This window comes from Pelecanus crispus, chromosome Z (genome assembly GCF_030463565.1).
Source record: "Pelecanus crispus isolate bPelCri1 chromosome Z, bPelCri1.pri, whole genome shotgun sequence".
Taxonomy (NCBI): Eukaryota; Metazoa; Chordata; class Aves; order Pelecaniformes; family Pelecanidae; genus Pelecanus; species Pelecanus crispus.
In genome coordinates this window covers 38,986,580-39,248,537 of record NC_134676.1, presented here as the reverse complement: position 1 = coordinate 39,248,537, position 261,958 = coordinate 38,986,580, and the positions used below count along the sequence as shown (strand labels likewise).

At 41.1% G+C, this 261,958-nt stretch overlaps 5 protein-coding genes across 8 annotated transcripts; 1 reads left to right on the top strand and 4 right to left on the bottom strand.

The window, feature by feature from the left end:
- Positions 1–22,576: 22,576 nt before the first annotated feature.
- On the bottom strand, positions 22,577–117,103 carry TRPM6 (transient receptor potential cation channel subfamily M member 6). Its single transcript, XM_075727092.1, has 39 exons — positions 116,972–117,103; positions 102,120–102,199; positions 101,253–101,291; positions 94,033–94,213; positions 93,455–93,668; positions 92,493–92,617; positions 90,957–91,128; positions 89,528–89,702; positions 88,050–88,173; positions 84,547–84,619; positions 84,326–84,426; positions 78,681–78,815; positions 78,118–78,171; positions 74,299–74,439; positions 72,466–72,576; positions 71,138–71,418; positions 69,841–70,069; positions 69,086–69,241; positions 60,244–60,378; positions 59,078–59,206; positions 56,731–56,982; positions 55,596–55,770; positions 53,894–54,008; positions 51,431–51,630; positions 49,019–49,151; positions 46,146–47,290; positions 45,349–45,461; positions 44,286–44,412; positions 43,273–43,370; positions 40,847–40,905; positions 39,372–39,397; positions 37,526–37,576; positions 35,191–35,256; positions 32,550–32,836; positions 32,206–32,288; positions 31,466–31,671; positions 29,496–29,547; positions 23,624–23,730; positions 22,577–22,695 (listed from the first exon to the last, which is right to left on the bottom strand). Exons 1-39 carry the CDS (start codon positions 117,101–117,103, stop codon positions 22,577–22,579), a joined length of 6,201 nt encoding a protein of 2,066 aa, XP_075583207.1.
- A 12,763-nt stretch (positions 117,104–129,866) lies between these two features.
- On the bottom strand, positions 129,867–135,598 carry CZH9orf40 (chromosome Z C9orf40 homolog). Its single transcript, XM_075726944.1, has 2 exons — positions 135,263–135,598; positions 129,867–131,212 (listed from the first exon to the last, which is right to left on the bottom strand). The coding sequence occupies exons 1-2, from the start codon at positions 135,596–135,598 to the stop codon at positions 131,054–131,056; spliced, it is 495 nt and encodes a 164-aa protein (XP_075583059.1). The 3' UTR covers positions 129,867–131,053.
- Positions 135,599–137,303: 1,705 nt separating this feature from the next.
- Positions 137,304–158,299, bottom strand: CARNMT1 (carnosine N-methyltransferase 1). 3 transcript variants are annotated; one of them, XM_075726212.1, is made up of 8 exons: positions 157,950–158,299; positions 154,944–155,139; positions 153,804–153,967; positions 146,788–146,928; positions 141,851–142,029; positions 140,145–140,258; positions 139,138–139,241; positions 137,304–138,848 (listed from the first exon to the last, which is right to left on the bottom strand). In XM_075726212.1, exons 1-8 carry the CDS (start codon positions 158,297–158,299, stop codon positions 138,747–138,749), a joined length of 1,350 nt encoding a protein of 449 aa, XP_075582327.1. In that variant the 3' UTR covers positions 137,304–138,746. The 3 variants fall into 3 exon arrangements, with proteins under 3 accessions (XP_075582327.1, XP_075582329.1, XP_075582330.1); XM_075726214.1 differs by lacking the exon at positions 140,145–140,258; XM_075726215.1 differs by lacking the exon at positions 137,304–138,848 and having other exon boundaries at positions 139,147–139,241; positions 140,149–140,258.
- An 8,561-nt stretch (positions 158,300–166,860) lies between these two features.
- On the bottom strand, positions 166,861–173,126 carry NMRK1 (nicotinamide riboside kinase 1). Its single transcript, XM_009481695.2, has 8 exons — positions 173,059–173,126; positions 172,518–172,608; positions 171,807–171,855; positions 169,614–169,785; positions 169,463–169,534; positions 168,345–168,451; positions 167,273–167,362; positions 166,861–166,888 (listed from the first exon to the last, which is right to left on the bottom strand). Exons 1-8 carry the CDS (start codon positions 173,085–173,087, stop codon positions 166,869–166,871), a joined length of 630 nt encoding a protein of 209 aa, XP_009479970.1. The 5' UTR covers positions 173,088–173,126; the 3' UTR covers positions 166,861–166,868.
- Positions 173,127–175,638: 2,512 nt separating this feature from the next.
- On the top strand, positions 175,639–196,527 carry OSTF1 (osteoclast stimulating factor 1). 2 transcript variants are annotated; one of them, XM_075726404.1, is made up of 10 exons: positions 175,639–175,702; positions 186,421–186,467; positions 187,109–187,159; positions 187,242–187,305; positions 191,274–191,327; positions 191,779–191,886; positions 192,344–192,393; positions 192,509–192,587; positions 193,048–193,146; positions 196,038–196,527. In XM_075726404.1, exons 1-10 carry the CDS (start codon positions 175,669–175,671, stop codon positions 196,094–196,096), a joined length of 645 nt encoding a protein of 214 aa, XP_075582519.1. In that variant the 5' UTR covers positions 175,639–175,668; the 3' UTR covers positions 196,097–196,527. The 2 variants fall into 2 exon arrangements, with proteins under 2 accessions (XP_075582519.1, XP_075582518.1); XM_075726403.1 differs by having other exon boundaries at positions 192,509–192,605.
- Positions 196,528–261,958: the final 65,431 nt, after the last annotated feature.

Below are 261,958 nucleotides of genomic sequence, written 5' to 3'. Positions count from 1 at the left end.
TGCAACGCTCCTCTAAATGACTCAGTGACTGACACAGGCAAGGTTTAGCATATCCTTTGCTTCCTCATGACAGCTGATGACCAAACACTGTGAAGTTTTAGCAATTATATGTTGGTATTACTCTCTTACAAATAAAAAGTTTCTGTTGGCTTAGAAGTTAGATTTCTCATTTACTGGGCTTGTAATTGACGCCCAATCTTTTCTTGAGGCAGTGCACTCAGGAGCACTGTGATATCAAATGGGAGGTAAGAGGGCTGGCGGGGAGGTAATGATGTTAGCAGACAGCTCATCCTATCTTCATCTTCTTTAAAAGGCCACACTGCCCTAATCAACATGCCCATCTTCTTGTTACAAAAGGAAGAGGAAATTTAATTTTTTTTTTTCTAGGTTACAAAATAGTTTTGTGCACAGTGCTTCATACTAGATGTTTCTGGAGACACTCCCAGCAGATGTGGAGGGGAATAGAAGATTTCTCCCTTTTGTTCCTCTGCCTGTGTATTTGCCTGCTATGAATGCTGAACTGCCATGGCTTGCACTTCACGGTAATTTAAAAAGGGAAGTACATTTCAGGGGCAATCCCCTATTTCTGTCTCTTCTAAAGGTCCTTTACCACCATATTATTCTTTTTCCTCTCTACCCTCCCTGCCTTATAACAGAGGGGAGGTTGAAGGCCATGCTTTTGAGGAGTCCCTGGAGAGTCAGTGGCATTAGCTTGTGAGTGCTTTTTTTAAGCTCATACACTATCCAAAGAAATCAATACCTCCTCCATGAGCTTAAAGCTAGACATGTGCTTAAATAACTGTCTGAATGTAGCTATCCATGCAGCTTCATGAAGTGTGGAACATTTTACCAGCCAAAAGATTTGCAGAAAAATACTGCTTTAGGAAATTAGTGATTTCTGTCCACAAACTAAATTGTAATACCATAGCTAATTGAGAGGCCTGCTGGGAAATGAGCACAACAGCAAGTTTAAACAGTATGTTCTGGGAATGCTGGCTCTGATCATTGACTACTCCTGTCATTTTAGGCAAGCAGATGATTTGGCATCTGATATCTATTTATCTATTTCTTGGCACTTTTAAGGTATAAGCACTGCCTCCATCTTTACTATAAGGTTTCCAGATGTTATCAAATAAACCCATACTGTCTTGGCAATGCCTCGTTCTCTTGCTGCCATCTGGGTTACTAATGAAATCCACTCTGCCTCTCTCCAAGGTGAGTTATCGTTCCAGTGTCTCAGAGTGACTTGTTCTGTGCAAGTTAGTGTGAACTGTAACAACATTTTCACCCTTAAGAGAAAATCCTGCAATCCTGTCACGTCACTGAAACAGGATGCTGAGACACTCTGGTTGTTTACAAATCAGGATTTAAAGTTATTGCTCCTAACCTTCAATGCTGCATGCTAGCCGATATCCAGCTCTACTAAAATGTGCACCATTTACACCTACTCCATGCCTTTTACACACCACTGAACCAAACCAATAGACTTCAAAATCTTTGTATGAAATAAGAAATCCAAATTTGTTATTTTTTTTTTTTTACTTTGAAAACATTCAGTGATTACAATCAAAATACGCTTTGCACTTTCAAAGGTGTTGAACCTTTAGCCCCCAGGCAGAGATGTTATCCACCAAAAACTGTTTGAGGGCATTTGTGACTGATGTTAATAAAGGCATATACAGTCAAAAGTGTAAAAAAAAAAAAAATGCAATTAGTATTATAGCTAGTGTTCTTTCAGTGAAAAACAAAATTCTCCTGTGGGCACAGTTTTCCTGTGAGGAATATTGTATTGAAAGGTAATAGAAAACTATATAAATCTGATGTATTTTTTTCATTAAATTTAAAAGAAAATAGTATGTCTTTTTATGGTATTCCATAGAAAGGCTAGGAATCAGAACACACACCACAGAAGACCAACAACAGAAGTTCCATTTAAACTTCTTCAGTCATTTAATGGCTGTATACAACTCATTATTTATAATCAAATGTGACCAAAAATGTGTCCATCAAGTGTCTGCATCAAAAAAGCACAGAGAATAACTGATTCTTATACTTTAAATTTACAGACTTGAGCTAATGGCTGGTCTCTGTCAGCTGACTTTGGGGCATTAAAAGCTTTTGCCAGTATCCTTTTAGGCTGTTTCCCAAGAGCGTCTCTTTCCAATACTGTGTTGAACTTGGACCTCTGTTTCAGCTGCTGTAACGTTCTTTCCACTATGGAGCAGGGTTGCAACATAGAGAATCATTGACAAATTACCTTCTGTTGGAAAGATCAGCTTATAGTAAAAATATTTATTTCATCACAACTCCAGCAAAGAGGTGGAGGCAGGAGTACTTCACATTGAACTGATCTATTTTGTTCCATTAGAAACTGTGTTTTTCCAGTATTAAGTAGACAAAGTACCCATGCAAACATATGCTTCAAATGCCACCATCATGTTATTTTTAAATAGAGTTTTTAAATAATCATTTATTTACTGATCACAGGGATTCCCTTAGAAAACTTTTGTAAGTAAACTGCAGAAAAATAGGAGCACATGAAACAAGGAAGGGTTGATATATTTGGCAGTCAAGAGCTCCTTTTATAGGAGTCTTAACCCATAGTTACTTTGAAATCAGCATCATTACTCGACAGTGATGGAACTGAGGACAGAAAATCATCATATGAGTATAAAATTTATATGAATAAATGCATACAGAAACTACGTATTCTTAAGCATAAAATAAAATAATGGCAGGCTAGAAACTTTCATAGCCACTAACAAACACTTTAGATTTTCTGCATAAATTCAGCCTGTTTAAACTAAAAAAACTCCCACTGAGGTCCAGACTCCAGACACTGGCTGTACAAACCCACAGAGGGAACAAAAGAACACCTCTGTCTTATGAAGGTTGTTTGCTGAATTTTGTTTCTCATCTGCTTTTGGCCAAACAGCTTGCAGATTGGTATGATGCCAAGGAAACACTCAGAGCAGGTGGGAAACTTTTTATCTCATTATCTTTCATCATCACATATGCTGGTTCTTTGTCACTGATCTTAATTATTGAGAACTCCAGCTCAAGCAGGAATTTCCAGCCCAGAGGTCAAACGCAAGCCGTTCGGTGTGTTGGTCTGTGTTGTCACCCCTGTGGCAGTGCTTTTGGAAGGGAGCTGTAAACAGAAGGGTTTGAAATAGCATTCACTGAAGCTGGGCTAAATTCTACTCCTTATGAAACTTAGATGACATCAGTAAGTAATTTTCATAGTCACCTACTTCTCACTGCAGCCCTGATAGCCCATAAAGATAGGGTTGTATAGCACCAGTCACCTGAAATTAAAAGAAACATTTGAAGAAACATTCTCTCCATCACCTCTAGCTGAACACCTCCATGCACATGCTGTGGCCCCAGCAGGTAGGTAGTATGGGTGGATCCCCATGGAAACATCTGTGTAAGTTTCAAAATTAATACTTTGCTCTCAGAACCTAGCAATTTGAGTGTACCATGTAACTCAGTCAGCTCAGTGGCTCATCAATGTCACTGGGAGATTGTGCAACATTTGTGAATAAGTCACAATGCTGTTCGTCCTTCCCTGCATTTGTCATGTCCTTTTTGGGGTAACCACAATGCTAAACAAGTGAATATGGGTGAAATTAACTGGAGCCTGTGTTCCTGCAAAATCTTGTGTGTGACTGAACTCATTTCTACATGCAGAGCTGTTGTTTGGAGAGCTGCTCTGCTGAAATATATTGATGAGTAGAGGATGCAGTGAAAGTACCAAGTTTCTGTAACAAATGCTTGACATAGGGAGACAGTAAAGTTCAGGGGAACATGGAAGAGGTGAAGCAGTGTTCAGGTGTCAAGGTCAAACAGGGAGATAATGAAGTTCAGTAAGAAAATGGAGCCTGCACTCTAGTTCAGGTGCTACAGAAATCCAAATACTCCAGAAGAGTACCCCCGTTCCCCCTCTCAGTGAAATCTGGTTTAACTCTCTGTGGTTGCTCTTCAATTCTGTTTGAATTTGAACCTCCCTGAAACAATGAGTTCTGCCCATTTAACTCCAACAGGAGCAGATAACTGTCAAGTCCACTATAGTGTCCTCATTATATTCCCATCCCATCTCCAGCTGCCCTGAGGCTCCTTCTGTGAGTGACTGGGACTCATTGAGTAGCTGCCAAGTGGGAGTAGGTACAGATGGGTATTTGCAGAGTTGAGGTCCCACTTGTATTATAAAAGGTCCTGAAACAAGCATTGCTGTTTGATAAGAGACAGTAGACTTTTGAGAGACATTACTTGTGTATTCCTGAAACAGACAGAGACCAGAGAGGTGCAAATTTTCTGTGGAAGTTTCTCCCTCCTGCTCAACAAAAGCCACCTACTGCCCGTTCACACACTACTACTCCATGCCACAGTACATCCCACTGTCAGGCAGGACTCTTAATAGGAGCACATCACTGTGCTAGCAAAGCTACTCAGCTTCTGGACTTGCATCTAGCTCACAGAGGGAGCAGCATCTCTCTCCCTCCCCCAGTAAGACTCAGCCCTCAGAGATATTCCCCAGCACTCCCTTCTCTCTCAGTGGACAAAGATGGACTGTGCTTTTCAGACCAATTTGTCCCAAAGGGTCTTTCATTCTTCTCTTTTAACTGTAATGTAAGAATTACTTCCCTGGTCCTCACCTTCTGATGAAGACAGCTGGAGCCATTTATGGTCTCACAGGTCACCAGTATCCACTCTGCCGCTTTGCTGGGTGTTATTGATTGTGGAAACAGCAGCAGTGAATGCATGCTGGTCCCTACATCATATGGTTCACAGGCCAATGCATTAACCCAAGCCCCCATCACCTCTCACACTAAGATTTGCTAGGAAACATCAGTCAGAGCTTTTAAGCTGCAACACAAGAAGAAAGGCTCCTCCTAGAGTATATAGGGTCTCTGTAGAGGCCACAGCGAACACAGTAGCTCCTCCGCTCAATAATCTGGGCAATGTTGGACAGGAGTCTCTGGTTCCTGTCGGTCAGGACAGAAGAGTACAAGAGCCTCTTCTGACCACAATATCTGTGGAGGAAGTTGATGCCTCTGTCAAAAGCCTTCAGTCTGAGAAGGTCCAAGTTATCATAAAGACTGTTAAACTGCTATTCAGTTTTGTCTTCATCCCATCTCCCAGCTTCTTTCCAAGTCAGAGAGTCAGAAACAGATAACAACATGAAAGGGCACTGGAAAATAACTAGGAAAGAAAGTATGCAACATAGCATCTGGAAAGCTGAGGACTCTGTAGTATGTCCTCCTTGATGCAGAATGGAAAGTTTCACTGACCAGCTCTTATTTCTTTACCTTCCACTTCTAGGAAAAGAAAACTCTCCTCTCACGGCACCTTCATCAGAGAGGAACAATTGCCTCCATATTTAATACAGCCCATAATCAAACCAAGTCATCATTGCTCTGCCTGGAGACAGGAAGGTACAAGGTTTTTAGGCTGATGTTATTGAGTCTTAAGTAGACATCGAAGAATTTCTCAAGGAAAAAAAAACTATTAAAAAAACCACTAAGCCCAGCCTTGTTTAGTAATGAGCTTACAATTAAAAAAGAAATAAAAACATCTGGGTGCTTCCCACCTTCAAAAGCCTTGAAAGAAAATAAGCTGCATTGAAAGTGGTATTAATCACGCTCAGTCTATTTCCCCTCTCACTGCAAATCAGTGCAGTTTTCAGCTAACAAGAATGGGTGCCCTACTTGAGCCGACAAACCCCATTCCCCCTGGTAGGAGAGGCACTTAGCATGGCATTACCATCATTACATCCCAAGGTTAAAGGCAATGAAACTCCAGGAGTGGCAAAGTCAAATCAGTTCAATTGTCTGATTGTTCATACTCATGAAGTAGTGAGGCTGGCAGGGGTCCAGAATAAAACTTAGGGCTTTCCAGAGGAGCTCCTTTAAGGTAATTCATTGCCCTCTGCAGTAGCTTAAATCAGAAGGGCTAGAATGGTCACAGTAAATGTGGCTCCTGACATTTCTTAAGAGCAATATTAGCAGATAGCCAGCTGCTAGGCCAGATGTCAAAGGTGCATTAAGAGCACTTGGTTTTGATCTAACCCATTCCCGAGAAGTAGAATGGATTTGGCTTTGAGCGATGCAGTAAAAAAAGATCATGATTAATGAAGCAGTACAACTTAATAACATAAGTTGACTCCCGCTTCCTTCTCTCCAGCATTTTCACTGTCCACAAAGCAGTTCTTTTACTTACCAGCAGGGACATGTAAAATGTTAATCATCAATCTGTGGGCCATTAAAGAAGTTGCTTTGCTTTTCTCAACTTGAAAACCAAGGGGGAAGGATAATAGGTTTGGTTAACAGAGCTGTTCAGATAATGGAGAAGTTCAAAGAAAAGCTTTCATGGAGTCAGCATGGGAGCTTGGTGCCCTAATCCATCCTTTTTACTAACCTGAGTTCAACGTCTAGGTGGGGACTGGAATTCAGGATTGAGATGGAGGACAAGGAGTCTTTCTCTTTACTGGGATGTTCCAATTCAGCGTGGCCTAGATCAGCAAGAGAAGATGAAAGGATATTACTCCTTGTGCCTTATCATTTGAGCAGAGGGCACACTGCCAGAAATAACCAGTTAATGTCTGCATTTTCGAACTTTCCACTAGGTAATGAGGTAAAATGCATGCAATTGCAAATTCAAGAGAGAAAACTAAATAGACCACAGTATCTAATAAACAGTGGATATTTATAGCAAGAAGTCAGCATATAGAGCTCTCTCTGTACTCATTAGACTGGTACAGAGAGCATCATGCACGGAAAACATTTTTGCGTAAGCTTGAGCTTGGAAAATTGAAGTGACTGGCAATATTTAGAACAGGCTTCCTGCAGCTCTATAAGCCATTTTGCAATCTGTGGGTGAAGGGAACACCAGTTCTGTTGTTCCAAGGAGAGGAAGGGGATGTAATTATTCCAAATACCAAGAATTACTGGGAGGCAACTGCTCAGCTATGACAGTCAGAGGGCCCTGGAGATGGTACCAAAATCAAGAAGCCTGTCAAAAGCTCAGTCCACCTGGGACCTCAAGCTGGATTAAAGCTATAGGTCCGTCCTCACAAGGCATCTAAACTTGCCTTAACTACTGTGTCTGAATCCTCAGCTTCAGGTGTGCTTTAGTATGAGATGCAGGTCCAAAAGAAGAAAAGAGGCTTTTCACACTACAAGCTGCTCTTTATAAGTGATTTATTTATTTTGCATATTACACATCATATTTCAGAGCTTATTAGCCAAGCAATAAGCTTCAGCTGCTCAAAAAAACCCTGTAGCACCACCTTGAAAATTGCTGCAGTAAATTAATCTGAAAATACAAGTACCTGATTCTTTACACCATTACAGTAATTATATCACCACTTCAAAAGACTTACCTTAGCTTGCCCCTGAATGAAACAGCAGGCTTAAAGAAGGGTTTGGGTTCAGGTGGAGGTTCAGGCAAGGCTGTGCTTCCTAATGTTGAAAGGTTGGAAATAAAAGATCTTTTCCTTTCTCCTTCCCACTCACTTTGCTTTCTTATGATTTGTTATTTTATTTCCATATATTTTTGTCTTTTTCTGAACTGGATAGCAACCATCTCCTTTTGTAGTGGTTTTGAGGCTTGGGGAGAGGTGGTGGTGGTGGTGGGCTTTTTGTTTGGGGGTTCTTTTAGTAACACAGATGCTTGCTAAAGGAAATGGTAATTTTACAAGATCTGTCAAATTTTAATTGGAAAGCTGGCACCAGCATTGCCTATAATTTCTTCCACATTGTGGACCCTTCATGCTGCAATTAGATGTCATTGCTGTACCCTTGGTTTCAGTTTTCTGAGAAGAGGGGAGGGATCTCTTTGTAAGCCCATATATCCCTTTCCACAGATGTGCTACAAGCCCTTGGGCCACAGAGTCCTTTGCTGTGCTCAGGCAGGTAGGTGGACTGATCTGTGAGGAAGGGATTAGTACCCAAAAGTGAATGCTGCAAAACACAGGTGCAGATTTTGGAGTTTATAATCTGAATTCCTAATAACAGGCATGACAATGTCCAAAAACACTTGTGACAGGATTTTTTCTTTTTTCTTTTTTCCTTCTTCTTTTTTTTTTTTTCTCTGTGTGTGTATATGTGCCATTGAGTCTGCTTATTTATAAGAAAAGTATTTGAAAGTATAAGAAAAGTATTTGAAAGTATAAGAAAAGTTATTGGAGTAATCAGTTATGTAAACAGTGCTGGGTAGATGTGGTGCCAAGAAGCTACTGGATATGTATGACATAAGTAATGCAGGTTTTTCATAGTTCAGGCCCAACCTCACATAAGCAGCAATATGGGGAAGCCAAGTGCAACAGCTGTACAAATTATGTGCCTGACCCTAAAAAATAGAACGAAAGGTTTTAGCACCCAAATAAACACAAAACAAATCAAAAGGTTAATCATTGCCAGATAATAGTACATGTTTCTATTTGAAAATGTGCTTTTTTGCCCTCTGTATTATTTCAACAAATAGGTGGCTGCTTAGCTTGCCTACCCTTAAAGAACAGAGATACCAACAGAAGACAATTTCTTCACTTTATACTATTACAAATGTCTGAGTATAGAAATTGCCTCCCATAGCACTGAAATGCAATCTGTGGTGAAGAGCACATCATATTTTTACTAGTTTTCAGCAGGAAACAAAGAGCACTATGTATTACTTCTGTTTTACATGCATGAAGAGCCCAGCTTGGTCCTTAAGTCTTATTTATAACAATTCTGGAGTAAGAAAGATGACAAAGAAAGAAAGAAGCAATGAGATGTGGCAAACAAGCACATGGGAGGTTCATGAAATGATGGATGTATGGGTGCTTCCTTGTGTATTACTGGGGTGTTTGCTTAACTAATTAAAGCAGGTTTCCTGGGGAGTGAAGGTTACCCTCATGCACTGGAAGGAACTGTGTGTGCTGTTCCTTTCAGGTTTAAGGGGTCCAACAAAGAGAACGTCATGTAGGTGGGCCTACCTGTGGTAAGGACTTTGTTTGAGATACACCATTCCATGAAGGACACAGAGCGAATGCTTGATATCTGCCAAACTAATGCATACATGTGTTTAATATTTTGGTCACACTTGGAACATTGAAGGGGTGGGGTCCTGTATTAAATGATTATCTGTTTCACAGGAGCCAGTGGGTCATTCTGCCACCACTCCTGAGAGTTAAGGTTCAGTTTGCTCAAGAAAATAGTAAGGAGCTTATTGTACTGAGAGTTATAGCACTTACAGCAGGTATTGACTGGAAGACAGCAATCCCAGTGAAACAGCTGAGAAAAGAAATCTCAAAGGAGAGCCCAGAAGAGACAAAGAAAATTATGCTGACTGCTAAGATTTCCATTCCTTTTTTTAGTCCCATACAACATGGTGGCCCATTTCTGGCTACAGAATCTTTCATCTGGTTTTCTAGAAAAACAGACTGTTGAGAGAAGACCTAAAATGTTATTAGAATGGTAAAATGTTTCAGCTTGCTTCTCAAAAGGACTACAGAGGTTTCAGCCCATGCATAAAAATGTAGTAGTTTAGACCTCTATGAAGGAAGAGCAAACAACTTTCTGTTTGCACTCAAACAAATAGCACAGAGCAGTAAATACAGTATCAGCTTGCTCATGTGCTTATTGTTTTGAGTACATGTTCCCAAGGTGAGGCAGAAATTCCCCGCTGTTGCTCCCTTTTGTTGTCAGCCCAAAGCATCATGACTAAGGCCAAGACTCAGATGTTTAGATAGGATCCAGGACTGGATCCCCTGGCAGGGAGGTAGTCAGATATATAAGGGAATGAAAGCTTGCTTGAGGAGTGAAGCCATAGTTGCTGAAGTATGCAAAAGGAGAGTGAGGTATGGGAAAGATTGCTAAAAGGAGGCTTTCTGTTAGATCATGCTCCAGAAGACCAAGATAAGAGTGCATGATAGAGAGTAGAAGGTGAGGAATGGTAGTATGAACCATGTAAAATGAAGACCATAGGTAAGAGTAGCAGTCTGAGACTGAGGTGAAGGAGACTGGTGTGGAATTTCTATGCTTGCTAAGGGAGGCTATAGATTAGAGACTAGAAGAGGCTTGAAAAAGATATCCCATTAACTACAAAGTAATGCAAAAGTAAGCCTTTTATTATAAAGGCTAAGAAAACTCAGGCCTGATGCCCACCTAATGGCAGTCAGTGGTGGCAATTCAAAATCTCTAGTGGCTGCCCAGAAATTAAAACTGTGCGTGCCTGACATGCTGGTTTCCAGTTCTTCCTCCTAGCAATCAAACATAGTTGATGCAGAAAAGTACAAAACTTAGAACTATTCTTTTGCTAGTGTCTTTGGTGCTTCCATGGATCTCAACCAACACTGTTACATTTAAAGTCCACAAAAAGCACAGTGTCATCCTTACTCACATAAATAATTGTGTTATATTAATTAAATGGAAGCAAGAATGTAGGTAGGTGAAAGTAATTATCTGAAATTTGCTGGCACACAGAGGGTAAACAGCCAGCTGTCTGAGTTCTCTCTTGGGATTCCTAAGGTTTCCAATTAGTGTACACATTCATGCAGAGGAAAAAGGCAGCAAATCCATTCTGTGCTGATACTTAGCCTATCCAATTTGTTTCATAATGATCTATTATGTACTTAAAGGATAGTAATATAGATGTGTCTACAGAAATTTAATTTGAACATCAGAGCTCTCTGTAGCTCTCCAGAAAGTTTATTAATTTTAGATCAGTATCTATTCCATGCTAGAATTTCACTAAATGAAGAAAGCAAGTCTGGCATACTTCCGGTCAAACTCCATCACCTTAGCTCTGCCCACCAAGGGAATACCAGTCTTCTATCCCAACCCTTATCAAGTTCTCCCCTTCACACATTGCCACACAAACTAGCTCACAGTAGTAGGCCTTTCTGCACAGGCATATTTGCAGTGAGAGTAATTTGATCTATGCCCTATGATGGTAATGTTCTTGTAGGAGTAAAGGAACTACAAGAGTTGATGATGTGTGTGAGGAGGGATAATTGCCTAATTTGGAGACAGGCATATTTTTCCAATTCTGACCTTAAGTCTTTTCCAGTGGCTACACGTTTTTATTTTATCAGAGCACACTTGAATCACCTAGGAAACATGGTTGGTGTTCCATAAGTTCAAAGTTTATTAAAGCAAAGGAAACATTAAACATCCAAGGAGGGATTAGCCAAGTACCTAATATATATGAGAGTTTGAGTTTTTAATGGCACCTGAAGTAGAAACTTTTCTTTCTGTCCAGATGAAAGCATATCACACAATGCAAGATATCTGGCAAAAAAATATTTGGCATATTGTTGAATGCAGGAGAGAAAAGCACTTCCATTTCTGATACAAAGCAAGGTAACAAAAATAAGTTAGCATGAAGCTGGGGCTGGTGTTCTTTGAAATATGGAATACTTCATCATTTTGTATATTGTGATTGTACTGTTAATGTCCTTTCTGGCTGGTATCACCGGCCATACTTGTAGCTGGAACGTGTACAGGTTCCTTAGACTCATGATGAAGGAGCAGCAAAGGACAGTATCTTTGCTTGATGCTATCTGAGATTTTCTGTGGCTCAGGTCTATTACTGTATGGCCATTTTTACTCATGCAGAATATGCAGTGATCAGAAAAGTTTTGTTAGGTTGGTTAATCTTGAAATCAAAACAATCCAGAGAACCATGTAGGCCCACACAAGCCAAGAAGGTCAGTTTCAGCTGACAAAAGATGACCACTGGCACCCGTGCAAGCTGGATCACAGAGACTAGACCTCCTGTGTAACTAAGGGACCACAAAGTAGACAACCTCAGTGATCCTACCAGAAATACTCATGTTGTATTTACCTCTGAGGAATCTACCTGATGGAAAGTAATTCAGTGCTCTAGGCAGAAGGTGCAGACCTTCACAGCACATGCTTCTATCATTCAAATACTAAGATAATTTCATGTCTGGCTTCGTAGGAAACCTAATATGATATTAATACATTAATATTTAGTCTGGATTCTATAGGGTGTATTAGACACAAAGTATTAGAGGGATTTTAAACACCTAAATAATTCTGATGCTCTTACACATCGTGGGATGGACAGAATAAGATATGCTGGTTTAGATATTATTGCATCTTCACTGGGAATTCTTTCTTCAGAATGAAAGCCATTTTGCATTTCAGAAGTTCTGATAGTAGTCAAAAGCTATGGATCCAAGTGGGTCTTATGGGAGAGGAAAACAGCAGGAGAGGTTCAGAGAGAGGGTTAGATAGCTAGGTAGACAGACATTTTACTTGGACACTTTGATTTTTACTGAGAATTGTGTAAAAGTGATGTCTTTAATGGGTAACTGTGAATGACATTTTGAGAGTCCTCAGTTCACATGATTGAAATGTTGAGTTTGCAGCTGCAGTGAGACACTAGAATAGGACAGGGATTCCATATGCCAGTCATCGGACAGCCCGCCACAGAGCTGGTAGCAACTGGCCTCAGGAATTGCAGCTGCCTGGTCCAGCTTCCTATTCATGTTCGTAAGAAGTCACTTGCAGACTAGATGTCCTAGTCAGTAGAAATCTGATGTTAAGCTCCAACATGCTTTGATGCTCAAACTCTCCTGAGGTAGCTGCCAGCCTCTGTTTGCTGTTCAGATGTCATTAACTTTCAACATGTTGACCTCATTTAAATCTCAAAATTCAGAGGGGGCATTAAGTGAGATCATATCCTGCCACCACCTCTAATGGAGTCAAGTGAGGTTAACTATAGATGCAGACTACAGTTGGGTCACTGCACTGTTTTGCTGCTTAGGATGCAACAGGGTCATTTACTTCTCCAATTCAGAGGACTCATATGAGGTCAATTACTCTCTCAGTTAATTATTCAGGGACAGTGTGAAATTAAATACTATTCTATGTCTCACATTTGGGCTCAGGGGTCATGAGTCCAAAGCTCAATTACTCTCCCAATTTGCTACTCAGGAAACACTGCTAAAAATTAATAGTTACATTCAGTTTAGCTGAAATGAACTATCACTAACCATCTTTACAGTGATCACATAAAGTCCCACAGACTTTTCTCACTGGACCTTCCAAGATTATCTGTGGCCAGTGCTGAATAGCTGGAGGTCAATGCCTGCCCTAGTTTATGGCTCAAAGGTCAACGAATATCAATTGCTGACCCAATTCACTGAACCAGGACGTCCAAATGTTAATGACACCCAAGAAATATGTGTAGGCCCCAAACAGGGACAATTGCTGCCCTATTTTCATATGTAGACATACTGTTAAACCCACCTGTCCAAAACTTTATAATCAGGTCAGCATAATTTAACTATTGTTCCAGACTGATGGTCAGATGTAACAGATACCAATCTATCTACTACATATGCTGCTCAGGGATTATCTGAGGTCAACAATTGAGACACAGTTTGGTAGTGGAGGTAAATGAAGTCAAGCAAACGAAAATTTTCATGCTTAAAGATATATTCAGACCAAATACTACGCCAGTCTTCTGCTGAGGAGATCGGTGGAGATCAAACACTGACAAATTCTGTGATCTGAGGTTCTCTGAAGTAACATACTGATACAGTTCTCCACACAGCTACCAGTAAAGGGCAGCTACTGTGAGAGATAGTTTGCTCTTTGGGATTAACAGAGATCAGTTCCTGCCACATCTGTATACAGAGCAGTTAGCTGCAGTCAAGCACAACTGCACTGCCTTGAACAAGGACCATGGAAATGGAAAGATTTTGTCTTTTTTGTATGAAGTGGTTACCTGAGATTGAGTGCAGCCTGGGATTCATGCCCAGCATGAGCTCTCTCTTTGTGCTCTCCTCTTAAATACAATACACAGAGGAGCTCAAATATTACACCAATTTATCAGTCAAACGTTCTTTCAGTTTAAGTGCTGCCCATATTTTTTTGATCAGAGGTCACCTGAAGGAAACTACTGTCCTCAGTTTGACACACTGTGGTCCTTTGCAGAAAACAACTCCCTTTTTTGCCACTCAGGGGTTGCTTGAAATCAGCCATAGCTCCAGTTTGCCTTGTGTCTGCAGGTCCCAGGCCCAGCCACACGGCCTCAGCTCACATTGCTGGGGAAACAGGCAAGTTGGGATCAAGAGCTGTTAGGGAGTCTGTCAGAAGTTAAGTAAAATTACAGATAGACAACCAGCATGATTGGATAGAGTGTGCTCTTAGCAAGTTAATGTAGGATAACAAGTTGAGATAAGTAGTTGATGCATCAGCTATTTGACAGACTGACAGCTTGGAAAACACGTGGGCCAGCAGGAACATTTTGAAGTGTGACAAACGCGAATGCAAAGTCCTGCACATGGGATGGACTAGCTCCATGCAGCTGTATAGGTTGGAGGCCAGCTGAATGAGAAGCAGCTTTGCAGAAAAGGACCTGATGTTTTTAGTGAAAAAAAAAAAAAAAGGATCTATGACTCTACATTTTTAGTGAACAAAAAAGCTAAGAGGAGTTAACAGAGAGCCTTTGTGGTAAAAAGGGTGTCAGGGCCCTCAGTTCACCAGCAGGCTCTGTAATCTCTTCCCCTCACTTGTAGTAGTTAAGCTGTGTCTGGTCTGACACAGTGCAGTTGTAACCTGGGATGAGATTGGTGTGAAAAGAGCTATGCAACAAAGTGCCTTTTGAGGGACTCTGTCTCTTCTCTTTGGAGCCGACGACCTCAAGCTTGCTTTTTGCCTGCACCTGCTCCATGCCTGGCTAGATCCAGACCTGTGGCCTCTCCTTCATGGCTTGCCATCAGACCTGCCTCATGACTCCAGCATTGCCTGACGATCAGAGCTACTGGCAGCAAGAAACACATTAAAAGAAAGGAGTGAAGCCAGCAGAAAATGTAGTCAGGGTCTTCTAGGAGCCCCACAGCAAGAGGTTCAGTGGACACAGGCTGAAACAAAGGAAATAACAATTAGATACAAGGAAACCTTTTTTAAAGGAAAAAGCAAGAGTGACCAAATACTGGAACACGTAGACAAGAAAAGTTGTGAAATCTCCTTTGTTGGAAAAAAACAAAAGTTACCTGGGCAAGGGTGTGAGCAACATGATCTAATTGTAACTGCTTTGGGCAGAGAGGTGGACTAGATGAACATCAGAGGACACTTACAAATTGAGCTAATCTATGTTTATATGAGTTGAGGACAGTCCTAGCTGTCATTTGCTCTACAGAGATCATCTGAGGTCAATGTGAAATGCAATTAGCTGCACAGAGGTCATTTAAGGTCAGCCAGCTCTCACTGCCTGACCAGGGGTTATCTCAGGTCAACCTCAGAGCCAATTATCTATGCAAGGAGTCATGTAAGGCCAATCACAGCTCTTATTTCTTGCCTAGTAGGTCATTTAAAGTCTAATGTAAATCCAGTGAATTGCACAGGATTAATCTGAGGTCTACCTTAGTAACAATTGAAGGTGAAAACAGCCCTCGTATTTTGTCCAGGGGTCATCTGCAGTTAACTTGAGATGCAATCTGCTGACAAGGGGATCACTTGAGACCAGCGAAGTCTTTGTGTGCTGTCTAGGAGTCATTTGAAGTAAACCTGAGATCCATTTAGCTGCCTAGAAGTCATTTCAGGCCAAATGAGTCTGCTTTTCCAATCTGGGGTCATTTGACATTAACATGAGAACAACTTACCTATTCGGGGGTCACTTAAGGCCAATCATCAGGCCCCGTTTCCTTCTTAGGGGATACGTGAAATCAACTTGAGATAGTCAGAAGCTCTAAGTGTCATCTGAGGTGAATATGAGATCCAAGTACCTGCTTGGGTCATTCGAGGTTAACATGAGAATCAATTAACCTGTCCATGATCACTGGAGGTCACCATAGCTACTCAGGAAGGCCATCTGAGGTCAAATTGAGGGCTAAATAACTGCCATAGGTCATTTGAGGTCAATCTGAGGGCCAATTAACCTGTCTGGGGCAGGGGTCATCTGACGTCATCATAAGACCCAGCTATATGCAACAATGCTGTTTGAGGTCAACCAGGCTCTTGTTTGGAGCCCAGGATCATCTGAGGTCAACTTGACATCCAGTTACCTCCACAGGGCTCCTTTAAGGTCAACGCTGTTCTCATTTGGAGGTGAGGCAATCATTTAAGATCAGCCTGAGATCCAATTAAGCAGCCAGAATTCATTTCAGGTCAAACAGAGAGCCTGTTGGAGTTCATGTGAGTTCATGTGAGGTCAGTGCAGCCTTCGTTCAGTGCCCAGAGGTCATTCAAGGTAAACCTGAGATCCAATTAATTGCTTGGTTTGTCATTCGAGGTCAACCTGGCCCACATGTGGTGCTAAGGGGTCATTAGAGGTCAATCACCATCCTTGTTTCCATATGAGGTCATCTGAGTTCAATCTGAGATGCAACTCTCACTGCAGGGTCATTTGAGGTCAACCCTCATGGTTGTAGCACAGGTCAGTTCAGGTAAACATGAGTTCTAATTACTTATGGTGGTCACTTGAAGTCCAACTGGCCCTTGTTTGAGCCCCAAGGCTCATCTGAGGTCAACATGCTAGCGAATTAGCTAAAAGGGGTCACCTGAGGACAACATGATATCCAATCATCTGCCTGGGGGTCATCTGAGGTCAATGCTGCTGGGGGTCATTGAAGGTCAGCTTAAAACCCAATAAATTGCCCAAGGTCACCCTGGCCCTTGTTTTTGTTCCACAAGTTATTTGAAGTTAAATTCCAAACCACGGAGTCATCTGAGATCAACTTTTGTTCCAATCAGTTACCCCAAATGATCATTTGAGGTCAGCCTGGCCTCCTTTCATGCCCAGAGGTCACCTGAAATTAATTCAGACCACCTTTCCTTAGGGTCTCTTGCAGCCAACCTTAAATACAGTTAGTAGCACAGGGGTAATTTGTGGCCAGGGGTAATTTGTGGCCATCTCTAGCTTTCATTTGCTGTTATGGGGCCTTTGAAGACCACCCTGGACTTCCCTTGCTCTCCTTGGTCAGCTGCTGTGCAATGGGGATTTCTAACTTTATGCCCCCTCTCTCCAGTCCCTTAATCTGATGCATAGAAGATGCATAGAGATCCATCTTGGGCCTCTTCTTTCTTCACTATTTTGTGGTCATATTTTGCCTCTATACTCTGCTAAGCTTCCTCACAGGTCAACCCCAGCCCTTTTGTGTTTCTCAAAGATTGAGAGTGGTCAGAGTCAGCTCTTCTTCTGTATGTTGTGGCTATTTAATCTCAGCTACAGGCCTAATTTGAGGGGGCTGCCACAAGATTTCAAATCTCCTTCCATAGGTGGGTGCAGGCTGGGCTAATCTGTGGTCAACTTCTTCCATTTTGTGCACAGATCCAACACTTCCACTTTGCTGCAGGTTCAGGTGAGGTCAGCTCCTGGTTTGATTTGGGGCAATCTATACAGCTGGAGTTTAATCTCAGCATTTATATTCTGCTTTACTGGTCATCTCAGCTGAAATCCACTCTCTGTATTGTGAAAGATGGTTATACAAGACTAGCTACTAATCCAAGCTGTTCCACAGAGGTTATCTGAAATTGAATATTCTTCTCATTTCTTGGATAGGATCTCACAGTCTGACTGAATGTCACTCTCCAGTGTATTGCGAGGTTAAATCTCAGTGTTGATTTAATGGAGTAGTTTGTCCTAGTTCATGTGACATGACAGTTTGCTGCTCAGACATTTTCAGAGGTCAGGTAATACTTCAAATTTCATAGCAGGGGTCAACTGAGGAGAAGCATCTCTTTTTTTCATCATCAGGTGAGGCCCTTTCCTGTTGAAACCAGGCCACCTGGGATGCCTGGTACAGACAAATACTCTATGTTTTAGTAGAGCCTGCCTCACGCTACTGACCACAGAAACAAGGTGACGTTGGCAATATCTCTGCAGGATGAGAGTTCAGTCCAGAGAAACAGCAAGAGAAAGGCTCAGAAGTCAGAGACTGCTCTCTGCACCTCAACCTCCCCTCCTCTTCCTCCTCCTCTTTCATCTCCTTCTCCATTCTGCCAGCCATGGGTATGTTGGACTGCCTGTACAGTGTCAAAATCCAAATCATTTTGTTCAGTGACAACCTGAGAAATGGAAGGTCTTAGCCATCTACCTAAATCCCTGACACAAATAACACAGCCAGGCTTTCTTTAGGCAACAAAGTCACTGCTTTTCTACAGGACTTCTCTCTGATTTTTCTTCTCTAATCTTCAGCATTTTATCACAACTGAACACCAACACCTAAATGGACCCAGGTTACTTTAAAACACTAGTTTATTTGCTCTGTCCCTGCAACCAGAACTAATGCCAGGTAGGCAAATGTACAGAGCATTGCAGCTGTTTACCCACTCTTCAACATCAAAGAGGAAAATAGCTTTTGTTTGGTTTTAGTTTGAAATTTTTCTTCCCCAGCAATAGTTACCATAAATTAGGCGATCAAACTGCCTTCCAGAATAATTCAGGATATAACAAATACAGTAAAGAAAAACTGAAAAGCAATAACAGTTCTTGCAGAAGGTCTAGCAAATAGGAAAGGGCTGACTACTCTGGTGTGATCACAGCTGATGTGAAGGCCTGGGTCACTTCAGACAGGCATTTATTTATTTTTGGGATCGTTTTTTCAAGCAAAAAGTGACTGGCATCAACATCCTAAGAATGGAGGACAGATATAAAAGGTAGCTGATATAAAATAACAGATTTGACAATAAAGTCAATGGAATGCCATTCATTTATATCAGTTCCTTGTTTATACTAGTGGCTGTACAGGCTTTTTACATCACAGATCTAGAATTAGAGTAAAAAATAACACTGTCATATTAAAGTGATGATATTTATTTTTCTTAAATCCGCAACAGTGCTTTGGTTTACTAACTAACAAGTTTTCTAAGAATCGAGCATGCATCTCAAAAAAAAAAATCCAAAGTTTATTGAACTTCTAATAAATGATGATCTAATAAATAAATACAACATGTCATAAAGTACCTACTTTCTGCTTCTGTAAAATGAAATTTTTACTTACGCAAGCATATTGACTGCAAGAATAGAAACTACTGCTACTACACCATTAAAACAAAAGGAGGACTGCAAACCACATGATAAATATAGAATTAATACCTGTTTATTATCCTGAGATTAAAAATAAAAATAACAGTGTTATTTTCTGTATGTTACTTTCACCTGTTTCCCTTAGTGCTTGGAAACGTATTATTTCATTCTATACCTGTCAAGAACAGAAACATTTTGAAAATGTGGTTTTATTCTTTTGAAACAGTATGAAATAGATTGACAAAACCACAACAAATACAAATCCATTTCTAGAAAATATAGATGTAATATCCCTTCTGTCTTTATTGCACTAACAATAAATGAATAACCCCAAATACACCACAACTATGAATAAAAGAAATGAAAAAAAGCCTTCATGAGAATGAGGTTTGCAATTTCTGAATATTTTTCATATGTTTAAGCTACATCTCCAATGCAGTAGCTGCCAGAAACACATTTTGCTTTGAGTAATCTCAACTGAATTCCTAAGTAAGCTTCTTTTAAGCTCATATTAAAATGTGAGTTTATAAATACTTTAGTTTCAATTTTTTTTTCAGAACTTTACTGCCTGACTTATTTAGCAAAGTAAGCAGGACTTTTTTCCTGAACCCCCCAGAAGTACAAAATAAATTCCTGAATGTGCTTTTAAGCAAAAACAAACATTGAAACTAATAGTCAGAAAACCCTATGGTTTGACACACAAGATTTCCTTTTCCACACTAGCTGTCAAGCAGCTAGAGAAAGAACCCTGTCCTGCATATCTTTCATTCTACATGCACCATAGGTTTAGTATGGGGCTTATTGCTGTTCCCGTTCAAGGCTGCTGGGTTTTCTTCATGTTTTCAGTGGGCATGGTCTTCAGTCGGAGGTCAGTATTTATATATTAAAAGACAATTTAAAGAATGTACAGAATTCATAGTAAGAAAGACACCAAGGACTCAAAAGAAATAAAAGTAACTTTTTCAAATTATTTTCATTATAATTTATTACTGAACTATGACAAAGTGTGTGTGGGGGGGGAAGGTCTTTATCCAAATACCCAAATTTACAGTTTAGTGAACTGTGAATCAACCCTCCCAAAAAAGTGCAAAAAGAAAGGTGAGGCAAAATTAATTAACCAGCAGAATCACTAGAATTTTTCAAATTCCATGCATGGAAAAATTAGTGCTAGGATACAAGTATATAATGGAACAATTTCAAATGCCTCCTTTTGTTGTTTCATCACATTAATACTTCACACTGAGCAAAATTAAACATCAAACACATTTATGTCAACTATATTTTAACACAGATTAGTATCTTGCAAGGATCCCCGATTTGAGGGGAAGGTAGTATGTACCTTCATGAGTACAAAACAAGAACGAGTAAGATACACAGAACTATATACTGTAAGAATTCTCATAAGTATTGCTATGAATGCAGAAGCCACTCACTCTTGAAGACAACAGGGGGGTTGTCAAGAAAAGATCATCTGAAGTATGACTTGTGCATATCTTCAAAACTTAAAAAGAAACAAAAGGTGTCCAGGCCTAGCCTGGTGTGGAGTTTATTTTTTGTGTCCAATATATGTGTTCAGAATTTATGGCAATGATTGAGGAAAACAATACTATCAGGGTAGGACTGAAATTGTCACAGAATCACAGAATGGTTTGTGCTGGAAGGGACCTTAAAGATCATCTAGGTCCAACCCTGCTGCGATGGGCAGGGACACCTTCTACCAGACCAGGTTGCTCAAAGCCCCTTGTCCTTGGCTTTAAAGATACATTTATGTGTCATTTAACTTAACTGAATTTAAAGTCATATTAACAGTTAGAGATCCTTTAGAGAAAGTTCTGTCTTTAAAGTAAGTATGCATATCTTTAAAGTATGTATGCACATATCTCCCTAAAGCCAAATTTGAAGATGATAATCACTGGAAGCAGAACTACTACCTTACCAGCAACGGGATCAAAATCCACCATCATTCTGTAGATATGCAATTAAACAATCTCTTTCACAGACAAGTTAAGCCTCCTGATACATTGAATTGCTTCCAGATAAGCCAAAGGGAAGTACATTTTTTGCAAAACGAATAGTATAATCTAACAGGGAGAAAGGTGGAGGTTTTTCACAAAAATAATCTTATAAAACTATTTTTTAAAAGATAAAAAGCAAGAAGAATCTCTTCAGGATGCTCTCAGGAACTGAAGACATCTCAGCTGAACATAGTGTAGGGGATTACTTCAATGACATCATCAAAATCATAAACAACATAAAAACTGGGAACATGGAACTTCTAATTTCTATGTGTACACATACATTTTCTGAATACACCAAATGAATGACAGATCATAACAAACAGCCCCCTTACGCATTAAAATTTGCTATCAGCTGTGGTGGAAATATTATTTTGCTTCTTATTCAAGTAAAAAGTTTTCTGTTGACTTACATTTCAAGATTGGGTATTTCTACTCAATACAAAAGTACAAAGTTGCTTTAATGATAAATGTCATCTGTAATACAACACTAGTTGTATTGGAGATATTTCTGCTGAGTACTTCATTTCAATCTTTATTCTAGAAAAATCATATTGCACATAATTGATTTTCATGTTTTGTGAACTTCTACTGAAATCAGATGACATCAACAGATACAGATGTAGATGCTGCAAAATCATAGATATAACTGCACCATTGTTAGATGAAAGTCCTACATACAGCCTGACATCTACAACAAGAAGTTAAATACCAAATGGAACCTATTCTTCGTGACTTCTAAAATCTTTGTTGCCAATTACTACTTTAAAACATTCTGAAGCAAAAATATTATAAAGAAAGGCAGGTCCTGGTTAAAAGTTGAATCACGTTCAAGGTTGTTCTTCATGTTCATATTAAAGATCACAGATTTATCAATTTCATCAACTCAAAATGTGGGTCCAATAATATAACCCTGCATTGTTCAACTTGTTCTTGGTATGTGAAAAGAATTCAAGGTGAAGCTCCCATGAAACTTTTCAGTCTACCTTCTATATCAGTGACTATTGTTTAAACCACTAATTCATTACTCATACATTCTTGGTTTGTCTCTGTACCAAAATCAATAATAAAGAGAAAGTAATATTTCTGCAATTTCCTGAAGAGCCTCCTATGCCCAGGGAAAAGTGAGCACGGAGCTCAGTGGGCTCTGCCTCTGAAAACGAAAGATTTGCACATTTGTATACATTCAGTTATTTACTAAAGAGCAGAGAGAAACATCAAATCACTCCCCCTTGGAAATACGCTTGTCACAGTCATTTTCCTAAGAAAGCACAGCTTGGAAGTATAATCCATATTTCAAAAAAAACCCAAGGCACTGATGAGACAGTTCAGCCAGCTAAGGGGTGACCTGCTCCTAGCAATTCACTGAACTGTGCGAGAAAGACCAGCACAAGAGCACGGAAGGGGAGTAAATAAAGATAATTTTTTTTATTCCTTGCATATAGGGTCTGTCAAGGGCAGACAGATGCTGCACTCAGACACCTGTGTTTTATTCTTTTGGACTGACCCATGGCAGTGATAAGGGGCAGGTTTTTGAGCATGCAAACACATGGGCTCTGCTCACAGCCACCACTTCACAGCCGCGTGTCATACTCCAAAGGCTCATCTGCATCGTCAGCTCCTCTGGTGCTTGTCTCCATTTCTATTTCGAAGGCTGGACCAACCCTTTCCAGTGTGTAGTCACTTCTTAAATCTATGGCAAGAAAATAAATTCAATGATGCAGCCAAGTAAATGTTTGAAAAGCACGTACACCCCAGGCAGTGTCCAACCCAGTGACTGGTGGCAGCTTGTTAGCTGTTGCCAGGAGGAAGAAAATCTGCAGCAGGGCAAATCAGAGCCAGGGGGATGTGAGCCCTGGGGGGACCCAAAATGGAGCTGATGGGAATGAACCTTCCCTGACTGTATTAATTCAGCCAATTTTCACCTCTATTATCTCTAGCTGCCACAGACACAAATAATCAAAAACAGTAACATTGCAGTTTCTGTTTCAGAATGAAACAGCAATTATTGCTCCATGTAGGCACTGCAATGAAGGAGCTTTCCCCTAGAAAAAAAAAAGGTGGGTGGAAATTCATCCAGCACAGCAATCTATTTTGGCTTTGAGTCTTTTAAATCTGCCCCACATCAAACAGAAGCACATTCTATCAAATCTAACACGAACAACAGGCAATCCAACTAAGCAGAAGTAAGTGCTGCAGCATATAGGACCCTATCCCAGGGCCAGGAAACCTCCAGTGAGTTTTTCCCTGACTAATGCATTGCCAATTTTTAGATCGTTACTCTTTCTCATTCTAAAAATTATTGTTGATGTTATCTGTAGTGACGACCCTGGAAAAATGAGCTACCATTTTGCAAAGCAAAGGAAACAATTCAATGGGTACAAGTTTTAATGCTGAATCCTAACATCAGGTTGATAAGCTCCAACCCTTACACAGTTGCTGGGAGAAAGAGCAAGGTAAAAGAGCAATATTCTCACATCCGCCTTTGCACAGAGAGTGTACCTGTTATAAACTTTTAGCTCAATAGAATCCAGTTCTTGTCTTTACAGCACACCTAGGCCTTTACTCCTAGCACTTAAAAAGTTATACATAGATTAAAAATTAATCTTTATTTTGCATACCAGGAAGTTTCAGCCTCCTGCAGCAAGAGTTACAACGATGCTTTGTGATGAAATTTCTTATTGCACCTTCTCCTAGGTTTGCTGGTCCAAATACCATCTTTCCAGATCTAAAAGAAATATTATTAAATAATCAGTGAACTCTAAATAAAGCTGTTGTATTGTTGTTGAGCAGTTGCTGAGGGAGACGATGATGTTTTCTATTTTTTAAATCAGAGATGTTAGCCCTTTGTATAAAGACAATCAAAGCTTGGCATATATCACAAGTTTCTTAGCTCTGGGACAAGAAAAACGCCAATTCTAGTAAAGTTTTAGCCTACATATACCCCACACTACTTTTCCTTCGTGCTGCATCTCAGAGATGCTCTAAAGCTAGACAGGACAGACCCAGCAGTTCCTACTAAAACGCTCAAAGAAAATTTGGGCACAGCGACATTTAGACAATATAGGCCAGAATCTGAGTGACTCTGTTGCAGCCACCACTCATTCTCATCAAGCAAATGGTTTGGTTCTGGTTTTGATGGTAGACATCTGGGAACAAACCAGAGGTAGCAAGCACTTTTACCTTATTTAAGAACAGAAAGCCAAAAGCAAGCAGAACCCTAGTCACATCAATATGCAGCACAGAAAAAAACCCACAGTACGCTGCTGACAAGCAAGGCTTTAAAATTTACTGGCTTCTTCCTATGCTCATTTCCATGTGTCTGCACTCAGGCCAATTCAGCAACGTTACTAGGGGATCCATTTGTGGAAGTGTATTGCATATTCTGAATGAAGCTGACACAATTACAAACAGAAGCAAGCTATAACCACACATGTATTATAAGTATTACATAATTATAACAGATTCTTAATGTAGTCTGAAAGATCAGTATTCATTAATTTTAATATTGCTCCACCATTATTCTCAAGAATTTAATTGACATTCTAGGCATCACGGAACACAGCATACAAGAAACACTTCCAAAGAAACTTTATGAATGCTAGTATTTTATTTTAATGATATGCAGAGTGGAAACAACACATTTTAAAATCTGAAATCAATTACAGCTCTGAGAAGCTATAGAAAAATATTTTAACTCTCTCAATTCTATCTGTAATCCACACATATATTCTCTCTAAAGAAAGGAGTTTTCAAATATGACACTCTCCCCTTTCACACAGGAGAAAAGCAATGATTAGCCAAAGCTACTATAGAAGCTTAGTATCTCTCTCATTTCTGGCTGACACTAAAGACTATCTGTCTCCTGGATCATCTGAAGGACTCATCTAATCAGCCTTTACTGCAAATTAGTATATCAAATGAGGCAAGAAGTGAAATATTATTGAAAATGCCATATATTCTGGAAAAGAGGAGGCTGAGGGGAGACCTTATCGCTCTCTATGACTACCTGAAAGGAGGTTGTAGTGAGGTGGGTGTTGGTCTCTTCTCCCAAGTAGTTGGCGATGGGATAAGAGGAAACGGGCTCAAGCTGCACCAGGGGAGGTTTAGCTTGGATATTAGGAAAAATTTCTTCATGGAAAGGGTAGTCAAGCATTGGAACAGGCTGCCCAGAGAGGTGGTGGAGTCACCATCCCTGGAAGCATTCAAAAAGCAGGTAGACATGGCACTTTGGGACATGGTTTAGTCTAGTCTACCCTTAATTGGTTTAGTGTGGACTTGGTAATGTTAGGTTAAGGGTTGGACTGGATGATCTTAAAGGTCTTTTCCAACCTAAACGATTCTATGATTCTATATACACTTTAAATGACATGATGCTATAAAGCTATTTCTATCCCCTGGTATAATCTGGTAAAATGCCAGTAAGAATAGAACATACTTAAGTACTCGCTTGGGTGGGCATATGAAATTGAGAAGACTTAACTAACTCCAAGGCTACAGAACCACTCTGATACTTCCTCGGAACTAACTGTTATTCCATGCAAAGTGCAGCTAATAGCACAAGACAGACTGGTAATTTTCTCATGCTGTTGTGAGATAAACAGGGATACTCTCTGCAACACGTGAAGTAATCTTTCGTCTCTACCCCATGCTGGCAATGGTTCAAGAGGAATACTGCATTTAAATTTGGAAAACCACTTCAAGAAATATGAGGATAAATTGGGAAAATAACAAGAATGACCAGCAGTTGAGAAATCATGACATACATGGAAAGACTAGGGGGTAGCCTAAAAAGAAAAAAAGGAAATTGAAGGAGAAGATGGTGACCATCTTTGCACTTACTGAAATTTTTTTCTCTATGTTGACAGTAGACAGGACCCAAAAGAAATGTTTCAAGAAGAAAATCTGGAAAAATCTTTCAGACAGTAATGATAGCAATCTATTGAAAACAGATGCTCTGGGAAGCTTTTAAGGTCATTCTTGGAAGACCTTAAGACTTGTCTGTGCAAGACCTGTAAAGCCAAGAATGACCCAGTGCAGAAGAAGAACGAGCTGAACTCTTCTGGTCCCTTCCAACCCTACAAATGTTTTATAAACAAGGTCACTGTCCTGCTTATTCAAGGTCCGATTGTGTCTCCAAGGAGAGAAAAATACTGAGCCCAGCTTTCCTATTTCCCAAGCAGATGCACTAATGTGAGCTTATTGGCTTAAAAAAACAAGACATGTTCCTCCTCTTGTGCAGAACCTGTGCAGAACAGTTATGGTCCATAAATGCCTACCGTATTGTACCAGACTGGTCCTGGCTGACAGGCAGGTAACACAGACTGTGCTGATGCAAAGAGTGCTCCTTATAGTCCAGAGCTACAAATGCCCAAAGCAGACAGTAAAACATTTACAAAGCTTTACTGATGGAAGGTAAAGGACTGTGGGGAGCTTCATGGCAAGTAGCACCTTTCTAGGGAGGTGCCCAAGTCATTTATTCAGCATGTTTTTGTAGGTTTAGCTTCCAGTCCACCTGTTTCAGTTGTGCAGCTTTCTAAAGTAGAGGTTCAGTTCATGCAGATGTTTTGTCTACTGGCAGCAATTCAACCGTAAATTGTTTGGCTGGAAGTGCACAGCTTGGTAAATATTCAATAGATTTGTTCTTCAAAACACATGCTAATGAGTAGCTTCAGAGAACTTGGTCTCCACTCATTACTAAAACCTTCAAGCCCATCAGTAACTGCTTGGAAGCTTTCAAAAGAGAGCATAGCACCTCTGACTCCTCCTTTTCACATGTTTGTAATGAGATTTTTGACAGCCAGCACCCTTTTTCTCACCTCTCTCAGCAGGCCTAATGCATCAGTTCTTTCCAATTTGAAACTCAGCCCACTATTTTCCTCATCTCTGAATCTTCTCTACAGACACTCTTCACCTAGTGTCTGTGAAAGCTTCACCTCTGCGGACTTTGTTGTGGATTTGGCAAGGAGTACACGCTAAAAAGAGCATCCAGAGTACTGCTTATGATGCAATTCTTGCCAATGTTTGGGCACTACAGGAGTCTGCAGGGACTGCACTGTGTCACGACCTTGCTGCTGTGCCTTGATTACTTCTGCTTTCAAAGGAAATCTTTTCATGAACTTTATACCTGTATCATTTTATCACTTTATACATCCTATGCAGTGCACATGGCCAGATCTTCAATTGATGTTAAATATCCATGAAGTTACACCGATTTACATCGGGATCTGTCTGAGGTGTCACAGTATCAGGCACACTTTCCAAACAGATCTGTTATTTTTGTCTTGACACTGTGTATAAAACAAACCAAGACACAATGCACTATCACAGAGCTAGGGGTCACATTTTGCCATTACAAAGTCCATTTCAAGACAGCATGCAGAACACATGAAATAAAAGACTCATTACAAGATAATGACATGAGACACTAAATCAATGGAATTAAAGAAGCAAAACATAAATAATTTAATTATAAGTAGTGCTAAAATTTGAATCAGCCCCATCAGTCAGATGCCGTCTATTTTCTCCCAGGCTTCTAAAAGAACGTAAGCTCAAAGCAACTTTTGAGGCAGTGCACAGGTTTTGATTAAGTATCTTACCTACAAGTGAAAACTTAAAACAGATCTTGCTACTGCCAGAAATGTTTCTCTTGTGAGCAAATGAAGGTTAGAGCAAAGACAGTGCTTTTACATTGTTGTTGTTATTACTATTTTAGAAAGTGTTTCTTGGAATTGGGTATCTGCCAGCTGCTTACAGAATCCATCCACAGTTTCACTGCCTTATTCCTTTAGATCCCTGAATCAAAACAATATAGTTCCACAACTTGCTGTTCTGAAGATTTCCCTGAACATAAGAAAATCAAGCTGGTTTTGATTAATTAATCAACGCTTGCTCTTTAACTAGGACTTGACTGTTTTGCAGACAATAAAAAACAAAACAACAAAAAGTTCTGAAAATAAGATCTGTGTGATCAAATCTTAGTAAGCATGACAAAATTATTTAATCACAAAAATAATCCAGAAGGACACTAATAAATATAAGCTTTGAGATAATGTAGATAAATATTATTCCTATTTTAAAGATGATAAGCTGAGTTGCCATGTGAAGTACTGTGGTCAATGACTGGCCACAGTGTTCAGTAATAACTATTACAGTTTTTGCTACTACTGATATAAAAAATCCACTTGAACAGTAGTAAACCAGACTTTTATACATCTGTAGCAATACCTTAAAAATGTTTGCTAAAATCTAGCGAACAGCTACATAACTGACCTCTCTGCCTTTCTATCCTAAGGTATCCTTGTGCTTTTGTCATTGTCCTATGACATACTTAGGGCAAAGACTTTGTCACTGTGAGGTGCTCAGCATACTTTTGATGTTGCTTCCAAAATAAATGCTATATGGCCAATACACCTACATTCATAATTAGACATTCATACAATATTAATACCGTCATTTATTACTAATCTTATTAATGAAATATTAATAACGGTCCCAGAACTAAGAACCTGCTTCCAAAATTAACTTGTTCTGAGTTCTAGGCAAGTCATCTGATATTTCTGTAGTTAATTGCCCTTTGTATTAAATCAGACTATTCATATTTATATCTTCCTTCCTTCCAAACATGAAACACCCCTTCAATCAGATGACATGAGCTGAGCAAGAGGGAGCCACGTGGAGCACAAGACAGTGGAGGGGCACGGATGCCACGGCACAGCTGGAGAGATGTGTGGGTTTAGGAAGATTCACCAGAGAAGAGGACCCTGCAGGACAGCAACCATCAACACCACTGCTTCTCCTCACACTACAGCAAATACCAGTGAGGAAAAAAGTCGCAGGATGGGAGAATGGCCATGATTCTGATTCTGAAATTTGATGCATGAAGGCAGACTGCCACTTCTGTGTAGTCTCTCTAGTTTTTATAACTTTCCACATATGATTTACCATCTCTGTATCACAGTTCTGAGATTGTAATGTGCAGTGTGCTTAAATGCACCACTAGGACCTATCAGAAAGATCAGAGATCCACAGGCCCTCTCCTCATCCTCTTAAGCCATTGTGGCCCCATGTACTCCATGAAACAGTGCCCCACCAGGCAGGGGAAACCGGACTGCCACATTTAAGTTACTGATGACCTCTTTCAGTGCAAACTTGTGAAAAGACTTACAGGGTCTTCCATCTCCCATTCCTGCTCTCCCTGCATAGCCCTGGAAAACTCCTGTGCTCCCAGCACAGCAACACAGACTCTCCCCACCTTTCACACACCACTCACCACATGTTGAGAGCTGGGACACTTACAGTGCCCCAAGTCCACAGTCCTCTAAAGCACAGAGGATGATGTAGTCTCTCCATTGCTATCATACCTTCATTTAACACAAACACCATGCAAAAAATCATTAAATCACTCACACAAAACATAAAAACCACTCTAAATATACAGACTGTTGGCAAAACATCTGAAGTGAATGATAATTTCATCAGAGAGAAACCTACTTTTTGTCTTCAGGTTTAATCACAGACGGATCTGTAAGGTTTTCCCCAACACCTACAACAAAATCAACAGTGTGTATTACAAAGGAAAGTAGTCACAATTTCATAATCTGGCACTTAATGAAAATATAATTATCCATTTTCTTTGTAGATCATAAAGTGTCATAGTTAAAGTGGTCATGAGTTAAAAAGAAAATGCCATGAGTATAAAAATCTGTTACGTATTGGCAAACATAGAGTACTTATTACAGTCCTGACTTCAGCTGCTTTGAGGTTTATTTATATATAGATGGAAGGCTTATGCAAATGCACTAAATATTACGCTGAAGTTCAACTATGCAAAATGTGACTAACCATGAGACTGCTATTCAAGTTGGAGTAAAGGTATTAATCAGATGTGGATCTTACTGATATCAATAGATCTACCCTCAGACACACGTTCTCTTCAAGGTAACAAACACAACAACCCACAACTTCGTGATCTGCAAATGCTTGGGTCTGTTATCCCTTTTTTCTTCTGGGTGGGCATGGAAGCATATTCAATAAATAATTCCATTATGGTACCTCAATGCTGATACCTATGTTGCTGTTTTCCCCAAACTGATGACACCACTTTGCCAAAATGCTCTTTTCTCATATCTGAGTAAATCGTTGTGCTTTTACACTAATGAAAAATGTCTATGATCACATGATACACAATTATTTTTATTTCAATAGGCCACTGATAGTAAGTTTATATTCTGCAACAATCAGTAAAGATTATGGAAATAGCGTATTGTGATTGAAATACCCACAAATTGCAATACTCTTCAATGAAGGTCATTTCAGTTCATGTAAATTAGACAAGATGTGGTGTATATATATGTGGAGATGGCCTAGTATTATATAGTAAATGGTAATAGAGAGTAATCTTATTAGAACTCCAAGGGGAGCAGCCCTTGCACTTTTCCTAAACTCCAGATTAGAGAACTACAAGATAAAGATGAAGTCAAAACTAGAGCAGATTTCAGTTTGCTTGAGATGGAAACTGAAGCTCCAGTCTTGATGAGTTTTACATAGATGTTTAAATTCTCCATGTCTGAGCCAACACAGTTGGTCTGGAACTGTTGAGAGTTGTATAATAAACCCAAGCAAACTTCAGACAAATTCTAGTAGGCTATGGTGAAGACACACTTACTCTTTCTGTATTTTTCTTCATGTGCAGCTAAAACCAAATGACGGCAAGGATGGAATTATAGGTTTATTTTGCATAATAGGCATGTCTTTTTGTAATTCACAGCTTCTGCATGCTGTAAAATGTAAATATGTTAAGTCTCTGTCTACCCATACACATTTCCCTTGACAGAAATGACAAACAATAGTGTTTATACTGTTTGATGGGTGCTGTTCATCTTCTGAGCATTGTCAACTGTTTTATCTCTTTAAAATATGCCATGTTCCCACTTACACATGTACAGTAAAGTGATCACATGCTCTTTGAAGGAGTTACCAGACTTTGCGAATAGCATTCAGGCTTGCAGCTTATGTAAACTGCTTACAGATTTATTAATATGAAAAATAAAAAAATACAGATAGCAGTTCACTCTTCTGACAGATATACACATACATTAAGTGTGCATATATACATAGGTATGCTTGAATCTCTGTATTATTTATATCTCTTAATAAAAATAAAAATACCTTAACTGTGGAGTGGTTTTTTGGAGCTGCCTGAAATGTTCCTGCACACTTTATCTACCTGCTCTTTTGCCCATTCAGCCTAGACATATCTGAAGCCAAATTATTTTCCCATTACAACTATATTAATCCAGAGTGTTTCTGTGGATACTCATTTATCGCTGCCACACAACAGATATCTGGGGTTTCTTGAGCTTTGCCAGTATGTAAATGAGTACAGAATTTGGTCCATTCCTCAGTCTTACATTCTCTTTTGAGAGAATAGTTTCAAATAGTGATCCCATGCTAGCAGTCACCTTGCAAATCCAGGACAAGGAGCTCCCCACGGGTGTACACGTAGGTCCAGTGAGAGAAGGCCAGCATCAGCTCTTCCAGCAAGCTGCTGGGAGTAATCTCGTCTCCGTTGTTGTTGTTATATTTCCGAAACTCGCCAGTCATGTACTTTTCAATGGTCAGCCACTGGTTCGCTGAATGGCAGTAGATGAGGAAAACTTCCAGGAACCTGTAGATATAAATGCTGTCTATCAGGAGCTGGCAGAGTAATGAACATCCTCACAGTCAGCACACGGCATGATGCAAAGTAAATATATCAAGAAGGAACACATATCTTCTCTAGCTGGAGCGTTTTGAACAGCAGGGAGTACCAAATGGTAGACAGCACAAAGGCTTTCTCGGTTCAATAACTCTCAAAACAAAGCACTTGATCAGAAAGTATGGACAAACAACATAATCTGATTTACTCCAGCCCTCTGTAAATAAGCTATATCAAATTGTCTTACGGTAACTGTATAAAAGGCAATTCTTGCTTAAGACTAAGGAACAGCGTTATGAAGAAGCTTATTTTGCCATCACATGTAGCTATAAAGACAAAGTTCAAAGCTGCCTACCTTTCCTGTTAAAAAGTTGATTAACTATCATTAAGCTGTGTAAGCAACAGCTGTTTCAACCCACTATGGAAAAGAAGGCTGCACTAGACCTGGGACACAGCTGAGAAGAGAAACTTCTGGCACCTAATACTTAAAGACACTAATTTTACCTTGGAGTATAGGGAATAGTATGAGGCTTCACTTGATTGAAGGTATAGATTAACTTCTGGGCAGCCCTTTGCTGTTGGATCTCCTGAAGAAAATAATATTATAAACATTACTTTCATTTTCATGAAGAAAGGTGTCATGAATTTGTCAAAACAAACAAACAAACAAATACTTGACTGTATACTGTTTACAAATGAGAGATGTATCTTTCTCAAAACCTTTTTTCCTTCCAAAAGGTAACATCAAACCACATGTCAACCATGCTGAAGACATTCACATGTAAGCAGTATAACATTTAAGGCATATCAGGCTAGACCAGTCAGTGTGCCTTCAGGTCTGAACTCACCCTCAGGCAGAGATGTAACACTGTGCCATCATGAAAGATCTTTTGCCAAGTCTGAACCACCTCTGGCAGAAAAGACTTCACAATAAATACTTGTCCCAACTTTAATACATCATTCTCAGACCAAGTACAAATGACCTTCATGGCCCTCCGCAGACCTCCATCCATCTCCTCCCGTGACAAGACTTGGATCATTGCAGCCATACCACGCTGGGACCAGGAAGACATGCTTTTATCAAGGTTCATAGGTGAACTTTCTTCTAGCCGATAGACCGTCACTTCCTCTCCGGCTTAAATAAAAGGAAGTTTTGTTAGCAGAAATCACACATTGCAGAATCAGCAATTTGCAACAACATTGCATTTTGATTTGGTATCTTAAAATGATGTACAACTTTACATACCTTTGCAAGTCACACTTTAACAGAGAGCTTTTTTACCATTACTGTTCATCTGTGTGAAAACTTCCCCAGCCTAAATTTTCACTACTTACTACATACGTTCCACTTAAGATCTACTGTGGTAACATAAATGGTACAAAGAGCTTGTATTAAGCCTCTAAGCAGAGATGAATTTAAGACCTCCTGCACACTTGCACACAAACAAAGCTCGCTGACATTCTGGTCTATATAAATCAATCATCTCATTCGCCACAGCCTTTTAAGTACTTAAAAATGGTTGAGCTTTAAAAGTATGTATTTTTAAATGGTCACCATTTTATCTCCAGCGTATGAACTTTAAATATACTGAGTGTGGCTCCCTCTGTTTATGCACTTATGTGGAAGGGGAATTTTTAGTAAGACTTGTTTTAAGTTAACCAAGATCCATGGAACACTCACAGTATTTTCCTTGTAATTTTGCTTAACAAAAAAAAAAAAAAACAAACAAATAAACAAGACAAACAAGCACACACAGCTTGTAATAGTTATCGACTACAAAATTAAAGGGCTGGACAGTGCCACCTTTTGATGCAGAGAGCTGAGAGTTGTTTCAAAAGTGGTGACTTGGCCACAATGAGCCAGGGAAATTAGATTGAAAAGGACATGACTTTCCTTGGAGAAAGGAACTGTAGGAAAACAAACTAAAGCACATTAACAGGAAGTTTACAGTTTTGGTGTTTGAAACTAAGATTTGCCTTTTTCCTAGAAATTCCAATGTTATTTGTACTGCACAAAATTTCAGATGTTCTGCTCCTGCTAGTAACATTTTTCTGAGAGCAGAACAAACCTGGTGAGCTTTAGCCCAGTCACAATCTGTTTCCCTATATAGTTGTAATAGCATTCCTTTTTTGCAGCATAAGCGAGACACCTTTCTGTTGCAACCATTTGTAAACTAGCAGAAAAGTGGACTGATTTTTTAAACCTGCCTCTCCTTCTTGCAACTCATATTGTTTACAATGTTAATTCATAAGAAACAGGTTTTCACTGGCAAGTCTGATGAGGTAACTACATCTGCAAAATGGCAAAGAATGGCATAAAGAAGGACAAACTGGATTCAGATTAGTAGACTTCTTCCCGACTCCCGAGCCTACTGTCACCAGTTAGCACAAATATAGATGCTGTCGAATGCCACAATTTGTGCACATTTTAATTTAAAATAAAGCAATAGAAAAGCCAGTGTCTTACATGAAAGACAGACACTTGAATAAAGATACTATAACTAGACACATTTTTTAATCTTACATTAATTCTTCATTTTATTATCTTTTGACAATTTAATACCTAGAAAGGTGTCTCCTGAGAGCTTCAAAGATTAGAATGTTCAATATGCTCATAGCTATATTAATTATCTGCAGCAATCTGGTCCCAAGAAATCCTATGATGCTGCAAGTATCAGCAATTAGTTGCTGTGAGACAAAATATTCTACCCATTGAAAAGAAGGCACCTAGAACTCAAGTGTCTAGAGGCAGAGCTGCTGCTGCAGTAAGCCAATACTGCACACTAATTTAAGAACTCTTCCAAACAAATTATGTATTATTCTCTACCACTCTTCAGTTACAGCACAGTTCTCTTCCTTGGTACGCTACAAGCCTTCTATACCAGGTACAGGAGTAATGCTCCTTCAACCAATACCTGGTTTTCTTGTGGATGGGATATCCTACACCTATACCTACATGCATGTGTATGAGCGAGAGAAAGAGAGAGAATGGAGGTGTTAATGTTAAGGGGAAACTTTTTGCTGTTTTTTGTTGTCTTTAGCTGTCCTAATGATAGGTATAGAGAAGATGGAGTTAGACTCACCTCTGAGGTTGACAGTAATCACATGAATGCAAACAGATACAAGTTACAGCAAGGGAAACCCCAACAAGTACTGGGAAAAATACTAGGTTCTCAATGAAGTCAGTCAAACACTGGAAGAGGTTGTCCAGTGAAGCTGAGGAATCTCCATTCATAGACATATTCAAAATGCAATTGGACAGGCTCTCAGCAACCTGATCTGAATCGGCCATAAAGGGAGTTGGACCAGATGACCTCCAAAAGTCCCGAAATTACTGCATGACTACAACTGTACCCTGGTTCATCTCTTTCAGAAAAGAAGAATTGCTGAAATTCATCCAAGGAAATTTCTCAAACACAGTCTTTAACAAAAGATAATGCACTGACTATTTATAAAACAAAAAAACATAACCAAGAAGTTGGTACTCACCAAAGAGCTGGACTGGTGTAAATGGTATGGTCTGAGCAAGTCTCATTAAGTTGTTTCTTTCAACAGCTGCAAACAACATAGATTTCACTACTATACTGAAAAAACATCAAGCTGGCTGAGGTTCAAAAACAGCTGGTGGCACTTTACTGTAGCGTACAAAGCCAAGGAGGCTGCAGCGTGATCCTGTGTGAGATCTGATCACCATTCAACCCAGCTAGCAATTGCCCTTTGCCCACCCATGGAATCTCACAAGCACCAGCTGCCACTCTTTCCCCCGTTCATTGATTCCCTTCTTCCAAGGAAACAGGCTCTCTGGGATAAGCTCCTTGCACCCTGGCTAGAAGGACTGCTTCTGCTAACTCTTCATCCTCCTCGTTCCACCAAGGGCTGCTACTACTTCCTCCTCCTGCTGGCTCCAGTGCAGCAACATTCACACTGTGCCAATGAGATGCACCAGCCCCCGCTGCCCTCACTGCCTGTCTCTGTCAGACTCAGAAATACCTGGGGATTTAGCAAGGCATCACAGGAAAATCCAAGCTTGCCCTGCACAGAGCACTGTTTCTTCACCTGGGGCCCTCACCAAACAACGTCAGTACCATTATTATATCTCCCTAATTGGCAGCTTTTTTCTCAGGCAAACACCCTCAAAACTTCAGAGCGCCAACTAAGTATTTATGGATTTGTCCTTACAATGACTCACTCACCAGGAAGCGGGAGCAAGTTGTGAAGTAAGCCGCAAAGAGGGTAAGACTAGAACAAGCAGGCAACTCCGATGCTATGGTGCTGACTGCCTAATTTCCCTATTCAATGGCTGAAGACAAAACTAGCATCCAAAGCAGAGAGTGAACCACAGCAGAGCTGTGCTTCTCTGCAGAGCAACCAAAAAGCCCTGATGGCAGACTCTTCCAGAGCTTGGACACCACCTGTCCTGCTTTTTAAGATTACTACTCTAAGCAGAAATTAACTAGATATTATTTATACCAGAAGGAGAGAGCAAAGAGGACCCATGACATGCCAACCCATGACTTGGGGCTCTCATTTGAGAAGATCTGCATTTCAGACTCCACTTCAAGGCTTGTTTACATATTCTGAATTCAACAAGCATTGGTTAACATGTCTGAATAGTTTTGGAGCATGGACTGAAAATCAAGGTCCTCCCCTGATTTCTCACTAAGAACATGCTCTGGTCATGGAATTAGTGCATAGCAGGGACAAGGATGTGAACAGAGGAGCTGCCAGACCTGTACCAGCACTCACTGTAGAACCTCCAGAAGCAATGTGAAGTGGACTTACACCAGATGCTGAACCTGGGTCAAAACTCATGTTCTTTTGGGTGTGCAGAGAGGCACAACTGTATTTGCACAAAGTGATAGCAAAAATAATGCATAAGCAGTATATGCTGCGGGATTTTAGTATCAAACTTTTGGGCTTAGTTGGCTAAATTCTATCCCGATCTTCCTGAGGAAAGAAAACCTACACTGGAAACCTCTCAAGACATTTGTCAACTCATAATGGAAACCACTCTCACCTGTGCTAAAAAGTCCTACCTAATCTCTAATAGCATGCCTGGTGAGAGCCAAATTAATCACTGCAACAATGCCACAATGTCAGAGAAATTACTCCTGTACACTGATTACAAACCAGGAGGTGTTATTCCCAGTGAAAATCGCATAGTTTTTTGAACTTCAGGAGGCTGCTAATGCTTCTGGTTTACCCCAGGCTTCCCTTTAAAGGAGGCCAAGTCCTGTAGGCAACAGAGACATCTACTGGCAAGCTCTCCACAGTTCTCCTCTGGGAAAAACTGAAATCCAAGCCTTGTGGGAAAATCCGTACATATTCAGTTCAGGAAGAGACAGGACTGCAGGCAATTAGCAACCAAATGATTTATTCCCTGCCAGATTTCCAGGAGTTCATAGGTATATAAACACAGATTAAGTAGTACAGGACCAATTAACTGAAGAAACCAATTCCAGAAAGTACAAAGGACGATGCGGGAGGTGTGAGGGGAAGTGACAGCTATAAACAGATGACTGCCTCTTCTGCCCCCCCCAGGAATCAGAGCTATATTCACTGTTTCCACTGATATTTTGAAAGTGATTATCTACATTCTGCTCTGAATTTGCCAGAAATACCCGGAATGGAGCAATTAGCAGCAAGAAAATAATTCATAATTTCCTCACTGGAGTGTTAGGCATGAATTAATACAGAACCTCCTTAGCAGTGGGCAATTGTGCAACTCTTCAAAGTGAAAATCACAGAGGATGACAAGGGAAGAACTAATGTTCTTTTTAATTTGTTAAATTACTCAGCTATCATTCTGGTGTCTCATGCTTACCAGAGTAGTGATGATGCAGATCTTGAGATGTTTTCAAGCAGGCAAAGCTATCTGAAATAATGTTAAAGCATCATTTCATTAATTATTATACCAGAGATAAATGCATGATTTTTTTAAATTCCTTCCATCCCAGAGTTTGTCATGAAACAGATAAATCAGAATTTACCATCTCAGCACGCTAAAGAGGAGAAGTATTACTAGGCTTTAACTATGTTATAATGTACAATATATTGGCAGATTTCAGTCATCAGTGTAATATAGCCAGATGACTTATTTATTCAGGGAAATGGTGGGAAACATGTGATATTAACCTCAAGGACATGTAGCTTCTCTAAGCCAATTACACCTCTGGGATATTAAAAGCACTTTGCTGTCCATCATGCTTCACAGCCTCCCAAAGGCATGATTTTTCCAACTCCATCCTCAGTCATTAAGCATTTCATTAACTATACTATTACACCGAAGTTATAATAATACTGTCCCATTAACCCACAACATCTCAAATACTGTTAAAATATAAACAGACAAACAGTTTCTGTGGTTACATATTTAACAGGCACAGCCAGATCAAATTTGTCCAAAAATCTTTGTTTTCTAAAAAGTCTTTTTAATAAAAACAAGATTAACGAGCATGTTTCCATTAATTAGATGAAATCACTTTGTTCTATTGGAAAACAATCCTTCAAAATGCTAGATTTTAGAAAATATGTATACTGTACTACTTTTAATTCTGAAAAACAAGATAATCAAAACTGAATCTTCATCAAAATATTTGAACATTACACTTTTCTTCTTGGTGTATTTTATTTGCTTACCTTTTCCAGTGAAAGAGGTCTTAAATAAAAAACATAAATAGATGCTGGGGGAAGGGCCAGCATCTCCACAGAGTGCCCTTGGTGATTCAAGGTCCCTTTGCTCTCTTTCTTGCTGGACCCAACTAGCTTTTGTTGCATTTTGTACGTTGTAAAAATACAAACATGAAAAGGGGAAGGGGGGGGTCTAAGTAATTCCTTTTGAGGATGGGAAAACTGGATTTTAATCAAAGCAATGATGCACTCTAGAGCGCAGCCCCACAACTCACTATGCTTGCAGCAGTGTGCTTCAGCACTGCAGCGTTTTGTGCACAGCCAGACCCAGAAAGAGCAGCTCTTGAAGGGGAGATAAGTCTAAGAGCAACTTGTTTCTGCGTCACAGCTAGCCTCCAAAAAGAGATAGATGCCCAGCTGCTCAGCCTCTTACAGCTAAGTGGCATGTCAGGAGAACTGGATGATAGACTAAAAGGCAACAAATACAAGTGAAGTCAACTAGCATTCTATTTTTGTGGAACACAGTAATTCCTTGCTATAACCTTGAATTTCTTTATTGGCTATTTCATAATGAATTCAGGCCTTCACCGATTTCATAATTTCAGGGAAACCACACAAACAAAGGAATTACACCAAACTGCAACTTGAAAAAATCAAGCATGCATTAAAAATTTTATATCACAATCTATCCTCAGGTATACAACCTGTTTTAGCTCAGATCTCTTAGACTGCCAGGGATGAAAGCAGCACCATCACCTTAAAGAGTTTCTTCTGAGAAGTACATTACCAGGCAGACTAGAGCAAAAATAGATTTTTTTTTCTTTTAAGATTTTTGCAGTTATCATGAGAACAACATGTCCTCATAAAAAAATCTTTCACTTTAAAGTATGAATTACTAACTAACATATGAATAGTTGGAACATTTTCCTATAACCCTCCAACTATAGTAAATTAACTTCCTTTTGGATTTTGTACTTCAGAATTGTCAGTGAGATTTGCAGAGTGGCATTAAAATGAATGACAAGCAACCAAAAACTTACTGTCAGTTTCCTCTGAAGTTCTCAACCTGTTTAAAAGCAAACATTTGATATTTTACTCCAAAATTTCTGTCATTAAGCTAACACTGGTACATATAAAGAGATGTCATCTACGTGACGGCAAAACTCACAAAGGTTTGATTAGCAATCACAAACTAAAATAACCCTCAGTGCAACTTTGTTCATTGCAACAATCAGCAAATAATCTTCAGTTACTGAAGAATAGCCGCATTTTTCTGCATGTTTCTTTCTCTGCTTTATGTTGAGCTGCTCTTATGATTCTGCACCGCTGTTCATATCGTTTACACTGCAATAAGAGTATCAGTTGAAGACCACTTCAATCACATACACAATTGTTCATTTTTCAATCAATGCTGAGATGTATTCAGAGCTACATAAGCCATTACCATTGCTTGCACAAAAACAGACTTTTTAAACTGATGGTCCTTTGGATTAGCAAGGATGCAGAGAGACTACAGCATCAGCATTAAGATTAAAGCAGTCTTTGTTACAGAAGACAGTGAATATGATTCACCTCACAGACCAGAGAGATCCCACTGAAGACAATAGACTAAGTGACAGAATCAGGCCACTCAATGGCCTGTAAGTCCTGCTGGTAAGTATGCAGTTTGCCTACTGCCTATAAATGACTGGGTTAAAAAAAAAAAAAAACCCAACCACAGGATGGGTAAAAACCACAGTATCTTTTTTCCTCTTCCCGTGGTGAAATCACATGGCATGTGACAGCTTTTTAGTACCTTTTATTTATTACATCCACAGTGTTACTAAGTAAGAGAGATATAAAAGAAATTGACAAAACTAAGAAAGAAAAGGAAAAGGAACATAAAGACAGCACTGCATATGGAAAAAATACCCCCAATATTAAGATAATGATCAATCAAGCTGGGAAAAAAAAACTCAAAAAACCCACAATAAAATTGAAAACGTTTTTGAAATCAGTATAGTTTCACTAAATGTAATCAAAGCTTAATAACTATTGAAAACCTATTAAGAAAGCCAAGCTGAATATTTTGTAAATGTACAGTATGAAAGAGATTAATCAGAGAATGAGAGAAGCTTTCAGGAGCTGCTAGCATTTTAATTATTAAAAAAGGAAACATGCAATTTGCACAGCAAAAGTAAATGCAACTTTTCATGCTCACCAGATTGGAATAATGGCTAGTTAAAGATGCTGTGGTGATCTTAATGATTGAATTAGAAAATTGGATTATTGTTGGAATAAAAAGGGGTGTCTATTCCACCTAAAATTACACACTTTGTTTAAGTGGATTTCCCTTATCTCCATTAATAAGGCTTCATTTAAAGAAATGTAAACAGACTGAATTGCCTTAACTCTTCGTTTCACATAAATTTCTCATCCTAAGTATAATGCAGAACTGAAGTGGAAACCTGCAGAAAGTATAGAAGTCTCTTTCAAAAGCATGTGATAAGTATCTTAACATACTAATAATACATACGAGGAGTTCCTGTTCAGATTACGTTTCTTGGTGGTTCCAAATATGCTATTACTCAAATCCTGTAAAGAAGAGAGATGCTTTTACTGGTAAAATCTGCGTATCACTGTCATATACACACTGCACAACTCAAAAAGGTACAATCTTGAAAACACTTACTGTTACGCTTATTGTTAGCATGAATAATGACACTGACAAGCAGGTGAATCACAGCATTGCCATACCTACACTAAAATGGAACTAATTTGCTCACATTACAGTTTTCCATGCTGTCGCCATACATTTGAATAAAATGCTCAGGTACCCAGCTATATCTCAATACACTCACAAAAGTATGTTAAAGGTCTTCTAATATAGACAGTATTAGACAACTCTATATTGGAAAATTCCAATTTAGAGATAGGCTTTACAGTTGTTGAAAATAAAATGCACCCTAAACCTCTGTAACAGAAGAAGGTAACAAACTGAGCAGCTTTCCAGTGATATTTAGATCACATATTTTCCAGGCCTTATAGTTAAAGAAGTACTCAAATAATCTTTTAAACTTCCAGCCATATTAGGGAAAACTGGGCCAGCTGGCCCTAATGTGCTAGTCACAAAAGGGATTATTCTTCACAGATAATGTTGCCAGGAAGATTTCAATCCTCAAAAGAAATAGAGCCCCCCCCCCAAAAGTTCAAAGACAATGAAGTTTAAACATAAATTAACTAAAATTCATCTTTGAATATTATCTGAAACTTAACTCACAATTTTTTTATTTCACTCATATTTTCACCTTGTAGCCTGCTTTCAAGACGAAAAAATCTTTAACAATATTAAAACCTTCCTACACACACCCTTGCTTTGCTCCCTGCTACTCATCAGGAGGGATTTCTGAACCACTGGTGTTCAGTGGGTAAATCTGAGAAACACCACTTCAGGAAAAATGCATTTCTTTAAAATATATCATAGTCCAAGCGGAAGACTTGGATGCAGCAACATTGTTACATCTCAGTGATATATATAAACTCTCATAACCCAGACAGGACTTAAGGAGAGGCATAGCAACTCAGTGGGTATTGGAGGCTATGTCTTGAAAGTATAAATAATTTGAAGTTTGTGTTCTGGGAAGTGACTAATTTCAGCCTAACTCCAAACCTCCTGTAATCAGTGGAATTTTTCTAAGAACTTTAAAAATCTCACCCTTGAGTTTTACCCAAGACATTTTAATATGAGTTTTGAAGCACCAGGTTACTTGGTCCCTTCACACAGTTTCCCTGACTGTACCTTTATTTTGCTTGTCTGACCCTGTGTTTCACATTTCAAAGACTTACTGATTTAGACTCCAAGCTTAGGTTTTACAGAATACAAAATCAGTAAATTTATTTCTATTTCTCTCTCTCTCCTCTTTCATACAAAACCCTGCCATTTTTAAAATTTACATTCAAGCTTTCTTCCCTGGTATTTGAGATTCAAATTCTACAGCACTCAGAACAGCAAATCTGAAAGTATCTGGTTTGTTTTCATTCCTTTAAAAAAAAAAAAAAGCAACTCATAGAATTTACAGTGAAAAATAAGCTAGGCTTTTAATAAGCTAGGCTTTTACAGATAACCATTTTAATAATCAAGAGTGCTGTAAATAAAACAGGCAAGGAAGGGTGCTGTTGAAAAAGGAAGAGGAAAGGCTTATTTCACAGTTCCTTTTCTTAATTTATTCTTTGTTAGTTTCCTTTCATACCTCCAAGACATCCCTATGCAATGTAGTGAAAGATGTATTTTTTTCCATTAGCCACATCATTTTAAAACAGATAGACATTACTATAATCCAGATTCCTGAGCCCAGTCTTCAGGAAATACAAATTGGTCTAGCTCCATCACAGTCAATGAGCCTATGTTGATTTACATAGGCAGAGGACCTTTACATTACGGAGCTGCAAATTAATTCTGTTAAATAATAAGATACGGTGGTTATAAGTCAGTGGTTAGGAAATCTAAGCTTTACAATTATTATCAATATTTAACTCCGACGTTGCAAGAAATAACTCTCTGTGTGACAGATTAAGAGCTATATAGCTAACTTCCCAAAATTTACTTCACTCTGCTAACCAGTTCCGCCCAAAGGTTCAAGACCAAGCTGCGTGCTCACTCATTGCCTAATGAAACATCAACACATGCGCCATTTCTGACAAACTTCTTCATACTCAGAACCACTTTGCGATTCAATCATTTAATATCCTACTTCAATAATCTTAACAGAGTATTAACAGCTGTTAAATTACTCATTTACTTGCACACATGCGCTGTGCCAGCAGACAACAAAAGTTCCTTATGTCTCAAGAGGTGTTTCATGACAAAGAACCTGCAGTGGCAAGTCCAGGGACGTCAGCAGAGCTATCCTGGGCTCATCCCAACCAAAACCACAGACTAAGATGGGTAATCTTAGGTCTTACCTCTCGAGAATGTCTCAGGTAATCACAGAATGGTATGGTATGCCTACCGATGTCTTGATTTTTCATTTTCTGCTGCATGTAACTGAGACGTTCCAAACCTAGCCAAAAGAGCAGGTGTCAGCTATTTCCAGAGTCTAAATGAACAGCTCTACTGCTACAAACTAAACACCTATGCAGTACTATAAAATAAACACCTATATACCATATTGCTGCAGCAAACACATAATGGACTATAAAAGCAGTAACACAATTTCATAGGGTTAAAACAGACTATTTCCATTCTCTGTCAGCAGATTTCAGAGGAGCACAGCTCTTCTCAGACCATGCTGTGCTGAGTCACAGCATTCCCTGGTGCTTCTCCCAGCAGCTCACAGGGTGAAGCCAGTGAGCCGCATCACAGCAAAGCTGAAAGGTATCAGATGAACTATGCAAAGGATTTCGGAGAATGAAAGAGTTGGAGAATTAGTAAGAAGAAGAGTAAGAATGCCATTCCCTTTTCATTCCAACAGAGATGATGCAGAACTCATTTCTTGCCTTTGGAGGATGTGTTTCTGAGCAATGAGTAATGAATAATGCATGCAGAGGATCTGCCAGCAGATACAGTATAGCAGCACTGCCTGTGAGTGTAAATGCCCTGAGGAATTCACGAGAGAGGTTATTTTTGCAATTAGCCAGGATGCCACTTTAGAAGACACCTCAGGAGAGGCAACAAGGATATCGTCCTCCTTGCTTCCTACTTATTCCTGAGGATTAATACTCTGCTATCTCCCATGTGAGACAAGCAGCACTCCCAGAAAGATTTAACTGACCTTCCATCCAACCTATGCCCCTTTTGCCTCTGCAATGACACAACAAATAACCAAGTTGTGTGTGCCTGAAACATAATTCTAATTCTGTAAAAATTATGCCATGAGGTGGAAGTGGTGCAAGACACTTTGAATTTGTGAATTTTTATTATACTGCTTCTTTTTAAAAGCTGTTCTGAATTTCACTGTCTGCAAATTACCACATACTTAGCTGACTGAAATTAGACACAGTGAGCCAGTTCTTGCTGTGTTTCTCTTGTTCATCCCAGACATTGATCTCTGCAGGCTCTGAGCTCACTTGGGTGTTCTGGGGACAATCATCCACTCTAATCACCTGGCAAGACACAGACAAAACAACACTTGATTTATAGGATGACTAGCACCTCTGCAGTTCCTCTGACAGCCTATGACTTGGCCTTTCAGAGCATCACTGAAATGCCAATGACTGAACTCGCTCCCAACTGAGAAACAGATTTTCCCATTTTTGTTACAAGTTGCAGAAGACACGTTGCTTTTCTCTAGTACATACTACTAATGAAAGATGTAGCACTACAGCTTTTTAAAACAAAGTCTGAAGTCCCTCGGAATACCTTCAGAGGTATTGGGTCTCAAAGTTCAAGTCTAAGATCTGTTGCTGACGTGAGCATCTTATGTAAACAAATCAGTCTTCAGCTTTCATCTCATCAAACAGAGATAACTCTTTACAGCTGACAAAGATCCTGGGAATCTCTTTATAACTTTATAAATAGATTTTTATATATGTACACACACATACAGTTATGAAAGTTGCCCCATAAATATGACACAATAAATATGCTGTCCACAATGTGCTAAATGTTTGATGGATTCAGAGAAAACACTGTGGGACTCTTGTAGGCAGAAAACATTACAAGGCCTGGCTTACTTGTTTACAGTTGCACACCACCTGTATGTGGCTCACCACTCCTTCAGTCTATCCTAGATCATATGAAGCCTCCTCAAGTCCTCCTGCCAGCTAAGTGCAAGGACTGATTCCTCTCTGTGTAAAATCAGTAACACCCCTGGTATACTATGTAGCGAAGTCCACAGACTTCAGCACTTTCAAAACTGAAATCCCACACATTCAAACAAAAGGGAAATCAAACCTAAGCCAGACACACAAAAAAGATGCCCCAGTTTGTGTGCAGCATTTTAAATGTATACATTTTCAAGTAAGCCACACTGCAGAACTGCTCTCAATGAATGAAAAAGACAGCTATGGGACATGCAATTGTCTTGCATCTGCACATACCGGCACCTGAAGGGGTTTTTGATTCTTCTTTCCTCTCCCAGACTTCCTGTCTCTGTTTTGTTGTTTTGCTTTTGTTGACTCACTGTGGTGTAGCTCACTGGATCCTAAAGAGTCTGTGGGAAAGAGTCAAAAAACACCATTAAGCTCCAGACCTTTTGTTTACTAAGAGAAGCTCTGATAAGACTGAGAGTTGGCAGATCTCCAAAGCAAGCTGAGAAAGACTTGTGACACCTAAAGCTAATACTCATGCAGTTCGCTGCAAAGATGTGCACCATCACAAGACATAAAACAACAAATGTTATCCATCATCTCATACTATTCATACTTAGAACTGGAATCTGCTATAGCGGTTGGTAAGCAAACTCGCTGGTGGATAGGGAGGGTTTTAAGCTGGCTATAAAAATGTACACCTTTTCATTCTCCATGCATCCATTTGACCTATGATACTGCTAATGTATCCCTTAGGGAATGTGTAATTTATTTTACAGGACACTTCCATGGAGTGAGCACAGTCCCTCTGTCACTCTGGCTGTGTAGCCACAGCCACAGGGATCCCATGAGATGGGAAGAATCAGGGTAGCTGACACACAGGTGCGGTGCAGCTTAGATACCAGGCACACTTCAGAAACTCCCTACAGCACTCAGACCCAGCACAAAGAAAGTGAAGGAGTAACTCTGTACTCTCTGCTACTACCCTCAACTGCAGCTAATACCTCCTGGGTGCAAAGGAAACATTTTTATAATATCTTGGGCTCCCCAGTAAAAGGTACTGTACAAGTGTAGTGTTTTATAATTACCACCTATGGTCTTGCAGGTTTTCCCTGTTTTCTCTTTCTTAGGGGACTGTAAGCTGTTGCTCCTGCAGAAGCTCCAGTCCCTCCAAAGTGGGCTGATCCAGAAGGACGTGCTGCGTTTTAGCTTGTTCTGAGAGATGATGCTGCTGTGATGTGACCTGTCCAAGTTGTAGGAGAAGGATTTTGATTCTCTTATCTGGACATGCCTGGGAGGACTACCTGTGCAATTGCAGTCACTGTTATAGGTGGAATGTATGCACAGGACCTTCTTTTGTTTCTTCCCTGAGCTGAAAACCCCTTTTTCATCACCTTCAGAGAATCCCCAGTTCACATAACCACCTTCAGCTTCTTCCCTGTCATTGCAGGAGGGTGCTGCACTCTCTTCAATATCCAACGATGGCTGGAGACCAAGAGGATGATCGACCTTTGCAGCATTAGTCTTTTCTGATGGCAAATGACTAACAAAGTCTCTCTGGCTCCACTGATAATCTTCTGGCTCTTTTCCAATGAGGTTGACACTCCTCAAATTTTGCTGCACCACAATGCTACTTTGCAGTTCATCTCTGAATTCATCGTCCCTGTACTTGGCAGCAGTGCTCAAAAAGGACAAATTTAAGGTGACATCCTCAGAGAAAGACCCTCCCTGATGGTCAGGGGGCACCAACAAAAATTGTCCAAATCTAGAAGTTGACTTAGTCTCAGAGGATACTCCCGAAGTGAGTGTGTCACTTTCTATTTCTATCTTTTGAAAGCTCTCTTCTACCACCTTGTTACTCTCAGTCCTCAATATGTGGTCTTTGCACTCTGATGGCCACTGACTCCTTACCAAGCTCCGTAAGAGGGAGGGTGGCATGCTGTAGTAGTGGTACTTCTTGTCATACAAACACTCCAGGCTGCTCAAGGTCTTGGAATAGAGAGCATTGCTCCAGCTATGGGGCAGCTTCCTGCAGGTTCGATGTTTTGTGTCAGCCAATAAGGCTTCTTCCACCTGCAAGGTGTCTACAGCTGAAAGCACTTTCAGGATGTCCACTGTCAAGGCAGACAGGTCTTGCAAATGTCCTAGCTGGCTGTCCAGGGAGAGTAAAGACTCCTTGATATAAAACACCTTCTCATGCACTTCTTTAAGCTGCAGAAACATTTCCTCCACTCTAGGTAGAAAAATAAAAGATAATTAAAATACCAAAACACAGATCTTTACTTTTGTTTGCCAGATGATGAAGGAAGCCATTAATACATTTCAAAAAGTCAGTGTTTCAAAAAGTCTTTTTGTTTTTATGGTGACTTCCATTCCCATGAATATCTGTATTTGACAAAACCCATCCAGACTTACATGATGTCATTCAGATTACTGGCACAACAGCCAGTGACTTTTAAGGAAACAGGCTTTTTGCTCAAGGAGTATCTATTTTAAAAACTGTTATTTTCCTACTAATGTCCACTCCTTGCCAAAAAACTACTGAACTATGGACAGCAGGACACAGCTTTGGAAATGCTGCACTGGCTATTACTGTAAATGTAAAAGGCTGTAAAGTATGCTTCTTGTCAGCCATTCATCCTGCATTTCTACATTTCTTGTGCAAGCATGAGAAGGACAAGGCTCACACAAACCTACAGGTACTCTTGCATTTCTCAAACACTGGAGACTGCTGGGAAAAGGGTCTTCCCAACAACCTCTTTGGCCTCTGGGAACAGATTCTGTATGTCTGATGCCATCAGTTATCTTCAGGTAAAATTCAACTGCCCAGAAAGCAAAGCTTTTTTTTATGGTCTTCAAATCCTCAGTGAACAGTGCAAGAACTTCTTAGCCTGGAATGATATCATTTTAACCAAATCATTACCTTCACATTTCCTGAAGATACTCTCTCTGGTGCTCTATCACTAAGACAATGATAAACTACCTGCAGGCAATATGCAAAATTTGCTCCTTCCCTTTGTTACTGAGTAACTAAAAGATGTAGTATTTAACCAATAGCTGAACAAAATCGAAGACCAGTATTCCAAAATATTTTATTAATCTAAATTAATTTCTTGTATTAATGTTATGCAATGCTGTGAAGTGTGTTTCACCTTTGCACTCAGAAAAAAATCCCTTTCCAGATCTATATTTATCCACTAAATGAAATCTTCTTGCTGTAATCGATTCTGCAGCTTTTGAACAAAGCTACTTATTTTATTTCTTTTACAGGGGACATTCATTTCGCTTGTGTGTTTTTTTTTAGTATGTAGAAAATAAGATTATGAACAGGCAAAGATTAAGAGGCTATCTTTCTCTAGGTAAAACAAATTTATTAGGTGAGATCAGTATTGGCATTCAGTAAGACTTTTTATAGTGCTCACTTTCTTCAACTCTTCCTATTAAACTTAATAGCAGTTTTGCCATTGATTTCAATAGAAAGCTAAATTAGGCCAATACTGAGACTTCTGAAACCAAGACACTACATTGCAGTTAATGCTACAATGGTTATATGGTTATTTCTGTAAACAGCAGTTATACTCAATCACAAGCAATGCTCTCACAGTGTTCCTACACTGCTAAGCCTTTAAATAAAAATATGTATTGTAAAACGTACTGTGGCATGTTTCTGTGGTGCTACCTGGTCTGCAAAAGTGAAACTGAGCAACACCTTACTATACCCATTTAACCACCTACACATTGCACACATCTGGGAATGCAATTCTGCCAGCAAGGCTTCCCAGCCAGGCCTGCCATGCAGGCAAAATAGATACATTACATTTCCATCAAATCAGCAAGGCCTACATGTGTTATTTCTCCTCATGTTCACAGTGGCCATAACCTATTCCAAAATCATTAGCTTATCAAAGTCTTTTTATATGAGATATGTATAAAAAGAGCACAAATCTGCAGCAAAACACACCTTTCTGTTGTCAGACGGATCCTTTCACTGTCACTGGAACTCAGGCTTTCATTCTTCTCATGAAAATATTTTTCCACACACTGTTCCTCGAAGTCATGTAGTTTCTTTAACTCCTCATCACTCAGGTACAGCTCTGAACAAAGGAGACAGGAGTTGGTACGAAACATCCATGACAAAAAAAGAAAAGTGTCAGAACAGGTTTCTTCCCCCTCCCTTGACAAGAATGAATCAGACCTAACTCCATGAATTTGGCCTTATGTATAAGACTCAACATGCCAAATACATGTAAACGTGTTTTTTATCTTTCCTTAGGGAGCAAAACCACACTGACCTTCCAGTGCACTCCCTTTTAAAGCCTCAAAAGCACATACCCAAATGGCTGCTCACACAGATGTATTTTCTCCCAAACCTTTTCCTGTATTTTGTTATACATGTGTGACTCACAAGACTTAGTGATAGATGTGTAAGACAGAAAGATTTCACTACAATTTGGTCCAGGCATTCCCTCAGGACTATAACAATTAACAGTCCTTTCAGGTACTCAAAGCTACAAAGTTTTCACCTAATTGCTTCACATTTCATCTGCATAAAACATTAAGCAAGATTACTGGCCAAAAAAGAACATGTTCAGAAGTTTAAAACTCCACTGTTTGGGCTGCTTATGATGCTATTCTTCTAGCACACCAAGATTTCAGAAAGAACAGATCGATTATATGTCAGTATGAAGAAATGCATATGGTGGAAAGCTGCTTCTCTGATCCAAACTCTCCATCTTCCAAGCTCCTTTTTTCTTTCCTTTTTTACATACCAGAGTCCTCACTGTACTTGCTAGGGGGGTATCTGTGCCAAGTGACACGGCAGTGTTTGCTACAAGCATGTAGTACTTGGCTGCAACACACAGCTCAGCAGGAAAGCCCCCCGCAGTGTTCTGGGGTCTCCCTCTCACTCCAAATGAGACCTGATCACCTCCTAGGCTCTTTCCCCTCCTCACCCATCTATGTTCTTGCCTCCCAGATTTTACTCTCTGTAGCCTGGTATTTTCATTGATTTTCCACAGGATGGCACTGGATCCTCATTGCTAAAACCAGTTAATTATAAACACACCAAAATGTAAGTAGAAGAAACTTATCAAGCAATGCGTAGGCATATACAAAAGGGACACAACGGTACATAAACAGGAAAAAAGTCTCTTTCTGAGAGAAGGGTAGGCAAGGTGTGAGCCCTCTTCTATGCAAGGACTTTTAGATGTGCTAAGCAGTGTTTCAGTTTTCCTTGTGCCTAACACACCTTACAAGACATCCTCTGTGCTATGTCAGTGACTTATACTATGCATGCATATAAAATAAGCAGTGGTACTTCAAAGGCAGGCTGATGTATCTAGTCATGATGGAGGAGCTGAGCCTGGGAGCATCAGTAAAGCAGCTCAGCATTGATTAGTTAAGCCCATTTTTTAACTCTGTAACCACCTGTGAGCATGACAGATATCTTTAGGGATTCATGTTCAGCAGAGAAAATCTTAAGTAAAGCTTAACCTAGGCAGGGTCTGCACACCTCTGTTATTAGGCATCAAGGATGTATATTGCATCAAAAAGGATGAAGCTGTGTAATACTATGCACCAATGTTCCCCAGTGTTTTTTCAGATAAGATTACAGCCACCAGCCTCTCTTCCTGCCCATTCCCCTGCCTCACCCCATCAACCACCAAGCCTGCTATTGAGTATTCATTTCCATCCCAGCATCTTGTGGGCCCCTCCCTGCAATGGCTAGGGCTGCTCCTGGCAGAGCTGCAGAAGCTGTCAACAGTGGGACAGGGAACGCACATGGCCTTAAAGAGGCATTAGGAAAGACCCTGGGATGGAGAAGTCCAGGTTGGGAAGGGTGAAGAAGGAGGGGTTAAGGTGCACTGAAGAGCCAGTGCACAAAGGGAAGGGTGCAGTGAGGAGGTGAGAGGCCCCTATGCTCTCTCTCTGCATCTACCATCACTGGATCTCCTCTGTCCTTGGGGTCTGTGGCTACTTTCTCTGGGCAATTAAAAAGGAATTGTTGGTCTTTTCAGGACAAATACACAGAAATGTATACTTCCAGTATTCTTTACTTTCTTTCAAAATAAGGCTATTCTATCCTACAGAAAAAGCTGCCGTCACTATTTCAGCTCGGAGTTGTGATGTAACTTGACTGACGCACAGTATGTAGCACAGCAAAAGCCAAATACAAAGCAAAGCATTCCCCTAGTCACTTTTTACTACAAGAGTACTCAGACAGGCAGGTTAAATTCAGTTTTGCAAATAAAACCAGCCTCCTACCCAGAGAAACTTTTTTTTTTTTGGAGGAACTGAGCTACAAAGTCATGAGAGGCTGGCAAAACATTCCTCATCAGCTATTTCTATTGGTCTGAAGCTCAGCTTTGCTTACTTAGTCCAACGTCACCTTCCTCTTGATCCAGCTCATTTGGGGGCCGATGGTGGAAGATGCGGTTTATCAGAAGTCCAATGTGGCTCAGGAGGATGAAAGGTGGAGGCAGCCATGGCTTCTCATGGTAGGTCATAATGTAGCGGTACCGGTTGTACTTCCAGAGCTTGTTCGATATGGATTTCAAATCAAAATAAACATTACTGAGAAGAGAGATAGAAGGGTAAGGAGGGTAAAACACTCCTGTGAGGAATATTCCCAATACAGCACAAGATGCTTGTCTACAGATCTAATTTGACACTGAAAAAGAGTCCCATCCCTCCAGTGAGGTAAATCAGCTTAGCAACTTTCATTTAACGAAGCAGCAGCATGTGCCTGCAGCTAGGGCACCGAGAATGAGATCTTCAAAGCTGCCTAACGGATTTGGAGATCCAATTCCCACTCACGTTAATGGGAACTGGGCAAAATATATCCCTGAAGTGGCTTTGAAATCTCAGCCAGATTATTTAAACTTTAATACATAGCCTAACTGAGTATTCAACATTGTCTGCCTTTTTGGACTGGATTAAATGTAGGACTCAGGCTAAGGGAAGAGTGTTAACAAAATGGTTCTGCTGCTCTTCAGTGCACTCCCCCTAAACAAAACAATTGCTGCAAGAGACAGCTACATGAGCAATTCTTCTGCAGGGTACTTTTTGGAGCCCTGATGTTACTAAACATGACTGTTGTTGTACTGAATAACTTCCAGTATCTACTACCATAAACAGCAAAGCAACTTTTTGGTTTCTGCCACTGTCACTTCAGTTGAACCATCATACTATACACCCAGCATACAATCACAAAAACATCAACTTTGCTTCTGGGAGCATAATTAAATATAGTGCTGATACCCATTTTTGGTCCCACTTCTGGAACAATCAAATCACTAGGCAGAAGATTTAACATATCATCATTGCTGAAGGTTTAAATCTAGAAATAATTCAAATTACAATTTTACAACTGTGTATTAAAAAAAAAAAATGCCTTGCCACAATTTCACGAAGGGGACTTCTAATTGGAAGTGGGAATAGAATGAGTTTTGATCATTCATTTTTCTTAAATATTAATCACTACGTTTCTTCATTTGAAATTTTTTTCACCTACAGCTGACTTTTTCTTCCCCAGAAATACTAGAACTCTAGGAAAAAATAATTAACTACTGGGGTTAGACTGCTCTTTACTAATATTTTAGTGAACTTTATCAGCTACAGGGGTTTCCCTGTTAAAACCTGAAAGGTTAGAATTACTATAAAGACTCATTAATTACTACAGAATTACTATGAATTACTATAAAGACCCTTCCTACGCTGGCACCAGACATTAAAAAGCAGATAGTTAAAAACACTACAGTTAGATTTCAGTCTAGAACATATCAAATTGCACCAAACAACAGCAATTTTCAAATTATTTCCTAAAGGAAGAACATGCTCCTACAAAGTCATTATCCTCTTCCCCTGAATACCTTCTCCACTTATCTGCCAATTTAAATCTTGGGCTACCCTATGATGAACATTATACAGGCTGTCAGCACAACAAACACAATTTTTAGGAACAAAGGACAAATTACTTCAGAGCTGAATTAATATTGCTTGTTTGCCAACTGAAGTTGTCCATTTTCACGGAGTCAGATTCTGTTTAACTGGCAAAACAGTTTAGGTGTCTGCTCACCATCCCCTTCCGCCCACCCTCTTGCTTCCACCATTCTTTTTTTTATTCAACCGCCTATTGTGGTTTAGCCCCAGCCAGCAACTAAGCACCACGCAGCCGCTCGCTCACTTCCCCTGCCCCGACGGGATGGGGGAGAGAATCAGAGGAGTAAGAGTGAGAAACACTCCTGGGTTGAGATAAGAACAGTTTAATAATTGAAATAAAGTAAAATAGTAATGATGATAACAACAATATAATAATTATGATAATAGTAATAATATACAAAGCAAGTGATGCACAATGCAATTGCTCACCACCCACTGATCGATGCCTACCCCATTTCTGAGCAGCAATTGCTGCCCTCTGGCCAGCCCCCCCCAGTTTCTATACTGAGCATGACGTCACATGGTATGGAATAGCCCTTTGGTCAGTTTGGATCAACTATCCTCGCTGTGCCTCCTCCCAGTTTCTTGTGTACCTGGCAGAGCATGGGAAGCTGAAAAGTCCTTGACTAGCATAAGCAGTACTCAGCAACAACTAAAAACATCAGCGTGTTATCAACATTCTTCTCCTACTAAATCCAAAACACAGCACTATGCCTGCTACTAGGAAGAAAATTAACTCTATCCCAGCCGAAACCAGGACAACACCCCACATGGAAGATGGGGTAACAACCACCATCAACATGCCCCTCCTAGTGCATCTTTGGTGAATGGCTCTTGCGAAGTGTTGGCAGAACACATATTAGTTGCTTTTGCAGCAATATACCATAGTACCTACTTAAAGAAAGCAATAAGCAAGTTGACCATGATGATGTACTGCACAAAGAGGTAGACAGCTTGGAGGAACGGAGTGAGGAAGGAGCCAGGAGGACAGTCTTCATTGGTTTCACAGACTGAAAGTGAAGGACATACAGACCATGGTTAGCATGGAACTCAGAGCAGAGCACAGTAATGGCATGTGCTCCTCATTTGCCCCAGTGAGAAACAGAATAGTCTTTGTTACTTTCACAGAGATGTATTACTAAATTTCCAACTAAAAAGTCTACCTCCACGTAAAGGAGATCCGAGACCTCTTCATGATACTACTGCCCCATAGTTTCCATTGCAATTCAGAAGCTGTAGATACCATTTCATACATACCAGTTCTTATGCCAGTCACCCCGACTTTTTGTTAAGGGGAAAAATGATGCAGCTGAAATGTATTTGGGAGATGGCACACACTCAAGTAAACTGAAATCCAAATCTTTGATCCTTAAAACAAAGCTTTCACTGCCTCCACTGTGGAAAGGATACAGCACAAAGGCTGCTTTATCAGTACTGGAGTGTTATTCCTTTAGAGCCTCAGTAAGATCATATTAACTCATGTGCAAAAGGATATATGGCTATGAATATTTGTGAGATGAAGCAACAAATCTTAGAAATGAAGGGATCCCTCTTAATGTTTTTAAACTGTCAAAATAAGTACTTTTCAGTCTCTATAATTTTTAATCAAATTTTACACCTTTGAGGAAATTTTAACACACATTTATGAGGCAGCAGCCCTAAATTCAGGACATATTCCGCAGCGTAAAAAGTCATTAGAGAAATCATAGCTTTATTTGGGAAGTGTCAAATTTCTAAAGGTTTAGCATTAATAAGTTATTAAATGATTTAAAATGTGAAATTTAACTGTGTGCTTTCATTAAAAGAATTTTGACTTATATAACCAAAATACATAGCCATCACGTGACTGTTTCAGCAATAATAATAATGGATGCAACATCTTAAATTTCAGGTCTGTGTTGAACTATGTATCTTAAGTATCTGTATCTATTTATATACCTACTTGTCTATTTTAGGGACTGTTTTACTTGTACCCATCGCTTAGCAGCATGAGACTACATTCTGTCTGTAATGCTGAAGTACCTCCTGGAGTGCCTGGTTCTTCTTTCTTACTGAGACAAGGCCAAAGCCATAATCAAGATATAAAATTCTTCCTATTTACACTGACTGGTTCTATTTTTCCTATGTTCAACTGGTTTATCTGTTTAAGAAGGATGCCATGTAATTCTTACTATGGTGAAAATTAATTTTTCTTTCTTATTTTTTCTTTTTTGTTTTCTCTTTATTCTTTCTTCCTTTAAGGCAACTTCGTAGTCTTTCCTCCAATCCAGCTTTGGATTCACCTAATTGGAAATTCACTTCACCACCAGATCCCCTGACCATGAACTAGCTGAGTATTAGTTCCTATGTGCTTTGCTCTGAGCTCATTTGAAAAGCTAAATTTGAAGGCTTTAAAGCTTAACTTTAATTTTTAACAAAGAAACTAATATTCTCACCTTTATTCATGCAGTATTACTCATTAAGGACATATATACACTAGAATCAAAACTGTTTGAGAATAGACTCAATCTGTGGTCAAAACTCTAGTAGCCCAAAGTGGACATGTTACTGCACATATTAAATTTAAGCTGTTGAGCTGTACTGTGAAAACTACCTACCGTCTATTTCTCCAGCATAGACCTCACCAAACATCATCCAGTAGGGTTGAAATACAATATCTCGTGCCAGAGTCCAAGAAGGAGGCTCCTCTGGTGAAAGGATTGCCTTTCGTGACACTCCAAAACTCAACAGCACTATGGCCATCATGACCACAATATAGAACATGTTTGCTGTCTGGAAGACATGTTTGCATGAAAGAATTAGCTGTTAATTATATGTAAAGGAGACATACATTTTAGAGAAGATTATCAATCCCTGCTTTTACAAATCAGAATGTAAAAACAGGGCTAATAATCTAATATGCTGGAGGAAATAAAAATATTTTATTTCTATGACCTGGACTACCCAAGTATTTTATAGAGGTTAAAGTTACCCTGGACCAAAAAGGCCACAAGTCCTACTTGCCTCTCAAGTGCCTCTTAAGATCTTAACCAAGATTTGAAAAATGCAGAGACCTTATCATGGTGCTTTTCCTCAGTGGTATTTCTTCCAAACTGAGAGCAAGGAATAGCAGTGAAAATGATTTTGCCTTCTAACACTGAATCGGAATTACTATGCAAGACAGAATATAAAAGTATTAATAAAATAGTTCCCAATAACTGAGGGAAATTACAGTGGGAATCTGCATATGTCCCTCAAGACTAGGCAGCAGTTCAGCAGCAGTTTTCATATCAAAAGAGAAAAAAAATTAACTTTGATCTCAGAGAAATTTTGCCTGCTAAAATGGGATATAATTATTTGAATCAAAATGTAAAATAATAATCAGACAGTTTCCAAGAGCTAGGGGAATTATCTATAGTAGTGAGCCCGTCTGCAAAAGACAGTGATTTTTCTTTCTCCTATTACCGAGCTGGATCAGAAACTCAACTCAAATGCAACCCTTCTCTAAGGAATGAAGCAAAAATGGCTTTTGTGAATAAATTCAAATAATGAATAAATTAGAGAGAACTGAAAATCTGATTATGGTCAACTCACAAACAGAAAAAGACATGGTATTTTCAGGTAATACATTCACTATGAATTATTAAGTGACCTCTCCTTTGACCACCATTCTTTTCTGTCACTTCTGACCTTTACACATTCCTTAATAGATGACTTAACTACAAAAATATTGCTCCAAAGCATAATACTTACCATTTTCCCAATCATTGTCAGGTATGGGCCAGCATGCTGATTCACAGCAAAAAGATCAAGGAGTCGAGCATACCAAAATATTATATCCAAGCAGTAAAGTAGCCTCCCTGCAGTTTGAACAGGGCCATCGGACCAGCGCAAGCCAAAACCAATCATAAACAGGATGATAGCTATAGAATCGGTAAAATTCCAGTATTCATAAATCCACACCTTCACTTTTTGGCGGAATTTTCCAGGTTCTGAGATAAATACCTGAGTAGAATGTGGAAAAAAAAAACCACAAAACTACATTAAAATCACAGATACATTCTTTAACGCTTTTCTGTCTGAACTGTTTCATGATATTTGGGAATGTATGATTTTTTCTTTTTTTTTTTTTTTTTTGCAGGCCCATGTACTACATTTTGCCATTCGCCTTTAATTGAGGTTTGTACTTAATCTATAGTGTTGTATTGCTCAAGTATGCCACAACAAATACGACAGCTCTTCCTAAGGAAAAACGGATTCTGAGCCTGAACCCATTCACTAAAAAGCATGTTCCGCAGCAGAAAAGAGCAGCCAGTATAGAACTGTTATACATACACATCATTACAAATTAACGAGCATTTTCTAGAGGAATGGTCATGACCTGCAACAGCCCTTTCAAAAGCACCTAAGTCATGGAAAGTACCAACTTAACCTTGCTGATGGGAAAATAACTAATGTCTTTTATTTCAGACTGAAAATCCTTGTATTCCATCAAGGACATGCTAAAAACAGGTGTGCTGGCAACTAGCAAGGTAAGGAATGAAGAATGAAATGTTTACTCCTTGAACTGTGAGGTGCCCCAAAGGGATTTTAAGCTTCACTGAGCAAATGTGCGAAGTGGAATCTTTGGGAGGCCATAAATAAAGCCTTTGCACAGTGTGCAAGTGAGGCCAATTATGCAGCGCTATGTAAGATCACACTGATAAGTACCAAGCAAAGGAGAGATTTTGAAATGTTACACCCTGATCCTACAAGAATACGCATATGAACACATTAATGTAAACAAGTAATCCTACTTAATTCAGCTGGACTAACTCACATGAGGAACTAGTTGCTGGATCAGGGCCTAAGGCTTAACAATTAGTTGATACAATCTAGAGAAATAGAGGTTTGCAGTTATATATAACGAGGCTCTCAGCAGTTAATTAGCTGCTCATGTAAGACACAGTGTCCTACAAAGTCTTTGCCAGCAGACCAGAACTAGTACATGGACAAAGAAAATCAAGTAGAAGACATGAATTTCAAACTCTCCAATGAATGTTAATGCTAGAAAGAAGAGCTGATGTTTCCACTGTCCCACCACCAACACAATGCAACAGCACAATGGTGATTTCCAAAGTGCTTGCTATTTCACATTCAATTTTTTTCTCAACTAGACAATCCTTGTGTAGATTTTTTCAATTTTATCTCATGCAGCCACAAAACTTGTATGTTTATCCAAGCTTCAATATATTCCCAGCATTTCTGCTGCCCCTTGAAATCCTTCACCTCTCTTGTACTGATGTCACAGTCTTCTGAGTGATCTGTTGTAACAGCAGCCTTCACTCACAACTGTGACTGCTTTTTTGCACTTTTATTCCTCTGAAAGTACAGCATTTCAAATGTCATATAAAAGACAATTCATACTATTGTTGTTTACTATGTGCCAATTCTACAGTGAAGATATGTCCAATCAGATACAATAATTTGGGGAAATACATAACTGCATTTGTCTCCAACCTCAGGTTTGCAGTGCATACTGTGTTCAGTAGCTTGGATCTAATCAACTGCAAATAATTGTGAATAATTTTGATTGGAATATCATTTGTCCATGCTCAACGAATCCAGCATTAAAAGTTGATGGTAGTTTTTTTCCAGTTTCATTTATAGAGGGTCAGTTAGACTTGATGGAGAGCCACAGATTATTCTACACATAACACCTATTAATTGATAACAATGTCCACACTCAAAGTAAATTATCTAAAGACAAATTCCATATTTGTTGTAAGAAATCTAATGGTCCACTCAAAAAAATTAAGAAATGGGTGCCTACACTGCGGCTCAAATATCAATTCAGCACAATCATTCTCAAGCAATCTGCACATTACCACTGGATTTAGAAACAAAACCAGACATTTAAGGACAAACTTTAAGATGCCCTTTCAAAGCCCAAGTACTGTTCTTCAAATAAAGGACTTGTCAGAAATAAATGCCCTGTATAATTCTTTCCTCTGCTAAATTCTCTACAAAAAGAATGCAGGATTTGGCATTCTTCAGTTATGGTATTCTCTGGTTTATAATATATCCTCTGTAGATGAGAAGTGTGAATGGAAAAACTTACCTCCCTGACTTTTTCAATAGCAGTGCTGAAAATATAAATGATAACAAGCCACTCTTGCACACTTGGTCTTGGTTCCATCTTCACCAACACAGTGTAAGTGAAGAGCATGAGAAATGCCATGTACGCCATCTACAAAACACATGGTACACAATCCATATGCACAAAAATCTCCAACAAATTTCTGCAAACATATTAACAGGTGATTAGCCTGACTATATGTATTTGAACTACTGGGGCACTGTCAGATTTTTGAGCCCAAAATCTTTCCTCCCGTTCTGCAAAGTATTTTTTATGGGAATATCCTTACACATCATTTGGAAATCGGTGCTTTAATGTTGAAAAATTGGAGCAGAAGATGAACTATTACAGCACATGTTCACCTAGGCCCCAAACTCATGTATGAGACAGACTATTTTATCTGCACACCGTTACCTGAATGTAAAGGCAGTGCTATGCTTTTATCCTAACCTGTAGGAGCAAGTAACCATTTTCAAAGCTACATGAGCCACCACTGCTTAATCAGTGCCTTCCAAAATGCAAGAAGAACGGCATCATGTGGAAAGCACATATTTTAAATGTACTAGAACATGCTATAAACATACTGAGATAATAGATTAACAACCTATAAAACTGTTAACAACACCCTGTTAAAGGAGTAACAGTTTATGTACATGGTGGTCTGAACCACCAAGCAGCCTGATCTTAAACATCCTAAGCTCTACTGACACAAGGTTAGCTACTAAAATTGATTTAATAAATGCATATTGCTCTACGGCAGAGGATATCCTACAGATAAATGTTCACTCCTTCAGAAACAGTTCCTGAAGAAAGGGACACAAATATCTGTGAGGTATTTAAGATATTTAAGGCCAGCTTAAAATCTATCTCCACATGTGCAATTAACTAGTGTAATAAGCTGTGCTTGGGTTTTTGTTTTGTTCCTTATAATTGTTGGTTGGTTGGTTGGTTGTTTTTCAATGCAGCTGCAGGATTTTAGCAGAAAAACTTTTCAATTAACTGTGAGAGAAATATTAAAATGTCTTCCCATCCACCCCCACCTGTACGTGGCTGCAAATCAATGCTAGGCAAAGTAAAAGCAGCATCAAGAGGTATTTGAAGGATCAAAGGAAGGTTTTGGCAATCCGAGTCCTAGCGTGATGACCAACCGTGTGAAACCAGAACTTGACAATTGGTGCGTTGTAGAACTCATAGATTTTTCTAGTGCCAGGCAGGTTTCCTTGTCCACCATCTACTTGGCTTTCATCAGACTTCTGAGCAACCTTCTCCACATCATAGTCCTTCTTTAAAAGGAAACAGCATTTTAAAAGTAAGAAACCATGGTCTGTGATTGCAAAGGTTGTGCCATGTTAGAAGGAAGACAGGCACAGATGTTTAAGCTATGTTCTGAATATACTAACCATTACTGTAGCTTGATTTTGTCTGCTTACAACCATCTCATTTGCAATAATTAACATGCACACTTTTCCACTATAAATACTCATTTAGAGTTTGCTCTTATGACTACAGGCAGTAGACTGGGCATCAGCAGACCTGCATCCACTCCTGTTTCTGCCACTCATTTCTTTAAGAAAGTCATTTAATCACTCCATTTCTCACTTTCCCCATATGTGAAACACAGATAAATAACTTAACTCCCAATACGACATAGCTGTGTTAGCTAGAACTCCATTGACAACTGTGGCACATTCTGAAATAAGGGAATAAGCAACACATTCCTGCTCATGTATACACTTGCACGGAAAATTTCAAGACAGTGAAATTCTAAATACAGAATCTAATTACTATTTTTGATGTATTGTATGCCTGGATAGAAGATGAAGATGAAATAAGTACTCTCTTACAAAGATCCACCTACAAAAAATACAGGTAACTTCTTTATTATCTTCAGTAAAATAAAAACAAAAAAAAACCCAAAAAAGCAAATACACTTGATTCTATATCAGAGTTTGACACTTGTCTGAATACCCCTCCAAAAGTACAAATATCTGGTTGCTGCTGAAGCCTAAGAAGAGGTGCAGACACACAGCAGTGGGCAACTGACAAAACCATAAGGTGCTGAAAGGAGTCTTCAGAGATGAAGGAGAGAGGCCTGGGGGAACTACAAATAGCTAATAGCTGGGCAAGGCTGAGTGAACCAAACTATCTTGTTCAGTTTTGTTTCAATACTGGCCTTAGCTAATATCAATGCTAAAACTTACTGCTACTAGACAGCTGCAGTATAGCACATTTCATGTGACATGTTCACCCCTACTACACAACATTTCCTTGGGTTATAAGGGGAAAACTGATTTTTTTCATCACATTAGACTCAGAAAAGTGCTAAACCAGAGAATTTGATACACAGAGTCATCCCAGTGTGTTAACACCAGATCCTCCAATGTGAATGAGAGAATTTGTCCCATGAAAGAGCGCAACTTCCAGCTGCAGCAGGTCACTGGAATTTATGACTGTATGTGAAAGATGCTCTATATGGCACATGTATGCTGCTAAAATTTTCTGCACACTATTATATAATATTTCATATCAGAGTATTTAAGAAAAAGTGGTAGCTCAGTGGTAGCTTTTGTTTTAAACAACACTCTGCATCAGATAAAATCAGAAGTTGAGCTTATTGCTAGCGTAGGAAGGAAGCAGCCCTGCCCCAGGCAGGTCAGAAAAGTGCTTACGTGCATTGCTGTGTTGCCTTCTACCAGACTGCAGGGGTGGTCCTGTTGCAAATAATCACAATTGGCCTGACCTCTGTATCATAACTGTTACCTAACCCCATAAAAGGCATTTTTGAACTGACTATATTAGACAGGCACTGCAGGAGATAAAAAGCATTTTTCTGCATCAGAGAGAGAAAACAGTAGTGTGGCATTGACAGGCCTACCACGCTGCTGCGAAAGTCCTCAATGACAATTCGCTCTGTTTTATTTTACACAAATTGAAAGCTAACTGACAAGGTCCCAAGCAATCTACAATGCTTATCTGCTGTAAGATAAGCAGAGCAGAGAAAAAGATTGCCTGACAGCTCTCACTTGACAATCCCGTTGTCATTGGTTAGCACGTTACCAATGTTTACCCTTTTGGATGGAAATTCTCTGTGTCTGCTGACTACCTCAGACCGAAAACTTTTGGAAATTTTCAGTTCAAGGAATGCGTTGTGAAGAATGAGAAAAAGAAAGGACAGGCAATTCTGTTCAGCAGATGTCTGGGGGAATCATAGAATCATAGAATTGTTTAGGTTGGAAAAGACCTTTAAGATCATCCAGTCCAACCCTTAACCTAACATTACCAAGTCCACACTAAACCAATCAAGGGTAGACTAGACTAAATCATGTCCCGAAGTGCCACATCTACCCGTTTTTTGAACACTTCCAGGGATGGGGACTCTACCACCTCTCTGGGCAGCCTGTTCCAATGCTTGACTACCCTTTCCATGAAGAAATTTTTCCTAATATCCAAGCTAAACCTCCCCTGGTGCAGCTTGAGCCCATTTCCTCTTGTCCTATCGCTAACTACTTGGGAGAAGAGACCAACACCCACCTCACTACAACCTCCTTTCAGGTAGTTGTAGAGAGCGATAAGGTCTCCCCTCAGCCTCCTCTTCTCCAGGCTAAACAATCCCAGTTCCCTCAGCCACTCCTCATAAGGCCTGTGCTCCAGACCCTTCATCAGCCTTGTTGCCCTTCTCTGAACACGCTCCAGCACCTCAATGTCCTTCTTGTATTGAGGGGCCCAAAACTGGACACAGTATTCCAGGTGCGGCCTCACCAGCGTCGAGGACAGGGGGACAATCACCTCCCTGCTCCTGCTGGCCACACCATTCCTGATCCAAGCCAGGATGCTGTTGGCCTTCTTGGCCACCTGGGCACACTGCTGCCTGATGTTCAGCCGGCTGTCAACCAACACCCCCAGGTCCTTTTCAGCCAGGCAGCTTTCCAGCCACTCTTCCCCAAGCCTGTAGCGTTGCATGGGGTTGTTGTGACCGAAGTGCAGGACCCAGCACTTGGCCTTGTTGAACCTCATACAGTTGGCCTCAACCCATCGATCCAGCCTGTCCAGGTCCCTCTGCAGGGCCATCCTACCCTCGAGCAGATCGACACTCCCACCCAGTTTGGTGTCGTCTGCAAACTTACTGAGGGTGCACTCAATCCCCTCATCCAGATCATCAATGAAGATATTAAACAAGACTGGCCCCAAACCAGAGCCCTGGGGAACACTGCTCGTGACCGGCCGCCAATTGGACTTAACTCCATTTACAACTACTCTCTGGGCTCAGCTACCTAACCAGCTTTTTACCCAGCGAAGAGTACGCCCGCCCAAGCCATGAGCTGCCAGCTTCCCAAGGAGAATATTGTGGGAGACGGTGTCAAAAGCTTTGCTAAAGTCCAGGTAAATGACATCCACAGCCTTTCCATCATCTACCAGGTGGGTCACCAGGTCATAGAAGGAGATCAGGTTGGTCAAGCAGGACCTGCCTTTCATGCCGGCTGGGCCTGATCCCCTGGTTGACCTGCACTTGCCTGTTAAGTTCACTCAATATGAACCTCTCCACAATCTTTCCTGGCACTGATGTCAGGCTGACAGGCCTGTAGTTTCCCGGGTCCTCCTTCTGGTCCTTCTTGTAGATGGGCGTCACATTGGCAAGCGTCCAGTCATCAGGGACCTCCCCTGTTAACCAGGACTGCTGACAGATGATGGAAAGTGGCTTGGCAAGCTCCTCTGCCAGCTCCCTCAGTACTCTTGGGTGGATCCCATCTGGCCCCATAGACTTGTGAGCATCCAGGTGGCATAGCAGGTCATTAACTGCTTCCTCCTGCACTATGAGGGCTCTATTCTGGTCCCTATCCCTATCCTCTAGCTCAGGGGCCTGAGTATCCTGAGGATGACTGGTTTGGCTGTTAAACACAGAGGCAAAGAAGGCATTAAGTACCTCAGCCTTTTCCTTGTCCTCGGTGACAATGTTCCTCCCCACATCCAATAAAGGATGGAGATCCTCCTTGGCTCTCCTTTTATTGCTGATGTACTTATAAAAGCATTTTTTATTATCTTTTACAGCATTGGCCAGATTGAGTTCTAGCTGGGCTTTTGCCTTTCTAATTTCCTCGCTGCAGGACCTAACAAGATCCCTGTACTCCTCCTGAGTTGCCCGCCCCTTCTTCCAAAGGCGGTAGACTCTCCTTTTTTCCCCTGAGTCCCCGCAAAAGCTCCCTATTCAGCCAGGCCGGTCGTTTTCCCCACCGGCTGGTCTTCCGGCACACAGGGACAGCCCGCTCCTGCGCCCTTAAGACTTCCTTCTTGAAGAAGGCCCAGCCTTCCTGGACCCCTTTGCCTTTCAGGACTGCCGCCCAAGGGACTTTCACAACCAGGGTCCTGAAGAGGCCAAAGTCTGCCCTCCGCAAGTCCATCGTAACAGTTTTGCTGCCCCTCCGCTTGGCATCACCCAGAATCAAGAACTTTATCATATCGTGGTCGCTAAGCCCGAGACGGCCTCCAACCTCGACATTTCCCACAGCACTTCTCTGTTAGTAAACAGCAGGTCAAGCGAGGCACCTCCCCTGGTAGGCTCACTTACCAGCTGCGTCAGAAAGTTATCCCCCGCATGCTCTAGGAACTTCCTAGACTGTTGCCTCTGTGCTGTGTTGTATTTCCAGCAGATGTCCAGCAAGTTGAAGTCCCCCACGAGAACAAGGGCTAGCAATTGCGAGGCTTCTGCCAGTCGCTTTTAGAACGCCTCATCTACCTCTAGATCCTGGTTGGGTGGTCTATAGCAGACTCCCAACAGGACATCCGCCTTGCTGTCCTTCCCCCTCATCCTTACCCATAAGCACTCGACCTTATCATCACCACTGTCAAGCTCTATACAGTCAAAACACTCCCTAACATACAGAGCCACCCCACCGCCTCTCCTTCCCTGCCTATCCCTTCTGAAGTGCTTATAGCCCTCCAGTGCAGCACTCCAGTCATGAGAGTCATCCCACCACGTTTCTGTGATAGCGACTATGTCATAGCTATCCTGCTGTACAAGGGCTTCCAGCTCCTCCTGTTTGTTGCCCATGCTATGTGCATTGGTGTAGATGCACTTGAGCTGGGCTATCGATTTCACCCCCAATGTTGCCATGCTGCCCCTGGGCTCCTCACTAGTGGGCCCGTTTATATCCCCTTCCCCCTCCGAACCTAGTTTAAAGCCCTCTCAACGAGTCCCACCAACTCATGGGCGAGAATCCTTTTCCTCTTTGGAAACAGCCGATCTCCATCAGCCACCAGCAGGCCCGGTGCCGTGTAAACCTCCCCATAATCAAAAAAATGAAAATTCCACCTATGGCACCAACCTCTGAGCCACCTGTGAATCAGGTGAGTTTTCCCATTCCTTTCAGCACTCTTAGCTGCCACTGACGGGATTGAGGAAAACACTACCTGCGCTCCTGATCCTGCAACCAATCGCCCCAGTGCCCTGAAGTCCATCTTCATTGCTTTAGGACTTCTATGTGTAATCTCATCACTGCCCACCTGTACAACCAGCCATGGATAATAATCAGAGGGCCTCACGAGGTCGGTGAGTTTCCTAGTAATGTCCCCAACCCGGGCCCCAGGGAGGCAGCAGACTTCCCTGTGGGATGGGTCCGGGCGGCAGATCGGGCCCTCAGTTCCCCGCAGGAGGGAATCACCCACCACAATTACCCTCCTTTTTTTCTTAACAGGGGCAGTCGTAATCCGTGGGGTTGACTGACTGGCCCTCAACAAGCCCCTGGCTGGGCCTTCGCCTTCACCTCCCTCCCCGTTTGCCTGGCCCTCAACTCCCAGAGCCCCATACCTGTTATGTGAGGGCAGCTGGGGAGATGAGGGAGGCCGGGAGGGGATTCGCCTGCCTCCCCGGGCAGGGACCTCTTTCCATTCCCCCCATCTCTTGGATCCCGTCCTTCTGCTTGCTGGCAAGCGGGCAGGGGATCCTCCGCTCCTTGTGGGGCCTCCGCCTGCTGCCCTGGCCCCAGGGACGGTCGGGTGTGGCTCCACCAATCCATCTCCCTCTCGCACTCCCTGATGCTCCTCAGCCTTTCCACCTCCTCCTTCAGCTCTGCCACCAGGCTGAGCAGATCATCTACCTGCTCACACCGCAGACATTTGCCGTCTCCGCTGCCCTGCGGTACAGGCGACAGGCTCAGGCACTCCCTGCAGCCAGACCTGGACGGCTGCGTGTCTGTGCGGGAGCTCCCTCTGGGTCTCAGCATTCCTTCTGGCGGCGGCTTTCGGGCGGGCGGGTACCACAGCTGCCAGGTGTTCTCCTGGGCGGACGATGACCACTGCCCGAGTTTCCCTTCGGAGCTAGGAGCGGGGGGACTCGGCCTTCCCCGCGCGAACTGCCGCGCGCTCCGACGCGCCGCGCGCTGTCTGCCCGTCCCGGTCGCTCGCGCTCCCCGGCAGCTGCTTTTGTAGGTGGGGGGGTTTGGCCGCCGTCACTCCTGTCCCCGCCCACGCTGCGTCAGAGCTGCCGCACGTCAGCAGCTCGCCCTTTCCCGCTCTTTTCTGCTCCGTGGGGAGGGGGGCGGGGCGGGGCGGGGCTGCCCGCTCCCGCCCTGCGCTTTTGGCCGCCGCAGCGAGGGTGCCCCGGCGCCAGCGCCCGCTCCCGAGCCCCCCGCCGCGGGGACTGATTCTGACCTTAAAAGGCAGAGGCTTCGCCGGTGCTGGAGACTCTCCACGGACAGGCCTGAGAAGGATCGGTGTGCAACCCCCGGCCCCTGCAGCGTCTGGCAGCGCTCCGCTCAGGTGACTAAGCCAAAAGCGCAGTGCTTCCCTCGTGCGTTAAACGGCATCTCCGCGGGGCTCAAGCCATGCAGAAGTAGAGATACCCTGTTTTTCAACAATATGGGCAGGAACTAGACCTCTGGAGGGGCTATGGTGTAACTCAGGTGTGGTGGTACATCTCCCCCCCCCCCCCCCCCCTCCCGTTTTTCTGTTCCATTTTTCCCCTTCACTTCGGCCGCTTTACAATCTCAGGAATTCCATGCCGCAGCTTTTGTGTAGCGAGTTGGGTCAGTTAAGCGCCCCTTAATTGTACCAGAAACTCCTACATGGCTGGAGCAGAGAGCGGCCCTGGTCTTATCCAGATTCATATTATGGCTAACGAGGGGAACGAGAACAAACAGCTACCCCGGACAGCCTTGAAACAGGGTGCTATCATCGCTGCTGGAATTCCAACAACAAGCCGACCCGAACTGTGCCTCGGATGGAAACTTACTGGTGATTAAAGTCAATCATCTCACAATCCTACAAACAGCAGTCCTAAGTGAGGCCCTTTCAGCTCTCCTGGACCGCCGCAGGCCGCACCAGCATCTCCCTCTGATCAAAATGTCTCTCGGAGTCAGCGAAAACTAGCAGATTCCAAAAGTCTGCTGCCACCAGAACTCCATTGTTGGAGATCGACAACGGGGCCTGGGCTGCTGATATTCTTCACTCCTCGAGACTCTGCTCTCGCCCATTGAGAAATGCCAAGGCATTAGCCGTATTTCACTAAACTCGAGGGGAATTGTTAACAGGTATACTGTTTTCATACATGCATTCATATTTGTGAGTGTGCATCCATGAATCAATTTAAGTAGTCTGTACATGTATGATTTATTTTTAAAGGGAGTTTTATACTGCTGTATTATTCTTATAGCATTACCCTCATAAACCGTTGACCAAGTCTGAGACTAAGAGTGGGCCCAGCCGCACCGAGGCTCCTCCCTGAGAAGGAGTTTAGAAAGCAAGGGGGTCCATTCTGAACCTCGTGACTCAACGGGAGGTATCCTCTACATACAATCCTCTACATACAATCCTCTACGTACAATCCTCTACGTACAATGTATCCTCTACATACAATACATACAATACGTACAATAAAGGGTATCCTCTACATACAATTTCTCTCTCTCTCTCATATAATCCAATTTCCTTTATATATTTTTCCTATGTACTAGATATACATATATGCATATATATACATTATACTTATCCTTATAAACCGTTGACCAAGTCTGAGACTAAGACTAGACCTAGCCGCGCCTAGGCTCCTCTCTGAGAAGGAGTTTAGAAAGCAAGGGGGTCTAGTCTAAACCTCGTGACTCAACGGGAGGGCCCCACACACACACCTTGCTTTTATTCCATATATACGCAATGCTTTTATGAATCATTTTAGCTTGTTGTGATTTAATTCTCTTTTATGTGTTTCTATGTAGTAATAGAGTGAACCTTGCCATCTTCGAATCTAAGTTACTGTTTTGATCAATTTTGTCTAATCACTTTATTAATCATTGATGATTGAGTGCTATTAAAAATACTATAATCAAATTCTGCAATTTGCTACAAGTAAATTCTAACTTTTACTGAATCAACCTGTGTAAAGTCACTCATTCATAGTGAATCGACATAATCAGCAGGATTCACAAACCTGCATTCGTGACATCAGGAAACAAAATCTCAAGGAGAGACTGAGAGTGAAGGATGGCCATGGAGAGGGTGAGAGGCTGCTGGCCAGGCAGAGGGGAAGGAAAGAGTGAGCTGGAGATGACAGGACCTGGACTGCCTCAGTTGTGCTGTTTCTCTGCTTTGGACAGCTTGACTGGGCAACCTGAATTGAGTTTTATGGATGCGATTTTGTGTACAATATGAAACCATTCTTAGATTATTTGATATACGAGACTACATAGGTATTTATCTGCGGCTTGAATAGGCTTTGTGCCCTAAAATACCTGCATAACTGACAGATAATTATAATCTTATTATAATTCTGTGAGGTTGGGAAGGATTTTCTCATTATGACCAGTACAGAAGTGACACCGAGGACAGATGAAGCGACTTGTCCAAGGTCACTTCAGTCTGTATCCAAACCAGGGATCAAACCCCTACTTCCTGAGAATTGGGCCCCAACACTGCCAGCTGATCACCTCCTTCTCACTCCTCAGGATTATACTGTGGTAAACAGACAGACCCTGACACACAAATAAGTGATCACTGCAGACTAACCAGAGACAAGGCATCTTTAGAGCTGGTTGGGCTCTGATCCCCATGATACCATGTGAACTGGTGGAAGTCTTGAGACTGAGGCACATGAGACATTTCTGCCTTGCTTTTAAACTCCAGCATCAAGATGGTGGGAGGCAGGAGAATACTCATGATGACCTAAAAGAGAGACACAAGATTCAGGAAATTAATTCAGCAGTGATAGCATAGATCTGAGGCCATAGTCAGCTATGCATGGTGCCAGCACAAGCCCAGTACAATTCCACTGGCCTGGGAGGGAGCCATGGTGCAGGGAACCTCTGTATCACATTCCTACAGCCTCCAAAGAAGTGTATTGCTCTTGACTGTTTTGTGGCTTTGAAGAGTGTCATGGTATCTGAGGATACTTTAGATACTTCTCCCTATGTCTGGAGCGCATTCCTCCCATAAGCAGCTCTGCAGGAAAACCAGCAATGCGGGGCAGCAAGGGCAGGTGGGGAGGGACTGAAGGGTGCTGAGAGAATGGGAACAGCAAAAAAAAAAAAACCTCACAGAATGCATTCTCCTAATGTCATCCCACAGCTGCTTTTGCAAACAAGTAAAACAGAAGCAAGTAGTGTCTTCGCTCCCCGCCTTTCTTTTCTCTCCCAGATGTGCACATTCTAATCCATACTTAAGCACATCTGTGAAGCCGCATTAGACACATTCATAACCACAAAGACATGTATAAAACATCTAAACAGCATCTAAATGCTCAGAAAAAGCTAGAGAGATGTTACCTTAAACCAGGAGTTCTTTCGCATCTTCAGGCGTCCCATCCACATATCAGTCAGCAGCATTTGAGTGCAAGTATGGGATACGAAAGGCCGCAGCCCCACAGACACTGCTAGTTTTAAGCAAGTTGAGTTGCTCCAGTTTTTCAGTTCATAGGTCAGCAACTTCATGGCCATTTGCTCATTTTGTTTGAACGCTTTCTCCAGCACATCTAAGGCAAGCTGCCCAAATTCCCTAGAGCAGAAAGGAATTAACAGTTAATATAACAGGGATCAGTCAAAACTCAGAATCACCGCTGCAAAAAGGTTGATTTGAAAACTCCATTAACCAAAGTTCAGCTAACAATCTCACTAAGTATGCCTTCTCCCATTCTTCCCATTGCTTTACCAATATATCTAGTGAAAAATAATTTGGGGAGTAAAACTATTTAGTCCTAATTACAAGGTTTAGGGTCATCCTGTTTTCTATTTTTTTATTTGTTTTGTTCTTAATCTCACTCAGCAATCAAAATGGACCCACAAAGTTCTGTGTATTTCCTTCAACAACAGGCTCATCACCACCGTGGGCAAGCATTGCAGGCAGTTGCAAAAGCCTCTTCTTTTACATTGGCTCTTAAACATCTCTGTAGGGAAGATTCCTCAAGGAAGATACACCTTCCTTTAAATTAAGCTTTAGAGCTGGATGCAAAACAAGACAGCACATCTTACTGTACTCTGAATCTGAGGCATGATGTCTACAAAGCATACAATACGTCATTAACAAGAAAAACTACCAGAAAACACTAACATGAAACTACAAACTTGAAGAAAATTCCTGGTCTACTTAATTTCTTATTCACTTGGTTATTTCAGTTTACATTTTTCTTTAGGTCTTACACAGAGTAGGATTTAAGCACTGATTTTAGTTTGCTCATTACCACACATTACAGATTTGAAAAGTCCAACACATATGTGCCATATGGCTTTTTTACAAGTTGAACTGGAAGGGAAACTGTAAGGGAAATTTCAGTCTTCCACTTGACCATTCAGCAGACAGTGAGCCATGCATTACTCACCTCTATTTTAATTTTCAAATATGCAACTAGGTAACAGGCTAATAGCTTTACTTTAACTCTCAACCAGACTGCACACCAATACATAGCTCCATTATATAATATGAATAGTGGGCAGCTGAAAGTATTTCTTTTACACTCCGTAGTCCACGGCACCACTAACCTTACAAACTCTTAGTGGATTAGGAAAATATCTAACCATTCTAAGCACTGCAGAACTTTATTAACTGAAGTGAAGGCAGAACTCATACTTTGAGTACTTCTTGAGTTCTTCTGAAGTGTCATCCACCATGTTGCTTTGTTTAGCTTCATGTGCCATCCCCTTGTAGAGCTTACAAGCCACAACAGCTTTGACCATGGCTTCCTCTCCATGCTGCCAGAAGAACATTGCCATCTTCTGCCTTTTCATTAACACTGCCCAAACCAGGAGGTCGTTATAGGGGTAGATAAAGCCAGACGACTCATAGTTCTCTGCAAAGTTTATATCCTCTTTCGATTTCTTCTTACACTTATGGAAAGCAGTGGATCTTTCCTATAAATTTGTTTTTCAAAAAGAAGAAAATCTCAATGAATGGTTGAGGTTCAGATTCATGTAAATAAAACTGCACATAAATCTGAATTGCAAGTAGCAAACTATTTGATTGTTGTATACCTTTAAGTCATAAACCACAGCTAGGATCACACTCAGATTACCAATGCTAAGCAGCAGGTAACATTAGTGGAGAAAACCCACCCCTTGCTCTGTACCCATGCCATTTATAGTGTCCTCTTCCACCGTGTTGGGCAGTCTCCAAACCCCGTAATACCAAGATCCTACTTTCACTCTTTTCTTGTACTTGTGTCATGACAGAAGAAAAAGCAATCAGTAGACTGAAACATACACCATGGACTTGTGATACTTAATTATTTTTACTGTCTGCCACACTTGTAATGTAAACTTGCTGTATGTTCATCTCTGGATATTTCTCCATTAAAGGCAAAGAAGAAGTCTCACTGGTGTAAGTGAGGTTGTCTCAGTGCTATAACGGGTTCATTTTGGCTCAGACTAATTCTAGTAATGCCATTTGAATTCATTCTACGTTATGTTTTGTCTGTCAGATATATATATGTGGTGGTCTTTCCCTTTTTATTGTTCTTTCTTTTATAATTTTCCAGATATTAGAACTGTATCTCTTCTTAGCAGGCTTACTGTAGCTACTTTAATCATGAGAATAATCAATCATGAGAAAACATCAGGAAAGTCAGATAATTCCTACTGTCGCTTCCAAATAAGAAGAGTTTTCACCCATGCTTGATGTTCAGAAATTTGGTGATACTACATTTCAGTGAACGAAAGCCCTTAGTAACAAATGGATGGAAGTTAAAAAGTATCACAGGAGGAGTCTGAGCTTGATTTCAACATTAAAATTGCAAGACCTGTACTTCATGAACAGTGAGCAGTAAAACATTACTTCCACTGGAATTTAAGTAGAATTATGATAACTAACAGCCTGACCAACATGTGCCTAAAATCTCCCAATAAAATGATTAGCAGCCTAATCTGTCCTAAACAAAGTCTTAGAATAAGGAATTATATTACCTTGTATTTGTAAGGGTGTGCTGTTCTGAAGAACTGAGAATGCAAAGTACTTTCAGTAGATCCCATCCTGCTACCCGTCTGATTACTCTGATGAAGGGAATGAGACAGGCTCTGAGAAAAGCTGGAGAGCACTCTCTAGATCCAAAGGCATACCATAAAACACAAGGAGAGAAATGCAAATTAGAGATGAAGTTTGCCTGTACTTATCTCTGATTGCAGTGGTGCCTGTAGAAACTGATGTTATTCAAAGACTAGTGAGTCAGCAATCACTATACCTACTACTGGAGCTTACACCATCAAGTTAAAAATAGCCTGTTTCACATCTAATTTAAAAAATATATATTTTTCTGAATCTCGAAATTCAAAATACTGATTTCCCCAATAGCATCCGCCAATTACAACAACAACAGGGCTTGCACCAGATTGGAATCAGCCAACCTGGAACCTCTTCCAAGTGCCTACACTTACAAAAAGTGTCATAAACCCTTTAAAAGACAGAAGTTTTCTGAACTTTTTGCTGACGATTTCCTCCAAAGGATGGCATGTCTAGCATCCCTGGGCAGCTGAATCATTAACGCTCTTCCCTGCAGTTCCTAGTTATATGATCATGTGGTTTCACCCATCCCTGTTAAGGTCATATTTCATGCAGATACAGCGAAGAGTGTTACAACTGCTCAAATATCTCTTTTTAAGCATTGTATTAAGCCAGTGACACACAGGAAGTTCTGTCTCTGTGTTTCTATTCACTCCAAGTAACGGTTTTCATTATTTCTTCTCTTTTCCCTGATCACCCTGGGGTTCTTCTATTAGTCATGAAAGCAGTACATGGGGACAAGAGGTTTTTGTTGTTTGTTTTTTAACATAGGGAAGTGCTTTAATCAAAGTCCAGTTCTACTCTGAAGACCAGGGAGAATTCTTATGTGGTAAATCTGCTCCTTCTGTGAATGATATTCAGCTAATTTATTGAGAACTGTAGGCTGCTTTCAAGTTACTGTTTTTGGAAAGTCAATGGGGAAAATGAAAGTGCTACTATCTTTGCACACTGCTGTTCTGAGGCAGTTTGTTGTTTGTAGAGGTGATACTACTGATATGCAGACATGGCACAATGCTATGCCGTACAGTGAAACACCTGAAGCATCTAGAAGGTGCAGGATGGCACACATGTCCAAGCACAACCCTCTGCCTGTACAAAGCCACTGCACCATGGGTGCAGCCTGGCACATCCAACGTAAGACTTCCCTTGTGATGACCAGGGCGTCACGAAAAAAGCTCTGCCAGGCAAACACAGCTCATTGGCCTGGGCAGGAAGATGCACTGCTAGCACTAAGCTGCTTCTAAGCGGTAAGACATCCGCTCAAAACTTGGGTCAGGGATCTCCGTGTTGCTCTTCACTATGCCATGTTGACATGCTCTAAGTCTACTTCAATGCCTGCTGAATTCAGTGTTTCTGTGATGTGGTTCAAGTTGCAAGAGCAGAAACATGCAACTGCTTCGCAAAAGGGAAAATGGTGGTCAGTACAGCCTTGTCGATCTTTATTGATAGATGACAGACAAAGAATACAACGTGGCTACAGGACACAAAGGTAAATTTACTGAACTAACAGTTAATTTAACAATCATCAGTGGTCTTGGGGGCAGGGAGTAGTGTAGGGAGGGATTTGTCTTTTATTTGCAACCTCTCTACAGTTGGCAAAGAGATTCATAAAACAGACAAACATGGCATACATTTAATGGATGCTCTTCAGACAAACCACAATGACAACCTGAGCTATTTTCAGGTGTCACATTTTCACTTTTCCTGGTGACCAGTGGTAGCCATTTCACCAAAGTTACCTTGTGTTTTCTGTAGAGATCATTGTAGAGAATTCGGAAATGCTTCCTTGTATAGCTGCTCCGATAAGCTCCACCAAGGAGGTACTCTATCACCAGCCCAATATCAATCAGTGATATCTTGTAATCCAAGGAAAGGGCATTCTGAAACACCAGATGTCACAAGCATTTCATGATGCTATTTTATGTAACATTCAACCATGTCAGAGCCCTAGTACTATGAGGGGAGTCTGGAGGAAGGTGCAATTGAGAGCCCCTGCATCTGTCAGGGAAGTGTACACGTTCATCAGGCATATGAAACTGCCCTAGGAGGGAGAACACAGGCACATCCACATTTTCAGTCTGAAAAGTGTGACATCTACAGTTCACTGCACCCACATCGCATAGGGACGTATACTGCAACGTTCACAACACCAGCTGCATTCAACAATGAGGGTAATGGTTCTTCAGGTTAATCACCAACAGCCACAGAGACTGATGAAAATCTTCTCATAACAAGAGAAAACTAGTATGGTATGATTTGCTCATTAAACTAGTTCATTAATTAAAAATGAAGAAGTGGATGAAGCATGTATTTAATGTTGTAGAGTAATTCCTGGAGACTGGTATCTCTTGTAGAGGCTCAAAACTGTCATGACAGCTAGGAGAGCAGCTGCATGCACATTAGCTGTACCTTCTGAGTCTCTCACCACTTCTGTTTAAAGCACCACTGCTTCCCAGTTTACCTCCACCATCCTTCCAAGACACAATATTTGTGACAAATTCTCTGAAGAACAGATTATCTTCCATGAAGATTTTAAAGATTATTGGTAAGACCTTTGTGGTGGTTTGACCCTGGCTGGATGCCAAGTGCCCACCTAAGCTGCTCTATCACTCCCCTTCTCAACTGGACAGGGGAGAGAAAATATAATGAAAAAGCTTGTGGGTCAAGATAAGGACAGGGAGATCACTCAGCAATTACCGTCATGAGCAAAACAGATTTGACTTAGGGAAAATGAGTTTAATTTATTGCCAATCAAAACTGAGTAGGGTAACGAGAAATAAAACCCCTCCCTTCTACGTGAGCTCAACTTTGCTCCCGATTTTTCTCTACCTCCTCCCCAAGAGCGGTGCAGGGGGATGGGGAATGGGGGTTGTGGTCAGTTCATCACATGTCATCTCTGCCGCTCCTTCCTCCTCAGGGGGAGGACTCCTCATCTCTTCCCCTGCTCCAGCGTGGGGTCCCTCCCATGGGAGACAGTCCTCCACGAACTTCCCCAGTGTGGGTCCTTCCCATGGGATGCAGGTCTTCACAAACTGCTCCAGCGTGAGTCCCTTCCACGGGGTGCAGTCCTTCAGGAGCAGACTGCTCCAGCGTGGGTCTCCCACGGGGTCACAAGTGCTGCCAGCAAACCTGCTCCAGCCTGGGCTCCTCTCTCTCCACGGGGCCACAGGTCCTGCCAGGAGCCTGCTCCAGCGCAGGCTTCCCATGGGGTCACAGCCTCCTTTGGGCACATCCACCTGCTCCAGCGTGGGGTCCTCCATGGGCTGCAGGTGGGTATCTGCTCCACCTCCATGGGCTGCAGAGGGACAGCCTGCCTCACCATGGTCTTCATCACAGGCTGCAGGGGAATCTCTGCTCCGGTGCCTGGGGCAGCTCCTCCCCTCCTTCACAGACTTTGGTGTCTGCAGAGACATATTCTCACTCCTCACTCCAGCTGCAGTTTGTGTCCCCATTTTTTTTTTTTTTTCTTCCCCTTCTTAAATATGTTATCCCAGAGGTGCTACCACTGTCGCTGATTGGCTTGGCCTTGGCCAGTAGTGGGTTCCTCTTGGAGCCGGCTGGCATTGACTCTATCGGACACAGGGGAGGCTTCTAGCAGCTTCTCACAGAAGCCACCCCTGTAGCCTCCTTGCTACCAAAACCTTGCCATACAAACCCAATACAACCTTAAACCACAACTCTTGCAAGTGAAAAATGGGCCTGTACATAGATGGGATCAGAGGCATTATGTATTCCTAGCGGTGTATGACTTTCAGACTGTGAAAAGTTGTTTTCTTCATTAGACTGAGATTTTTTTCAATCGACTTCAGTGGTAAGACTCAGTACAGCCAGCTAAGGCCACCCAGCCCTGGGGAACAGAAGGCATCAACATGCTGAGCACTCTGGGGCAAAAGCACGTCTCACAGGATAGAACTTGCCACATCTGTCATTGAGAGCTAGGCAAGTCTTTCTGACTACCTATACTTGTAGATACTTCTCTGCATTAAAAAGCATATTTTATGCTATCAGGGCAGACTGCAGTGTATCTCAATTCAAATGCAGCAGCAGCAAAGCTTGTCACACTAATGGAGGAAATAGTCTGAAAACCATGGTCACATCACTCTTGTGACTGTCCCACCTACTGTGTTACCATATTTAGTAAGACTGCAGCTGCACAACACATTCACAGAGCATTTACGCATACTTAGAGAAGCTCAGGTGAAAAAGGCTTTTCAGTGTTTAGACCTGTTTGCAGGTCCCAAGAGCGTTTAGCTTACCCAATGGCATAGAAAGTTTTGAAATTGTGCAACCATTTTCTACCTAAATTCCACTATTCCATTTCAAGTGCCAAAAGCTTCTCTTTAGATCACAACTAGTTTTCCCAGAGTGTCCTTGAGATGTAACCAGGCCATGGGTTTTAGGAGAGGGGTTATATCAAGGAGCAAATCATTTCAGTATCAGTGAGAAAGACACATTTCTCAGCCTGGAAGAGTTCAATATGTTTTCAACACTGAGATCTTCCAGATCTATCACATAAGTTAGACCTCAAATATGTCCATCAGGACGGGAAAATACAGAAGATAACTTGCTATGGAGACCAGAATACCCTGCATCTATCTACAGAACCATCACTGGGATTGACATGAGAGTCACCCACAATAAGAAAATCACACCAGAAATCCTACTACTTAAGACCACAGAACTGTGCAAACAGTCAGACTTACCATTTTATTTTATCTTAGCATTCATACACTGGAAGGAATTAGCCAATTAATCTAGTTTTGGATCTAGGCATCTCCTGCAGTGGAGACTAGATGCAGAAGGTACAGCTCATCCCTTCCTGGCTAAGCAGTGCTGTGAGGTAAAATAGATCACAGAAACACAATGTAAATTACTGACTAGCTAAATAACAAGGCTGACACTAAACTACCAGCAGAGCCAGTGCTCCATGCAGTAGTCATCCACTGCCACCTTCTGTTCTCCTAGGCAATGCAGCACATTAAAATTATATTCTATCTTGTCACAGTATCTTTTTGTTACTGCTCAACAAGGAAAGACTTTTTTAGCTTTGGGGGAAAAAAGAAAAGCTTAAAGCAATGAGCATAATTACTGCACTAATTCACTAAGTCTTTTGTACAATCACTTCATAATGTCACTTTAGTAACTTGAGAAAGAGAGTCTGATCTACAAGAACTGCTTGGCTTTGAAATTAAGGTACAGGACCCTTGGGAGCATTCAGTAGTAGTATGCTAGTTAATTGCTTAGGGGGATCAGTGGGATGAAGATAAAACCATTTAGTAGATATAGGAGCATAGTAACGAACCCATCACTTCTATTCCTAAAATTCCCCTGTATTACCTCATTGCAGTGTACCAGTGGACTGGTACTGACCAGCAGGGTTAGCTCAGTTGGTTAGAGCATGGTGCTAATAACGCCAAGTTCACAGGTTCAATCCCTGCTCACTGCAGGGGGGTTGGGCTCCATGATCTCTCAAGGTCCCTTCCAACCCAAAGCATTCTATGATTCTATGAAGTTCTAAGCTACTATTTTTGCTCCCCAGCCTTTCCTGTGTCTATTACCTGTTTTACATCTCGAACTAGGTGATGCAAAAGTAGATTTGATGGTCCTTGTTTCTGTGGTGTGAAAAGAAAACACAGGAAACAAACATGTCACTCTACATTAGAAAACCAATATAGTAAAAGAAAGCAGCTAAAAGATCTTTGGGATAAGCTACTGTGATTTAAATTATCCCCACAAACCTCTTAAAAACATTTCAACACCATCTGCAACACCTCTACTATCTTAAATCTTAACATATTCTAGAAAGAAGTTGGTATCACTTTGGTTAAACAACATATCATTTTCAGCAAGATAGGAATGTATCACATACCAGATTAAAATGAGAACATATTCCTCATGAGCTTCAGGTGAGTACTCAGTCTGGTTCATGTCAATGAATCAAAAATAAAAAGCTGGGACACCAATCCAAAAATCCAGCATGATAATCAAAAATGGTGAAAAAACTTTTTTTTTTTTTTTAAATCCTTCATAAAAATGTGGCCTAATTATCAAATCTCTTAAGCAAAATATTCTTTCTAGGCCTTCTTATTTAAAGTTGTACATTGGGATTTCAAATACTCACTGTATTGTAGAGTTCTTCCAAACGAGATATGGTAAGAAAACGGTGCATGTTCACTCCATGCTCTATTAACAACTTCACAAAATCCACACGGTCCATCACTAAAGCATCCAGCATTGCCTGTTCCAAGGCGCCAACCTCCAGAAGGACAGAGATGAAGGAAAAGCTTAGAGAAGTATTATCTTCTTTTGGAAATAAATAAAACATTCCTGGACAGCTAGGGATCTCTTTGTTACAATGATTTGTCTTTATGTATATTTAAAGGGCACAGTACAAAAGAAAAAATATGCTGGAGGAAGCATCTGTGTAAAAGATCCAACAGAGAGGGGGAGTAAAACTGAGTCTCCATAATCCCAATGTCTGTAGAGACTTTTACAAATCTAACTTTACAACCAGACTCTGATAATACATTCCCTACTCTTTAATTCACTTCAGAAGCTAATGTATGATAATGCAGGGGGTGGAGGGAAGCCTTTCTTTTTTGACATATAACAAAAGCCATTTCAAGGTACTGTATTTCAAGATCTCTCTATAGAACTTGAACTTCTTTAAAGCAGACTTCTTTTCAAATATGAGAGAGAATCTGCGTTACGATAAACTCTCTCAAAGACACCACGAAGCAGAGCTCTACCTACAACAGTGTCCAAACAGAGAAAGCACACTACTCATGGCACTTGCACAGAGCTCAGCAGGATTTCTACATGCAAAATAGCAAAGGAGTTGGACATATGAGGTTCATATAAATCCATATAAAGAATTTCTACAGAACCTGTATGCACAAAAAATGCAGTGGGGTGAGCAGAATTAGGATGCTGGGACACAAATGGGGTAGGTGCTAGTGCTAACTTGGCACAGAAGTTAGCCCTTTCCATGTTTGGCAGAAGTGATATTAAAAGATGACCAATAAATGTTACAGAATTCTCACATGTGAAAAGAAACTTATGCACTGTTCCTGACTTATTGGTGTTTCTTCCTGAAATATCTCAAAGTGACCGTTCTTGTATTAAATTTCCTCAAGCAGTCATTCCTTGCACTGGCAGTGTGTCTAAAGAGGTTTAGACAGCCGTGGTAACTACTACAATGACATTCTTTGTTGTAAAGTCCATTTGAGAGGGAGATGACATTTAAGCAGAAACATTGTTACAGCTGGTTACAATCTTCACCTTCTGAACTTTTAGGACCAGTGTTCTAAAAAAAATGGCCACAATCTGTGCATAATTGTGCATGTTTCCTTAATACTAAGACTTCATGGACAATCACCTAAAAATTGCTGCTTAAATATCTAATTCAAAATTTGGACACACAACCACAATAACCATGCACAAACTGTAGACCCTGACAATTACAGGTCTGGCCAACCCTGACAGATGAAGGTGTACTCCTCTTTAATTAAGAAAGCCACTAAGTCAAAAGCAAACTTTAAAACTGTGCTTGTGCATTTTTTTTTCTTTTTTTTCTTCTTTACAATGCATAAAGAAAATATTGTCATTTAAGATTTCTTTCCTGCTTAGTCGACAGAAAAACTTTCAGGAATATATATCATTCTATTTTTGCTTGGAGAAGCTGCAAGAGATGTAAGGCTTGTTTATTACGAGCTCTTTACATCTTACTTGAAGGGGAGAACATACTCATTATTTGACAATGACTTTTCATTCAAAATGAACAATTACACTGAAATAGACATGAACAGGTACATAGATCTTTTTCAGACATATCAGAAGCAGATGAGTGGGAGTAGGGGGACTGCCAGTGAATCTGTAAGGCCGGAGGATGATCAAGGTATAAAAGAAACATGCAAAGAAATAAGGCTATTGCAGAAATGGTAAATTAATTCATTGCTTCACTGCTCACCACAGAACATGTTAGGAAAGGTCCTACATCAAAGCTGTTCTTTATGGCAGACAAATCTGAAGAACTGTGTCAAATTGAAGTGTCAGTAGAAAAGATTATAGAATTCATCCGCAAAGTGGTAGCAAATTGTCAGGACCAGGTGGTATTCACCTAAGAGTTCCCAGGGAACTGAAGTACAGCTAAAATCAGCCCCTCTAAGAGCAGAATGGAAGACAGTAGAAAATATGCCAATTTTTTAAAAAAGGAAAAGGAGTATACAAGTTGTCAAAGTATGGCATATCAATACAGTTAGAATTTTGTAAGGCCAAATATAACGAAACTACAATAAGGAATATCAATAATAGCAAACAGAGTAAGAGGAAACAAGGCAGTTATGTTGTAGAAGGAAATCAGAACTCTACCAGAATTTTGGCAGGGACAATGATTGTAAGGCTGTCCGATTGATACCGTATGTTTGTATACCCACAAAAGACTTGATGATGGCTTTCTTGAAGGGCTTCTAAACAAATTAAATTTGTCACAAGCCAAAAGGTCCTCCAATTGTTTAATAACTGATCAAATGGTAGGGAAAAAGATTTTTAACAGTGGTGGGAGACCAAGAATATCCCACATATTGAATACTGACTTGACAATACTTGCTGATGATACAAAAATACTCTTCATAATAAAACCAAATAGGAGGAGGTACAGAAAAATCTCATAATACCAGCTAACCAGCCAAAAAGCAGGTGAAATTCAATATTGGTAAATGTGAAATAATGTGCATTTGGGAAACAACCCTACCTGCACATCAGTCTTGAAATCAACTCAGAAAAAATGTTAGTGGACATATCTTCTGAAAGCATGAATGTAAGTTGGATATAAGTTGGAAACAAGTAAAAAAGGCATACAGACTATAAGGGTTTATACTTAGAAGAATACAGAATAATGTATAAAATATTAGTATTTCACTAAATATCTCAGTGAAGAACCCCATATCTTGAATACTGGGTACAGTGCTGGTCTGCCTATCCCAAAAGATGGCTTTAAGACCTGAAAAAAATACACAAAAGAGCAGAAAAGATTGCCAGAAATATGGAAAAACTTAACAGATAATCACATTGGGAAAACCAAGAGTGAAGGGGAGGGACTATGCAATTGTTCTCTAAATTCTTCTGTGTCAAAGTGGTGGGGACTAGGAAAATGTTATTCGTTATTTCCCATACACATAGAATCACAGAATAATTTAGGTTGGAAAAGACCTTTAAGATCATTGAGTCCAACCGTAAACCTCATACCACCGAGTCCACCACTAAACCATGTCCCTAAGTGCCACATCTACACGTCCTTTAAATACCTCCAGGGATGGTCACTCAACCGCTTCCCTGGGCAGCCTGTTCCAATGCTTGACAACCCTTTCGGTGAAGAAATTTTTCCTAATAGCCAATCTAAACTTCCCCTGGTACAACCTGAGGCCACTTCCTCTCGTCCTATCACTTGTTACCTGGGAGAAGAGACCAACAACCACCTCTCTACAACCTCCTTTCAGGCAGTTGTAGAGAGCGACAAGGTCTCCCCTCAGCCTCCTTTTCTCTAAGCTAAACAACCCCAGTTCCCTCAGCCGCTCCTCATAAGACTGGTGCTATAGACGCTTCACAGCTTCTGATACAAGGAAGTTGTAGAGAGCAATAAGGTCTTTTCCAATGTAAACGATTCTATGATTCTTTGATTCTAACTAGCTGAAAGGCTGCCCAGGGAAGTGGTTGAGTCACCATCCCTGGAGGTATTTAAAGGATGTGTAGATGTGGCACTTAGGGACATGGTTTAGCGGTGGGCTTGGCAGTGTGAGGTTTACAGTTGGATTCAATGATCTTTTTTTTATGATCTCTAGGGTCTTTTCCAACCTAAATGATTCTGTGATTCTATTCTATGGTTCTATGATTCTATTATTATATCATTTATACTAATTCACCAGTCAAAGCAAGTTTCACCTGCCACAGTTCTCATGTAAACACAAAGGAATGATGCAGACTCACAGGCCTTGCCAACATATATCTTCAGTGATAAAAATGGCAAAAGCATAATGCTTCTCTCTTACTTCAACAGTATAGAATTTCAAGCAGTAAGATAGATGGTGTCCCCCTTTCTTTAATATCTTACACAGATGTGCTTCAATAAAGTTTATCAACAGTTCACAGCGGAGTTGTTGAAGGCAAAAAACTAAATAAACACAAATTTAAAAAGTACATGCTCTAAAATAATGAAAGAAGACACTGGGAAAAATACATTTTCTTCACAGATTCAAAACATAACAATGTATTGTAAAAAAATAGAGGCAAAAATATGCACATAACATTGTGTATATGCAAATCTCCATATTCCATAAAAACGAAAGTCTGTTGGACAGAAACACTGTTAAGGTTATGCAGTCAAATGGTCAAAAGTTATCAGATGGTACAATTATTCATTGCTCAATCATATACTATGTTTCCCCAGAGGGCTTAGTCTAACTCAGTTCACAGAGTGAATGATGCTTTCTTAGCAGGGACCTATTCAACATTTTGTTCTAACTTTATTGTTCCAGGCTTCGCACATCCCTTATTATTCACACACTGTTCAAATCCTGAAAATGAAACAGGCAATTTCCTTCTTGCCTTTCAGGCACTCAACACTATTTATTTTTACCAGGTTTTGTGCAAGAACACGACGTGATCATCTCCACAGATAGTGAACTGAGCCCAAAGAGGTAACAACAACAAAAAAAATCCTTTAATTCATGGATGCCCAATTGTAGGCAACTCAGGCATAGTCCTCCATGTATTCAGCCTTATACACCACAGGAAAATACGGACTAGTGATCAATACATTCAGCTCCTTTGTTGTGTCAAACAACCAGCTACGGTCACTCAAAAAAAATATACCCACTGTCGCTTTTCCAAAATTTACATTGGAAAGAAGAAAAGGCACCCGGGACTGGAAAAATCAACCTTGCAATTCTCAGAAGGGAAAACTTAACAAGTACTTCTGTGAGCATCAGATACAATTCCTTGAAGAAAATATTTACTCTTATAACAAATGGGAATAGCATGTGTTGAGGCAGATACAGCTTTATACTTATCATCTATAAAAATCGTATTATGTACATAAAAACTCACTTAGGGAGGGTTACACTTAAATACCAGATTACATGTGAAAACTTGAAAAACGTAATTTATAGGACTGATTCAATTGCTACTGTATGTTCTTTCATATGCATATAATTAATGTAGGTCTAAATCGTGGCTTGCCTTGATTGCAGCTGTCCCTAAGAAACAATATCTGAAATAATGCCATGATGCCATGCTACCATAGTTAATTCTACCTTTTTTTTACCTGGTAAAGGGACCATGATTTCTGTATTTCTGTCTAGAGTTAGGGAAATAGAGGCAACACTCCATCAGAGATTACTCCTTTGGAGTACTCTGAGCTACAATGAAATATCCTTGACCACCAATGATTGCCAACAGAGGCTTGAGGAATACATATCCAGAAGGACCACTGAAACTATTTGGAAAAGCTAGCAGCAAAAACTACAGGAATTTTAGATATTAACTCTTCTCTGGGGAAATAAATGTGTTTGATTTTTCATCTGACGCAGTCTGCAGTTGAATACTTTGCAATTTTAAGAATGCCTCTCCAAAATCAAAGACGGTTACTCCAGAAGACTGACTCCAAGCATCAAACTATTCATTAATTAAAGCCTGACAAATGCAAATCATGAAAAATTAATCATCATAATGAAGCTTAAAGCCACTGTGAAAATTAAAAGATAGTAGTACCTTCCAGTGTTGTCCATAAACCAGTATGTGTTTCTTGGCAATATCTAGGCGGTTCCAGGCCAACGCCAAATCTAGCTGATCTGAAGCAGACATATTTGCACCTAGGAAATGAGCAAAGGACCTAGCAGTTTTCACACATTGTTGTTACTCCTTTGCTTTGAAAAGGTCAGCCAATGGGACTGTAAGTCAGATGAAAACTGGTCATATTTTTAGATACGTACCTTTCAAGAGTGCAGTCAGAATTGCCAAATCAATGTCCTGCTGATCTTCTGACTCCGCATCAAATATGGTTATCTGTTAGAATTGCAGAAGTATACTATTTGAGGTGAGGCAGAGAAGTCTGTAGCTATTTCTTCTTGGTAAGGGCTGTGGTAGATTAAATCATACACATTTCAACACAAACAATGGCAAAGGCCCAGACATGATTTTCCTTTGTTTCAGACAGAAGATGTACCATTTTACTTTTTAGTGCAATGGTATCCCGGGCAAACTGGCATCAACCTACTGCATAATAACATGAGCCTATTTCCTTTTGATTAGCCTTTAAAGCTGAGAAATGTAAAAATGCAACATCGTTGATATCTACTCAGTTTTCAGCTAGAAAACAGATCCTCAAGTAAAGTAAAACAAAAAATAATAAAGACATATCGGGTAGTTTCCATTTTAGTGATCATTTCTACAATTGTAATTACTCCCATAACACATATGTGGTACTCCATCATATTTGAAGCATCGTGGCAGACTGGTGAAGTTCCCAGTGACTGGAAAAGGGGAAACATAACCCCCATTTTTAAAAAGGCCAAAAAGGAAGATCCAGGGACCTACAGGCTGGTCAGTCTCACCTCTGTGCGTGGCAAGATCATGGAGCAGGTCCTCCTGGAAACTATGCTAAGGCACATGGAAAACAGAGAGGTGATTGGTGACAGCCAACATGGCTTCACTAAGGGCAAATTGTGCCTGACAAATTTGGTGGCCTTCTGTGACAGGGTTACAGCATTGGTGGATAAGGGAAGAGCGACTGATGTCATCTACCTGAACTTGTGCAAAGCATTTGATACTGTCTTGCAAAATATCCTTGTCTCTAAAATGGAGAGACATGGATTTGATGGGTGAACCACTTAGTGAGTAAGGAATTGGCTGGATGGTCACACTCAAAGAGTTGCTGTCAATGGCTCAATGTCTGGGACCAATGCTGAGTCGTGTCCCTCAGGTCCCTACTGGGACCAGGATTATTTAACATCTTTGCTGGGGACATGGACAGTGGGACTGAGTGCACCCTCAGCAAGTTCGCAGATGACACCAAGCTGAGTGGTGCAGTTGATACTCTAGAAGGAAGGGACGCCATCTGAAGGGACGTTGACAAGCTAGAGAGGTGGGCCTGTGTGAACCACATGAAGATCAACAAGGCCAAGTGCAAGGTCCTGCACCTGGGTCAGAGCAATCCCAAATCCCAATACAGGCCAGGCAATGGAGTGAGAGCAAACCTGCAGAGAAGGACTTGGGGGTATTGGTGGATGCAAAACTGGACTTCAGCAAAGCCTTTGACACAGTCTCCCATAGCATTCTCCTTAGGAAGCTGGCGGCTCATGGCTTGGGCGGGCGTACTCCTTGCTAGGTAAAAAACTGGTTGCGTAGCTGAGCCCAGAGAGTAGTGGTGAATGGAGTTAAGTCCAGTTGGCAGCCAGTCACGAGCGGTGTTCCCCAGGGCTCTGTTTTGGGGCCAGTCTTATTTAATATCTTTATCAACGATCTGGATGAGGGGATTGAGCGTGCCCTCAGTAAGTTTGCAGATGACGCCAAACTGGGTGGGAGTGTTGATCTGCTCGAGGGTAGGATGGCCCTGCAGAGGGACCTGGACAGGCTGGATTGATGGGCCGAGGCCAACTGTATAAGGTTCAACAAGGCCAAGTGCTGGGTCCTGCACTTGAGTCACAACAACCCCATGCAACGCTACAGGCTTGGGGAAGAGTGGCTGGAAAGCTGCCTGGCTGAAAAGGACCTGGGGGTGCTGGTTGACAGCCGGCTGAACATCAGGCAGCAGTGTGCCCAGGTGGCCAAGAAGGCCAACAGCATCCTGGCTTGGATCAGGAATGGTGTGGCCAGCAGGAGCAGGGAGGTGAGTGTTCCCCTGTACTCGGCGCTGGTGAGGCCGCACCTGGAATACTGTGTCCAGTTTTGGGCCCCTCAATACAAGAAAGACATTGAGGTGCTGGAGCGTGTCCAGAGAAGGGCAACAAAGCTGGTGAAGGGTCTGGAGCACAGGCCTTATGAGGAGCGGCTGAGGGAAGTGGGGGTGTTTAGCCTGGAGAAGAGGAGGCTGAGGGGAGACCTTATCGCTCTCTACAACTACCTGAAAGGAGGTTGTAGTGAGGTGGGTGCTGGGCTCTTCTCCCAAGTAGTTAGCGATAGGACGAGAGGAAATGGCTTAAGCTGCGTCAGGGGAGGTTTAGGTTGGAAATTAGGAAAAATTTCCTTATGGAAAGGATGGTCAAGTATTGGAACAGGCTGCCCAGAGAGGTGGTGGAGTCACCATCCCTGGAAGTGTTCAAAAAGCAGGTAGACGTGGCACTTTGGGACATGGTCTGGATGATCTTAAAGGTCTTTTCCAGCCTAAACAATTCTATGATTCTATAAGCCAGCAATGTGCACTCACAGCCCAGAAAGCCAATTTTATCCTGGGCTGCATCAAAAGAAGTGTGGCCAGCAGGTCGAGGGGGGTGATTCTCCCCCTCTAGTCCACTCTCGTGAGACACAACCTGAAGTACCGTCTTCAGTTCTGGGGGCCCCAGGATAAGAAAGACATGGACCTGCTTGAGTGGGTCCAGAGAAGTGCCACAAAGATGATTAGGGGGCTGGAGCACTTTCCCTGTGAGGACAGGCTGAGAGTGCTGGGGTTGTTCAGCCTGAAGAAGAGAAGGCTCCAGGGAGACCTTGGAGCAGCCTTCCAGTACTTGACAGGGGCCTACAGGAAAGATGAGGAGGGACCCTTTATCAGGGATTGTAGTGACAGCACAAGGGGTAATGCTTTTAAACTGAAAGAGGGTAGATTTAGATTAGATACTAGGAAGAAATTCTTTACTGTGAGGGTGGTGAGGCACTGGAACAGGTTTCCCAGAGAAGTTGTGGATGCCCTATCCCTGGAAGTGTTCAAGGCCAGATTGGACGGGGCTTTGAGCAACCTGACCTAGTGAAAGGTATCCTGGCCCATGGCAGGTGGGTTGGAACTAGATGGTCTTCAAGGTCCCTTCCAACCCAAATAATTCTATGACTCTATGATTCTACTCGCAAATGAGCACGTGTGCCGCTAAACATACCAACAGGTTTGGAAAGTACATTTCAATACTCAGAGGCAAGTTCTAGCACAATCCTGTGAGTAGAAGAATGGATGGAAGCATTTCTAAATCACAAATAAGAGACTACTAGAGAAGAAAAAAAGTAGGAATTACTTGATCTTTCCTGCGAAAACGAAGATGTCTGGCCTTTCACTAAAATGAGAAAGGCTGTCATTTCACAAGCAACCACTGAGACTTGAGAAGTTACCTAAACAGGCTCTGTGGAGCTACCCAATATATAAATTAGCACTGACACCTTTGTGTTATCTTTACATTAGAGCTACCACCATTACTTCTGCAACTGCTGTGCCCATGCCAACCCACCACAGAAAGTGCAAAAAGTATAACACCAAATGAAGACATCCTAAACTTGCAGCATGAACCCCACTCACAGACTGTCTGTGCTCCATGCATTCCATCAAAATGTGAAATAGATGACTGGACTGTTTCTGTCCCAAGCTAAATGTGTTTTGAATCATCACCAAGACCTCCTCCTTCACTTGAGGGCGCAGCTCCCTGAAAAACAGATACACAAGCAAGAGTATGTGTATTTTCAGATACTTGTTACCAGCCCAAATGACACCTCAGCAAAAGACAAAACTTGTGCTAAGCAGAAACATTCAAGAAATCTCTTTTATTTCTGCTTCTCTGTTGACTTATTCCTGCCTTCTTTCAACAAAACAAAGCAAAGGCATCCAATAACATAAATTATTATTCACACAGGCATTAGTTTTGACCTTACATATATAGTATTGGAAATAGAAGAAAGGAAAAAGTTAACAATTTTCAAAAAACTGGCTGTGAATATAGAGCTAAAAATCACTACAAGTTCAGAAAACTTTTTCTTTCTTTCAATAATCATATAGGGTTAAAACTAAATTCCTGATTATTTGCTCATTAGGCTTCATACATCTCCCATCTTTTTTCCCCTCATTTATCTTTCCATTAACTCTTTTGTCCATATTTTCCTTTTCTTTTGAAATGGCAGGATTTTTTTTTAAAGATCAAAAATATGGAAGAAAAAGCAAGTGAAGAAAAAAGTTCTCAATACAACACACTACGGAAAAATACCACCCCCACAAAAGAATATCTAGGAAAAAAAATTAACAATTAGGATATAAATTTTATTAAATTCTTCATTTTCTTAATTGGAATGAACCCAGACCACCTTTTTAAAATTTGATTTTTTAATTTACAAAGCCCTTTTGACTTTGAAAAACTTTCACAAAAATATTAATTGGCTATACAAAAATAAATACATATTTATTTCCATTTTGTATGTAAAAATTTCATCAAGGTAGGTTTAATAGAGTCTGCAGCTGAGGCTGCACTGCAGGCGACAGGAAAGAGTTACAGCTAGACAAGGATGAAAAATCTGCGTTACCACTGGGTTACCACAAAGCCAAGGAACCTTAGTTCTTCTCTACCCTCTACCCCAGCCTGAGGCTCCTACAGCAACCAACTCCAGCCCGAGTCTCAAAAGCTTTGTGCAACCCAAATCCAAGCCCACTTACAAAATACTGATGGCAGGAGAAAGGATTGAGTCAAAACCCAAGCAGGCACTGTGGGGTCACCCGGCAGTGTCCCTTGCCAAAGGTGAGAAACATTGTAATAACTCAAAATAGCTAGATGCAGTTTCTTTTTCCTCTTCAAAAAAGTCTTAGTAAATTTGGCAGAATAATTCTTTCAGCTCTAGTTTGAGGAAGGAGGAAACTCTGCTCTCTCTTCACAGAAGGAAAAGCCAGCAAAATACCATGGTGGGATCATTACTAGAAGCATTAGAAATTATCCCAGCAGTTTTGAGACAAGCATTTTCAGGTCCCTCCCAATACGACAGACCAAGCAGGAGGAGCATTATGCCACTACTCACCCTGTATCACCCATGTGTTTGTGGGTAAAAGCCAGGATATCTGCAGCTCTGCCAGTGCCCTCATAGACCACCACGGGGACAGCTGGGCTGGCCCTCATGTACTCCCACACCATTAGGATCACATTGGGGCCTCCTTCCACCACCAACCCCACTACGGGTACACCTTGGCCCATTCCTGTTTCAAAACACACCTAACCAGTTACAAACAGGTCTCAGTCACACAAAAAAATCAGAACATCTGGTAAATAAATACTCATGACGGAGTCTCATACATGATTCAATGGAGAGGAAATCATGCCTTCACCATCTCTAATTTGACTTGCACTTTTTAAGACTTTCACAGAACTTCTGCAACCACATCATAAAGACCATGAAAACCTCCTGATAAAATTGTAAGCAGCCCTAGCGTCGGAAAGAAAAAACATCCTTCAGAATATCCTTCTGCCTTTTATGATATCTCTCCCATGCAAGGACATAGACAGCATTTGAAATGTCGCCAATATCCATTTGTTTACCTAAACACGTAGAAAAGTAATCAGGCACTTCTTTACAGCCTTTCGCAAGTTTAACAGTAGCAGGATGGGGTTTTTAACAATCAGAAATAAATTTCAAATAAAATCCAATAGAAATGGAAAACCAACAGAAAGTCTGACTTGCAAAAACTCATAGTAAGAGATGATATAAGAGGCTGAGTAAGAAGCTCTAAATATGAACACATTAAAAATTGGGTAAGTTTCTAAGTTTGTAAATACTATAATGTGAGCAGATAAAGGAAACAAGGATTCAACACCATAACTCTGTTAATGTCTTTTTAACATACATCAAGATTTAAATCACTAGGTAAGAGTGAACTTCCGCAAATAATTTATACAATCTAGTGCATGAAAAGAAATTACTGTACAGACAAGCAATGAAAGTTACACAATCTGACAAACAAACATTGACTGAAGGTATTCCTTTCGCAACCAGTCTTTGTTTCTGTACCTGAGGATGTCACAGGCTTGCAACACAGAAGAGTGATGAGGATAAAAGCAATGAACGGGGGAAGAAGGATTCAAATTCCACTGAATCTGACACTTTTTCCAGCTAGCAAAATGCTGGGAAACTGTCTAGTGCTGATATAGACACCATGCAAAACCGCGAAGTGAGCAAATGCTCAATACTCACTAAATAATCTGAGTCATTTAGATGTCTCTACAGCTGAGAAACCAAAGTGCGAGTTAGGCCAAATGCATAATGCTTTATAAAAATGCTGTCCTTTTCATTTTCATGATCTTCAGAGTTCAAGACATGTGCAATTAATAACTTTCAACCTTAGTGAAATCTATGGCAAATGAAGATGTACAAGATGTTAACAGGAAACGTCAAGTACCTCCACAACTTTAAAGACAGGTTTTTCTGTCGTAAAGCTGACCACAGCAGTACTCACTTGTGTGTATTTTTTGAAGTGATATGTACTTCTCCAAATTCCTCCTGAGCGTCATTTCATTCCCATACTTGCCTACTGTCCCATCATCTGCCATTAGAAAATGAGAATGCATGCTGTTGAGGGTACTTAGCTTGCTGAGTGGATTACCAATGGTCTGGTACAGGCAAACTACCTAAGAAAACCAAAATAAAAAGATCTTCAAAGAAACCAGTAAGATATCACCATTTATGTTGCCTTGCTTGCACGTATTTCTTCATCATACTGAGATCTTCTGAAAGCCTCCATCACGCTTTTTGCCGCTCTACTCAAATATGGGTTTTCACTTGATTCTTAACAGCAACAAAACCACAATTAATACCACAGAAAAAATTTCTGATTAGGCTTTCAGTCCTTAGGCAGAGTCACCACCTGCCTTTCTTTGCAACAGTTGAAACACAATGGCATATTTTTCCCAGATGTATTCCCATTCAAAACATGTATATGAGCTATCATTTATCAGGAATTATTTACCCTGTCCTGGTTTCGGCTGGGATAGAGTTGATTTTCTTCCTAGGAGCAGGCATAGTGCTGTGTTTTGGATTTAGTAGGAGAAGAATGTTGATAACACGCTGATGTTTTAGTTGTTGCTGAGTACTGCTTGTGCTAGTCAAGGACTTTTCAGCTTCTCATGCTCTGCCAAGTGCACAAGAAACTGGGAGGGGACACAGCCAGAATAGTTGATCCAAACTGACCAAAGGGCTATTCCATACCATATGATGTCATGCTCAGTACATAAACTGGGGGGAGTTGGCCAGGGAGCAGCGATTGCTGCTCAGGAACTGTCTGGGTATCGGTCGGCGGGTGGTGAGCAATTGCATTGTGCATCACTTGCTTTGTATATTATTATTACTATTATCATTATTATATTGTTGTTATTATTTTCATTACTATTTTACTTTATTTCAATTATTAAACTGTTCTTATCTCAACCCAGGAGTGTTTCTCACTCCTACTCCTCTGATTCTCTCTCCCATCCCATTGGGGTAGGGGGAGTGAGCGAGCGGCTGCGTGGTGCTTAGCTGGTGGCTGGGGCTAAACCACAACACCCCTTACTTGTCAAGTGTTTTTAGACAGTTATGTAGATTGTGCCCTCACATTGGCACTTACATAAAGTTCTAGTTTATGAACAAAAATCACGCATATTAATAGCCTATTTGTGTATACCATTAACCAGACTGCTAATCCTGCATCACATGAATATAGAAAAATATCATTTGCAACCACAAGAGAATTGCCTAATTAATTACAAAATTTCAAAAAGGAATGGCAATTTCCTGTAAGAAGAGAAATATTTTAAAACTATTCATTTACATACAAAAAGCAAAACACAGTGCCTCAACATGCCACAGAATTCTACTGCTGAGCAAAATCTAAGCTTCTATTATGAGAAAAAATATCAAACCAGTGAAATGAAGCAAGCAGAAAATAAAGTATGCAAGAAAGCTGTAACATCCCCTTAACATGAAGGCTTTTGTTATTAAAATGTGTCCAACTCACATCTTTTCCAATGAGATCCCTCTGGTTCTCAATGATACCCCATGGAGGAATCCCAACAGCACAGATCTTTCTCAGGTGTGGTGAGGCACGACCTTTCAGCGCATCCCCCACATGCCTGGACACTCCTAAACAGATAATTAAATCATCATTTTATTTCTACGTTCAGAGACCTGCTACAGGATACCAATGAAAGGGTTTCCAATCATTTAGTTCATTCTATGGTTAAGTTTTAACCAGAAACAAGCCATCCCACCCCACTCGTATATTTGCCATGCACTGCAGGAATTGTAAGGCTTAGACGTAATGCACCAATGCTTCAAACTCAACATATATTTGTAATTAATAATACTCATATATGTTGCTAATGGTGCTTTCTACCGCCATAAAAACTTTATTATTTACATAAACGCACAGAACAGTTCTCCTGTAAGGTCACCGGATTGAGTAAAAGCTAAAGAAGTAAAACCATTTCAGTTCCATGGCTTATTGACCCTCTCAGTTTTTGAGAGTAGTCTACAGGGAGTTTCAGTTACTAATAGGCTAATTAATGGATTATTACAATTCAAAACTTTCTTAATTATAAAACACAAGTTAAATTTAGATTTGAAAACTGTTTCAAAAACACCAATCACAGTCTTCAGAACCTAAATATTTTAATGAAGCAGATAAAATTTACTGCAAATAAGTTCTGGTTATCTACTATCAGTGTTTCTTATTATACACAGAATACTTTGCTCTTTAATAAAAAGAATTATTAAAAATACTCAGAATGCCTGTCAATAGCAGAGGAATGTGATGTCACTCTTTGAATTATGCATTGCTCCTTAAAAAAAAGCTTCATTTTGTGCTAAAATACCACAAATTATCAAACAATTTCATTATATTTGCCATAAATGCATATGCTTATATGCAGAGAAAGAATACCAGGGGAAGATTGGAATAAAGAAAAGTAATTACATTACCGCTGTTGATGCCTTCTGTAATTATCCATGCTCCTGTAGTCTCAGCAGCCTTCACCAATCCTTTGCTGAAAACCTGCTTAACCTTTGAGGGAAGCTTGAAATTTTGAATGCCTCCATGAACAGAGATCACTAGCTTTGGCAACTCCATCTGCCATTCTTTAACCATCAGGTGCAACAGCTGATCCAAATTGCTATCATAAGAGAGTCTAATATACTGGAAGAAATAGTAATGGGTAAAATAAACATCCTTTATATACCCCAAGAGAAGAACTTGCAACATCTTACAAAGTTCTCAGCATCAATGTCTTAAAGATTGTGTGCAGGATTAGAACTTTCATGATATTGCTAACATGATAATGCAAAAATATATCAGTAAGCAATACATGCAGCAAGACAGACTATGCTTAACTGCAGTGAAGTTCAATGTAAAAATATCATACACACACTCTAACCTAACCTGCTTTTAGATTCCCCAGCTCTTAAGACAAACAATCTGATATTCACCAAAACCCACTTTTTGTCTGTCTTATGCTGAAATTATAAAAGGAAGTCAGACATATAAACCCAGCATTTATTACCTTGGCATGGTAAGTGTGATCTCCATCTTGAAAATTGATTGTACCAAATGCATCCGTTGGACTCGTCTTTGTGTGTTTTTGCACAGACCATTCTCCATCATCAACCTGTGAGGCAGCCTGATACACAGGCCAGCTACAGTCTACTCCTGGGTGATCTCCAATCAGACGTCCACAGCAACATCTCACATTAAAAATAAAGAAATTATTTTATGTCAAACACACTTGCATGCAACTCTAGGATCTTCATCAGAATAGCCCAAATAGTTTTTCTACAAAGACGGATATTGTAACTTGCTGAGAGGGAATATAATAAAAATTAACCCAGCTGAAAAAATCTCAACAATGGCAAAATGACATTGAATTAATAAATATGTTTTGCAGAATTTGTTCTCTACCTGAGGAACACTAATAACAGTTGGGGGCTTGGACTAGATGATCTTCAAAGGTCCCTTCCAACCCAAACCATGCTGTGATTCTGTGTGACTCTGTAACAGTTTGAGAGTGCCTATAGCAATTCTGACTTGAGCAATGCAGCTCAGATTTACTAGCCTTGTATGTGAGATTTCAGAGGAGTATTTTGGGACACCAAGGTTTGCTATGGTTATTACCACGGGTTATTCTAGGTACTGAAGAAAGATCTAGGACTTACCATCATTAATCAGGAGGAGAGGAGCAACCCTCAGTCTAGAGAGAACTTCAGAGTGACCTTTATACTAACCCTTGGATGCCCACAAAGTGAATATACAAAATAAACAGATTGAAGCACAATGTTAATGGAAATTTAGCAGAAGCTCAGTTAGCATTAAAGGTTTGCAACTGGATGAATAACCCAGATTCCAAATTCAGTCAGTATTAGTCATACAGGATTTGACAGACTCCAGCCTCATCTACAGGATTAACTTCAGTGTAATTTATAGTGACATCTGACAGTCCAGTTTTCCTTTAGACATTTCAGAAGTTAATATACACTGGGAAATGGAGATAAATTCTTCACTTTTAGCCTTTCAAGATACCAAACAGCCTCCAGCAACCCAAACTCAATGACTGCCCTGGGACTGAGATGTATTACTTGTGGATCTAGGGGCAGATTAGATGTAAACAACATCTGCAAAACCCTGAAGAGGTACATTTGGAAAGAGAGGGAGTTTTCTGTGGAGACGAGTGAGAACTAACTGGCGAAAGATAAATAGATTAAAAATAACAAACAAACCCCAAAACAATCCTAAGCAAATTAAGGAAGTGAACTGTTTCAGAAAGGCACTTTTTGATACCCAGAAACCATGAAATTATGTTTGCACTCCAGTTTTTCAACACAGGCAAACTACATTTGATTGATTCAATGCTCTGCAAAAGCAGACTGGAGAAGGAAGACTCCCACACTCTTGGGGAATTAATAACTCAATTAAACAATCTTATTCCATGGAGAATTAAAGAGTTGTAGAAGCCTAGCACTGCAGAAAAGACGTGAGCTCTATTGTCACATGTATGAAGATGGTTAGCTAGAAGTCAGAAGGCAAGAAAGACTACCAAAATGCCCAAATTTTTGTGAAGTTAATTCAACATGGACTAGCTAACCTAGACCACCTATACCTTTCCCTAGCTGAGACAAATAGTAGGATAGAATAGAAGGAAGTCAGGCATGTGTTCAGAACTGAACCCTGGAAAAATGAAGAGGAAATGCTCTACCTGGGGTGGGGGGAAAGCCTCACAGAGGAGTTTTTACTGCCAAGTTATTCTAATCAAAAGTACTGCCTGGTCTGGCTCACTGCATGACTCCACAACCATTTGCACTGTGGTGGTGGCAGAAAAAAAACCAGGGATTAGCAGAGGGGGCCCAGGAGCTGCTGAAACAAACTATTGTTGACCCCAAAAGCAAAACCCACTGTAATTTTGCCTCCTCATAGGCAAACCAAGGCAGATCAAGGCTCACAGACTAAACAAAAAGTATCCAAGCTGGAACTTGGCAAATAAGCCAGTCACACTAAGTCACTTACAGATATGCAATTAAATCACTGTTTCAGAAGACTGTGAGCAATCAACACAGATGGAAGATCACTGCTGACATCATGTTATCAAATAACATATGGACTCAGAATCCACACTCGGAGTCACTACAGAGACATATCTAAACTAAAAGTTTTTCAGAGCAACATAACTGCAAAGCAGATAGCATAAAGGAAGCAGATTTGGATAAAATCTGCCCACGAAGAGCGTGAGGCCAATGACTATACCTGTTGAAGATTCTCCCTGCATACCTCAAAGGAAGGACCAGAAGAAAGAGATAGTTTTGATTTTATTATTGGCCAAATTTCTCTACAGCTGAGCTATTAGCCTCCTTGCTCCATTTTTTCTGCTTGCTTTTTGGGGGCACTCTAGGGTAAGAGACAGCAAATGTCAGGAAAAAATTGATCTTTAGATGAAAGATGAGAAAAAGCATAGATACCCTATTGTTCTTTGGTGCTGAAAATGCCTTGTGGTCACTGTACTGCTCCTAGAGTGGTCTCACAAAAACAAGACCTTTCATCCAGGAGTCATTCTGAAAGACAGAGAACCAACAGCAGTCCCAACTAAATACTACATTACCTTAGATTACTCACTTAGACACCACATTACACTGTCTGATGCAGCAAATACCAGTGCTTGGAAGGACAGTGCTGAAAAACAATCAGGCTCATCATCAATGGATTAAATTTTCTAAAATCTGAATTAATTTCAGCCTATCATCAAAATATGAGCACAGAATGACTATCTATCTCATATATTACTGTTCCATACAGGGTCACATCCGCAGCCTCTCCTGGAGCAGCAAGAGCCAGACCTTTTCAAAGCTGAGATCCTACAGAAAGGAACTAACCATCTGACAAGACAAATCAGTGCAGTAACCTTGAAACCGAGAGGCCCAATGAACATTGAACTATTTTAGTAATTAACATCATTTGCACTACATACTTAACATTTACATCTAAATGCACCCAGAAGTAAGCCGCATTCAGAACAGCTCAGTTTTGCTGAGCAGGCAGTGGAGAAAGTGCACACAGACCTAACACACAGGTGTGCAGGGTACATGCAGCTGCTTTTACCTCAGAGATTACCATAGCAAGAGGTATGAACTCAAAAGGACTGGTATTTCCCAAATTACTCATGCTCTGCTCCAAGCTGGCATGCTCACTCTCTCTAGACATCTCGCAAGAAGGGACAAGGTGCTAAGGACTCCTGAGCTACCTGGGAGGTCAAAAGCCAAGACTAAGAGGCTCTCAGGAAGGCTGAGGAAACTAAAGCAGAACATTACATACAGCTGTTTAGTTTTTTTTCTGTGAAGTTTTGTGCTGTGTGCATAGTGACAGGGCTCAAGGAGGAGAGGAGCTACCAGGCAGGGATGATGGTCTAGTCGGGATCGCTTGGGAGCACTCGACCCACACACGTCCGTGGGACCAGTCAGGCTGCACCCCAAGGTGCTGAGAGAGGTGGCTGATGGTCTTGTGCAGCTGCGCTCCATCAGCTCTCAGGGGTCGTGGAGGTCAGGGAGGTCCCCAACAACTGCAGAAAGGCAAATGTCACGCCTGCCTTCAAAAAAGGGAACAGCCAACCTGAGGAACAGCAGCCCAGACGGCTTCCCATCAGTCCCAGGTAAAATCAAGGAGTGAGACCTCCTGGAGCCCACATCTGGGCACAGCAGGGAGAAGACAGCGAAGGAGAGCAGTCAGCAAGGATTTACCAAGGGTAAATCATGCCTGACCCACCTGACTGCCTTCTGCAACAAAATCATGAGGATGAGAGGAGAGCAGCGGATGCCACCAACCTCTCCTATAGCCAGGCTTTTGGCACTGTCTCCCTCGGTATTCTTGTACCTGGGCAGGGACATTACAGTCTGGGAGGGAGGACACATTGGCAGGTGAGGACCTGACCAGGTGGTGGGCTCACAGGGTCGGATGCTGCCTGGAGGCCAGTGTCAAGTGGGGTCCTGCAGGGTCTGTGGAGGGCCTGTCCTGTTCAGCATCTCCACCAGCGACCCAGAGGAGGGGATGGGATGGAAGGCACGTGCAGCCCTGGGGAGGGGGCAGCTGTGGGGCACAGCCCTGGGTGCTGGCAGGCAGGGAGCTGAGCCGGGACCACCCGTGTGCCCAGGCAGCAATGGGGGCCAGCGCTGCCTGTGGTGGTGTGAGCAGGACATGGCCCAAGGGCCAGCGAACGGCAGGGACTGTCCCCTCTGCTTGGTGCTTGTCAGACCCTGTCTGGGTGCTGCCTCAGTTTGGGTCCCCAACACGGAAGACACACCAGCAAACTGGAGGGACTTCAGGGGAGAGTGTCCATCCTGGTGACAGATGGTGGGGCTGGAGCCCTCGCCCTCTGAGATGAGGCTGCGGGACTGGGGATGGTTCAGCCGGGAGGAAGGATGGTTTTGGGGGCATCCAACAGCATCCCCGGCACTGACAGGAGGGGATGGAGGAGATGCAGCCGGGCTCTTCACAGCAGTGCATGGCAGGAAGGCGAGAGGCTGTGACACAAGCCAAAACATGGGAGATAAGGAGAAGCTTTTTCACCAGGAGGACAGCCCAGAGGTGGAGCAGGGCCTGGGGAGGGTGGGCTCTCTCCAGCCTTGGGGTTTTCACACCCCAACTGGGTGAAGCCCTGAGCAGCCCAGTCTGACCCACCGGCTGAGCCTGCTCCGGGCGCAGGCAGGGGCTGGAGACCTGCCCAGGTCCCTGCCAGCCTGAGTTGTGCTGTGATCCTATGAATATATCATATGCATTGATTCAAAGCGTCTTTGCAATGACTTTGCCCTCTTTGCCTCAAAGGCTCACTAAGCTACCAGTGAAGGAGGGAGCAATGTCAGTAACACAAAAGCAGACTCCTGGAAAAGTCACACTTTGAGCAACAAGGGAAAGCTGGAGGGCTGACAGTGAGGTAAAATTAACTGCAATAGCCAGATTACAAAATCTGGTGCCCCAGCAGGCAGCACTTTAGAGACTCTGTCCAAAAAATACGCATAAAAGGTCAGATATAGAGACAATTTGTGAGAACACCTCAGATGGATGCAGAAGTGTAAGGGTGCAGAAGTTCGGCACCACGTTGCTGAATATTCATGCAGTGAGATCGGTCTAGGTGCTGTCTGGGATGTGTCTGTAAGCACTGCACTGAAGAGTAGATGGAGGCCATTTGAACACACCAGGGAAGTATGGACAAAGGTGCCAGTAAGTTACTCAAATTTGATTAGCAAATACTAAATGGAGTTATTCTACTTAGCATTAGCAAATAGTTGCATAACCCACTCATAAACTGTTTGCAAACCTTGCAAGTTCTCTGCAAGTAAGAAATCATTAACAGATTTCATTTGCCTACAATATTAGGTCAAATTATAGTAGGCATCAAGTACATTCACATCACTTTTGGACTGTTGTGGAAAATTACAGATCTCAGGAGGCCCAAAACCTGTTTCATTGCTGATCTAATAAATACAATATAACCAGTTATAACACTCATGCAAAAATTTTTTCCCCTTGTCAGGAACAGAAAAATTCTCCTAGAACAAAGCTCTGTGTACACCTTAAGATATAGAAAAATCAAGAACAGTTAACATTTGGGAGAACATACTTGCAAGGTAATGGCTGACTGAAATGAACATCAGACACCCACACACATTCTGCAGATATAGACAGACCAACAAATATGATTCACATGAATTTAAACAGCATGAAAATGCTCAATGAAAAGTGGAAGAAACAACTACAAGGTAAAAAACCCACAAAGGTATGGGATGTCTTTACAGAGAAAGGTGAAAGAAAAAAAGAAACCCACCCAGTGGGGTGGACATTTCCAGTTTCTCTTCCTCCCTTTCCCACTGTAGTATTCACATTCATGCAGCTAAACTGTGTTTGATTAGGAGGTGATCTGGCGGAAAACTAATCTTGGTTTGGTTTTCCACTCCGACAGGTTAATTTTCATACCAATGAGCTTCCCAGACCAAATACCAACATGATCACTTTGCTGAGGGAAGGGGGAGAACTGCAGAACTGCTGTAGCCTTGATTTAGATGGGATTAAACCATCATATTTTGAAGCACAAGTTAACTGCAGCTTAGATACCCACGTGGGTATCTGCAGGTTAAGGTTAGCAGGAAGCATTAAAATCCTTCCTGCATTTCTACTTCCATAACACCTGCAAAAATCTTTGCTTCGCTACTCTTCTGGTCTAAAGCAACATAAACACATGACCATTCCCTCAGAGGCAGTTGTCCCTTTCTGAACAGATGCCGCACAGACCATTTGACTTGCTTATAAGGCCAACACCATTTTGTATATCAGCCCTTTACAGTGGTCTGATTTCAAGTAGCAACTTGTTTGATTTTTGGAAAATGTGAGTCTTGTTTCACATAAATCTTAGAAGCAAAATAAAATGAGAAACATAATGAAAAAGCAAATAATCATGCTCATGCATGTGACAGGACTAGTTAGCACCGTCCTGCTAGCTGTTCGTTATGGCAAACTCATTGTTTTCTGTTGCTTCAGCCCTTAGACGCCTTTAAGACAAAACAAATGTCAAGGAAAGGTAAAATTTTTGTTCCAAACAACTGATAATTTATTATCATAAACATACAGTACTGAAAACTGTTTGGGAACACCAGCTGAACATTGGATTGAAAACAACTAACACATACAAGCCACAAAATACTAGCTGTCTGAAAAAAGCACACACAACTTAAAAGCACTCAAGTGATATAATTTTTGTTGCTTGCCTTCCCAAAAGCAGGGACTCAGAATGCCCACTGCAGAGAAGATGAAAAAATCTTCAGCAAACCTATCATCAAGGATGTTTCTATTACCCTCTTTCTTCTCCCTTTATTTTGTTCTTCCTCTTTCTGTAACTCTTACTGTTCTCCACTGTCTTCATCTTGCTCTCCTTCATACCACCCAGGATATAGCTGGAATTGTCTCCCATTTAAAGGCACATTTCTGCCTTTCATTCCTCAGGAGAAGATTAAGACAAACTCATCCACACAAAGTATTTGGATAAAATTTTCTATTGTAAATAAATTAAAGTTTATCGTAAATTTTATTTTACCCAGATTTATGCTAAACATTCTCCATCACATCCCCAGAAATTCTGCTCTGACAATATAAAAGGAAGGTTATTTTTGTTGTCATTACTTCCTTGACTAGGAATGCCCATCACTAATGTTAGGTCATTATAAAAATCATAGATATATATTTATGCACTCCTACCTGATTAAATTCTCACACACCTGGCATCCAGCAGGACACCTGTGATAAAAGATGGATAATTAATACATGCTCGTATAAAAGAAAACTTCTGTAATGGTATTCATAAAATATCAAGTCACCTATGAAAAAACTCTCATCCACGGCATTAAAGGCTGTGTTCTTCTACATTCAACCCTGGAAGATGTACTGGGTAACTTCAGTGATTTTTTTGGCATTTTACATCTCAGACCGCATGTCAAATCTGCATTTCATAGATGAGTTATCTGTCTTACCTACTCTACACTATCCATGTGTTCAAAACAATATGATCAAAATTACAAGTTTACATCCTCAGAATGTGATCTCACCAAGTTTATTTAGGCAACACCATCCACTAAATACACAATCTGGAATGCCAAATTATGTTTGCTTTCTCAGGTCCTAAAACACAGGCTGAGGATTTGATCTTTTCCTTACTCTTTTCACACTCTATGCCAGCCTGAGCAGAAACTTCTATCTCAGAAGACTGTGATCAGCAGCAGGCATTATTCTGAGGAAAGGAAAATGATGGTAGAGGATTAAGAATTCCAGTGCAGCAGTAACTCCATGTAACTAAATCTCTCAATTGGATGCCATATCACAGTTTTGGTTATTGGTCTGAGAGCAACACACAAGAAGCCTAGCAAGGTCAATTAATTGCCAATTTCCAATTCAAACAAACAGCCTCATTTAAAATGTACTGGTGACAGCATCTATGAAAACCCATACACACCAGCAATCACCAGCTGGGGCATTGCAAAACTTCATCCAAGCTAGACACAGTGCCCATAAAAATTATTCTGATTCTTTCTAAATGTAACAGAAAGAAAGTGAAATTCATTGTTTTACCTGTGAGGATCTTTTGAACTGGGGATGATGTGTGCACATTCTCTTTTACTGAAGACCTCTTCGATCCAAGATTTGGGGGACTGAAAAGACATTTCAAATGTAATTCTATTCCTGAACTTAAGAACATAATGCCAAAAATTGCACTGTAATGTCTGCATGGCTCTATATGTATAACACATAACTCAGAATGCTTCTCATCACAATGTGAGATGAAACCAAACACTGTAAGCTGAAGTTACAGCTCTGAACAGTCCTAGCCCTTCACCCCCAAGCTTTACACAGCTCCACAGAAATATCAGTATTAAAATTTATTCCCATCCCTCACTAATAAACATGAAAATTATTCAGAGCATCTGTTCAGTAGAGGAAGTGGTAAAGATAAATCAGAACTGCTTGAAGGACAGCACTTCCCTTCTGCCAGAAGACTAGCAAATGGCAGTCTTACTAAAGCTATGTCAAAAAAGGCAAGATTTTCTTTCTGCCTGAAAGAGACGGTTGACTCCTTCTTTTATTATTCTTAACAGAGCTAAGAACAGATTCATCCCAGTTATGTTTGCTGAACTAGGACTACAGTGAAATGCAAAAGCAGGGACCAAAGACTAGACCTAGCACCTAGAGTGTATGTCAGGTGGGTTTTTTCCACTGGCCTCCTGGGACACTGTGACAACTGTCTCAGTGAAGCCTGTTGCAGCTGAGTAAACAGAACAGTCACTGTGGTACACAGATTTTCTTCAAAGAATCTCACTGAGAGTCTTTGAACCTCTTTCTCTTCAGGTTTACCAGGATCAAACTCCCTGAAAGGAATGACAGTTTCTGAATGCTGAACTTTGAAATCTCTGGGACTGAATTTAGTAAACACTGGAAGCAAAGGCTTTTTTCTTGTCATCAAAGGGAACTACCCCCACAGTGAAACATGCAATGGACACATACTTTATCATAAAGAGAAAATACAATTATACCCACCATTACCATCTCATTGTTCCTCATGTTCATTTCACTCTTTATCTGTTGTCTACCTTATACATAGACAGCAAGCTCTCTCGGACAGGGCACAGTAGGGTCCTGGTTTATGATTAGGCATACAAGGCAAACAGTAATCAAGTAATAAACATTGACCCCTTATTCACTCCCCATGTTTAAAAACGACTGTTCCTCTGCAAAATGTCTACCCTGTAAAAATACTTACAGTAAGTACTTGTCTCCATACTTGTTTGTAAAATGTGTCTTTCATACAATGACTTAGAAAAGAATTAAATTCATGAAAATGCCAGTAATTCAACTTATGAAGAGTACTGCTGGGAGCATTTTATGGAAGGAGTTCAGCAATAATTCTTATAAAAGAGAATACCTCTCTTTTAGCTCCTGAATGGAGTTATGGTCCTTAATAAAGCAGGACCGTTTTACTTCAGCTTCTCATGCCTAAATACCCCCACATAATCTCCCAGCCAGTCATGCAGTTATGGAGGGCCATGAGCTACCTGAGTGAACTGTTGGCTTTTCTGCAGGTGGAGACCCAGCTTCCACCAAGACTAATGGGAGTCCTACCTTTGGTTTTAAAGTACTCTCAAACAGGTCCCCACTGACAAAGATGAAAGAGATCATTAAAAAGCAGTTTGCTGGTCTTAGTATGCATGCATATTCTTCCGGAAGCAACTAATTGAATTGTGTCTGGTTGAGCTTTGAATGAAGGAGTAACTGTGTGGAAGATCCTCAGGGCTGGACAGAGCACGGGCACACAAGAAAATTAGCTAGCTTAGAAAGAGACCTACTGAAGACAAGGTGCAAAAATTAAATCCAGAGAAAAACCTTGGAAAGAGTGAAGTAAATTTCATTGCCTGAGGGCAGGTACACACTGCTCTCAAAAACCTTCCAGTAGTATTCTCATTAGCAATCAGTATTGTTTCATGCTTCCTAAACCACTTTATTGTAGTTGTTTGAGCTACCAAGCAAAGCAGTGAAATGTTTCTAATATTACAATACCCAGGGTCTCTAATTTTTCTGAAACCCATTACTATTGCTGGTAATATGTTTTCAATCAGAACTAGGGAACAAGAAGTCTTTTTATGTTATGGGATGCCTTAGATAAGAATGAACTTTACTAAGCTTTTCATTAGCAGGAAAGGGTGTGACAGAATGGTCAAGAGGCTGACAAGCCTTACAGCATTTGCTGAGAGAACATGCTCAGCCTTGTGAGGGAAGAACAACATCCAACTGCTGTCAGTTTAATTTAGTAAGAGCACGAGTAGTTCAAAGTAATTTTGAGTAAGCTGTTGGCATCGCACAGTCTCAGGTAGCTTCCCTTGAGCTACTTTAGCTCCAGCATGACATAATCTGGAAATCAAGCATTATCTGGGTACCTTCCAGGTGTGAAGGCCAGCATTGGAGGTATACAGCCCAGTATATCTCCAGGGGAGCACTGCATCAGCCTAGGCACCAACAGCAAAACATGCTGCCAGCTGAGAAAGGCACTGGCACTCAGCTAATCCATATGTGAATACACTTGAAAAGGGGCATCAAAGAAGTTTTTATCTCCAGACCTCAGTGTTCCTCATCACTAAAGTTACACAAGAGAAGATAAAACACAAATCAATAATTTTAAAGCAGGGAGAGGTCATCTGGTACACAACAGGTGTTTGGTGTCATTATTTCAAACCAAAGTATAACTTACAGTCCTCAGGGATGGTAAGATACTGTGTGAGTTGAAGTTACAACATCTAATATGGGAGATGAAAAGGCTGCTTCTCTACTGTCAGCTTTTTGAACATCTAAGTTGTCTCCTAAAAAACATACCTTGTTTTAAAAAATTATCTTTTTTTTAGATTTTGGAGGGCAGTTGGGGATTAAGACAAAAACATCAACACTTAAAATTCTGGATGTTTTGTGTATCCTTTTCCAATTTGGTCCAAAAGTACCTGTGTTTTTCTGCAGCTGAGGCAGTAAGGGTAGCGACCAACAAATTCAACAGCTGATCAGGCTGCTCTAGTCACAACAGGTCAGGCTCAAGGTCCAATGACGCTAACGCAAAAAAAACCCCTATAGCTTCTGATCACGTGCCGTGAATCTAACCTTGCTACTACAGAAGTCATTGACAAAATTCCCGTTTACTTCAGATGAACAAGGTTACTATGAAATTTACTTCACCTCTGAATCTCAAAGCACCAAGGATGCACGTCACCTAGCGGCACAGAGACTCCCCCAGCACAACAGTTATCTCAGTTAACTCCACTTCAGGATTCCCAGTGAATAGGACTGAAAACAACATTTCAAAGTGCAATTGATATGATACTGGGAGTTTTCACCCTGCCCTGCAAATAAACATAATATCTTCCCAAACAGATATTTCAACATTAATCTTTGCTTATTTACAAAAAGAGTTTGCTGGCATGTTGTCTATACTGCGCTTTCACCTCCTTCCTTCTTGTAACTTTTCCATTTAAAAAAGCAGTACTTAGCGTATCATCTTATGACCTGATGAAGGCTGCAACTGTAACATTTATTTTCACCTCAAACGATAAGCATGTGAATATAGCAAAAACCATTGTTTGCAAAGTCCATCATTTTTTTCTTTCATGACGCTCCTGAACAGATGGTACTACTTATCAACCATAGGAAAAAATAAAATACAAGGCTGTATCGCTGTATTTCACCTTGTGAAGCACAAATTTCAAAACTGAAACATTGTGAGATGCAACACATTTACCATTATTGTTAATTTTATATAGGCTGAAATCTTCACTTAGTATGTAAAATTTACACGATAACAATAACATTAATTTCTTAATCTAAGGCTTTACTTAGGTTTCTAAGTTAATTGTGTAATCAGGAAAAGGGTTGTCATTTAATTAAACTTCAACAACAAACTAAAATTTCTCCCGTCACTACAGTGAGGTACATATACTTCAGCCAGCATCAACCCATATCCTTTCTACCACCGAACCCTAAAGGAGACAAAAATACACCTACATGTTCCTTCTGACTGGCAAATTTCAGTTCTGATACACAGAAGACCTGAAGCCAAGTTTATATTGCAATTTTCCTTCCTATTTTCCTTCCAGAAAGTCCTGAGACCTTGTTTGGGAGTTTTGCCTTCTCATTTCTCACCAGGCTGAGGATTAGGCTTGCTGCTTATACTTCCCTGCCACAGAAGAGGCTTTGGAGATTTCTAGACTGATATAGTCAATGGAGTGGCAAGAGTTTGGCTCTGAAATTTAAGGCACATGAGTAGTTTTTAGAAAACTGCTTTTAATCACTTCTCCAATATCTTTAATGTCTGAGATCCTTGCATAATATGGTATTAAAGGGACACTGTCAGGTCAAATTTGCTTAAACATAAATAATGTTCAAACATGAAGGTTTCCAGAAGTAAAGAAAGACATGAGAGCATAAAATTTAGGGAAACACCTGTCCCACTCATTTCCTTAAAATCCTTGCTGACCAGGAGCGAGAGCAGGCAAAACATAAAATCCCAGCCTAGCACAGAGGTAATCTGTCCTCCAAAATGCAGGGGTGCCATCAGCAAGGTGAGTGGCTGTGCCACCGTCCCGCCGGGGTCACCACGCAGGTACACCAGCACTTGGCTCACCTGTTCCAGAGGACAGGGCGACACAGCCCTGTGATGACCTGCTGTACTGGGGCCCGCACTGCTTTCACCACTCACCCATCCAGCACAAACAGGTGAATGCTTCAGGTTTTGCTGCTGCTTTCTTCTGCCCCAGCCCACCCCACTCCCTTGTAAAGGACTTGCCAGAGTCCAAAGCCTTTAGGTGCACGGCACCAATTAAACACTGATAAGTAGAGGCTAATGTGCATTTGTCCTGCTCTGGAATTAGCTTTACTAAACCAAGATCTGCAAGAAACATTCAGCCCCTTCAAGACCAGACAATAAGCACCATACCCGATACCACTGGTTGAGTATCAAGCTCAGGAAAACCAGGTTACACTGCCAATACTAACCAACAAATTTTTAGTACCATTAGCTGTACTTATGTCCCCTTTGGTGCGAAAGGCACATATACACACATTTGCGAATGAAACAGCATGCACTCCAGACGCTATTCAATTCCCTGCAAAAGGAAATTAAAAGGCACACATCTCTGTGTCAGAATAATTTCACCCATTATTGAAACATAACCATTTATTGGACAAAACAGCAGCAACTGCTTTTAATGACACAGTGTAGACCCAGGCAGGGGCAGATAATGAGAAATCATATAATGACTAGGCAGTTTAAGTAACAGGCCAGTTCATTTAGGCAAAGTACAGTCATGCTGGAAACTAGCCAGACACATCAAGTTGTAAGTCACTACTGAAACTGCAACAAATTTGTACTCATAGCAGAAAGCAATAAATTCTATCTTGTGTCTTAGCCAAAACACTACTTCAAGAGCTAAAAAGTGCTGCCAAGCACCATACCTCATCTCTGCACACACTGTGTGTGTGGTGCATCCACTACACACAACCACTTTTCTGTGTCAGTTCTCAAGAATTTGGGTTTTCCTACAGATCTTAACTGTTAGAGCCACTATTTTTTCATTGCTGAGCAGGTTTGGCAGAATCTTAGCAAAAAAAAAAGGTATAGTTACTTGCAGTTAAGAAATTATTTGTTACCCTCAAAATTATTAGATGAAAGCAAATACCCATTAAATAGCAACAGATATCCTGGGACTGATAGATTTGCCTCAGGGCTCCAGCATACTTACAGGGTACCTGTAAAGAACTCTGATGAGTTCTCTGATGAGTTACTGCTGATGGCAAGAAATAGAAATACCCAAAAGATCCAAAACTGATTTGCAGTGACTAGGAAGGAAGGAGACACCATTTTCAGGTGAAAGCATACCTGTAAGAAATCAGTGTAGGGCAGCGTGTCACCAACCCTTATTCAAATACACAGTGAGGGAAGGGAAAGAAGAACTTCCCCTTATTACAGCCACTGCAAGAATCCAGCCTCTGTATTCAGCACAGTGTCCTAAAATATCTCAAACCCTTTTAAAAATTAACTACACATAGAGCAAGTCATTGCAAGAACATTAGATACCTGAAACGCAGCCAGAGTTCTTGCAAGCTAACACTCAAGACTATTTCACAAGAACTCAGCCTGTAATAAGCACATTGGTATCTCTTGAACTCTTACCCCTGGGAACTCCTCCTGAGTTATAAAAGCTAAGGTGGACTTGCAGGTATCATCATTTTATGCATAATAATTCTTAAGTGAAAAACCGGACTTCAGCAGTATCTCCGCATCCCATGGCAACTGGTAAATTACTGCCCGCATTAAAGAGATTTCCAACTTAACAGGCTGTCTTGCATAAGCTTTTTGGGGCAGGAACTTTCTGGTTCAGCATCCAATACACGCATGCTTATGGTATGAAGGAATATAACAACTGATTGTAACAAAGAACGCCCCTTTGGATCCACGTAGGCTAGAAGTCCATTGTAAAATTCCAGGGTCATGTGCAATAAAATATGAACCCAATGTGGGGTTTTCAACATACTCAGGTCTTCTATAATTTCCTTGTGTTCAGGCTACACTGTTAGAGGACAACAGCCTGGCTTTGTAACACAGACATGCTGTGGTTCCCCTCACCTCCATCACTACAGTACATCGGTACACCCCTTACTAACTAGCATCTTTTGCTTTTCTAATCTTTTTTACTTGCTCCTTTGCCCAAGTGTTCAGGACTCTGCACATCTGTGGAAATACTGCATTATAAGTAATTGAATTTGCAAGCAAATTTTCATCACTACGTTTCAAAAAGACTTACAAAAATATTATGCAAATAATTTCATTTGAATGCTTCGACTGCTGTTCACCAGTTCACCATGCCCAATTATAAGACAACTATCAGATCATCGCAAACTGCCTTTGCAGGCAGACTGCAGATTCAATAGCACTGAAAAGTTTCTCTATTTTCCCCTTTTAAAGATAATATATCATTTCAGGTCACAGCAGAATTGCTGTGATTATTTCCTAGTAATTAATTCAAACACATCCACTGTAAACATATTCTCAGATCTTCACAGACACACTACCTACACTAACAGAAGTCACCTGTGCTAGCAGGGGTACATGCAGCCCCAAGTCAGAGAGGGATAATAGAACTTGTTCAAAATCTTCAGTCACAGTGAAGAGAGAGTTTAGATTATTTTCCTTAGCACAAATGGAAGCGTGTCAGCTTCTCAGAAATGCATAAATTCAGTCTTCAGCCAACAGCGTGCTATGGCATTTTCTTTCACATTTAATCAACCACGCTTAAAAGCTATGTATGCCTAAGTGCTTTTCTGGATTGGGGCCTTACATTGAAGGCTCATAAAAATGTTTCCAACATTTTGATGCCAAACATAGCCAGTAAAACACTTTGACTGTAATGGGCTTGCAACATGTTGCTTCTGATCTCACAGCAGACCATGCAACACAATTGGAAGAATATTTCTGAATGCAAATAGCAGTGGGGTCATGCCAACAAAATGAAGGAAATACCGACTACAAAATCTCTCCTTGTCAAAGAAGCTCTGGCTTGACCCCTGGAGCACAGAGCTAGCCAACTGACAGAAAGCTCAGCCCAGTCTGAAAGACTAGGCCTTTAATTAATTTATTACTTTTTACATTTATTAACTACTCAGTTAAGCCTTTCTGCTATCCCTGAACATACGATGTTTTGGAAAACCACACCAAACAGCACTCCCAAGAGCACGTCAATCTCAGGGTGCAGGTACTCATGGCAGGACCCCTGTTTTGCAGCTGGAGGGTCCAAGCAGACTCTCCTGTCCCCCTGCACAGCCCATGGCACTGGACTAGAGGGGGAAGGCCATAGAGGCCCTCACCTTAACGTTTCTGCCAACAGCCCAGGCTTTTGCAAATGAGCTAAACACAAGAAATCTCAAACCACAATTTATTTTCCTGAGCCCTATCCTTGAAACAGGTCCCAAAAGCATTCATAAAAATCCTATATTGGCATTAGACATCTGCAGATTACTTAAAAACAGGTTTCCTCGTCCATTCCCCAACTGGAAATGACAAAAAGTCACTGTGACACGAAACGTAATTCAGCCTTCTGCCTAAAAATAGGCCAGTCCAAAGCCCACTGCTCTAGAAGCACGGCAATTGTTGATGAAGTTTGGTTATTGCTGTTTCATAACTGTGGCCCACACAGGCAATGGAAAGATCAGCTTAAGGCTGACGGCAGCTACCTTGCTAAAAGCTGACATTTGTCTTACCTTGCCAGCATTAGAACACAATATAGCACTGTATATCATCTCCTCTTAAAAAACCAGCATAAAATGTGGATTATTTAACAAGCTAGTCATACATAAAGATACAGAAAGACATCTTCTAAAGATTTTAATTGATGGAAAACAGTCCAAATTGCAGACTAAATTATAAAAGACACACAAAACTTTTGGCAAACAAGAGCAGGCACCAGTAATAGAGCAAGAAATAGCAAATTAATCCAAACTATATTTGAAAATTATTATAAATCTTAAAATATAAGAATGGCCTTATTTACTCTGTCTCTTTTGGAGACAAAAGCAGGGTTTCCTTAATAAACACTCCGGCCTGTCTCACTGACAATATTTTGGAAGTCAGTGGTACCATTCATATTCCAAAGAAAATCAAGCATTTGTTCTTCTTATACTAACTACTCCAGTATAATCAGAAAATCCCACAAATTCAAGCAAGTTATATGCACCCTTTGAAATCATCTTGTTGCAAGTCATTTTAAAGAAGTGAAAACCCAGGCAGCTATAAGAAAATGATGCTTCAGGTATATTACTCAGAGGGTCAATACGATGCTTCAAGTCTTGCTCAGATTTCCACTTCGGGATCAGTGGAAGCCAGTGCTGCTTCTTTGTTCAGCACTTGATGTTAGCGAAGAGCTAATGAACTTGCTGTTTTTGAAACTGGGTCTCACCTGCCTGGCACTGAGCGATCACAGAGGTCAACGACACACTGCTGTTACAAATGCATTCTTCCATCAAAGGATTCAAAATTACACAGCACAAAACTCTTCCCGGTTTAAACCAGGAGGAGGAAGAGAATTACCTGCTGGTAAATTTCAGAGCTTCCTTTTGTTGGTTTTACATTTTCACAACACAGGAATTAATACTGACTGGAGAGGTGACTCTGAAGACAGGACGTATCTAAAGTAACTAAAGTGGAAAACAAATGCAGTTTGCAAAATTCAGCTGGAGGAAACATGAAGGGCCCAAGTGAGTCACAGTTCGAGAGCAATCTGTTTTAAAGTGTAATACTATGAAGCTGAAAGGATGTGAGTGACCCACACAGCTCAGCCCTGGAGCCACATGACTGTTCACTGTCACTCCTGTCAGCATCGCTCTTTTTGCTCCATCGCTCGTCTCACACAGTAATAATATCTTCATGGGCTTGACAGCTGTGTACAGCAGCCCTCACACACACTGCAAGACAGGCAGACTGTCACGGGACTGAAATCCCATTTTCCAAAGAGGTAGGGAGCACAGCTTGGATGATTTCTGAGGAGGCTAAAGGCGTGGTCCCACCTCTACGTTTCCCACCTGGCCACAGCTCACCATTCTCTGGAGCTCTGGAGCCTGGAGCCCTCAGCACAAGAGGGACATGGACCTGTTGGAGTGGGTCCAGAGGAGGGCCACAAAAATGATCTGAGGGCTGGAGCACCTCTCCTATGAGGCCAGGCTGAGAGTTGGGATTGTTCAGCCTGGAGAAGAGAAGGCTGTGGGGAGACCTTATTGCGACCTTCCAGTACTTAAAGGGGGCCTACAGGAAGGATGGGGGCAATCTTTTTAGCAAGGCCTGTTGTGACAGAACAAGGAGTAATGGTTTTAAACTAAAGGAGGGTAGGTTTAGACTGGATATAAGGAAGAAATTTTTTAAAGTGAGAGTGGTAAGGCACTGGAACGGGAGAGGCAGTGGAGGCCCCATCCCTGGCAACATTCAAGGTCAGGTTGGATGGGGCTCTGAGCAACCTGATGTAGTTAAAGCTGTCCCTGCTCAGTGCAGGGGGGCTGGGCTAGGTGACCTCTAAAGGTCCCTTCCAACCCAAAGCATTCTATGATTCTATGATTCTCCTCAGCTCTGCCCACCCCACCACCTTGCAAAAAAAAAAAAAAAAGCAAAAAAAAAGCTTTCCTTTTGTGGTGCCGTCTTGCTCTTAAATATAAGTCACACTGTTAACCCACTGAACGCCACAGACCCACAAAGAGCTAGCTGCCTCAGCCCAGCTGGAGGAAGAGCCAGCCACAGCCCGGGAGCAGCCGCTGGGGACTGCGGGGACGGAAACACCCTCCTGCCCCTCTGCCACAGAGGGCATCTGAACACACCCTCGGGCTCTCCACTGGGTCTTTCCATGCCTTCGACCTCGTGTGCCGGGATACATTCTGCAGCGGCAGCCTTATCACCTGGTTTGTTGCACTGGAGGTTGCAACAGCAGCCAAAGGGACCCTCAAAAGCTTGGGTTTCCCCAGGACCGGGAAGCAAGGAGCAGCTGCAGTTGCTGTTTATGCTGGGCTGGACAGGACGGCCCCGAAGCCATTGCCATTGCCAAGGATGGCCCCGAAGGCATTGCCATTGCCAAGGACAGCCCCGAAGCCATTGCCATTGCCAAGGGCGGCCCCAAAGGCATTGCCATTGCCAAGGACAGCCCTGAAGCCATTGCCATTGCCAAGGACGGCCCCGAAGCCATTGCCATTGCCATTGCCCTCCCAGCACTGAGCCGGGCTGCAGCTCCTGGCCCCCACCGCGCCAGGCTGTGCTCCCAGGCACACTCCCCTGCAACCTACAAGGTCTCTGCTCCATCCCGCTGCCAACTCCTCTGCCCCGGGTGGCAGCCCCAAAGCCCACACAGCCTCCCTGGGAGCGCTCCCTGCTCACCAAGCTGCCTGCCTGCATCTGTGTTTGGACAGTCTCGTGAGCTGCACTGGCACAAGGGGTGCGGGAAGGGCTGGAGCCAGGGCAAGGAGGGTGCTGGGAAGAGCAGGCACAGGGCAAGTTCACAGGGCGGGCTGAGGTTGCATGGCACCACCGCCCAGTCTTTCCAAAATGCTGGTGAGCTGGCGGGTGGAGGGATGGATGGATTTCATAAGCACTTGGGATTCACTAGTAGAAGCTCCTCTACCCCTTTTGGGGGGTTAAATTGCGCCAATAAAATGTAAACAAATGCAGTAGTTTATAGCAGCAGGGCTGTGATCAAACCTGGGATCATCCCACCCCAGCCAGGCTGGTAAAAAATTGGTAGCCGCAGTCAGACCTCAGCAATGCAGCCTAACCCAGCTGACACCACAGTCACAACAGGCTACCAGCCCTTTACGGATGTGACCGAGCCCCTCATCACCTCTGTGTAACCCCTAGCACTACATGGCAGCTAGGAAACAACTCGTAATGAAAACATGTTATTTTTTGACACCCAGGGCTGGCACCAAGGCGCAGCCATGGCTGCTTACCAAGTTCCAGACCATTACACATGAAACGACTGAAGGCTGGGAGGTGAGTGTCTGCCCCATCACAGCTCCTGTGCAAGGCTTCATCATTACTGACAACACTGAAGAGGGCTGAACTCAATTCTCACCACTGAGATGCAATAATTAGGAAAAAATAGAAGCATTCATTTCATTAGCAACCCAAGGACATTTGATTTGGAAACTGTGACAAGAAGTCACAACCACCAGCGAGTTTTAAAAACTCCTTTTTCTGACTTGCATTTATCAACATGCAGCACGACAGCACACAGCTGCTGTCCCAGTGAAAGGAATAGCAAGAAACCCCAAAAACTGTTTTTAGGTGCCTCCTTCTGTTCCCATACAATGGACAGAGGGAACTGGACAACTCAGAACAGTGTGTACCAGCAACGGTGCTACAGCAGAGATGCAAAGCAATGCCAGCACCAAGAAAAGGATGAAGACGAGTGCTTAATAAATCCTGCCTTTCTTGAGGCTTAAGAACTTTAACTTAGAGCTATGGCCCCTGAAAGGGGCCTCTTTTCTTTCAGGACTGGCAGGAGAAGGTACACCCTGCTCTCAAAAATTGAGGTAAAATGTTAGAGATGAGAACATAAAGCAAAAGAACTGGTAATTCAAAGCATACAGAGTGGATCACAAGGGTCCACCTAGTATGCATGTTACACAGAAATATGTTTACGTATTACAAGACTCGGGGAACCTTTACACAACATTTGATAGAGCCAGTCTGAAACACCACCGAGGGAAGATTAAAACTTGCTAAATCATGGCCACCTCAGCTTCCTGTTGTGCTGTGAACTGCCTGAAGAGTCTCAAACTCATTAGTGCAATTCTCAAAAAACTGGATTACCCAGCTTGGACCTACCACCTCCCCAGATAGCATCTGAAAGCCTACAGATCAGCTTGTTGGGGGGGGTCACACGTTGGGTGACCCACCTCTTCACCTGACATGGTGCTACTGAGTGAGAAATGAAGATTAACTGAGCCATGAAAAGGCAGGATGCAGGAGTGACTTATTTAGGAAGGGAAGTAGGAAGAGTACTGCACATAGTTCACATAGATTTTCTTCCTGGGAAGGTTTCGTTCAGCTTCGGCAGATGTAACCAGATTAGATCCACGCTGATAGACGCTGTACATGGGATACAGCAGTCCAGCACAGTCTCTGCCATCCTATTTGTAACACCAGTCATGTCCAGCATTGTGCTTATAGCAATGTGAAGGGACTGACCTTCTCTTCTTACTGCTGCAGCCTTCCCCTGACATGCTATACTGTACTGCAACCCCAGGACCATTCTGGCCTCATGACCATTAAAACTGTTTTCTATTATTGCTGGGCACCTGCCACTGCGGTTATGCAGAGGTGAACAAGAACTCCTTGGGATGACAGAGAAGTGACATGCTGCAGCTGCCCGGCCCCTGAGGTTCTCCACAAACAAAGCAGCCACGAGGTACTCAAAGTCTGACTGGTCCCAGAGGAACCTACGCTCTCACCTGCCAACAACATTTTTGAAAACCGGGACCTAGGCACATAAATCGTTTAGATGTTTTTGAAAACATTACCTGCAGCCCAGAGTGAAGCACTGTGTGCACTGCACACTTAATGTGCGTGCATGGACCCAGGGTAAAAGCCATTCTGCACAGAAGATGATGTACAGATACTTACAGACATACTGAGACCTCATTTTCCTTTACAAGCTGTAGAAATTTTAAACTCGCCTACCTTCTGTTCTTTTAAAACTACTGCGTGACTTTTTGCCTTCCATTCAGGTGGTTACAAATGGGGAAAAATAAAAAAGGTAACAATTACCTTCTCCCTGTCCCTACAACATTAAAACAAACAAACAAAAAAAGTGAAAGTGGAGCTCAGAGACAAATGTGTTTCTCTGGTACAGTTCTGTACGGGTCTTATGTTTTCCTGCTGATAGCAGTTACTTCCAGGGACAACATACTTCAGCGCATTCACTATGGGGTAATTTCTGTGCCCCTGACCTTGTAACAGCCAAGAAAGCTTCAGCATTTGTCCCTTATCAAGCCACAAACTATTAAGGAAACTTAGGTTCAAACATAACCTAACCTATTTGCTGCTTATCATGGTTTTTTAGTACTACTATATAAGCCTGTTACTACTTTAAATAAGGCTGTTATGGTATAATATAAACTTATCAAAGATAAGTCTGTAAAATGATTTCACAACTTCAGAGCATATTTTTCATTAAAAAAGTGATGACGCTTCCTTAAATTCAGTTTAGCCTCATACCAGTATAAACTTATTCTTATAGGTAACACTGCAATTCCCCTGGGAGGTCCAAAATACACTAAATCTCTAAAAACTGGCCACTGTGTTTTGGTACCAAGAAAAGGAGTTTGTGGTTTAACTGCAAGTGTTCACAACTTCAAACACTAGCTCATTTTTTTGTTAGTGTACAGGCAGATACTGCATATTTTGAAAACTATAAACAGAAATACTCACAAAGAATATTCCGCTGGAAACATACTTCTTACATCAGCAAGTATATCAGAAATGGATACATTAGATATGTTGCTACAGCATGATCTGTCTGAAATACCATCCAGTCTCACAATTTCACCTATAGTAGCAGAGCTCTGTTCCTAAAACCCCAACACCTGAATCACACGTTTCATCTTTAAATGTCAGAAAAAAAGAATTCAGTCAGCATCGTGGTAAAAAGAAGTGAAAATTCACTAGAGCCAGAGGCATTTTTCTCATGTGTTACATATAACCGCTGCACACCTCATGGCATTCAAACGGCACTACCACAAAATGCACGTGCGATGTCCTGCTCGTAGCACAGGCAATCCCTGTTGCTGGAAGCCTTTCGTGGCTACTAGAGTACAAGCGGGGGTGCGTGTATAAAATCACTCAACTCCGCACCTGCAGAAGCACGGTGGGGTGGATCGGCACCGACACCGGAACACTAAATCACCGGCAAAACAGGCCCCTGTAGCCAGAGGTCTTCTCTTTGAATCACGGAATCATTTGGGTTGGCAAAGACCCTTACGACCATCGAGTCCATCAGTCCACGAGGTCTGTTCTCTCCCCAGGTCGCCTGGCCTTTCAGAAGAAAGTCGTTTACAGATGTGCCCAAGGGCGAGCGCAGCGCGTACCACTGCGAAAAGAAGAGCTGACCTGGACAGCGGGCTCGGGTGAGGCGGCCGCCCGCCCCCCGCTCCGCGGGGAGATGCCGCTCTCTCCCCGGCCGAGGGGACTTCGGCCCGGACGAGGACGAAGGGGACGAAGAGGACGAAGAGGAGCGGCCCTAACACCTTCCGCTGCTGCGGCAGCCGCCCTCCGCGGGGCATCTGGCAGCCCGTCCCCGGCCGGCGAGCAGCGAGACCCCCGGCCACGCCACCGACCGCCTCCCGTCCCCCGCTGCCGCCCTCACCTGTCGGGCCGCGGCTTCGATCGCGCAGCGATCGCGGGGCGGCTGCCGCCAGCCGCCCCCCGGCCAGTCCCGGCCGCCGCGGCCGGCGGAGCCCCTCCTCTGGGCGCAGAGCGGGTCCCGCCGCGCCGCCATGCCCGCCGCGCCGCGATCCTTGTCCCGCGGCGGCGGGGCGGGCGGGCGGCGCCTCCGCGGGGCGCGGCGGCTCCCGGGGCGCCGGCCTTTATCCCCGGGTCTGTGGTTGTGTGCATGCCCCGTCCTCTCGCTCCCCGGCACTGGAAGGCAGCAGGCCGCGTCTTCCCACGCGGGACAGCCGAGCAACCCGCTCTGCCTTCGCTGCCGCTCCCCCGGGGAGCCCCGAAAGCCGGGCTGAGCGCCCGCTCCCCTCCCCAGCCCCCCGCGGACACGCTCCCCCGCGACCCCCGGGCCCAGCGGCGCTTTGCTTCGACCCTGCCAAGTTCTTCATCACGCCGAGAAACCGGATCACGAGTGTGCCGAACTCAGCAGACGGTTTTTGGCTCGAGTTTGTCTGCACCTCAGCTCCCCCGGCTACAGCCTGGGGTTTTTCCCCCGGTCATTTTTTAGAGTATGGAGAAAATAAATTCATGGTGTAAGTTAACGTTCCAGCACTCATGACAAACCTGATGGGAAGGTCCAAGAGGAAACCAGCAATTCTCTCTCGACTCTCATGCAAGAGTGAAGAAGAAACTGTAACTGGATTATAGCTCATGACGATGAACAACTCAGCCGGTGTACAAGAAAACCGGTATGCGACCAGTGTATTAATTCAAATCTTCAGAAAGTGATGAAATATGGATACAAACCCAAGGTTTCGAATACTCAGGCTCTTCATTTTCCTATTCTTCTTCACGTACCTTTTGTATCACTTTTTCCACGCTGACAAAGAAGGTGGTACCTCAGAGGAGCAACCTCAACGCCCCTTCAGCAGTTACCACTGTCTCCTGCAGGGCTGGAGCCCTTGAAGGCGCCGAGGGCCACAGCCATCGGTCAAAACAAGCACCTGCAGCAATTATAGCCACTGGTGCCTAGTGTGGGCTAACACAGCTGGCATACGCCATTCTCCCTTTAATCCAAGTTTCAATTTGTTTCCAGTCTTCTGTATTTCCTCCAATTTGTCTCACAAACCTCACTTTTCAATCTCCATTTTCTTTTGTCCCAAACTTACTCTCCTGCTGTAATCAATCCCAGCCTCCGCTTCTTTTTTCCTCTGCCCTGCCCTCTCAAATGCTTCTTGCCTAACATTTGTTATATTTCGTTGGTTTCAGTTGTGCTGCTGTATTGACTGTGAGCTCCAGTGTCCACCTGCCTCTGGATTTTATCTGTATTTCCCATCCACTTATTCTTTCTAGATGTTTCTCCCATTTTCTGGTCTCTCCATTTCTGATTTTCCTGTCCAAGTCTAATCTTCCTCCACGGTGCCCAGCTCTCCCTCCTCCTCCTCCCCTACAGGAGAGCCCTGCCTTCGGACCACACAGTCTCAGTGCAGGAGCCTGGGAGCAGAGCCACTGAGAGCACCAGGGAGAAGACAGTCCCACCATCAGGTCAAGGACCCAGGCTCAGCAGCACCCCAAAAACCAGCAGAAAAGCCTGCTCAGCCCTGGGGCATGCCTCAGGGCCTTTTGAAACATTAGCTGTTAAACTTAGCAGTGGTTTCACATAAACTATTCTTTCAAAGACGAGGAGGATAAGAAAACTGCTTCCAGCCCCCTGCCAAACCTAAGTTTCTGCTTCTTACACTGCTTCCATTTTGTCTTTAGACTTCTTACATTGCACGTCTTACACAGTAGGCCTTAAAAAAGCGTTACAGCTTCCACTAACTGAATGCACTGCTAGAAATTTTAGCAGGTGATGAACAGCATGTTTACTCTTCTCCTAGCCACACCTTTTAAGATATTATTTTCAATTAAATTTTCTCAAACAAGTCATCCTGAGACAGCATAGAAACTTTCAGCTCAATTTGCTAGTTTCACCAATGTTTATAAATTAAATAAAGAAATGTTCTTTTGATAGGACGTATCAGTCACTGTTACCGGCCCCACTCTTCATATGAATCTGAACCCTGTAAGAAACTTGAAACACATGTATCCCAGCACATGCAGATGCTCTGGACTTTGACTGGGACATAGCTAGGTGTACATGTTCCTCTGACTGCAAGCATTTTCTTAATTCCAAATTTCTGCCATTTCTAAGTTGTGCATATTCTTTCAGACCTGAGAAATTCTCAGTCTTCCCTGGAATCAAGACTCATCATTTATCATCTAATACGAAGATCTAAAAATCTGTTCTGCAAAGTCATACAAACCAATTCTCATGCTGCAAATTCTCACACCCAGCTCCCCAGCACTTCACTGATATGAAGTGTGGTGTGTTTTGTAAGACATTTTAGCAGTTCAAAGACCACATAACTATCATGTACTCTTTATCCTGTTATCTCTAGAAATCAGAACTGCTGAGATGTTTTCTCCTGCAGTCCTACTGCAGAATATCAATCGCATTTCTACAGACTTACCTTAGGATCAGCGCTATCTTGCTTGTCCATCCTTTATGCTTCTTTTTTCATAAATCCTATATTCCCAGTGTCTAAGCTGTCACTTCAACAGCAGTGCAACCAGCTCAATTCTTGGATGCCCATTAGGAACAACGCTTCACACCTTCTGCTTTTCGCGTCCTAAGTAAGTGAAATGCAGACATGTCAAAAGTATGACTGCATTAATTCATGCATAACCTTCCATAGTTTTCAAAGTCCAAAAATCTCCTAGCAAAAAATTGTTTTAAAGGAGGATAATACATTTAACAGAAACTTCTACCAAAACAGGTATGGCTTCGTTTCTGTTGTTTCCATGAGGTGCCTGTAAAGGCATAAGCATCCAGATACCCGCTCTATTCACTGTGTTCTGTTAGATCATACCTCCTATCCAGCAAGTATATTAAAATGTTTTTTCCATCAACCCTGTCTAATCAGGCAGGATCTGGATTTTGGAATGAAAAAGCCAAAACTAATCTACATCTTACGCACTAATCTGCTTTAGAGGAAACTCCCGGTTTCATTGTTTCATCATCTCCAAACACACTGAAGACACTGAGTTTCGTAAGTATCTACAAACTTTTACCTTTGCCTTAATGCCCTAGCAGATCTTCAAGAACTGATGAAGCAGCAAAGAGAGGAGCAAGGAATGAAACTGGTAAAGACTGCTTCTAGATTTTTCCCCTGTCCCATATCATAACCAACCAATCAGCCTGCCACTAGGCTTATTTACCTTTATCTTCTAACATAAATAAAGAAGTCTCATAAGTTAGTCCAACACAGGAGGCTGGCAGCAGATACATTAAACACACACTCATCAGATGATGACTGTTTCAGCTACTGCTTTAGCATGCTGTGGAAAGGCACCACAGAAGATTGTTTTTCTTTGTAGTACAAAACTTAAATCTTGTTTTACCATGCAGATTCTGGACTACAACAGAATAGAATCTTCTGCTTTCGTCTTCCCCTTCAACTTACAGTGTGTAGAGACAACCTCCTGGAGTGAGCTTAAGTCATGCTTTATTGCTTATTTCACAGTATACAAGTATGCAATGATTATTCCAGGTCTGACTGTAGTAAATCTTCCCTCCTGCTGCCCGCTGCACATTGATATTAGACACTGATCTGCCAACAAATGCTTTTCCAAGAAGGAGAACGTGACTTCCCCCATCACGAATAAACTAATTTTGATTAATTTTAGTTAAATTAATAATAAAATAATAAAAGTTAAGTATGACAGAACCCAGGCAAGCTACTGGTTCACGACACATGTGTCTCAACAGAGGCAAGAATGAGGACAGTCTTGAATATTGAATTATACACAGCCAGGATGTCACATGTTCTTACGGTGTTTTTTAAATCAGATTATTCAGTGGTTGCAACAAGTGGCTACTGATATCTGAACATGGCTCAAAATCCTATCAAAAGATAGTTCAGACATGTTATTTGCATGAAATATTATTCAAAGTCAACAGGACTGTCTGCAGAATTTATTCTACAAGAACAGCTGGCTTTTAAAAAGTTTTTATTAGAGTCTGTGAATTGCCAGGAATGTAGTGGGGTAGGTTTTGTCAGCTTGATAGTCACAGTCACAAATATCCAACCATCAATTTTCCCGAAATGCATTCTGTAAATACTTTTGAAGTCAGTGCAGAGCCAAAGAACAAAATGTCATGGTACAGTTTAGTCTCGTGACAATCATGAATAGGTTCTGTGCTTCTAGTGATAGTCCCATGGAAACCATCATACTGCTTCCTAAGGCAGGATGTCACTGTCCAGAATTGAGAAGTAACATTTCAGATGGTGTCATGGGTCTCTGTCACTCGATTTCCTTAACAGAGGTAGGAAAATCAGTGAAGAAAGCCTAAGAGGACTCAGGGTAGGAGTGTGTTTGGCAGCTTTAAGATGTAGTAGTCTCCATCTCTTGAAAGAAACCCTTCACAGTGATGGAGAAGCGCAATGTACTTTTGTAGGGTAACAATCATGGTGACAAGCACAAGGAAGATGCCGGATTGAAGGATAACCACTTCAGTTGCTGTTCTTAGCTCAGCATTAGACGACTCCTCAGACGATATGTGCAGCTAAACAGTAAGACCTTAAAAATTTTCTAAGTTTCTGAGGAGCCTTTCTTGAGCGTTAACACAATCCCTGCTTCTAAGAAGTCTTAAGGGTTTTGTAGAATAGTCTCAGGGGACACTGCCTCTCTTCAGTTTGCTCTGTCACTCCTTGCATCCCTCAGACCGGTTAACAGATTTTTCAAATGTGTCATCTTTCAGAGTACTCCTGGAAGATGTGAACTCTGACTTGTCAGCTCCCTGGCCTGTGTCAAATGACAGGCATATGGATTCTTCAGTGACACTTTCTCCACATGTGACCCCAGAGCTTTCAAATCCTCATTTTAAAACAATTTTCAGTATGTGTTCTTTCCCACCTTTTTTTCATACCATATACAATGTATCTTTCTCACAGGAACTCTACAGAAGGTAGAATTGCGAGCATGGAGGTTTGTGTTACTATTCACACTCAAAAGACATACCAAAGCAAACGCTTCAAGCTTTAGAGGAAAGGAGACAAACAAAAAACTTCCTGCTTGAGACTGGAAAAAAAACCCACCTTATCCATGTGATCTCTTTATTTTGAACTAACGTAAAACTGTTTACCTAAAAATTAAGGGTAAACAGCAATGAATACACAGGAGGCTCTGTGCTTCACAAAGGCAGAAGGAAGGCTGTCCTTCAGTCACCCATGGCTGCAGGCAAGAGGAAAACCTGAAGACACTTAGTAGGGTGTCAGTCAAGTACACTGAGTACACACGCTCTCAGAGTGGAATATGCAGAAGACTTAAAGCAACGCCAGATTATCTAGTGTAAGAAGATGGGCTGATTCACAGAGTCCCAGAGTATTGTCCCAGGCCAGTCTTCCAAAGGCTGGGGGCAGCTGAAGGCACATCCAAGTTCACGCTGATATTGTGATACAATGAAGATACAATTGCTGACTGCTCTGCAGGCGAGTCCAAAACACCTGGCTGTTGGGTTTCACAGGCTGTCCTAGCAATTGTGGGGTTTGGGCAAGGCTCCCCATCATGCACAGCACAAGAGGTGAGTGACCATATGGATTCACCTTACAAGCTTGACCTGGTCTGCAGGGCATCACTTTGACCCCTGAAAGCAGCAGGCAGTCAACAGCAGGCAGAAGTCCCACGTAAAAATACTGAGATGCTAGCATCAGCTAGGCAGGGCTCTGTTAGGATTATTATTGCTTTCAGGCTGTGTTTTGAGGAGCTACCACATACTACATGGTAAGACACATGACACATCATGAACCTTCAAAATCATTAACTTGGCTGTTTCTTGCTGGTTGCCTAAGTTTCACCTTCGGTACCTAGATTTCTAAGAAGAAAGCAAAGTAAATTTAAGCTTACTTGGAATCAATAGAATCATAGAATCGTTTAGGTTGGAAAAGACCTTTAAGATCATCCAGTCCAACCATTAACCTAACATTACCCACGTCCACCACTAAACCAATTAAGGGCAGAATAGCAATTTTGTGTTTCCTGGCTTGGTGGCTGGATTATTTATAGTGAAAGTAAAAACGAGGAATCATTAAGATTGGAAAGGACCTCTAAGATCTTCAGTCAACCATTAACCAACACCACCATGTCCACTAAACCATGTCCCAAAGTGCCACGTCTACCCGTTTTTTTGACACTTCCAGGGATGGTGACTCCACCACCTCTCTGGGCAGCCTGTTCCAATACTTGACCATCCTTTCCATTAAGAAATTTTTCCTAATTTCCAACCTAAACCTCCCCTGATGCAGCTTAAGCCCATTTCTCTCGTCCTATCGCTAACTACATGGGAGAAGAGACCAACACCCACCTCACTACAACCTCCTTTCAGGTAGTTGTAGAGAGCGATAAGGTCTCCCCCTCAGCCTCCTCTTCTCCAGGCTAAACAACCCCAGTTCCCTCAGCCGCTCCTCATAAGGCCTGTGCTCCAGACCCTTCACCAGCTCATTGCCCTTCTCTGAACATGCTCCAGCACCTCAATGTCTTTCTTGTATTGAGGGGCCCAAAACTGGACACAGTATTCCAGGTGCGGCATCACCAGTGCCAAGTACAGGGGGACAATCACCTTCCTGCTCCTGCTGGCCACACCATTCCTGATCCAAGCCAGGATGCTGTTGGCCTTCTTGGCCACCTGAGCACACTGCTGGCTCACGTTCCGCCGGCTGTCTACCAACACCCCCAGGTCCTTTTGGCCAGGCAGCTTTCCAGCCACTCTTCCCCAAGCCTGTAGCGTTGCATGGGGTTGTTGTGACCCAAATGCAGGACCCAGCTCTTGGCCTTGTTGAACCTCATACAGTTGGCCTCGGGCCCATCAATCCAGCCTGTCCAGTCCCTCTGCAGGGCCATCCTACCCCTCCAGCAGATGGACACTCCCACCCAGTTTGGCGTCGTCTGCAAATTTACTGAGGGCACACTCAATCCCCTCCATCCAGATCGTTGATAAAGATATTAAACAAGATTGGCCCCAAAACAGAGCCCTGGGGAACACCGCTTGTGACTGGTCACCAGCTGGACTTAACTCCATTCACCGCTACTCTCTGGGCTCAGCTACCCAGCCAGTTTTTTACCCAGCGAAGAGTACGCCTGCCCAAGCCATGAGCTGCCAGCTTCCTTAGGAGAATGCTGTGGGACACGATGTCAAAGGCTTTGCTGAAGTCCAGGTAGATGACATCCAAAGCCTTTCCTTCATCTACCAGGCGAGTCACCAGGTCAGAGAAGGAGATCAGGTTGGCCAAGCAGGACCTGCCTTTCATGAACCCAAGCTGGCTGGGCCTGATCCCCTGGTTCGCCTGCACATGCCTGTTGAGTGCACTCAAGATGAACCGCTCCATAATCTTTCCCAGCACTGAACTCAGGCTGACAGGCCTGCAGTTCCCCTGATCCTCTTCCAGCCTTCTTGTAGATGGGCAAAGATGAACTCATCACTTTTAGATGAGTTTCATTGCATCCTTGCCTAAAGTGGTACGACTGATTATCTTTTAAAAATCTGTGATCAGATAGACCTTTTGTTTTTTTAAGAAAATACACTGAAAATACTGTTGTTTCCTTGACTACTTGAGACTTATGATAAAAAACCAAGGACCTGTTCTTTTAAATGCTAACAGTTACCGCTCACTTACTGTCAGCTGTCCTGAAAGCACAAATCTTCTATAGCATGAGTACACTGCATTTAGGTAAGTCAGAACAGTACATCTCAAAAAATGAAATTCTACTACTCTAGCCTGTAGTGAAACAGTACCACTGAAATACAGAGACATTCAAAATTCTATCTTTCTAAAAGGCAAAGTGTTTATAATTTTCCTTACTGAAAAGGAAAACCTAATAATGCACTTTTATCAGTCTTTTGAAGTCAGACACTGGTAATCGCTATACAATGTGGTCTAAGGAATGTGAGAAAGGGTGTTTTGATTTCTGAACTCATTATTGAAATGACTGCTCTTTATAAATTAGTTGTGGCCTCACAATAGTTCAAGACCACACTAACAAAGATAAAACAGAAATCCCAAAACAATTTGAGATTGGAGTTAGTAGCACTGACAAATCCAGGGTATTCACAGATACACTGCACAACATAAACGGGGGAGAAAGGAATGCATTGAAATGCAGGTACCAGAATCTGTCTCAGCTCAAAATAATGAGAAAGAAAGATAATAGGGAGCCTCTTCTACCTTTTAGGCTATTTGCTGGCATAAAACCAGGTAGGCAAGTAGGCACTCTCAGTACCTACTTGTTTGACTCAAAAGGACTCCACTGACCAAGCTATATCTTTAAAGCACTTTGGGCGTATGTGCATTGCATGTATGGACTCTAAGAAAAAAAAAAAAAAATACATACTGGGCATCAAAATCATCATCATCTCTCCCTGAAGCCTTGCCATGTCATAGAAATGAAGGCATTTTGATATTTATGTTCCAGGTTTGATACTACTATTCATGTCCAAAGTAGCAACATTTTTTCCTTGTTAGCCATACCTTTCCTTCTCATATCATACTATATTGCACAGTCATACTTTAGAATTATTTTTATGGCTTCAATTCATACAATGAAAAGCTGTCTTTGGTGTCTCTGTGTTTGCACATTACACATTTGGAAATACAGAGCTTTGTCTGAAGTAGATTTCCTTCTTTTCAATCACAGGTTTCTCCAATTCCTAAAAGTAGAAAACCTAACTATTATGGGATACACGGATGCAATATTTGTGATTATTTGATCAAAAAACATTGTAGTTTACAACTCACAATCATGAAACCATAGGATTTTGGTAGCTTACTTTATGCCAAAGTAGTTCCTACATAATAATTGCTTTTTATGCAATCAGAAGCAAAGTTAGTTTTTCAAAATGCCAAGAAGTAAAAGAAATTGAAAGCAAGTTTCACATTCTGCAAGTTGAAGCACCAAAAGGAAATATCCACTATATAGCATCAGGCTTCAGAGAAAGGACATTTGACACTTAGGGTGGATTCAATGGAATTAATTATTGTGTGTTCCAATTTAATTAGAAGAGCACTGTGCACTGCTCAAATGAAGGACATTACAAAATTCACCTGTGCAAGAGAACAGTGAATAGATGTGACTCATTTCCGTTCATAGCTCTGCATGAAAAAACTTCCCTTGAAGATAGTACTATACTATTTTTGCTTATTTTCCTCAGTCTCATACTTGGTAAGCCACTTACTTCATCATATTCCAATCTAAACATGAACCCCGGGTATTCATATGAGAAAACTGGAAAAAAATGTAATGTTTAGCCAGTCCATATCCCTTCTTTCAAAAATTCACTATTATAAAAGATGACAAAACAAAGCCAGGAAAACCACTACCCACCACAATAATTCTTAAAGGCAAAATAAAATTACAAACAAAAATTGACTTTGCCTCCATCCTCCTTTCAAATTTTTTTCCCTGGGAATGGCAATGTATTAGTAGCAAGAAAACTATTTTTTCCTTCAGTAGTCAAAAAGTTATGATCTGTACAGCTTTAAGAGAAGAAAGAACAATGATTTTCAAGTCCTTAGAAGTGGCTAAGAAGTCATGAATGCTGTTTTTCTGACCAAGAGTGTTTAAAACATACTTAGTAATAACTAATGAGTTCACTTACAAATGAAATATCAATAATTAAAATATACTGTTTGCTGCATCAACAAATTCTCTAACACAAAAAGTCTGAAATAGGAATTTTAAATAAGCAACCTTTTAATAAGACTTGAAAAACCCTACTTGAAATTTCCTCATACATTTCAGATATATTGCTACCTATATATCAACATTTAAACACTGCTACGTGAGTTAGTTTCTTATAAAATAGCACTTACCTTTTTCTTCCCCATAGTTAACGAGTACATTTCAAGTAGCTTTCAGCCACCGACCGAAGTTTCCATCCAACACACAACCAGATAAAGCTTGCTTTCCAGTTGTAACTAATGGAAACAGTGCAGGAAGTACTGACAACAAATTCCCATGTGTTAAACGGATAGCTTTTTTTTTTGGGGGGGGGGGCAGGGTGTAGAGAGAGAAATGAGAGATAAAGCAAAAATTCTTGACAAAACGTTTTTACTCCAATTATGCTGTAGACCTCATGTCACCTTATAATCAGGAACCTGTGACTTGATCTGCCTTTATGTATGTATCACGGTAAGGAAATGATTAACATTCATGATGTCACTGCTCGAATTTTCAGTAGCAGGTCAGAATAAAAGCACACCCAAAGCATTTTCCAGATTCGCTGTAGTTTACTGCGTATGTGTATTGCCACCTAGAGAGTCAAGGTTATAACTGTAGGCATGGAAGTAACTAAGCCCGCCCAAGCATACTATTTTGCAATGCTTCTTTGAACATAAGCTTTGCTACACCAAACAATGAGTCCGTGCAGTCTAACATCTCTTACTGTGGCTGTCATTAGACACTTTCACAAAAATACACAACTTCCCCACAACAAAGCTGCCATAACCAGAACTAGCTGCCAAATGCTGGGCAGTAATTATCTTTGGTGCTACCTGGAAACATACATTTGTACTCTCTTCTACACAAAGGATCCTGTGGATTTTCCAGCTACCCATATACATAAGTGTGTACTTTTTTAATGGCCATTAAATTCTTGGCCTTGCCAACAGGAAAAAACATCAAGCAGTAACTGTCAAACAGCGAGAAAACTAATACATTTACTGTTGGTCGCCATATTCAAATGCTGATGTGCTGAAGACAGAGCCAGTGCTGAAAATACTACTTCATGTCATTGCTCTGCTGGCCAACTATGCCTGCACTCCTTTGCTAACCTGCTTCTTCATCATCACCTACCTTCCATTCCCCACTTTCTTTCTTTCATTTTCTTTCTACCACAGTCTACTTACCCCAGACATGGTCATCAATGCAGCCTCTTTTTCATAGTAGTTCTTTATGTTCCTGATTTGGACTGAGCTTTAAGCTTCTCCTGGAGACCTACCTATCTTGGGAACCATAAATACAGCGCTGCCTTCAATAAACACAAATCAGAACATATAAAACAGGCCTTCAGTTCAGAACAAGACAGAAAATGTACAAAGGCTGACATGCTGGTAACACTACTTTGCTGTTTAAAGCTGCTCTGATAACTAAACGCCAGCATTTCACTTCTCATTGGAATGCCCATACCCTTACAGTGCTACTTCCAGATGCAACACACTTATCAACCTGGGTAATATCCAGATGATCTCTGTGGTTACACAGTACATTTTCTTACTCTTCTGACAGTGGTTCTTCCTTTTAGAGAGGAACATTTTAGAGAAAAGCAAACTCCCAAGTACCTAGAGAGAATATAAACAATTTTTTTTTCTGAGAGTTTAAGAACATACCAAATGAAGATCATCAGTTGGTAGGTATTACACTACTCCTGAGTAGTCTTAGAATTTGTGCTGACATTTTGTTATTTCAAAAGAACATTTTCTTCTCACTGGGTATGAAGGCACATGCAAATTAGAACATCTCAAGCTTACTTACAGTTTATGTACAGCCCTTAAAAAAGAGGTCTCTAGAAAAATGGAGTCGGAATTCAAGACCAGGGTTTTGGCAGCCCACAGTGACACATCACATCTGGAGACACCATTCAGCAATGACATGTCTTGATCACACCTTTTGACAGCTCTAATGCAAAGTTTATGTAATCTATCATCACTCCCCCTTACCTTGCCCAGCCTTTTGTACAAACCAAACTCTCGGACTCATTTCAAAAGGTTTTCCAAGGCTTTTAAATTTGCCTCTATTTGCAAACAGATGAATGGAAAAAATTAATCAGCTCAGCAAATGATCTGAAAGTAGCCGTAACATTCCAGCCCGTAACCCAGAGCCCACAACTGGAACAAGGTAAGAGGAGAGAGTGCTTGCCTACAGCATAATTGCAAATGAAGTAAACATACAGCCTACAACATAGTGCAAGCTTAATTTGTTTCAAAGGGCTTATTTTGTTATCGAATAGCTCAAATACATATTTTGAAGACAATAATAAAACCTCTTCTGTCCTGTGAATATAATAGGGGATTATTATATAATAACAGGGAAAAGGAGAGATAGATTTACATGCTAAAATGCAGCCTATTGCTGCATACCTACTGTATATGAAGCTCCAAGAAGATTTTAAGTGACTAAAGTATGTCTGCAAAGATACTAGCTAACAATGGAAAATACTGGATCCTGAGACTACTGGGTGGTGTGAAATACTATAAAACCCACAAATATAGGAATGCATATATTCCCTAGGGTAAAGAAAAAAAAAAAAAAAAACCACCACCAAAACCAAAACAAACACCTCCACAAACTAATAAATTTATTCCCTCACTGATATGTTTTGATTATGTTAAACATGTAATAACAGTTGCACTCTTGCCACAAAAGGAGTTTGTTTTTAAAAACATTTTTAAAGTACCTCCTAAGACAAGTTGATGTATTTGCACTTAAAAAATACCATTAAAAATGTGTGAGAAAAATACATATTGTTTAAATATGTATGCAGCTCATCTGATAGCAGGCAGGACCATATCCAAACAAGCACCATGAAATGCTTAAGTCACTAAGCCACCTCCTTTCTTCTGTGGGTACTAAGAGACCCTAACAATCTAAATGAATAAGCAATGAACAAATATAAATACATTACAGCACAAATACTAAACAAAAAAGTTTCCATATGTTTACTAAGAAGGCTAACAAGCTGACTATTTTAAGCAAAAAGACCTAATAAAATGACAAAGTTATAGAAGCAACAAGCTTAACAAATAAAGTCAGGAACTTCACACAGTAATAGTCCCAAAGTTTTCAAATACACACAGGCAAAATTTTATTGTCCTTTAGCAAATACATAGTTTAAAAAAAAAAAAAAAAATCACAAGTTGCCTTCTTCAATGATGATTCCAGCAAAAATACAGTGTTTGCTATCCTGAAAGACAAGCTACATTTGCAAAGTCTGACAGTCTGCCCATACAACATCAGTCTATTATTAAAGACAAGTATTTCTAATTGTACTTCAACTTGTAACTAAATTACAGAAGACAAGCATTAAGTTCATATTTCACAGCAAAAAACACTAATTCAATGAACTTCGGTAAAAATTTCTTGCAACATCCGTAGTCTCTGCAAAAACTACACCTCAGCCAGTTCTAAGTTTGAAAAAGTGTATGTGGTAATTTTATATTGCATTATCTTTTCTTGACACATCTGCACACACCCGCCATTTCAATGCTACCAACTGGTTCAGAGCAAACATCACAAAGAGCAAGAATAACATTAACTTGAGAATGGACCAAAAACCTAAAAGCTGGCCACCCACTGCTTTGGGTAATGTGAAAAGGAGAAGATGAAAAAAACTTCTTCACAAGGAGAATGGGAAAAACTTTCAGAAGAGTGGCAGCTTACAGAAGGAAAGATCCCCTTTTCCTCCCCGCTGCTCCCTGCCACACTTGGTTTTGGTTTGCATAGGAAAGGGAATGTTTTGTCTGGTTTTGGTAGGCTCTTATTTTTTGGTTTAGCTATTACACAGGAAAAAAAAAAAAACAAACACATTAAAGATCGCTACAGTTTGTGTACTTTATGATGAATTCACGTGATAAATATTTCACTTTCAGCTACCACAGTTACATCCTTTTGTTCAGGACAGGCAAAATGATTTTCCATTTCCTTTCGACATGTAACATATCCACCTGTTTCCTTTAATTGCATCCCAAAGTTCTAATCTTCTGTAGTCTTCTTTTACCCTGCCTCTATGTTTTCAAGCATTCTTGCTAGACATCATGGCCTCCTCCACACTGTACACCCCCAGACAGCTTACTATTAAGTACCTAATAGTGATTATCCCATCCACTTAGACAACTCAGACTTGCTTTTGCAGACTGCCATAACACTGTTTCTTCAAGAAGGCAGAACCATGCTTATTCTTTTCCCAAGTAGAAAAACTTCAATCCAAATGGGAACAAGTTTCCTGCAAGTAGGTGCTCAGCTATGAAACAACTGATCAGGTCTCCATTTCAGTCTCCATGGTGTCAGTCCTTGAAGGAGTTTTAGCTTCTGGTGGAGTCTCTCCATCTACGTTCTGAATATCAGACAAATCAATAGTAGGCAATGGCGCTCTCCAATACAGGAATGAGTTATACTGACAGAAATCTTCTTCTTGCTTTGAAAAGAGACAAATAAACAAAAAGGCAACAAAACATTAATGTGTATCACAGCAGTACAAAATAATAAAAAGAAACTTTTATAAAAGAAACTAAACCAAGGAAGAGTTACTCAGCTGTTCCATATTAACAGTTCTTGGAATTTTATACAGAAAAAATAAGAGCTATTTCTAAGGAAAACACCATAGAAAATTTCAACCAAGTCGTAATTTAGTTTTGTCCTTTCAAATATTCTTGCAAAGAACTACCGTACAACCTCTGGGAAATATTTCTATAACCACCAATGTCTTCAGCTTTTAATCTTTGCACAGAATGATACTGTAAAACTTGTGCAATTACTGGACTTTGCATACAAAAACCATTCACTGCATTTTCTTCTCACAATGGTATACAGATTTCATGCACATTTAGAAGCTGGTATTCAGAAGGCTGTATTTAGCTATTTTACATCAACTCAGAGGGTGATACTTGCAGGAAAAGTAAAGCATTGTGTAGTGTCTCTGCCACATTCCGTTTCTTCTTTTCTGTGTCTACATTTTGTACTCAAGTATACAGAAGAAAAATGAAGATCTCTTCTAGGGGCAGGGAGGGGAACATTTAAGAACTGGTAAGTAGTACAAGAGAAAACTTGGAGGAACATGTACTTATCCACTACTTTGCAATTATGCTTTTTTTTTTTCTTTAAATATCTGTTAGAAAACACACTGTTTCTTTATAACCATATGTCATAGTTACAAACAGTGGCCAATCTGCACATGTTTCTATGGACGTGATACACATAAGAAGAGGAACTCTTAAGGCATTCCCTGGGTCTTGAGCACGTACCTTCTTCTGGTATGTAAAAACACTGAATGCTGCCTCAAACCTAAAATAATGCTTTTCCATATAGTATTGGTTTGAATTTTTCCTAACATACAATGGGAATTTTTAAATATTTTACTTTAATGTCTCAGCTGTAACAGGTGCTGAACAGAAGTATTTTTAACAAATAAACTGGCATAACTCTTTTGGTATGGCTCTTGAAAAACTTCAAGCTTTGTCTGCTGGCTCCGCAACAGAATAGAAAAATGTAATGTTCAAAAAATCACAGTATCATCCCTAAACCCTCTCAGATACTGGAAAAATGATGCTTCCCCTTCACTCCCCATAAGAGAGAAGTACATCAATTCACCATACTTTCCATTTAAAGAATACATTTTTCTATTTGTTACCACACAAACCTCTCACAAACTACAATTTGTTGTACTAGGTAACCTGCTTTTACTACAAAAAAACCTGCATTATTTGAAACATGTAATAATTAAGAGAGGCATGAAAGACATTTCATAGCAGCAAGATGGCTGCATGCCAGTAGAGTACTACTAACATGAATTTGCTCACTAGGAAAAGATGGTCTTCAGGGAAAACTACCTGGGAACCAAAGCTTCCATTAATTAGAATCAGGACCAAAACCAGTTAAATGATATAGTGCCACAGGAACAGAACGATTGATTATATGGAAACCGGAAGAAAGCCAAAAACTATAAGCAGTTGCACACATTTGCATCAATATTCTTGTAAACCGAAATTTTTGTACTGCACAGCATTAACAACGAAGTGCAAAAGAGAAAGAGAAGATTTTCCAGTCCATATTCCAACCTAGGCAGCGTCACTCACACAGAACTGTGCAAGGCAGGTGGCTAACAAGTTCTTTGAAAAACATCTCCAGCAATGGAGTTTCAGAAACTGTGAGCTACCCTCACAAATCTCCCCACATTTAATCTGAACTTCCCTTATACTTTAATAAGAAGTTACTGCTCACACTGTGAGAACTAAGTACTTAAAAGTCAGAACACCCCTGTGCTAGATGTTTTGCACACACAGAGTAAATGACAGCATTCTTGTTTCAAGGAGATTAGAATAATCTAAAACCTCATAGCTGCAAAAATATACATACTCTTAATTTTGGACTCACACTACAAAAAGGCTTAATTTCAAGAGCATTCAAGTCCCCAGAGCAGCAGTATTTCAGTTTATTGGTATCTCCCAGAAAGATTCAGCGTGAAAATGAACAAGCCCAAGGAGCACACAAGACAGGTGCAAACACTAAACATTAATACATAAAATGCAAAATAAACTGTCAAATACTCATATTCACCTAAATATCTTTCAAAATAGGTTTTGAGAAGAAATTCTAGCAAGGTAGGCAACATGCAGCAAGCTCAGAGATACAACAGCTCAGCTTCTATGGATGAAGTTGTTTAATTTTTATGGAGTTAATTTTCCAATTCCAGTTGCAAAGGTGTGCTTGCAAATAAAACTCACATTTTATCTATTTATTTATCTATCTATCTATCTATCTATCTGGCCAACTCTAACATAACTGGAATTACTTGTAACGTTAACAAAGTGTGAAATTAACAGTATCCGGATTGTGCTTGTTACAGTAATGAACTACACAAGACACAAACAGCAAAGCATAATGCCAACCTACAGCTGCATTTTCAGAAAGGCGTAAAAGTAATCATCAGAAATATCTTTGTGAAAGATTTTCAAACATATAGGACACACAGAAGATGGAAGAAACACCTCTTGCCTGCTGTTAACTAAGCTTTATTTTAAAGCAAAAACATTTTATTTACAATACTGTACTTAGGGAAACAACCTGAAAAATACAGTCCTACAAAAACATTTTATGTAGCGAAATACTCTTTATTGTGCGGAAATACAGGGAGCTTGTTGCCTTCCTACCACTGCTAACACTTACAAAATTATGCCTAATAACCCTAGGAATAAGTAAAGAATTCAGCATCATATTTGTGATGGAGTAAAACATTTCTGTACAAGTTTGCTCAATTTGTCCAACTTGCTTTGCTTCAGAAGATGCTTGTTCTCCCTTCAGAAATGAAAGATATGCTTGTGTTTAAAAGGTACAGCCTAAAAAGGACATAGGCTTTTCATAGGATATAGAATTTTTCCCTCAGTTCCTTCGTGCCTTAATTCTACTATCCACCACCACAAAAAACCCCCACCAACCAAGCAACCAAAAAAAAAAAATAACCCCACCAAAAGGCAGAGCCTGAGAAAGAAAAGCCAGTTTTCTTCACAGGTCATAGATGGGTGTTATACTACCAAAGGAATGACCTTTTCAAAACCAGAATCTAAACGTGGACTTCAAAGTCCATCTGACCTGATGAGACTTCCTGCCACTTCGGTACCACTGGATCAAACACTTCAGTCTTATTTAAAAGGTCCATGTGGGAGGAAAGGTGAGTTTACATATATCAAACTTCTAGATAGGCACGAAATTTCACCTAACATTTTCTTTTCGCAAAGCTAAAACTTTCTTAGCAACATATTTTGTCTTCTGGCCTACTGTGTAAAATGCGGTCAAGGCCAGGGAGAATGTACCTCGTCCAAAGTTAACCAGAAACATCACAGTCCACCGCGCATTTCAGTACATCCTGATACATCCCTTCCCCTGACCACCGCCTTCGCTAGACGCTTTAGTTCAAAGATAGCTCTGGTATCGCTACTAAATGCCTAACCCAAAGAAAAAGTTAAGAAAGTTGCCAGATAGTGTAGTAAGCTTGACCTACAACCTGAAGCAACAGAGACGCTATCAAAATAAACTCTTCAAGCTTCCACCATACTTTTGGATGGAGACAGACTTAACTAAGGTGAGCTCCAGACAGGCTGTTTCCAATCCGGTTTTCGGGGAGAGTGGGGGGGGAGCTAGAAATGTTACGTCTTTTGCATCGGGAGAAGAGGGGAAAAAAAAAAAACCACCAAACTTTTAAGAGGCTGACGAGCGATTAACACGGGGGAAGCGGCTGCGCCTGGCTGAGGCGCAGGGCCCCCCGCCGGCCGCAGGGCCCGCCAGCCCCCCCGGGCGACACCCGCGCTCGCCGCAGCGGCCCGAGCTGCCGGCCCCCCCGGTAACGCCTCGGTCGCCACCAACGCCGCCCACGATTGCCTCTCCCCGGAGGCGAGCAGCCCGGGCCCGCCCACGGCGGCGCCGCGGCACCCTGCCCGGGAGGCCTCCCGCCGCCCCAGCCCCGCTCCGTTACCTCAGCGGCGGCGGCCCGCTCTTTGCCCCGGCCACCGGCGCGTCCCTCCGCCGTCCGCTCGTCCTGCGGCGCCGCGGACCCGCCGCGCCGCCGCCGCCTGCCCCCCGCGTCCCCCTGCTCCCCGCGGGGGCCGCCCCCCCGCAGCCCGGGCCGCTTGCCCGGCGGCGCCTCAGCCTCCTCCAGCTTCCGCTTCGGGGCGGCAGGGCCGGCGCTCGCCGCCTCGCCCCGGTGGCGCCGCTCGGGCGCGGGGGCGCGGGGCGGCGGCGGCGGCGGCTCGCGCAGGAGCCGTTTGACAGGCACGTGACACACTAACGGCTCCGCGCGCCGCTTGGCCATCAGGGGGCCGAGCGCCGGCGGCTCCGCCGAGCGCGCGTGACCCCCGGGAGCGCACGCACGGCCGCCGCGCGGGGCAGGGCGCATGCGCGCGCCGCTAGCCGCCACCGGCGCCGCGGCCGCTGGGGGGCGGGGCTGGCGCCGCGCTCGGCCCCGCCCACCGGTGAGTGACGGGGCGGCGGGGCGCGCGCGGGACGAGGGCCGCGGCCCGGAGGGCGCCGCTGCCGCCGGCCCCCCCCGGGTCTGCCCGGAGCGCCGGGCGGAGAAGCCGCAGTCAAAAACCGCACCCGAGGGGGCTGGCAAGGGCAAAACCAAACAGCAGCCGCATCTGGCCCCAGGGCGAGCTGCAGTAGCCAGGAAAAACCAAGTCCGAAAACACGGACAGGGCGAAGAGCAGGAGTTCAGGCAGAGAGGTGAAACCGCCCGCTCCGCCCTTCCCGACTGATGCTATAAATAACGATACGGGACACTCATACGGAGAGTAAAGAAGCATTACACTGAGGATTATGCAGCATTTTATTTTACACCCGACACCACGTACAGTTTAACAGTGACCCGAATTAAATAGTCTTGGCTTCAGCTGATAAACACCTTAAGCATTTTTCCCCCCCAAGTATACAACTGAAAAGAAGAATCTGGCCACATTCAATAATACACAGTTATCCCTGTGCATAAAAACACAAGTGACAAATTTAAAGAACTCATAAATAGGACTGCAGGTATAACACTACTAACTCACACAACTTATTCACAAGATTATTCTGCTTCCAACTCTTAATGCAGCTGTTACAATTCAAAAGGAAAACACTGGGGAAAACTGGCATTTTCTAGATTAGAAATAGAAGCACATCACTATATACTTGACCTAAGTAAATAAAAACATATTTTCCCAAAACAACACAAAATATGGCACCTGTGACAATGTGGGGTGGGCAAAGAACAAAACCACCAGAACATAGGATATTGACATTCAACTAGAAAGCAAGAGTTCAACTGCCTATTTGTGTAAAAGAACACCATCACACTTCAAATGTAACTACAGATTGGATAGGGGGCAGAAATTGGGCAATATTACAGATATATATACTACTCAGCAACAGCATAATGGACATTCATCTATTCTTGTCTTATTTAAAGGAGCTGGAAAATCAAGGAAAACACTAAATCATATTCTACCTAAGGGGAAAAAAAAATCAGAATCAAAGCAAAGCATCACAAAGTCCCTCAAAAAATAAATAGTACAATAAGGAAATTAAAGCAACTCTTTTTTAATTATTTCTAGGTGTGCAAGGGCTTTTCTTTTTAATCTCTTTGTTGCAATGGCAGTGTTTCAGCTTTAAGCACATTTTTCTTGGAGCAGGGTAGAACTTTTGACAGTTTATTTATGGAGCTAAACCTTCACGATGTGCTTTGAGGAAGTAGAGACAGTTCAAGTACTACTAGTTTAAGCAAAGCTCTGATTGGAAACTTCTGCAGGCCAGAACCTTTTATTCTCAATAAGGATTCTGAGCAGAAAGGGGCACAGTACTGAACATACCCAGGCACACACTCTCTTATGCAGTGCTGAAACTATAAAAAAAAAAAACAAACACCAAACCGACACAAAAAACCTGTGTGGTTTCCCTCCTTGCAGACTTTCAATTTAGGAACAAAGGCATAAGTTTCCAGCCTTAATGGAAAAATCCAAAAGCCACTAACATATTAAAGAGATGTGATTAGGACATCACCATGAAAAAAGGGACTAGAAATAATGGGAAACAAACTAGCTATTGTCCAGTGCCATTATGACCAAATGTGAAAAACCCCTTGCTTCCTTACCATAATGTGGTAAAAAGAATTTGCAAGAAATTTGAAAGAAATTTCTGAAAATAGATTGAATGGTACTTAAGGTAACCAATATATTAAGAAAACGAAATGGCTAACATGACACCTCCTCTCAGCACAGTGATTATTAATGTTTTCTCATGTAGATAACTTCTAAGTGACAGAAGATTCAGCCTCTTTTATAGTATCATGGTTTGTAGATTAAACATTCACGTAAGCCACATCTGCCAGGAAAAAAAACATTAGGATAAAGGACCAACAAGTCACTAAGTCACAAGGATAAAGTGCCTGAAATTACAAGGAAATTGTCCACCAATCGGCCTGCATATGCTAACTCAGGTAGAGTTAATTAGGTTACAGTGCATATTATTTCTATGTAACTTTTGTTTTCCCCCTTTGAGAAACGGGATTTTTCTGCTGCATGGATAACTCAGCTATAAGGAGCTCAAGGTATAACATGACTTTCTGTTAATTATGTTTAACAAAAAATACTGTTTCACTGTTTTGGCTTAAGCAGTAAGTAGGTGACTCAAAATCAAAGTATTTTAAGACAGCAAAGCACCGAATACTTCAGTTTCAACACTAAGAGATTAATCAAACTTGTTGTTATTCTTGAACTGAGGTTAACATACTGCTTCTCTGTGACATGCTGCTTTTTCTTCACTCGGTACTCTGCTTTCACATAGTATTTCAAATTGCCTATAGGCTCTGTGTTTTGATTAAATTGTTAACAGTGGTAGAGTCAAAGATCAGAATCAATATAAGAATCTACTTCGTTTCAGTTCCACAGAAAATGCTGCAACAGTTCTGATGGCTACTGTATCTATCAAGAATAATTTTATCACTTTCCAACTATTTCAGACTTCATAATTTAAGTATATGTTTAGAAATACTTCTCTAAATGTGACACAGCTAGGACAGTAGGCACCTCTACGCATTCCTAACATCAGAAGGTAGAAAAAAGAAAATCTTTATAAATCTATGAAAAATGAGGCAGCATATGGGGAGAATTAGCCTGCTTATGGCAAACATTAAATTTCATTCTCAAGAAAATGTTTTTGCTTTTATTTTTAATGCATTCCAAAGCACTAAGACGGTGTATATGAACATGTCCTCCTCAATTTTCACAAGTATATTACAAGTATGCATGGCATAGTACCTGTCTGGATAGCAATAGAGATATTAAGAAAATAGACACTATCTAAATCCTATTAGGAATAAGAAGGCACCACTGATTTGAGGTTGTGTCCAGACATCACCCAGTCCATTTTATTCTCATTTCTAGCTTTCAAGCCAACATTTTCTGATTAACCTATTCAGACCACTTCTATTCTGGTTTTCTCACCACAAACAACACACATTCATAGTAGTATTTCATCATGGAGAGTTGATTCACAGTGTAAGTTGACAGTACAGATTCTTTCTCCACCTGAAAAAAAAGCAGCAGTTTTTAAAACACCTTCTCTACAAGAACTATACAGGTTTCTTTTAGTAAGAAAGAAATTGCAATACACTTACTAGATTTCAAGGCCCACCTATGCACTTTTTAAAAAATGAGGAAAGCAAATAATTTGCAACACGCTTATGAACATTTAATTCTCCTAGAAGTTATTAGTATATGCCATTATGTTGAACTAAATTTAAGGTAAAGGTTTATTCAAAGGAATTTGTCTGGTTTATACCAATACTACTCATTGCAAACTACAGCATCCTCTCACCTCTACATGGAATCCATACTGCAGTATAACATTTTTTATATCCTCGTAGCTTAATTCTATAGAAAGTTCATTTCCCAAGTTTTCAAAGTGGTAAAGGAGAGGACCTATAGGACAAAGATACAATGGAAATGGCTATTAAAAAGACAACATTTTAAAAATCAAAAGCACATACTGAAAGTGGAAAGAATGCTTACATCCAGACACATTCAAATACAAAAGAACATTGTTCTATCACTCAAATACGATTTTTATAACGAATTTCAGAATCAATGCAAAATGCAAACAAATTAGTTCAACTGCTTGTTCAACAATGTATTCTCATTTCCTACCAGACTATGTTTTCTGTATCCTAAAATTTCTTCAGTCTAGCATCCCTGCTGTCTCTATAGAACCGAAGGCAGGACATGCTGTGGTCTACTCAGGAGCTCTGCTACATTCTGTGACTGGCCAGCACTGGTGTTACTGACTGACCAGTTTCTACTATACAAAATGTTTAACTCCTGAGTTTTGTCTGCCATTCCTTCACCATGGGAGACTTAAATTAAGTCTCCTTTTGAACCGAGGCCTGCATAAATCTCATTTCCAAAATTTCTCCTTAGAAGCACAGTACAAATGAGACAACAGATTAAGAAAAAAAACCCCACATGTAAGGATGTATTTACACAAAGAACAAGTTCCATTTTCTTAGAAGAACAGCAAAAAAAAAGAATACAGGACGTTACATTTGTCAAGTAACAAATGTTTGATGCATGAATGCAAAACCTGCCACTGGGAAGATTTACTTCTCTATTTAAAAAAATCACATGGTGTTGATGTGATTGTAGCAAACATCTGGACATATTCTGAAGACATCTGAGATGATAATTTCCAAGCCCTAGATGTTTCTAGCTCTACAGAGTTTTCAGCACAGACACATTTATCCCCACAACTCTTTTCAAATACTAGATGCATGTTATGTGATCACGCATAAGTCAGGGCTAGCAGGAAGATAGGTTGGTCACACTTGCCTACATTTATCCATATTCCTCCAGGCTTTAGTATTTTCCATATAGTATCAATGTAATCAATAACGTTATGGGCTGTATCTATGAAAAAGCAAGTTGCTATGCAGTCCCATGTATCTGCATAAAAAGAGCAAATTATACAGAGATTAGTTTCAATGTTTCTACCCCTGTAAAAGTTCATCTTTTAACCCCAGTATTTGTTTATACGCCCAGCATTACCTTCAACTAACAACTGAAGGCTCTTCATTTCACTTACAAGTAAATAATATATATATAAAAGTGTGTGTGTACATACATATACACACTCTAAAATATTATACATATTATTTATGCACTTTATAAAATTGTTCATACACATTATATAAAAGGAGGTATATCTATATTATATACTGTAAAATGTAAATATTATAACACATTTTATATAAATTAAGGCCCAAGTGTGCTATTACTCACCTGTCCTATGAACTTCATTACCACAACTGTTAGAAATACAACTGCAAAAATATGCAGTCATTTTGGGCCTCTGTAGTTAGTATCTAAAACAATACAAGTCTGTACACTAAATTTTATTTACTATATTATCACTTTATTCAGTATCTGAATATTTCTCCAGTTGTTTTTTACTAGTGGATTTAACAAGCAGGATCTTTCAAAGTCTACCTTTTAAAGCATGAGTCTCCCTGTTTTTCTCTAAACATGTATCCTTGAAATTGCAAAAGTTTTAAGTTCTGTAAATAAAAAAAATTAAAAGTCTCAATTTATGCCAGTATCAGATGTTCTAATGTAATACAGAACCTTCAGAAAATTAAGCAACTATAAGGAAGGCTCCTAAAAGAAAATACCTGGAAGTCCAGCTGCACAATAAAGGGCAGATCAATAGCTATATAATCCTAGTGAAAAATTGCTATAGGTCTAATACGGACAGAAAGGTGGAAACAGAAAATAGATGTCTGAGGTGATAGTCCAATACTGTGTAAGGAAAAAATAGGGACTTCCAAATAGGCATATATTAGAATATTAGACTACATATAAGAGAACTGAGTAAGTGCTACCCTTCATTAAATCCTAAATAGGTAGTTGGTAGACTAGGCACTAAAGATTATCTTCTGCAGGTTAATTCAACATTAGGTTAGTCATAAAACATTACTTCATAGCTGCAATGATGACAGCACAACTAAACTGGCATCACAAGAAAAAATAAGGTTATTTGTACTGACAGAAGTCTCAATCTTTGATAACTGTCATCTCCATAATGTGCCTCTGAAATATTTACTATTGTCAGTAAGTATGTATTTGTTTCACTTACAATTTTCTACTACTGAAACAGTTTGCTTTGCTTTTACAACAGGAAATGAATCAACAAAAAAATACTCGTATTTCCATTTTTTTTTACACTAAAGAAGTGACTAGTTACACTGTTTCCCTTGTAACATCACTGTTCTAAATCAAGTAAACCTTTCCATAATACTATTACGCTGTCTTATTCCGAAAGAGACTACAGCAACAAAGATCTGTTAGGAGGTGTCCATATTTATTTATAACGAAGAAAAGCAAAGCTGATTTGGAATAAGAAAATCTTGCTACCGTTAGTACTTTTTGCTCAAGGCCTGTAGATACAGTTCCCTTCTATTTGTAATCATTAACTGTTCCATAACAAATACTCTGAAGATACAGTTACATGGATACTCCAGAAGTTTACATTTACTCACTGCACTCGGAATAAATTTCTTGAAAATCCCCTGCTGTCATAGAGAAGTTTGAACCAGAAGGAAGACTGTGAGGATCAACATCAGGGAAATAAATTGGACGTATCTGATCAGCAGATCTTCTGTTATTGCTGAACTGATGAATCCAGGGATAAAGCTTACATGAGTTAATTTCAGAGCATCTGCAAAATACGGAAATCAGCCCAAGTTAGTTTCAAGTAATTGCTTATCTAGAAATGTAGGAGTCAAAGACTTTCACCAACATCCATTGTGTTGTTGATAAAGTTGTTGCAAAAGCTAGACATTTTCTAAAGGACTTCTGTCTAGTTCATAACACTTCAGACTGTCCATCTATTTATGAACTCATTAAAAAAACTAGTTTTACCCTGACACAAAAAGCAACTGTCTTTTTTAATTTTAAAATTTTCTTTTCCCACTTTTTACCATTTTCCCTGACTTCTCCACTGAAAAGAAAATGCAGAAGGTTCTTTTTTAAGATTAATGAAAGTTGTGATTTAGTATATTCAGTAAAGCTAAGCCTTTCTGCATCACTTTTTTTTCTACTTTAAAAAAACCAAACAAAATGAGTAACATTAGTTCCATCAATTTTGAACAAGAACAAATGTTTCCAATTAGACTCTTCTGTCGTTTCTGAACCATAATCATAGGGGTTTTGAAGCACAGCAGAACAAAAGCATTTTTCAGATGCTAACTGAAAGGTTGCAAAGATTTCAAAAAATAAATAAATTCCAGTTTGCAAAGCATAGTAGTTTTGCACTAGATGTCATTTAAAGTTAGTAACACCTGGAGTGTTGCAATTATGCTAAGTAAACATGTCTTTGTAAAATAAAATCTGGGGGTTGATGTGACCAACTAAGTCCACTCTTATTTTAAAAAGTGGTAAAATACAGCATTAAAGGATAAAAAGCACCTTTTCCCACAGTCCTGTAAGATCAGTTTGTAATTAAAAAATGAAGCCATTTTCTTTCAGAGACAACAGAGGACACATCTGTCCAATAAAACACGTATCATCAAACACTTCATAAACTGCAAGCAATCTACCAGGTTATAGAAAGTGCACTCTTTTGGCTGGTGGATAGAAAACATCTGTGGTAAAGTCTCTGAAATAACATTTTTTTACGTTCTTCATGTCAGATTTATATTTCATTTTATCAGTAAAAAAATAAAACAAAAACCTGTATTAGAGCAGCAGTATACTGCGCTCATCGACTGTCTCCATATATAGTAAGTAAGTATCAATCAGATACATGCAGTCGAAGTAAAAAAAAGTAGGGAAAAAGCCCTGATAACGTGGGCATCATTTTCTTCAAGAAAGGCATTTCTATTTTGGTTAAAAAAGGAAAAAAAACAAACCACCACGACAAAAACCACAAAAAAACACCACCACAACAAAACCCCACCCCAAAACCCTCACATTGGCCAACAAAAGTTGTGTGTTAACCATTCTAGCATTCTCCGTATGCTCCCAGTCAATTTTTATTATCCTCAGAACATTTTTCTTTAACAATGAAAATTTCCCCAAAAGCAAGGTAAAGAAAATAAGAGACATGAGTAGGTTAGAAAGGATTTTTTTTTCTGAGCTGTAAGGGGACACACACTTCCCTGTATTTTTTTTTTCCCAGCATAAAGTATATTTGTGTAGACTTTCAAACAGTTCCAAAAGGAATTCCCAATTTAATATAAAAGACCAATCCCTCTCCATATTCAAGCTTGAAAACCTCCCTTTCCAGCTTCAGTAATTTATAATTCAAAACTAAGTACTGCAGCCCTTTACAATTCCATCCTTCCAGCAACAGATGTATGATGTAAGTTACGTTATAAAAAAGTAACATCTTTAACTAGGAGTGACACACTTCACTTTTTTCCATAGGGGCAGGGCATTTACTGTTCCACGTTGAGTCAAAAAGATGGTTTTAGAAAAGATGGGTAGGTCAAATCTTACTTCTAACCACTGATTTAATGATAAAATGCTTAACTGTTTTAATCCTAAGGCATTCACGGACATGCAACAACTACAATTAAGCACCCTTCTCAAAGTGTCAAGGTTGAACTAAAATTACATTCTTCCCAGAAAGTAAAGATTAGCCAATTATTAGCATGAATTCTACTGGTATTAATTAAAGCTTTTTTAAACTAACCCTACTCCGACTTGGGCACAAAGTGATTTTATATTATGTCAACCGAACTTTCTCAAATGTTCAGAAGTGGGACTACTGCTACTAAAGGGCTGTTGGACCGAGGCTACTGACCCTGTGCTCTGAATTTCCAGCTGCAGGAAGCAGCAAGTCAGCAACCAGCTGCTCCTGCCTTCTCCACATAGATACTACCCCAGTGTTTTTTCCCCTCCTGTCAGGTGTCAAAGGGAAGTAACACGTGTCCTGTGGCTCTAGAGTGCCTGAAAATTTTGGTATGCTTTCCAGACACAGGAAAACAGATTATGCTTTTCACAGTTTTTGCGCTTCCAAAACATGTAAGAAATGAAGTGTCTGTATATCACCAATGATCACCTCTGCCATCTGTCATTATATCCAGAACACATCTAAACACTAGAAATACACACCAGTAACAAGAACCTTACCCACACCAGAAAAAGCACAATTTCCCATAGAAGGGCTGCAGCAGCCTTGGAGCCATTGTAGTTTAACTACTCCAGGGTCACTTTCTTTTCAAATTAGAGCTTCCTCAATGGAATAATACACACTAATTAATTTCAAATACTTAGTGACCACAGTTATGCCTTGACACACTCTCTACACAACATGCTATGTAACTTCATCCACAGTAATAAAAGTTCACAATTTAAGAGAATTAAGTTTTTTTACATGCATAAAAATCAGCAGATACCACATTGTATACAGAAGACTTAAGTCACTGTACCACATCTAGGAGCCCACTGCAGTAGTTGGCTTGACACTCAATATAGTACTTTGTCTTCCTAAAAATAAACCAAGGTCAGAGAAAGAAGGCAGAGCCAAACTGTAAGCACGTCAGCAAAATCCTTATGCTTTTATCAACTGAAACAAAAAATTAAATTAATACTGTAGTTAAAAACTAATTTGCAAAATCCTTCTTTTTTACCACTCTTCCTTAACTGGTATCTTCAGCTTATATTGATCATTGCTGTTTCTTCCAGTTCAAGGAAGGCAAACATGTCCATTTCAGAAGGCTAACTGGGAACAGCCACTTAAGACTAAAATGAAAGATCCCAAAAGTCCCTAAAGCCTTCTTAATAGATATCCGAAGCCCACAATTGGATCTGGCAGAAAGGAACACTTGGACTTCAACTGAATGACTGAAATCCAGAGTCAGGTTAGCAGTATTCTCTTCCATGCTAACAAGGAAACTTGGAACTGATAATGTACCCAGCAAAGATGAAGATTACAGCAGCTGAGCAACACTCAATTTTGCTGTCTAAAATCTAATACTGTTAGCAAATCTAATGCATATACACCTCTTTGCTAAATATCTTATATAAATAGGAAACACCACATGAGCATTAGAGGCTAAAAATGATTACTATCATAAGCTAAGCATGGATCTTCAGGAGAATTCCACATATAGACCAAAGACTCATTATTTAAGGCAGGCAAAAAACATGTCAGAGGTAATTAGGGGTGAAGTTAACTTTCAGATTTGAACCACTGTGACAGCTGATCAGTGCTCCCAAAGATGGGAAATGAATACTTTTATGCTGCTCTGAGTAATTTCAGAAGTTCCAAAGAGCATGAGCCAGCAGGGCTGTATAGCTAAGGACAAGGAGAATGAGACCTCCTTTCAGTAGCTGCAGGGCCTTAGGTGAGCTCAACTGTAATATGCAATTTCACCACCAGATGAGAGTCATTAAGACTAATGTAAGAAAAAGAACAAATAAGCCTCTAGCGAATATCTATTTTCATCACATTGACCACTACTGTTTTAAGCAGACATGCAGCAGCCATAATAAACAGTGTTTTCCCCTTGTTGTTTTTGAACAGTGAGCTCTAACAGATTTAACATCACCACAGTCCGCTGCAGACAATCAGTCTACAAACAGGGTCCAAAATATCATGATAATATAGAATACAAGCCAATAGTTTAGGTGTTTTCAGCAAAGGTGTATCACTTCAGATTGAAGAATGAGTGTCTGTCTCTCAACTTGATACCAGCTCCCCCAAAAAGTAAAACATCGCCCCCAAACCTCTTTCATACTTGCCCACCCAGTCTTCCCACCCTCTTTCTTAAAAGAACAGTTGCATTTCCTGCCTTCTTTCCTCTCTAACACGTTCATTACGAAACCAGTAATTTCCAATGCAAGTGACAGAATACCAAACACAGAAATACCACTCTAAATTGAAGCTATAAAGTGAAATTTACTACATTCAAATTTAGTACCTCAGTGTAATTGTAGAACTATTAACTACATTATTTTAGCTGTTACTCAGTCACAGGACTCACTTAAGAAGTGGTTCAGTGCACTTTGGTGGATTTCTTTCATGTCAAAACAGTACCTAAAATTTTCGTGTGGAATGTAACACTTCCTTTAACAGGTTTCATCTGTTACTAATCACCACCACTAAGTACCATGCACATATTAACTAGTCCTTATCTGCAACCAGTGAGATAGGTGTGCATTTTACAGAAACAGATGTGAAATAAATCATAAAACCTATTCAAGATTATGCAGAAAATCTGTGGTACAATCTAGAGATTTTAAGTCTCATAACTTAAAAGCCATGCTTCCTGCTATAATTTTAATGACTCAGATACAATGCTTCCCTCCCGCATTTAATGCCACCAATTTTTTTTTCATTAAAACATTCTAAAAAGCGGTTATGTGTGTCCTGTGTTAGGTCTTACAAATCTGTTCTTGTGAGTTTTATTTATTCAAGTAATTTTGCCTCCCTAGGTTTCAATCAGTAAATAAAACATAAGCTATGTACCTGTTGAGTACAAAGTTAGAAGAAAAGAGCATAAAGAGGCTCCATTCATTTCCTTGGCAAGCATAACCGAGCATAGCTATTTCCCACGCCAATCTACCTAGCCCAGCACCAGGTACCAGGATATTAACTTTGGAGAAATCCCTGCAACAGAACAAAAATAATAGTTAAGTCTTTATCTGATACCTCTTAACAAAACTTACAGAGGGCTAGTCAAGCATTTTTTTCCTCATATACTTAGATATTATAACGTATTTCCTGTATAACTTTACTTTTTAAATGCAAACTGAGCCAATTCTGATCAGATTGGTTAATTGTACAGTCAAAATAATTCACAGAAAATGACTCAAAAGAACATATGCAACCCTCATTCAGAATACAGATCATAATGAAAAAACAGGTTTTTTCCTGAAAACTTTTACAGTTGGCAAGCTAAAAAAAAATCTCTTTAAGTGAACTGAAGAACGAACATTATCAGATTGCACCATTTATTTTTCCTATGAGGCACACTGATAACTAGGAAATATTATAGAAATCTTCTTGGTTACATTGCATGAAAATAAACAAGTATTTTGACATCAGAAACACAAAGCAAAGAAAACTTCCACAAGCTGATGAGCAATTCAGGCTGTAAAAACCTTGAAGTAGTTACCTTCTCAGCAGCTGTAGGTTTCAAATACGCTGTTCACAGATTTCACTCAAGCACATTAAGTAACATAAATTTCCTAAATCAAAGTACATTGCAGCTCTCTAACCCTTCACTTCTCCTAACTAGGCATCAAGTTGACAATGACCAGAAGACACCCAACAGTGTGTGTTTACTGAGATACCTAGAAAAACCCCTCCCATCTTCCAAGTCCAGCAACTAATAAATAGAAGGACTAAGAATCTCAAAATGTACTCCTCTTTCACACAGAAAAGGCAATACACATATATTCTAATCATTAGACTTCCATCACAATGCAATCAAACCTTCACTTGTAAAACAAAAAACACTCCCATGCCAAACTGAAAAGACACTTCATCTAAAAAGAAGTTATTTTTCACTTTCCAGTCATGAACAAGACTTCATCATTTCATATACCAAAAAACCAAGTGTGAACACTCAGACTATCCTCCCTTTTGCACCTTCAAAGACAAAACATATGTGTATCAATTGATATGCAACTAAATGAAGGAAGCCACAATCAGCACTTCCAAACACATGACAGAAGAAAGCAAAATGCAAAATCTTCGACTATGATGCCAAAAAGGGTTCAAAAGAGTTTTCATGCTGCATAAGCATGAAGATGAGTGAGGGAGTTATGTAAATTCTGAAAAGTGGTACATTTCTGAACTATCACCCAAAAACAAAAGAAAGCATTATTCCTTTCTAAAGGCCATACAAACTAACAACGCAGTTTTAACAGTGCCCTTTGGGTTGTGGCTTAATCATGTAATTAGTGAAGCCTCCCAAATGCAAAATCAAAGTTCTTCTCATTCCTGGTTTTCATTTCCATTTCATTATACTTTCAGATTCTTTGTTTTCTGATTAACAAGAAGAAGGAAATCAAGACTTTGCTGTTACTTAAGAGTGCTCCTGTGAAGCAACAGTTCTCCTTACCTTTCTTGTATAAGGAAAGCCAGAAGAAAGCTAGCCAGGAAGTCTTACTGAAAACAGAAAGATTAATTTGGGGAAAACAACTTGCTCAAAACAAAATTTTTGAAAACAGGGACCCAGAAGCAGAAGGGGGAAGAAAATCCACTTTCTGGGAGAAGCTAGAAAAACCTTAATCTTACAGCTTTTTCTAATCATAGTGGTATATCTATTCACTGTTATGCCAAATGTATTTCTAACCTAAAGTATTTCTTCATTTCCTTACAATTTATTTATGAAATATTTATAACTACCTCTACACAGATTTTTGCAACCCCATGTGGACACTTCTACAGTGAGTGGGTTAAAAAGCCTTAATTGCACAGAAACTGCTTTTTTAATGGCTAAACAGTCGTAACATAATTTAGTAGGCTAGAAAAACCTGCTTTCCTTTAGTGGATATGTAATTGCAGCAGTAGCAAAGACAATTTTAAAAAATCCCAAACTGTGATAACTGATAATCACCCAAGGCTATCCACCGTGAAACGAGCCTTGAACTAGCCAGCAGCAGCAGGATTTCTATGACACAGATCTAGCACTGGTTAGGAATATAAATGGCTATCAAATGAATACTCATAAAAAACCTGTGGGGCAAAAGGGAAGAAACACTGGCCTATTAACCTGACAGGTGTGGGGAGAGGAGGCTGGCCAAAGAGCAGGGCTGCATGGTACTGTTTGACTCAACTATTGAAACTGCAGTAGTCTCTTAAGACAGTGTAGAAACATCAGAAACAACTAAAATCTGTTGTGCCATTATTGTATTGCATCTTGCTGTGTGATATACTTTTAGCTTTTAGAAGTTTAATGCCATTAATTAATATTTTAACTTGGTGTCTGTTTTTCAAGGGAAAAATTATACATGATAAAAATAGAGGCTTCTTATTTTATGCCTACTGTTCTTTAACAAAAAAATGATGGTGCTGAAGGGGTAAACTGAAGTTCAGCAAAAGAAAAATTAGTGTGCATGATCAAACACAAACCTCATTTTCATAAACTAAACACTGCAATTCAATGTTAGCTAATGATAATAAGCGGTAAGAAATATCCAGCCCACACAGAAGATCATTGGAAACATCAGCATAGAATCACACTGTGGGACTCCGTTCCTGATGTCTTATCTCTGTAACGTTTGTAAATTTACATAGTGAACCAATTCTCAGTATAGTATTTTTCATTATTTTACTGTAATCATGTTTTCAAGGATTTTTTTAAAAAGACAACTACTTTTCAAATAAAATAATGAAGGTAGCTAAAAAGCACAATGATTTGAAGAGCAATTCTTCTCCAAACTTAGCAGCTGAGGTTTATAAAGTTCCATCTAAAGACCTGCAAAGCCTTCAGTAGACCGCAACAACACTGAAGATATAATGTGCTCTTAAATCCAATGTTTAAAGCAAAGTTTAGGCTAAGCACAAATGTTGATGATATTAAAAACCCTGCAAGGACAAATGTATTTATATATAGTCAAATAAAATTCATATAAAGCAGATATTTTATCATCATTATAAATGTGACTGAGCACATGCAAGAAGTCTAGCCAAGCTCAGCCTTAGGACTAATAACCGATGTTTTTCAAATAAAAAAGAAACTAAGCACTGGTTACTTCTTTTGGGCTGTCCTCACAGTATCTTGGAAAATGCAATTGCTGGACAGCATGACAGATTTAAATTTCAAGTTATAGGTGGTTCCAGAGGCCAAGTTAATGAATAAAAGAAAACTTGGGTGAAAATACCTGCGTTTACCATTCTTGGCCATGGAATGATAATTACTAAAAGGTTAACTATTTCTTTGGTTCCTTTTGAACAAGGAGCTGATGACCTTCACATCCTTTCACATAAGTAGGAACAGTAATTTAACAAACACATTCCATCAAGAAATAAAAATATGCCTATGTTTTACTCTTTTCTCCTACAGAAAGCAGTGATCATTGTTCATTCAGATCCAAGAAATTCAAATGGCTTCATCAAAAAGTAGACAATACTATAGAAACACTGTGAGCTGAAACACAATGGAATTCCAACATGAATCATACAGGAAATTATCAGTTCTTCAGGAAGACCTTATCTCATGGGACTTCACCTAAAACTGCTTTGTTGATCCTACTAACAGATCCTGCATTAAGGTGCTAAGCAGAAAGAAGGAATTATTTCTGAAGAGGAATGGGAGGCAGAAACAGCTTTTGACATTGTGTTTTATTTTTAGATGACAGGCTTGTCAGAAGACTGAACTGAAACAGAAGACAACAGTAGCACCTACTCAGAAGACTGTTCTAATTTACAGCTGCTTTCAACCACTGCTCGTATCTCTCCTGCTTCCCAGAAAAGCAAGCATATAGAACAGTTCACTTCCTTTCCTGTTCTTTGCATACTCACTGAAGCAATACAGGCCAATCTTGCAAAGAGCAGCAACAACACAACATGCACACGCATGGAGCAAAACATAATTGAGTAGTTTCAAAAATTTAAACTCCTTTTTCACATCATTCCAATGCATGGAATCAATAATGTTAAAAATAATGTCAACTAGAAACTGAATGTACAATTCCACTGAAGCCATTAAAAAGGTGACTTGTACTGACAGTGGTAAATTTAAAATACTTATTTCTCCATCTTTTTCAATGCAAAATACATCTAGACAAAGCTGTTTTCATCAGCCAGTGCCAACAACACACATTTTCTCTACCACTTTCATTTCATCATCTCAGGAGACTTCAGCACTCTGTGCTACAGAAGGGAACTCTAAAGTAATGAAAAGCTGCACTTTGAGGTTCCATCTACAGACCACCTTCCTGCATTAGCACCCACAGCCAGTCCTCTCCAGAGGAAATGGACTTTGCACCCGCTATACACAACAGCCAGAATAACTTCTGTATGGCCAGTTCAGGCCCTGTTCATCCCTTCAAACTGAAACAACTGCTCCCATCCAAAACTGTAAAAAAGGAACCAGACTGACCAGCCAGCCTGCCCTGCCAGGGAAGTTACTTCTTGCACAAGGTGAGGTGGCACTGCCAGTTAAGCCTAGTAATACACAAAGAGAACTTTCTTTGAACCTTCTGCTTCTTGCTTCAAAGAGGTAAGTGCACCTAAGTAGGAGAGCCTCCAGTCACTAGGAAGAAGAATGAGCTGACAACAGTAAGTAACAATATGCGAACAGAGAAAAGGTTTTACATGAGCGCTACAACAGCTCCATAATGATCATTAATATAAAACTTTTAAACAAGTATGTATGTAATACACATTTTATAAACAAAGTTTCATTTGACAAACTCAGTCTTGTAGTAGAAATGTTTGATCTATACAGTGATGTTTTCAGATTTATGTAGCAGTCTTGTAGTAGAAATGTTTGATCTATACAGTGATGTTTTCAGATTTATGTAGCAGTCTTGTAGTAGAAATGTTTGATCTATACTGTGATGTTTTGAGATTTCTGTAGAGTCAAAAAAAACCCCAACTGGTACTTCAAAGCCATCACAACAGGGACAGAGGCACTGTCACATTAGCTGTGTTTGACAACAACAACCACCACCACTACCACCAGAATTCCTGGTAAAAAAGCACAAAGCTATCAACTTCAGATTCACCCAGTCTGTTACCACGTTGCTTCCTAATACCAACTGGACATTTTGAAGTAGAGTTCATTGACAATAAATGTGAAAGTCAAGACTTTCCAACTTCAGTCATGTAACTCTTAAGATTTCATGTAAATTACCTCTCCCATAACCAAAATACTTTAAAAGCTAGCATACAGAGAAAAAGGTGAACTGCTACCATGAAGATTAGAACAATTACTTTCAAAACTAACTATGACTTTTCCCTACAGATCTGCACATCAGAAGTACACCAGGTAACCTGTAGTATTTAACTCATTTTTATCTTATGTAGGGCACTATTAGCACTAAAAACATTGCAGAAAGTTCACCTTCAGATAAAACATCTTTAGTGGTGTATCCAACTTGAGATAAGTTAGTCCGAGGCAAGAGAAACCAACCAACCATATCCACTCCATGTTCTGCCATCACTACCAGTCTTTACTGATGAAAATTAAAAGATGGCTAGTGGAAGGTATTTTCAAATCGGTACAACTGCATTATTAGCAGTTACTGAGAAAGAAAACCCACAGTAACACCAAGCTATATCAAACCTAAATTCTGACCTTTTACATTTATGACCACAAAGATCATAAATTTTCCCACTATAAGAGTGTTACGTTTAAACTGAAATGTACTTTATGACTGGGCTGACTAAATGGCAGACCCATTAAACACAGAATTCTTACAGCAGTAGTATCTTCTGAGATTCAATCAGTATAATTCTACTTAAAGTTACCTAAAAAAACCCACACCGATTACTACTTTGGTGGTGTTAACAAGCCAACACAGTTACAAAGCTACCCTCACACATGCCACAAAGCTTTTTTTAAGACTTGCCTTGTGTTGGTCTCTTCTCCCAAATAGTTAGTGATAGGATGAGAGGAAATGGGCTCAAGCTGCATCAGGGGAGATTTAGATTGGCTATTAGGAAAAATTTCTTCACGGAAAGGGTAGTCAAGCATTGGAACAGGCTGCCCAGAGAGGTGGTGGAGTCACCATCCCTAGAAGTGTTCAAAAAATGGGTAGATGTGGCACTTTGGGACATGGTTTAGTGGACATGGTGGTGTTGGGTTGATGGTTGGACTGATGATCTGAGAGATGCTTTCCAATCTTAATGATTCCTAGTTTTCACTTGCATTATAAATAATCCAGACACCAAGCCAGGAAACATGAAATTGCTACTCTACCCTTAATTGGTTTAGTGGTGGACTTGATAATGTTAGGTTAATGGTTGGACTGGATGATCTTACAGGTCTCTTCCAACGTAAATGATTCTATGATTCTATGATCTGTCTGAAACCAGGGCTAGAATTAAGTATTTGCAGGGTAAACTCTTAGCGCAATAAAACTGCACTAGAATTTAAGAGTCTTCTTCCCTCCTTCTACCATGAAAAGCAATACTCATACTTGCTGCCATCACAAAGGTCCTTCCCTTTATCTCCAGCACACACACTCTGAGAATCTGCTAACCTGCAAACTTTACCTCACTGAGCACAACTGAGTTAACTTCACAACCTCCTGAGGTCTCTTATAGATATCCCGTTACATCAAGCTGCAGGAAAAAAAAAAAATTATTCCTGGTTTACCTGGCATTCCTTTGTGAAGTTTATGATTACGCTCTTTTCCAATACCTTGTATTAGAAACAAAACTTTCTCGATTAAAAAAGAAATTCCACTGCATTCACAGTAATTTCTGTATTTTTAAATCCAAGCTTTTCATTACTCCATAAAAACTTTGTTAGATTCATGCAACAGTTTATGCCCACATAAAAATAAGTCTTAAAACACCATTACCATCTATCTTTTGGAAAGTTCTTTACAATTTCACTAATGATTGGCTGGTAGCAGGAATCTCTCTCAGGCTTTCCCTCTTCACTCCAGTCTCGCACAAATTGTTTCAAAGTGGATTTTAATTTATCCATGTCAAATGTTGAAGCTGGTGTAATCTTCCCTCTTCCCTGATTAAAGTGGGGGGAAAAAAAAATGTTAGTGGAAAATGTACCAAGCATCTTTAGTCTTGGGGAAAAAAAAAAGTAAATTATAAACAGACAAAAGCTATGCTATAAGGGCTGTTGGGAGTTTTAGCTGACAAAGCACTCGCCTTTCACACCTGGGACCAGGGCTCAAATCCAACCTAGAACCCTGAACAAATTGAGTTTGCTGGTCTCAGTTCAGCACCCAAGAGACCGTTCCACATCACAAGACCATACATAGTATGGCATAGCAGAGCACAACTGGTAGTCCTTATTCAGGAAAGGACCAGGGCTGAGCTACTTCAGCAGCTAACCTGCTTACCCTGAGAAGAGGATCCCTTTAGGTACTGATGAGGCAACACTGAGCAGCTCACATTAGAGCTGCCCATTACCGCACCTTGCCTGCAGATACCAAAAAAGGACTTCAGTTTCCATCTCTGCCAGTTTTTGAAGTCTGAGTGCAATTTTTTTGATAAGAGATGCCACACTGAAAAAGCAGGTAAGTAGTGAAAAAGTTTTTACAGATGATAACATTAAAAATACTTGGCCTCTCTAAAACTGTAACTGATTTAAAATGCCATAACATACAGTAACCAACAGTAGGAGAGACAATACCACTTATGCTCTACACAGTTAACTGAAAAAATAAGATATAGCCACGGTAGAGCTATAAGTCTGGGGTAAAAACTGTTCTACAGTGACTACTGTCATTTGCCAGATTCACAATTAGTGATCATAAGTGTAACTACAACGACTAACAACAGATAGTTTTTATTAAACATCAGCTCTACAAGATGTGAAAGCTAAGAATGAGAAAATGTAAGCAAGCAGGAAGTAAGAAAGGAGAAAATAAAGAAGGAAAAAAAAGGTTTGAGGCCTAAAGGTGTGAAAAACAAGTGCAGAAAATCCCAAAGCGTACAGAATTTAATTTTGAAGTATGAAAAAGTCCATTTTAACATACGTCTTCTCCATATTCTTTATTTTCAAACATATGAACGCAGTCATTCACAATGGTCTGTAGTATCTCTTGATTATGATCAATGCACTTCCGAATCTTGTCAAGATGAGGAAGGAATTGAGGAAGAAGACTCTGTTGGTTAGCTGGGAGAGATTTAAACTGCCTCTCTGTTCTGTTCACTCGTTCATGCATATTTGTTCTAAAAAGCAAAAAGTTTAAGGTCTTTAGATATTTAGAAGCAATATAAATAATTCACTCTAAGCTACTCCAATTCCAATTATTTATTTCTTTAGACACAGAAAGTGATCACTTTGTAATTCCTTACTAGAGAACAAGTTTTCAAGAATGTTTAAAGCAAAATGTTTGTTTTAAGCTCTAGTTCTACATTACCACTCTTTTTAACATGTTGCAGCTTAAGAGGACCATTGTCTTCTTGCGGTTTCATCATCAGCCATTCATTTCCAGCGCAGGTGATCACTACCTTAATAGATGGATCTACAAAATTTAATGAACAACCAGCCCCCAAAACCATCAAAATCAGCCAGACTGTTTCACAAATCCAATTTAAATTGAATGAATAGCTGAATGCTGTGGCAAACTTTGGCTACAGAAATAATGAGATGTGGAGTGGGAATAGCGATCCTCAAAATCAATTGCTTCTGAAAGAACCATAAAAGTCACAGCTGCACCATACCAGGGTTCTGGCAGCCACACTAAGACACTAAACTACCTTCTTTTAACAGCATATTCCCCTCAAGTATGAGTACTGTGAATTTGATCGTGTAACTGATCCAAGCTAAAAATAACTCTTCCATTTCCCCAAAATAAAAGCTCCATAAAAAAGGTGAATCTACTGCCAAGAGAAAGAGGTGTTATTTTCTTCCCTATTCCTTCTCCTCACCCAAAACAGTTTCGCCCTCCACTTTGTTCTAGCACTCACCAGGCCTGCCACAAAGCTCATTTAACTTGTTAACCCCGAAGAGACCTGGATAGATTTTGCTAGATTTGATTTCTGTCAGTTTAGCAAGTCAAGCTGGCTGAGCACAGTCCTAAGGGCTCTAGGTCATAAAGCCAGGACCAAGGGATACTGCCCCTTTTGGCAGCAGTGAATCATTTTATCAGGTCAAGTCTTACTGCAGTTTCTCAAACTCTTGTGTCAGCATACAGCAGCAGAGTTGAAAACTAGCCATCAGAGAGTATGGTGCAATTGCTGCAATTTTAGTTGTAACCTCAGTCTGGAAATTTGACCAGTTAGTAACTCCAACATTACATATGTGCTGCTCAGAAGGGCATGTTCATTCCAACAGCTACACGGGTTTAAAATGACTTTTAAGAACAAAAAACAGAGAAGGGACAATAAGAAAAATAAACTGATCCTCTATATAAAGCACATCAGCTCAGCTTAATACCATAATCTTCAAAGTTCTGTCAGAAAAATTCTTTGAAACACACTCCTCCACCCTTTCATGCTGTATCGCAACCTTCTAGCAGAATGAATAATTCACTGTAATCAGAAGAACTATACACAAAGAATGAAGTTAAGTCCATATGTCCCAGAAAACAAGAACTTTAATCTGGACCAAGGTGAAATCGTGTTATTGCCTTACTCGTATCGACATTTCCAATTAAGTTATTTTTAACTACCAATATATGCAATTTCACTTAAATTCGGAGTTACTTCTTTGAGGCAGAGGTAATTTAATTCAATTTCTCTACTGGAAATTTGAGTCATATCCTTTTGTTACGTGTTTACTGAAACTGAAGTATTGAAAAGCAACCTAGAGTCACAACTGAGCATGAGGTTGAGAAAGATGCTCCCAGCTTCTAAGGCCTGAGCATACAATTACATCACTGATCTAAGTAAATTACAGATGGCTGTTGCACTAATAGTAATAACTAACATAAAGTCTTTGGTATGGCCAAACTGGAGAATTCCGTTTGGAAGAGACATCGAAGTGCCATCTAGACCAACCTCCCGCTCAAACACTAGTCCTGGAAAATAAAACAACCTAAGATATAACGGTATAAAACAGTAAACAGAAGAAATATTCTAAATATCATCCACTCCTTCCACGAATCTCACTGTCATGTAAAAATTATGCTTGTATTACACTGACACAAACGGTCCAGCACATAATAATGATTCACATGATGGGGATTTGCCAACTTAAGTATACAAATATGTAGTGTAGCTACATCCCAAATCTGCTTCCCAAACCTAGCGCAAACAGGAGACAGTCTACCAAAATACTGTAGAGGACTGTACCCACTTCAGTTAGTCCCCCCTCCCCGACCCCGCTATTTGAGTAACTTTTGTTTCCTCTTCCATTCAATGGATTCAGATATAAAGTTGCCCCCCCCCCCCCCGCCTTTATCTCATTCCTGTGGGGCCATCAAGCCCTTTTCTGACTCAACAGATGTCTAGCAAACTAAAGTTGTAGCAAAATGGCATCCATTAGCCCCATCAACAGCTCTTATCTCTTGTGCAAATTAACACGTCTTTCAAACATTTCCCCAATAATCGACGGACCGTTTGCATTTCTTTGCCAGCAGGAGCTACTATTGTTTTGAGCACTTTACAGCGTCTTAAAGCAATTCATCTTATAATGAGACCTTTTACGTCTTTTTCAGGTGTGTCGTGCTATCAGATGGTTTGAGGTTTTTTGGGGTTTGGTTTTTTTTTTTTTCTTTTACGCTTTCTAGCTAACAAAGACATGGAGATGATTTTGTGCGTATCCAGAAAGGCCAGGGGAGCAGAGGTCCTTTTCTGACTCGGGCTTCCGCACCCCGCTAAGGGCACAGCGCTCCCCACGGAGCACAGACCGAGGGTGGCGGGCCACACGACAGACACGAACTGCGGAGAGCTCTGGGTGCTGGGCGCCCGCGGCGCCGCCCGCACGGCCGGCGAGCTGCCGAGCCCTGCGGAAGCAGGCCGGCGAGCGGAGGACGCGGCGGAAGGGAGGGGACCCTGGCAAGGCCCCCCCACACAAGGCGGCAGGTCCCGGTTACCCGTAGTATCGGAAGGCGTTGATGATCCGCCGGAAATGCTCCCGCTCCAGCCGCTCTTCCTCCACCTCATCCTCTACCCTGGCGGTCCTGGCCGCCGCCGGCGCCAGCGCCCTCGGCTCTTGCGGCTGCCGCCTCCGCCGCTCGTCGCCCAGCGACGCCGCCTGCTGCACCTCGGCCTGGCCGCCCCCGCCGCCCGCGCTCTCTCCCGGCCACGGCAACTGCTCCCGCTCCTCCTCGTGGCCCCGCCGCAGCCCCCTGCGCATCGCCTTGGCCGGCGGATCCCTCTCGCCCGGGGGACGCGGCGGCAGCGCCGGCTGAGCTTTGCGGGACACGGCGCACGTGGCCGACATCCCCGCAACGGCCGCCGCCAACGGTCGCGCCCGGCGCGCACTCTCTCTCCCCTCACTTCCGGCGCGGGGCGGAGGGAGGCGGGCGGGCGGGCAGGGAAGTATCGCGAGAGGAGGGGCGGCGGCGGGCGCAGGCGCAGGCGCACTCCGGCCGGTGGCGGGCGGGGCCGGGGGGGCGAGGTGACCCCCGGCGGGGGGTGGATGCTGCGGGGGCGAGGGGCTGGGCTAGCGACAGAGCCCCCCCCCGGCGTAAGGCGCAGGCAGCTCCCCACCTCCCGCCGGACCACTGTTTGTGTGGGTGCCCTCGCAAGGTACTCCGCGCGTCAGCTCTCGCAGGGAGGGAGGAAAAAGGGCGCTGTGGGATAGTGCGGGTGCCGGCCTGTGGGAAACGGCAGGCTGGGGCTGGGGGTGGCAGTGACGCTGAAAGACCTTTGGAGTGTCCCTGAAGAGGACGCGTGCCTGTCTACCCCCTCTGGGCTCCTCATACGAAAATTAAAAGCACAAGTGCAGCAATTAATGAACCCCAGCTCTTGCTCGGCAGGCCGCAGGCTTCTGCCTGGTTGCTGCCCCATGTTGTAGTGAGGTGGGCACCCAGGCCCGGGCAGCCCCCAGCCACGAACAGCGGGGTGGCTGTGATGGCAAGGGGCGGGAGCCAGAAAGGGAGTTCTGCCAGTACCCCTGCGCCGGAGTAAAGCCACGTTATGCTTCCTGAAAACAAGCACGGGGACCAGCGGTGGGGAGAGAAAAGCAAGGAAGCAAGTTAAGCAATGTCTAGCAACGCGTGAGTCACTAGATACTATATTTTTCTCCCCCAGTAACACACTTTCACCCTGACAACAACTGAGCACATTCTCCTCCACCTGACAAAACTTGTTTGACTGGGTGCTGACACCCTCCCTGTGTCCTGCAGCAAGTCACTGTGCTCTTTTCCAGCTTTGACAAAAGGCAACTCTTACCAGAGGGCCTGCTTTGTAAGGGCCCATCCCCTTCTCAGTTTGCGAACCTGAAGGGCACTGTCCTACATCAGTCTTCTGCCCAAAGTCAGGCAGGAAGTGGCAGTTTTTTAGTAAACCACGTAATGTAACAGCAGAACAGGAAAGAGTTGGTTTTTGGCACACCGACTTTCTCTCTGTGGAAATAGGGGCATCAGCCTCCTAACAAAACACTCTTAATTACTTAGTTTTCTTTACTTTCACACTACTCTTACCCTCTTGCAACTACATTAACTGACTGGACAGTTTTGACTATAAAGGTGTTCAGTGGCAATGCCAGAAGAAAGCACAGACATTATTCCCAGATGGATGGACAAAAGAACCATTGTTGTCAAAAGCACGTTAAATTGTTTCCTAAAGTAGAAAACACTGTGTATGTGACGAAACCAACGTCTAAGTCAATGATACACAGTGTAAAGTCAGAAATTCAGCTCTTAGACTTTGCAGGTTAGAGAGGGAGCAATAGCTCTGTGAGGTAAAAAGTTTGTTCCTACTACATCAGTGTTTATGATTACTACATTGTCATGTTCTTTCCGTTATTTTGGTTTCATGAAGATTAAGAAATCTCCTTCCTGATGACAAACTAATCCTGTAGTTGCATTTCTGTGCTTCTTTTATGTAAGCCATTAGCCCATTAGCCTTCTGTAGAACAACACTTCTATCATCACCGTGTTTCTAAACATATGCAAGACATTTAGCAAGGTTTCCTTCAGCTATGGCAGCCTAAAGTTGCAGTCAGCAGAATGTGACACCACTTCCAGCTTAAGGTAATGACATTTGTTCAGCATTTGAAACTCTGCCAGATGAGATTTACAGCAAATTGTTTAGACTAGCTTTCTGCCCAGTCTTGGAGCAGGGCAAGATAATTTGAATATCAATTTGATCTGGCACGTCTCTTGAGAGACTCATCAGAGCACGCTGTAAAGCAAGAGATGTCTCGTCTTGTGTTTGTCTACATGCATGTAGCAAAGCAGCTGATAAAGTAGTCCCCTTCAGCCACCACCACAAAAGCAGAAGTTCCAGTAAGGTAAGTGAGGGCAACTGACTGTGCCAACATCATTAAGGAAAAAAACAGTGATCTTCTGGTGGACAGCCAAAGAGCTTGCAAGGGAATGGGGATTAAAAACCCATATGCTTGCTCAGCCTGAGTGGTTTGACTGGCATGGAAGCAAAACAACAAGCTCATCCTCTAGGAAGAGAGGACAAGACAGTCAGCAAAGCAGCCAAAGGGTCATTTGGCATTTCAGAGAAGGGTACGAAGGGGCAGTGTAACAGCCCAGGAAATTTGGCTGGAGGTTAGAGCCAGGAATCCTGATTGCCCATTGCAGTTCTCTCTTGGGTTTACTCTATGGCTGGAGGCTGGTGCTTCCATGTTTTTGTCTCTTTCACATCAGCAAAATGTGAATGATGATATTTATAGCTCTTGCAGGTATTTTCTGATGCTCAATTCAGTAACACTTGAAAAATGCAAAGGCATCTAGAAACATTACACACTTTTAACCCCCTTGCTTGTACCTTAGAAAGCCTCATGTGTACAACCGTTACATTCAGTGTACCGATGGCAAGTTTAGACTGTAATTAATTTCATAAAGCCAACAGCGTGAGCATTTCCACGCAATGCCAAAAGCATTAAGCCTGCCCTGTACATCCTTTGTTCACAAAAAGAACCACAGGCTCCTGTCCTGCAGCTCTCCCCAACCACTTTACAGCTAGCACAGCCGTGGCAGTCAAAAGGCTTCTGTCAAGGGCAAACTAGGTTTTTCCTGTCAAGGGCTGTACCACCTTCAAAGCAAAAGCATTCTACCAACAAACCAAAATTGCAGGGGAGTTCTGTAAGCTTTTATTACGGCACCTGAAATACTTTATCTCCCAAAGAGACTCAGAAGAGTTTATTGTATTTTCCCACTAAGGTGAGTTGCTGTAGCAACTGGCAAGAAGACACACAATTTACGCACCACCGGTGAGCCTGGCCAGTTTCTAGAGGCCATCCATGGTATAGCCCAGCCTGCTTCTTTTACTACTTTTTATGGCTGTGGTGTCAATGAATCTTCCCAATCCCTTTTGAACCTGTTGATACTGTCTCTCTCCTATGGCAATAAATCTCAAAAGCTCACTATCTTCTGTGTGAATTACTACCTTCATCAATATAACTGGTCAATCTGTTTTAAGTGAAGGAGGAGTGCCCCCTAAACTAGTACTTGTGCAATTTGGTGAATACTAGTTCTGCATCCACTTGACTCACAACTTCCAAGATTTTCATAGAATCATAGAATGCTTTGGGTTGGAAGGGACCTTTAGAGGTCACCTAGCCCAACCCCCCTGCACTGAGCAGGGACAGCTTTAACTACATCAGGTTGCTCAGAGCCCCGTCCAACCTGACCTTGAATGTTGCCAGGGATGGGGCCTCCACTGCCTCTCTGGGCAACCTGTTCCAGTGCTTCACCACCCTCATTGTGAAAAATTTCTTTCTAATATCTAGTCTAAATCTATTCTTCTTGAGTTTAAATCCATTATTCCTTGTTCTGTCACAACAGGCCTTGCTAAAAAGATTGCCCCCATCCTTCCTGTAGGCCCCCTTTAAGTACTGGAAGGTCGCAATAAGGTCTCCTTGCAGCCTTCTCTTCTCCAGGCTGAACAACCCCAACTCTCTCAGCCTGGCCTCATAGGAGAGGTGCTCCAGCCCTCAGATCATTTTGATGGCCCTCCTCTGGACCTGCTCCAACAGGTCCATGTCCTTCTTGTGCTGAGGGCTCCAGAGCTGGACACAGTACTCCAGGTGAGGTCTCACCAGAGCAGAGCAGAGAGGCAGAATCACCTCCCTCGACCTGCTGGCCACGCTTCCTTTGATGTAGCCCAGGATACGGTTGGCTTTCTGGGCTGTAAGTGCACTTTGCCGGCTCATGTCCAGCTTTTCAACTACCAGTACCCCCAAGTCCTTCTCTGCAGGGCTGCTCTCAATCCCTTCATCCCCCAGCCTGTATTGATATCGGGGGTTGCCCCATCCCAGGTGGGGGATGCACTTGGCCTTGTTGAACCTCATGATGTTCACACAGGCCCACCTCTCCAGCTTGTCCAGCTCCCTTTGGATGACATCTCGTCCTCCTGGTGTGTCAACTGACACACCTAACACACAATTTTGTAAACCTTGACCTTTTTTCCCCTCTGTCTTCTCCAGAATGAAGAGTCCTAACATTTTTACTCTCTCCTCACAAAGTGGCTGCTCCATTCCACTGATCATAGTAGTTGCCCTTCTTTTAACTCCACTATGGACTCCCTCCAGATGTAGAAACTGGAACTGCCCGGTACTGAAAATGTGGGTCCACTGGTTTTACATAGGAGCAAAGTAGCACCAGCTGTCCTGTTCACAGTACCCTTCCATGAGATGCCTACTGTTTCAGAAGGCACTACCTAGCTCAGTCTAATACGAAGTGTTAGTAGCAAGGCCTGTTAAAGCCTTGGGCTGCAAACTGCAAACTTCCAGCTAGATACACTGACTGTATGCTGAACTCCTACTTAGCTTCATGAAGGAAGGCCCTGAAACCAGTGCAAACCAGAAAGATAAGGTAGTCACAAATGTTAGCAGAAGCTGTATCCATTAAAGTAAGAGAAGGAATGTCTTGCCTGGGGACAAAGGATCCAATAAAGAACAAGAAGACCACAGACCCAAATATTGCTATTGGACTGAACCACTGAGTGAGGGAAGGAGAACTTAAATTGTAAGGGTATAATTGCCCAGGGATTTCCTTGTTCAGGGTCCCTCTCCAGAGGCACCCAGCTCAAGCTGTCATCTACCACTGTACCACTCAATAAATCTGCCTGTCATATGTCATGTTGAAGACTGCTTTGGGGAAACCTAGGGTCGAGCCTGGTGGGAGAAAACGTGCCCAAGAGAGAGTAAGTGAGTGTGTGGGGAGTCGAAAGGGGCACCCGTCAGCTCAGTGGAGCTGCCTGCTGTGAAGGGACTTGGGTCCTAGCTGTTAAAAGTCTCAGGTGGTGTGTGTGCAACTACCTGAATGGGGTGTGGACAGTCAGGCAGCAGCTGCTCCTTTAACACTACCTAGTATTTTGATTCAGCTCCACACTGTGGTGATGGTTTCAGAAGAATTGTCTACGATCTCTGCTCTGAGCTGTTAAGTTCAAGTTGCTGAACTGTAAGTTCAGCACCACATATATTTTGATGAATGATTTACACCACAAAGGTATAAATCTATACTGGAGCTCATCTACCCCTCTCACCCATGAAAGGATCTCACAAAACTGAGCTCTTTGCCACCGGACCAATGTTGGACTACTTGAGAAAGCTCAGCATCGTCTGCAAACTTTGGTGATTTTATTGTTCACTCCCTCTTCTGAATCACAGCTAAACTTGCTGAATAAAATCACTCAGGGACTGCCAATACTGAAATTCTTCCTCCTCCTGAGAGGAGCCCATTAAGTCTTAACCCTTCACTTCCTGCACAACAACTGCTGCACAACAGCAACTGGGAGAGAGGAGTGAGAATATGCAAGGGAAACAGCCCTGCAGACACCAAGGTCAGTGAAGAAGGAGTGGGAGGAGGTGCTCCAGGCACCGGAGCAGAGATTCCCCTGCAGCCCCTGGTGAAGCCCGTGGTGTTGTGAGTGAAAAGTGGGTGTGGATTCCTCAGCGACGAAGCACAACACTCAGCAAGTGAAAGCTTTGGCTTTACGGAAAGCGTAGTGTTACCATGATGGCAGCCCTGGGACACCGCCACTCATCAAATGGGGACCCAACACAGTGGAGCCCTGCTTGGGAGTGGTGTTCAAAGGAAGCACTGCAGGGGTGGATAATAAAACTTGCACTGATTAACATAGCATACATATGGAATGTCCTGGTTTGCTCGTTAGCAAACTTGCTGATGTAATGCAGGTGCTTCTGTCCAAATTCTGAGATCCGCAGCTGGCTTTCATGTTGGCACCCATGAAGGGGTGTGTGCAGCTGCAGGGGGGGTAAACTATCCCACCTTACCATGACAAGGAGATAAAACATGCTTGGGACTCTACATACTTGGATGGGGGAGGTAAACTGTCCTGGGTTACTGTAACAAAGTCTTCTTAAGCACTACACATGATGAAGCAGGTTGTCCTCCTGCTACCCATGGAGGACCACAGTGGAGCAGATACCCACCCTTAAGCCCACAGAGGACCCCATGCCAGAGCAGGTATGGATGTGCCCCGAAGCCCACGCAGGAGCAGCTTCCTGGCAGGACCTGTGGACCCATGGAGAGAGAGGAGCCCACGCTGGAGCAGGTTTGCTGGCAGGGCTTGTCACCCTGCAGGGGTCCCACGCTGGAGCAGTTTGTGAAGAACTGCAGCCTGTGGAAAGGATGCACACTGGAGAAGTTCGTGGAGAACTCCACACTGGAGCAGGGGAAGAGTGTGAGGAGGAAGGAGCTGCAGAGACAACATGTGATGAACTGACCACAACCCCGATTCCCCATGTGCCGCTCGGGGGTAGGAGATAATTCGGGAGTGAAGTTGAGCCCAGAAAGAAGGGAGGAGTCTGTTTTGCCTGTGACAGTAATTGCTGAGTGATCTCTCCCTGTCCTTATCTCGACCCACAAGCCTTTCATCGTATTTTCTACCCCCTGTCCACCTGAGGAGGGTGAGTGATAAAGCAGCTTTGGTGGGCACCTTGTGGGTAGCTAAGCTCAACCCACCACAGCCATCCAAGTATTAGCTAATCTGTTAAGTTACAACCCTTCCAAAGGGAAATAAAAACAAAAACACAGTTTAAAGTCAGACAGTCCATCACTGCGTTTGAACAAATGCAATTTGAAGTATTTGTACTGCAAAATAATAATACAAAATAATATTTGCAATTACTTTGTTTTAAACACAGTTTTACACAGCTCTAATCTGTTTAAGACCTGTTTCTTATATACAGGTTTAGGACTTTTAACACTGTTAACAGTAAAGCACTACATTTCAATCACCATGATCAGTTCAGTTGACACATAGTAAGTAATACAGTCCATCCTTTGCTTTTAATATTGGTAGCTTGATTTTCATTCTGGCTGATAAAAATGTAAGAGATTGTATAGAAAATGTAAGAGTTAATACATTACTTATTCAGCAACTAAAGATGATTCAAATTCCCAGTTTCCTAGTTTATCTAAATATATATACACACAAATCCTATAACAAAGTTTTAACATACATTTAGCATACCTGCTTTCTGAACAATTTAATTACTATAATTTCAACCTGAGCTATGAGAATTAACAAGAATTATTGCTTCCTTCCTCCTCCCTGAAGCATTTATTGTCTAGTGGTCTGTGCCATCCCAGTAATCAGTCTTTGCACAATAAATGTACTTAATCTTTTGTTAGCAACGCATCTGCCTTCTCTCTGACATCTTATTCCCCCATCTTTTTCCAACAACCTTCAGGTTTGCTTCGTTTTTTTCTAAAATATCTATTCCCAACTGCTCCAATCAATAGACAACATACAAATTACTTGACAAACACCACACAGGTACTTAATAAATCTAAATAAGTTCAGTTCTGATGTGTTCAGTAACAGCTTCAGTTACTGAATAAGCAGTGTAACAGCTTATACAATCTTAAACTTACTATTGCCTCAGCATATAGGTAGTTCCTCTAACCATGTTTATCAGTGATTAGAAGCTCATAAAAATATTAGAGGTAATCACTATCATATGCAATTTCAAATTGCATTCATCCATGTTCAAATACGCTTATTAATCCAACAGAACTGCATCTTTATAGTTTAGTTTTGTACACAAAAATATGTTTATATTCTTTAAAATTGTCATGGTTTAACCCCAGTTGGCCATTAAGCAGCACACAGCCACTCGCGCACCCTCCTCCCACCCAGGAGGGATGGGGTAGAGAATCAGGAAAAAAAAGAGTAAAACCTGTGGGCTGAGATAAAGGCAGTTTAATAGGACAGCAGAGGAAGAGAAAATAATAATGACAATAAAGGAATATACAAAACAAGTGATGCACAATGCAATTGCGCACCACTCGCTGACCGATGCCCAGCCAGTCCCCAAGCAGCGACCCCTGCCCCCTGGCCAACTCTCCCCAGTTTCTATACTGAGCATGACATCATATGGTATGGAATAGCCCTTTGGTCAGTTTGGGTCAGCTGTCCTGGCTGTGCCCCCTCTCAATTTTTTTTGTGCACCTAGCAGAGCATGGGAAACTGAAAAGTCCTTGACTAGTGTTAAGCACTACGTGGCACAACTAAAACATCAGTGTGTTATCAACATTATTCTCATCCCAAATCATAAACACAGCACCAGCTACTAGGAAGAAAATTAACTCTATCCCAGCTGAAACCAGGACAAAAATGTATGCATTCATAAAGCATTACAGATCAGCCAAAGCATGACGGATTGAAGAAATTCTAAGAGAGTAATTCACTGTTGATACTACTCAACAATATCTGAGGCTTAGAGAGTTAATAGTAATTTGTGTTGTATGAACTAGTATTATTGACATACACATAACATCTGCTCAGTTGGTTGGCTTGCCAAGTATGAGTGTCTTGGGGTTTTCAATTTGTATCAAATGGAACCCAGGCTTTCTACATTATCATGCTGTGACCTGCTGACCTAAAATAAAAAGTACACATTTAACTTGCAGTGTCATTTCTCTGTTTGAACATGACATCATTGTATATTAGAAACTAATACCACCAACACATCTGCTTTCATTGATGTTTTGCCCCATATTCCTTCTGTTCCCTTTTTTTAAAAATTATTTTATCATTAGATAACAGTGGATTCACCTATTATTTCAGAACATCCAATTTCAAGGAACTTGAAGTTATAGCTTATGATGACTTAGAGTAACAGGCACATGTATAAGGACTGTAATACATACATATGGGGAGATAAAGATCTAAATAATCTTTGCAGTATTTTCATATAAAAGGATTAGCTTCTTGTTAACTTGGAATGGGATAAGGAGATTCAATTCCCAGTAAAATTACTTACTTCCTTCCCTCAGCTTTTTTAATTCCTGTATTATACCACTATACACACAGGATAAAAGCTCCTCTTGGGATTTTGTTCCATCCAAATAAACTAAGAAAGACAAAAGAAAATGTTTTCATGAGTTCTACACCAGTTATCTGTAATAGCAATTGGTGAAGTTTTCAGTATTCCTATAGGTGCTATAAGAGATGAAAAAATAAAAAGCAAGAACAGTACCTCCCTTTTTTCTTTCCCAAATTCATTTCACATGTTAAAAAACAACATAATGGAAAAGTATTCTAGTTAAGAATTAATTTACAAATTTTGTGATATAAAAGTCTCCATAAGGGTAGTGGTATTAGCATTAGGGCAGTAAAAGGATGGAATAATTCAGCAGAAAGGTTCCTATGCAGTGGAAGACCTCAGGTTCTTCCTCAGCTTCAGGGTTTGAGCAAGTCAAGGAAGGGCACTGCAGTTCCCATTCTCACTGCACAGCAAGAACCAGTGCCCTAGTCTTCGTGCTGACGAAGCAGCCACCTGACTTTTCTTTTCTCTGGCCCCCCACTCCAGAAGTAGTCAGTCCAAGAGCTGTACAAGTGTGAACATCACATGAGCTCATGGCAGCGTCCCATCAGCTGTCTCAGCTTTGACACTTCTCATGCAAGACTGGTGACTGTAGTGTGTACAAAAAGCACCTAGGAAGTATCTTCAGCTTATTATAGGACTTCAGCCAGGATTTTAATTCTGTGCTGAAGAATTCTGCCAGTGCATCAGCTATCGTCTCAGAAGCTTCCTATTTAGCCATATGCACATATGCACACAGGCACACACAAACTAGCTTGTTAAATGGACTTAATTAGCAATCAGAACATTTCTATTTTTAACTTCATAATTTTCCTTATTAAAAAAACCCCAAACCCAAAACCATACAGAATTGAAAAATAAACAAACAAAAGGTCCAAACCTACTGCCCAAGTGCCACAAAAATATTTGAAGAAAATTCTCTCCCATGCAAAAAAACCCGCAACCCAACACAAACTGCACAAGTGCCACACTTAAGCATTTTGTAAGTTTAAATTTAAGGATACCATACCAATGTTACTTGCATTCTCTTCCAATTCATTTTTATATTTCACATACATAGGCCACACGTGTCCATCGAAGTACCCCGGTGTATCTGCTGGCTGATAGACTCTGGTGCTACACAAAAATATATTTGCTTTCCCATGCAAGTTTTACATTTTTCCCCTAGTGTCAGATGGCTTAACATGAGCGCTATCCAAAATAAAAACAGGCTGGCAGGTTGCATAACTGTACGTGTAAGGAGGCTCCTTTGTTTTAATATAATCTGTGATATGAACTCTTGCTAGCTTACACCTATTTCTGCTGATAAAAGTACAATTAAGATGAGGAAAAGGGATTTTTTTTTTAATGGAAAAAGGTATTACATATAAACTAAGCTGTACTGAAAGTGTTACCAAAACAAATTACTTCTTTTTTTTTTTTTATAGGGTATATGGATTTCTGAAGTTTTAAATGAGTAGTGGTTTTGTCTAGTCACTTCCAGCCCGGACACTAAAGTCCTTTAAGGGTGAGTCTAGTGAGAAACCAAGAAAGTGGAATCATCCAAAGCCAGCTGAATAAAGGATTTCTTCACTCAGTCAGCAGATTCTGACTTTGTGCACATGTATTGCTCCGAGCACACAGTATTGCTCCAAATTTGGAGGCAAGTCAGACACTGGCTCAGTAATCTAAATCCGATATACAGTACAACTAATGCACAGTCTAAACCACATATGAACATTGTTACTTTAACAATAATCGTCATGCAGCTGTATTCAACCAAGGACAAGACTGCTTAGTATTTTTTTAACTGTTTCTCATTTCAGACATGATTTAAGTTCAGTATGCAGTCAATAATCTAAATTATTTATCTAGACAACAAATTCTCTTTTCAGTGTTTGTAAAACATTTAACATTTTAATACCCCTGTGCTCTAAAATGCAAGCCCTGCCCCCCCAAACCCACACACCTCTGCATGCTTTTGTTAATGTTGGTTAAATACCCACACAGTCTTCCCTGGGTATCACAGAGGACAGATGATCTTAACAGCTTACATTTGGCAAGCACTGAAGAAAAGCTAGTACAAAAGAAACACTCCAGGTTAGGGGGTACAGTGACCCTCTGTGAGCAATAACTGAATAATCTTACCTCCTTCTCCTTTTGCATTCTTCATAAGGAAGGGTCAAAAAATATCTTCTATTCCATAGTTCATTAAGCGGCCTAAGATAATAATATATTTAGTCTCCCTCTTCTGTTATAGGGCAGCTTTTAATATACCAGGTCACATATTACTGCTTACTCATAATTGTATAGCAGAAAGCCTTCAACAATCAAAATATAAACATCATCTGTATTTTTCAGATTGTCACACGTATTTTGCGGCTGTTCGGTCACAACACCTGAGCTTGCTGGGCTTTTCATCCAATTGCGAATACTTTCCACCATTTCATCCATATAGAGGGCATCAAGTACTAGATGAAAACAGAAAGTTAGGCACCCCTTAAAAACAGAGAATAAAAAAAACCCAAAGAACTGTTAAGTACCCCTAGGTTAATCAGTAACAATCAAATAAGCTACATTCAAGTCTAAATGAAAGGGAATGGGATTACCCCCAAAATTCTCTCTCACACATGTAAGTAGTTCCATATTTGCAATTGGTGATACCCTGAAACTAAAGCTTTCCCCAGGACTGGGTTATTTCTCGTGAGTGTGGTTTCTCTGAACTCTGTGGCACCAAAAAGTGTGTGAACTCACTTCACAGTCTTTCCCTTGAAAACAGAAACTGCAGGGACTGTTCTCCTATTACAAAACTTGTAAAAACTTACTTACCCTGAGACCTCCACCCTTCTGCCAATCATCACTGACACAGGTGAAGGGAGGGAGCGCTGAAAATTTTTTGCTTTGGGTTTTTATTGGGTTTCAGGCATTTGGAGGGTGGGGATGGATAGACTGGATTGAAAGGAGGATGGCACATAAAGAAAAACTGCACAATGTAGCACCTGTTTTTGTCTGTAGACATGTAAGAACATATTGAGTAAGTACTGCGTGGTAGAGAGAAGTCAGCCTTTGGATAACATAAGAGCAAATGCATTTTAGAGGTGCTTTTCAGAGCAGCATTAAACCCAGATGTTTGAACCAGAATGTCCAACTTATCCCTCCAGCTTCACATTCCAGTTTCATGAAGTCTAGAAGTTGAGCCAAAGACTGCATAGCTGATAAGAGTCAGTTTTCAGATACAGTTTGAAGTTCTAGCCAACATTCCCGAGTAATACATTTTGTGATCACCAAGTATCAACAGAGATTAGCTAATAATCAACTGTTCACAACTCGATATGACCTAAACCAAAGCAGTGGCCTAAAGTGAATCTGGATCTAGAAGTTTGTAAGAATAAATTGACACATTGAGCCAGCATTAACCATGAGCTTCAAAACATTTGGTCTCTATGTAATATCTGATGTGAAATAAAGGTGTCAGGATCAGACCCAAGTTTTGACCAACTTGGAATATGACAATGAAAGAGACTCAATGGTAATATCCCATGAGTTCATTATCAAACTGGGGAAAAAAAAAAATTCCATCATTACATAGAAAGTGATGAGGGTAAGCTTATGCCAGCACTGCAAGCCAAGACTTTCAACCATTTGCTATTGCACCAGATGCAACTGTAGAAATAGAGGAAAAGATTAAAAAGAGAAAAGGAATGGTCAAGCACTAGCTTGAGATATTTACTAGTTCAGCAAGTTTTCTTATTTATCTCAGTGAGCTGAGAGAAACTGAGCAAAGGATTGCTCTTAACCACTTGTTTACTGCCTTGTTCAGAAGGGAAGAGGGGCACGGGGGTGGAGGGGAAGAGGCGTTGAAGCTCAGCACAACAGTTTCAGTACAATGTTCAAAAGCAACGTATCAAAGAGAACAAGTCTCATGAGGAGCGGCTGAGGGAACTGGGGTTGTTTAGTCTGGAGAAGAGGAGGCTGAGGGGAGACCTTATCACTCTCTACAAATACCTGAAAGGAGGTTGCAGTGAAGCGGGTGTTGACCTTTCCTCCCAAGTAACTAGTGATAGGACGAGAGGAAATGGCCTCAAGTTGCACCAGGGGAGGTTTAGATTGGGTATTAGGAGAAATTTCTTCACCAAAAGAGTGGTCAAGCATTGGAACAAGCTGCCCAGAGAGGTGGTGGAGTCCCCATCCCTGGAGGTGTTCAGAAAATGTGTAGATGCTGCACTTTGGGACATGGTTTACTAGGCATCATGGTGTTGGGCTGACAGTTGGACCGACGATCATAGAGGTCCTTTCCAACCTTAGTGATTCCTAGTTTTACTTTCATTGAAAATAATCCAGCCACCAAGGCAGAAAACATGAAATTAATTATTACTTGATCCTTAATTGGTTTAGTGGTGGAGTTGGTAGTGTTAGGCTAATGGTTAGAATTGATGATCTTAAAGGTCTTTTCCAACCTAAACGATTCTATGATTCTATGAAAGTTACTGACCATCGTATAGCTTAAATCCACGTTCATCTGTTTCTACTTCAGACTCTGGCTGAAGGGGAAAAAAAAAAGAATATTTTCAATGCTACTTTTATGACCACTTTCACAGATGTATACTCTTCAGTTACAAACATAAGGGTTATACACCTTTGTATCCCAATTGATTAAATTTATCCTCAAAATTAAACTGCTGTGTACAACTTTTAAAATACAGTACAAACACTTTATTTAATCTAGAACAACAAATTCTCCAAATCATACCTCGTAAGTTCATTAGAGCTTTACTTCAGAAATAAGAACTGCATCACTCTCCTTAACAAACAACTGATGTCAATGCAAAAGCTGTTTTTCTGTTTTGATTTGGGAAACAAAGAACTACCTATTGCTGTATGGGTGTAGGCATAACACAACAATATCATTAACTTCATTAGCCCAAAGTATCTTGAAAAATGCATCCAACATACACCCGTTCCTTATGTTAAAAGGTTAGCAAAGAAGAGTAAACTTTTTGCTGAGTATACTCAGTAGTTTTGGCCACTGTAAGTTCAATTACCCCCGTGCTCACTTTATTTCTCTTTCTCAGGAAGTTACCATTATTTTAAGCAGCATCAATTTTAAAAGTTTATCAATAGGAGAACTGAACAGAGAAGAAATGGTACTAAAATCTACTCAAGCCTACTTTTACCTATCAGGTCTTTCCATCAATACTGTTACCTTAAAGAAGTCATCTTGAGAGATTATATCACAGTTGGGAAGCATTTTCTTAAGCTTTTCTGCCAGCGTTGTTTTCCCCCCATTTGTTACGCTGAGTTAGAAAACATAGTAAAAACTGCATCAAGACAAAAATCTATCTTTAAAACATAGTAAAAACCGCATCAAGACAAAAATCTATCTTTTAAATATATGTACAAGCTCTCACACACATTTCTATATAGTTAAGGTAAAACACAATCCAAAACCCCCAGAAGTCTATTCACATCAAATACTCTCTACATTTTCTGTCAGGTTCTGACAGCTTTCAGACACTAAATCTAGCAGTGCCAAGAAACAGGTTAGAGAGAGGTGGTGCCAGATGTCTCCAACAGAGACAGGAACAATTTCTTAAGAGCTACATGCCATAAAATGAGCCAATTATATGTTGTATTTGTAATCTATTTTTTAAAAATATCCATTCATAAATAGAAATGACATCACTTCATTCTGAAAGGAAGGCCAGTCTTGAGCTGTAGAGGAAATTTAATTTGCTAATACTTACCCTCCAAGGCCAATAATCAATACTTTCATAGTTTGTTTTCTCCTCAGTTCTTCCTTTTCACTGTCAAAGATAGTAGCCAGTGAAAACTCTTAATTCAGCAACATGAAAAGCAGCTACTGTATTAAGAAACACCAATTATAGATAAGAGTTATTTTCTGTCTTTTTTTTTCTTTTTGCAAAGCTACTGTCAGAACCTCCACTGCCTGTTCTAATGCTAACAAAAAACCTGCAACGTGCATGCCACATCACAGATTTCAATGTATTTTACCTTAGACAGTGTTATAATCATTTGGGGAGAACTGTGAGAGACTCAGTTCTATCAATATTAATACCACAGAAGTCCCTAAAGAAAAGCACGATCACTAGCTCAAGCATTAATGGTATAAAAAAGATGAAGTAAACAGAAGCTGTGGTGGCAAAATGAACAAAAACCTTAAAGACGAACTCAGTGATGTGCTGAGGAGAAAGATGCTTTAAAAATTTAATTAAAGGTTATAACAAAGAGGATGAGCGAGGGGAAGAATGTTAGTTTTCAGCTCCAGTTTACCATCCAGTGCCTGCAAAGGTATGGTGTAGCAGAAGGACAGGCAGTAATTGGGCTGCTTCTCTTGGCAGCAGCACTAGTCTACAGTTTGTCAAACCAGTTTAATATTTGTCAAACATTGCTTTCCAAGAGCACATACCAATTAATAACTATTTAACCATACACAAACACCCTGGTTTTCACCTGCTCTGTCCTCCTAGGTCACACTTAAGGAGGTAAGGCCTGTGACACCTAAGACCTGAAAGGACTGAGCAGGTAACTCTGCGTCCCCTCCCCAACAAACATGTATCTATACTATACTAGAAAAAAAGACTGTTACAGGGCATCAGCAGGAAAGTAAAACCACACTATTCCTGTTAAAGTAAGTTTTAGACATACACAGAGTCTGAAATAATAATATCCTTTTGCATTTGGTGCAATGACTGGAAGTTCAACTGTTTCAGAGGTCTGTGATGTGATCTTTGCATGGTTGCTTTATGTTTTTTCTCTTAGGAAAAAAAAAATATGACATACTGACTAGTCCAAGAGACACCACCACTACGATAGCCATTGCTCTACAATGGTGCTGCATACCTACAGCATTTGGCATTGGCAAGTTTTATAAGTTAGCATGCAAGGGTTTGCTAAGAGTATTTTAAATTTCCAGTTCAATGATGCATCGCATGCTTATGGTATTGGCTATCTATTCAAAGAGTGCAAACAGATGACCTGTTCTCAGGAAGGCATGATACTCACTCCATAAAAAAAACAAAACACCCCAATGCTTTTTTCTAAAAATCATCAGTAAGGTTTGTTTCCCAGAGGATTAGCCTTTGTCCCACAAAATATTCTATGTAAAAAACTAAATAACATCTGGACACACATGCTGAGCTTTGGACTCTAATTTACGTCATTGTCTACATGAAAGTTAATCCCAGCTTAAGGCAAAAAACACCAGGATGGAAAAACCCACCAACTCATCCTCCCCCCAGAGTAATATATGACACAGATTGCAAAGACAAATTCGTCACCAATGTTGCAACACAGAAATTACTCTATCTAGGCTCGGTTTAGCATCTTTAAAGAGAACAGAAACCCACTATATCCCTAACATAGAACTGCTATCACCCTACTTTTAACGGCATAGCGTGACAAAGCTCCAGCACACGGTAACAGCTGAAGCATGCTTGCTTCTAGGCACCACCAGAGCCGGGTAGGACGCGTCTCTCCCGTGCACCAAACCCACATGCCTGGGCTGGCATGGGGGCCAGGGGGAGCGTCGCGCCCACCGCCACAGAGCCCCACACCTCTCCCAACAGCTCACAACACTTCAGCGTCTCCGGGGTTAACATTTCACTTTAACCGCCGCTTAAAGACACCGGCAGGGCACCCAGAAGCAGCCCTCCGGGCCGAAGGGCTTCCACGCAGGCGGAGCCCCCGCCTCCTGCGCCCAGTTAGGGGAGCTGTCCAAGGCGCCCTTACCGGGGTGGGGCGGCCGCCGCGGGCCACGAAGCTCCTGTCACACGCCCGGGTCGGGGCACCTCGCAACCCACCGCCGCTGCCGCCCCGTCGGGTGGGGTGGGGTGGGGTGGGCCGGGCCGGGCCGGGCCAGGCCGCGGCCCGCCCCGCAGGCACTCGCCCGCACTCGCCCACGCTCCCCGGGCCTCGCCGCCGCCAGCCGTCCGTTGGCCGGCAGCCCCGCGGCTTCACGCGCCCCGCCGCTGCCCCGCCCCAGCCGCTCGCCCATTGGCTGCCTCCTCCGGCCGCTTCCCCCCCCGCGCCTCCCCTCCTCGCGCGGCGGCACCCGCGGGGACGGAGGGAGGGGCGGGGCCTCGGCGCGCGCGGGGATTGGCTGGGGCCCGCCGGGGGCTGGGCAAGCGCCTGCGGCTGCCACTGGGGGGCGCTGCCCACAGCGCCCCGCCTTCCCTCGGCGCTTCCTGCCGCCGCCCGCCCGCCGCCGCCGCGCACCGCTCCCGGGAGCCCGGCGAGGGCTTGCGCCGCCGCCCGCCCCGGTGCCTCGGGCCCGCTCGCAGGCAGCCGATCGCCGTCCCGCCGTTTCCGCGTCCGCGCTCGGGCCGGCCCCAGCCATGTCCAAGCCGCCGCCTAAACCGGCCAAGCCAGGTAAGGGAGGGGCGCCGCGTCCCGGCCCGCCATGCCCCGGGCCGCCTCACCGGCTGGGCGAAGTCGGTGCGGGGCGCGGAGCAGCCCGCTGGCTGCTGACACGTGGACGGTTTGGGAGCCCGGTCCGGGCTGTCAGAGCGGGGAGCCCCGCCGGCGGGGAGCGGGGCAGGGCCACCTACCCCTTCCTTTCCCCGCCCCGCCGCCATTAACCTCCGCACCGCTTGCTCGGTGTGGGCCGCGGGGGCAGCCCCTGCCGCGGCCCTAGCGCCAGCGGCCCCGCTGGAAGCGGTCGTGGAGCTGCCCTCGGCGCGCAGGCATCGTGCCTGGGCGGGATCCCGCGCCTGCTCCGGCTCGGGAGAAGGTTCCAGAGTGCCCCCGGCGCAGAGCCCCCTCACCCCGTCTTCCTCCTCTGAGGCGCGGCCCAGGCCGCCGAGCCCTGGTGCCCACGGCGCTTGGCGTGCCCAGCCAGCGGCCGCTGTCGAGGGGAAGCTTGCGTAGGGTGAAATGCACGGGAAACCTTTTAACCTGTTGAGAAACAGGGGTTGAAATACCCTGACGTTTGCCCTGTGGTTGCCTGGATTAGCAATATATTGATGCATAAAAGTGGTTTCATAGTATAGCCCCGTGCTACGTGCTTCTCCCACGGCATCTGCTGCTTTCCGTCGTAGGACTCCCAACAGGCAAAACTCTCAGTGTGTCCTTTGACATTCTGGTGCAAATGTGCATGTCGCCCTTTCCGGTGCATTTAGTCATCGATGCATAAATCTTTGCTCCTGCACCTTTTTCAGATAAATTTAGTGCAAAGTTAGTTTGAAATAATCAGTAACAATCACAGATTTTTCTAAAAATATATTGAAAAACCGTTGGAAGTTGCACGGTTTTAAACCTTAGGATAGAAATGGCATCTTTTAGATAAACATACGTTGTTCTGTCAAAATTTAAGCCATTAGGTTTAGGGGTTTGTTTTTTTAAATAAGGAATTGATCTGGAAAATTCATTACTGTTTGAAGGGTTAAATTCTTAGTTCAAAGTTAAAAATTCATTGTGAATCTAATTAAATACTTAAGACTAGTTGCTGCCTCCCAAAATATGATTATCTGATCCCTAAATACATCTGAATTGCAACATTTTTCACGCCTACAATAGTATTTGAAGTACTGATGTTTTTTAGAAATAATTAAATACATAACCTGATTGAGTATTTTAACTAGACAGTTTATAACACAAGTTTTTAATTTGATGTCAAGTAAATGCAAACCCAGTTTGGACCATGTAAACCATCAATCTTGGCCTACCCACAGAACCAAAATCTGTTAAAGCTCTCTGAATGTAGAGCTTCGTCCTTGGAAGCATTTCCTCTGCCCTGCAGTTCACTAAGCCTCTTTGAAAACAGCGTACTTGGAATGAAAAAGACAGTGATAGAAGGATTGCTGCTGTGGACTCTCACTGAAAACCCGTACTGAGGAAATCCGTGGGTTTCTGAAAGGGTGTTGTGTTGCTCTTAATAGCCAAATATGTAAGAAGAGTAGATTTTTCCAACAAAGCTGATAACTCAGTTTTCTGATTTGCAAAAAGATGAGTTAAATTTAATCTAAGATTCTTAAGGAGTTAAAGGCTCTAGCCCTACCTAACCTGCAGGAGCTATCAGACTAACTCAGACATGTTATGTCTGATACTAGCTGTCTCTCGCTAGTTTGCTGGGGTGCATTTCTGTGGTATGCTTGATCTGATAAAATGCAGACTGCCATCAAAAGGACAGGTTCCCTACCCCTTCTACCCCCCTGCCATCCCCTTTGCATTCCATTTAGTGGCATGACAAGCTGGATCAGTGCTCTGACTTTTTACATTAGGTTATTTTTATGTCTAATGAACTTGCTGAGCTGGTTTACTGCATGAGTGCTTGACACAGCAAAAGGAAATGAGTAGAAATAAATGGCTGAAGAAGGAAGAGAAAGAGAGTAAGACTCTCTTGGTAGTGGCTTTCAGAGCTGGTTAAGGGTAATGAGATTAATTTTGCTGAAGCCCTAATCTTTGAAGAGAGAAAGTCTTGTGGAGGCTGTTGTGTTAAAATTTCCAAGGCATTTTCAGGAACGGACTGTCTTCTAGCGTACTCCAAAATATTTCTGTAGTTGTATGTTTGGCTTTGTTCTGTCTATAATATCAGTTATGCCTATGGTACTGTCATGGAATATCTCAGAGTTATAGATGTTAAAATGTTCTAATTAAGGACAGATAAATATAGGAACTGCAAGTGGTGAAATAGCTGCTACAGCAGCGTAATGTTTCTTTCTGTGGCTTTTAGAGTGCGGTTGATGGAATGTCTTAGTGCATTTGGTCAAGCTGTGGTGGTGGTTTTTTTTTTTTTCACTGACCATTTCCTGGTATCCAGTCTATAAACGGGGCTGTAACCTATGTCAGGGAACAGTAAACCTGCTTGTCTTGCTGCTGAATTTTTAGAATTCAAGACAGGTAGAATAGAAAACAAGACATTGGCTGCTGTAGTCCTTTCCTTTGTGTTCAGGAAAAAAAAGTTCAGGTTAGGTAGAGTTGGAAAGAGAGATAGCAGGCGGCATGGAAGTGAAAAATATTTAGTGAAATCTATATTCATCCTTTCTAAAACAGTGAGTGTTCATTGTTCATCACAGGGGACGTTAGAATTGGATGGCTAGACAGTGCTTTAAGATGTGGGGAAGAAAGAAGTGTGAAGGGAGCAAAACTAACTAGTTCTAGCATTAAGTGTGGTTTTCTTCAGTACATGAGAGCATTTTATCCGACAGAAGGCTCTGCTGTTAATCCTGTGGAGTGCACAGCACATTAGGATTTCAGTTACACAGAGGTGGTTTTGACATCAATGTATTTTAGACAATAATCTGATATATTTGTCAACACTTGAGCTAGTGTTTTGGGGTCTGTGGTTAGCTGTTGAGTAAGGGGTCGTGATTGTTTTTAGAGGCTTTAGAAGGCTTTTAATTTCTAGTGTTTTGATACTTTTTTTTTTTTAAACAAGTGCCTAGCTTTGCTTTTCTCTTGGGGTTCTGTATTATTATTGTTTTCTAGCTGTATTTTCTATTTAGGGTTGCTGTTGAAGATACAGAAGAGTGGAGTGGGAGTTGAAAATAGCAGAAACTTTCTTCTCTGTCAGCGTTATGCAAGGGTAGGGTTTCCCCTCCATCTTCCAAAAATTCTGGTGGTGTCTCATGCTACATTATTCTTTACAGAGTTCATAAACCTCTTAAATGTACTGTGTCGGATGTTAATCCTATCTACAGAAGTTACTTAAGTCCTTTGAACTTGACAAGCTATATTGGCTTCTGCTAGTTGTTCCCTTGAACAGTGTTCTCTGTCTGATTATGTATTTTCAATTAGAGCCTTACAAGGTGTTGCAGCAACAGCTCTTCGGGAGATGGAAGTGGTATATTAATATTTTAAAGAAACCTTACTTTCATATTCTCCAGATAGAGTAAGGTTTGTTGATCCTGGCGTAGAGTCCACACAACACTTACATTTTATGGAGAAAGACCAGTCTTTGTCCCAAGGAAATTACAGTTTTAAATTATTCCAATTTAAAGGAAGGGAGGCAGGAGGAAGCATAACATATGTAACATAAAGGGATCTTAAAGCAGGTTTGTTGACTTTGCAGCCACTAGGAGCTGTCACAGTTAAAAACAGGATTCTGAACATAAATATTTAGTTTGAATCACAATCAAGTTCACTTTAATTCTTAGATAAAGTAGGAGCTGTGACAGTTAGCATTCACAGGAGCAGAAGACCTGCATAAGTCACATGTGTAAGGTCTTAGCAGGAGGCTTAAATTTGGCTTAGGTGGTGGTGGTTTGGGTTCCTTCTGTAGTCAAAGAAAGGTTTCTGTTAGCTAGGGTGATGTGAGCATGTGAACATGGGGAGTTATGCTGTGGTCATCAGGGAAGAAAAACATCAGAGGAACAATTAAACACTTCCAAGTCTGATTTCAACATGATTTTAAACTTTCATTTCTGATGCCAAATCCTCTTCTTACTGCAAGCTGCTGGGACCACAGATAAGCTGCCTGTAAGTGAAAGCATTCTCTGTGTTTGCAGAAATAAAATTGGTAAAAAGTAGAAGATTTCAGCATCAAACTCTGCCAGTCAAAATTCGTTTGTAAAATTGTGTTCACATACATCTTCTTAATGTTCTTAATTCTGAATTTCTGTGAACAAATGCTATTTGTTCCTGCTACTCCAGATACTGACTGGTGCAGTCCATGATTGTTGTTGGGCTGCCCCGGTTTGTCATCTGCACTGGCAACGGTCTACCCTCTGCATCCTTTTCAAAATGTCCCTAAACAGATTCCTAGGCTTTTTTGTTTGCTTGTTTGTTTGTTTAACACACCCTCCCCCCTTCCTCCCCTCTGGTTTGTATGCCCCAAGTTTACTTCCCCTTTGTAACAAGCATTACTTAGAAGTGGAAGATGGTTCTCTAACCAGTGGGGACTCCACTTTTTTCTGTCTCAGTTGTGGCAATCCTTAAATGGAGTGTTGTAGTCTGTTGTGTCTCTGTGCAAGATCCTGTGAGCAAAATGTGAACATACAAGCTGCACTCCTGTAAAACATATTTCCACTACTTTTATTCCTGCTTGAAGGTCTGGGTGTAAAGCACCTTATTTTCCAGTTCCTGAGAAGCCAGAAAAAAATGTTTCAGTCTGGCCATAATGCCCTTCTAATAAAATTGCACGTCTCTTGAGAGACATACAGATCATAACATGAACATGTCTTTGCTTACTCAAGCAAATAGCAGGCATATCACAAATTAATCTGATCTGCAGTTTACCTTTGATATTGTCACTATTGTGACTTCGAATTGCTGTTGTTGCCAGGTTGTGTAATTCCTTTGCAGGTTCTTAGGCCAACATTGAGAAAACAAACACACTGTCCTTTTGCCACCACACTTTCTGACTTCCTTCGGAGAAATTAATCTGAACTTGTATCAGAATGCATATTCCCCATTATACATGTTCTGGGAGGAGACTCTCAACCCAGCATAGGCCCTGGAACATTCAGACTGTCCTTTTTCCCCTCCACATCCCAAATCTTACCTTATTTTCTCCTCCTGGTCCATTTGTTACAGATGGGGATTCAAATTAGTTGTTTTCAATCAAGTTGGTGCTAGAGAGAGTACCTGATTTGCAACTGCTTCTGTGCAGTCTTACGGGAGCAAGGAGGAGGATGGCTGATGACAGCCCAAGATTAGCTTGAACCCCTACAGGAGTTGACAGACTTGAAGTTTTCTAGTTTATCCCTTTCTCTGTATCATAGGCACTGATATTTGTTTATCTAAAGTAAGTTAATTATTCTGATTTTTAAGGTAGTCAAGAGCTGCTTAATCTAAATATAGCTCATGAAAAGATACTGCATCCGGATGAATATCTGATTTGTAGAACCTTGTCTGCAGCAGTGAGATTTGGTTGTGTCTGTCTATGACAGGCGAAGCAGGGTGTGAAATGCTAACAGAAGACTCATATCAGTCCACAGCGGCCAAGCCTTGGTAGCTCTTGTGAACATTGGCTTACTGCCATGACTATTTCCTTAACTAAAATAAATGGCTGTTGCACTAAGTATGGGTTTTTTTGGTTGAGGAAGTAATACAAATTGACAGCTAATGAAATTACTTTCCCTCCCCTTTGGTGCGGGAAGTTCAGCCTAACTCAAATATCTAAAAAGTAACGCCATGCAGAGATGGGTCTCCTTTTTTTTTTGTTTTGGGGGGGGGTTTTGTTTGTTTGTTTGGTGTATTTCTTTCTTTCTTTAAGGGGTGAAAGCAAATAAGAGGAAAACGAGAATGCTTTGGTGGCGAGTTGAGTAAAAGAGGGGATTTTAGTGCTACTGTCTGTGTGGTATAGAGAAGCTGGGGTAAAAGAGCAGAAAGGAAGTGGAAAAAAAGCATCACGGAGAAACAGTAAGTCTTTGTTACAAAAACACTTAGCACTTCTTTGGAAACAATCTTCTGTTAATGATACTGCAGTTAATTAAAAATGAACCTCAAAATTGCTAGGAGGAAACAAAAAGGTCCTAGTCATTTGAGAAAATGGTTGTCTTTTTTTTTTTTTTTTTATTACTTTGTATTACAAAGCACAGCAGTGATCTTGTTTCAGTTCAGTACATATCAGAAGCTGCATTTTTAAGCTGTGGTTACTGTTCAGCATCTCAGTTTCTTTACTTTTATGCACTTAGCTGGGAGAGGGTCATACCAGAAATCTGAGTTGCCTGTTTACTTTCCAGATCAAAGTAGGAGAAGTTTATAGGAGAAGTTATCCAAAATAATTTGAAGGGCGTGAGATCAGCCCAACCTGATAAAGGCATTTGTTCTGTGTTGCTGGTTAGAGGGAATTGCTAGTTTGACACCTTTACCCTGTTGTGTTGCTGGGGTAGGGTTTGGCAAAGTGTGGCTTGGGGAGTTTGTGTGCTAAGAATGTTTGTGTCTGTTTAGTATATGTAATAAGCTGTCTTTTTTATTTGCCAGATACTTGTTTCGCAGATGTGTAATGCAAATTCCATGAGAAGGGAAAAGATAACCTTGTGGCTAAAGTATGTGATTGAAAAGAACCATTTAAATTTGTCCTTGCACTCAGCAGGTTTAGTGTGGGACACATCACTGTACTACTGTGCCTCCATTTCCTTTGTTTTTAGAAGGGATACTCCCCTTGTTAGTCATGCTGAGAATAAAGTCATTAATGTTTACCTGGTGCCTTGAAATCTTAAAAAGGGACATGCATCTTCTGTTTTCTAGTTACTTTGTCCTCTAGAAGTACATGGTGGGGAGGTGCAGTCAGTCAACTTTGGTAAGTTCAGGTCAGTGCTAATGTATTAGTTCCTCTTGCTACATGAATCTTACAACATGGTTCGTAGTGGAGAAATTGTAGTATGGTAAAATATAAGTAAATATTTAAAAGATTGGTGCCAGTAGTGAGTAGTGTTTAACTCTGTGGTGGGTTGATGCTGGCTAGATGCCAAGTATCCACCAAAGCCGCTCTATCACTCCCCTTCTCAACTGGACAAGGGAGAGAAAATGTAACGAAAAAGCTCATGGGTCAAGATAAGGACAGGGAGCTCACTCAGCAATTACTGTCACAGGCAAAACAGACTTGACTTGGGGAAAATCAGTTTAATTTATTGTCAATCAAAGCTGAGTAGGGCAATAATAAGTAAAACCAAATCTTAAAACACCTTCCCCCCACCCCTCCCTTCTTCCTGAGCTCAACTTCGCTCCCAATTTTTCTCTACCTCCTCCCCACGAGCGGTGCAGGGGGGTGGGGAATGGGGGTTGTGGTCCATTCGTCACACGTCATCTCTGCCGCTCCTTCCTCCTCAGGGGAGGACTGCTCACTCTCTTCCCCTGCTCCATCCTGGGGTCCCTCCCACAGGAGACAGTCCTCCACGAACTTCTCCAATGTGAGTCCTTCCCACGGGATGCAGTTCTTCACAAACTGCTCCAGCGTGGGTCCCCCACTGCGTCACAAGCCCTGCCAGCAAACCTGCTCCAGCGTGGGCTCCTCTCTCTCCATGGGGCCACAGGTCCTGCCAGGAGCCTGCTCCAGCGCAGGCTTCCCATGGGGTCACAGCCTCCTTTGGGCACATCCACGTGCTCCAGCATGGGATCCTCCACAGGCTGCAGGTGGATATCTGCTCCACCATGGACCTCCGTGGGCTGCAGGGGCACAGCCTGCCTCACCATGGTCTTCGTCACAGGCTGCAGGGGAATCTCTGCTCCTGTGCCTGGCGCACCTCCTCCCCTTCTTCTTCACTGGCCTTGGTGTCTGCAGGGCTGTTCCTCTCACGTATTCTCACTCCTCTCTCCAGATACAGTTTGTGTTCCCTTTGTTTTTTCTTGCTTCCCCTTCTTAAGTATGTTATCCCAGAGGTGCTACCACCATTGCTGATGGGCTCAGCCTGGCCAGTGGTGGGTCCATCTTAGACCCAGACAGTTTTGGGTCTCTTGAACATAGGGGAAGCTTCTAGCACCTTCTCACAGAAGGCACCCCTGTAGCCCCCTCACTACCAAAACCTTGCCACACAAACCCAATACAAACTCCCATATAAGGTGCTGTAAAATTAACATTAACCAGACCTACAGTTCTATAGATGCAAATCTCTACTTTGTATTTCATCACAGGAAAATGTTTTAGAATGCGTTGTGATGTGTGTGACACCACAACTTGACATTTGGGGAAGTAACTCTCTGTTTCAGTTGTATAGAACTTAAAAAAAAAAAAAAACCCAAAACAAAAACACCACCACAAAAAACCCCAGCCTTGAATTGGCTTTTGTTTAAACAGTATTTCAGCAATACTTTTATCAGCATCAGTGTTTCCATTCTTCTTTTTCTCCCCTTAGGGTGTGATAGCTGTAGAAAACCTGTTGACACAGATGCAGTACAGTATTGCAGGAAACACATACAGCACACACAAATCTATATTTCTTGCTTTTCCTTGCCTTCTGCCATCTTCTCATTTCCCCTTTTAATATTTCTTACTCTTCCCTTTTGTTGGTAGTTTCCTCCTTTTACTTACATAAAACCTTGAAAATTGGTGGGTGATGGTTTAAAGTCGCCAGAGTCGTCAGTGTGCAGTTCTGTCTCGCATTTTTCTGTCATCTATGTAAGAAAGCCAAGGAGAAGGGACAGTACTCTGTCACCCATCCGGTTTTGTCATCTCTTGGGGTTTTTTTTTGGTTGGTTGGTTGGTTTTGGTTTGGGGTTTTGTTTTTTTTTTTTTTTGACTTCTCCCCAGCTGCAGTTCAGACACTTCATTCTGAAGCTTTTAGATCTAGGACACATTACTGTCTACTGTCCTTGTTCATCATTTCCATATGGGTAACAAATAGAACAGAGGTTTCATCCTTTTTAGCTGTTGCCACAGTGCAGGTATTTAGTTTCTGAGGCAAAGATCTGAGAAGTGTTGAACCTTTTATGTCTAGGAAATGGCTGCTGTGTGAGAGAGAGAACCAGTAAAGCCAAATTGAAATTCTGTGGTGTTGTTAAAAAAATAAGAAAAATCATATATACAGTGCCTACATGCCTTTGGCAATCTAGAAAGTTTAGACGGATTAATTTTATGGTTATATTTTTACATACATGTAGCCTCAAAAAGGCCTGAGACAGAGGACTGCAGAAATGTTTTTTATTAGTTATGCCTTGGTAAATACCACTTCATAAACGTGCTGTGGCATGGCTCTTGCTAGGGAATATCCAGAGGTATTTGAAAACATCTTTTAAGAGCTACCCCAAGACTGCAGGATATGCTGCAAAATGGCAGCTCATACAGTTGAGTACCATCCTCCTTTCTCAAGCCTGTCAGCATATATACGTATAGACTGACATTTCTAAAGCCCTTAAGTTAACTTTCTAAAATGATCACTGTTGTGGGTAGGCTTTTAGATACTGGGGTAACGAAGACTACATCCAGCAAAAAACAGGCAAAAAATTTCTAGCAGTGGTTCTTCTTTACAGAAAGGTAAAGGCTTTTTCTTGAGACATAGGAAACCTACTCTGTCATTACTCTGTTCTCCCCATATAATACACTACATCAGATTTTGTGTATGCACACTTCATTGCACAGTACTAACCTTAAGCAGTAAGTTCATCAGTTTTTCTGAGGATATAAAATAGCCTGGGCTGAGTGTGGTGTAAGTAATGTATTGTCCCGATGGACCAAATACTGCTTCAATCACAAGTTAATCTATACAAACATGTAAAGTATTGCGTAAGAACCTGAAATACAGCTACATACTTAAGATATTTAAAAGTAAACAAACGTACATACTTAACACTTCAGATATTTAAAAATAAACAATGCAGAACAGTCTGCATAATACATTTCTCCACTGAGTTCAGTGGACTTCAGCAGTTCAGCTAATAAAATTATGTAAGATACATGTTTCTTCTACTGTATTCATCTTACACTTTATGCTCTTGAAATGTTCCTTTATGGAATTTTTTAAAAAAACGTTTATAGGGATGCTGCTTTTGCAGTTTATGCAATTAAATTTGTACCTCTCTGCAATACAGTTGTCTTTTCTTGGCTTGGATGCTGCTGACAGTCTCTTCAAAACTGCCCTATTAAAATAAATGTTGCTCACTTACTGGAATTGTAAACACCGTAGCTTATTTTAAGCATCTGAACAGAACAGCATGTCAGTTATACATTCCATAAATAGGGCTTGGTGACCATTTGACATTTTTCTTAAATGCAATGATTTCTGTGCTACTGCATTATTTTCTGAATTAGTAACAACTACAAGTAAGTATGAGAACATGTTGCAGACATTGGGCATTGTTTTGTTTCTTTATTCTTTGCTTAATTGTGTATCATTTGACAAATATGATATTCTTAATAACAATATATACAACACGTCTGAGCGTGTTGGGGTATATGACTGAAACAACATTTTGCCTCGGATATCAATGGCAACGCTTCAGTTGACTTCCATGATGAGCTATGAAGACCATGTTAGGTGTGCACAAGAGGCAGCGTACATTTAGCTGATCAGTTGGCCCACTTCCTTCAGAACCTGTGCTGCTGGGTTGAGTCTTTTCCTCATGATTTTCATTGACAGAGGCATAGCGCAAATTCATTCAGCAAGCAGCTTTAAGGGTTAAGGAAAGGAATTTGTTTGGATTTGAGGGCTGTATGTGTATGCTGTGTTTAGAAGGCATGATACTGATACTGTTTGTTTGGGTCTTTTTAGGGCAGGTTAAAGTGTTCAGAGCCCTGTACACATTTGAGCCCCGGACGGTAAGTACATCTAGATTTTAGGTTTTTGAGGAGCTTAATTTTTATCTTGTCTATAATAACACATTTTCAGTTCTGCTGTGATTGGCCTATTAGACTTACTGTACTATGTTTTCAATGAAAAAGCTTCTTGATGGGTATCGGTTCTTAATGTGACTAAAACTGCCTGATTAATCATCACTCTCCTTTTTTAAGTTCAGCTCTCTTCAAAAGCAGCGTGCTTTCTTCTGTAGAATCAGTTACCAGCAATCTAAGATGAGCAATCTAAGTGATTTTTTCCTTTTCTTCCAAAGGCAACAAAGAATTGAGAACTAAGAGATTTGATGAACTGGTACCAACCAAGAAGGGGGTGAAATTAACAAGCATAAGATGTATTTCACTGCTTTTGTTGCACAGTGCTCTGCTGGAAAGGCCACAGTCTTTTTCTTCAGTTGTCAGGAAGGTCACAGATCCAAAAAGTTAGCTGTAGACAAGTCAAACTGCAGTGTGAAAGACTGTCAGGCTGTTATCTAGTTCCTAGAGAATTAGAGTTGGTGTTCTTTTGAAAGATGAGCTGAATGTACTCTGCTTTATCCAGGCATTTGTATGTAAGTACACACATTGAGGTTTTATTTACACTTCCTTTTTTAATTTTTTTTTTGTAGCCAGATGAACTGTACTTTGAAGAAGGAGATATTATTTACATCTCAGACATGGTGAGTCTAAGACATCCCATACAGAAGAATACTTCTGAGATGCAGCATATCCCTTCTAAAATATTTTCCCTTTCCTCTGCAGAGTGATACAAATTGGTGGAAAGGAACTTGCAAAGGGAGAACTGGACTGATTCCAAGCAACTATGGTAATGTCTAGAATATTTTCATCACTAAATAAAAATAACTGATACACTTATTTTCAAAAACTGATCACAGTATTGGCATTTAACAGTCCTCTACCAGAGTATTTCAGGATACATCTGCAGTATCAGTCACCACTACATCAGCAGTGGACAGGCTGTCTTACGTTTTTATAGCCTAGAGACAGCTTGAGTTTGCCAGGTGTTCATGTTTCTGGGTGTGCAGGTAACAGCAACACATGTTCTCAGTTTTGAGGGGAAGAACACCTGGTTCTAAAGGATGGTGTTACAGACAGCACATGGAACCAATAGGCCTGTATTCTTGATACCCTCAATGAACGTGTTGCAGTTTTTAAGATCTTCTCATGAGCAGTATCTTGGCTATATTCCTTCAGTCCGTGTGTTGCCTTTTTTTTAAATAGACCTAAGGATGGACAGCCGCAGCCTTTAGTAGCTTTGAGATCAAGTAGTCTGACACAGTGTGGGGTGGCTTCTTACAGACATAGATAAGCAATACTGGAATTGTTAAGTGAATTTGCATATGGACAGGAAACTAAAGCAGATTGTGAGCAGTTCTGTAGACCTCCTTTGATTCCCCTCCCCCCTTAAGAAATGGGGCTGTTTTGTTTGCCCTTTGTTGCTTTTTAATGAATATATTCAGCCACAGAAAACATCATTTTCTTGGGGATTGCACCACATTAAATATCCCATACCTGTTTGGACTAAATAGAAATTGCTCTTTCAGGTTCAACTAAAATACTTTGAAAAGCCATGAGTATAGACAACATAGCACCACTCTTCCAAGTCCTCACAGGAAATGTAGGCAGAGTAGCAGTGTCACATGACAGATTTTGTCAAAACTGCTAATATGTTCGTAACTGTGGTTGCTTCATGTTGTCCCTTTTTCACTGGGAGACATTATGGTAGCAATGCTATGATTCCCTGCCCTTGTAGTTAGTAGAAATACATGAATAGAAGCCTGTGGTGCAGTTATTGAGACCATGGCATCAAATTTCACTTCAGTTTGTGATTTCCAGACTGATTCTGCTCTTGCCGTCTGCCAGACATGGTCACTGTTATATACAGGAATAATACTTTACACATGCTCATCTACACTCAAGTTTCTTTTGAACATTGAAGTGTGTTACATTTAAAATAAAAACCAAGAACTTACTAATTCAGTTTGTGTTCCCATTGAGATAATTTGAAAAAGTTTCTTCCAGAGTGCTTTACTAAAAAGTTATCTGAGCAACAGTTCAACTTCCATTTTAGGCAGGGCAGACAGGTGTTGGGTAGTGGTGTCTCTGCACATTTGCAGAAATTTCATGTGTAAGCAGAACGGAAGCCTCTGCGGACCATGAGAACGAAGAGTACCACGATCATGTTTAGACAAACTGTGCAAAATTCCCAAAGGCCTGCTGCTACTGGTTGCCACCATTAGGACTGTCTAGGTTCAGTCTTAACCATGGAAACACTGTGATCTCCTGTGCTCTTCTGCAACCTTTTTGCAAAAGGTGGAGACAGACCTGAAACTACTGAGTCTCTGGTGGGGTCTTGTGGTCCATCTGCTGGACTTGAATGAACACATTTAAAAAGACTGTGAATGTAAAAGCTAATTACGACAGAATCAATGTTATCTGCATTAAAAATACTCACTACTAAACTTCTGACAAGCATTTTCTAAAGACAAAGTTATTTTTAGGCTGTTGAGACAGTGTCGCTAGTTTAAATGCTTTCTGCTGTGCGCAACAACTGCCGAATATGACAAGCATGTTCTGTTTGTGTAATGGCTGTCTGCTCTGGGACTGGCTTCTCCCACTCTGCTTTAGGATTCTGTTCACTGTTTGCACAAATTTTTTTAAACTGAAATATCAGAATCTAGCATTTGTGTTTTATTTTACTCCCAGCTAGAGAGATAAGCATGTGAAATCTTGCAATTACAAGAATTGTGACCTCTGGATGCAACCAGAGGGCAGTGGTCAACAGCTCAATGTCCAAATGGAGACCGATGACAAGTGGTGTCCCTCAGGGTCCGTACTGGGACGAGTGCTGTTTAATATCTTAATCAATGACATAGACAGTGGGATTGAGTGCACCCTCAGCAAGTTTGCAGATGACACCAAGCTGAGTGGTGTGGTTGACACGCCAGAAGGACACAATGTTATCCAAAGGGAGCTGGACAAGCTGGAGAGGTGGGCCTGTGTGAACATCATGAGGTTCAACAAGGCCAAGTGCAAGGTCCTGCACCTGGGATGGGGCAACCCCCGATATCAATACAGGCTGGGGGATGAAGGGATTGAGAGCAGCCCTGCAGAGAAGGACTTGGGGGTACTGGTAGTTGAAAAGCTGGACATGAGCCGGCAATGTGCACTTACAGCCCAGAAAGCCAACCGTATGCTGGGCTGCATCAAAAGAAGTGTGGCCAGCAGGTCAAGGGAGGTGATTCTGCCCCTCTACTCTGCTCTGGTGAGACCTCACCTGGAGTACTGCGTCCAGCTCTGGAGCCCTCAGCACAAGAAGGACATGGACCTGTTGGAGCGGGTCCAGAAGAGGGCCACAAAAATGATCCGAGGGCTGGAGCACCTCTCCTATGAGGCCAGGCTGAGAGAGTTGGGGTTGTTCAGCCTGGAGAAGAGAAGGCTGTGAGGAGACCTTATTGCGGCCTTCCAGTACTTAAAGGGGGCCTACAGGAAGGATGGGGGCAATCTTTTTAGCAAGGCCTGTTGTGACAGAACAAGGAATAATGGATTTAAACTCAAGAAGAATAGGTTTAGACTAGACATTAGAAAGAAGTTTTTTACAATGAAGGTGTTGAAGCACTGGAATAGGTTTCCCAGAGAGGCAGTGGAGACCCCATCCCTGGCAACATTGAAGGTCAGGTTGTATGGGGCTCTGAGCAACCTGATGTAGTTAAAGCTGTCTCTGCTCAGTGCAGGGGGGTTGGGCTAGGTGACCTCTAAAGGTGCCTTCCAACCCAAAGCATTCTGCAATTCTGTTCTATGATCTTGCAATTACAAGCATTATGGTAGAAATACACACCAAAGTAGGAAAAGATCCGGATAGGCCACAACAGTCTTGAGACTTTTATTTCTGGTAACTGACATACATTATATTTGCTTGCATTGCATCCGATTACAGTAACAGTTTGATGTGAGGAACACCCTTTCACATTCTCCCTGACTCCTGTAACAAGCCATAGTGCATGGGCTTAGAGAGGCCTTGTATAATCTCAGATTATACACTGTCCTACTTGCCTGTACCCTTAGTAGTCACAGGATTTTCCACCTAAAAAAGACGTTTTTAAAAAAGTTTCCAGACCATGGTCCCACTTCCAACTGTTCCACAGTGCTGTTCAGTTTCTTTTTGGTGTTGCAACAGCACAATGACCAGGAACTGATTGCTGCTCCTCTCTAGTAAAACCTAAAGCTTGTGAGATGAAGAAGGGGTCTAGAGAAGCCTGAATTTCAATCTGCCCATCAGTACATTCATTGTTTAAGCAGTTTTGACTTGCAGACCTCCTGCAAGTTTTCCAGGGAGAATAAAAAATATCTGCAAAACAAATAGGAAGCCTATTGACATTGGATTTTTTTTAGTTTAGACCCCTTGGAAATAATTCACTCATAACTACAGATGGCACACTGTAGGTTGAAAGCCTAGCCGCATGCAGCTGCTAAAAACCATCTTACAAGTGTAGAAAGGGATGAAATATTGCCAGATTCCCAGTGGTTTGCAACCACTGATCAATTTGATGCTGTTCTTTGAAGTTTTCACAGGCTCTTCTCTGAATTGCTTTCCCATACACAGGAAATTGAAGCGCATCTGACTAGTCCATCACTCACAAATCCCCTGTCACAATAGAATCAAATGTGTATTACTGGTTCTTCTGGTATAAATCAAAGTTTTATTTCTACAGAGGTGTCAAATATCTGTTCAGTTTCAGAAGTGGTTAGAATTTACTCTCTGTTTCATTTCAGTGGCAGAGCAAGCTGAGTCTATTGATAACCCACTGCATGAAGCTGCCAAACGTGGTAAGTGTGATTTGGGTTTTAGCTGTGTAATGCTCAAGGATGATTTGTTTTCTGCCAAAATAATAACATATTTAGAATGAAGGTATCCTGTCTGGTTTGGTTGTCTGGTGTCTTGAACAAGTTATCTGGTAAGTTTTGCAGCTTTCAGAAGCTGAGCTGATTTACAGACTGGTAGAATTGCCAGTCTGTGATTGCATATACAGAAAAAGAGTTTGGTACCATCCATTTAACTACATAAGGATCTACAGGTTTTCTGGGAGTGGAAGAAAAGATGTTTGGTATGATTTGAACTGGTTGTTTTATGAATTACAAGTGTTGCTACTAATCACTTTTTCTCCTCATAAGCTCATAGGAGGACTGATAACCTTCAGAGTGAACTATGTGCCTTTTATGGTTCTGTTAACTTTTCAAAGGAAAGAAAAAAATCATCAAAACTGAATTTGTCTTTCAGGTAACCTAAGCTGGTTGAGAGAGTGCTTGGATAATCGAGTTGGGGTCAATGGCTTAGACAAAGCTGGAAACACAGCTCTCTACTGGGCATGCCATGGAGGCCACAAAGGTATCAGAGAATTAATCTGAAATGACTGTTCTCTGGTTGTCTTGATTTGTTTGTTAGACTGATTGCTAAAATTGCAGCGCTAAATAGTAAAGCCAGGATTTTTTTTAATGTCATCCTAGTTTTTTTAAAAGAAAAGTTAAGGCTAGAGGGGAGGTTCAGCTCAATCAAATACTGTGTGTTTTGTTGAAGCGTTCTAATCAGCGTAACTGTTACAAGCAGAGTGGGAAGAAGGACAGACCAAAAAGAAGTGTTGTATTGTTTTGGGTATTTTTGCAGTAGCATTTCTTTGTGACCAATAGTTGTTTGCTCAGTGCAGTCTGACTGTTACAGATTTTCATTAGCTGGTTAGATCACTCTTTCATTGAACCTTAGACAAAATTTATACTATGAACACAAAAAAATCTATTTTGTTTCCACTAAATTTTTCTCTTTATTTCCCCCACCATGTTTTCTGCAGATATTGTGGATGTTCTGTTTACCCAGGCAAACCTAGAGTTAAACCAACAGGTAGGTTAAACCAACAGACCCTTACAGCAGAGGTGTGATGTTATTCATCCTTGGTACAAGCTGAAAGTTTTTTTGCTGTATTTTAATCCTGTTGCTTTTCCCTCTAACTCCACAGAACAAATTGGGAGACACAGCTTTGCATGCTGCTGCATGGAAAGGTTATGCAGATATTGTAGAGATGCTGCTGGCAAAGGGTAAAGATCTTCACCAAGGTTTCAACAATCTGTGTGGCAGACTAGATTCCTGAACGTTTATTAATCTGTATTTTTTTCAACTGTTTTCCTATAACCCAGGTACAGTCCTTAGCCAGCTTACATGCCTGACTTTATAAGCCTTGCAGAAAATTCTGGCAGCTGTTTGGAAAGTAGGCATCTTACCTGCTCAAGATAAATTTCATCCTGCTTTGCAGACAAAATTAGCCACTTAACCCTAGAACAGCAATGACATCTGCTTCCTGGAAAGGGAGAGCAGCCAGTGAGTTCCCTAGCCAACTGTAGCTTATGGAAGAGCATCCATAGCTTTTAGGCTGCTTCAGAGCAGTCCACAGATGAGATTCCCTTACTGTACAGGCTACTGAAACTCCTATCATAATACCATTGCTCAAGAAATAGCTGGGACAGTGATTCATGATGAAAATTTTCTATTATTATTAAGGGGCAAGAACAGATCTGAAGAACAATGAGAAGAAACTGGCTTTAGACATGGCAACCAATGCAGCTTGCGCTTCCCTGCTTAAGAAGAAACAGAGTGCAGGTATTTCTGATTTTGTTATTCTGATACATTTTTCCTTTTCAGAGGGCACTTAATATTTCAACAAAATACCAATATGTTGATAGTTATAAAAAACAGTTGGGAGCTACATGGGCTAAGAGCTGTATCTAGAAGGATTCACTTGCAAAGGTTAGTTCAGCAGAGCTATGAGTGAGACCTGTGGTTTATCACATTCAGTGTTGCTGACTCCACGCAAAATGCCGTCTTGTGTCAGCAAGAGGCAAAAGACTTCAGAATATGCGGAAATAGTAAGGAAAGGGAAGGAAATGGAGGACAGGCCCTTCAGAGTGGAGAGACAGAAAGCAAGCAAGCATGGAAACTACTTTAAAAGCAGTATACAGCAAAGGACAGGGTATGAGAGTAAAACAATGTGGTATATGTTCTCCCTTATGCCTGTCCTTTCTCCAAACTAAGCCAAACAAACACCAACAGACACTCCTTTCTTATTTTCTTATTGCTCATTTTTTTAAAATTTCTTATTCCTATGTCTCTCTGAGTGACTCTGTAATAGAGAAATAAAGAAAGAATGCTTTCAGGTATTTATCAAAATAGTCTCACTGCCTCCTACTTGCGTTCATCTCTCCTAATAGCACAATGTCCATGTACGAAAGAGTTAAAGAGCTACAAGGCTATTTTCAAAGGCTGAACAAAGACTGAATTGTTCAGTATTGCATAATTAATGTTACCCGTAGCTTTCAGGAGGCTGAAGTTAGGGTGGAAACCGTAGGTGAATCACACATGAAATGAGAAATTACTTAAAAATACAGGCAGAGTTACAGCTTGTATCAATGGTATATGCAGTCTAGCAACTGTATCGTCACAGGGCTAGCGAGAGCAGAGGGAATGCTACCCTGTGGGTGGTTAGCAGTTACAGGAATTAAATGGTGGAATAGCTGACTGCAGCTTTAGAAGTCCGGAAAGAGCAGTTGCAGCAAAAATACTGTCCAGCTTTTTGATAGAGGTAGTATCAGGATTTCACAGAAAACCTTGACAAATTCTTTCCATCAGTTTTGACTCTGAAGAAAGCAGTTGTAACAAAGGGCAGAATTTCTTCTGTTTCCCTGTTTTTTCTGTTGTAAGTTAATACCTTAATATGGAGCACTTATTTCATCTTTGCCTGTTAATTATAGGCACCTGGTACAGGAGTATTCTCTGTTGAGAATGTCCCTAATAATTCTATTAATGTTTCATTTTCTGATACTAGGTAACTTATGTTCTACTGCTGGTGCATTTCCTTTACTCCCTCTAAATTAATTTTGTTTCATGGCTGACTGATTTGTCATTCTTAGTCACTTCTTCTGTCACCAGTCTCTGGTACTCTCGCACACTATCTTTCTTGTTTGCCTTGATATAAGAGCTGATGTTCTCAGTCTAACTGCAGTTTCAATATTAGCTTCCTTGTTTGTTTTTCTGTCTTAATTTGGCCTTTTATAATCTCTGTGACACCACTGATCTGTATACTTTTTTTGCATTTTATTGGTTATTTTTATTCATTTCATTCTTCTGTGTCTATTGATTCTACATTTCAGTATTCCAATGTCTGCATCTGAAACAATTGCTCTTTTTCAGAGATTCAGTCCTATATCAGTTGTCTTCCTGTCCCAAGTTTCAAATCTGTTCCTATTTAGATATGGCTTCTATCATAGTCCATCTATAAAACATTTTGTTTGATCCAAGGAAGTTTACTTTGCCTCCACCTAAATGTTCAGTTTTGTGTTTTATGTGTATACACACACATTCAGATGTGATGATTGCTGAAGTATATTCTAAGAAATGAAAGTTATTAAACTCCTGTCATAGAAATGCAAAAAGATTGTTTCATTGGTGCTCCTGAACAAAGGAACAATTGTTACACAGCAGAAATGGGATTTGTCCTTTCTTGAAATATGGCCCCTTGACCACAGGGCTCTACAATTTTCTTTTCTCTCCTTTCTTCCTTTGCTGCTTCTCCTACTCAAAAAATGTTAACAAGTATTTTTTTCTCTTAGATTTCTTTTATCAAAACAGTTGAGGAGGTCAGTTTTAAATTTACTCATTTTTCTTCTTCCAGAAGTCTGGAATAACATGGTTACCACTTATTTTCATTATGTTAGTATTGTTATGTTTTCACCTGATATTTTTAGTCCTTTGTTTTAATATGTTATTGCAATGCTGTGACTGACTAGGATCTTGTGGTTCCTGGCTCTCAGTAGTACAATATAGTATGCCTTATATATAATCCATATTCCTATTCCCATGTATTTGAAAATCTGTAGGCAAATACTCATCTATCACAAAAAGCCCATGCTGTTTATCTTTGTACAGTCCCAAAGGTAGATGTAGTTCTCCAGGCACTGCTGCACATCAGGTGAATACGCTTTAATACTCCTGTTTTCTGTTTACTGTCCTTCAAAAGCAAAAGTTCACAAGTAGATCTAAGAAATATTTATTCAGGAAAAAACCTAGGTGAGAAAAGAGGGAAGGGAGAGAATAGATGGAATGTGTTTGATTTTAAGCAGAGAATGGCAGCCAGCTAAGCACTCAGAATAAAACCATAGAGACTCTTCCACCAACTCACCCATCCTTTCCTTTGTGATCTAAGGGTAATATATACAGAAAATAGAATTAAAGAGTTCTAGCTCTGCTGTACAGGTTCCAAGGAGTCAGAAGATGGCTCTTGAAGGTCACGAACAGACTAGACGTCATATGTAGGAGATGTGATTACTGGCTTAGCCCTACCTTTGAGATCCAGATATATAGCCCCGTCTGTGTAGCCCTAACATCTCTAAATGATAGAGGAATTAGGTTTATCAGATGCTGGTTTGCAAGCGTTGCAAATGTAAGGCTTTTTCTGATGTTATCCTGGATTAAGAGAGAGCTTTGTTTCTTTCCAGATACAGTCCGAACATTAAGTAATGCAGAGGAATACCTCGACGATGAAGACTCCGATTAGCTTTTTTCATTCAGCCTAAAGAACTATAAAGTTTATTTTTTAAAAGTGTTCTTACATTTTGTTCTAAATTACCTCAAAGCTTAGGTGTGTTTGAAGGAATGAGGGAAGATGTATATTGAATATACCACATATATCTTTAGAAGAGCTATCTGAAGCTGAATAAACATTTTAAAAGTATATTGCTTCTTCCTGTGAATTAAAGAGAACTAAAAAATAAATTGAGCCACTTTCAAGCTTCCCTGCAGAGTTAAAAAATAAGTACTTCCTTCAGATTGCTCAAGTAACTGCAGCCAAATATTATACGCTACTGAGGGATACTTCCTTACTGTGGTGGTAAGAAAATGTTACAAATATTTGAGACACAATCTCATTTTCAGTTTTTGTTGCTAACTTCCGTATTAGCAACTTTGACAGATTCAGTCCAACAGAGCAGTCTGTGATACTAAAAAAAAGAAAAAAAAAAGAAAAAAAAGAAAAAGAAGGCATAAAAAGCTCTTGTGAAAGATTGGGGATAAATGAAAAGCTCTTGTGAAACATTGGGGATAAATGAAAATCACACTAAGTATTTTAGAGATTAAAAGAAGTCTAGAGCACTCTAAGATCCTACTTTTAAAAGTATATTGGACCAGATTTTTGTATTTTTATTTTCCTGGAAAGAACTAGATACAGGTAAAGTCTGTTAAATGAGCACTTACCAAAGAAGGCAGCGTTTGATATACCAGGACTGTGTGAGGTGGAAGCATCACACAAATAGTCATCTGCAGATACAATTCTAAACTGTTTTAAGTGTTAAAACCATAGAACGAGTCTTGTAGCCCTATGGAATACTCTGGGTGACTGAACAGTGATGTTTTAGTTTGTGTGAACTTGAAGATCCTAGAGGGGAAAAAATAAAAACCAAAGCCACCAAGTTGTTCTCTCTAGCTTTCATTAGAACAGTTGTTGAACATGACTCATAGTAGACAGAGACTGTCCTGCTTCACATTTTATCAGCCAGCTATTTTTACTAGCTCAGACTTTTACCACAGTCAAGCCACATGTTATGCTGCATGTTGTTGCATGCATGATGCAATTTCATAGTGCAAGCAAAAAAGGACCTGTAATAAGAGGCTAGAGAGGCAAGAAAGTTCATATATCTGCCACATGAGTCTTTTTCCTGCATAAAAGCAGCTCATGAGGTTAAAATTCTTCAATGTCACAGGATGTGGAGAGAATGGCTCTTCCCAAGTCACTGTTTTGTCTGTCAAGCTTTGGAGGCAGAGTCTGTGTTCATAAATAACACTTAATATGATGTCTTCTGCTGCCATGGGTTCAATGTCCTACAAGTTAATTGCAGCATTTGATTTGCAAATTTAATGTTACGCTCATTGTCTTGTGGAATTAGCTGCTGCCAGAAGACCCTGTGTTCTTCTGCAGACAGATCTAGGTGCTGCAAGGGAAGAATGGTGACAGAAGCACAAGCTGGGCCCAAAGATTGCCTGTGAAATCCTTACTGGAATGTCCTGAAGAAGGCACATTTACATCACAAGGCAGCTAGCTAGTGCTGTAATTTGTTTCTAGGACCAAAATTACTGCTTTTTTTCCAAAACTTTGTTTTTTCTCATGCAACTGTCTACTTATCGTGTGAAATACAAATCACTGTGAAAACTTTCAGGCAATAAACTGCTTTTTTCCTAATTCTGGCAGTTAAGTTTTGATTTTAAAAAACCCAGCAAAACTCTTACAGCTAGAAGGAATTACAGCTGCAGTAAGATGATACAATATCTTACTAGTTATGCAAACCTACTTATTCCCCTTACTTTTCTCCAACATGTGTGTCACTACAGGCTCTTGGATAAATTTAAGACTCTTTCCAAGGACAGCTGCATTCAGGTTTGTAACAAGAAGAAAAATAGGTTTTTAAGAGCAGCAGCAAAATGAAAGTTGTCAAGCTCGTGGTGTCTCCTAAATGCACATTGAAGGATATTCTGTCTTGTGTGCATCTGGTTGAATGACATGTGTGCCTTTCCATTGAAAATCAGCTGTGTTCCAGTTAGAAGTGCTGTGCTGTTCAGGGATAGAAATTGTTCTCATTTATTTGAAGCTTTTTCAAACTAAACCAGTAAATTTTCTGTCTGCCTCATCAGAAATCATATGCTTAATCCCTGTTTTCTAGAAAAGAAAATGGGACATTTCTTTGAACTGTTTTTAGTATAGTTCCTAGACAGTCCGTGTGGATAATCTTCAAGTTATTACACTGTTTCACCTGGCTGAATTCAGGTCTTCCGTGTCCCATCACCTGAAATGTAATTTGCTTAAAACTGTTAAGGTCACACTAGATGTTTAAACGCAGTGGCCCATTTTCTAACACACTCTTCAGCTTAGAACCCTACCTGCCCCCTAAATCCTAATTTCTGAAGATAGCATTGTGTTTCTTGTGTTTGAGTTTTATATCAAGGATCAAAGATTGCTGAAAGTAAGTTAGCTTGACCTTGTGATCATTTCAGTTCTGTGCTACCAAGTCAGGTGTCTGAGCATGCAGCATGCATCACTGAATTAAAGGTTTGTTTTCAGCTGTTGCCACCTTCTAAGGAAGCCATTGAAATAGAACACAGAGCAGAGTAAAAAGTAACAGGTCATCAATCTGCTGCTTCTTGGGACGGACATAAGCTGAATTTACAAGAAGTGTTTCAGGACAATGTTAGTCATACTGTGCTTTGATTGTATCAGGAGAAACAAGCAGAAATGGTTTTGAAGAACTTGAAACAGGATTCTTCAAAAGAAATTAATTTGGTATCAAATTAATGTGATGCAAAATCAGTATCCTCATTTGCTAAACAAGTGAAAAGGCAACAGCTGGGTTTTAAAGCTGCACAATAAAAAAAGAAGTGGAGAAGCTAAAAATAAGAGAACAGTACAAAAGCAGTTCAGGAAAATGTAACTTTACATCACAGATTCTGGGGCAGAATTTGGACTGGTGGTATTATCTGCCTGCGACAGAGAAAAAACTACCAAGTACCCTTCTACCCGATGCCTGCTGCTTCCCAGCTGGTAACTGATGCTGATGTGCCCAGTCTGCAGCCTCTCCTAGAAAGCTGCGCTGTGCTTTGCCCTTCTACCAAGCTTAGCAGCCTTCCTTTGGGCTCTGTAGAGCAGGTCTGTAGCACAACACAAAACTGCTGGAAGAGATACTTCTGTGAGACAATCTTCTACTGACCCATGAGCAGCGTCCCTGGAAAAATCAGTGTGGTGCGGCCAGTGTTCATCCTCTCGGTACAGAAGCAGGGGCCGTTTCCTGTGGTTGTGGGCAATTCCTGAGGTCAGAGGCTGAGGAGCCTGTTGCAAAGATAACAGTAATTAGATGGGTTTTTATAGTCTACGTAGAACAGCACAGATCTTGGCAGGGTACCAGTGCTCAGCTGTCCCACATGCATTAAGTTTATGGAGCCAGGAAAGGGTCCATAATTTACCCTGTTCTTAGAGCTTTCACTGAAATCATGAAGCACACATCAGAGAATCTATATCTGTTTTCCACCACCACTTGGGAGCTTTTTCGTACAGAGGTGGATTATTCGGAATATATGCTATTTCTTAGCATGAAAATCTGTATTTCTTCTTCCTCTTCTTCCTTTCCTCTCTGACTCTTAACTTAAAGGGCTTTAGCGAGATTTAACATAAAACAGGTGTGAAGATATAAATTACCGCAAGCAAATTGGACATTTAAAAGTTTATATTATAATGATATTTCTGATTTGAAGGTCTGAAGCAAGTCTCTGAAAACCAGTGAAGATACATGGGAAGTGGAAGACCTGTGTCTTTAACTTCAGCACAATCTATTTTTGTTTTCTTGATTTGTGTTGCTTAATATACTATATTTTTGCTCAAGCTTTACTGCAGTCACAGCTCCAGTTGACTTCATGTCTACATGGACATACTGAAATTAATCCTTAACCCTCTTTGGAGATGTTCAATGTAAAATTAGAATTAAATCCTCAAAATTTACATCCTATTTTAATGTGTCTTTCCTGTTCAGCAGACTTCTATAACGCACGTAATTCCAGAGTGATAGTCATTTACCTCAGGCTTTTTTAATTGAAAATTCTAATTTTATCATCTCATATAATTTCCCTAACATAGGTAAAGTTATAGCACATCTCACATAATCTAAAATTCATGGAAGAGTAGTACATTTCCTTCTCAGTCCATCAATTTTTACTTCTCTACAAAAACTAATTTATGCTTTTCCCTAAGATTTCTGTTTAAGCTATTTTGGTAGAAAATCTCACGGACATTTGACCTTCTACTGCCTAGCTATGAGTTTAAAACAGAAGAGGAACAAAGAAACAAAAATGTATCTGGACTACATGCAGTGACGCTGAAAGCAAGAGCAGTAAATGTTTTGTTAATGAATGTGTGAGAGGCAGGTTGAGTAGCAGGCATTATACTTAAAGAGAAACTTACATAGATTGATTAAAGCCCTGAGCTAGCATTTACTTTGGTTTTAACAACTCCCATCTAATCAGAGAAGGTGGCCAATTCAGTTATAGTGCTCTAAGTACTTTTCTAAAAAATAGTTTCCACATGGAGTTACAGTGCTGGAAAGTCATGGAGTAATCAAAATGCTTCCAAATTTCATCCTGCTAAAAGACTATAGAGTGCTCTCTAGTCAGACACGAATAATTCAAATGCATGAACCACTGCAGAGGCTGAACCACTGCAAATAGTTTTGCATCCATAGGAAGATCTCTGAAGAGGAACAGTTTACGTATGCTTCTTCCAACTAGTGCTGAAAATGCTTGAATTACTTCAGTAGGTGTGACAAGGTCTTTCAAGTTAAATGAGTTTGAAATGAAAAACCATTGTTACACAGGAGAAGATAGGTTGAAAGGGTCTGGTGATGCTTATATTTAACAAGGAGTCAGTTCCATTGAGTTTTACCCAAAGCCAGGCTACACCAGACACAGCTTCAGCAATTTTCTTACCACTTACAAATTCTGGTTTTACTTGTATTATTTTAAGGAGACTCCAGTTTAGTGTTACGTTGCCATTTTATGGGCTATTAGCTGAGCTCTGGCTTTGCACTTTTCCTAGTGACATCAGTTGCTTGCAGCCTAGCTACTGTTACTCTTTGCATTTCAGTCTAGTACCTAAAAAGTTTAAAAGAAATTTGGTATTCTCATGCTAGCCTTAGTTTTCCAGTTGTTCAGACTGGATGACCGACTGAAGTGCACTGTAGCCCTCTCCTTACCTCAGTGACGGGATTTCCTTCAGCAGTTAAAAGTATCTTGAAAGTTAAAGAAAAGGAAAAAAATAAATTAAAAACTAAACCTAGCACATGGACTTTATAAATCTAGTATTTTTGTTGACCTATGGGATAGTGAAAACTCGTGTGCCTTCTCAGATGCGAAAAGGTAAGAGTTAGTGCAGTATGGTGTCTCTTTGCACACACGGTAGAAAGACCAGCTATTTAAGTAGCTGCATACCAGCATAATGGCATTTTTATGTAAATCCATACCGGCAGCCTGAAATTATTGTTAACCTGATCATATAATTAAAGTGTGCACATACCTGTGGCTTGATTTGGGGCTTTTTTAAAATTAAGTGATCGTTTGTTAAAACTCAGTTTCTTGTTTCCAGGAAGCATTTGCTTTGGCCTCTTATTCAGAAGGGGGAATTTCAGTTTCACACGAAGAAGTAAAAAATATTTTTTGCATGTTTGGTGTTTTTACATACCTGTCACTTAAAGCTTTGAGACATGAGTTGAAAAAATCCGCTTAATACTTCATGTATTAAGAAACAAGTTGAAAAATTCTGCTTTTTACAAAGTACTTGCAGCTGCTAAGTGTTGATTGATTCTAAAGTACTTCCTACTTGTATTAAAAGGCAATTTGACCTGGACTCTGGTATGTTAATGTATTACTGATTTTTGCTCCTATATATCAGAGCTTTATTATTTAATAATTTTGATTTTATTTTAAATAAAGTTATGCAAACTAGTGATTTCCTGCATAGTGTGCTCTGAAAATTGATCACACACATGGCTTGGTGGATCCAAATGCATCACTCATTACCTTATCAAATGGACTTTGCTAATGAGCTAAGTGGTTCCTCCATTTGGGTTTAAAGAGCAAAGCTGAATTCTTTTGCTTTCCGTATCGGAAGTATGAAATCTGCAGACCTCATTACATCCTCTGTGCAATTCTGTTTTCTGTGTTGACCAGATCCTAATCATTATGCTGTACAAACACACTTCCTGTCCGCGCAAGGTGACTACACAGACAGACTTTGCAAAATGCAGCTGCACTTGCAGTCAAGGAAATGGAAGCAAAATAACTGTGCCCAGTCTCTCGATTTCTGGTTAACGGATAAGATAGCACAAAAATATTACTTGCTCACTATAAACAAAGTAAATTTCTTGTCTTGAATTTTTCATAACTCTCTTATGCAAAAATGAGAGTTATATTTACATACCAGAGAACAAAGCCTGATTTGTAGCAGAACGTTCTCCTGATAAAAACACATGGGAAATTTTCCTGTACTGAGCAGTTCATTAAATGAATTAATCTCCGTTTACATGAATGCTTACCCTGTGATTGCAGTAAAACTTGTTGATCAACAAATCTTGGCACTTTGCAAAAATCTGTTAACCAAGCCTCCAGTGGTTTACTTTCATTTCACTAGACAGGCAAATATTTCTTTTGCCTAGTTGAGTAGTATCCCTGTGAGCTAAACTTGTAGTGGATGCAGAGCAGGATGTGTAACTCAGTGTATTAACAATCACACGATTTCCGGGCTCAAAACAGGAGTCTAGATGTGATCTGAAGTCAATCGTAGTGTTTCTGCTACTCTTCTGAAACAGCTATTTTCAACTGTTTTGCAGTGAGGAAGACTCTTGAAATATGCTATCATGGAACTACAGCCAGAAGTTGGGATTAGGCCAGCCTGGGAGTGTGAGGGATCATCTGAAGGAAAGTTATCTGAATCAGCATAAAATATGATTTTTTTTTTAAGAGAAAATATGCATGGATATTCATGCAGACAACTCTGGCTTCAGGATAGTTTCCCTGTTTTAAGTATTAATGTGTGAATTCTACTGTAAAATTCTCATCCCTGCAGCATATTTGCACCAGTTTTTAGCTGGTGGACTTAACCTCCAGCTTCATTCATGACTCCTTTTTTGTTTTTTCTTAAAGTATATAACTTTATAGGTAAATACCTTTCTGTTTAGCCTGAGGCATGCAGAAGGAAAGAGAAAGGAGAGGGAACAGCCAAGACGTGCTTAGGTTTGTGGTTAGTCATTTCCTGCTCCCCTACGCTTCAAGATATGCTATGCTGTATCTCTCTCCTTAAAAACATTTTTTCTGCTAATTTAATTTCCTAGCCCTCTGCCAATTACTTGGAAAAATGACTTAATTCTCACTTTTAAAGGCAGAATGTTTATAATTTGTAGGCAAGACAAGTCACTGCCTTCTCACTTACCTTAATTTTATTTGCTGTTGCAAATGCAACCATTTGACACAGTCCTAATGCAGCAGTTACCATGTTCAGTTCTGCACTAGAGTGGATAAATAGAGGTTGTAATAGGACTAAGTGAAGGGGAGGGCTTGGATGGTATTTTTCAGGCATCAAAAATCTGGTAAGAGCAGGCCATATAGGTTCTACGTGTGTTCTTCTGCTTGCCCACCATCAGGACCTTGCACACAGACATCCCCTTCACATCATGTGATACACAGCTGTGCTCCACCACAGATCTAGAAAAAACTTTCCTATCTGCTGTACTTACAGTCATGTCAATATTTGTATTCTCATCCAGAAGACGATGGCCAATATGCATTGTTCGAAGGAACAGTATCAAGGTTGGCCGGCTTAGAGTAAGCACAGTACAAGATGCAGGAAAACAATAAAGGAAGAATGATAATATGAATATTATAATTCATTACTATTAGCCATTAATATATATCACAATGAAGTATTTTCCAGTTCCTTAGTATGAAAGACTATTAGCATTGTTAAGGATGAGTATTTAAAGCTGGAGCATAACCCTGAACGCTATAAAATTCCAGGCAGACAGAAGAAAACTAATGTTGTGTCCATACACAGGAAGCAAAAGCAGCACAGCTGCAGTAAGCCTGCAGAATTTTGATACGATGGGTGTTTACCAATAAAGGCTAGCAGTGTAAAAGCAATGGAGCATTAGCCTGGTGTCTCATCAAACCTGGTGGTGCTACTTGTGAAGATTCCCAGTTTTCAGAAACAGCATATCTATTTTCATACAGTATATAACTCAATGCTACATGATATTCGAATATGGTTATAATGCAAGGTATTTCTACTATCTCACGTCTCAGAAAAAGGTCTGTTTTGGCAAAGATCTGTTAAATGCTTAAAACTATGTAACACTTACCAATTATATCAAAATTTACAATCACTGTTGACCAGATCTGTGGATGTAATAATGAACTTGCGAAAGAGTAAATAATGATGCAGTTTATGAGTTAGGAGGTTCTATTCAAATGAAGTGTTTTTTAAGAAAGCCAGATGCAAAGTTGTGCACCTAGGAAGGAGGAATGAAGAGAATACAGTTGCAGAATAGGGAAATGTGATTTTGCTCAGGCTGTAATCTCTCCCTAAAACAAATTTCCTCCCCTGAAAGAGAATTTGTAAAATATTATCTGCCCCTTCCCCTATTCTTACCAGCCCTTGCTGTATTCAAATGGTGGAGTGAGTCATCCCAGATACTTTCTGGCACAGCAACTGAGGGTGGCAAATGTGTTGTGGGTTTGGGTTTTTCTGTTTTTTTCGCTTTTGGGGTTTTTTTTGTGCAAATGTGAATGAGATTTTATTCTGTTTTGACTAAATTATATATTGATTTGTAGCAGAAAAAACGTGTTAGTAACATCACTGCAAAGCTAGCACTACAAGCTCACTTTATACAGTGCTTCTCCACAAATGCTAGAGAACCTGTTGCAACCCAAGCAATCAGATTTTGTGATAGAATTTGGTTGATCTGCTGTAGAAGAAATCAGAATTGAAATGAGAAAAGGGTGGGTGTCTTTGGTGGGGAAAAAAAAAAAGAAAAAAACAAAAATGCCCCAAAAGTTTCTGTATGCCACTTCCTGGTGTGTAAGGCTGCAAGACCAAATATCTCTTAGTCATACTTACTAAGTGGCATTCTTATACCTGATTGTATTTTACCAGTTCAGTGGAACCTTTTCATACTAATATAAAAATAAACCCTCGGGGACAAAACTGCTGTTTCCAATGACCATTTTACTATGAGATGGCCTTTTTCTATGGTGATGTATTACTGCTGTTGCAGGTCCACTTGTCTGCTAATTTTTAACAAGGTATGTTTTTCATCTTCTGGATTAGTGCAGCTTGCAGCCCTACTCTGGTGTGTATTTCCACTGTAGTAATTTTTTTAAAGCTAAAGCTGGTTCCAAGCTAAGAATCTTCTTTAAGGCATAAAAGGCAATTTAAGTATGTTTTAGGAGTTTTCTTTGTCTTTTTTATTTTTTCTTGATCACCTCTTTTCTCTGTAAAAGAATGAAAGCTTCTATATTCTTGGAAAAATTCAGATCAGCTTTTCCATACCCTTACCAGATACCCTAGGGATGTCATCCTCAAGCAAGCTAGCACACACCTGGAGGTTAATAGTCGAGATAGTTTTTTATGTCTCATCGTGTAGAAACTTCTGAATGACTCAAGCAACTGCTTCAGTGACCCTCTAGAAGAATACCATCACTCAAGCATGCTGCCTGTTTTGGACATGAGGAGTAGATCCCTGAAGCAATTGGATTTGAGCACAGACACCCCCAACAGTTCTTTTGTGAAACCCAGCAATACAAAATGATATTTTCTATTATTTAGTAAGTGTTTGGGACACACATCCCTTGGGACCTCAGACAGCACACTCTGAAGTGACCTGAATTTCCTAGAATCTTGAGCAAAATTTCCCCATTCTATTTTGGGATGATACCTATGGCTACCCCACAGAGTATTACATGGCTCAGTGACTTCCAGTATCAACTTCGGTTTTATCTGTTGCTCCATTTTGGGGTTCAGCTGTTCTGCAACTTTTCAGAAACCACATGCTGATTAGCATCAGTAATGTGATGGGTAATATCAGCCCTTCCTCACTTAGCAAAAATGTCCAGAGTAAGATACTTGAGCAAAGTTCAGATACCAGTTGCATCCTTCTTCAAGTCTGCTGCATTGTGCACGTTTTAATCTGGTGGACACTTCCTGTTCTGAGTTTGATTCAGGGAATATAGTCAATGTTAGCTTCCAGTATTTTCTTTCAATAGCACTTTTAACAACTGTACATTTTTCCATTTATCTGACAGGTCAATGTCACAACTCACTGACCCAACTTGCCTGCCACTATAAATGTTACTTACCATTTTGTAAAAGGTGACAGTAACCATGCTACCTTGCCCCATGTGTTGCCGGGCTCATTTCTCCTCTGAGTCACGTAATTTACCTCATATCTAGATTATCTGTGGTGAGGTGAGAAACATCTGCGGGCTTTCCCCTCCTGTTTATGATAAATCCATGACACTGGAAGACTCTAAAGTTCGGTCCTCTTTAGTTTTCTTAGTCATAGCTAATGTGTCAGGAAGCTATTCTGTGTATGCAAGTGTAGGAAATCTCAGCGAAGTCTGGAGGATTTAGAAAATGCTAATAAAAGATAAAGCAACAGCTTATCCATGGGCTGGGGGTCTGCCTGCAAATACTTTCATAGCATTCCTCTGAGGGACTGATTGATTTGCTACACTAGGCTGTATGTCTGAGGATGATAAAAGGTCATTTGAATGGCCTCAATTTCATCAAATTTGATAAAACTCCTTTAACATAGTTACTTGGAAATCAGTTTGTGATCTGCTACTCTGTCTTTTGGGATATAAACAGTACTAAAGAGTTCAAGCAGTTCTTTTGTGATTTTTTTGACAGTGGCACTGTGTAAAAGAATTGCCCCTGGAAAGCAGGTCAGGTGTCAGAGATACCTACTGTATGCTTACCGCTGAGCTCCCTTCTGGCAGATTGGTGGTTTCACTCCTTACAATCGCATACCTGTAACAAGCATGAGAGTCCCCAGACCCCTGGTCTGGGACCTATCCCTCGACAAAGCTCCAAGTAGATCGAACCACATCTTGGAAGTTATGGCAATAAAATATCCGAGTCAATCAGTTTTTTGCCTGTTTTTCAGCTTCATGATGCTCATATAGCCTTTTTAATGTGCTGTTTTGCCCAGATTTTTCAGATTTTGTTCTTGCCTCCTGACCACCATCCCAAAGCCTTGGGATCTGCTTAAAAGTCTCTACAGCAGAACAAGAAAACAGAGGAAACCTATGTCTATGATCCAGTGTGAAGAGCTTGCACTCCTTCTATTAAGGAGCATGCTGAGAGGACTGTTTCTACTAGATAGCTGTAATGTGGAAGTCAACTGCCCCAAAATGCTGTAGACATAACTGATACTCCAGAAGTGATAGGACTACAGTGGCTGCTTTTCTAAACATCCTGAGATCAGAAGCACTGACATACTTATAGTTTGTTTAATGCACACTTGTCTGTCTACAGACAATAGCAACTGATCATGGATGATAGTCCATAAATCACTGTATGGGACACACCAGAGATGCACGGTGCAGAATAACGTGACACTTTCTTGTATGAAGAAGGAGCGTCATGGTTTAGCCCCAGCCAGCAACTAAGCACCACACAGCTGCTCGCTCACTCCCTCTACCCCAATGGGATGGGGGAGACAATTAGAGGAGTAAGAGTGAGAAACACTCCTGGGTTGAGATAAGAACAGTTTAATAATTGAAATAAAGTAAAATGGTAATTATAATAATAATAATCTAATAAGGATAATAATAATAGCAATATACAAAGCAAGTGATGCACAATGCAATTGCTCACCACCCGCCGACCGATACCCAGACAGTTCCCGAGCAGCAATCGCTGCTCCCCGGCCAACGTCCCCCCCCAGTTTATATACTGAGCATGACGTCATATGGTATGGAATAGCCCTTTGGTCAGTTTAGGTCAACTATTCTGGTTGTGCCCCTTCCCAGTTTCTTGTGCACCTGGCAGAGCATGGGAAGCTGAAAAGTCCTTGACTAGCATAAGCAGTACATAGCAACAACTAAAGACATCAGCGTGTTATCAGCATTCTTCTCATCCTAAATCCAAAACACAGCACTATGCCTGCTCCTAGGAAGAAAATTAACTCTATCCCAGCCGAAACCAGGACAGAGAGCTATTCCATACTGCTTGTTCTGAGTCCACTACCCTCTATCATTCTAGCTTGTTCAGCTATATTACAGCCACACAACTATTGTAAAAAGCCATACAATTTTTGCAGAAATTCATCTTAGGGACACCCAAAGGTTGCCAGTGGAACATATTCTGCCAGGTGGAAAGCAGGACCACACAAATGTAAGTGGCTTGTACTCTGTGTGTTACTGCAGTAAGCCATGTTCTGTGTGACACCTGTGGGTAAGAGGAAATAGGGGGGACCCAGGACACTCTTGGTTTGCAGGCATGCTACCAGCAGACAGAGCAGCAGTCTCAGCAACATGGATTATGAAGGCAAATACTGTAATTGTTGGCTGCTTAGAAATTAAGCGGAATGGTAAGTTAAAACAAACCATCCTGTGCTTTTCATCCTTCTGACAAATGTGCAAGGAAAAAGAGCTGTTTCTTCCTTTTTACCCCCAGCTCCTCCTCATTGGATCCCAGACCCCCTGCTCTGTGACAATCACTTTGCTTGCTGTTGTGGTTTAACCCCAGCCAGCAACTAAGCACCACAGAGCTGCTCGCTCTCTCCCCCTGCCCTGGTGGGATGGAGGAGAGAATTGGAAGAGTAAGAGTGAGAAAACTCGTGGGTTGAGATAAGAACAGTTTAATACTTGAAATAAAATAAAGTAAAATGGTAGTAGTAATAATAACAATATAATAATAATAGTAATAATAATATACAAAGCAAGTGATGGACAATGCAATTGCTCACCACCTGCTGACTGATCCCCAGCCAGTCCCCAAGCAGCGATTGCTGCCCCCCAGCCAACTCCCCCCAGCTTATATACTGAGCATGACATCATATGGTATGGAATAGCCCTTTGGTCAGTTTAGGTCAACTATCCTGGCTGTGCCTCCTCCCAGCTTCTCACTGGCAGGACATGGGAAGCTGAAAAGTCCTTGACTAGCATAAGCAGTACTTAGCAACAACTAGAACATCAGTGTGTTACCAGCATTATTCTCATACTAAATCCAAAACACAGCACTACGCCAGCTACTAGGAAGAAAATTAACTCTATCCCAGTTGAAACCAGAACAGTCTACCAGAAGTTCCTGAGAGCTTCTTGATACTAGATTCAGCAATTGCTGCTCACATTCAACTCAGACTATTCCTTGGACTGACCAGAAAATGCAGTCAATAAACTCAGTTATGCCAATACCAATACATGGGCATCTGGCACCGAGAGCAGCTCCCAGGATGTCTCTCAAGATATTTTCTGGAGCATCCCCTGCCTCCTCCTCTAATCTGCTCATTTCTTACCTGCTCACTGGGTAGTGACTGATTAGGGTAGGTCAGTGGGATATGACCTCAAGGCCCAGACTCAAAGCACAGTGGACTTGTCAGATTTGCCAACACTGTTCTTAGTTTTGTCATGCAGGCATTTCATGCACTTGATACACTCCGTGCCCCAGATATCTTACAACATGGACCCCTGTCTTTGCCAGCTTCTTGCAGTAACTTGACATGAATGCAAATTCCAGGCACATGTCCAAGAAATCATGGGGTTTGTGATATTCCCCTCAACAAAATCCTGTGGTTTCCCAGAAATTTTGTACAGAAACTGGGGCAGGCTTCATGGAGAAAGCCTGTTAACACCTGTGGTTTGAATTTAAGGTGGCCAAAAATTACCAGAATGCCAGAGGGAATGACTGAGAAGTGAGCACGTAGAAACCCATGGTAAAAACAGTCTCTGGGAGAATGAAACCCCAAGATTTTAGCAGCATATAAAGTGATCTCCCATGTAACTTTTCTTTAAACAAGGCTTAGAAGGAGAGATTCAGTGTACATGCAAGTTCATAATTCATACGTCAATGGCAGAGGGCAGGGTGAGGGAAGTGGGCAACAACATATGCAGCGCAACAGATGAGACACCTGCAATGCAATGCAGGCTGTTCTCAGCAATCTCCCACCCTGGCCCAAGCAAAATATTCTCCCGGCACAGCAGCATCTGAGCCACAAGAGGTCACTGGTAACAGCTAAAAACAGCTCCCACGTTTCCCAGGCTCGGTGTTCTCCCTCTACCCCTCATACTTTGTGCTTCGAGTAGCCAGGTATCACCTAGAGCATAAACTGAAACTAATTGCACCTATTCGCATCGCAACAAGCCATGCACAGGTCCACAGCAGGGCCCCCACCAAGCCACCTGCCTGCAAATCCTCAACCGATTGGAGGAAGGCACATGCTGTTTATTTGTAAAATGCAACCACCCACCCAGCAGTGGTCAAAATCTTCTCAGCACAAGGATGTTGTTTTGATTTCAGTGAAACTAACTGGAAAACAGAAGCTTTATTTCACTAAAGCTTTGGACATTGCAACTTTTTCCTCTCCTTGAACTACAATCTAAACAAAACCTCTCTCGTATTTTCAGGAAACAAGACCCTGTCGGTATGCCTGTGGGTGACCTGCAGCATGAAAACCCTGGCCCAGGACATGTCTCTTCCTCTTTAACTAATGAATAGCAAAAGTTTGTTCTGAGCATTTTTTAAAATCCCAAAGTACTTACATATAAGGAAGAAAAGTTCATGTTCAGTTCTCCTTTCTGCCTGATGTGGCTCCCATGACCTGATGAAATTTTGCCAAGCACAGACTGCTAGACACGCTCTTACGAGCTCCCTCTCCTCTGCAAGAACTTGTCAAAACTGATTTTTCTCCGAGAAATGTTCTGGTTTGCATATAGTATTGTGTTCTGGCAACATTTCATTTTACAAGCTCTAATTTACATTAATATATCAGGAGGAGGGCCCCCATCTTATCAAATAAGCCAGATTGTTCAAACACTATTGTGTAAAAATACTTATTTGCCATGATTCAATCACTAACCCATTGCAGAAGCAAGCTCACAAGTATCCTAGGTATGAGAATATGATGAATTGAATTGGTTCACCGGGATTTTAACATAGCCCTTGATTTGACATTTCTTTTATTGTAACACCTGCAAAACAACGACATACCACATTTTGCTGGGAGACTGGTAGGAGGTCAAGCTTCACCAAAGTGCTAGAAATAAAAGCAAATGGAAATGAAACAGGTTTTTTGATGGAAAAATATAGACAGAGAGAAAATGAGAAATCAAATCAACAAACATAACTTTGCTCTCTAGATTTATACTGCAAAATGTATGAGAATGATGTACCCCCACTCATTCAAACAAAACCCACCACATCTGTAGCAGCAAGGAGGTGTAAGCAGTCTCCCCTGCCACTCTCAGTACTGCACATGACTCTACGGCCAGGTGGCTGACAGGGTTTCAATGTGCAGGAGCAAAGTTTAAGAGGAATAAAACTAAAAGGAGCTTTATGAATGTTGAGGGTGCTCCCCACCATGCAGTTTTTCACTTACAGGGACAGGCACCACTTACTTTAACAGGATTTTGACTGCTTGGCAGCTGAATCAAGCAAGATGTCCCAGTGTTTGAGAAACCATGCATCTTCAGGCTTCACTCAGAAGCAGCCCTGGGCAGCAGACATGTCTTGATGTCCCCATGCATCTCCTAGGTCAGGTCCCCTGTCTGCCTGCATTCAGTTTTATGAGCTTTTTGAATGAATAACAGAGCTGTTAGAAGTTTTCTGCAAATCAGATGTTGATCTACTGGCCCTCCTATGTAACCACAAATCCTAACTGTTGTTACCCTCAGCTTTATTACTACTATAACTCTTTGCTTGAAGCAAAGCCCTTCTACTCAGACAACCCTATTCTCACTCAAAAATGAATTAAAGATGTTTTTATATATATCTTGGTACATCCTTGGTTCTTTTAATTCTAGCACTCCCTGTAAACCATCTTTGCTATATCTGAACTAGATCATAAAGCGTTTGAGTCAGAAATTGATCTTATATGACTGGGTAGTTACAATGGCATATAGGAAGTTATCATTGAACTTCTATTGCACTGACTACAATGTCTAAACACTTCAGAAATTTAAAGCCCAAAGCTTAAGAAAACAGAAAAAAAAAAAAAATCTGAAAAAGAAACCTTAAGGATTCCAGGTTTTGGAAACAGGAGAATTTATAGACTATTATAAGTAATAAAAAGGTACTTTTGGTCAAACATGAAGCCTAAGCTGTGGTACATGAGCTTATTCAATGAATATCAGAGCTCTTAAATTTGCTGACTATTCTCAACATCCCCAGGGTGACATTAAGCTACATTCTTTTATAAAAAAATATTAAAAATATAAAGAAAAGTAAGAGCAATGGTCACTGAAATTTATCCAACTATACAACAAGGAAAAAAGCCTTTTAGATTTACTGCTTGCCAAGGTTGTATCCAGACTTGTCTCTTTTAAAGGAAATAAGCTCTGAGAGACAGAAAATGGAAAATCAATTCACCTTACCCACACTCAACTATGCTGAGTGAATTTACAGTTACACTACTGTATCCCTTTCACACAAGATGGATAAATTGTGTTAATATGCAGTATTTTCACCTGAACTGATGGAGAGGGGCCCAGAGGGTTGAAGGGAAAAGGGCTGTTCTGCTGCCTTTCAGACAATTTGGCAGCCACTGTGGGAAGGATTTTTGACCAAAACAGCCCATTGGGACAGGGTAAATACTATTTCCCAGCTGGTAAATTTGAGCTTTATTGCCTGAAGCCAGAAGAAACAGTGAGGTAAACCCTCTTCAGGTTTACTTGTGCCAGCTGAGGTAAAGGCCCCTGGTTTGACTTGACATTGAAGTTACCATGACTGAGAGCAGGGACAGTGTCAATTGCGTTTGGTGATAAATCCACATGCAGTCAATTGCTTGAGCAAACATTTGCCATTTATTGATGTCAACCCAGGGTAGGGTAGCTAGGGCAACATTTTTTACCCAGCTTTGAAATTTTTTAATTTGCCGTGTTTTATTCCCATTTGCAAGCTCTTGCTAGCTGCTGCGGCATGGAAGGAAGACTTATCAAAACTGTTTTCTTTGTGTGGTACTGAAGACAGTGCACACTTGGTTAAATAATATATAAAAAAGAAAAGGAAAACCCTGCTTTCTGGAACACCAAGTGTGTCAGAAAACTCAGAATCTCAGAGCCACTAGGTCAAGGCACATTAATGATGCCCTACAATACATTTTCCTCTGCTAAAGAGCGCATTTTTGGCTGCAGCTATTCTGACAGCTGCATGTGTTAATGACCCATCCATCAGGTGCTGTGGAGGGAGCCTTTTCCTGCTTTATTCTCTGGTCTGCCTAAGAGCCTATGCTGCAAGTGTGATATTCACGCATTCATCTTTCTAAATGGGAGCTCAACGGGCTGCTGCTATATTGTGATTAGTATTAACACACTTGCAGGAAAGTTTGACCTTGCATGTTCCCAGTCATGCTCATAGAAAACAGGCAGTTTAAGGTGCAACAAAACTTTTGTTAGAGCTTCTGGTTTTCACTGCTCCAACATGCTGAAAAAATTCCGTCAAGAAATACAGCCAAATGATCAGTCCATTTGACAAGCCTCTGGAATACAGAATTTGTTAATTTTACTTTGTGCCAGGGACTTCATTTTTGCTCTCCTTTTCTAGCTGAACCTGAGCTTTACCTACTGAGAAAATAAATTTGCCCCATGCGCCCTCAATAGTAGTAAGGAAAGAAATGACAGTTTCTCTCCTGTTTTCCTAATGATTCTTTCTGTTCTCTTCACTGGCTGAAAATGCAGCAAAGGTAATACTAATTTCAGTAGCTTCCTGCTTTTCATGTGCTTAAATCTGTCTGGCTCAAGTAACCTCTTTCTTTACAACTGTGATTGGCAGGCTTCTTTCCTGCCTCCCTCTTTCACTCCCTATCATTTAATATCTGTTGTTATCAGTTCAGAAATTAAGAAGTTTCCTGCCTTCACTGAAGGATTTTAATTCTTTCACTTTTTACCTTTTTTGCTGTTGTTTCAGTTGTCCCTCTTCAATATTTAATGTTATAGCCCAAATTTTTAGAGTAAGTTTTCTCTCCTAGGAAAGGCAGAGTGTATTGTTTTGCTGTGTGCTCCAAGGCTCTCATACTAATTGCTGTCTGAAGTGTTAGGAAATTAATCCTTACAGGGTTGGAAGAGGCTAACAAATGTAGACAGTTAAGAGAAAACCAGACTTCTAGAAGTAACTTTTTCCGGCAAGGCTTCTGCAAAATTCCAGAAACGATAAAAGAGTAGGAGTAAGTATGTTGACATTTTCAGTTTTAGCCCTTTTCCTAGAGTTAATGCTCACGCTCTTTAAACCACTGACATCTATGCGGGCTCTCCTCATTTTTTCTAGAAATTATGCTCTGACCAGGTATTGCTAACTTCCTTAGAAAAGATGGTGGAACAGGCCTAACCTTTCCTCCCATCATATTACAGACAGACAAAAAACTATGACTCATTTGATATCAGATATCATTTTGATACTAACTTTTCAATCTACTTATACAGCATCAGTGGTCATTAAAAATAAGAGCTGCTCAGGAAGATGCTTGAAATATGTTTAGCAATACTTTATTTGAAATCTACAGTACAGTGCCTTTTGTTACATGACTTCTTAGTTGCTGTAGTATTGCAATTCCAAACATCTATAAAATTTCCATTTTCTATGATATGCTATTTGAGAAGTAGTAATTTTTTAAAATAAACAGCAAAAATGCCTTAGTAATAAAACCCATAAACTTCCCAGCATTACTGTGAGTGGTTCAAATATTCAAGTAGTTAGAGGAACTAATTTGAAACAAAGACACTACAGGGAAAAAAAATCAATTCATGCCTTACTACAACAGCTGCTATGCTTTTGAAAACTTGATAACTTGAAGATGAACAATCTCAAAGCCAGCACAAATTTACTTTCAGACCTACGTAGCCTACTGGATGCCCCCATAAGATTAAAGCACATTGTTTGCAGCACTTTAAAGTAACTTCAGAATTATTTTCTGAACACTTGAAGAGCGCTCAGTAGTGAGCAAGTACTGGAAGAGGGATACTCTTTTGTGATCTCAGACATACATTTTTAATGGTTGCAGATTTTCTACCTCCTCTTAAAATTGCTCTAAGAAAGATGCACGCAATTTAATTTGACACTAAGCTACTGTGACCACTCATCCCTTATGTTAAAGAACATCTGTCTTACATTCTTCTGGTCACATGAGTGAGAAAGCAGAAGTAATAAACTCTTTGCAAAGACACACTAAGCAATGTAATTTTTTATTAAATCTTGCTATTGGTGTAAAAACCTGTCTGAAAAAAACCCTCTGTTTTAACAAATACCATGCACAAAGCAGTAATGATGCTTTTTTTTTAGCCTTTTTTGTAGTCCTAAAGTGGCAAAGAATTGCAATAAAAATAAAAAAGCCCTCCATAAAATCAGGACTACATCTTTATGTTTAAAGTTTGACCTGCACAGATAAATTACTTTGTTATTTACCCTTGCAACTGAGGTAAAGAAGTTGGATTACAAGGAATGACACTTCTGAAAATTTTCCTTAAATGGTACTGCAAATGGTGTGGCAAAGGCTGGTCCAACATGTGCACTGGTATAATTTTATTGTAAAGATGTGGTGAGTACTGCTTGTCAGGTGTTGATTTGAAACACGGGTTTAAAATTCCCAAGCAAGTTTCCATCCTTGCTCCCAGGAGACCTCTGGCCATCAGATGGCTTTCCTCTTCTAAGGTGGCTGGTAGCTCCTCAGTGCCAAAAAGTTCAAAGGAGTGACATGAAGACACTGGAAAAAGAAATAGATTAATTTTGGAACTTGGCTTGGACAAATAAAAATCCTTTCACACTCCTCCTAGCCACACAACTCTTCCTTCTTCCTAGCTCTCCCTCCTGTACTTGCCCCATCCCCTGGAGACCAAATACTGAGCCAGCGGGAAGGTTTTAACTGTTTACTGGTTTTGACTTGCGTTGTTCTGTTTCCTGAATATATTCTTGTTTTCCCAAATTACTCATAATTCCAGGCTTTTTTAATGCAGCTCCTTTACCTCCAAAAGGTCCTGTCAATTCATAGATCTTAAAGATAGAGAAATGGTTTTTCTTAGCAAGGAGAAATTAAAAAAAAAAAAAATCTCGTCTGGCCAAGTACATTTCAAGTCTAGACCAGTTCAAGTGTAGCTAAAGGCGATGCAAAAAGAACAGGGCTCTGTGGACTTAATTGTCTGCTGTCTTTGCTCCCATCCCCATCCAGGAAAGGACCGTGACACTGACTGTAGAGATAACTTGCTGTCCAAACAGAAAACACACTCCTGAAGTGATGATTTTATTTGAGCAACCAATCATGGCAGCAGTTATTAAGTTTTCTGTTTCTAATGCAAAAGAAATTCCTTGGAAACTTATCGTGACATGTGAGATGGAGAACAGCTTGCCAAAGAGACAACAGTTCTACTGTGACCTCTTAGACCATCTGTCCTGAAATTTCCTTTTAAAGAAATTTGAAAACACAGCAAAGCACAAGGTGGCTGCTTTGAAGAGCTGCAGGAAAGTGCCACTGAATTTTCTAAAAACCTGAACACAGCTGAAAGGTTGAAAGTTGATGGAGGACTGGGTAGGAATGATTAGCTAAATTGTGTAAATGCTTCACAAGCTTTATGTTAGGAAATGGCCGGGTGTTCTAAAAATTTAGGAAAATCAAGACTTAAAGATAAAATGTGTGGAAACTATTATGCCATTCTTATCTCACTGGAGGAGAGGAAATAATATTTCCCTTCTGTAAACCAGACATGAACAGAGCATGGAGATCTGCAAATACTGATTATGCTGAGGCTGGACTTCAAAATAAAAGTTAATCTCTGTTGGTCACATATGGAGTCACATATGGAGTCTTAAGAAGAAAGCAAGGAATGATTTCAGTTTAGTAAATAGCTTTTATAGTATCATCAGTTAGTGTAGAAGATAATAATAATTTTTAAAAACCCAAACCCTTGATAACTGATTGCATGGTGAAGGGCAATAGAAATTCAGGCTTAGAAGGAAAACTAGAGTATATGCCAAGTGGAGTAGAAATGCTCTGTAAGGCGCTCTGAGACAAAGTTTTCCTGATCCTTCATGTGCATTAGATTGTTCTCATTTTTAAAGCAGCTTTATCTGAGTGTATTTCACCACAAGTTGGTCTTTACAGCCATTAGCTGTGTGTTATAGTCTCCTCCCCGCCTCATCCTACAACTAATTCATTACACTGTTTTTTGAATCTAAGGATGCACTGTTTGAACATTTGACATTTGGCATTGCTAGTCCTACCTGGTCCCCATGTTCCTGCTCACTAGTCATCAGAAATTTTATTGCTAGGGAAGAATTTCAGGGAATTGATGTTATCTCTGTTCAAAGATTTGGAAAAGAAAGCAGCAGCAAGATTTGCCAACTGCCTGATTTGTTTCAGTGTAAAAGCCAGAAGGAAGCCCCACTTCTTGAAGGCAGCAAGTAATCTTCAAGGAATCTCAGAATAAATTCCTTTTACAATGACAAGATATAGGTGCTATTTGTCACCTGTTAGGACTCAATCATGTAATCCTTGATCACTTTTTTAACTTTTCTTTGCAAATAAGTCTTGCAAAAATCTACAAATGCAAGTATGAACTGTGAGATAAGCTCTATAAATTATAAACTGTTGTGGTGTTATGCAACAGCTGAAGCATGGCTCAATTTACCTCTAGGTATGCTTACTAAGTCAGTCATGTTTGGATGCATTTTACTTCTTCTGTTGCATCAGCCCCTTTTTAGCATCGCTCCACAGACGCAATCTGAAGTGTTTCTTCAAAGTAGAAGAACTATGCTTTGAAATAATTATGAATGCTATGGAGAACTGAGGTGAAGGGAGATTCTTTCTACTTTCATTTCTCTTCTCTCACAGCTCCTTTTTCCCTAACATGCAAGCACCACAAGTTGTCTCAGACACATATCTTCACTGAGCAGCAAGTTCTCTAAGGCTGGCATTTTGCACAGAACATAATAACTGTGCACAACAATGATTCAAAGTTGATCACAATTAATGGTTGAAAGTTTGCTCCCTTACACAAAAATCACCAGCTTAAAAAACAGGTTTATAAAACTATTTCTACTACAAATTGCTTTTCTACATTTATTACACAAATTCACAGTCCTGAGTGAAATACAAATTCACTTTTTATAGACTTCTGGATTAGCTTCATGAATTAAAAGGTGCTTTCCACTAATAAAATTAGCCTTGATCCTGTAAATAATTTTTAAATACCTCCACTGAATGCTCTTCAGTCCAAATTATATGCAATACTAGCAATATCTTCGTGTGGGAAGCCACTAAACTGCTTTTAATACATGATCCTGGTTCATGCTGAACAAAGAAATCCCCTATTTTATAGAATTATGTGACGCTTATCATATACAGATTAGCAGTTCACTTTTGTGCCACCTATGTTTAGATCTTCCCCTCAACTATAGCAGTGCCATAAAAAAGCACCAAGATCCTCTTGATGCTAATCTTCTGTTCCTTGTTTTTCCATCTTTTTTGCCTTTTTACTGTGTGATTCAGACTAATTCATTTGAATATACACTCTCTCAGCTTACACAGCCCCATACATGCAAGTGTATTCAAAAGCCAGATAAAACAAAACCAATGTGGAGAGTGTTTTGAATGCTCAGGTATGAAGCAGACCTGAAATTTCAGGTAAAGTGTAAATCCTAGTTATTTGGGGATACAGCCATTGTTTTGGAGTTTAGGAAGAATCTGGTCTCCTGCACAAGGTGTAGTCCCTGACACTGTGTAACTGACCAATTGCAGCACCAATGGTTCTGGTAGGTGACCAGTTGGTCATTTTATGAAAAACAGGGTATTGGCCACTGCCAAAACCACAGTAGTGTGCTGGAGGGACCAAATTGCTTGATCTGCCGTTTCTATTCTAATTCCAACATATTTCACACAGCTTAGTCTTTAAATGCATTTAGCACACCAGATTTAGCTTCAAAGTACACCTAAATAGCTCTCATTTCTGATAAAATATCATACCAAATTTCATTTTCCTTACAAAAAAAGAAAAAAAAAATATTGAATGGTACCTCTTGATCTGTAGGATATAATCATCCTCCTTAAAAGCTGGAACACCATGTGCTCCAACATATAACAGCACAGACTGGATGTACATTTATTGCACATGTATAAACCACAATTTTATTGGAAAAGCTCATCTGGCAAAATAATAAGAGCAACCAGCATATTCATTTTCTAAAATACAATATTGAAAATATAAATCAAAATCAGTGAGAGATATCCTTATTTTATGGTAAACTTGACTTAAAATATAACCAGTCCAACATCAGTCTTTGGGGAGAGAAAATATTTTTGCGTTCAATTAAAGTGGTGATATTAATTTATATGAAAAAAATCTAATATCCTAAATTCTGAGAAATAGCAAGTTGTGGAACTGGCAGATAATTTCCTTTCTATAACAAGACATATTCCAACCTGTATGTAGTAATTGTACCATACACACCAAGTGCCTCTCCTTCCCTTGTAGATACATGCAATATTGAAATTCATGGAGGTGCTTCAGATGCAGAAACATTAGCAAACCAAGGGTTGGTACCACAAGAGTTTGAAGTTTCTGTGCCATGGCACGGAGGAAATGCAATGGGTTAGAACTATGTTTTCTTTAAAAAATATTAGCATGACCTACAATATCTTTCAAACTTTAACTGATTGTTTTGGTTTATGCTTAAAAATAATCTTACTAATTATAGTGTTTTAATAACACCTGTTAGATTTAATGTTAAAAGCATTGCAAATGAAACATCTACGTTGTCCTCCAAAATCTGAATTTGAGACTGTACAAACTCCTCTCTAGCAGTTCTTCCTTAACACATAGCCAGAATTAACCATTGACTGTAATGCATTTTCCGTTTCATTAAAACATGGTCTTGAAAATCCCAGGTATTCACCATTATTCCTTGGAAGTCTTTATCACAGATTTGATCCCCTCCTGCGTCACAGCATCTTGCTCCAGAGTGACCAGCCAGGCACTTTGAATGCGATAGCCAAGAGCTAGCCCTTGGAGGCCAGTCATGGGTGTAGACAGTTTTAACCCACTGCTGATGATTAGCTAGGGGTAGATGGCAATATTACTTTTATTGATTTTATTATGAGCATTTGTAGGGTTCCTTAGGTAAGACTAACCAAGAATTTTCCAGGGTCCATTGTTATCGCTTGTTGGATAGATAAAGCAATAGTTTCTCCATCTTTGCAATCTGGGAATTTTGGCAGTATCCACAAGTTCAGACTTCTGGCACGTTGTTGGGAGTGTAACAGCTGTGCCAACCACCTTATATTCAGCAGTTTAATTTCATAATATTGTGACAGAAAACTTTCAATTCAAAGATATATTTTCAAAGTTAACAAAGATTCACATGTAAGACTTTTACTAATGCCTTTTCTCTCCTGAAAAAGAAAAAAACAAACCTTGCTTTAGTATTGCAAAAGACCTTTTTTGAGAAGTGTCACAGCAGATGCTGCCTCTGCGCAAGCAAACCATCAGTAAAAAGCTGACACTTAATTCCCTGTTGATGATGCCCTCAAATCTTTCACATCCCCATGGGCTGAGCATCAGTTTATACTCGCTGGAAGCCAGCCAACTGCCCAGGCAATGTGAGCACTGAGAGATTTAGCAGCTTTAGTTTTGTGGGAACATTTTATTCTTAACTGTTATGAGACAACTGACTCATACTTTCTCTTTAGATCTGAAATTTGTGGAGGCTTAACACAAAGGCAGTAGGGGTACAGGGTTTTGCTCCTGCAAAAGTTTTTAGCAGTGGTTTTGCCTCAGCCAGATTCAGGCAAAGCCTTCTTTTTGTAATTTCAGAGCAAACCTCCCCCATTTTAGTCAGGACAGTCAAGTCAATTAATTTAAGGTTTTTTAAATATTTCCAAAACCGGATTTAAATTGTTACCTACAAGCCACATGGCACCAATCATGCATTCAACTGTAAAAGAAAGAGCAACACTGTACAAGGCCTATCAGAGCTACCTGGGCCAGAGTTTGATGCCAGAAACTAGCAATGCAGAATGGAAAACCTTGGAAAAGTGAGCAACTGATAGCTAACCCTGAACTGAATCCAAAGTTTAGCCAACTCCTAGATCCTTTATGAAGGACAGATATCATCCTTATGTCTACTCAGATCATTGTTTTCAACAATGGGTCAAAAACCTGGATAAAGTTCAAGACAATAGAAAAGCTGCTTAGGTTGAAGGCAGTGTCTAGATGTAACAATGGGACCATGAGGGACTGAAAGGAAAAATCTGGAAAAATTAAGAAGCATAATTCGGTTAAGTGTTTTAATTCCCTTCCCATGACACAGCAGGGAGCCCAATGAAATATTCTTGTGTTAGTGTGTGTGATGACACCAACCATTCTTGGTCCTGTGAATTGAATCATAACCAAAATTGCTGTTTCAAGTAAATAATATCAATCATTTAAGAAGATTAAAGTATTAATCTTCAAGGAAAGGAATCAGCAGTCATTTCTTCTGGGAGAAAATTGGAAAGGAGACTAAAAGTTTTTTATCAGGAGAAATACTGAGTACTCCTAACTCCTTTCTAAAAAAATCCTTTAGGCGTTCTTCATCTTTACAGACAAAAAAGAAAAAGGAAAAATATCTGCTTTCAGCATAACACATTTATAGAAGTAGATAAGAAGCACAAGTTTTGCCATGCATAATTTTCTGCATAATATTAAAAGCAGTGTGATTACATTTATAGTAATTGATAAGGTTCTTACTTGATAATGACTAGAGGTCGGGAGTTTAAAAGCTACAGTGGAACTTACTTTCCCCACAAAACCAAAACAAAACAACAAAGCAACAAAGCAACAAACAAACAAACAAACAAACAAAACCTAGGAGAGGATTTAAAGCTATATTCTGGTTTGTTGTGAATCACTGTTTTCTAGGGCAAGGGTTTCTTTTTGTTAACTCCTTTGTTAAATCATGATCCCATACCTCATATTTTTTTCTGTGTTTTTCTTCCTAATTCTTATTTCTTTCATCTTAATACTATAGTACACTTCTTTAAAAGATTTAAGTTTGCAGATAGGAGACAATGATCTGTAAAAAATTGCAGGTAAAATTATACAAAAACAGAAAGAAAGATTTAAAGATTACACTCTTTATTATATTGCCAGATATCTTAATTTTAATACAAGTTCTGTGATATTTGGCTTTTTTCCTTTCAAGCCTGGGCTGCCAGAAATCAAAATATTTTATAAGAATCTCAGTGCACTTTTTATTAAAAGTTCAGACATTTCTAGCCCTCATAACTGTGAAAAAACCCTCAGAAGAGCAAAGAAACTACAAATTTAAGGCTAGAAACAGATGAAAAAGGTTATTTTCCTGCCAACCATTTTTTTAAAAGAGAAAGCATGAAAACATTTTTGTAATTCACAAAATATTTACAAAAAATAAACAAGTATTGCTATCCTTATATTGCCATTTTAAAAAAAAATGTTGTTTCAAAACTTTTCTATTTTCTAAACAAGTGATAACTAATCCCGTTGCACACATTAAGCTAAAAATTAAGACATGTTTCCCAACTGTAAAGCTCTGGCTGCTGAAAGAGCATTAAGATTTGCACACAGCCATGCCATTGCCTGTGGCAAAATGTAACATTTAGGCAGAGGCACTTTGCTTTACAGTCCTTCATCACCTAGCACATGCAGCTAAATCTAAACTGTTAGGTTCCTGCCGTTACACATAGAATGGCACTCATGTCCATACTGTCAACATTTTTGAGATGAACACCAGTCGAGCTGAGCATTAAACCCAGCTTCTGTAAAAGCAAAGCACATTTAAAGGCCGGGACTCCACATTTATTTCAGCATAGTTCAGAGCAACTTTTAGAGAAAAGGCAAAAAAAAAAAGGGGGAAGTATAAAGCTTTGCATACCTTTGCTGTGGAGCTACCAACTCCTATGCCTAAGTTTCTGGTTAGGGTCTCTAGATGGCTGACTTCATGTGCCCGTTCTGATTGTCCACTGGCTCCCAGATCCCCAAACCAGGCTTTTATGGACACCTAGGCCACAAGCCCCCCTTTTCCAGGCCATAGCTGTGGGTTCACTTTAATGCAGCATGAATGCATGCCCCTGCTGGCACACACCAATCGTTTTCAGACAAATCACTTTCTTTACCCTGCCTGACACACAGCCTCACAAGTGCCTGTGCCAGCAGGAGCGATGAGTGGTGGTGAAGGAACATCACTTCTCCTAGAATTAGCACAGATTTTTATTGGATTGAAGCGACTCAGTAACCACAGCCTCTGGCTATGCAACTGTTGAGTACTTCTCAAAGAATGACGCAGGAAGATTTTGGGTAACAGGAAGGCATCAGCTACAGAAAAAGAGAAAAGAGAACATGGGACTAAAAACAGAACCAGGTGAACTTCATCCCTTTGGTGACACATTACTTTATCCGTTTGTGCCACATATAGTCCTTCTTTGGCTGACCATCCTGCCATATGCATTTCCTAACAAGTAGCAGTCATCAAAGATAGCTTTCTAGTGCAATTATTTTACTGGCTTAATTCAGGGCTAGATACCAAATGCTGTTATCCTCTTTTGCCAATGTGTTTTCCAACTTTCATCTGACAGGTAGCCAGTGTATACACATATCAGTGTATATTTCTATCTGTGGAGAAGTTGTGTTAGAAAATGAAATAACTCAGACACCACTTGTAGGACAAAAAAGGACTAACTTTACCCTTATCTTGCTCTCAGACATTGAGGATGAATGTGGCTTGATTTGGGCTCCTAGTGATGTAGACATTAAGAAGCTGTCAGCCTGTGAACCTTTCCACTCGTCCATTCTTCATCTACCTAATCACAGGAGGTGACTTAACTGCCAGTACATTTTCTCCACACACATATATATATGTGCATATGTCATTCATGTCCACCCTCTCCCTAAAATGAGTTATGTGTCCAAATTAATTGGAACAACTTGAGTGACTTGCCTGGACATAACAGTAGGAGATGACACAGGGAAGGTGACTCTTGCTGTATATTAGTACACCAGAAGGTATCATCTATATCATTGTATTCACAAGGAGCACATAGACATACACACAGACTATAACTATACATATATAGTGCACAGTTTGTACACAAGATCAAATCCAGCTCATCATGTCACTCCATGGGAGGAAAGTTAAACTCTCTTTTTCTAGTCTTAGGGCAGTATGTTAATGCTCATTGAAAGATGATGCTCATTGCATCTCTACCTCATCTGTAGCAGCTTATTCTCACCTCTGTCAAATGTTGCTATTTCTACCTTCTGCTTGGCATTTAAATTCTGCCTACTTTCTCTTCAGATAATTTTGATATTCATGCAGGGTATGGAGCAAACAAGTGATTTCTTTCTGGAAGGCCCCCTCTCTCCCCTTCCTTAATGGCAAAAAATGTTGATCTCTAAATCCCGGGGCTAACTGGTATAATGTCCCCCGAGACAGTACTTCACCGTGTCTGAAATGGCTGCAGCCAATATCAAATTTGATCCTTATGTACAAGAATTATTTTTACAGAACAGCTCACAGAAGAACCATTAATTGGTTTCTACATATCCTTGCAGAGAAAAGTGTATTCACAGGGCTGTCAGAGGTGAGTTGGTCTGAAAGTCTCCAAGATAATTACGTTGCTGACATTTGTATCACAGCAGTGCTGAAGGAACTCAGAAGGACCAGGAAGGATGAGTCACAAACAAACCTGATGGGTAACCCCTTAAATACTGGCACAGCTTTATTTCTCACAATATCCATTCACTTAGGTGTTTCCAATATTGCTTCTACCAAGGCAGTGTCTAAATATTGAGCCTCTTTTGCAGCTGTTTTTAGTAAAATGTAAACTGCAGATGCTTTCGATTTGGATAGAGGTCTTTATTTCTTTCAGAGTGCCAGTGGTACACCACTTAGAAGACTGACTGGAGTTTTACATTGCATGATGTTGTGGTGGATTGGCCCTGCCTGGATGCCAAGTGCCCACCAAAGCCACTGTATCACTCCCCTTCTCAACTGGACAAGGGAGAGAAAACAGAACGAAAAGCTCATGGGTTGAGATAAGGACAGGGAGATCACTCAGCAATTACTGTCACAGGCAAAACAGACTCGACTTGGGGAAAATTAGTTTAATTTATTGTCAGTCAAAACTGAGTAGGCCAGTGAGACATAAACCAAAATCTTAAACCACCTCCCCTCACCCTTCCCTTCTTCCTGAGCTCAACTTCGTTCTCGATTTTCTCTACTTCCTCCTGCTGAGCAGCACAGGGAGATGGGGAATGGGGGTTGTGGTGAGTTCATCACATGTCATCTCTGCTGCCCCTTGCTCCTCAGGGGAGGACTCCTCACACTCTTCTCCTGCTCCAGCATGGGGTCCCTCGTGCAGGAGGCAGTTCTCCATGAACTTCTCCAATGTGGGTCCTTCCCACGGGCTGCAGTTCTTCATGAACTGCTCCAGCATGGGTCCCTTCCATGGGGTGCAGTCCTTCAGAACAGACTGCTCCAGTGTGGGTCTCCCACAGGGTCACAAGTGCTGCCAGCAAACCTACTCCTGCATGGGCTCCTCTCTCTCCACATGGTCACAGGTCTGGCCAGGAGCCTGCTCCAGCACGGGCTTCCCATGGGGTCACAGCCTCCTTCAGGCACATCTACCTGCTTTGGCGTGGGGTCCTCCCTGGGCTGCAGGTGGATATCTGCTCCACCGTGGACCTCCATGGGCTGCAGGGGGACAGCCTGCCTCACCATGGTCTTCACCAGGGGCTGCAGGGGAATCTCTGCTCCAGTGCCTGGCGCACCTCCTCCCCTTCTTCTTCACTGGCCTTGGTGTCTGCAGGGCTGTTCCTCTCACGTATTCTCACTCCCCTCTATAGCTGCAGTTTGTGTTCCCTTGGGTTTTTTTGTTCCCACTTCTTAAATATGTTATCCCAGAGGTGCTACCACTGTTGTTAATTGACTCAGACTTGGCCAGCAGCGGGTCCATCTTGGAGCTGTCTGGCATTGGGTCTTTCGGACATAGGAGAAGCTTCTAGCAGCTTCTCACAGAAGCCATCCCTGTAGCCCCCCCCCCCCCCCGCCCTTGCTACCAAAACCTTGCCACACAAACCGATACAGATATGTAACTGCCTTCATAGTCAGGAGATTTCTACAATCTCTGTTAATTTCCAATGGTGTAAAATTAGGAAAAGGGAAAGATGGGACCTTGGAGTTCCTTAAGCATCTGAGCTCCTGCAGCAACATGCTTACCTCTGGGGTCATGTTCCCACTGGGAACTTGAAGGTATAGCTACCTGCATAAAGTTAGAGCAGTGAAACTTATGCATGTACACACATATCAACAACAGATTATTCACCAGAGGATTTATGCTGCTGTAATTCTACCAGTGTCTTTTTCCTAGGTGGACGAACTCTTGACTAGTAATCTGATGATTCATTGTTTATACCTGCTCTTCATTAAATGTTGTTGGCTCTTCATGGATTTCCACCCTGTGGAGGATGGCATCTTTAGAGAACTCATAGTAACCAAGTACTGAAATCTATGCTCCCTTCCTTCCAATCGCACAGCTTTTAGTAGCTATACAGTTTTCTGTCAGTAGATGGCCATGTCGTTTTACAGCTATTTTCCTGTTCTGATTCCTTGCATTAAATGTTAGAAAGACAAAAGCGTGTAGCTGGCCCAATGTGATCTCTTTAGGCTGCACATTATTAGAGGCAAAGGAGTTCTATCTTTGCAGGGTGTGCACACCATGGAACTTATCAAAGACTTTACAATTGAGCTTCATATGAAAACAGGTGAGAACAGTTAAAAACCTCTCCCTAAGTACAGTTCCTACCTCTCCAACCACAGGCCACTATATGCACTTTCATTTGATTAAATTAATCATGCTGTATCGAAGTCTATACCAAAAACCAGCAGGATCCTTACAAAAAAAAAATGCAAGGACTAACCCATTAATCATATTATCTCCATCACAAGGTCAGTCTTCTTTTAAAGACTTGTCAGGTTACATTTTTCTGCGTGCATTCAATAAATATTCAGTATTAACTGCAATGTTTCTTAATGATAAGGTTACAGTCAAATATTCATAACAACACAAAAATAATGGTCAGGCATCAGTACAAGAGGACCACTAGGTGCTTTCAGATTCTAGGTGAAATTTATCAGAAATCCACCTAAAACCAATGACAAACAGGAATTGGTTTTGGCATTTATTTTGCTTTGAATTGTACTGGCAAAAAGGCTTTTCAGAAGTCTGTTCCTCACACAAGTAAAATATCTGGTTGGTAATATACTCAGCCAGGATTTGGGAAGCCCTGATCTCACATCTTTTGGTTCATGTTCTTCACAGATTCCATCCCATGCCCAGAAAACTTTCCTAGGACAACTTTGAATCTAAGAAACATTGTCATTAAAAGGTCTGGTTATATTGACTTTCTCATGAAAATAGTTCGTTAGAAGTTACTGGTTATTTCTACACTTAGGTCCCATCACTGCTTGTAGATAATACAGTAAGCATCCCCAATTCTGTCCAAGAATACACATTCCTGTATAACTAACAGTTAGGTCTCAATTTAAAATAGTCTTATCATAGAATCATAGAATCGTTTAGGTTGGAAAAGACCTTTAAGATCATCCAGTCCAACCATTAACCTAACATTATCAAGTCCACCACTAAACCAATTAAGGGTAGAGTAGCAATTTCATGTTTCCTGGCTTGGTGGCTGGATTATTTATAATGCAAGTGAAAACTAGGAATCATTAAGATTGGAAAGGACCTCTAAGATCATCAGTCCAAACATCAACCCAACACCACCATGCCTACTAAACCATGCCCCAAGGTGCCACATCTACCTGTTTTTTGAACTCTTCCAGGGATGGTGACTCCACCACCTCTCTGGGCAGCCTGTTCCAATGCTTGACCACCCTTTCCGTAAAGAAATTTTTCCTAATATCCAACCTAAACCTCCCCTGGTGCGGCTTGAGCCCATTTCCTCTTGTCCTATCACTAACTACTTGGGAGGAGAGACCAACACCCACCTCACTACAACCTCCTTTCAGGTAGCTGTAGAGAGCGACAAGGTCTCCCCTCAGCCTCCTCTTCTCTAAGCTAAACAACCCCAGTTCCCTCAGCCACTCCTCGTACATGCTACATATGTGCTCCAGACCCTTCACCAGCTACTCAGTATATAAACTGGGGTGGGGGGGTTGGCCAGGGAGCAGCAATCGCTGCTCGGGGACTGTCTGGGTATTGGTCAGCGGGTGGTGAGCAATTGCAATGTGCATCACTTGCTTTGTATATTATTATTATCCTTATTAGATTGTTATTATTATAATTACCATTTTACTTTATTTCAATTATTAAACTGTTCTTATCTCAACTCAGGAGTGTTTCTCACTCTTACTCCTCCGAGGAGGGGTCTTAATGTAGGTCGAATAAGGTCTCCAAGGAGACCTTATTGCCGCCTTCCAGTACTTAAAGGGGGCCTACAGGAAGGATGAGGGCAATCTTTTTAGCAAGGCCTGTTGTGACAGAACAAGGAATAATGGATTTAAACTAAAGAAGAATAGATTTAGACTAGACATAAGAAAGAAGTTTTTTACAGTGAGGGTGGTGAAGCACTGGAACAGGTTGCCCAGAGAGGCAGTGGAGGCCCCACCCCTGGCAACATTCAAGGTCAGGTTGGACGGGGCTCTGAGCAACCTGATGTAGTTAAAGCTGTCCCTGCTCAGTGCAGGGGGGTTGGTCTAGATGACCTCTAAAGGTGCCTTCCAACCCAAAGCATTCTATGATTCTATGATTCTCTCCCCGATCCCATTGGGGCAAGGGGAGTGAGCAAGCGGCTGTGTGGTGCTTAGTTGCTGGCTGGGGCTAAACCACAACACACCTCAGGTGATATTTCCCACTACCTTCAATGTAGCCATGCAAGTTATATAAGCCATGGTGCACTATGCAATTTGTTTAGAGGGTGATGTCTTCAGAGCATGCGGAAATCACATCGTTGCACATGGATCTGCCTTCATGCTTCCAGCTGCCAAATGGTGACAGCTGAATACTCACAACAGACATTTTTTGAGACGACAGAAAAACAAATAAAGGAGTCAATTCACTCGGTAGATTTCTCTGAGCTTTTCTGAGTTACTACAAACTGCCACCAACATGTGTAACTTCTATTACAGATCTCTTTGGCAAGCTAGCCCTGTTTCCCACTCAGCTTTGACAGCCCCCTTCTCTCCCTGTAGGGTTTAAGGAACTCCTCCAGAGCAGAGACCTCACCTGCATGTACCACTTTGCCATGACCCTTTCACCCCTTGCAGAATCTGCTGGAAATGAGCTTTACAGACAACTTTAACATTGTTTGTGACTGACAACCAGATCCTACTGAAGCAGACATTAGCATACAGACAAATAAGTCACACAAAACACGGTACAGGAGCATCTTAAATTGTTGAGTAAAAGTGCTAAATCTTTCCCTGAAATAATCCAAACTTCAGATAAAATATAAGTCTGCAGAAACCCAACCCTCTCATTTATCATCTTTATAGGATATAGCCACTTGCTATCTCCATAGCGTCACATCAGTTGCAAGGTGGTGAAGTGTTACGCCCAGTGTGCAACAACAATTTGTTTCAGAAAAAAAACAACCTGTCAATCCTCTTTGGATTCACTGTGGTCATAAATTATGTTCCTGTCTGGGAATTTTGCGTGTGAGGTGGATTACTTCTATGATGTTAGGCAAAGCTATGTTTGCCCTTCTCCCTAAAGGTTTTCTCACGTTATGTTTCTGTGGGAAATGTCATATCTATCAGTGGTGACAGATGAAGCATATTTCTGTTGGTCAGGTACCAACACCAATGCCTTATGATAGCCACATCCCATGGGGAGCCTGACTGATCATAGGCTGTAGCTGTTGCACGCCATTATGGCCCGCAGTGGAGGAACAGCAGTGAGGGAAACCCTACAATGTATCACACTGCTCTGCAGGGTCTTTTATTAGAGGTCCTTTGATGATTGCTGAAGGCAGCTTAACTTCAACAGGAGCTCTTTCTTTCTTCCCTATCTCATTTCTGTTGACAATGCAGCAGGGACAGGCAAACAACCTAGATGTCAGAAGTGTCCTAAATTGCTATCTTCTGCAATCTTCTGCAGGAGCAAAAATGCCGTGTTCTGATGTAAAGCTTTGTTTCTGTTCTGTCAATGACATACTATGGTTGCTGGTTAAGTCCAAAAGATTCATCAGCCACTTGAACTTGTAACCTGGCATTTAACTTCTGAGACAAGCATCATTGTAGCTGTTTGTTATTGTAATCTGCTGGGTACCTGTGAACTGCCATTCAGCCTCAGCCCTGGCAGGTGCAGCCTGCCAGCTCCAGAATCAGTTCTGCTCACACATGCAACAAGGGCTCTCAGCATACCAGGGCCAAGGTTTTAATTGCAAGACTGTAACTGAAGCTCTTGAAGTTTCATCTGAGGAGCTTTTGTAAGGGATGATTTGGAAGATGCTGTTCAGTCTGGACTTTGAACTCTCAAAGGGATTACATGCAGATTTTTCTTGCCCAAGACAGACATAAAAGCTTTCACAGCTCATGCCCACAGGGGGAGAAATGTGGTTATGAACTGTACTGTGCACCTGCACACAAACTGCTTTGTCTCAACAAACACAGTTTCTTGCATGACCAGGAAATTAGCAGAACAATAACTGGGAAATAGTTTGACCCTCTCTCCTTTCTGAAGAGCACCCATAACCTTTCATTACTGAGCTATTTCTTCTGGCTCAGTGCCCTTTGCAAGAAACTGCTCATTTCCCCCAAGTGAAGACAGTCATTAGGAGTAAGTTTCATACATCCTTCTGTTCATTCCAATTTGCATTGCACATGCTATGTATATGTTGCAACTTCATCTGAACTGCCAGTTGCAGGCCTATACAGACTCTGGGTAAAATTTTCAGGATGGTTTAGAACTGAACTTACAGAGGAATTCAGGACATTCAGCTCCCATTATTTTACTCCCAAAACCCTCACCCTGGATCTTTAAGCATTTATGAATTGAAATCCCCTTAATTGTCAGTGAGACATTGGGCCTGTAGTCACATTAGAAAATTTCCTCTGACCTGATTTTTATTTGACTTATTTCATATCTTCAACAACATTTACAAGCCACACATCTTTTAGGTAAAATGCTTTTAATCACCATCAGCTTCTCCAAAGAAGGCAGCGGCAAGTGCATTCATTTAGCCTTTCTATTTCTCAGTTGGTGTTTGTCCTTCATTCACTGCTCCTCTGCTGTCTTAGTAGGTGTCTTCACTCTCCCTTGCTATCAACTGCACGAAAACTGGATAACTTTTCCAAAATGTAGAAACATTTTTTGTTTGTACCTCACAAGTAAGAATTTCCCGTGTGGAGACATATAATCCAAGCACAGGCAAAAGAGCTAGCAAATCCTAATGTCTACTTCCCTATGTCTACTTCTATTTCCCTAGTGCATCTTCAGCATCTCTTTCATATTTCTGCTTTTCAGTTTCTGCAATACCAGGGGGAATACTCAATTAATACCTTGTGAGAGTCAAGATTTTTAGTGTTTTGAAGGTAACAAGTATTGTTAAGCACTGTGCCACATCAGTTATTCTATTATAAAATGTCACCCTTACTTTCCATTCCAATTTTCCCTCCCAAAGGGGAAACATTTTCAGTGTTTTGGGTGGAGATACAGTGGATTTACAAAATGTAGTATTCTAAGCAATATCATGCAATGCTATTAGGATTTTTTCCATTCCCCCATCTATACACTTATTCTCTAGATGCTGGTTTTGGCATATCCAATAAAATTTGTAATTTCTGGAACATACATTTTCTTTTACAGTTGTGACACTTGCTGGGGAAAGCAGAGTTGATGACCTACTAGCTTTGTGGTTGATTATTTCAGCCAGTAAAACTCCAACATCTGTTTCTGTAATAAAAAAAAAAATCAGTAACAGCCATGTAAATCATTTTCACCTTCATTTCTACAGGACTTTAAAATGCTGGTCACCTCCAGTTCTATTTCCAGTTCTGAAATAGGTCGTAGAAGCTGAATTGATGCTATGGAATGAGATCAGTAGCTACACCTGTCCATGCAGCGAATGAAGAATCCTTTGGCTTTCTGGCCCTCTCAGGTAGTCAGATTGTACTAGGTGGGGTTGGTGAAACCACTGGTTATAACTCAGAAGAAAAAAAATGCTTTCAGTTTAACAATATGTTGGTGGTCTGGTAGTACTGTTCAGGGCATGCCTCATGTGGAAATTCCAATCTTCAGCTGGAATGTTTGTGAAAAGATAGAAATCCCACCCTAATCTGCCATGTTTTTTCAAAAAGCAGTTATGAGTTTCTTCCGTAATCCAAAATACATTTTGTGGATGCAAAAAAAATTCAATGAATAGATATTGGCCTAGGTGGGTGCTTAACTCAGTGATGCATTTGTTCTACTCCTACAGGAAGCCATCTGCAGCATTCACCCTATTCCAGCAGGGCTTTGATTTGGCCCCAAGAAGGTAGGAGATGGTTTTGCATTGAGCAGTACTAATATGCAGGCAAAGGAGTCAGTGAAGGCCCAGTGCTAGGAGAGCACTGGAATGCTCTTTGGTGGCTGATCTTCTACTTATCTCTTTTCCTTTGACCTATTTCCTCCAGCTCCTTTCTCCATGATTTTCAGCTAGCCAAGAGCATCCTCCAGTCATCTTAACCTATAACATCACTCTGCAGAATGTGGAAATGTTGACACACTTATAAAGTACTAGTTCAATAAAGCAGTTTGGTTTATGTTGCTTAGATGCCTTGGTATTTAGCTATTTAACCCAGCATTGTCCCAGCTCACACACTGTGATCATAATCTGCCTTGTTGGGGTAGTTTGCAGTTGCATAAAGTAGATTTAACTGCAGCATCAAGGCACCTGCCTAATTCTGCTGGTAGTAGGAAGCTCTTATTCTCACCACAGCCAGTTTGGTAAAGCCTTTCAATTACTGACATGCTGTTTGGCCATTACATCTCGTGTTGTAGGTGATTCACTTTGGTTATTTTTAATTCAGGGGCCAGGTTGCTGCCTGGATCCACAAGAAGCTATGTGATACAACTGTGTAGGGGTGGAAGGGAGACTAGGAATCACTTGAAGAGGTCTCAAAGGAAAAAAAAAATCCTATCTGGGATTGCCCAGGTACAGGCACAGCAAATGCAATTTTGAGTCTCAGTGCTGAGTGGCAGGAGTGGCGCTTTCTCCTCCATTTCCTCACATCACTGTGCAAACTACCCACTACTCCATCTGCCCACTGGGCAGTGTGCCAGAATTAAGAGTTTCCTATTAAACTTTGTGAAGCACTGAATAGCAATAATTTTCCATGGCTGTCCAGCCAGCCTAGGGTTGAGAAGGCAATCCAGGGTTGAGAGATTCAATTCTTTGGTCATCCAGCCCTTCTTGGTTTGCACTCAGATCAGAAAATCTCTTAAAACCAGTAGTGGGACACACATACATAAACTCCCTATCATAAAAAGACCAGAATAAAATTACAGTTTACTATGTTAGACAACCGGGAAGAGTTTATGATATGTTCTGAAGTAAAACCTCTTCTATAAATATAGGCTAATTAATCATCCATTATATTTACAAACACTGTAATTCTGATGCGTGTAGAGAAAATTTTCATACAACAGTCTTAAAATATCAGGACCAAAACTGTCATATCTGGTCACATGGAGAACATCTCTTCCCCAGAGTATCTTAATTGCTTCCTGGCTTACTCTGTGCAACACTACTGACATTGAAAGGGCTGCACAGCATGAACCTGATGGTAAAGCATTGCCACAGGGTGATTTGTACACAAATTCCTGGCATGGCAAAATGGAAATATATGTCAGAGACAGCCTTGCTGTATTTCATCTTTGCATTTGCTTTCATCTCTCCTTAAAAATAAGAGCAGAACGAAATCTAGGGTGTTGTATATAGTGCACATACATCAACCAAATGATCTTTTAATCCTATCATAAATGAGTCAGAAAATGTATGTAATCTGGTAATTGAAAATTTGGCACTAAGAACATGAACAATTTTCTTTTCATTGTTAATGATGTGTCACTTTCAAATAGACCCAATCTTTAAACATAGACAAATCAGATATGCCAGAGCTTAGCACCTGATGACTAGTCTGCTCCTGATGGATCTATGTGCAATTTCAGTAGCAGGATGTGGCTGTATGTCAGTCACTGAGCACAATTATTGTGCGGTGTGCATCTGTTTCACTCATTCATGTGAATCAATTACCACGAGAGAAACTGCTTTTTGTGCAGGACTTCTAGCAAGCAGATTCAGACTGACAACAACAAAAATCCAAGTAACTTTGAAGTACAGGACATTTTTCAGAAGAGTGAAAATATTGTAGTACAATATATACTGAATTTTCTATTTCACGAACTGTACTGCAGGAATGAACAATGATCTACAGAATATGCCTGGGCATTGATATAGTGGGTTGTGTGTGTGTGTGCATGTGCATGTGTGTGTGTGCACCCCAGAGCACAGGTGCAGAGCCGGCAAGGTACAACTGCCAACATCAGCTACCTATCTTCACTATTGGTCTAGATAAGATTTCTAGCGGTGAAATTTGAAGATGGTGCTAGGGATTTCAGCACATGGCTCTTCTGAGGTTAGTATAATTTACCTAGCTAAATACCTGCACAGTGATCTGTTTTTACAATCCTTAGTCTTTTTTGTGTGTTTGACTTGCTGTGCATTTTGATGTTGATGGTGTTACTGGATGTGTTCCCTAGTGAACACATTTACATCCCATTAAGGGGCACAGAGGTGACCCCTACAAACCAGTCCTGCAGCCAGCAAGCAGCAGCTTGGCCCTTTATTATTGCACCCAGAATAACTAGTCATGCCAAAATGCAGAGTAATAAAGTCTCAACGGAGTTCTTAATAATTGGTTATGCTGCTTCCAGGAGCTAAGGCTGTATCTGTACATGGCACTACCTAATAGCAGGCAATAAGCCTACTATGCCAAGCATCTCTGCCTTGTACAACATGGATAAGGAATTGGCTGGATGGTTGCATCCAGAGGGTTGTGGTCAATGGCTCGATGTCCACATGGAGAGCGGTGACAAGTGGAGTCCCTCAGGGGTCCGTACTGGGACTGGTACTATTTAACATCTTCATCAATGACATAGACAATGGGATCAAGTGCACCCTCAGCAAGATTGTAGATGACACCAAGCTGAGTGGTGCGGTTGACACACCAGAAGGATGAGATGTCATCCAAAGGGACCTGGACAAGCTGGAGAGATGGGTCTCTGTGGACCTCATGAGGTTCAACAAGGCCAAGTGCAAGGTCCTGCACCTGGGACGGGGCAACCCCTGATACCAATACAGGCTGGGGGATGAAGGGATTAAGAGCAGCCCTGCAGAGAAGGACTTGGGGGTACTGGTAGATGAAAAGCTGGACATGAGCCGGCAAAGTGCACTTACAGCCCAGAAAGCCAACCATATCCTGGGCTGCATGAGAAGAAGTGTGGCCAGCGGGTCGAGGGAGGTGATTCTGCCCCTCTACTCTGCTCTTGTAAGACCTCATCTGGAGTACTGCGTCCAGCTCTGGAGCCCTCAGCACAAGAAGGACATGGACCTGTTGGCATGGGTCCAGAAGAGGGCCACAAAAATGATCCGAGGGCTGGAGCACCTCTCCTATGAGGCCAGGCTGAGAGAGTTGGGGTTGTTCAGCCTGGAGAAGAGAAGGCTGTGAGGAGACCTTATTGCGGCCTTCCAGTACTTAAAGGGGGCCTACAGGAAGGATGAGGGCAATCTTTTTAGCAAGGCCTGTTGTGACAGAACAAGGAATAATGGGTTTAAACTAAAGAAGAATAGATTTAGACTAGACATAAGGAAGAAATTTTTCACAATGAGGGTGGTGAAGCACTGGAACAGGTTGCCCAGAGAGGCAGTGGAGGCCCCACCCCTGGCAACATTGAAGGTCAGGTTGGACGGGGCTCTGAGCAGCCTGATGTAGTTAAAGCTGTCCCTGCTCACTGCAGGGGGGTTGGGCTAGGTGACCTCTAAAGGTCCCTTCCAACCCAAAGCATTCTATGATTCTATGAATATATGACTGAGCACAGAGATCCACACATATGGAACTTAAGAATGCATCCCTAATATTAGAAAGAATAACAAAAAAAAGAAAACTGCAGTGTTAACAAACATTAGGACAAATTCAACCAGTATTTGTTTTTAGCTGGACAACTACAACTTCAAAAAAATGAGATAAATCCACCTAGTTCAAATCCCACTGTCACCCGGGCACATAGAATTGGAACTGCAGCTCAAGGTCAGCTAGAGTAAGGATGAGCTTTTGGGTCAGAGACACGGGGTCTCCTAACAGTTCACTATCCAAGAAAATATTTGCTGGTCTGTTCCTTTTAAACTTTATGGTAGATGGAGTATTGGCAGTTTGAGGGTCGTGCTACAGCTCCCTTAGCTTTTTGACCCATGATTCAGTTAGGCTCTATATTAGCACAGGGAGTCCAAATTACATTCCCAGTACACATCCAGCGTCAGTGTCCCTTTCTCTGCACCACTCATGAAATTCTAACTTCAGCAACAAAACTGCCAAGATGCTTGCCGTTAAGTGATGCTGTTCAAGTCTGTCCAGATTTACCTTCTCATAAATGACAAGAAGATCTGACCCATGATGAAAAATGATAAGTGAAACAGTAACAGCTTTAATTGCAGAAAAATTGCTGACAGTACCTTCATTTTCTGCCACTTTCCAAAATTTTGATTCATTCCTTGTAATCTGGATTTGTCATCACTACACTTTTCAAGCCATTGTCTCCTTTATCTCCCCATGCAATAACGTATCCTTGCCGCATGAGCTCCTCACAAATGCCAATACAGTAATAATAATCATCTTTGCTCTCAACTGAAAAGCCAGAACTAAAAATGCCCTCTCAGGAATGCTTCTTGCAATTTAATTTTTGTAGCCCCCTGAAATATGCTCTTACAGTTGACGATATTTGCCAGTTATTCCTCTGGGTTGAATTACAGCTTTTTGTAATAAGCCAACAGCTATGCATTATCAGGGATGTTTTTAATGTATCAGAGACTGTTCTGGCTTTGGGACATATAGCACTAGCTGCTTTTATTTTAAAAGAGTGGTGTCCAAACTTTGGAATACTGGCAACCTTGTTACCAAGTTCCCGGATCCCTGTGAGCCATGCCAAGACAGTGAAGACATCGGTTCATTTTTGTAGATTTGTTTATTATTATTCCTAGAGTCATGTTCTCTGCTTGCACTTTTGTCTTTCTCTGTTGCTAAGAAGCAATTGCTTATTTCAGATCAGCAGCAATGAAATCCTGGACTGATCAGCATTGCATTTATCCTAGCATTGCAGGTTATCTTTTAGGATTCTGCTGAGATCCTTTGGTTGTAAAAATACATCTTGAGTACCACTTCTGTTAAATAAAACAGTAAGGGGAATTAAAAAAAAAAAATGTTCTCCTACCCACAAGGAACTGCATGGCATAGGAAAGCTCCTGCTCCTGCATTTGACTAGGTGTGTGTGAACAAACTACCAATTTTGTTCAAAAGCTGAAGCAGAAAGCTAGGGAGAAAACTAAGGAAAACTCAACATTTATCAGAGAATCATAGGATGGTTTGGGTTCAAAGTGACCTTAAAGATCATCTAGTTGCAACCCCACTGCTGTGGGCAGGGACACCTTCCACTAGATCAGGTTGCTCAAAGCCCCGTCCAGTCTGGCCTTGAACACTTCCAGGGATGGGGCATCCACAGCTTCTCTGGGAAACCTGTTCCAGTGCCTCACCACCCTCACAGTAAAGAATTTCTTCCTAGTATCTAATCTAAATCTACCCTCTTTCAGTTTAAAACCATTACCCCTTGTACTGTCACTACACTCCCTGATAAAGGGTCCCTCCTCATCTTTCCTGTAGGCCCCTGTCAAGTACTGGAAGGCTGCTCTAAGGTCTCCCCAGAGCCTTCTCTGCTCCAGGCTGAACAACCCCAACTGTCTCAGGCTGTCTTCACAGAAGAGGTACTCCAGCCCTCTTGATCATCTTCATGGCCCTCCTTTGCACCCGCTCAAGCCGGTCCATGTCTTTCTTACGCTAGGGCTCCCAGAACTGAACACAGTACTCCAGGTTGGGTCTGACGAGGGTGGTGTAGAGGGGGAGAATCACCTCCCTCAACCTGCTGGCCACATTTCGTTTGATGCAGCCCAGGATACCGTTGGCTTTCTGGGCTGCGAGTGCACACTGCCGGGTCATGCTGAGCTTCTCATCAACCAATACCCCTAAGTCCTTCTTCTCAGGGCTGCTCTCAATCCATTGTCTGCCCAGCCTGTATTTGTGCTTGGGATTGCCCCAACCTGTGTGCAGGACCCTGCACTTGGCCTTGTTGAACTTCATGAAGTTCACACTGGCCCACTTCTGAAGCCTGTCAAGGTCCCTCTAGAAGGCATCCCTTCCCTCCAGCATGTCAATCACACCACTCAGCGTGGTGGTGTTAGCAAACTTGCTGAGGGTGCACTCAATCCCACTGTTTTACATGGAGTCTATGTTTTTCACCAGAACAAATGAAAGGAAAAAGGAGAAATGTATTTTGTATTGAAACAGATGTTCCATTTAACTGGAAATAAAAAACTTTCCTTTGGGGACAGTTTTGGGAATGCCTTTGGAAATGAAAGTCCAGGTTTTGAGGACAGGCACAATGGGTTTCCCATGGGTTTGCCACTCACTCTGGATTATTTCCCAGCTCTGCAATGAATGCCTTAACCACCAAGTTATCTCATTTCCCAGCTCTGCAATGAATGCCTTAACCACCAAGATATCTCAGTCAGTCTTGATAACTCTGAAAGCCTGCTGTACAGAGACATTCACTGGGCACAGGCAAAGCTACAAGAACCACTCCCAGCACCATACCATGCTGCTGATCTCCCCAGTGTGCCTTGGCAGCCTTTGCTCTCACCCAAATGGTATCTTCATCCTCCTTCATCCCTCCTCTGCTGCTCAGGGCAGTTCAGTGAGGAAAAACCTTCATGGCTGTGGCTAGAAGAGGCTGGAGGTAATGAGAGGGGCTGCAGGGGAAGGGCTGTATTCAACAGCAAAATGAACAAGGGGGAAATTCTGTTGTAAAGGCAGAGCTCCTGGACCTTTGAGTCTGGTATCTGGAGAAACACCATCTCCATCCAGCCCACACAGCATGGTTGGCTCTGTGAGAAAGAAGCCAGAGCTTTGCCTCCATGTGCTCCACTGTACTCAATGCCACATGGAAAAGCTCCAGCAAGATAGGTTTTACTGGAGGAAGCAAGACATCAATTTGTACTAATGTTTAAAATCAGCGCCTCCTGCTTTCCAGATACGCCTGTGTCTTTAGGGCTTGTCCACTGATGGATACTGTTCAACACCATCACATTTCAGAATAACCCAGGACCACCAGAGCAGCCTTTCTTTTTGGCATAATGCAGGCAACTTCACCCATCAGAGATATGTTCCTGTTTGCTGAAGGGAAATCCTCCATCTAGCTCTGTTTAATGAGGATGCATTGGTTGTATTTTTCTTTTGTTCATTGTGTTATCTCAGGAAGTATTTTCAGCTGAATTTTTTATATTCTTGAACATGCACTGTTCAGAAGGAAAGTCTTTTGCTTGCCTTCCAAGCAACATGGTAGATGTTAAGGTGGTGGCAACTTTGTGAAATAATGATGACTGCTGAACTGTGATTCATGGTGTTGGTTTTTCTGCTGAGAATTTGGTATACTGACATTCCTCAACTTCACAAGATCTGCAACTGCAGAATAAATGCTGTGAGCTACAACAAACAGTTTTATTTCCCTGAGTGTTTTGGGCTGTCCTACAGTCTAAACATAGGTCTTTGAAGGGACAAGATGACATACAAGTCTACTACCAAATTAGCTAAAAATAACACAAATAACATTTATCTAGCCTAAAACACTCTTAGCTTTAGAACAGTTACATTATTAAGAATTAAATCTGCATTTTACTGTTTTGTGGAAAACATGAGAATGTATTTGAATTTTACATATTTGAAACATGTAAAAATAATTTCACTTTGTATGGCTTGGTTTCTCTGTGTGCAATTTTTAGGAAGAGGAGTAGGCCACAGTCTTGTCATAGGCAGAGTGAGAAGTCTGCAGGTGTTTGCATCTTGTTATCTGACTTGAAGTAAATTAGTCCCTCAGAACCAGACCAACCAAGGAGAGCTTTTTTTGAAGAAACTACAAAACCATGAAACCTCCTGCTAAATGGGTTTCAAAGAAACCAAATAATTAAAGAATGATTAAAGAGAAAATGACTCAGTGACTATCTGGATACAATGTGGTCTTCTAGAGCCAGCAATTGCCTGAGAGACTTCAGAAAAGACATTAAGTATTTGCTTTGCTGTGTCCCTGGCAGGGATTGTGAAAGTATGCAGTTCTTGCTGTTGCTCTCCATGGGTTTGGCCAACATGTCCTGCTTTGCCTGTCTATAGCTGCTGCCATATGTCCAAACTTGATAGAGTGGGTGAAGCTCAAAGCAGATTTAGGTTTTTCCCTCAAAAATACTAAGGTCTTAAACAAAAGCACTGAGATTTAAATCCACCTCTAAATCAAAAGACACAGAGCAGTATATGCAGAAGATACACCATGATTCACTTTCAGGATTGATTTAAGGAGGCATTGGAAACCTTGGGGTCAAGAGCAAAGACCTCTTTGTCACAAATCCATGACATAGGCTCTGAGAGAGATGCTAGAGCAGTAGCTGAATTGAGTGGCATTTGTAATAGCAATGTTGCAAGGCTGTTGAACTACTCACCAAGTATTTTTATTCTTCTTATTTTGTTTATCGGTTTGCCTTTAATTTAATTAAATGATCATTTTCTATACTCACTAAATATATGGTCCACGACTAAGTTAACTGCATCTTGCAGACTTTGTTTCACTGATGTATACAGCTGTAGCGAAGGAAAGAGTTACTTCACATTTTTCACTGTTATTATGGGCTCCATACAACATTGTCTGTGTATCTAAAACTCCCACTAAACGTAATACAAGGTGGGAATGTCAAAGAATATGGGATAGGGCCTTAATTATGAAAATGTAACAAGCCTTAGCTCAAGAGTTTTATAAACCACTGGTGCCCAAGGGAAACAGGTTATCATTATTTGAAAATGATAGCATCATAACACGTCCTGTTGTACTTGAAAAATTTAATAAAAGGAGAATTATTAAAAAACACTTAAAATTACATGTACTTTGCCCACACACAAGCTATTTAATAAAGCAGACTTCAAGCTGGTATTCTGATATTTCATATCAACACAGCCACCACTCAATTTTACTGTTATTAATTATAAGCCACAGACAAGCACTCCATATTTTTTCCTCCATGTGCTTTTCTTTTTTCTCCCCAGAGCAGAAAGAAAGCTGAAGTGAGAAGGGACATCCAGGAACAAGATGGGCCAAAGCATGTGGTGGAGTTGGGGTAGAGCCATGGTTATTGGTATGTATATGTATAACCTTGGTTGTTGGCATGTGAATGTAATCACCCTCTGCCATCCTCAAAATTGCTCAGATAGGGATGCTCCAGAGATTTAGTCCTTTTTCTCTGCATCAGTAATTGTTACAGTGAAGACAGATCTTGAGCACTAGCGATCCTCAGAAGGTCTGGTGCCTACCAACACACAAACCATCATTTGGTCAGGACACCACGCTTAACTCTTGGAGGCTGGAAGCCAAACTAAGCAGATGTGTAAGTAAACAGGACATAAGACAACTTCACCTCTCCCATCCCTGCCCTGCAGTTTCACACAGGAATCATGGAGCTGCAGAACTGGCACCGTGGCAGGGCAAGGCAGCTGTTGGTATGCACAGGGGGCTTTTTTGAGCCACCATCCCAATGCTCCTGACACATCCTGGGGTGCACTAAGCTGGACAGAGGCTCTGCAATGCCAAGTGCTCACTTCAGAGGGGCGAGTGTCCAAGGTTTCAGCTTCCAGGAGCATTTAATTCCTTACATTTCATTTTTGAAATTTCATTGCTTTTGAGGAGGAGAACCTTTTTTTCAAAGTTCATCTTGTCCTACCAGATAAAGCAGGCAACAGCTGACTGAGTCGCACGATCAGAGGTAAGCCGGCTGCTGTCTTCAGTTTAAACAAATAAATGAAAACAGAACACCCCCTGCCCCCACTTCCAGCACTTCAAGAATTTTAAAAGGAGGGTTGCAACTTCAGTGAAGAAAGCAGCCAAACTCTGCATCTGGCCCACACACATTGCTCAAGTCTAGACTGATTGGCTCAGACATCAGCACAGCCACATGTTTTCAAATTAAATTAGACCTTTTGATCAAGTAACTGGGGACACTTAAGCAATGCCATAATTTCTTAATTATACATCTTATTATTTGATTGGAGAAAGATTTAACACAGTGACAGTCAATAATTTTGTGCCAGGGGAAATGGATTCTCATTCACTCTGTGTCCCTGAGCTAAAAGGAGCCACAGATGCTAAAAGAACAGTAATAACAACAATAATAATAGTAGAAAAGGCATCCTACCAAGTACTCAGTTTAAGCAAAATTTGAGGATAAAAGTGAGTGACAGCTAAGCATAAAGGGATGCTTTTATGACATTTTTAAGTCAGTGTCACTCAGACAATGAACAAGTTCACCTCTCAAACCATTAGAGAAGGGAAAAATACTTCCCTCTTGTTCAGTGCAAGCAAGCAGGGTAGCAAAGCCAGCATGTGAAAGAGTGTGCCATCCATCTGAGCACCCCAGCAGCCCCAACAATGTTAAATTTCATTACTGTTGTGCTAGAACAATGTAGTTTCATTATAAAAGTTTTAAAAGTGCAAAAAATTACGAACCTACAAAACCAAGGGTGTTATTTAAGAAACTGTCTGTGCCATGCCATCACATCATCTACTTCAGCCTGCCACTGCGGGAAAGGCAAAGACTGTTTTTCAGCCAGCCCAAACCTGCTCATGGATTCTCTTTCTGCTGTGTTCAGAAACAGCTTTGGAAAGACGTACCCTGTTGCTGGCATTAAAAAAATATGTCATCACCTTCAGAGCAGAGATATGCATACGTTCAGACTAGCTCCCATCAAACTCTTTTGTAAACCCAACAATACTGAAGACTTTATATCCAATACACTCCCACTACAATAACTAGAACTTGTGCTTTTTTATGCTGAACAAGGACCATAGGCTGTGATCAGGATAACACCTGTTAGGTTTCATACACACTTTTATAACCCTGGGTATGATCTTTGGACTGAAGAGCTTAGAGACTCAGACAAACAGAAAAGGGGCAGGAGCAAATAACAGCAACTTGCCTTTAAAGCAGGGTATGTAAAAGCATTCTGATTTTTTTTTTGTGGATGAGAATGTAAAGTTGGGTTTAAAAAGAGCATGAACTCCTTGGGACTTCTCCTGGAGCCTGCCATTTATTGTCTAAATGTCAAAAGACATCATGACAAAAGCAGACACAGAGCAGATTCAAAGAAGGAAAGTCTTGCAGGTTAGCATCAAAGTAGTAGCATGGAAACAGTGCAAATAAGTCAGCAGGGTTCCCCTAGAGATTACAGGAAACAAATTGCAGGATGATGGTAAACCAATAAACAAAAACAACAACTGGTGAAGTAACATGTCAGGTTTATACAAGACATGGCCTAATCTTTGTTCATTTCATTAATATCAAAGCATATTTTTTGGCATTGTAAGTACCATCATCATCAAACAGACATGTGGCCATGGTAGACAGGCACATCCATGCACATGTTACTGCTTTCACGCACCTATCTTGAGCTGACTCTTAGACAACAAATGTTGGAAGTGCAATACATCAAAGCAGTGAAGTTATAACATGTCATTTATATTGGCATAGCTCCATGTAATGCACTGGCTGCTGCCAATGGCCACAGCAAGGGCTGTGCTCAGTCTGCCAAAGGGTTCTGCTCTGAAACAAATAAGACTATTGCTCAAGCCTTGACTTAGAGCTGCCTCCTATTTCCAGCTCTGCATAACCAAACTCTCATCACTTACCACTGAGTCTCTCTACTCACAAGCCCTCAGGATCCTTGGGAGGACTGAAACACTTGCACCTTTCTCTCTCTCTCCTCCCAGCTAAGCCACTGCAGCTGTGGCTATTACCCTGTGCTGACTGCCTTTCACTCATTTTGTTCTCTTGGGAGTTGTTGCTAAAGGCCAGTAACTGCAATTCACTTGAGATGGCATTTAGAGGTGCACCAAGACCCCCTGCCTCAGATTCCCTACCCACAGCCCCAACAAGGTCCCGGGCTCTCCTTTACCAGCCCCCTCCTGCTTCACAGCTTGCCCAGCTAGTGGGGGACACTAATGCCTTTTCTGTTGCTCTGATGAGTCCACGCTGTAAAGCCATCTCAGTACCACCTTCCTTGTGGAGACTGTGAAGCTCCCACTGCTCTATGTCACTGCTAATGCACCTCTGTGCTGCTGCCATCTTGTTTCTGCCAAGAACTGGAAAACCCTATTGCACATCACTGAGTGCCTCACAGAGGGAGACAGATGCAGAGCACAGCAGGATTTCTGGAGAGCACCTGCTCCACGCCTCCTGGTCTACAGGATAATCGCTCTGTCTTGTTGAACTTGTATTCCCTGCAAAGTCCCTCTGCAACTTCTGAACCTTGCACAATGACTGTGTCCAGTTATCAGTCATGTTGCAAACAGTGCAAGAAGAAACAGTATGTGAAACCACACATAAGCAATATATAGCGACAATTCACATGGGAGATGTTGGCCAGAACTGTTTGTTTCCCTATCAAGGGAGCAGAAGCTTGTCAGCCTGCCTTTAATTACCTCTGTTGTGTATCTCTCATTGTACTTAATAGTTCTACATTTTGTGTTATTGTCACATTTTTGTTCCATTCTTATTTCCTCCTGTGTTTTTCATCCATTGCTGTTAAGGAAATAGATAATTTCTATTTCTATAATTTTTAATCATACAACCATACTAGTAACAGCTTTATCAATGAAATGAAACAGCACTGTTTAAAAAGAAATACATGTGAGGCTGTCCTCTGAGTGTACCAACATCTGGTGACCTAGTCATACCCAAAAGGCAACAGGAAGTAAACATCCTCCTTCTCTGAGGTTCATGAGCAACTGGACACCTTCATTCCTCTGGAGCCCTGACAAGATAAGAACAAATCATAAGCCCATGAAATGGACAGACTCCTTTTTAGTGTTTCATGAAGCTACCCACCAATTTGGCATACATAGCAGATGACAAGTCAGTGGAGAAGAGTTTTGCACATTGACCTTATATGGGTTAAATTTTAAATTCCTTCCAAGGTCAAATCTGTACAGCCGCATCACAAAAACACAGCTTAAAAATAAGGTGCTTGTGATAGGAAACACCTTTGTGACAGACAGATGGAGATGATCACAGAACAGTAGTGATACCACATGATCGCCATATACTTCACCATCACGTCAAACATTTGTCCCAAGTATTGTGCCACCACTGTGTTTATACAATAGTTCAGTTATGATCAGTGACAGTTCTGGGTCCAGTATAAATGACAAGCTTCAAGGATGTTATTTATCAATGTGTTAGCAACTAATGCAGTGCAGCCTAGTTATATCTACAGCCCTTGCTTCCCTCTACATCTGGATACCTCAAATTCCTTGAACAAACCCAAACATGCAGCATGCACTTTTGACTTTTTCTGTAAGCAGGTTTGAGATGAACCAGGATTTAGCACTGCAGAACTAAGCTAATCTTCCTGATCCAGGAAACACTTTGACACAGTTTCTGATTATGTGATCTCTGCAATAAAACCAGGATATATTCCCTGGAGCAGCAGCTACAGAGGGAAAGTTGAGGGACTGAGCCACTGTTCTCAGTTTTGCCATTATATTCTGTGCAGGCTCAAAGAAGACACTTTATCTGTGCTTTACTGTCTTAATCTGCAAAGCAGGGACAGACTGATCTGTTTATTGAAAGCACAAAGCACACCACCTTTTCTGAGGAGAGCTAATAAAAATGCAAAATCTCTGTTCTGATTAATGCTGATATTTTCAAAGGATGAGGAAGAAAAATAAGAACTGTTGAGACAGGAGAATGTGGGGGGAGGAGACAGTGTGGGGCATGCAGAGGGAGACAGTTTCTGGATTGAAAATCTCCCCTTGGAACAGGAGTGGAGGAGCTCCAGGATCCCTGTCCCCAGGGGAGCTGCTGGGGCAGTGGCACCACACACTGGGAACCCCACCACCCTGATCTGGCATCCAGCACCGAGGGCGCTGGCAGCCTGCTCCAGCCTGTGCACCCTTGAAGTGCTTTTCTTCACAAGAGTCCATCAAACACTTCAGTGAGAAAACAGATAGGTCCCAACTGGAAATTCGAGATCTTCCCAATTTTTTTCAAACAATATTTCCTTTTTGAAAAAAAGGTCATGTTTGAGCACAAAACATGTCATGAGATGCCCTTGGCAGATCTCTTTCCTGAGCAGAACCAGACATCAAAGACCTGCAGTGCTTCCTGGGAACAAGAGAGAAGGGGATGATGTGGACTATCACAGCATGTGGTACCACTGAGCCTACTGGTCTGTGGACAGCTTCATCCCTGGAAGAGGGGCGGTCAAACACTATTGGAGTAATCCCTGCGCCCCATTCGATTTCAGGAACTCACCACTGACATACAAGGCAGCTATCTTATCCCTCTAACTGCATAAATACAGGGAGGATAAAGTAGAAATCAAAGTCCTCTGCTATCTGTTTTCCCCTGCATAAATCCACTTACAGCAACAGAGATTTACTTCAAAGGAAGTTCACTTATATGTTAAAAACTAGAAACAACTTGTAAACCTGCATGACCAGGCACCATCTGGCAACTCTTGTCATAGCAGAGCTATTGTTTGTTTAGGTAGATTTCTTCTAGGGTTTTAATTACACACCAGGGAGCAGCACCCCTGCAAAGAAATCCCCTGACCTCCACCCCTGCAGATGTGAGCTTCTTCTTTTTGACTTTATTGGGAAACACATGTATTACAAAACAAGCAAATAGGTTCCCAGTGTTCTAACATAGCTATTAATCTAGAAAAAGAGTTTTAATGTCATTTCTTAATTTCATGGCTTAGGCCTGGCTGAGAAGGGAAAGTAATAATTTTGTATTTCTTTTTCTTCATTTTTAAGCTCGGACAGGAAAGTGGCTTAGATATGCCCCTGACACAAGGAGGAACTGGTTGTCAGTAGGATTTACCCCCTAGAGTTCCATAATAAAATCTAATGCTGTGCATCAACTTTTACCTTGTTGTTTAATCCACAAAACCATAAAGACTTTAAATGTATGTAATGTGTGCCAGCCCCAGTGATAAAGGGAGTTATTCTGTGCAGAGGAAGACTCATAAGGTACAATCCCTTTGGTACAGGTAGAAATACTCCTGCTATACTCCTGCAAGTTGTCACAGTTAAACAATACTAACTAGAAAACGTGCAGTTCCTAGCTGTGAGGTCTTTGGTATCAATTGTGAATATTACCACTACAGAGAGAGAGATTACAATGCTAACAGCAACTCTCCCATTTTCCTTCTCAGGATTGCATTTGAGGTTGTATGCGAATCTGGACACAACACAGATATTGGCCAAGTCCGTATAAGGACTCTTGGTAGCATGTGCTAGGTTGTTTCTTTGCTTTTTTGTGCCTCCTGAAGCTAAGTTCAAACAAACACAAGCAGCATTTAGCCTTGCAGCTTGTTCACAGCATCTTGCACAGCAGAGCCTTTGCCCTTCTTCACCTCTCTTATTGAGCATGAAGAACGTCTGGAAGTAACCAAGCACATACCTTTGGTGTCTGGCCCTGAGCCATGCTGAGGGCCACCATAGCCCTGGACTCACCCAGACCTGCTAAGGATTCTTCCAAACTCTATTATCAGAGGGTATTTTTAAACCATGTTAAGTTATTATTAGAGCTTCTATTAGTTTAGTGAATCTAGACAACAAAGAGTCTTATTAGGACACCTAATCCATGCCTTGGCTAACACATCACTGTCACCGACAGCATCCTTAAATGACCTGGAACGTATTAGCATTCTGAGATAATGCTCCTTTCTGGCTCCATGCCAAAGAATAAAGCAATCTGTGGTGAGGATTTATGACTTCCTTTCATCCATCTTGCACCTCCTGTGTTAACTCTGTGTATGCTGTAGACCTGCTTGCCAAGTAACCCCTAGCCATGGTGGAAAACTAATAATCAAATGTGATCCAGATGAACATCTGATTGTAAACAGCCACAATTTTCAGTAGTAATTTTAAGTAGTATAACAAAAATAAAAGCAACAGTAACAGTGGTAGAGCATGTCATAACTTCTTCTATAAAGGCATAGAATTAATCTGAGCAGATTTTTTGCTGGACTGCAATGCAATATTTAGTGCTTTATTTGGAAGAAAAGAAAAGAGAAGTATGAATAAACAGTGCAAAAAATCTGCCTGGACTGAATAGACGTGCCACAAGAGGAATATATCACAGCAAATCATGTGACATATCATGATTTTATGTGAACTCAATCAGGCACTACCTACCTATGTCATTTCACATAGAAGGAGGAGCTCTCCAGACTGTGCTGTTTGAGATTGACACACTGGATTCATTATGTTCAAATCAGAAAAATGAAAAGAAGAATTAAAACCCAAATTTTGACCCATAAACAACTCCTAATCATCATACTACTCCATTTTTCAGTTCACAACTGAAGTAAGGATTTTTTTTTTTTCCACATAGTTCTTATTCATGTAAAAGATAAAACCATAATATTGTTAAGCAATTCAGTCACTAAGACAGCCTTTTCAGTTTAGCTTGGCATTATTGCCCCATCTAACCTCCTCAGAGGCAAAAAAAATATTTGATCCAGTCTCATCTCTGTCTCTCACCCATGGAGCCCAGGTTTGAGACAGGACAAGGTCTCGGTCTCGGTCTCCCTCCTACTTCAGTCTTCCCTGTTCATCACACCCTATCACAGGAATCAATCTACAAATATACTAATCTCAAACCCAGCCCTCTTTGAAACTTGTTTTACCAGCTTTTTCTAACTGATTAGTTACAGCTGGTGAGTCATTAGCCCATTACCAGCCATATCTGGGCTCTACCATGTGCAGATTGTCAGCTGATTACACTGCCTGAACATCTATTACATGCAGGCCACAGCAATTGCTTTAAAAAAAGATGGCCTCAAATTTCACATGTAGAGCTGGTGCACTTATATTTCACTGAGACTTTTTTCCTCCCAAATAGATAGTTCTAAAAAAATAATTAAAATTTCCCTTTGATACCATGAAAATATCTCAAAACGCACAGAAAAAGTATTTAAAATACTCGTACTTTTTCCTTAACTGAAGTGGTTTGGGATTTGAAAACCAGAATTTGAACCATAACACTAGGGAGTTTTTCAGATCAGCTCCATAATGAAAATTAAAATATTCTCCTAATTTTTTTCTCATGCAAAAAATATATGACCACAAGAATTTTCTCATAATTTATGCTTACTTCTGAGACAATAACTGACAATTTCAGTTGGCTGCAGAAGCACATTGCCAAGGAGTAAAGCTAAAGCTATATTAGATAAACTACAAATACATGGCTATCTCCTGAACATCCCAAGGATAAGATGTGAAGGCAGGAAAGAAGGAAAATTAATGTCCTGCAAAAAAGAGTACTTACCATGCAGTGACCTACATCTTCAAAAATACAAGGAGAATCATATCCAAATAAGGATGGTTCAGTGTACACATGCCCATTTTGACTGCCAGTCATAACTAAAGTAATGTTTTCTCAATAGGGAAATTCCTTCCTCTGCAATGTAAATTCAGCTTCTTGCTTTATGTCCCTCCCTTGTCCCCAACCTGCTATCAGCATTAAAGCCTGCCTTCTCACAGTCTAAATCTCCCATCTGCACTAGGTCTCATCTAATTGCAAATCCAGATCAAAACTCTTCCTTTGAATTTGAAAATAATCACCATTTTCACATAGTTTGTCATGTGTTTGTGACAATTTTAAGTAGTTTTTGACTCAGTGGGTTCAGAATCAGTTGTAAAAGGGGAATAATGGAGCATCACTAACTTGTTAATACTGTTTGTTTCTTTTTTTTATTAGTCAGCATAGAGCTTCAAACTGAAGACTTTATGGAGTGCAGGAGTCGTGTGCCAAACTCTTTGTGCAATGCATAGAAAATGGAGTCCCCGGGATGCTTTACTGAATTGCTCATAATTTTGAAGATTCCTCCAAGGAGTCATGTTTTTCTTCTTCCTTAAGTGGATACAGCATGTAAAGCAGATCCCTGCCAAGTATTTTCTTCTCTGCCCAATTAGGTATGAAATACTAAATATACTTTATGAAGATTATTCTTTTGCCTGATAAATTCTACCAGACATTCATGAGTACTCTTATTGTCTGAATTCTGGTCAGTAAAATCTCCTGAACATCCTGGAGGAGGCACTGTGGTTGCAGTTGGCAAACATTGGTCAAACACTGAGCATAAACCGCTGTTTTTGTAGTATGTGCATTGAGCACATGTATTGTATGATTAACTGAAGATACCCACAATTCTGCAAATCTATCATTAGTTTCTTGCCAGTGTTCTTCATATGCTCTGGGCTTTCCATGACCTTCAAGAGAAATACACATCCTTCTAACAACAGTAACCTACCTGACAAAGTTTTACCCATTTGACCGGTGGGGAATGGAGGCATGCTCAAGTCTGTTGCATCCCACTAAAAGGAAGCAGTCTGGTGTGTCCCACTTTGGTGCTATACCCTTTTAGCTACCCATGCTGTCCCCCTCATCTCCTTTGCACTGCCTAAAAGGAGGCACTGTTATGTGAGTGAACTTGAGGACTGGGATCAAGCAAGGCAAACCTTACATGTTACACCCATCTTGACAGCACATGATCTTGTAGCTTTAACCCCTTCTAACTGCACAATAAATTGTTGGGAGAAAAATGCTGTTGCTTTTAAAGAAAAGGAGATGCGTTTACTATGAAATACTCTGTATGCAGCGAATACATAGAAAAAAACCCCTGCGACATCCTGAGACAGGGTTTCAGTTGGTAGGAGACTGCTGTTTGCCAGCACGTCCACTTGATACATTAACTAGTCTTGGGTAGGAGCATTTGCAAGCACTGGGCTGATAACCCTTGCATGCAGTGCTGAACTGAACTCACCACCTGTGGGAAAGGGGAAGGCAGCAGGTACCCGCCTGATCAATTTCACGTGCACAGAGCGGGACTAAGAGGTGCTCTGTTCTGTGGCACACGCCTTTAACTGGTGCTCCACACAGCAGTGCCAAATCTCATCCTAGAGCCCTGACCAGTCCCACTGCAGGGCAGCCGGCACTCAGGCTTTGCTTCACTTTCACAGGGACATGCCAGTCGAAGGCAGGGCTGTAATGCAGCCTGGCTCTGCTGCCCATAGTCAGCATCCTGAAGAATCACAGTACCACTGCAAAGCCTAAACAGTTCTAAAAAGCAACTAGCTGAACATGTAAATCACCTGCCAGAGGGTGTCTTCTTGCTTCCACAGACAGAAAACATCCTTCTGAAACATGACCTGCCCCAGCCACAGAAATGATGGCCAGTGTTTAAGAAGAGCGGCTAGCAGTTTTTCCTATATGCAACATCGTCAGGTCCTTAAAATGTGATCTGTCATAGACCTGCTGGGGTCTTTATGGGAACCTCAGCAAAGAAAGGATCCTAGCTATTTGGTGAGAGTTATAATACTGGATTTTTCCAGGGCTAAAAGATACCAGACTTTAACTAAGTGTTACTTTGCTGTGTTGGAAATAGTTTAGGTCATTCCTGGAGAAGATTTCATAGAACTGTCTTAATCTTCCTTTCTCTGTAAAGCGTGTACACTTAGATTCCTGGCAACCAAGTCACTGAGCTGGCCAACCTGAGAAGACAAAACTATTCATTCAAAATGCTCTGAAAGTAAAGAAGATGTTTGTTCTGACAGACGGCCTGTACATATTCTAGAATGACTTATGTAAGAGTTCATCATAAATAATGTTTAAATTTGAAGCAAATATAAAGAAAAATATAATTACTGCTCTTGCATTTCTGTGCATTACTCATAAGCAGCTAAAACACAATTTATTTTTTCTGGCATTTTTTTGCAGCATGTCTATGCATAGGCTAATGCAATAGTTCTGTGGAATTTTGCAGTTTACTAATAATGATATCATGCAGGCTAGAGGCGGGTGAACTCCTGATGCTAAAACAGAGGAAAGGAAATATACTGCCATATAACTACACCACAAGATATGTAAAAGTACAGCACTGGACAATGTAGCAATTAGGATGCTAAGTCACTTTGCACTCCTTGTAAACCCATGACTTGGGTCTACACCGATGAGACTACCATTTGGAGCCTAAATCCAATCAGTGATTTTGCTTGCTGGTTGTAAGCTGCAGCAATTAATCTGTGAAGTGAGTATAACTCCTGCATCCCAACATTGTCCAGAATTTCACCCATAATCAGCAATATCCCTATTGAAAAAAAATTCCATGTAACCATGATAATAGAGCTGGGAATTTTTTTTTCCCCCAAGTTAATCTGCTATAACTGAAATTGAGTTTTCATGCCATCTGCCACAAATGCAACAGAGTAAACTGTAACAATTGTTTGTATGTTTCAATTAAGTTGGAACACTAATTAAAAAAAAAATTACTAAACATTTTAATTAAGTACAAGGGGAAAAAGACATAATTATCAGAAATAATTTCTATCAGAATTTGAATGTAAAGAGGAAGGGCAGAGTGAGAGAAAGCTAGGAAGAAGAAAAACAGGTTTGCTTGAATGCATTCAGAGGTTCGTGCTCAATTTCCCACTCTGTTGCACTGCTTCCATGCCACTGAAATTTTGCTGATGTCAGTGAATTTGCATTGGTATGAAGATTAAATAACTACAGAGAAAGCAATCAGTGGTGCTTCCAAAAAGTGCCCATTTCTTCCAGGTGCTCAGCACCACTGGCTGGCAGAAGAACACCTTCTGCTCCAGTGGGCATCGGCAGCAGGTGCATGTCTTAAGCTGGCCTCTGAACAGCTGAGCTGCCAAAACACCTTTTTAAAGAGTTTAGTTCCACAGTTTCTCAAGAGCTGCCTGACCTAGGAATCTAGTTTTCCATAGCCATTTTTCCAAAGAAGATGTCTTTTATGTTGGAAAACTGGAGAGGCTAGGGGCTGGGTCTCAAAGGAGAAGCATTGTTTCCAGTAGACTCAGGCAAGATTCATGTCTGCCTGGGATGCATTTCCTGCAAAACAGTCATGGGGGAGAGGAACTTGAGATCCAGCTCTTACTGTACATCAGTTAACATGCATCATCTTCTTCCTAATTTTTTTTTCTCTCTCTCCCTTTGCCCTACTTCTTTATGTATCCATAACCAAGGGAACCAGCTTTGTCCACTTGCCATCAGCTGAGTTGTCTTTCTTCAAACACTAGCTAAATTTGTCATGTTTCACACGTAATAGTGAAAACTGTTTATAAGGCAGCCTTGGGAAAGAACAGGCTGATCTGATTTTTTGTTGTTGTTTGTTTTTAAATGAAGGATATAGGTGTGGCATTGGGATTTTTTTGAAAACATAAAAAGGAATTTTCCATACCTGTTTTAAAGAAACATAATTGTCTCTCTGTGTTAGTGTTTCTGGCCTTGTAGCTTTGCAACATATGTTCAGTGCCAAGCATGGGGGAGGGGTGGTGTTGGGGGTTACAAGCTGAACATGCTTGAGGAAGCGCAGCCAGAGAAAGAAAAAGAAAAAAAAGTCTTTTGGATGTGGTTGTCTTCCACAGAAGCACATTTCAGCAAACAGAAGACTTCATTCTCCCTCCAGCTGCATAACACTTTTGTAACTAAACCAAATCACTGTACTTAAGGGTGAAAAATGATTAACAAAGCTATCCTGCTACATAGGATTTTATATACTGCCATATGTCTTCTGGGAATGCTGCCATGATCTATATTGAGCTCTCATTTGTTTGCACAGAGGTTCGACAAAACAAAACCAAGCCCACAAAACTTACCACATTAAATCTCATTGTTCCAAGAGACCTGCAAATGGCAACAAAAGGCAACAAAAGTGTTGGAAAATCGAGGGGTGTTCTAACAAAGCTGTATCTCCTTGATTTCTACTAGAGACTAGGTGGTACAATATTTTGCAAGAATTGGTCAGCTCTTGCCAGCACTAATTCATCTGGGTTCTACCGACAATAACTTTGGTATCTCTTTGCTTTTATTGAACTAGGATAGGCCATAAGTACCCAGAAAGCTCTGAACTATTAAGCTGTAAATACCAATGGTTTAAGAAGAGGACACTTTCCCAGACCTTGAAGAGAAGGCAGACTGGAAAGTTATTAGTAAGACCTTGTTGTGGTCTTATTATTAATTCCTTCTGCCTTTTTCAGAAAACATACATTTCATTTCCTCTCTAAATAGATAACTTGAAGATGATCCTTTCCTCTTGTTTCTGGGTCAGAGGCACCCTTGATAGCAAGAAAGATACTCATCTAAAGTCTTTTTATCAGCCTCCCTGAAATGCTAAAAATTATTGTGGTTGCAGGGAAACACCTCCCCCAGCCAAGATCTGCAGCTGTGAACCTTAGCTAATCTTAGAAGCAGGGGTCAGTGCTTCTCAAACAATATCCTGTTATTTAGAACACCATGAAACATAAGACAAAGGTTGCAATTTCCTCTCATCTCAAGTTAGAGGACTTGTGTCTCTTACCTCGTTCTCTTACCTCCAATTTGGACTGGTCAGAAAACATTAACAATGGGCAGGTAGAATCTCAGTCTTTCTCTCCCAATCTCTTTTTCCTAGTAAATAGTTATTTATCCCATAAACAGTCAGACACATAGGGGACTATTCCACAACTATCAATATCCAGCTGCCTGGTGAGAATGAGTTGTCTTGGTTGGTGAAAAAGAAAGATCTCCCAAAAGTATCATCTAGAAACTTGTCTGAGCAGCTATAGGTAACTAAATGATTGGATGACAGCTAATTGGGGAATCTGAGATGGTGAAGTTCAAATTTTGATGTTCAAAGTAGCATCTAGACATATGATTTCTGGGGGTGAGGGAGGAGGAAGAAGATAGCTTACATGAACAATTCTTTTCTTTGAACTTCTTTACTTAACATATGTATTATGTTACACAGAAGGAACTCAAAATGAGAACCATTCCACAACACATTTGTCTTTGGGGAAAGAAATTAAAATAGTAAGATGTGTAACAGGCCAAACTGTTGCTCACTACAGTACTGGAAAGCACTTAGATGTTACTGTCATGAGCAGGGGATAGGGCTCTGTGTGGCATACAAAGTGGCTGGAGATGGAAAAGGGATTCCATTTCCCCACCCAACACTAATTAGTTCCTTACACAATGCTTCTTTAATTATCTCCAGCCTATTTTCTCTCAAAACCCACTTACTAAATCACGTTAACTCTCTCTGGGATGCTTTTCACGTTGAGATTGCTACAGCACATTTTATGTAGATCTGAAGTAGGTTGTCCTAGTGTGTTACAGCAGCTGTTTGAGGCTGGTTATCACTGAGATAAAAGCATAGGATGAAGGGTTCTCCACTCTTAGCAGAATGGACTGGAAGTGAGACAGAATCAGTCCTCAACACAGGCTCAGGAAAGTCGCAGCTTCACAAAGCCATGCTTGGATTGACCTCCTGCATGTCCATAGGCTCTGAGAATGATTCTAGGGGAAGGATTCCCACTGGACTCGTGTTGTGAGTTTTGCAGGCTTTCTGCATGGCATTATATCTAAAAGCAGGACTACAGTTTTAGGAATTGTTAAACAACATGGAGCTGTTCAGCAGTCTGGGAAATTTTGGTATTACTGTCTGTCAACTATTACATGCTATAAATTACTTGGTCCTCATAGGAATGTTGTGGCTCATACCATATGATATGAAAGATCATAGAATCATAGAAGCATAGAATATCTCAAGTTGGAAGGGATCCATAAGAATCATCAATTCCAACTCCCTGCTCCTCATGGGACTTCCTAAACCTAAATCATATCACTAAGAGCATCATCCAGATGCTCCTTGGAATCTGACGGGCTTGGTGCCATGACAACTTCCCTGGGGAGCCTGTTCCAGTGACCGACCACTCTGTCGGTGAAGAACCTTTTCCCAATGTCTTTTCCCAGTCTGAGCTTCCCCCGATGTGGCTTCATTCTGTTTCCTCATGTCCTATCACTGGTCACCAGAGAGAGGAGATCAGCACCTCCCCCTCCATTGCCCTCCTTGAGGAAGGTGTAGACTGCGATGAGGTCACCCCTCAGCCTTCTCTTCTCCAAGCTGAACAAACCAAGTGACCTCAGCTGCTCCCCGTAAGTCTTGCCCTTGAGGCCTTTCACCATCGTGGTCGCCCGCCACTGGACACACTCTAATAGTCTGAAGTCCTTCATATACTATGGTGCCCAAAACAGCACACAGTACTGGAGGTGGTGCCTCACCAGTGCAGTGCAAAGTGGGACAATTGCCTGCCTCGATCGGCTAGTGATGCTGTACTTGATGCACCCCAGGGCACGGTTGGCCCTTTTGGCTGCCAAGGCACACTGTTGACTCATATTCATCTTGCCATCAATCCAAACCCCCAGATCTCTTTCTGCGGAGCTGCTCTCCAGCCTCTTACCCCCCAGTTTGTACATATAAACAGGATTACCCTTTCCCAAGTGGAGAATCCAGGACTTGCTCTTGTTAAATTTCATGTGGTTGGTGATTGCTCAGCTCTCTAGTCTATCCAGATCTCTCTGGAAGGCCTCTCTACCCTCGAGGGAGTCCACAGCTCCTCCTAATTTAGTATCATCACCAAACTTAATGTGCATTTGATTTCTGCATCCAGATCATTTATAAAAACATTAAAGAGCACTAGCCCTAAAAAAAAGATGTGTGTGCTCTTCACTTTTCCATAAAGCTTCCTTGCATTGTCAGGAATTTTTATTTTTTCCTCATGTATAAATACATAATCTTCAGTTCACAGAAAAATGTTAAATCTTTTAGCGTTTGTAATATATTATAAAAAAGTCCCCTGGCAATCTTCAATGACATCCAGGCAACAGTCACTAACAAAGTCTAATTTCTAAGGCTGTGCAAAAGCTACTGGCCAGCGCATAATAATTTTGGCTAGTTTGTCTATTGTCCCTGCATAGGCATAGCTGGGATTAGCTCATTACTATGTGTAACAATTCCTGTAGTCAAAAAGAACAATGTTTTCTTTTTTATTCTACTGAATCATAAAATAGTGCTTGACCTAAGCAGATCATAGCTGTTCTGACTTCCTAACCTTTGCTTTACTTTCTATGTTAAACAGTTTTAACACCACATTTGTCTCCCCTGTTCCGTACCTCTTTTAATCTATATAAAACAGCTATGAAGATGAACACAACACAGAGGTTCCCTGTCCTCTTTTCTGACAGCAACAGTAAAGAACTTTTTAGTTGATTTTTAATTTTAGATCAATCACAGTCAGCTTGTGAATTCTATTTCTGAATAGAACTGTAAGGTTAATGTTGCAACATTAGAGAAACTAATGTCTAGTCTGCTGCTTTCAGCATTAGTGAAATACTGCTTCTGACAGTAACATAACATCTCATGCTACCCTTGTTCCTCATGCAGTCCAACTTTAAAGGGAAATAAAACCAGGGTTTTCTGCTTGCCAGACCCTAGGGTTTTATTATTAACTATTTCATGTTAAATTACAACCTTCTGAACTGGCGATATCTCTCTCAACAGATACAGAAATAAAGAGTTAGCAATACCAGAACAGAATCTAAAAATCAAGGTCCCATAACAGGCAATTGGTAGATACATAAATGAAGATAGGCTCTAGCTTTCTGAGGACATGACAAGAAGAAATGGGGAGAAAGGAAGGACAACACAGAGAAATAAAGCAGGTTGCCCATGTCATCAATTAATAGAATTCGGGTCTTTAAGACCCAATTGACTGAAATGACTATCGCTTCCCTAACCTGAAATCTGAAGTCATCTAAACTAAGTTTTAAGCTCACAAAGCAAAGTGAAAAATGAGTGAAGGGACAAATACATGTCCACACAATGTGGCCTTTGTCTTACAAACTGCAGAGTGCTTTTGCTGCCCCAGTAGAACTGGCTGGGGACACGCAGCCCAGGCTGGAGGCACTAGACATGTCTCATCATGCAGTGTGCAGTTAGATGCTTCTAATGGGGTATGTGATGTTAGCACATCAAGGATCTATTGTATAACAAGAATTCTCTGATGCATACTTAAAGTAAAACCTTCAAAAATTGTCTGCTTATTCCAAGTACATTGTACCCATCATCCCTCAGACACTTCAAACATGCTGATCCGCACAACACCTCTGCATCGTAAAGAAGTATTGACATATTTAATGTACATCCAGAAACTGAGGTACAAAAAATCTTGGGATCTTCAGAGGGATACATCTCTGAAATTTAGATTTTCAAACATCTACTCAGTCCTTTTCAGAAAACATACATGCAGACTGCTTGAAATTAAATGTTGACTACTGGCCAGGCTGGTAGACTGGCCACTTCCATCAGTAGCCTGAGAGTTACTAAAAATTGATACTGAAGAAGGGACTCAAAACTGTCGAGATGACATTAAGAGTTTTGAGGAAACCCAAGGCTTGTTTGGCAGTTTTCAGTTGGCACCACATGAAGATGAAAAGCAATATTCTATGTTTTCTGTTGTTCTAGGTCCCATAGTCTGCCACTGGCCAAATCTGCCTTTCTAGGCTCCTGTATTGCTGCCCATCACTGATCTAAACCAAAAATACGTTCCTCATCATCTTCTCTGTTGATAGCAAGTAATCTTGGTGCACTTTAAAAAAAAAAAAAAGAAAAGCAGCACATTTTTCAACATCATACTGTTGTGAAAAAGTCAATTTTTTAATCTCTCTGAATGAGTCTGGATTTCTGGTTCCTTTCTGTACAATATGCTTTCCAGAATGGTAAGACAATTACAATGCATCCGAAATAATGCTAGGAGCATCAGGAATTAGATAAAAAAAAAAGGTAAAAGAATACATTTTTCTGAGGAATAATAAAAGATATATTCACAGGAGACAAAATGTTGGGAAAAAACTGTTTTGACTCAGTAACAGTTGAACAGCAGAAGGAGCAATTTCACCCTTAACTATGAATAAAGAACCGACGACTAAGGGATTTCAACGTTGCTGTGGCTTCACAGCAAGGTCAGTGTACTTCTTTCGAATCACTGACCTTGGGACCTGAGAGAGAAGGCATTTCTAGCTGTTTAAAAGGCCAAAATGTCTAAGTGCTGTAAGGGACTGACTCTGCTCTCCAATACATCTCTGCAAAGCCTGTAAAACCTGTCTGAAACCAGAATCAGTCCAGAAAATTGAAAATCTCAAATAACTGCCTTTGGAAGAGCTCAGGATTTGGCCATCCTTATTACATTACCTTTCACATCATCTGATTCAATGCCTTGCATGGTCTGATTACTTTAATTATAAGTGTACAGCGCATTTCCTGAACAGTCATCTTACTCATTCATGACTGTGTGAAAAAGGCCACAGAGATTAAATAATAGCTATATTTCAAGTCCAGCACAAACTGCTAGCTAGTACCTGCAATGTTACAACAGGTTAAGCTGCCCTGAGAGCTTAGACCGTATTAAAATAATTTGTTATTCTTTTTTGTGTTGTTTCAGACTTTCAGCTTCTCTGTCAATATGCCAGTTTGCAGAAGACTATTAGACTGTATTCAGGACACTGCAGATATGTCCACAAGCTTAATACAGTCATCTGCAGAAATACCTGAACTCAACTGAAATGAAGAAATGTAAGTACTAGCAGCAGTCAAGCTCTATAAGCTCTTCCCAGCACCCCCCCCCCCCCCCCCTTTTTTTTTCCCCAAACCAGCGTATCTTTCTACTCTTGACCTTGGACACAGCTGAAGGTATTTGGTTAATGTTTTAAAAAATTAGACAAGGCAGACATCCAGTATAAAACTTCAGCCTAATGTTATATTTTGGCAAAGTTATAAGCAATTGAAAACTAGATCTTATTATGGGAGATGTTAGGCAATCTTAATGATAGGTGATGCTACAAACCCTGCCTATGATAACTGAGAACACATATAGATAACAGACATCTGAGAAATCACATTCTGAAGTAATTGTATCCTGGGTAACATTTACTCTCATTTTGTATCATCGCTTGCTTGTTTGATGTTCAAATTTAATTCATTTTTATGAGGCTGTGTTCTCTTCCTTTCATTAGAGGGCAAATTGCTACATGGATTATGTGATGGGCGATTACACGAGGGTGTACATCAGAAGCCCATGTTGTCACCATGTACTTGGCTCTTACAGCTGTAGATTGCATGTTATGATCTGCTCCTGTATGCTTCACATGAGTCAACTTGGTTTACTGTTGGAATAAGAGAACTGCTGCTTTTACTATGTCTGGTTGCTAACTCACATGATAGTAATCCTGCTAAGGGTTGCCTACAGTACTTTTTGAATTTAACTATAGAGTAATGTTTGCTACATTGGATTGTTCTGGGATAAGATAGTAAGTTCAAGTCAGATTTCCATACATTGTAGGTGCTTGATATGTTATGAGCATCTTTACAGAATGTACCAATAGACATACAAATGCATCAGTTATTTCATATGAAATCACCCAGCAACACTGCAATCCTCTTCTGCATTGCATCTGCTCTTCATATCCAGTGCTCACCAGGGGCATGGACAAAACAATTTGAAAACTTTTCAGTACATTGTGAGTGCTTGTAAGATGACATATGAATACCTTTTAGGAAAACTTTAGTTCTTTTCTTGGGGACTTTCCTAGACTCATCCTCTCCTGGGTCACGCATGTGTAATGCAGGTTGAGGTAAGGGGAAACTGGATTTTTCTTGTGCAGGGGAGACAATTCTATCTTTCCTGTAGCCATCTGCAGCTGAGAAGAAAAGGCTAGAGTGGTGTTATACTACAACGTTGCAGACCCTGAAAAAGAAGGAGCTGTTATGCAGAAAGGAGCAGAAATGACCTCCTATTTTATTTGCCTTTTGGAAATTCTTGAATTAACAGATTAAAATAGGAAATGCAATATGGTACAACAGATAAGGCATTAAAGCTGGAATACAGAAGATCCAGGTTATAGCTAGGCTTTGGTTACTGAACTGCTGTGACCTTGAGAAAGTGGCTTATTCTTTCTGTATTACCAGAGACAAAATCCTGATGTCAATAGAAACCAACATTCCTTGGCATCAGTGCCTGTGTAGGGCCTCACACAACAGGATCTTCATTGCTCTTAAGCCTCTAGCTGTGATTATAATTCTGTTGCTAGGAACTCTATAACTGAACCTACCCAGTAATCTGGTCAGTCTAGCAGGGCTCCCTGAGGTCCTATGTACTAGCAGGTACAGTAATGGATGTGGTTGGAGTTGGAAAAAATGGATGTGCATCCTTTTGAAACCTTCATTAAATTTTACACATGACACATCTTCAAAAATATAATCATTTGAAAAGAAGAATGAGGAATGGAGAAACAAAACACCAGTGAGGAATTTCTGGAGGAAATCAGAAAACTCTTAGTATTTATGGCTCAGACGAGGTAGTATGTA

What these genes read in the sequence shown, in the direction of transcription:
- TRPM6 (XM_075727092.1), bottom strand. Translation starts at nt 117,103, where the DNA reads ATGGCGGCGCGGCGGGACCCGCTCTGCGCCCAGAGGAGGGGCTCCGCC. An exon ending in TGTTACATCTCTGCCTGAGG is followed by an intron (nt 32,289 to 32,549) that starts GTGAGTTCAGAC and finishes TATTTTCTTCAG; the next exon opens with GAGATCCAACAGCAAAGGGC. An exon ending in ACTATTCCCTATACTCCAAG is followed by an intron (nt 31,672 to 32,205) that starts GTAAAATTAGTG and finishes TTATATCTACAG; the next exon opens with GTTCCTGGAAGTTTTCCTCA.
- CZH9orf40 (XM_075726944.1), bottom strand. Translation starts at nt 135,598, where the DNA reads ATGGCCAAGCGGCGCGCGGAGCCGTTAGTGTGTCACGTGCCTGTCAAA. An exon ending in AGCGGGCCGCCGCCGCTGAG is followed by an intron (nt 131,213 to 135,262) that starts GTAACGGAGCGG and finishes CTCTTTTCAAAG; the next exon opens with CAAGAAGAAGATTTCTGTCA.
- CARNMT1 (XM_075726212.1), bottom strand. Translation starts at nt 158,299, where the DNA reads ATGTCGGCCACGTGCGCCGTGTCCCGCAAAGCTCAGCCGGCGCTGCCG. An exon ending in AACTTTCCAAAAGATAGATG is followed by an intron (nt 146,929 to 153,803) that starts GTAATGGTGTTT and finishes GTTCTGTTGCAG; the next exon opens with GGATTTCTCCAAAGTTAATA. An exon ending in AGAAATTTATTCCGAGTGCA is followed by an intron (nt 140,259 to 141,850) that starts GTGAGTAAATGT and finishes CTTTTTATGCAG; the next exon opens with ATACATGGGACTGCATAGCA.
- NMRK1 (XM_009481695.2), bottom strand. Translation starts at nt 173,087, where the DNA reads ATGAAAGTATTGATTATTGGCCTTGGAGG. An exon ending in TGGATTTAAGCTATACGATG is followed by an intron (nt 169,786 to 171,806) that starts GTCAGTAACTTT and finishes GTTTTCATCTAG; the next exon opens with TACTTGATGCCCTCTATATG. An exon ending in GAATGCAAAAGGAGAAGGAG is followed by an intron (nt 168,452 to 169,462) that starts GTAAGATTATTC and finishes ATTTTTGTGTAG; the next exon opens with CACCAGAGTCTATCAGCCAG.
- OSTF1 (XM_075726403.1), top strand. Translation starts at nt 175,669, where the DNA reads ATGTCCAAGCCGCCGCCTAAACCGGCCAAGCCAG. An exon ending in GCCTAAACCGGCCAAGCCAG is followed by an intron (nt 175,703 to 186,420) that starts GTAAGGGAGGGG and finishes GGGTCTTTTTAG; the next exon opens with GGCAGGTTAAAGTGTTCAGA. An exon ending in ACTGATTCCAAGCAACTATG is followed by an intron (nt 187,306 to 191,273) that starts GTAATGTCTAGA and finishes GTTTCATTTCAG; the next exon opens with TGGCAGAGCAAGCTGAGTCT.